The 209,895-nt window shown below is 37.3% G+C and overlaps 1 protein-coding gene across 4 annotated transcripts; it reads right to left on the bottom strand.

Annotated features, from left to right (window-relative positions):
* Nucleotides 1-62,737: 62,737 nt before the first annotated feature.
* CDH8 (cadherin 8, type 2) lies at nt 62,738-209,629 on the bottom strand. Of its 4 annotated transcripts, XM_014942497.1 has the most exons (15): nt 209,611-209,629; nt 209,110-209,417; nt 194,225-194,315; nt 193,869-194,131; nt 155,546-155,840; nt 139,318-139,437; nt 126,789-126,956; nt 122,685-122,872; nt 119,718-119,971; nt 111,968-112,104; nt 101,744-101,788; nt 96,385-96,506; nt 89,494-89,611; nt 65,930-66,181; nt 62,738-64,803 (listed from the first exon to the last, which is right to left on the bottom strand). In XM_014942497.1, the coding sequence occupies exons 3-15, from the start codon at nt 194,304-194,306 to the stop codon at nt 64,310-64,312; spliced, it is 2,538 nt and encodes an 845-aa protein (XP_014797983.1). In that variant the 5' UTR covers nt 194,307-194,315; nt 209,110-209,417; nt 209,611-209,629; the 3' UTR covers nt 62,738-64,309. The 4 variants fall into 4 exon arrangements, with proteins under 4 accessions (XP_014797983.1, XP_014797982.1, XP_014797984.1 ...); XM_014942496.1 differs by lacking the exon at nt 209,611-209,629 and having other exon boundaries at nt 209,110-209,497; XM_014942498.1 differs by lacking the exons at nt 101,744-101,788; nt 209,611-209,629 and having other exon boundaries at nt 209,110-209,497.
* Between the last annotated feature and the right edge of the window lie 266 nt (nt 209,630-209,895).

The raw sequence follows: 209,895 nt of genomic DNA, 5'->3' as shown, positions 1-209,895 counted from the left end.
GAGGGAAAAGGAAAAACTCCAACAGGCCTCATAATTGACATTTTCCACCACTTCCCCCTCTCAAAAAAAAAGAAAAAGAAAAATTAATAAAGGTTTCTTTTGTGAGCGTGAGATGGAGAAAATTGGCCATTTGTCTGTGAGGTAATAGGCTTGGGTATAATATGAAAATCTATCAAATGATTAAATTCAATGACATTAAATCACAATTCATGAAAGGAGACTACTGCACAGTTTAATTCTATTTAAGGACTGAGGGGGAAAAAAAAAAAAAAAAAAAAAAAAAAAGACAAAACCTCCAAACCCCTCCAATGTGGAGCAGGGATGCTAATCTCTCGTATTTTGCTACAGTCCTTGAGAAATCAGTAGCACCATTTTAGCAAGGCCTATCCCTCCTATTAGCCCTTTTTTAGCATACTTCCAGGGACCTGACCCATGACAGGCATGTCCAAGAACACACTGGTGAACCCTCATCTTCCAGGAATACAGTGCATTACTCTACTCTTGGACACACTAGTTAATCCCGGTCTATCATGCCTTTTTAAGCTAAACAAGTATACACACAGGTAGCAACAGTAGCTTATGTGTGTGATTTGCATCTTTAAATGCTGTGTTCAAATATTTCTTAATCTGCATGTTCTGCTCTGTGTCTTGAAGTGGCTATTGTAAACATTATTAATCTTTGATATATTATAGACACCCTGCACTTAATTCACCATCTAACACTTTGCCAATCATTTTATCCAGCTTCCTTTATTGCGCTTATCATCATTAGAGTCATTCTTTCAGGTTTTCACAGCTTTGCTTCCGTCTACAATTGTGTTTCAGGACTGTATTTACCATAAAATCAAATTCCAGTTCTCTACACAAACACAAAAGCATATTATCACTTCAAAATTAAAAGAAGTATAACAAATACATAAATCACACATTAGTTATGCACAGGTACTACATAATGTTCCAGGGATCTTCTAGGATCATAACTTGTTTCTTTCTGTCTCTTAAACCAGATGAACATTGGTATGCTTTTCTCCTCTTTAAGAACATGAACTTTGCTGTTTTCATAAAAAAGCATTATTCCAACTGCAAGCTGCTCCCAGCACAGACCAGCACCTGGTGTGCACACAGTGGAGCCTCTAGGCACATCTGTGAAATGTGTCTCAAACAAACAGTTTGTAAGAATTTTAAGACAAGAAGGTTTTTTGAAATATTTCTTCAGAAGTTTTTAGATAGAGATGAAAACAGCATACAGTGTTAGTGGAGTAAAAAACTTATTTTGCTGAAATGAAAAATCCAAGGGGTGGAAAAAAAAAGAACAACATGTAAGAAAACAGAAGAGACCCATTTTCTTTACAAGGAAAAATAAACTTCAATTAAAATAAAAATTCACAAAATTTACAGGTTTTAAATACCCATCAACTTTCAGCCTAAAACATAAAGAACTGAATAAGCCCCCTTTATAAAACTTCACAATTTAGAGCTAAGCATTTATGGTAGCAGTTACACCTCTCTTTAAAAAATAGTTACTGGTGAAGTTGGTAATAATGTTAGCACTTCAAAATGCAGAACTGACTTCATTTTTTGTTTAATTAAAGCAGTTACTTTTACTACCCTCAAGAGCAGACACCAATCTCTCCAATGTTTTATTCTATGAAGCAAATAATAGCTAAATAAGCCTAACCACAGATTTAATTAAGATGGTGAAGTGGCTCCAAAGGAAGCCCTGTGGTCTACTGTGACAAACCACAGCCCAAGAAAATCCACTGGAGAGTTTAACTCAGTGCAAATTAACCATCTAAAAAGAGTTAACCTAAGGATAACTTTATGGAACACACAGCTAACAGCTAAACAAAGCTTTTTCTTTTTTTTTTTTTTTTTTTTTTTTTTTTTTAAATCTTCAAATGAATATGACTATGTTTAGCTGGTGTGTAAAAAACATGAGATCCAGCTACAATTTTATGTTTCCTCTTCTGAGTATAATGTTACAGGTATAGAATCCTATGAAAATGATTATATTCTCTCACACCTACAGAAAGAGCTTGTGCTGTTTTGCCTGTCTGATGTTTTTTGCCTTTTTTTTTTTTCTCCTTGCTCCCCCTTTTTTAAATAGGAAGAGATCAAATTTAACTAGACGTTTTATTGAATATAAACTCACAGGGCTTGGCTTGAACATGAACTATTCACTTGTTACTTAAATGCCTCATTACTCACTCAGTCTGATTCTATCCAAATCCCTAGAAGTTAATATTCTACTTTGCAGTTTATCCCCTGTTATCAGAGCTCCAGTACCTCATTACAGCTTCCAGTGTATCTTTATATGTCAGTCCCAGTGCCCAACTCCCTCTCCACTGCCTTTAACTCTCAATACACAGCAACCACAACCCACCTCCCTCATCACTGAAAGCAGTTTTGAACTTAAAGTTGTTTTTCTTTTTCCTTTACATACTTTAGAACTTTTTTCTTTTCACTCATATGAGGCATCTCTTATCATCAGGATAGGTAGGTCTCTCTGCACTTGAACACTTCAGTGGTTGCTAAAAATCTTTTCCAGCCTTTTACCTTTCTGTCCTAAGCATAATAAGTACACAGGCAAGCACCAAGCTCAGCAGCAAAATGTTTGAATAGAAAGTACACTGCAGCTGTGCAGTAGCTGTCATTGGGGTTTCCTTTGGCTACTGCCAGCTCATGGAGGTAAGCATGCAAAAATTCAGGTTGGACACAAAAAGCAGAGGGTAAGAATGAATCTCAGGATATCTGGGATTTTAAAACCTGTGATTCCATTCACAAGGGAGCACAAGGATTTATTATATACCTGTCTGCTTCAACTTGCCTTTTTATGATGAAGTAAGCAACATAAAGTTTTATGTTAAAAAACAAATCCAGTAAAAGAATCAGATCTGTCATGCACAAAGGGATTTTATTGACTATCCCCATGCTTGCAGAGACAGGCATCTGGCAATTCAGGCTGAACACAACAGAGGTTACACAGGAAACAGCTACAAGGTCCTTCACAAGGTAGTTGTCCATGATCTGTGTTTTTCTGACATGTAACTAGTTAATTCTTTCTTATCAGTATTATTTTAATAATCTATGCTGTTATTGGTTTGTATCGTTCTTCAATAAATGGTAGTGTAAAAGTTATTGCTTACAAGTTTTTTATGAAGGTAAAATAACACTCTCTTTGAGGCATATATACTCTTCAGTAAAAATTCATGCTCATTAAAAATACTGATCATCCATTATTAATATACTGCAAAATAAAACAGTATGTGGTGAAGACAGTGCTTATAGACAAGCTCTAACATAGCTATTCTTAACTTCCAAGCCTCAGATCCTTCAAAGTGATGGAGAGAATTTTCCTGTTCTTCATATAACATTGACCATTAATAATTATCTCAGGAGTGTCCTCACTGGTAATATTCCAGATGCTGGGATAGGGATGGGGTGATTTTACAGGTGGTTTATGGTACTGGAACCTGTTCTGATTTGCTACAGCTAGAGAACGATGCTTCACATAACCATGATTAAGTTTCTTAAAAAGACAAAAATGATGCCTAGTATCTATTTTGTGTTGCAACTTCTCTAGTAGGAGAAAAGGAACAAAATTAAACACAGTGGTGCTTTATTACTGATGGTGTTTTTTGTTTAGTACAATTCTCCTACACGAGAACTTAAAATTGTTGTCATTTAAAAGGTGGAATGACGAATACGTTAAATATGATAGTTAACATAGTGGCACTCTGGAGGGTCATGGATCCCTGTCCATACTGAAATTTTCCTTGAATATTCAGCAGCCTTTTTTCTAATACATTGGGAATTTAAACTTAAAAGCACTTAAATACTTGAGAGGTGAGGCATCTTCCTCACCACTTGAGAGAGAGATGTAACACAAAGTAAAGATGCAACTGTGGTTTGCCCTTTAAACAAAATAAAGAAAAACTTCAACACGCTATGCATTTTTCTGCTCCTTCTTTGAAATAAATTATATTTGCAGGAGTTAAATGGCCAGAGAAATCTGAATTCAGACTACCTGTTAAATGTTACAGTTTTGCATTTTGAGTACTAATGAACATGCTTACTGCAAAAGGTATTCCCTCATTAGGGTCTTGGCAGCAGCACGTATTCATGTAAAAATATAACTCCCTACATTGAACTTCGATATGGTTCTGGAACTTCAGAGATATACAGCACCTGGTTTCATGAGTAAAAAGAGAATGCGTGCAACATCTCAGTCAATACCCTCTTACCAGCAACTCATAATCTTTTTATAGTTTGTTAGAAATAAAATTAGTAGCTGAGGTTGTACTGAATTTAATAGAATCATAGAAGCATAATAATGCATCCTCCCTGGTTTGTATCATCACGCTTTCCAATTTTTAAAGCCCACCTTATAAACTTTGTTAAGAAATCATAAAATCTTGAATGCTTATATTGAAATACATTAACAACTACAATGAAGACACACAGTACTATGTCTCTGCCTTTGAGGAACTGTGCTAAGAATTTGACTACCCCTTCCACTATTGAATAAATAAAACTGTTGCTTTGCCTATTTGACATATAATGCTGTACCTCACTGGTAGGTAAACAGATTCAAAAGTGCAGCCACATCCCACACACTTTCCACTCTGAATACAGTCTTAACTTTTAATCCCGTGGTTGTACGATGTGTTGTGGGCTATACTGTCCTACCCAATTTATCTCAGCGAGAATCACTGGTTCTGACTGGGTCTCTGCATGAACCACAGAGAACAGGAATCCTTTCAGTAGTTAGTTAAGCAATTTGTCTCTTTCTGACCAGATAGCCATGATTTTAGACCCCGAGTTCTTTCCTTGGTTCCTGGTTCGTTGGTGAAAAAAATGATCATTACACAGTATTGAGGCATGTTCCCCCTTTACACATTTAGATGTAAAGGAAGGCTTCAAATAGCGCAAGCTCATCTATTAAACATGGACAAAGCTAGGAAGACTCTAGAAGGTGAGACAAGGTGGTGTTTCAATAATATTAGATAAATCATATTTATAGCAATTACACATGGGAAATTAACTTCATAGACCCTTTTCAATCTCTTATTTTTTATTTTCAAAGTCAAGCAAAGGCATTTTAAACTGAAAGATTAAAAAGTCCTTGTTTGGTATATTTTTGACATTGATTACCACATGCCAACACATAAACAATGAACTGAATCACTAGGTTGTATTTAGTCTGTTTCTTTCGAATACAATGTGTGTAGGATTCATTGCTATTTTTATATTGTTATATAAAAATTCTTATCCGGCTTATTCTTTATGGCTGTTGGGCAAAAGAATATGAATGACAGAACCAGCAGCTGTGATTCTACCACATGCTGCAAGAAAAAAAACCAAAACCATCTCTAGATGTGCTCTTAAAATTATAATTTCTTCTAAATGACCACAGGCCACACATTTCTTTAAATTACTCGGGTGAGAGCCAGGGCTCTCAGCAAGCTTGATGCAGCTCTTACCAACAACTTGGAAGTAGCAGGGAGTTGTCAAAAAAGATCATTAGAGGTTTAGTAATTATTTTCTTTCAATAAGTCAGTCCAGATTAGAACCTAATGCTTGCTTTCATTTGGTTTTTAGTTATCTGCAGGTGAAAGAATGCAAGCCACAAAAGAAACCTGACTTTGTTTGTCATTAATTTTTAATTTGTTTTGAAAAATTTTCCAAATATCTTCATAGGATTCATAATTAATTTTAGAGATGGTACAGTACATATCTGCTAATAGCACAGTGATCGAAAAGTTATTCTAAATGTCAAATCCTAGAAATTACCTTGTATAGGTAGCATTGCTCTCAGTACAGTAGCAATGAACAAGGTTTCTGAAGTCCACCATGAAGAAAGCCCTCTGGCCCTTCAAGAATAATGTATAAAAGAAACAGCTTATTTCTAAAAAGAAACAGCTTAGTTCTAAAAGTAGTTAAAGATTTGGTCCTCTACCACCAGCTTTGCAGTACAGATTTATCGCAATCTAAATTCAGAGCTAACATCAGAGACCAATATCTAAGCATGAGTACACTGCCTTTATGTCTATGATTCTCATATAGTAAATATTTAAACTTATTATATTGAAGAACTGCTACATTTTATTACAATTAACCCTTTGTCAACACCTGCCTCCAATGAGAACACACTTATACCTCCCCCAGGAGCACCTGATGTCTGCTGTAAGCACAAAACATCCTAGGGACGTGAAGTCAGCAACACTACTTTTTACAGGAAACTATTTTGTGTATCTATCATGCCTTCCACATCAAGACCCCAAATGGTACTAATTGCTCCTAGTTTCTGCCTGGCTGAATTCAGGAGAGAATGGAAGTAGATCCTGCTCTACAGCTCCATGTACCAGGAAAAAAGTAAAGGATCTGCACATTTTGGATCACATGTGTAAAGCCTACAACTACACAGGAGTGAGGAAACACAGTGCAAATTTCTTAGCGTATTCAAGTCTAGAGATACAACTGATTCCTCCTGAAAAACATTCTTAATTGCATCTCTATCTCCAAGCACTTGTGATACTTCTCAAAAAACCTGAATGTGATACACAATAGTCTACTGTGCATTTAGCATTTTCCTTGAAACCTAGTGATTTCCTAGTGCCCCCAGTAAATTCATAAGAAAATGATAAGTTTTGAGTACTCTACGATTACTTTCACATTAAGAGGATCCTGTCTTCCTGCTTCTTACGTGTGTTAAGATTATTTTAATATATTGTATTCTCAAAGAACACTGATCATGACAGATTGGAGAATACTCTATTTCCAGAAAGCACTCTGCAAAGTATATAAGGATAGCAAGCTCTTGGTTTCCCTGGTTACCTTCAATTTACATGTCACTGAATTAAGAACAAAAAAGAACTGATTTTTAGTCAGAATCCTTACTGGTTCTGTCTAGAAAGAGATTTTGAGACTCAGAAATTTTAAGGCTCACTAAAATAAATAAAGAGGAAATGAATGGTCAATATGATATATAGAAACTGAAATAAGAAAAAAGAATCAGCCATGCTCAGGAAAACTCCGCAGTTGATCTTAGGATCATGTATCCAAGATAGGAATGTGTATATTATGTGCATGGCATTAGACTTACCCTATGATCCTGACTCCTGTGTGCTTTTGAGGCCGAATCTCCAGAAGGTTGCCTAATTCCTTTTGGAGCTGGCTAATATTCCTACACAATCACAGCCCAATAGCAGAACTAATTATAAAGTACAGTACTTCTACATGTGGACAAAAGCTTACTATTTTTGGAGTGAAAGATGAGATTACAGCCTTATATGTAAAAATTGACAAATACATATATATGGGTATACTCTGATTTTTATCACATAAAGCATCAAATTTTTATCTATTATTTACAATGAGTATCCCTGCTCCTGCTCTACGGATTTCACAATACAATCCAGTGGAGCCAAGAAAACCCAGGAAAAGCATTACAACATAGCTGTAATACAACTAGTTAAAAGACTTCTCTGATTGAAAGTAAGCATTGACACAGGTACTTATTTTACCATTAACAGTGAGTGACATCACACCAATTCAAACAGGAATTAATCTCCATTTTTGCGACTTTCATGGTTACAATTTGATCAGCGCTTCTCTGGGAAACACTAAAGGTTACTAATATCTTTTATTCCATCATGACCTCTGTATTGCTTCACACCACTATGTAACAGTATATTGAAGAGTTCAGACAGTATTAAGACTACATAAGCATTACAGTTTGGAAAGTAGATATAGAGGAATGCAACTAACAGAAGAGATGAGGGGTGGAAAGCTAGGCTGAAAATAAAGCAGAAGAAAACTGGGAAAGGCACAACATGAGAAACAAGAGGAGGAAAGGTAAAAAATGGCAACCCTTGAGAAAGAAAAAAACCTGAGGTAAAATAAAAGTATTACAGAAAATCTGTATTCTCAGTGGTTTAAAATATGTATGGGTGAGAACATAAATTAGCTCTCTACTGAAGTCTATAGAATACAGTCGTGATTTTTGCTAATGAGAATTTAGTTTCCACATAAAAATCCTCAGTGCACTCTCCTAACTTACAAAAAAGGTTCTTCTTTCTTTGCACTCTTAAGTAGCTAAGCATAACTTCATTTTATTGTATTTCTTCCTTTCTACTACTAGTGCATCTAACAACTTCAAAAAGACAACAGAAATGGAATGAAAATAATATTACTACTGGTCTTTTTTTCAAAACAATTGTCAAAGAATTTAAATGATGCTTTTGCTGAAGTCTAATTTCTTTCACTTTTTTTTTTGTTTAATATAAACAAAGCCTGTATGTTATTCTATTAGCGTAAGGAATTCTTTAACAATTTGTCAGAAGTTTGCTTTGTGTCCTGTCAGCCTTTTTTTGCTTGAGGAAATATAAAGGGGGAAGAAAAAAAGAAAAATAAAATCAATACCGAGAAAACGACTGAAAATTAAACTATTTCAAGTGATATGAACTAATTTCTACAGCTCACTTGAGTCAAAGACATTGTCTTTGTACAGTACTCATAAAACAAATATGTAATGTTACAGCTGAAATTTTATTGTGACACAGGGGCCCAGCACATATTACTGTGCAACCAAAACTTTCTTTAAATACCAGCAAAAGGAGAAGAAACTGCTCTAGAATATCAACTCCCTCTTCCCACTTCTCTCTGTTGAGACAGCTTTTCCAGTATGTGGCATGCAAACCATTAGATAAATAAATGTATAACTGCAACTCTACTTACTGCCTGAGGCAGTAAATAAAAATACCACTGATAAAGGCTTTTCACACACCAACATCCTTCTCTAGTTAAGGAAATGTCTTCTCAAATTTCAGAAATATTTCATTACCAGTCTCATATCAAAAAAGTCTGCAAAAGCCAAAGCACAAAGCTGTCCCACATATTAGACAACATGGAATTTCTTGTGACATTATGCCCTAAACCTCTGCTAACATTGAATTTCAACTAGAGAATCTCCAGGCATTGAAAGAAGAAAACAGTTCTGGAACAGAATCCTGCTCTGGAAGAGAAGACACTGGTGGAGTTCTCCTGACCAGGACCTCTAGTGACTCATAGAACAGAAGTATCTCAAAAAACCACCCTGTAAGCAACAACAAAGCTAACACAGGAGTAATGACAGATACTCTACATGCGCACTGTTGCTCAGCTGGTTGTTTTATGCAATTTTCTAATTAAAAATTAATTTTGCCTTGGTTAAAATAGCATTACTGTTTTTATTTAAACTTGTCTAGCATTTACTGAAGCAGCTGACAGTAAACTAAAAACCTTCACAGAGGCAACTCAAACTGGAATCCTGCACTCCATTTTTGAGATAACTGCAAACAAAAACATCTGTAGATCTCAAGACTAGGAACTTAATACCCATGAAGCTGCAAAAGCGCGTTAGGAAGGTGCTATTACCAACTACCATGTAAAACACTGGGAAAGGGCGAAGAGGGAAAACACAATCCAGTGCTTTAAAAACCCCTTATTATTGGAAGAATCTGGCCTTTAAACCCAATCATGCACAGTCTGCCAGATCTTCTTCATTTATTCTTATGTTCCCTTTTCAAAAGGCTTTCTTTGTAGCTTTAATGAGCTTTATTGTTCTGACACAATCAGAGAATAGCAAAAAAGAGATGTTTCAATTAGCTAAATAATTGAACTTCTCGACTTCAGCAGAAGTCAATATAGGATCCATAAATTTAGTATCTTGCTGGATAGGATACAATGAATGCTGTGGGATATAATGCTTGCAACAAGTTATGAGGAAGGATGAGTGGGTTTAGTTTAGCTTTGAAGCAAAACATTTCAAGTTTAAGCCTTCTCTCTGCCTAATTAAGAGCTAAGTCTTCAACATAGGTTTCCAAGTCTTGAGCAAGTGTGCCAGTTGGGCTGCATTACATTCTGGCATGTATTGATCTCTTTTGCTCAAGCAATTCCACTTTGAATAAAACATAGAGCATTCACGAAAACAAAGTCTAAGATCCGTTCACCCTACTTCCCAGGTGAGCCTAAAGCACGGTGATTAGAGATTTGAAAGCTTTCTTTCATCCTCCCCCAGGGGATCAACACAGCATCTGAGTGACAAGATTATTTAATAAACCTCACCAGGCTACAACAGTCATCTTTTCCTCCTGAAACTTCCTGGGGAAGGTACAAAGCATTTCAGGCCAATGGAAATTACCTTTTCCCAGGGACAGGGCACACACCTAATCTACTTCTGATAGAAATAACCGTATCTTGGTTTTTGATCTGCAAGTATTTGTAAATAACTTACTTTATGTCCCTCCTAGGAACAAAATACCGGAATTACTTGAGTATTGACAAACTTTCTTGATGAACTCCCCATTTCAATACATAAACATATTTCATTTTAGAAATGGGAAAACAGCATCATCAGAGCTCTCCTGCAGTCAGCAATGGGCATGATCAACTGATTCATTTGACAAACCCAAACTATCCAACTCAGAAATACCTTCATTATTTGGAAAACTCATCTCTTACAGATCTAATTCAGTCACAGCAGCAAAAATAACTCACGTCTTTGATAGCTTCATTAATGAGTGACATTCATTAAAGTCTCCTTCAAAAGGAGATTAAAAAATCCTGTGTTTCTTAGTTCCTAGGAGCATGATTTAGCTGCCAAGATACAAGTTACTCTAGACTCCAACAAGAAGTACACCTCCCCTCTCACTATATAGGCTTTTCCATTTTTTTAATGAATCATTTAAAAATTCATTACTTCAAAGAAAAAAGTAGGGGAAGGCCAATTGGGCCTCTTTAAGGTTTGTTATACGGTAAATCTACAACTGGTGTGAGAACTTAAATGGACCACACACTGACAGTATCCATACAAGTTTAGTATCCCACTAGGAATACGCCACAGTGATTACAATGATCATGATTACAGTGTCACAAAAATGTACCAATAGCTACTGAGCAAAATAAAGTATGACTCTTATTTACAATCCAATATTCCAGTCCCAAGTTTGTATTTTACTTTAGACTAATAGCTCTACTCTCTAACTTGAACTCGTGTTTGTGTCTTCTTACCTTTCTCATTCTTATTTCACAAATTCAAGTCAACTCACTATAACCACATATTGAGAATCTGCTATACAGGTAAGATATCTTGTATTTGTTATGGAGAAACAATAAATACCTGAACAGTTACTACAGGTCAGCAGACAGTCATTCATTATCTAATAGTAACTTACTCATACAACTAAGCCTTAGAACTTACTCTGCTCAGGACTTACATCATTTAACTTATTCAAACCTGTATTTTAAAATGCATTCAATATTTTTCCCAGACCATTTGGTTTATCTTTACATTATTTTATTAACTGTAAAGTGTTCAAATCCCCATTTAATCCACATGTATTAATCAGTCACTGCACTTCAATGAATATGGCTCTTAGAGCCATTACTCTATTTTGTTACATCCACCGGATTTATTTCTACCTTCTTCCTCCCTGCACCTCCCAAAAAAAACCAAGTCCAACTATGATTTCTTTATTGTCATAGATGCGTTCTCTTCCTCAATGCCAATTATTTCAGATGGTCACAGGCGATTGAACCGACACAGAGAAATATAACTCAGGGTACTTCTAAGCAATAATACCCAGGATCATACCAAGTAGCAAAATATACTATAAATATCACAGCTTAACTATTGGACAGAATCATTACACAGATAATAAATATTTAGCAGACACTTGACACAACTACCTCAAAATTAAGCCGTTAAAAGTACAGACTGATCATTTTAATAAAAAACAGTTTAAGTGTTATAATATTAAGTAGTAAATTCATATATTGAAATGTCACTGCAAGTCACAGATCACAATAATTGTCTGAACTATGGCAAACATTCCTCGAATACGCTCCTTTATTTACAGTCAGGAATTGTAATTTAAAGTCCTCCTCAAAGAGATCTACCTCTAAAACCCTTGATATTAAATTTTTCTCAAGGGGAATTCTTTATGAGCCAAAACATTGCTACCAAAACCAATGTTCTAAAGAAGTACAATGACTTTGTGGGACAAAGGACAGTTCAAAACTGTATTGGGTTGTTTACAGTATCAATTCAAAAGGTTTCTGAATGCAATGCATCTCATGTTTAGGTAACAAAGTAAGAGCTGCATCAAGAAAAAAGGAATGAAATTATTTCCAGCCCTCAAAGGCATATTAAACAAGTCACCTACTCTTAATGCATTATGTTTTTCTTTCTAATTCACACAGCAAAGCATATCAGGTACCTAGTACAAACTTTTCGCATGAGAGAAACACTTGGACTTTTACAGGTGATAAATTGTGATGAAGACCATAGAGAAGAATTTTGCCTGGAGACAGAAGTTTTGAAACATTTAAGAAGATAGCACCATCTCAAATGCATTCTCTTCAAGTGCAAAATTCTTAGGGAGTATCTTTAAAAAATATATTAAAAATATATATATAGTGTGTATATATATATAAATATAATAAACAGCAGAACTACATGCTTGCAGATTCTTTAGTCAGTGTATTATTTTGGTTCTGACATTTCAATCCAGATTTTAAATGGAGAAGGGATTGAGATTATCACTAAAAAATTTCTTAAAAGACAACTTTCATACCAAAAAAAAGTACTGATGCTTAAGCATATTCTTCAGAAAATACACTAACCATGAGACCCTCTGTCAGCAGCACCCTTCCAGCCAAGCCCCATCCACCCATCTGCCTGCTTGAATTGCAACTCATTTCAATGGGAACAGTTCATCTCACTTTTACCTGCTACCAAACTGAAGATAAATATCATTAATGCTCCACACATTTTAAAACTTCTCCTTGGAGCCACAAGATTTAGAACTCTACTTAGACTTTTACAAAGTAGACTGAATAATCTCATCTTATCCCAGAACTCCACAATCTGTAACTCTTGACACATGTCCATAGTTGCTATGTCTAAATATGTCTATGTACCTTCCCTAGTAATTATACATGGGTCATCTCTCGCTTTGTGTCCACACAGGATAACCAGTATCAGTAAAAATAGACTGTTGATATTTTGGGGTTTTATCCCCTTTCTTAAAGTATTTTTAAAGAATTTTTGATATGGTTTTGAATAATGTGTTTCATTCCTTTTTTTTTTAATTTACTTTGAGAAAGTGTAAGTATTGACACCTACCATGACCTTCTAATATTAATGTTTCTAGTTGGATCTTGCATGTCTTACCTGCAGGCCCTAGCAACTGCGTTTCACTGATCAGAAAGGAAGACTGAAGGGACAAAACACATTAATGTCAACATCACTTCCCCACATCCCCTTGGCTGATTAGCTCACCACTACATTCTTGGTCAGTTTTATCACGACAGTCAAAAAAAACCAGAAGATGAGTATAGCAGAGCAAAAACACAGAAGCTTTAAGTGGCAGGTTAAACAAGGATTTTAAATCTGACAAAATTAACCCTTACAAAATTATCTCCTGCAACTGGTTGTAAAAAGTATAGCAGGTATCTAGAAGAGTCTCTAAGAACTATTTTACATGATAGAGCTTTCCAGCAAAGAAAATTTACAGGCTTCTTTAGGCCCCAGGCATATGTTAAAGCAGTCTCCACCCTGTTCTTAAGTGGATGGTACATGTTGTCACAGAATTTAATCTAGATGGACTTTTTCTAGGAGTTGAGGTTTTACAGAAAAACCTACAGACCAAAAAGTCTCTGGATCTAGCATGATCATAAATGCAGATTATGCTTTTCTTGCCATAACAGTTACCTGCAACTGTACCACCATCGAATTCAGAAACTGTATATTCCAGTGGAAGGCTTTCCCTGAGGTATAATTTCTCAAAGGTTAACATGCAATTAAAGTAGAAAATTTATTATACTGGATGGAATTTTTAAAAAGCAAACATACAATCTGTATTTGAATTACTTTGGAATAGATATTTCTATTAAATCTCTGGTAAAGTACTTTCAATAAATCACAGCATTTGTAATTAGTTATTTCAATGAAGCATGCTCAGCATATCAAATATTCATGACTTGATGATACAAGGCAGAAATCTATGAAATATAGGAGATAATTGAGTTCCTATGTGATTAATCCATCATTGTTTTAGCAACAATAGCATTCTACATATTCTGTTCAACTTGTAAGTAATATATACGTTTTTAACAGGCACACAAGATTTAACAAGATGGACATCAATGTATAGTGTTTGGTTGCTCAGTGAAGATATAATCAAATTAAATGTATTTTCACTACCAGATACTTATGTATGTAAGACTGTTTCTCTTGCAACCACTGTAATTTTTAAAAATATATTTCTATAAGTTAGCATCTAGTAAGTTACTGAGGACACACACAAGTGCCTTCATTTCTAAATAACCTCTGTTTCTCCGCATCAAAACTTGCACATTAAAAAAAGCAAGTATAAGATGTACATCACAAAGTCACTTAAAAAGTATTTGTATATCAGTAATATATTTTCATGAAGTAGTGTGATCTGAAGTGTCACAACAATCAGATCAAAAAGTGCCTTAAATCTCCTTGTGCCTCTAGAACTATCTCAAAACTCTTAACAAAAAAAGCAAGACAGACTTTTGACACATTATTTTCCTGTAAAACTGAGTAAAAAGTATAGAAGCTCCTGTAATATCTAAAATCATTACTTAAATATTGCCATGTCCAGTCTACTCTAAAGGCCAAACAAATCAGTGCTAAAATGAAGACAATGCATTCAACTTTGAACTTCCTGCATTCGTTAAGTCAATCTATAGCTATAACATTTTAAAATGAATAGGTGAAAGAAATAATTGTAAGAGAACAAAAACATGAAAAGATCTACAGCATTCTGGGCATCTTTCTCAGCCAGCCACTATAAAAGTACCAGACAGAAGCAGCCTCTTGGCTGTCAGTTTTAGATTTCATCCTTCAGAAAGGCTTTCCAAGACTTTGTAAAAACTCAAAGCTATGTTTTCCAGTATTGTAAGAGTATGGTTTTAACTGTCTCAAGTGACAAATCGTGTACTTTTTCCTTTGGAAGGCTATTCTGCAATCTAAAAATACAATAGGAGAAATGAGGAGTTAATAGGTAGCACGTACAGAATCTTTTATATGCTTAAGGAGCTCTACAAATACGACAGAGTTTTGAACTACCTTTTTGAATTTCACAGCTTTTATAACACATCTTTCTTATCCAATTTCTCAGTTTTTCCTTAGAATTTTTGCCTGAACTTTTCACTTATACTATTGCCCAAATCAGCTCAGCAACTAAAAACACCAGAGTTGTCTCTTTCCTGTAGCAAGACTATTTAGCTCTCCTAATTATCTTCTACACTGCATCACTCTTCTTCACTGTGGCTCTGAAAGGAAAACCAGCTCTGTAGTTTTGCCTTAGTATCTTCAATTTCTGAAGCTGTCATTGGTAGTTAGTATCAACATAAATAATACAGTTTAGTGTTTGAGAGCATGTCTCTTTAACAGCTGGCTGTATCCCAGTGTTACCATTTTTGTTGGTTACAAAGCTTGCCTCATTTGGAGAGTCTTGCTGTTTGCCTTTCCCTGCCCAGTCTTATGACAATACTGTTTGACAACATGAGAAACACTACGCTACTTTGTATGGATTTATAAAGGCAATTTCTGCCTATGGAGACTAACTTGTTTTTTATTATAGGTAGCATAACTGACTGTTCTTCATCACCAGCAGAAGCATTTACCCAGCTCGATACAAGCAGTGCTTTTAATGCCATATAGGTTTCTAGTGCACAGTGATGCTTTTCAACAGTAAATGTGACATCTTCCCTCTGCATTGTTTCTGGGAAAATTGATTGTGTTGCCCTATGTCAAACCACACATTCAAAAGTGCAATATCTAAATTAATTTTAATGACTGTACCTTTCACCTGCTTACTTGGTCGCTATAAATATTCCCAGACAATTTCTCTCCAAAGAAATGGGTCTCTTAGCATCCTCTTCAATACGTTACTAATTTTGTTAACATTCCTAGTTCTAAATCAGTATCCACTTTTGAAGCATTTATGAAACTTTTTGTAAATACAAGCCACATGCAGAGCACTTGGACCTTGTTCTGTTTCACTTACAGATCCACCAGAGGAAGACTTCATAACAAAGCCATTGTCAGAGCAGCTTTTAATTTATTTTTTACACTATTTTTAATATCAAGTGCTTTATTTCTTAAATCAAGTTTCCTCCTGTCATCTTCTTTCATCTTGTTACTTCATGAAGTGATGTTTCAAAATAGATTTTTAGTTCCAAAACTAAGGGATTACAAAGTTCAAAATTTAGATGGTTGCTTAAAGAAATAAAGTGAAGGAATTAAAGATTCTTTATTGTAAAACTGAAACAATCACACATGAAAACAATATTATATGAATTGTCTTTAGGTCTAACATCTTTAGGAACCACTTCAACTGTACTGGTCTATTAAGAAAGGAATATTGGTAAATTTTCTATTCCTTAAATAAGATTCAAAAGTCTTTATAGACATATTACCGCATTTATAAACGAAAACATCTTAATGTTATATGTGTACAAATACATTCCGACTATTAGTATTGACAGGTCATTGGACAAGGAAAAAAATTATTGAAAAAACCAGAATTTATAGGCAGATGGCTTCCTTCATTGCTGGCTGAGAGGCTAGACTCTTGGTTACACTCCTCAACTGATACCAAATAAGCTCATCAGTTAGAAATAATGCACAGTTCCAAGTAAAGATGTGCCTGAATGAGACCTGGCCTTGTACACATCTAGGAAAAATTGTATTTTTATGTTTGAAGTTTCTCAAAGAGCCAGATCTTTGCCTTTGAAATACAACTATCAGTCAGTGACTTTGCTGGCAGAAAGGTGGAAAAAAAAATGAAGCTTGTGCTATGTTTTACACAATAAAATTGCACAATAGATTATGTTACATATATCAAATTACGCATGCACGGGTAAATTTTTCAAAAGGGTGACCTTCTATAATTTCTTATGCATTCTAGAGCAGTGTTAAAAATACATTTAACATTTGAAATTCAGATGGTTACAGTTATAAAGCTGCTGACTCATACTATCTGAAAATGTAATAGCAAGTAGGATCTTAACTTGATGCATGATTTACTGAACCTTTATAATTTCTATAAATGATTAAGTTAACTCTGTGCTACTTAGATGCACTTATACAGAATTTCACATAGATTTGATCAATTAATATTACTTGTATTTAGCCTATTTCCACATTTTTTAATTCAATTATCATGTTTCATCAAAACATCTCAAAGCTACCCTATTTTTCTCAAAATCCAGGGGAGGGCATCGGGGGCAAAATAATAAATATATCACTGTGTGTGTTTTGCAGGTAGATGGACTGTAATCCAGAATCAAGTCTAGTGATGATCAACTGTCTCTAATATAAGGCCAAATTCCACAAACCACAACTATATGACCCTGGATCAGCTTTAAAGCAAAAGACTACTGCTGAATTGACACAAAGAAAGTATATAACCTAAAGACTTGAAAGATTTTTTTTAGTAAGTAGAAACAAAGAACAAACCCTTTTTTTTTTGTTCTCACAGAGCTCAAGAGGCATAAAACCTTGAGAGGGAAAACAAAATGAGATGGAAGCTAGTAGTTCAGAAAGATCAAGAATCACCACATTCCAACAAGCAGCACAGGCCGACACCTCTCCATCTGACTGATGACTTCCTGGCCAGCAGTGGCTCATGGGTGACTCCATCAAGGCTGGTGAACATAACACTTAGCCTGGATTAGTTCCAGCCACTTGCTGTCTGTATTAGCGAATAAATAGCTCTTCTCTGTACAATCAAAATCTTATCTCCTATTCATTATGATCATTACTCACTATTCCTTGACTTTTTTGGCCCAAACTAACAAAAGCAGACTGATAATTCTTTGAGTTTCACACACTGCTTTGTTATTCCTAAGGGTTCTGACTGCCCTCTGAGTTTCATCGTGTTCTTTACACACAATTCAGTTGTCTAGAAAACAGTTGTCTATCTCTACTCATTTCATCATTAAGACTCTCACTATGCTACTACCTCAAACTTTCTATAATTCATTCCTGGTAACTATTTTGAATTCTCAGCTCATTTACTCCTTCACACTTCCATACTCCTGCCTCACCTGTGCCTCAAGGATTCAATCCTACAATCAATTATCATCCCAGTATTTTATACTCCTCTCAAAGAAAGAAAGGGATGCTGGATGTATTAACATCATTTACACTTTTATTAAATATAGTTATTAAGCAATGCATAGAAACTAAACAGAAAGTTCAATGTAGCAAAGGGACTTAGATTTATGCATGAAATTACCGGCTGAGGAAAAAAAAAAAAACAACTCCTTTTATGCATCTGATCCTCATTCACCACACAGCAGCAATTTACTAGCAGTCTAACAAAACAGTTGAATTTCCACCTAAGGAAACCCTTGCCACTTTGGGATGGGAAATAAAAAAGGGGCTGGGGGTGGAGTTTTTTGGTTGGTTTTGGTTTGTTTTGGGGGTTGCTGTTTGGGTTTGACGAGGGGTGCCGGGGTGGGGGGAAGCGTTTCTGGGTTTTTTTGAAGTGGGTCCAATAATCTGTAGGGCAGCATGTAAATTCCATTCTGAAAACAAATTATGGATACATAGTCTTTTCAAAGAGGAAGAATGGGAAAGTAGAGAACATAGCCTTCTATAGTTGTTTTATCCCTCATGAAGCACAGGAAGCTTTTCTCTAACATCTCTAAAATGGGGTCAGGAGGGTAAGTTGGTCTTGATTTAAGCTTGTTTTGCAGCAAAGCATAAACACCTTGCAAAACTTAACTTCTGCTCCCCTAGTTCCTGGTACTTGGGCTTCATTTGTGAGATGTTTCCTTTACTGAAAAGATGGACAAAGTACACTCTCTAATACTTCTCTGCCTGGTGATATTATCATATGCTATTTATAAACCTGATTTTAGTTCTATAAATAATTCTAAAATTTTAACAAAAAAGGTACCCTGAAACAAAAATATAATGAAGGCAAACAACCAAGGAAAGGATAATTGGATTTTTCTCAGGCTATGCTAATCTGTAGACTATAAATGCTGTCTGGTTACACTTGAATACTGTTAATTTGCATGTAGCTGGGAGCACTGGCATGAACCACTAACATATTAGATCATGACACCTGACACTAAAAGCTCTTTCAGACATCTAGCATTTCATACTGGAATTAGTTGGTGTAGCATACTTAGACACATAAAACCATACTTTTTCTACAACTATAAATCAGAGGAGATTACTTCTAATACAGCATAAAAAAATAAAGTGTGCAAGTATTTGATCAAATGTTTCCAGTAAGCAGAAGCTAACTACAAGCTATATATGCAATAGCTGTTTATGCCTTGCTTGGCGAAAACAATCATTCAGACATTGGTATTCAGACAGTAAAGTGCTTGTCAAGATCAAAATGCTAATCGTTGCTTGCTTTGAAATTCAGTTGTGCCCAGCTGTAGTGAAAGCAACATGTAGCTAGAAGCAGCTGCAGCATATTATCACTATCTAGTCTTAACTGAAGTAGGATTCCTATGCAAGTGCATCAGTGAATGGTCACCAATCAGTGAATTTCACCCAGAAAATTTACAGAGCATGGGACTACAATGCTTGTACTGACCATTATAAAAAAAAAAAAAAAAAGTTGGTATCAAAAGGCTTGTAATTCCTAAATCAAGATGCCCCCTTTTCAATCAGCAGGAGGATAAATAAAACCCTCGAGAAGATGGATGACACAGAACCTTCTTTCTCTCTTTCTTAAACATTTTGCTGCTGAAACACTCTCTTCCAAACAACACGAGGAATCAGGACCCTGTTACGCATGGCTGCATTAGGATCAGCAGAGAGGTGAACTAGAAGCAATCTACCCATTGTAGTAAAAGACAGCTTTGGTCACATCTATTTGCCAGAATTAAATCCCAGGTCCTGAAAGTTTTAAATGTACGCAAAATATCTTTAAGTGTATGGAAAAAATAAGTGTAAGGGTATTGTCAGCCAGTGACCCTAAAAGACTGAAATAGAACATCTACCAAAGGGTAGATGTTCCCTCCGTATACTTATCACTTGACAAACATGCCTTTACAGAAAAACACGTTCAAAAAGAGAGTTATAGCTATACATAAACAAGGCAATGGCAGCAATTTTCAAAGTTCAGGAATTCGTAACTTAAACAGACATGTAACAAAGGCAAACACTATTTGCCTTTGTTGCAGGGTTAGAAATTCAAGGAAAACTAAACACCTTTCTGCAAATAAAAGAAAGTGCCACCAGATAAGTGAAATACTTGTTTATATTATTGACATGTTCATATCAAGATGTGTTTGAAGTGTAGACGTTAAAAAAAGAAAAAAGACACCTAGCTTCCAACAAAATAAACAGACAAGTAGTCAAATACTTGTTTGATTCAGTGCTAACTTGGCAAAAAAGTCAAAGAAAAATAAGCTGCAAAAACTTTTATCAGAATGCAATATTTTCATTCACAAATAGCTTTACAGCCAGAAGCACCAGAGTACCCACTCAAAAGCCAGCAGCAAAATACCTAATTATATGTCCACTGAGTTTAGTCTCTATCATCTTAAGTCTTTCATGTGGCTCACCAAAAGGTGAGGTGAGCAGAGGATGGCACAAAGGAAACACTGCTACCTAGCCACCAGCTTTTACACAGCAAATAGGGCACAAATCAAGTCAGCTGTATTGCAAAGCTGCACCTGAAGCAAATAGCTTCCACTGAAATTAACAGGTTTCAGTAGGATCTCTAACCAACAAGTCATATATCATGCTTACAAAAACTTATTTGATACCTAATTGTCATTAAAATTCAAATGTTTATTAGGTCTGTTCCCAATTCTGTTATTTGCAAAATAGGAACAATAATATGTCTGTATGTATGGTACTCACTCTGATAGCAGAGTGCAAAAAGATTTTGGGTAAGATTTTAATTACCTGAACATTTATTCTAAAAAAAAAAAATACAGTGTTATTGTTTGTGTGTATGCATATATAACGATAGTTCCTGTGCACAGAGCCAGACTGATGAATACATTGTATGGTTCAAGACCTTTAGCCTAACTTCCCTGTAGAACCTTTCAGGTTTGCAAGAGCTAAATGAGCTAAAAATGAGGACAAGTCAGCTTGAGCTGTTGGTCTTCCTTCATGTGCTATTAGACAGCCACTGAAAGCCAACACAGATTTAATGTAGTATCAGTAAAAAGAAAGAAAAACCAACACACCAACCAACAGGGAATGAAGGAGAATGAGTTCCTATTGTGGTACAATGTTTTGAACTTACTAGCAATAAAACATTGGTACACATTATAGTTCAAAATTAATTGCATTTTTATGCATTCACAAGCACATATATTTAGAGAAAAGACAAACAGGGACACTGGATTGACTCATCTCTTCTGCTTTAATACTCCGGGAATTAACTTATCTATAAATTATTGTATAAACAGCACACTTTAATCTAGCAGATCATTTACAAGATACTTTACTTCATGCACATAGACATCACCATGAAAGTAAAAAATAATAAAAAAAGTCATATTTTGCACACTGTGCCTCAGTTCCCCAAGTCTGTATTTTCTTTTTCTACTGTGTTTTGTGTCTCCAATTTTTACTATAACTTTTTCAGATTGCTGCTGTGTGATACATGGAAAAAGTATTTTTAATATACATAGAGACAGGCACACAGGTTTTTATATATATATATACACACAAGTATGTATGTGGGTGCACGCATATACACCAACATGGGAAAAATTATTTCCTTTTTCTTGAGAAAATGAGTAGAGTTTTAATGTTTTCCAACTGGCACTGAACAGAAAAGCATAGAAAAAGCAAAAAATTCACTGGCAGATGATCCAGTAGGTCCATGCCAAACATGGGTTTGAGCAGGATGAACTCCTTGTGCTTCTCACCTTATGACAATATTTATACATAATTTTTTCATAAGCCTTATTTTTGCCCCTGCCATTCCATGTAAAATTCACATTCCTTCATGTATTTGAACATACCACTGCAATAAAGAAAGTCTTGGAAAAATTCTGAGTAGGATTACTATTCTGCATTGATAGTTGTTCACATTAGACTATGCCAATGTTATGGAACACTGAATATATTTACTGTGACAAGTGATCTAGTCACAAACCTAAATCTCTAGGGAATGACGATTTTGCCCATCTGTCCAGGGCTAGAAACTAGACTATATGCTTATGCCACAATATTTCATTTTTCATGTGTTAGACTGAGCATGATACAGCTGAATATCTATCACATGCCACAGAGAAAAAACCCTGCATGCTGTTCAGAGAATTTCTAAGTTACAGATAAGGAAAACATGCAATATAGCTGCAATCATGACAAGCAACTCTTGTTATAATTTATTGCCAAGGTTGCTCAGCATACTGTATACTGTAAGTGAAAGCACTTAATAGGGATACTGAAAAATAAATTTCAGTGTAAATGTAATTGTTTTGCTGTTCTGAAAATAATTTTTTTAAAGTAACTTTTTTATTGCAATTAATATTTACAGATTTGAAATATATTTCAGTTTGAACTCAGCTCAACCCAAGTTGAAGAGAGTTCTGTTTATTAATATACTGCTTATTTCCAGTTAGAATATTTGAGGTAACCTCATTTTAATTTTTACCTGGCCTGTTTAAGCGATGAGCACCTAACAAGTCAAAAAATTCAATTTTTCCTTTAATTATGTACCTTTCCCTAGCTGCCTTGGGAAGCCATCAAGGTGGCAAAAATGTTCACCCACAATCTGTCTGAACCCCAGTTCCAAACAAATGATTAAATTATATGAGATAACATGAGCTAGGCTAAAATTCAACAGGATAATTTGCAGAGCACAGAAGAAAATTCTTGGGATAAGAAATGAAAAATAGATTCACTGCAAGCAGAGTAACTGTTGTATGCTTTGCACTTAACACATGTAACCTTAGAATCACATGCACATTAATATTCAAACAATGGGGCTTACAAAATATCTGAGGCCTTAAACATCCTGCAGTGTTTTTGAGGCCTCACTAGGGACCTATACCCTCGGTATCAAGGTTATGAACATACTGCTAATAGAACAAAACAGGATTATCTTGCTCATTCTCTTCCCATCAGACAAATATACACACAGGCATACACATAATCCTTGCAAAATTGTCTAGCCCCTGTATCGGCTAATTTAACTTTCCCTAAATCTCAAACACCACCTAGCAGCAAGGAAACCAATAGACTTGTCTGGCGTTGTTGTGTCCATCTCTGCATTTCTAAAATAAGTTTTCATATTCCTAAACACAAAGAAAAATATTAATATTATTCCCCTAAATTCAGGTCCATTAGTATTTTATTGTGAAGGTAAATACTGAATCCTCTAACAGTCCAGAAGTGCTTCAAGTAATTCAATTTTGAAGAAAGTCTTAATAATATATGTAGGAGCATTTTACCTGTAGTAGCAGTAATATTGATCTCACACCATTAAGGGTTGCAGCATTTTTAAAACCCATTACCTTCCTGCATATTAGCTCTCACTCGCAGAAAGGACATCACTTTCGCTGTTAACTTCTGGCAGACATCAACACAAAAAGGTAATTCTACCTGCTAGAGTGTCTGCCTGACTGCTTGATAATGTCAATCAATAAGCAAAATCACTTTCTTACAGTTATCATAAAACAAGATGTCTGCTACAAATTCAAATGCAAAAGTTGTATTTCTGTATTGAAAATATTAGTGAGCCTTAAAAGACTTACTCATACATTTACTAACATTTACTTCATGAATGTCAGTAGGTACTTTATAAAGAATAAAAGCAGTGGATTAGTGTAACAGTGGCTGGATGACACCAGAATGGATTTACAACACTGATGGCCAGAGCATACAGCAGGTCATCACAGACACTACTGAATCATAAAAGAAAGACCTGTCAAGTTTCAGATAAAGCTGGCACTTGATGATGATAAATTATTTACTAAGCGCTCTTGTTGAACCATTAGGGAAATCCTTTCTTCTTCATTCACTATCCATTCAACTCAAGAGAACACTACGTGCTTATTTTAAAACAACATATAGCAAAAGAGAGCACATTTTCAGAACAAGAAGCAATAGCGGAAGTCAATAGGAGGATACCAGCAAGGGACAATCCTGTGTTACGAATCTGAAAGTGTTGGGATTTTCATCAGCAATATCTAAATTGTTCAGAATCATCTATCTTGTGAAAGGTTATAATTAGGTTAGCAAAGGGACCGGGTGGGTGTGGAAGTATTGAGAATGCACCGGTAAAAAAATAATTTTAGAGGCATTGTTGCACCTCTGAGATCCATGTTTTCCCTCTGAATTCTTAGGACTTCCTAGGAATGCCAAAAGAAAGGCAGATTTACCTTAGTTCTTAGTTACCAGACAAAGTTAGAAGATGTTTAGGCCAGAGATAAGTTGGGAATAGTAAGCATTGCTTTCTTATACCATCGAATTTTGTGCCCTGCCTACCCATTTCTCAAGAAGAGCTTGCTACTGAAGTCTGAGCTGTGCATGCAGTTACCTAAAGATTTCAAAGCCCCCAAGAAATTCAGCTCCACTATCAGTTTGCTGGGTATACACCTGAAACTCAAACACTTCAACTGTGAAACAACATGTTTCTATGTTCACAAGACATCTCTAGCAGTAACTAGGGACCTCGGAGGATTTTGGACACGCTCCGTTCAAGCCTCTTATCAAAAGTTGGTATTAACAGAAATATTTAATAAAAAACTAACATAGGATTTACCCAAATACAGAAGATTATTTTGAAAGTGAACTAGTAATTTGTTATTCTTCAAAGGCAAAACCCAATTTTAAATAAGCTACAAATTTCACTCACTATAGTAAAACTAACACACCTCAAAATTGCAGCAGTAAACTTTTAAGCTACTCTGGGATAGGATATACTCTAAACCGCTAAAAATTGAAATATCTTGTAAGCAAAGAGGTATGTAGAGTACAGTATCCATTAGTGCATTAATACTAAATGAACCCACTACATTGTTTCCATCTACTAACATAAATGATGATAATAGGGTGCTAAGAAATCAATGATTTTTATATGTCAAGAGAAAAAACAATATCCATAATCTTTCACAACAATTCACATTTTAAAATAGATCAGTGATTCCATACATTCTGTGTGTAGATTTCTAGGCTTTCCATTCTTAAGTTAGATCAGGCAAGCATACAGTTTCACCTCCAAACTCCCTAATTGAAAAAAAAAATAAATCTATCCACAAACCCCAAAACCAACCAACCAACCAAACCTCACAGAGACAACTTCAACTACAGCAAATCTGTTGTTCTATTTAAGTCACTGAACCTATGGAAACTTACACCAATATAAGATTTGTCTCTGCTCAACCACAACAATATCTATATGCAGGTAGTTTTTTTATCTCTAAACACTAAAACATACATGTTATTTACACTACCTTTTTAAGAAACACTTCAATTGAATCTCAAAAATACAACTTCGGGAGCAAACTTCAGTTATTAAAAACTACATATTAGCCCTATTATTTTAAGCTTTGAAGCCATTTTAATATGTATTTGTTGACATTGTCTAGGTACTTTGGCATGATAAATAACAGTAACAATGATCAGGATTCTTGTATACAGTAATCTGACGCAGGACTTTAGAAAACTTTAGTCCCTTTCAAATATTCTTAAAAAATAAACATGTATGCACATCAACCCATTATTAATAATCTCTTTTAAAGGTCCAAAGTTTAAAAAAAGATTTTACATGTATAACAAGTCACATATGGAACTATTTTTCCCATTAGATTTCAGCATGCTGTAAGACTGTACCTAGTTCCATATTGACCCTAGAAGACATTTTCAGATACTTGCAGAGGGACTGCTGTCTTGTTTGGAATGCCAGAATTCACAGTACGGGTGGACTTTTCACCCTAACATCCACTGAGACTTGACAGCACCATGTAACAGTGACAATCAACCTAAAGAGACAGTTCTAGGAAACAACAGGGTTACTGATCACCTGTTAATAAAACACCTGCCTTACTCTGCTCTGGTGAAGGTACAGCATGGGAGCACCTGGGAAAGATCTTCCATCAACCCAAGCTGCAGCACGTACCCAAGTGCTACAAGTTCTTCAAAGAGATTAAAATCACAATAAGAACTGCTATTTTTAAAAACTCAGTCATAAGTGAGTTCCTTAATAAAGGTACAGAAGTAGTATATATACAAGAATCTCAGTTTTCATGCAGTATCTTCATAGGAAAAAATACCTGTTATTTTTGGTGCTTACTATAAATAGAAGGAAAATCCACAGAGAAAAAGCATGTTTTTTCACAAGATCAGGAGTTAGAGAAGCTCAGGCCGGCCTTACAGAGAACCTGATCCAAAGTCTTCTAACTGTTGATGAATGCTTCTTTAGGCTTCAATGACTTTTCCATCATGTTAGCCCATAATAAAGATCACCTTCTATGAAAAAGACTTAGGTTACTAGACATGCTTAAGTACAAAAATCAAAGCTTACTTGCACCAAAAGGGATTATTTGCTTCCACTCCCTCAGAGGTCAAAGACATTTTTAGCTTTAACAACACAGTACTCTGATTATCTAGTTCATTAAATGCATGGGGGACTTTTTTTTTTTTTCAAATAATTAACATACCTGAAGTTTGATATGATTTCTAGCATCTAATTTACACGGTAAGATGTTTGTGTTTTGAATTTCTGAATTGCTTCTGTGTGAGAGGTAGACTTTGATAAGTTTTTAATTAAACTGATAATATCGCTTTAAAAGCTAAAACACCTAGAGTATAAAGGACACAAGTAATAACAGATTTTATAAGGCTTAGCAGCTTTATAAAGCTTGCTTGCTTTGTGGAAGAAACTGCTTTTGTGAAAATGTGTATTTGCCATCTGATTGCTTGTGAAGAACATTTAAAGAAGGTTAGACACCTCTGGCTTTAAGAAGTATTGTGTATTAACGTTCCAACAATACAGTTTTGTTCTGTATTTCAAAATGGGAGGGCTGTAAACCTTTCCTACTGAATTAAATAGCTCTGCATTTCATGGTCTCTGCTCCTCTCAGGAAGTGAGCTTTGCCTGCGTGTTAGACTATGCTATAAAATGACATTTCTACTTAATTACATTGTACTTGTAGTTTAACTACTACAATTACATAGAAAATATCACTAACATCCTAAGAGACGGCCACCTTTTAAACAGGTGAGTTCCAGTCTGTCTCACAAACACTGAAATTAGGCATTACATCATCTGTGGAATGTTTTACATACAACTAAGGAAGGAAGAAAGCAACCAAGCAGTTTTCAAAGACACAAAGAGCCTGTAACTGTGGATAAAGTATCTCCAACAGAGCTGCACATTCTGTGCTTTTGAACACCTCTGGCAAGATGACCAAATTACCGCAACTGTTAAAAACTGGCAAGACTGGCAAGTCTACCTTAAATTTACTAAATTACTAAATTAAAGACTAGAACTGTTTCTTTTATGGGAATGAATATCAACCTGAATTAGTAAAATCCCAGAATCAAGGCTTCAGCTGCTACACAAACAATTTTTGAGAATTCCATCAAAATCTCTTCACTGAAGAGAATACAGAAAACCTCAGCTGGCACAGAAAAGCAGATCCATCAAAAGGCATACTGCTGTACATTTCACCCAAAATCTCCACAACTTTATCTCATTGACAGAAAAAGAAAAGCTGATTTTTACCAGATATGCTGGAAATTAGGCTACTATTACAACTGACTAGATGGTTCCCAAGCCCAACATCAGAGAGCAGTAGCAGGAGACCAGTGCTTAGGTCAAAGTCAGGCTGTCTGAATCGGAGCCAGATACCTGTTCTTTAATCCAGTCTCAAATCTCCATGGCTTACCACAGGAGGTCCACTGATATCAACATGATTCTATACAGGGACAAAGTGCAAAATTTTTAAGTGAGCCACAACACAGAAAAGATCAATACTGCAAATCTGTTCTCGCTTGAATGAAATACTGAAGGAAGCCTTCCCAAAGTTCTTTTAAACCAGGATTTAAACACTTGCCAAGCATGAGTTTGACCTCACAATACTGTTATGTTCAATACAATGAGAATCTGACACATAGAAGGGCAAGACCATACTAAATTGCTAGATTAAGAAATCTGAAATTATAATTAAGAACTGATTTGAAAGGTACTTCACCAAATAAATGTGCATTTTCCAAAAAAATCTTTCCACAAAATAAACGTATTCATTCTGACCCCAAACAAGAAAATTAGACGGATATCTCACCAGTAACAAAAATGCAAGATGAATTCCAAACAAATAGAAGAGCAAAGGAAGAGAAAATACTATTAAGAACAATAAAAGAATATACGAAATGAGTGATGTGCAGTGCAATTGCTCACCACTCACTGACCGACGCCGAGCCTGTCCCTGTGCAGTGATCCCAACTTCCTGGCCAACTCCCCACATTTTATAAACCAAGCTGATGTCATATGATACAGAATGCCACTTTGGCCAGTTCAGGTCAGCTGTCCCAGCTATGCTGCCTCCTTGTTTCTTGTGCACCACCTCCCTGACAAAGCAAGGGAAACTGAAGTGTTTCATGAAGTAGAAAGACTACTTAGCAACAACCAGAAAAATCAGTATGTTATCAACATTATTCTCATCCTAAATCCAAAACACAGCACTATACCAACTACTAGGAAGGAAATTAAATCTATCTCAGCCGACACCAGGACACATGACTATTAGCTGGAAGAATCTGAAAAACATCCCTACACTCATTTTTTTGCTCCACATCAATCCAAAAATTAAAACTTTTTTTTTTTTTCTTCTGATAAAACAAGTGCAGCCCATATAAGCTCTGGAGTCAAGTCTCTTGCAGTGCATTTGAGTATCAAGGCTACCAGACAACAGGGATCTTATTTAACTTCATCCTACATATGAAAAATTTTCTGTAAAACTAAGGCAAACTCCACAATAGCTCTCCACTTGTATTTAGCTTTGAAACCCGCTATTTCTATTTCAGACTGTGAGAAGGGCTTATGTGCTTTAAAACCCATCTAGCTTTTCCAACTCTTAACACCTGGTCCAATAAAAGTTATTACAAGCCTTGGTCTGCTCTGCTTCCTTAGACCATCACACTAATAGCAAAGTTCCATCCTACACATTCCTTCAAAAATGATTTGAAAATGTTTGTTTTTGAAAGAATCGACTTTAAATTTCACTCATTAGATCATTACCAGCAAGTGGAAGGGAAACCACTTTGTACTCTTCTTTATCTGGTATACAGACAGGGAAATTTCCTCACTAATATTGTTGTAATAATTTGGCTACCTTTCCCCAACTCCCAAGTGAAATACTCATCTGAAATAAGATACCTGAGATGTACATGCTGCATGATCTTTCCATGGTCAGAGAAGAGAAATAGTTTGCTGTGTATTTTAGCATGAGGTTTGTTGTTTTTTTTTTTCCTCAACTGTATTGAAAGGGATTCATACTGCAATCATCAGCTCTATTCTCATATCCGACCACTGATAATATCTAATATTGGTAATTGCTGAACACAGTGAGGTAATTTATCTCTGTATTTGATGTTATCAGATATGAAAAGCTGAATAGCAATGGAGTGGGTGGGAAAAGTATCTATTGGTCATTGAATATATAATTATATTTATAGCATATGTTCTTTTAAAAAGTGTGAGTGAGCCACAAATAAGATGCCTGCCTTATTTATCATATCTAGCATCTGTATTATGCATGTAAGCAGGTGTACTTTTTTTTCCGTTTTATTCCCCAAAAAGCATCTGCAGAAACTGGTAGTCTTCAGCATCTCTTTCAATGAATAAAAGTTAAGAGTTCCAAACCCTTATCTCAAGGCTCTGGCGAACTAGACACTATTGCAATTAATATACTCTCTTACACAGAGTACTAAAACATCTGCACAGAAACGTCCCTGGATTTAAAGTATTTGGGCAGCACTTTATAATATTCTGATCATATACAACAACACATGAAACAAATGTTTCTCCCAGTGCTCACCCTATTCAATTTACTTTTTTTCATAGAGGAGGCCTGTATCTAAATACTAAGCCACCAAGGCTCAAATTTCCAGATGAACCAATCACCATAACCATTTTTAAACTGCTAAAACATAGCAGTTTAGCTGTGACAGGTTTCAGGTGACAGGCCTGAAACAAAACTCTAAATCTGCCAAAACTTTGGCAAGTTTTAATCTGTTCACATCTTTTCATTTTGTAAAACAATGCTCTATAATAAGAAACTCACAGAGAGGCTACAGAAAGCAACTCGCCAATCAAACAGGAAACCAAACATACTTCAAAAGACTGGCATGCTAATTTAGCTGTTGGACTCCCATTAACTTCCAACTAAGAGTGGAAGCGCAGAAGAAAAATCCTTCATGCTGCTTTCAAAATGTAAGAGTAGGTGTATCTGTATTTGCAACAGGGCTGCAAATGATTTAGATGTCAAGGTTTCCCCCACCCCCACTTTTTTGTAGAAGTGTTCTTGGAGCCTAAAAATTACAGTTGAACTGGTATTGAAAAAATGCTACAAATGTATTCAGAATTCAAATTATTTCTGTGCTACGTATAATAAATACTGTGGAAGCTTTAAGTTGGTCTTGTTTTCCTTAACTTTATTTTGTGCTTTCAGTAACAAACCTGATCCAAATCACAGAAGATGACTGAATGGAGATTTTTAAAGGACTGTTGCTGTGAGATACTCAGCCAATCCCTCCCAGCACCGGAGATGTGGAATGTTCAGATAAACACAAAGAAACTGACGTTATAATCTGAAGTTTCAAATATATTAAAAAAGGCAAGCTGACCAACTATGTTGTCTGTCAGCGTAGTAAAGTGCATCATGGCATGTAAGGATATGATGACCTTCATATTTAAAACATTTTAAAATAAAAATTGAACCTTATATCCAAGGTGATAATTACCATAATGTTATCAAACTACTACTTTCTACTTTGATTTCCTACTGTCAACTACTCAATTCACAACGTCTAGTATCCCAAGATGCCTGCTATTGCTGAGGTTGTTTCACACACTGTTTTCAAAATCTAGCAGGCTTTCTTTTTTCATAGTGCTTGCTTAAAAATTCCCAAGAAAGTAGACTGAGGCAATCTGCAAAGCAAAATGCAGTCAAGATTTCTTTACTTTTTTTTTTTTTTTAATTCTTAGATAGCATTGACAATCAATTTTTTACCCTTCAGGAAAAAGATGGTTGCCTTAGTAACAGAGAACAAATTACAAACTAACCAACAAATACGTTTTAATGAACTATTTATTTTAAAACAAAAGTTTTTTTTAATCTGTACTTACGTTACTACAAAATATAAAACCACAAAATGCATGCTGAGTGGTTATGCATACGGCAGAAAGAATCTTTCCTAGGCAGAAAATCCTGAACTGTGAACCCTCATCTTAAATGAAGTTTCATGAAAATCTGAGACAGTACACTGCTGATAAGTTTCTCTTGTTCATAAGTGTGGATTTGAATACACCATGAATTTAAGATTTCTAGTAAGTGCCGAGTATATTAAAAGAGATGGATAGATGTGTTTTGATATGTAGTTTGACTTATGGTTATAAAAATATAGATTTAGTGGTAAGTACAGCCTGGAAAAAGGAGTGATGTTTACACTGGTAATACTCCAGGAGTAAGTTTTTGAGGCTTAGGATTTAGATTTCAATAAAACTCTCTTTTTATTGTCCTCCTCTGGGAAATTAAATATGCTTTCATGCTTTAGAAGCTTCAGTAGCAATCAGCTAATACAAACACCTAAAGTTGGATCAACTGATTTTATTACTGAAGCTCCAGAGCCTACATAGAACCTATTACATCTCACTGACAGCCTTGGGGAGACACTAAGTAGGCATGAATTTGTCTCAAGGTCAAGTAGTCTGTTTACACACTATAGGAACTATAAGTAACTACCCAAATTACCTTATCTCCTATGCCATTCAGCAGCTCACCAACCTAAAACTAGATGTGGCAATAAAGTTGCCCAGTGACCACAGCTTCCACTTATTTATGACAATTTCATTTTGCATACGTAAAGCTTATACAGATGGTAGATATCAGTGCATCAATTACTTCTACATATTGGACATGGAGGATTGCTCTAGTTGAAAAAACCCTTCTTTTTTTTCCCCTGAATAAGAGGGAAAACCCCCAAACCTCAAAGTGAAAAAGAAGAGTTTTTCCATCCCAATCCCCTAAAAATCCTGTGATTCCTTTGCTGAAACCTTTCTAATCATTGTACTGAAATGTGATCATCTGTAAGACCAGCCTTGTCAGAAACCTATTGAACAAAGTTGAAAGTAAGAACCTGCCTCCATAATCCGAACTGCATTAGGTCTGTGCTGAATCCCAAAGGGGATAATTAGGTTTGCAAGTCTAATCATCCACTATAATAGAACAGCCTTTGTTCTCACCAAGCAGGCCTTGTTTCAGTTCACCATCTGAGAAATGGGAATGTCTGATGTCAATAATCAATTGACCTAAAGAAAACATTTTGCATTTCAAGAACTTCAGAGGTTTTGAAAACAAAGAGTTCTCCTCCCTTCGCCCTACACCAAATACAGATATTTGTGAAGAATATTTAATATTGGCTCTTTGAATCCTAATGATTCAAATGCCTCACACAAACAGTTACAGGTATAAAGTATAGATCACACAGCCTCTCCTTAGGTAATATGTAAACAGAATTTAATATGGCTAGATCTGCTGTAAAATTTAGTTTAAATTGTGTGTAAATTCTAGTCTACAGTTCTCAGGTGTCAAAAATTGAACAAGTGTGTAAACGTTTATGCTATCACCTTGATACTTCACAGCCTGATGAGGTTTAGTTGGAATGTCAGTAAAAAAAGGGAAAACATTTTAGGGTTTGCAAGATTTCTCTCTTGGTGCAGAGTCCCATATTTCTGCAGCAGAACATCTGCTGGACAGGAAGATGTGCATATGCACTTTACTTGATGTAAATGATTTGCTACACAAATTATCTGCAGATAAGCATTAAGTCCAACATGTCCCATGCATTTATTTTGCAACATGTACACAATAGAGCTCATGAATTCAGAAAGCATAAGAATTCTTGTGCTCAGTCTAAAGGTGTGAACTGGATTCCTGAGTGCCTGTCAGTTCATCTGGAAATACTGCTCACTGTGCAAATACCTGAAAAGTCCAGATACACAGAACAACAGATCTGGAAGCGAAAGATCAACTGCTTGTGGAAGTCATTCACAGATTTGACGGGGACAAGAATTTTTAAAATACTACATGGTGTGAGCATTTTTTTTAATCAGTTGTGATTACAGTTCCCTAAACGAACTACACATTAACCAAACCCAGAGTAATCCATGAAAACGTTTAGAAATTCTCTGCTGTTTCTGAGCAACTTGACATACTCTGTAACTCATTATTTCTCAGTCTAAGAAATAATTATGTACCCAGAAGATCCTACCCTACTTCCAGCTACCTCAAACCCACAAGTCTGACAGCACTTCCCAGCTCTTCAGGGAATGTGCACAGCTGGCTCACTTGGTGTGCTGGAGGATTTGCATATATAACCTGGTTCCCCTGAGGTAGCTGGCTGCACAGACAGGCCAGAATGAGTCACAACAGGTCCATAAACTAGACAAGGGACTGAAAAAACCCAGTGAAAATTAAACGTCACCACACTTTCCATGCTCTTTAAATAGGATAGTACTGCAGTGAAGTACAGTCTCAAGAGAGCAGTAAAAAAAAATAATCATAATTGAAATGATATGTAAATTGTATAGTTACTAAATCAGATTCTCTTGCCATAACGTATCACCTCAGAAACGTCATTCCATCTTCCCAAACTACATCAGTCACAAAGGTACTAAGCAAAATTAAACTTCATTCACAACTGATACCCTAAGATCAGGTTGCTTGACTGAAGAATTTTGAAAAGTAGCCATATTGCAGACAGCAAACCAAATGTTTGTTTCTCAGATCAGGACATTTTGAAGACAACACAAACTTAAACATTTTCATTTAAATCAATTTTAATAAATGGATAGTCAATGGAAGAAGAGAGTTGCTTGCTTTCTCAATGGCAAAGGTAGGCACAAAGTATACAAACCTGGACATGACTATCAACAAACCAAGTTGTTTTTTCATTGCGAGGAGCATGAACCAACAATGTGTTCATGCAACAGGGGATTTACAGTTTTAAGTACTAAAATCCATTTTTAAACTGGGATTAGGTCAAACTAAGCAGTATCTCCTACCCAATACTAGACTTATAAACTAGACATATCAGCACATCCACCTTACTAATTCAGAAACAATGAAAACACTTCTCTAAAAATTCCAATGATAACAGTCAAGTCCTCAAATTCCACTGCGTTTACTCCAAGCAAAGTCCATCACTCCTGCCTCCATAACCTAAAAAGGATTACTTCTGACAACAAGGAGATTCCTCTCTATAATCAGAACACATTTTTTAAAAAGGTAGCCAATCAGCACAGGAGAATTTTTTCAGTACAGTATTTCTTCCCCTACCACTCTCTAAAATTCAAATGCTGCCTCCTCCTCCCCATTTTACTAAACTCATTATCAAAAGCAAGCTTTTTGTCACAACGTACCAGAGAGGCCATACTGTAGAAATTAAAAACATGCTAACACATCTACCATCAAAATAAATGGCATAAGAAAACTAAACATTTTCAGATCATTCATTCTAGAGCTGTATACACTTCATTTGGCCTAGCAGATGGCCTCAGGTGAAAATAAACAGCTACTACACTGTAAAGTTCATTAAGTGGGGGGGAAGTGGGAGGGAGGAATCACACTTGCCCAGGACCTACTGGATAAAGTCACTTGCTTCTGGAGTCTCTCTCTCAGATACCTTTCAAAGACGAGCCTAGAAACTAAAAAAAATAGCAATTTGGATATCAAAACCTGGATACAAATTTGGACACAAAAACTCAATAGAAAAGACAGCGAAGCTTCAAGACCAGTTTTACAAAATCGTAAAGCAACTGTGACTGTATCCTATTCTAGCTAATAAAAGAAGATTATTAGTATTTTCTTACTTACTGCAGCCATCCAGGCAGGTCCTCATTTCCTGGGTTGGTGATGCCGATTCAACAGCTCCTCGACTGCAGCAAGCTTTGTCCATTATCCTCTGGGTCCACAGGCAGCTCCTCTTGAACTGTCTTGACCTGGCTGGCTGGGTCTCCTCCACTGTGTGGCAAGCTCCAATGGTGCCGTTCTCATCGTGTTCTGCAGCCTCTTGAAGCTTCCATCCCTTGAGAGCACCTGCTTAGCAGCTTCCTCTGCAGATAACCTCTCCTTTCCTTCAGGAAGTTCCCATCAGCAGTCACTTCAAAATAGCAGAGGCTAACACAGAGCAAAAGAAAAATTAAACAAAACCCAAATATTTCTGTCACAATCTTTCACCTTTTTTAAAGTCCTCTTTCTCATAGCTTTGAAAAAACAAAATTGTTCTACTGCCTACAACATCTTACAAAAATTTTGTTGGGAAGAACACAAAATAAATAGGAAAACACAAAGGAAAGGCAAGGAATGAGCTCCCCCCGTCTAGGTAAAAATGTTAAAAAAAAATAATAAAAATCTGTTCCAATAACATCCAGCTCAAACATCTAAGATTACTCAAGTGGTAAGGCTTTGTAGCGTATCTCTTGGATTCCTTCTCAGATTCATAGAAGCTGGAAACATTAGCGAACATATGAAAGAATCCCATGTAAACAGGTATGAGTTTACCCCAGCTGCTCCCTGTCTAATAGAAAGTGGAAAGCTATTAACCAGAAGTACATTTCCCAGTGCAGACATTCTGCATCAACTTTTTGACCATGCATCTATCCCTTCCCTTCAGAAAAAAAAAAATACAGTGTGGCACTTTAAAGGTCACTCTTTAGAATACAGTCATTCACTTCAGCTGGTTCTAAGCTGACGTCATTTGCATTTTTCCACAGATGGAGCAGCACAAGCGTGAACAATGCCTTTAGATTCACTCTTTATGGAAAATATAGCAAGGCTGATGAAAATTAAACCTCTGAGGCCAAGTAAAACTTGCAAGCTTAGAGCAACTTTGTTAGCCTGAGGACACTGCTGCAGTGCATACCTTAATGTAGCCCCAGGTTATTTCCAATTCACATACATACCTCTACAAGTAATTTCTAGTAATAACGTAAACTACATCTAATGTTCTCCATTCCATCTACTGTTGTTTCTAAATTTCATGAAAATGTAATCTTACTTGAAAAGCATTACTATGATTAATTCAATATTTTGTGTGCTTGAGCCTACATGAAAAAGAACCTTATTTTGGCATTTGTATATAACATTGCCTTTGATCTATTTATTTTCTAATACATAATAATTCCTCCTCAGCCCCCTCAAAAAACAGTAAAAATATGTAATGAAGTATTCCTTTCCTTCCATAAAATAAATGCTAGGACTGAACAACTATATAGGTTTCACTTGTTAAACACGAAGAAGGTGTATACAGAGTAGTTAATATCTGGGACATGTATCTTGGTGAAGAAAAAAAAAAGAGCAGGATTTTATCAGAAGTTAGAAATGAATCAAAATTCACAACTGATTCTCTAAAAAGGGATAGACCTCACTTCCCTGGTATAAAAAATATATATACTGGGAGCTACACAGCCCTGAAATATTTAAGGCTGTTGAAATGAAACAAGAAAGAGACTTCTTTAAAGTGTTTAATCTTCTATAATAATTTTTCATTTTTACTCCATTTTAAAAAGAGTGAGCTACTTCAATGTTTTAATAAGCAGAAAATATTTTAAATAGAAAACAAAGAGTCTATGTTTCAATAACTTTTTTTAAAAAGAGGTTAAAGAGTAGCAAATTTTCTTTTTAAGGAGTAATAAAAAAAAAAGAGTTGCCATGGATATGAAACAAAAATATATTCATCCCTACCCAACTCCAGCTAAAACACAAGTGTTTTAGACTACATTTGAAAGTGTTTCAAACTAAAAAAAAAAAAAATAAATGCGATGTATATTAACAATATAATTACTTGCAAATGTTTACTAGTATTCCAAATGTCTTGATCCCACCACTCAGTGGTTACTTTTCTTAACGTGCCCAATCAGGTGGATAGGCTATTCCTATGAACACCCATGAACCCTTTTCCTTAAATTGCCAGCTGTAACACTAACTAAAATAAGAAACAATGTTATCCGTTAGAAGAAGCAAAAAGAAGTAGAGAAGTGTGGATGTACAGTTATGAAAACCTATGTGAATACTGAAGCTATTGATTTATTTTTTTGCTATGATCCCCTCAATCTATGGTTTTATCAGTTTACCCTGCTTTAAATGAAACAGACAGCACATCACTGAAAATGAGTTACTGAAAGTGGTAAAACTTTGACCTCATAAATTTCAAATGAGGATGACAGGCTACATGCTTGGTGGAATCAACTATGGAAATTTTGGTATGGTCAGAATTTTAATTAAAAAAATTATTGTCTGTAAACAGCATCTCAATGTGTAAACGCTTGTTTAAGCTTTAAGGAATTTATCACAATTGTGGCCAATCCACTTGTTTTGGTAGCTGAAGACACAGAAACTTGTCCATGCCTCTGCAAGTCATTCAAACAGAGCTCTACTTCATCCTACATTAAATCCACCCATAAACACAAGTTCAGTAGAGGCAGACTCGAAGTCCAGGACAGAGCTTCAAATGTTCTGATGCTATCCAGTATGTTGTGCAACAGGGACTGCACCCCCTGAACATGGCTTGTTGCTCTCTACCAGTCCATGCACTTTGCGTATCTTGGAGCTAATACAAAAAGTTTGTTTAAATAAAAGGTCAAACACTAAAAACAGAAAAACACCAGAAAAAATCAGAAAAAAATATAAAAATTAAAGGCAGCCACATGCCCCTTAATTTAGCGTATCTGTGTGCATGAAAACAAATAGTGCCTGCATTTGTGTACCTGAGTTGAATTTCCTTTTGTCTGGCAAGATGTAAAAATCACTTGGAGAATAGCTCTATCATTTCTTTTGGTCTGGTAAAATGCAAAAAAAAATCACTTTGAGAAAACACATCTTATGCACTCAATCACATTGTTAGAGCCAAGGAGGACAAACAGCTAAACCTCATTTCTTCAGGGAACCAACCGACAATTGGTTGGTGACCATGCAATGGGGCGCTTGGAGTTAAACACCAACACTCCTCATTGTCACATTTTGTAATCTAAGGAAGGAATTAATGAACTTTGCATTTCCCCCCTTTAGGAAGAGTGAAACTCAGTGTCACTGTTACCTGAGTTCCACAGGGATTAGCAACCAAGCTGGCAGGGGTTCCACAGGCACCTCAGGCACCCACCCAGCCTTTGCAACAACCAACACCAGCTGGAGGTCACCACCCATGTGCGAGTGATTTTAGAAAACGAGATAACAGACACAACCACAGGGCACGGCCACGCCACAGAAACTAAACCTGTAGGAACAGCCATTCTCACTGTTTTTTAAGGCAGGCTTCAAAGAGACCATCTTCCCACAGAGCCTTACCCCACGGGGTAAACCATGGCTGACTCGACAGTTTCTGAGGGAAAAAAACAGTGCAGGACACACCAGGCAGAGAAAACAAAGAGCCAACAAAACACTGAGCAGAGTTATACCAGCGCCGGGTGCCCAGGCCGCCAAAGGCCCTGAAGAAAAAGGAGCGTTCGTTGCCCGCACAGAATGAACCGCCACGGGCCGCCCCCCGGTCTCCCTCAGAGCTTCCAGAACATTCCGTGTTGCTAGGCGGACTTCGCCTCAGAGCTACCCCCCGACGGCGCCCACAGCCTTCAGCCAATCGCGCTCGGGTTGGGGGGCGCGGATTTTTTGATTGGTGCATTCGGACCCCTCCTTTCTCCTGTCTCGCGGCCGCCCCTCCCTCCCTCCTGCAGTCCCGGGCCTCCCGGCCGCGTCCGCCATGGCTGCGGCAGCGGGGCCTGTTCCTGCCTTTACCGGCCCTGAGGGGAGAGGCGGCCCCGGCCGCTCCTTCTCGGCTCCTCCACACCCCCGCAGGTGAGGCAGAGGAAGGGGGAGGAAGGTAGGCATGTGGGGGATGGAGGGATGGAAACCCCTTTGCCCCTCCAGGGTATGGAGCAGGGACAGCCTTTGTCCGTCAGCCATTTTCCTTTGGTGCCGTCCCGTCGTGAGGGAGCACGGCGCCAGAGGAGGGTGAACGTGCCCGGCTGACGTGGGTCCCCTTCACCTTTTCTCTGTGGCGTTTTTGAGGCAAAGGATTGTTAATTTAAGGAAAATTCATACAAATGTTTAAGATCCCAATGGTACCTCCTAGGCAAGAAAGGAGACAATACCCAGCCCACATATAAGAAAGTTACTGCTTTCACAGGAAAAGACTGCCTTTTGTCCCTCGACACAGACAAACACAAGAGCTGGCGTTAGGAGTTGCTTGATAAACCTTTTGTCCTGTCCTGTCTCCCACTCTTCTCTCATCCCACAAATCAGAGAGAAACATCCAAGCTGGAAACCTTTTAACTGATGTAATTGAAACTTGCTGAAGTTAAAACTAAATTGAAAGTATTTTCTGGTAGAGAACAATGTCAGAAAACTTTAATGATCGGTGACTCTGTCTTTCCCTGAAGTAGATTTCATCCTGCTGAAAGATCTAGCAGCAATGACAAGTGTCCAATTCTCTTAAAGACTTAAAACTATTACTCGAATCCGTGAGGAAAAAAGTTGAGAGAAGGATAAATAGAGAAGTTGGAGGAAAATCAGCAGTTGTTAGGGTTAAAGTACAGATCAGTTGAGGGGATTGTAACTACTTGGCCTCTAAATGAAACTTAAAGGGATTTCCAAGGCATTGGTCCCAGTTATATATTTGCCCGTTAGACATAAACTCAATAGATTGTGAAGAAAGGAAGCAGAGAGGCTGCCCAGCTGCTTTTTCTATTGGAACAGGAACAGTGGTGATAAAAGATCAGTACGGATTTGGGTGGAAACATGGGATTTATGAAACTAGAGGAATTTAAAACGTTAAGTGAAGTGAATTCTTGTTGTCAAATATGCCGATGCAGAAATTATTACAGGGTAGGGCTTGATGAGGCGATGTGCAGCTCAAGAATGAGGAAAAGGCCAGGCCACATCTTGGCATCTGCTCAGTGCTCAGAGGACCAGCAGGTAGACATCTCCAAGTTATGTCAGCCTTCAGAAAAACGTGAAATGTGATTTCCATCGTTCTGTAAACATACAGCTCTGGAGGTTCTCTCTGGCTGGTCCTTTTGTATCTATATCCCTGTAGCTGAATAGAGCCATAGGAAAGGGCTCAGTGTAGAGCCATAAGAAGGGGCTCGGTTTCACAGGTAGACTTTTCCTGAAAATTAACAGGGCTTAAGCAATACTAATAGATAGGTAATTGTGTAGTTACAATGGAATCAGCCGATTAAAGTGATGCCAAGTGGGAAATATCCACTGTTCTGTTTTGGCAGGAAACACAGAAAAAATTACCCACTGCTTGTGTGTATGCCTGAGCCATTTATATCTCTAATTCCAGACCTTTTCTCTGTCTGAGTTAGGGATTAAAATCTCTTATGAAAACAGTGTTAACAGGAGAAAAGCAAACAGGAAAGCTTAGTTTTGAGATGGTAGTTACATTGTGAAATTACAGTCTGGAAAGTGGTATCCTCCCATCATGATCAAATTTGATCTTTACAGTTCTTCAGCACATGCTTGTTTATGGCAAAGCCAAAGTTTCTTTTCACCAAACAGTGAAATAGAAAACCAAATTAGAATAAATTAATTTTTAATTGCTTTTTATGGTATTAGCCTTCTGTGAAGAAGTAAATGGGACTCAGTGGGATTATGTCCCATCTTCAGAGTCAGTATCAAACATATATTGAATCTGGGCTACACAATTTGTTGAGGATTACTGAAGATGCAAAAGAAAAAAAAGTTATCCTTTTGCTACTTAGAGAATATTTGGGACAAGCATGGTGCATCCTACTTTCGTAGAAAACCAGAAATGGTCTGGCTGGAAAACAACTCCAATCTCTGGGCTATGCATCCTGCTCACCCCCACTGCTGTGAAATATGGAGGAAAGACAGAATGGATGAGAAAGCAAGTAAAAGCAAAGAAATTTATTCAGTAAGTTTACTCATTTTTATAAAATGCTGTAATTTTTATGCAAATGTGTGATGTCATGCAACAAATATGAAGTATGATCTTTTCATTGCTTTTATGAAGGGGAAAGGGCGTGATCACTGTCTTTTTTAACTTGTAGAGTCTTTATCAGCAAGAACAGTCTCTAGAAATAATAGGATGAAATAATTATAATAATATTAAAAAATCTTTTAGTGGAAGCAGAAAGCGTAGGGAAAATGTTGAAGAAATACTGGAAATCCATTTTCTCAAACTTTTTAAAGGTAGCCAGACAAGCCATTAGTAAAACTAATGTAAGGCATAATCCTACAATAGCAAAAATGACTACATGACTTAATGCATCCTTTCCATTTTTCTGTCTCCCACAATTCTTTTGATAATCTTATCATTGTGTAATCATCACACGAAGCATCACCAGAAGTAATGGTTAGCTATTCTCAGACCACTTTTAAATTATTCACAGCAGCAATGTTTCCATTTCTCTGACTCATTCTTTTAGAAATAACAGGAAGTAGAAAACATGGAAATGGAAGAGTTATGACATTACATTTTTAGAAAAACAGCTAAAAATTATCCAGTCTGTTATTTCTTTTCTCAGCATTGCAAGCAGCATTGTCATCTTACTGAACAATGACCCACTGAAGCACTGAAAAGAACCCCAGAACTTGCTCAGTGCTGGACACATTCATAGGTTCTTTTCTGCTACATTTACAGGAAAAAGGACACGTGAAGAAGCTTTGCCAGGTGCTAGGATAGAAAGAAGACTTGGGGCTTTCTTGGTTTTGTTCTTTTTTTTTTTTTTTTTTTTTAATTTTAATATTCATGTTAATGAACCTCTACACTAAGCGTAGCCCCAAAAGGACAATCTTGCTACAAACCTTTTAGTGCATCTTGCACAGGAAGAATGCTTTTAAAATGTCACACCCTTCCTGCCCTCCCCAAATACTTCAGTACTACTTTCTGGTTTTTTTGTTTTTTTTTTTTTAAATTATCAAAAAAAAAGAATAGTCATCTAAACTTTTTTTTTTTTTTTTTAATCAGAGGTCTCCAAGTAATTTACAAAGGTCAGGTTTCTTATCCTTATTTTAGGGAAGAGAAGTCTGGGGTACAAAAAAAATAAAAAAAAGTCTTGACAAAGAGTTCCAGGCAAAAAAACAGGATTGAGGTCTGAACCCCAGAAGTCTACACACCAGCTCTCACCAACATCTGAAAACTGGGAGGGTTTAAAAAGATAACAAGTTATCCGCAGTATATTTCACTGTCCTCATTATTGTTGATTCTTTTTGATAGTGTTATTGAACAAGACTGTAACAAATAAGTAAGTAATCTGGTATTTCTAGAAGGTGTAAAAAAGGGAGAAGACAACAAACATAGGGGGATGGCCACGCTACAGCCCTTGTCTGCCACAAGAGTATTCCTTCTGTTGGAAGAACTCCTCTAAAGATTTTGTAAATTGACTTTGGGGCTGCTCCCCCTTAAATTACAGGAATACAGGAAAATACTGGGGGAAAAAGCTTCTAAAAGGATGATCTGGCTCAAGATCTCTATAGTAATAAACTATTGGACAGAATGTCTTACACAGTCTTCCAAGAGCAATTCAAAATGACTTGGAAACAAGCCAGCTGGACTGGAAACTGGCTGAAGAACTGCAAACAAATGGTGATGTTACACAGTAATGTATCAAGTTGTCCGCTCAGACACCAGAAAGAGCAGTGTTCTGTCAGGTCTTATTTAAAGCATTGCTCTGCTCTGGAAAGTGACAAGATGAAATGGCACCTTCTTTCGCAACAAATCTGATCTATATATGTATCCAGTCGTATCTAATTAGTGACAAAAGTTTATTGCTATTACTCCTGCAGAGCCAAAATAGTTTAGACTTAACTGAAGGGTGTTGCTGCCAGTACCTCATTGAAACGGTTTGGTAGGTTCCAGTCAGTAATAGTTGTACAATAGGGGATACAGAGGTGCCACTGGGGGCTTAACGGACTCTTTATTACCAGCAGTAATGCTTGAAATGGGGAAAAAAAATACCCCAACACCTGTCTGACTCTCTGAACACAGCCAGAGTTTTCCAGACTGGCAGCCAGATCCTTCTTCTTGAGGGATAAGTACATTCAGTAAAGACTCACCAGGGTGGAACAGCCATGAATCCCCGTAATACTGCATCTACCAACAAACCTTTCACAGTGAACTGAAATAGCAAACTTGTTTGTGCTTTATAAGTGGCAAGCTATGGAGTTCATTCCCTGTGCTAATGAACAAATGCAAAACGATGACCTAAAAAACCTTGACAAGTTTAATAGATAGTAGATAAAATTGGCCTTTAAGTATCATTTCAGAATGTCAGTAATTCTACCCTTGAATCCTCTTAAAATGCTTTTAACATTCAATTTCTTAAAGTGTACATAAGCTGCTTTAACTCAAGTGATAAAAAAAAATATACATTATGATTGGGTGCTCTTTTTCTTAGCCACAATGCTCGTGAATGTGTTGGAAAGAGTACCAAATTCAGCAGGTGGTATTGATCTATCTTAAAATAAACTAAGCTAAATAATAAAATAGTCTAAGCTAAACACATGCAATATACTACAACATTAAAGGCTGTAGTGCAGCACATATAATGGATTTCTTGTGGTTCATGAGTAAGCGTCAAGTATTGACTGCTCATAATAGAATCTAGCACAAATTAGGGATGGACAGGCGTCTCGGCAGACTCCAAATGCTAAAATACTGTGAATTTTCAAACAGTAAACAGAAAACTTCCTTACAAAAGAATGAAATTAAAAAAAAAATTGAGAAATAAAGAGAAGAAATTAGATAATACTTCCTGGTAGGTTTTGATATAATGACATACATTCTTATTAATAAGCAGAAGACTGACCTGCTCAATTCTGGAAGATATCTTCCCATTTTGTACAAGAATATTGTTGCTAACAAATACCCAGGAAACAAGAATACAGCCTAGATTATTTTTTTCTCTCATGCTGCTGGACTTACTGCTGCAGAAAGTCACATATAATCTTTTGCAAAATATGCCTGGCTTGAGGACTTGCTTGATGTTTGTGTTTTGAGATGCACATTTACCAGGAGAAGGCCTTATGGATGGCTTTTGTCCTGTGGCCAACACGAAGAGAGCTTGCCATCTATCCTTAATTTGCCCTTATACTCCCCAAATGTGAAACAAACTGTTCCTACAGCAACCAAAGACTAAAACAAAAAACCAAAAATCCGTTAAAACCAAAATCAAACATGCTCTACTTACTCATACGAAACTAGCAATACAATTGAGTTTTTCCCCATGCTGCAGGATGTTTTCATTAAAAAAAAGTGTGCTCACAGTTCATCACATAAAAAAAACCTCTGAATACAAACCTCATTGTTTCTTGCAGAAATGAACTCGTGTTGACTTTCACCATTTTTCGTATGTTTCAGCATCTTCATAGTGCTCCAAACTTTGGAATTCATTCAATTTTTCATTGTGATCTGCAAAATGAGACTGAGACCTAAAGGTTACTACCATGCTGAATTATAAAAAACATCTCAGTAGCAATAGCAGCAGTTTAATTAAAGATATTATTTCTCCCAGCAGACCTCAATTCTCTTACATTCTTACACCAACTCTCAGTATGACTACTGCATACTTTTAAAGAGTTAAGCATCGTCTTAGAATAGCCATATGACTGAATTTTGCATTTTAAGTTGGACATGCTTCTGTTATTTCAAAATTATTCCTAAAATCAAGATCTTCTTTCAGGAATCAGAAAGATACTGTCAGCTTATTCTAAAGAACACAAATTTTCTTGATTATAACTCAAGCCCAGTAAACTTCACCTTATTCTCTGACTTTGTTGCTTGTCAGTGCCAATGACAAGAACAGCATGGTATAAAACCAAGTAGTTGTCACTAAAAATCGGTAAATGTGACTAAACAAATTATAAAATGGGTAAAGAAACTGCAATTTTTATAACTAGTTGTCAAGTGAAATCACACTTTTGAACCCCTCATACGATGTTTTAAATATCTTCAAATACATACTTCCATTGCCTAATTTTTCTCATTGTTAAGGATTTTTTTGCCCTAATGTCTGATTTAAATGTTTTCTTTTATGCAGTAATTTCACGCTATTGCTCCTTATTATGCCATTTTCAGCCACTGTCAATAACACAACAGGGATTCTTGCTGCTCAATTATTTGTAGACAGTTTTGTCCCTGTCATAGTCCCCCTCTGTCTCCTTTTCTCCTGGTTGTGCATATCAAAGTGTGGTTCTGTCTGCAAAGTGTAAAGTGTATATAATGGGATATGGTGTTTATCATCTATCATTTGCCTTTGTACCAAAATGATACAAAATTTGCATGTCAAAAGCCTTCCCCCCACTTCTCCAACTGCTAGAGCAGCAAACTCAGTCTGGGATCTGAAAGTCAAGCTGTGTTCCTTCTGCTTCATACATCATCTTTCTAATAAAAGTTCTACAGTGAGATCCAGCTGCAATTTTGCTGATGACGCATGCAAAAAAATACATAGCAGCTCGTAGTACTGTTGGCTCGACAGTCATAACAGAAGTAAAAACTAGATGCCACTCAAGTGATTGTGAGTGACTTGAATTAATCATCTGGAACAGAGTGATGTCAGTAGTTTATGCCCAATATCTAGCAAAAGTCTTTCATTTAGATGTAAATTCTGGAGCCTAGCATTGTGTACAAAATATTGTCATTCTGGAATGTGAAGTATATAATCTTAAAACATTTTCACAGGTTTAAAGTAGTGATTCATATTTTGTTATTTTCTACTGAGTTGTTTTCCAAAAGTCCTCAACTGTCATTAAATATAGTTCCTTCTTTAACTGAACTCTCACTGCAAGATTTAGACAATGTTTTTCTGACATGTGAGGGAAAAAAAAGAAAATTAAAAGCTAATTTTGAGATTTAACTGCGTAACAGCTTTTAAAATTTAATCCATTTGAGAGCTATCCAGAATTAAATCCCACAGTATAGGACACAGGTCCTTGCATAATCTTTTGCCTGGGGCAAAATGGTGTTTCGCTTCTGTAGGTCTTAGGGGCCTATTCCAAAATTTTCCCTTGCATGCCAGTGTATTAAAGAACTAGACCTCCTAGCCATTCCATGAGAAACTGTCCTGAACACATGATTGGGAACATGGTAATTTTTGAGATTGTCTAGTCCATACGTCAGAAGGTGGGCACGGACCTTACCCATCTTGTGGTGAAAACTCCGAGTCCTCCTTGACTTCTTGCCAGTCTGAACTTAGATTCACCTTTTCATGGAAGCCCAGAAAAGAGTTGTAACCTTTGTGGAGCCACTCCCTTATCAAAAGCTCTCGCTGCAAATAAATGGACTAACACTCATGCTGTTTGATGAATTCAGATAGTTTTATGCAACATTGTATGTCCTGCAGGGCATTTTTTGTATGTTTACCATGAATTTAAGCACAAGGTCAGCATGTAGGCCTGATGTTGGTTGGGCTATTTGTTACAGAGTCACCAGACTTCTCAAAAATCACTGGCTTTTGGTAGATTTTTAAAGTTAGTGTGACATTGATTAAGTTCATAAAGGAAGTTATCTAAAGTTTGCCAACTTGCTTGGACTATGGCACAGAAACTTTAATGCATATTTCACAAATTACATTTAGTTCTTTTGAAAAGTGAGCATTGTTACTTGAACTTACAGTATCAAGGTTTTTTCTCTCCAACCCACCAATATCTAGCACTATAGACTACAGTGGGAAAAAGTTTGTGGGGTTTTGTGGGTTTTTTGGTTTTGTTTTGTTTAAGTAAGCATCTGACTCTCAATTCTGTTTCTTTTCCAGAAACAGTTGACTATAGAGAGTTCAAAAGTCCTGAAAGCAGCTTTCTATTTCTCTGCCAATCCATATGCACTGTAAAGAGAGGCCAGAACAAGCACAAAGAACAGTGAGTAGCAGAAGAAGCTTGTCTTTGAGTTGTTTTGATACAAATGTTTCTCAGGCAAAAATGAGGTATTGGAACAAGGGAAAATGATAAATTGGGACTGGACTGTGTTTCTTTTGTAAGGATGATATTAAAAAAGAATGCACAGAAGTGAGGTAACCTGGAACACACAATGGAGCAATGACAGACTTCTGAAAGCAGTAAGCAATTTGAATCAAAACAGAACAGATAATAGCCTTTGTATGAGAAGACTTATTACTTAAGACTGAAATACTTGAAAAGATTAACGCAGAAACATCAAAACATGTAAAATTAAGAGTCCCTGTGATAGTAACTAGAGTGCTTGTACACTTAAGTTAGTCTGTGTGAAACAACATCATTAGGCATACTATAAATCTGGTCTACTTTTAGAACATTGGTGATGTCATGATGTATTTCTTTATTACATCACGTCATGCTCAGGATGACAGGTTATTTGAAACAATACTATTATTTTCAAAATGCAGAGATGGAAACCTTTCCTAAAGCTGTCTTCTCAGGTTATTGCTTTTTAAATATATTTAATAAAAAACATTAGTTAATGGAGACTGTAAATGCACTACTGTGCTACTCTCTATTTGTGGTATTTTAAATTTGATTGAAAACAATTAGCAGACGAGAGAGATGCCTGTGAGCATTCATTAAAATTAGGCTTGTGGATTGTGACTGCTGAATTTCTCTGTGCATCTGGAGCTGTTTACACTGATGGCACAGTTTTCCGTCATAATAAAAAAGGGACTGTTCCCTATAAAGGTTATGCTGGCAAAAAATAAAGTGTATTAAATTTTCCCAAAACTTCCCATTGAAAAAGCAGCAGCTTGTCACCCAAGGGGAATTTCTGTATCAGATGACGATGGCTCATGGACAATTTAATTTGTTGTTTAGTTTAACAGCTTGTAAATCCCTCTCCTATAAATAACATGCAGTTGTAAAAGCTGACTGCTAATGAGATCATTGACCCTAAAGGTCATACTGGCAGAATCCCCCATTGTTTGCTTAAGGATATAATTTTCATTTAATCTAACTGAAAACTGACATTCAAGCATAATGCGAGGAGAAATTAAACAAAAATATTGCATTAGTAGAAGAATTGTGCTATTGTTTTATCTTTGAGGAAAAAAAAAAGTTAGCTTGGACTGAAATGTTACTAAGGCAGTCACAGCTGATGAATATGTGGCTCTCAAATGGACTGCAGGAAGAAATGAATACACTGACAAATATCTAGTGAACAAGTACAGTATCAAAAGCGAGCATGTTCTGAACTTGAACATTCAATTCTGTTTTTCATTAAAACCAGGTTCAAATCCAAAGCTCATCTCAAAGTGAGGTGAGTGGGGTAAGGAAGTGGTTTTATTAAGGTTTTCCTTTTTATATATTAGAAAATTTTGTTGCTGCCTGCATTTTTAATATTGAATGGACAGAAGAATCCTAGGCACGATTTGAACTTAATGCACTGGAGGACAAATAATAATATAATAATATAACTTAATAATTATAACTTAATAATATATAATATAACTTAAAAACAGTTAATACATTAAAAGTCTTCAGACTTGCTTAACCCATTCTATGTATCCAGCAGCCTGAAAAAAGCACAGAATTAAGCACAAGACTCCTATGTTATCTCATACTTTCTCAGCATCTACCACAGTAGATGCACTCATGTTTCATTCTTTCTCCACACTCTGAGTGAAACTGATGCAAAGAACTCTAAATTAGTCTAATGTTGTTTAGCTTCTACAAGCTGTACCGTGTCTCCAGCATTGTGTGTTTGGTTTCAGCTACACACAACTCAACAACTGGGGTTGTGAAGAATCAGATAAGAATACGAACAAAGTTAGCTCTTGGGACAAGATCAAGATCTGTCTTTGACCTAGATTAGCAATCAGATATTCTAGACATGTGGTAGTGTGTCATTACAAAATAACTACTTGGAGAAGTCTGGAATTCAACTTACTTGCTCAGCCCCCTCATTAGTTCTCATATAGTTTTGTTACCATTTACGTATAGGGAGTATTTTGAGTTTCTGTGTGTCAACGTGCATCTTGAATCATGAATTATTTGGTTAATGTCTAACAGTATACCCAAAAGTGAAATATTTAACAAATACAGGAGAGAACATGCATTACTCATCTGAGTTAATCCAGGAAGATAAATAATGTAAATGAAGTGTGCAATACATTATAATTTTCAAGACATTAATTTGGGATAATCATGGTGATTACATAACCAGCTATCTGATAAGACACACATGAGCAGATCTGTAATAAATCCTCAGATACATCAAATATTGACAAATATCTCAGTACCTTTGTAAACATCTGGTTCTTACTAACCAAAGCATCTCCATAAGAAATGATGTATTCGTTATGTGTCATTATTTACACGAACATATAACATTAGTTACATGAAAAGCTCTAAATCATAGACCACTTGACAAAAGTACACAAGACTGTACACAAGGTGTGCTACTCCAGCTTCTGCATACACATTTGAAAATTCAAGGTACTTTAAAAAAATCTTTGCCACTTAGTTCATAGTAAATGTAACGTATACTAACAAAAAGACTAAAATTAGCACTAATACTCACAAATCAATCTGAAGAAAATTATAGGCTGTACATAGGTAGATGATACCTCATTTTTATATTTATGCATATTCAAAACTGAATAAGAGTTATGTGCTCTACATGTCCCATTTACATCTCTAAAGGTTCAACAACAGGGTATTCAGGAATTCCAAGGTCTCCATGGCAATGATGTGGGTTGTGCATCTGTTCCCTCTGAATAAAAAGAGATGACCATATTTTTATTCTACTTGGCATTGGTTATCTTTGAGTATAGTTACTGCTTAGCTCTTTATGAGATCTTCATGTTCCATCATATTTTCCCCTATTCTTAGAAAGGGGAAAAGTCACCAAATTCCAAGTCACCAGAGTTTTCCTTATCCTCCAGTTGGAGGTGCTGCTTTGGCTTATGAGAAATCAGTAAACGGTGCAATTTTAGATGCTAAAGTGCAACAAAGCTGTGGAAATACTATGAACTGTTCACAAAGCTGTTCTTTGCTTTCTTCAGAAAGGAAGCTGTCTACCAGTTAAATCATTTGGTCATGTGGTCATTTGGGAGCAAAAGCTGTCCAGCTGTTAGCACTTTCTGGAGTACACAGTGTTAACTGCTTGTTCTCTGCTGGGGAGTGCATGATCATTCTCAGGTCAGAGCTTGGATTTCTAGATCAGAATTGAATACTGAGAAACCTTAAAGAACACAATAAAGGCATTTAAGGCTCAACTATTGTGTGTCAATGAGAAAATAAGTGTCTGTGGCTAGAATAATTTTACTTTATTCATAGGCTGGCAACACAGGGTAATACTCTGTCTGAAAGAATTGCACAAAGGATTTTATTGGACTAATCGGAGCCCCTGGTGAACAGACCTAATTACTAAACTGCCATGGAAACATCAGCACAGCTCCAGGTGATTGATAACTTTTGTTATTTCCAAAACACAGAGAACAGGGAGAAGGAAATATTTAGATAACAAATAACGCATAAATGTGAGGGGAAATGTCATACCTTTAAAGTATGTGGCTCTTTTATGGATAAAAGGATGAGATAACAGTAGTTCCATAATCATCATAAAAAGCAAAGCAGAAGTCATTTGCAGACATTCTCTTCAGGCCTACTGTTTTTCCTTAAAACACTAAAGGAAAAAAATGCCTAGGATCTCTTATCATATGGGACAAATAAAATAGCAAACAAGATGAAAGCAAAATTGTTAACAGGTATTGTTATAGAGATGTTACCTAGAATCAATGTCCATATGTGGGCATCATTACCCCAGTAGAAATCGAGAAGCAGGATATTAGGCAAAGCCAGTGCTGTTGATTCTTTTCACTGGCTTCAGCTGACTGTGGATTACAATTTAACAGAACTTACTGCAGATTCCCATTGATGTAAGAAACGGTTAGGAATCTGGATGGATAGTTTATGGAATGTCACTACCTAAAGCCTTCTGGATCATAACTTACAAAAAAGCTCACCTGTCTAGAAAGCCACCCTGTTTTTTAGTTGAAAGCATGAGGTATTATGTTGTAATAAAAAGGAACAGTAACAATGTTATCAAGCATATTGCATTTCAAGGATTTGAATGAGAAATCTGCAAACATTCTTCCAGTTATACAGAGAATGTGCTATTTCCTTTCAGAAGACATACCCTTTCATTTTTCCCCAAGATAAAGTCCCCTGTATTTCCTCCTTGCAACCCAGCTGAGAACAGGTGATAGTGGCCACTTGTCGAAGATCTCCGCGTGCCAACGACACTCATTCAGAAGAGTAGTGCCTTCCTGTGTGCAGGGCCAAACTACTCAAGGCTACACCACACTCACAGGGTGTGCAGTGCAGGGCTAAGCTAAACATCACTGACGTTTAGAATCCTCTCCTCTAGTCCCAGCTCCCTCAGGAACATGAACAACTAACCCATAATAAGCCCATTTATTCCCTAGCTTGCGGACAGCACATTCTGGATTCAGGGCATGCTCAAATCACTACTTATCTCTATCTGCTTAGATCTAGAAATACAAACATATCATTGAAATGTAAAATTTCTGAGAATGGGAACAGCAGCCTGTGCCACATGATCTCCACTGAGATTGCTGTAGAGTGAATAAAAGCCAAATTCAAACTAATGTCAGAAAGAAATAATTTTAAACAGAGCAACCTTCATCTTTATTTCATCTCACTGATGTGATACAGAAAAGGCCTTTTATGAGGGAGGGATGATTCTAAAATTTTTGAAGGTTCATTTCAAAAGCTTTTTGAATGATTATCCAAAGCATCCCTTTGGTATAAAAAGCAGACTGGAGTAATTTTTTCATCTCTTGAGACTACAATCCCTATTTGGACTACTCAGAATGCCTTTCCCACATAGTACTTCCATTCCACTCATAGGTATCTCACAGGACTGCAGAGACATGCAAATTACTAATTTACAGACCAGAAAACCCACAAGATCTTGAACTGAATAAGAAGTTCTAGATTTGTTCATTTAAAAATATTACTGAAGAATGAGGCAGTGCACGCATCTGAATGTTTAAACATCATTCATTAATCAGTTGGTCACACTGACAGTAGACCCAGTGGAAGGTTCTTGTTCACTTCAGTAGAAGCTGAACAACATCACAACTATGTTAAAAGAAGAGATTGTAATCAAACAACAGAAACACGAAATCTGGTATTTCCTATTACACTTCCTTCAGTTATAGTGTATTCTGTTAACTTCTCCAAGGTACTGTATAGTCTGCTTTAATAGAAACAGGAAAGAAGGTTATCCTGGTCTTCCAGGACATGCACAGCTTTTAGGTTAAGGTTCCTGTTTCATTACATTTTTCTGTGTGGCCCTACAGAAATCCTTTAGTGTCTCAGTTTCAGTTCCTTAATTTGTCCATGGTGGTTAACAGCACATTGTTACAGCATAGAGGTGTTGTGTGGTTAACTGGTAAGAAAAGTGAGGCATTCAGCTACTACAGTAATGGAAACTAATAATGTACATCAAACAGACAGCAGTATATACCTCCCCTTCAATTCTCTTACACTCCTCATAGCATCAGTCTCTTAAGAAAAATTTCTTAGTGTCTTGAAATCCTAGAATCTCTGAAGTCTGGCTATAAATTAAAATATAAATGTGTTCTTTCTCTGGTCTACTGTGGAGGCAAGTAACCAGGGTAATGCTTTAGGAACCTCCTGTGAGTAACAGGGATTTTTTTTTTTAACCTCCGTTATAATTCTGTTTCTCACCAATCCAGTATCATTTGCTCCTTTTTTCCTTCTTTTCTACCTTTCTGCTATCTCAGGCAATATAAGGGCAAATTGTTCATATTCTTTCTTTATTGATGAGATAGACTTCAGAAATTATCTAGCTTGAATGTCACATTTTAGTTTTTTTTCAGAGAATCTATAATTTAAAAGAAATCCATCTTCTGTTCTTTTCACACAGACAGCCATAAACACAGTACCAGTTCCTGAAAGGCCCACTGTTTTGGCACATAATATGCCCATTTAAATGAATGAAGTTATGATTTAAGAAAATCACTTACTACCCAGAATTCAAAAATACCTCAAAATATGTGATGAACATGAAATTAATCCAATTAATCCGTTCCGTAGGAGGTTATAATCAGACTAAATGGTATTCACCATTAGTAAAATACATCTACCTCCATGTCAGAAAACAGAAGGAGGTAGGAGAGAAAAAGAGACTTGGCAGAAGGGTTGATTTTTTGTTTCTGGCCACCCCACATCAAATAAGAAGTTTGGCATGCAACACGTTCCCCAGGAACATCATCGGCAAAGCTCACAGACATAAGTCAGGAATATTTTCTGAGAGAATAGCACATAAAATAAGACAGGCACAGAGTAAAGGGTAATGAGAAATTGACCATTGTTCTGAAGTATCTGCTTGGGAACTATATAAATCCTCTTTATTGATCCATGTATTACAATGACAATTCCTACTCAAAAATTCCAGTTATTTATAGTATCATATAACTTCTTTAAGCTTATTGCATATTTTTACAAAACAAGATCTGAAAGTCCTTTTTTCTTAACTCTCAAGAGGAATTAATCTTACAGGGACTAGATATTTTATTTCCAATCTTCACATTTTGTGGTTTTGATTCTAATGCCTTTCTTTACTCACACTTTGCTATTACTGTGAAAGAGCAAAAAAGTCATACTCTCGTCCCCTGATGAGACAGAATAACACTTTCTGATAAACCTGAACTCATTTAGGCTACACCTAAATTGATAGCCCCAGGAATGAATCCGACGTCAGTATCCTACCTCCATAAACAGTCCTTCCTGATATACTGGTTTTCATGGGAAGACATTCCAGACTCAGAGGGGAAAGGAAGCCACTACAAATTTTGGACTTATTTAGAACTTGTACCAGCAGGAGAGCAGATCTCTAGATATTTCTTAGAATCTTTTAGTACCTCTCTCCACATTTATTTGAGATGCAGTCTTCAATTTCTTAGTGAATTGATTCTTACTGGGCTTTTTAAATACTAACATTCAGATAGAGCCAGCTGATCCAGAAATAGTGAGGGGCTTTTGGTGGTTTGTTGTGTTGGTTTGTTTTTGTTTGGGTTTTTTTTGGGTTTGTTTTTTTTTACATCCAGTTTAAAGAAAAACATGCTAAAGTCATCCCATGGCTTAAGTCACTGGAGCTCTCATGGACTTCACCTTAGCATATTGCTGTATGCCACCATCCACCCCAAGTCTTAACCATTTCTGTTGTGAAGATTCTTTCCTTCTGTCCACTCAGACTTGTCATTGACTCCTGCCCTTTCCCTGGGTGCTTTTGGGAAGAGTCTGATGCTGTCTTTTGTGATCATCTCCCTTTAGGTATTTGAAGACTGCCACCAGGTTCCCCATTATCCTTACCTTTTCCAGTTTAAACAAATAGTCCTTTTCCTTCTCCAGCATGGTTTAGGCTTGTTACTTTTCACAGACAAACATAATTTTTCCGAAATTTGGGACTAAAAGGATGTGTAGACAGTTAGATTCACAGAGAGGCTATGGAATTTTCAGCCTTGGATACTTTCAGAATTTACTTATACAGAGTTCTGTGCAACATTGTCTCCTTTTGAAGTTAGGACTTTGAGAATAAGGTGGGACTAGAGGCCCCAGGAGGTGTACTCCAAGCTAATTTTTCCTATAATTCTATGGAAAATATGCAACTGCTGTTTGGCATCATGCTTCTGTGATATTCACTGCCTGCTAGACAGCTGTGCAGAGTGTATGCTCATTCCCAGCTCAGTCAGTATTGGCCACAGTGTGTGTATCACACTGCAGGATTTATTGGCAATCAAATCCAGGCTTAAACCTGTGACTTCAAGAAAAACTTTTGAGTTATCTAGCTCTTTTTTAGCATCAATACTAACATCATCAGGATCACTGTAGTTCTCTCCTTAATACATGTACAAATTAGTGGCGATGGGCAAATCCATCTGTTCTGGAAAACGGTCTGTAAAGAAAAAAAATCCTACAATGTTCCTTTTGTTGCTGTGAATTTCTACTGAATTGGAAGAAAATAATTTCTTTACCCAATACTGTTTCTCTGAAATTGACCAGTAAGGATGGTTCTTTTTTACAAAAAGATGATGACCTCACATATCTTTCTTTCAGTTTGCAATAGGCAAAGGAAAGAAACTATAAATATCATCAAATCAAAGAGATGAAATACTGCAACATCAGAAAGAAATACTGCAAGATGTTTGATTGTCTTTCACCTTTGGGTGAAAGGTAATCTGAAATATGAAATTTTGTTTAAGGCATAGTGAGATAATCAGACATATGTTATTGCTTAGATCACGTGACTCTGATGATGATTCCTTTTATAACAAGAAAAAATGAAGTTGCTTGTGTTGCAGATAAAAGCAGTGAAAAAAATAACCTGAGTAGATGGATAAGTTCTAAAAGTCACCACAGTAGACATGCTTAAGAACTGTATAAACTGAATCATTAATCTTGTTTATAAAGACTTGAATGTCAGGGTGTTAAATGTCTCGTGTTTGCAGAATCTTTTTCAAAATTTCTATATTTTCTTTGTCATTCTCTCCCATACTCCACACACATACTCTGTCTCATATTTATAATGTATTTGGGAGAAGGAAATTCTGGTTTTTTTTGTATTCTCATTTATACTGCTTTCTGCTTTGCTACCCATCCCAGAAATCGCTACATTCCCAATCTGATTTGGGGTTTACTGCATACGCACCAAAAATAATTATACTTGGACTCAGATTGGAACACAGTGATTTGATTATAAGTGACACCTTATGTTTTAGCTGCTCATTCACTTTCAACTCTTGTAAGTTATTTGAATTCTCACCAGCTGACTGGTACAATTTTGAACATTTTCAGCTTACACTGCACTACAGAATTGTAAAGCCATTGGGTACAGGCATGAAAGTTACAATGATGTATGAGACTGCCAACATAATGGCAATAGCCTGCAAGTTTGAAGCTTATTCTCTATGTTTGTGTCCTCAGAGAAAATCACTGCAGTGCTGAGGGCCGTATTTTGTGGGTTTAAGTGTTAATTAAGTGGTGTATAGGTCTCACTCTGGTTCCCTGCACAGGGGAAGCTGTTACCCTTTGAGCTAGGTGGGCTAGTCACAGCAGTAATTTTTTTTTCTTTTTCTTTTTTTAGCTGTACCCCTTTTTCATCATTAGCCATTCACAACTTCTAGAAACTTGTTAGAATGTTTTATGGAAAGCATTAAGTGCTATAACTATAAACAACATTCTATAAGTACTTCCAAGTATTCATAATTTGAATTTCAGCTTTCAAAGAAAAAATATTTGGGTTTCTAGAACAAATATAAAAATGATTGCTATACACTTACCTGATCTGGTCTTAGGTTAGATGAGCATGTGTTGTATTACATCTGACTTAGTGCCTCGGTTTGTTTCTTGCTTTTTTTTTGGTGCTTCACCTTCCACCTAAAAGCAATTGGAAACACATGCCAATACAGAAATAGGCAATTAGCCCTTCTCAGTCTACAACATTCACACCTGGTGCAGGGGCCACTTGCTAGGACTAAGCAGGTCATTACCCCTTTACTGAGCAGTGCATTCCTTACTCACAGAAAGCTCTACAATAACATATCACCCTGTATGGAGCCCTACACACTTCCTTCTCTATCTTAGCCTACTGTGTAACAAAAGCGTTGCTTACTTCCCAGCCATAGTTTGCATGGCTAGGTCCAGCCTTGGAAATACTGTTTTCCAGTCTCATGTGAAAACAAAAAAAAAATATATAGGATGAGGAAGCATTTAACATCATAACACTAAAACCTTAAAGACAACCTTTTTCTTCCTGACAGCTTCTCTTACCCATGGAAGCCTTCTGTTCACTCTGAATGTATCCAAGCTCTCCTTTAGGACTACAGCTCACATAATTCCTTGTTGAAAACTAAATTGATATCAGGCCCTCAATTTTCATCATCCACATGAAAGGATCACTTGCAGCAATAATTTGTCTTCTCTTAATATATAATTGTCAGCATATGTATTTGTTTCCACAAAATATTCCACAAAGCACACAAAATATTAACGAAATAAAATGCTGTAGCCACCGCTCAGTTTTTCATAAGGAGAAAGGATAGGTTTCAGTTTGCCAGTTGTCTGTATACTGATACTTATAATCACAAATGTCTTTCTCTTTTCTTTTTATTCTCAATTAGAAGTTGGTTTGTGACAACAAAACTTTCCCATCATTGTGTGCTCATTTGACCATCGTGGTAACATAAGGGGAAGTAAATTCTCAAAATTAGTAAATTCTGTTTGTGCCACATTGTTTGTCAAAAAACTCACCTAATTTTTTCTTGCGTCTTTAAATGATAAAATATATTCAGAAACAGAATCTGTGGAAAAACTTGAAAAGCAGTTATTAAAGCAATCACGAATTTGTAAGATAATACTTTTCTTCTCTATCCGATATTAGCACACTACCTGGAAGGAAAGGGTTCTTACTAGTTTAAGAGTTTCACTCTTTCTTGAGCGAAAAAGCTCTCAAACAAGCTGCCACAGGGACAAGACCCGACACAATCCTAAATTTAATTAATTAATTAGGTAAACAAGCCAAAAGCATTCATGAGAATGGGACAGAAAGAACATGGTAATGTAGTTGTCTGCTCTTGTCAGATACTGATTTCCTGTTTGTTTTGTAAATTATAAAAAAGACCCAGCAGACATTATAACAGTCTAAATAAGGCCCTTTATCATCAACTGTTACTTTTATTTAAGGAAGAAGTATTATATACAATAAAATAAATGGCTGCTGTTTCATGTGAAATAAGAGGGCTGGAAAATATCCATTAAAACCCTACAGCATTTGATGATTCATACTTGACCTTTTTCTGCAAGGATTAATTGTATCTCCTGCTCTGAGTTGCAATGACATTTTACCTAACAATACCCTGCCTTTATTTGGTATAACAGGTTATACTGGGTTGCTACAGCTTGAAACAGTTAAGACATGAACCTGCAGAAATTGAAAGCAAGCCAGTGCTGCCTGGGAGACTGGAACAGCTCTGTAATATGACTAGAAAAGTACCTCTCCCATTCTGTAGGTGACAGGCTCTTGGCCACCTTCACCACTTTGCTATGGAACTTACCTGGCAGGAGGCTGGGATAACCCCCTGCCTCGGGTAACCTACGAGATAACCTTGTGCTTGGTAGTTGCAACAAGACCCCTTGGTTGTGTGAAGAAGGGAGATCGTATGTATTGCCAAAATAACCTGTTAATTACCTCTAATCAGCTCTCCACTTGCTTGTATCTCACAGCTGAGACACTGGACCAGGACTTGGAATTCGGCTCTGGCTTCTACTTGTGCATGTGTTTTTGAGTATAAAAACCTATTCTTTCCTTGTCCATAGGTTTAAGTCATGACATGTTTTTTTGATAAAACATAGGAAATTTATTCCTCAACAATGTCTAAAGTGACTGAGGTATTCCCTTGCATGTAGAACTTGTACCAACTGCATGTGAATACAGGTACACCAGGGGATTTGACAATGAGTCCAAAAGTGATCACATTTGTGGCTTGAAAGGTAGGACTTTTAAAGGAGATTCAACTGGTTTTGCATTTCTTCCAATTATATAAATATAAATAATATTTCAGTTTTTAAAAATTCACATCTTTTTTTAATATTAATTGTTAAAACTGTCAGCTTGTGCAATTTGGCAGAGGGAACTGTGTCAATGTTGCCATCAGTGAAAGTTCCATTAACAAAGAAAGAAATGACAAAAAGTTCCCCTACATCTCCTCCCAAACAGAAGACCTGTTTTATAATTCAAAACCCAAATTGCTGTGAAGAGCAGAAAATAACAGACTTTTGCTGTTAAAAAGTGTTTTTGAAGGTAAAAAAAATCAAGGCTAGACTTAGATGACACAAAACCCCAAGTAACTTACAAACTGAGGACCCATTCCATAATTGTCCATCCTTTTAGCATCAGTTACCCATGTTACCTGCCTTCTGTCTTACTGGCTGGTTATGCCAAACTTTACAAATCAGAACCTTTCCACATCAGTAAAGAAATAAATCTATGTGTTTATAATCAGCATAGGGTCTGTATGTAGGTATCTGCCACAGAATAGGTGGCCTGTGTTCATTTGATGCATAGGACTTTGGGATACTAGTACTGGAATTAAGTAGTTTGTTGGGGATGCATGGAAAAAAAAGAACATTTTTGTTTGCGTAAACTGAAGGGGATCTTTCCCTGGATATATGTGGGGTGTTATCCTCTGTAGAGGAACATCTGCAACATTTTTGTTTTTACAAGAATTGAGGAGAGGGTACTACTGCCCTCATACCGTAAGTGCTTTCTCCATTCATGTAATAAAACAGGTACCTTCTACTCATCCCTTCTGTCTGCCTGTCATCTACAGACTTCATTTAAGCAAGCATCTGAAATAGTGGAAGCAGAAGAAAGGGAAATTTGTAAATTACTACATATCCCTTCTGAAGAGAAGGCTGAAATTTTCATTTTGATCGTTTCACTGGTTTAATTTTTGCGATGTGGGAGGGGTAGAGGAGAAAAATAAGGAATAGTTGTGTTGCAATGCTAATGAGCACATTTACAAGGCTCTGCCAGAAATTCTGTGCTTCAGCTTGCTTTTAATAGCCATTTTGGAAGATGTCTTAGTTGCAGTTGCACAAAAAGCATTGTCAGGGCTTTTATATTTTCTCATTTAGAATACTATGACATTATTTGGAGAGGGACTAGTTCCGCAGCACATAAGCCAGTATCAGTATTGTATAATACAGCAGCTAGACTCATTTTGCAGTGTGATTACAAAACCCATCACAGTGAATTATACAGCAAGTTAAATTGGTTTCCACCTTTTGCAAAGCCAGAATATTATCTTGCACAAATAGTGTACAAATGTAGAAATAATACAAGTCCAACTTATCTGAACGATAGACTACAGAAAGCTTCCGCTGCTCACTCCATCAATGCTCTCTATTTCTATCTGCTGCTAATGACACCTGCTACATTGTGAAAGCAAACTCTAATAATGGTGAGTACTCCCACTTTTTTTCCCCCCTTTTACTAAGCTTTAATTTGCTAGGACATCCTGCCACTGCTAAAAAGTTTCCAAATCTGAAAAATATTTTTTTGGAGTAAGTTCTTTCACTTCTTTTGATCAGAAATACTTGTGAATGTGTGTTCCATTTCTAGAATTCAATGACCATGCAGGCTGTTAAAAAAAGTTACCACACGCATACATAGGCATATGTAACTGCATAGATAGAGTATAACTGATTCATTTTTCTCTGTATATTAAAATCAGCAGATCCATCTCTAGCAGAGCTGTACAAACAAGTTATTTTGAACATAGTATTTTGCAGACACTCTGTCTGTTCTCCAGATTGAGAATTGTTACTGCTGTGCTGCGACATAGTTGATGGTATTTGGAGTTGCCATAGTGTTAAATGTTTCTCCTGTGATCAGCAACTGCTGATTTAAATGAAAATCTTCAGCCATTTTCTCTCCTGTATATTTCACACTCATTTCAAATTCATCATAGACAAAAAGGTATAAATGGTATCAGGTGAAAAATGTCTCGTATCTAAATGAGCTCTCCATGATTTGATTTCAAGGTCATAGCACACAAAAAGCATCTGCTTTCAGTTCCTGCGAAGGACAGAACATGTTGAAGACCTTTAGTCATCTGAGTTATAATTAGTAAACATGTACACACATTTACTTCACAGTACTTGCATATTTAAATGCGTGAGCTGAATTTTGTGTCTGGACAATGTTCAGGCTGAAAACTTAGAATTCCAGCTTTTATACACGGGATGATTTATTTCAGCAGATGTGACAAATGACTATAAGACACAGGGACGTGAAGGTAAGCCAGAATCAATGGGACTCTAAGGCGCTTGACACTTGTAAAAGATTTTGAGAATTTAATTCTCAAATCTATCAGTATTAATAATTCTAATTTAATGCATTTTCCTTGTCACTTACAATGAGTCAATTGCTAATTAAATGTTGTTGAAAAAGATGAATTACCATTTCATGTACTTAAAAAAAAGTCACTAATATGTCTAAGTCTAGATGTGAAATGTAGACGATAGGATTCTAATCCCCCTAAATACCGTTGTTATCCAAAACAATTTTATACTGAATTAATTTCATTGCCAAAAAAGGAGCAAGTACTGGAAAACTGAATGATCAACATTTAACCCTCTAACATGTATCGGTAGAAATTTTATATTCAAATTACACAGAATTAGTTCACAGAATGAATCATTTCCCTTTGGTGGAGCAGCAGTGACTTGAAGAAATAACACGTTGCTATTGACAGATCACAAATTCATTAATTTTTTTCTCCCCTTTGCATTGTAGATATTCATGTTTAAAACCTGTATAAATGCACAATTTACAGCTATGCCCAGCAGTAGTAGCTACCAGCTCTTTTTGACTGACAATGATGAGATTTCTGTCATGCTTTGCCTCTCCTACAGTGCCAGTGATGGGATTTTTTTTTCCTGGAAATCTTATTACTGAATGCGCTGTCGTGGTCTCAGATGGAACTTTCAATCAAAAAGGCAATCAGAAGGTTATCCATTTGTGAGTTTTCCTACAAAAGAGCTTTGCAAACCTCTACAGTACATACTATAACTCATAGTCAGAGCTACTTGCCCTAAATGCTTATGTGACTATAGACAATAATGTGATCCATATCTCACAGCTCCTTCCTTCACTCCCAGGAGTGGGATGTAGGCTAGAAATTGGCTCAGTCTAAGTTTCCAATCAGACTTTTGTATTTCCACTACTGTTAGATTTGGCATGGCAATTCACAGCACCCTGGCACTTGGTGCAAGTGATTAGTAAGAATGTGTTTCCCTGTTATTACAGTCTGTTACATAAATATGTTTGATTTCATTGAAATCTTGATGACTGCTTCTTTTCTATCTTTAGATGATCTCACTGTTTACAGTATTACCAAAATTGCTAGATCAAGTTATTCAGAGGCATGTTATTTTAATGCATTGTAAATTCACTCTTCTGGATATTTCATTAATTTCTATAAAATCTTTATAATACATATAGAAGTGGTGTTAGCATGTTCGTTGTCTGCAAACTACAGTCATTAAAACCAGCCATGCCGCAGCTAAAGCAAAGTAAATGTTTCCATTTTGAAATACAGGCAAAATTGGGGGTGCTGTATTAAGACATTTTTGTTTGCAGAGCAAACATTACAGAGGAGCTTAAAGAGAGGGGATTGTTTTTACTAGCAATACTTTAACAAAAAAGTGTGAGGTTAATTTTCAGCATGGCGCAGTGAATTAGACACACATAACTGCTGTGGTCACAGGCTGCTGCATATCTAATTCTGCAAACACTGTCAAAAATTGCTTCAAGTATTATCCTTTTTTATTTTGACTATATTCAACTAATATATAAATGATTTTGAAGGAACTACATTCCTCAACAAACTGTGAAGTTATTCAGGCAGATTCCTTTCTGCAGCACACAGGTAACTGAAAGAAAAGCAATAACAAGAAAAGTATTTATAAAAATATATTTCACAAAGTAGGAAACAATACAGGAGTTTCTCTGAATACAATACATGGAGTAAATAAACAAACAATAATATAGCTTCAAAACAAAGTAGAAAATTAAAATGATTTGCATGTAATACGTAGTTTTATTATACAATTGCTACTTCTAAATGGCAAGTTTGCATTACAAATTGAGTATGCTTGCAGCTTCTAGTGTTGTTCTTTCTCTGTGTGCAAGAGCCCTGGTGCATCACTATGAATATTATAGAAAAGAAATGCTAATAACATAAGCAGTAAAATTATGTACACACTGGTTCCTGCTCTAATACAGTGGAGAACTATAAGCATGTTTTTTACTGTACTGTGTTATGTGTGGATTTCTAAAAGTCTATAGTTTAAATATTCACATGAACCAGTTTACTTCCAGCTGTTTGTGCTTGTATTAAAAACACCAGGTACTAGATTTATGAAGAAGATAAAAAACTGTCAAAAGTTTTCTCTGGGAAAGGTTTATTCCTGCCAGCATTCTCTTAAAATTCAGCTACTGCAAATGGATAGGTTACTGCTTTAACCTGCAACAATTTGTCATTTCTCTTTTCAAAATGTACATGTATTAAACATTCATTATATATAGAAAAAAATCTAACGGATATAATTTAGTTTTCTTCATAATCTTACTCTATAGATTATCAGTCTTAATAAATAAAAGCCGTAATGGACATCAATAAAATATTTATTTCAAAGATTAAACAAATAAATTCGATCTTTAGCAATAAAATCAGCAATTCTTTCATATATGTAAGTCCATCCCCCCTTCACAGTTTTTTCTTTACTTTCAGAAGACGAAGCACAGGATTGATCCTTCTTCTAGAAAAAGATCCTTTTGTAAAGCAAGGTTTTGTAGCCCTGCCTCTGAATCTCTGCACATTGGTAGGATTTATTACCCATCACTGGAATGGATTAAGAACATGTGAATATTTTAAGGCTTGACACAATATTTAAAGATGATATTCAGTCTGTGGTTACGTGGCCAACAATTACTGTATGTACAATGTATGGTCACTGCACAGTAGAAGCCAGTAGGAATTTACAATGCTATTTCTATTCAGCATTGCTAAGAAGACCAAGATATTGCTTTTAACATTTCTGTGGTGGGATCTTTGTTGGCAATGCAGAAACAAACCATTAGCTTTACACATACTGGCAGGAGCTACTGTTAAACAGCAAAATCCCTGCAAGTCCATTTTCTAAGAAAGCACCAATTTCTTTTTGTTCTTTTCAACTCACTGAAGATAATCAAAGATCCAAATCTCCATCTTCAGAGTGGTCAAGTGAATATCAAATATCCAAAGACTTCTAGACACTCCACATACTTTACTTCACACTCCACAAGACTTAACCTCCTAACATATACTTTTTTTTTGGTTCAACATTACAATGTAATTGATTTTATAGATGACTGGCGCTAAACTTGCCTCTAAAACAAAAAGCCACATTAGTTTTAGCTAACAGCAGTGGCCCTAGAATATTACATGATCATTAAGTCAACAGTGAAAAAGTTTGTAATCCACTGTCAAGTTTCTTTGTCACTTTCTCCAACTGAGTAAAGTTCTCCAAGTCTTTTAAAGCGAGGACCCCATTCACTGAGGTAGTCAAAATTCTGATCTGAGTCTGATGTAGAAGACTCCAAAGAGCTAAGGGAACCAGCCGCTGACCCTCGTCCTTCATAGCCATAAATCTGGATGGAGTCATATGGTGGAGCCGTGGGATCATTATCGGCTTCATGAAGCCTTACATTAATAAATTCATCAACATCAACACCATTAGGAACAGGTGCAAGACCTTGCCTGGGCATAAACTGAAGATCAGGCTTAATATCCTTACGAGGCAAAAATCCATTAATTCCATCCGGATTCTGCAAAGTTGCAATGTCAAAAGCTTCTGTATCCTCTTCTCCACCTCCTTCATCATCATAGCGAATTATATTTTCCCTCACATCTTCATCATCTTTGATGATTAGAGGCTCATTCTTATGTCTTCTTAGTGTTACAAACAGCACCACAATGACTGCAAAGAAAGCATCACAGACTGATTAGTTAAAAAAATTCCAATTCAAGCACTACCTGTTAAACACAGTTGAGGAAGGTTGCTTTTTGTGAAAATAAGAGTAATAACGGTAGAGAAAAGCTGAAAGACCTGTAACTTCAACCCCGTTCAAGTGATGCAAATTTGATCAGAAGCCCTGGTCAGTCCTCTAGTTTTCTATTATCAGCTCATATTTACATTTCAAATTCCATTTTATACAGGCAATAAGATTTTGCATACTTCCACTTTTGAGCCTCAGATTTAGATAGCTTTTCCTTTCGAAAAAGATACAAACCTAGGTGAAGTCAAGCTATTCACTGAACATAGTCTACAATGATCTACATTATGGATGGAGTTTTCCAAAATTAGAGAGAATTTTTTCTGAAAACATAGCCTTGGTGACAGAAGGAAATTGGTTTCTTTTTTTCATGTGTTGCAACAGACTCACACTATATAACTGAAAAGAGAATGAGACAGCAAAGGAGAAAGAGCGAGCTTAGATACATCAGTTTCAGAAAACATGGACAGATGCATAAAAAGCTCTAAATTGGTTACACTGTTGTTTTTGCAGCTTAATGCTGAAATCTCAGTTACTGATGTAAATCTCAGTTACAAAGTGAAGCTGCAAAGCGCAGAAACAGGCCTCTTCCTTCACTGTTCTCTCCCTCGCTTGATGTTGTCTACAAATTTTGAATTTTCTATGTTTTATTAAAATATACAGTGCTTCTTATCTTGTAAAACTGTAATGTCTTCTATGCCATTACAATCCAGAATAAACTCTTACAAGTCTTAGAAGAGACAACAAATCCATTTTCCATCACGTGCAGTATATGCTGTGTTCGCCTTGCTGCTCAACATACCTGATGTGATTTCCTGTTCCATATTCCATACCTGTTCATTATCTACCTTGGGTGTAAGACTACTTCAGATTGGGACTTTGCTTTACCTGCTTTTGTGGAGTTCTTAGTACAGTAGGGACACAGTCCTGGCAGTACCGCAGCTTACACTCTATTAGACTGTATGTCCTTCTCTGTGACTTCTTTGCTTACTTACAGCCACCCAGGAATCAGAACAATTTGGACCACCAGGCTGTGCAGTGAATACGTACCCAGCAGCAGAATGATGCAGGCTAATATTGCAATGAGGGCCCCCATGCTGAGTCCAATGGGAAGCACGTATGCCTCGACGTTACAGGACTGGACGATGCCATCACTGCTGCAGCCGCAGACGCGGATGGTGAGGGTGCTAGTGCTGCTCATGGGGGGATTCCCACTGTCGCTTATTATGATGGGCAGCAGATAGACTTCCTGCTTCTGCCGGCTGAAGCCACTGTGCTTTGCCAATATGCTGAGAGTGTTATCTGAAAAAGGGAAAAATGGCATTGTTTTACCGTGCAGGGTAACTGCTAAAAATCATAGCTTTGTCTTAATGCGTTCAGAAACCCTCTATACAAACACAGATGCACTTTATGATACTAATACACCAGCTGTGTGTGACACAAATCCTGCCCCTTTCTGTCTGGCTGCCCATGCCCCAAAGGAAGGAGCACAATGGTGCATCCTCTTGTGTCTTTTGATATCATCATAATGGCAGCCCCTCACTTTCTTCTCTGCATACAGCTCTGTACTTGCCTTCCCCATCATGATTCATCACTGTTTTTCAAGTCACAGAGTCTTAAAAATTCAACCAGTACAACACAGAGAAATGAAATGTTAAAGTAACCCAAAATTAATAAAGCACATTCATCAATTAAAACAAATGTTGCGTGCATTATAAGCACAAATTGCACAATATTTCGCCCTGCTATAAAAGATTCTTCCTTTTTATTTGTAAGCAATATAGCAACAAAGGAAAAGCTGAATGTATTAAAAGTTGTAGGCCTAATTTTGAGTGATCTAAATGTTTATTGGGCCTCAGTGATTAAAATAGAAGAAACCAAACCAGAAAGTGTCTCCTATGAGGGCAGGCAGAGAAAATGAGTCTAAGACTCTCTTACCTCTGCACACAGATGCAGATACGTAAATTTAGAAACATACAGAGGCATATGAGTACATGACATTCTACCCAGACATACCCCAGTGACTGTAAGAAAGCTTTGTATCTACTTTGATCTTGCTGCTGGTCAGGTACTCACTCTAAAACATGGACTAGTTTAGAACTGTTTCATTTGCACTATCTGTGATCACCAGGAACATTTCTGGCAGCCCATGGTATTGTGCAGCATGTATCTCTGCCCCAACAGAAAAGACAAATATGCTCAAAATAGCTGGCAGTCTATGAAGTACAAAAGCCAGAGAAAGATGCAGAGAAGGAAGAAGGGGGAAACATTAATGAAGGAAATCTTGTAAAGACATTTTTCACATCCAAAAACGCCAATTTTTAAATGCAGTATTTTCTTCTTGAAGTCCTTCTTAGTAAGGAGCCACATTAATAAGGAATAAAGGTAGTGAACAGAATGATTACAGAGCGAAATATTAGTAAGCTTTATCATGACCTGAATCTATATCAAGATATCAATTAGTAGATAACTCCTGCATTTAATTCATTGCTGCCATAAAACAAAAGATGAAGAAAGATTATTTGATATTTAAGCTTGTGGAGTAATTGTCTCATACAAGAGAACAGAAAAGGTTTGTTTTCCCATTCAGCGACTAAGAAACTGAACTTCAAATAGGCTCCTCCTGAAGTGCAGGGTCTTTGATTTTGCAGTCTTACTGGATTCCTTCCATGGAGTGCAGGGTCTTTGATTTTGCAGTCTTACTTCCATGCTGGAATCACCCAGCAGTCACACTTGTGCAGCCTAGAGAGGTTCTTACTATAATTTATATTGCAGTTTATGTAATCATTTCAGCATTTTTTCACAGTGTTTAGAGTATATAACACATGAAGATCAACCCAAAAATTAATTACTTCATAAAGCAACATAAATATGGTCACTTCATAATACTGTTGCAGAACAAAAAGGATTCCTAATGATTTTTTGTTTCAGGAATCCTAGGTTTTTATCTATTCAAGTTGGAAACAGTTGCATCAAAATTGATGGCACCCTGGAGCTAAATAAATAGTCTAGTCCTTCCTTGTGCCCTTTCCAAAATTAAAGGAAGCATATGTGTTTATTGAAGATAAATTTCAGGTATAAGCTCTTAAGAATTCTGACAACTCAAATAGGACCAAACTCCTTGATGATACCCAGTGTTACATGTGTCACTATGATGCAGTGGAAAAGTCAAGTATGTTTTAAGTCAACAATTAGCACATATTTAGAATTAAGCAAAACCCGCACTCCTCCTTGGTTTAATGTGTCAGAGATGTAAACACACACGTGTGCAAATGAAACCACGTCCAGTGCCATACTCGCTCTCTAGCTGCGAGGAACTAAGGGAAATACTATGTGAGTGAAATAATACTGTAGCTAAGTTTCCCTGACCATTGCTGGGAACAGCTTTCCCAAAGTACCACACCTATTGTAATGTCTAAAAGGTACATTTTTTATCCGACAGCATTTTTTTCTTCCTTTGCACCCCCCATTTCCAAATACTGAAAAATAACTGTATATGTCCATTTGACTTTCTCCTGAAAAATACAAAATATCTTGGCATAAATTGCATCCTTAATCCTTTGTCTTTAACCTTCCGAAGGAGAAAAAAAAAATACGTGGAGCTCAGTTTCCAGCTCTTTCTGTCTTTGAGGCAAATCCCACTCAGAAGCATCCTATCTGTAGTCATTTATTCAGAACTCCAGAGACTTTTACAATTACATTATTACACAGTGACTTCTTGTGCTCTAGAAATCTGTACTGATGCAGCCTGTTCCTTCCTATAAGCCTGGTCCAGGCCCCTGCCCAAGCTGGAGGAAAGGATTGATATGCTGAGCTCTGGCATCCCTGCCCTTTACAGATACCCACAAGAGGTAAGGCACCTGCTTTAGGAAGAAATGGAAAAAAGCAGCTGCTGTTGTTAGTGACAGCTTCAGATCCCTTCCATATTTCTGACACATTGCTACTCTGCCTGTGTGCAAAAATTCTAATAAACCAGAATCAGACAGTAAAACAAAGTAAAAAAGGAAGAGTACTATTAAGAGACAAATTGAAGAGTGCAGAAAAAAATGAGAGGAAGGAGGAGGGATGGAGAAAATAAAGTGCCCATTTCTGCCAATCAGTGAAGCTACTGTGAGTGCAAGAAACCACCTGGCACCAGTAATAATTACCAACTCAAGTTCAAAAGAAATGAGATCAAGTAAAAGATACACAATGCGTTTGGGACATTTAGGTAGAATATTTAAGTGTAAAAGAAGTTGTAATGGCTGAATAGTTATTACTAGTAAGAAGAGATGCAAGGCAAGAGAACAGAATAACCTTTCTTACACAGTTTTTTTTGGTTCGTTGGTTGGTTGGGTTTTTTTTTTTTTGTTAAAAACTGCTGTGTTAGACTAAAGTGGAATTTGTTTTGCCCAGAAACAAACTGACGTAATCAACAGGAAATGCAAAATGAAATTGCCAAATGGTTTTGCCAGTGGATGGGAAGTACTCAATTCTGCACTGGGAATTTTGTTTAGCAAGAAATTCCTTCCCCTTCTTTGCTGTGTCCTAAAATAAGTATAACTTGGTGTTGCTGGATACGTGACTCTTGAGTGAAGTCCTAATTGACATTTTAGTCAGTTCCTAGAACTTGAAAATAGATGCTAGCAGCTGATTAGCAATAAACTCTGTTTATCTGATTTGCTTTCTCTTCTCTGTGGCCATTCCCCTTACTCGTAGCTGACAAACCAGCAGGAATCTCCTCCAGGAACAACCTCCAGCACTGCTGCATGAATTAACTTGGCAGCAGGTGCTCAGCAGGAGAGGGGACAATCACTTTCCACTCATCTTTCCAATTAACCCACTGATCCTTTATTATAGCGCTGTTCAGGTTATTTATTTATTCATGTTACTTTTAGCAAAACAAGGAAAATTAAATGTCGAAAAAAAGAACACCTCTCTTAATAAAGCTCTGAGGTAACCTGCCACAGGCAAAGAGGTCTACCTCCAGTCAGTGGGAGATGTTCAGGAGATCCTTTGACATTCACAATCAAAATGAGCCTTCCCTGAATTCTGTACCCTCTGTGTGAGGAAGGGATTGAAGAAGTTCACTGAAATGCCAGAGTCCAATTAAAAGCCTTTCACTGATGATGTGCTCTGTGTGAGGAAGGGATTGAAGAAGTTCATTGAAATGCCAGAGTCCAATTAAAAGCCATGATGATGTACCAGCTACACGGATGGACTAGGAGCCATACTCTGTCCCGCAGGCTTAAGGTACAGTGTAAAATAAGTGATTTTATTAATTGTCTTACCACAAATTTTTGCATCAGTGTAAGGTCAAAGTAACACAGCCCCAGGAATACAGAACTACAATTTACATCTGGAGTTCATTTTTGCTTATTTTTAAACATAAAACCAAATCAGTCATTTAACTCACCACAGGACTCTCAGTTTCTGAAGTTTACAAGCAGATTTGCAAAACAACCGTGAAAGAGGTTGTTATGGGAGAATCTCCCCCCCAGCTGGAACAAGGAAGGACAATGCAGAGGTGTCTACAAGATGTCCAGGGTGATTTCTAGACAAAAGGCGTTTGAATTACCACAACTGAGGACGTGCTTACCACAGGGCCAAGGGCTTCCTGCAGATTCCCAACTGTTCTCAACATCCCCTGATCTCTTTTGAGATTCTTGGAGGAAAGATTTTGAGGAAAAGTAAATGTAATAACTTTAATACAAAGCTACTTTGGGATTTGCTGGACATGAGTGACTTAAATAGCATTGACAGATTGACAGGAGTCAACTTCTTTATCTTCTCTTTTGTACAAGAACGCATGTTGCAATTTTAAGTAAAACAATAAAACACCAGAAGAAAAGTAAGATCCAGAAGCAGTCAGTTTACATCCAAGTGTGATTTTCTCTGCACACGTTATTGCAATTCTTTAATTTCCTCATGGTCTCTAGTATTTTGAGATCAGTGGACTTCCCTGCTGTGTAACCTTACACCTACATAGCTCTTTTTCTGTATTCCTTCTTCTATGCCTTTTATAATATCCTCAGAAATATCAAATCATTAATGGCATTAAGGATTTTGTTGTAGAAATTGTCATCTATGAGGGATATGTTACTTATGCAAAGGAAGAATTTTAATAGGAAACTTTACAGCTGGAAATACTAGAATGGCAGAAATATATGTTTCTTCAGCTTCCCCATGACAGATAGTCCTTTGGCACAAGTAGAGGAGCAGCAATATCCTTCATGTGATAGTCTCTGCTTTTTTTGATAATGAAAAGACAAGGACAGCTCATTCATTTCATTTCTCAGTTCATAAATAGCATCTATTCTCACATAAAAACCTGAATTAACTGACCAATTAAGTTATTCTCATCAAGGTTTCAGTAGAAATTACCAAAGTTTCTGGCAGAAAAAACAAAACACACAACATTCTAAGAAATGTTAGCTATATAACATCTAGGAGTCAGCTGCAAATGCACTAGAAAGGAACATTTAAGAGAATGCCAAGATAGCATTTCAGCTCTCTGCAGAACTATTAATTCATGTACGTGCCTCCTGCAAACACCATTCAGTAGTAGTAGTCAGTAGATTCCAATCCCTATTTTACAGGCTGGGAAATAGTAAAGTTGTCCAAAGACACAGACAACTTTCAAAAAGTCTCTATATACACTCCATGAGGTATAATCCATATCTTAATCATTATTCTTTTGCATATTTTGTTCAATCGTACGTGCCTTTCCATAAAAAGCTTTACACATAACTCATGTGTAGATTGGTAGTATCTGTAGAAACAAGACCAGTGAATGCAGCCCCGACAGTTCACTGTTCATGGTCCCATATGTGATATCTCCCTGTCAACTCAACTATCTTGAAATCTGGTTTTATTCTCATTCTGATCTAACACAAAAACCAGAGGCAGCAACTCACAGGTACCCTCACCAACACTCACCTTGGGAAAGAACACTACTCACGGCCGGGCCTTGAGCTCAGAAACTGATTTGTAGGTTCCAGACTACGCTTAAGTTAGAAGCATTGGTTTCTTGCTTCCAAAAGAATACCATTGAAATGCTTTGAGAGAGACACCCCTGTTTACATAAGACAGTTTTTTTTCTTTTGCCTTGGGCTGTAACACTTTTTAAAGGTATATCCAATCAAAAGGGAACAGTTTTGAGGTTGCATGTGATAAACTTGCCAGTTGTTAGCAGATGAAAAAGCAATCTGTTCATTAATATAACAATTTTGTTTCATGATTAAACTTGGTATTTTCAACACGGATGTATTAATGCACACCAAATACATTTTTATGAGAACTCATCTGTATATATGTTAATTTAGATGCCCAACTGTGTCGTGTAACATTTTCCACATTTACTCAGTTGTCCTTGATGACTGAATGTCTCAAACAAAACCCTGTGGAACAGCAGTTTACAAGAAAGATGACCCTTTGCCTAATCTGTATGGTAAAGGCATAAATGTTCTAGTCAAGTAGAAGGCTTATAATATGAAAATAAAAAGAGACCATTTTTATAGTATATTTTGTCTGATTTATGATAGCCAAACCATATGGGCACTGAAGCATTCACAGGTATTTCAAACTGACCTGCTTTTCATGAATGTCAAAAATCTGTGATGTCTTCAAAAAAGCAGATTGATGACTGCTATCAAATTTGATAGCACACATGAGGTTCAAAAGAAAAAAGTTTTTGTGCTATAAAAATCCAGCTGACTGATCAAACTGTCTCCTGCATCCCAGTAAGTCACACGCCATACTGACATACATCATGGCAATTCTCAAAACATTCCTCTGACATTAGCAAACTGCTGAATGAATTCTTATTTTTCTAGACCTGGATTTTCTGGAATCCCTTAAAACACCAAAAAAAAAAAGTATTTAATGGGAGAAAATGTACTGAAGAGGAGAAGAATGCTGAATGAATTCTTATTTTTCTAGACCTGGGTTTTCTGGAATCCCTTAAAACACACACACAAAAAAAATTATTTAATGGGAGAAAATGTACTGAAGAGAAGAACTGGAAAATGTCACATATGTTGTATCTTTGATTATTTTTTTTTCTTTACCAATTGGACTAAATAATAATAGCTTATGCCAGAATTGAACTGCTGAATCAGCTAATGAATAAAAAAAACTAAACACGTTTCCAGGTCATGTATTGCTTTGCAGAAATAAGAAGTGCTGTTGGGAATTTGGAATCATGAGCAAAGTAACATTTAATCATGTAAGAGAATACATCATTTTCATACGTAAAATTTCTTGGAAACAGGAATAATCATGTTAATACTACTGTGATACTGAACTTCTGGTAAATAAATTCTTGCCAGAACAAAAAACCCAGACAAATTAACAACAAAGTAATGGAATAAGCATTTCCTCCTACCTTTTTCCTTTGAAAAATGTGAACTTTAGATAATAGTCTGTATAATTTCTAGTTCTATTCCTTTGGAAAAGTCTGAACTTTAGATAATTGTCTCTTAAGTATTCTAAAACTTTCCTTTGACCTTTAGTCCAGCAGAGCTATAATCAAACATACCTATATGGTCACTTGCAGTCTAGCAGCAACTCTTGTATTTTCTACCTTGGGTTTTTAACCCATTAAGGGAAGGACAGAAAAACCCTGCTGAAGAAATAATGATGTAGAAGCATGTGCTTGAGTTGGAAACACCACTAGTTTTATTGTTAACGGGGTAGAGAAGTAATTAGGACATACTACCTCTCTCTCTTTCTAATTTACAGACACTTATTGCAAGTCAAACCGGGAAACTTTGGGCTCTGGGTCCATTCAAGGTACACAGTTACCACAGTTGTCTGAAGGGTACCCAACACACCTGATTGTAATCTCACCCGCTGTGATGTTGTGCCCATTTATCTCTTCTGAATCCCCTGGTGCCAGTTGTGATTGACATTCCCATCATCTGAAGCAAATTCAGGCCAGTGAAGATGTAAGATATGCTAAAACAGCACGGGCTTTTGCCTCTCATTTTTCTCTTCTGTATTCAACAAGCCAGCCACAAACTTGTTTACTAATAATCACATTGCTTTGACATGCTTTACTTTATTCGGATCACATCACTACATGGCATGTGCATTGAATGTTACATCTGTAAAGTGTAAGAATTAATGCAGGTTGCCAAGCTCTAGTTTAGAAAGAGAGATGAAATGACTGTCAAATGTGCTTAGCATTAAAAATACATTATTAACACAGGAATTTGCATAGACTGATGGATCATTTTTGAAATCTACATATTCTAGTTAATTCTATTATCTTGTTATTTTAACCAAAAAGTTTCAGAAAGTAATACTGTGTTTTATAATACTTTGATAAAATAATGGCTATATTTTGCATTTGAACCAAGATCTTTCCATTAGCGTTACCAGATTCCAATAAAATGCTGCAAAGATAAATAAAAATCTCAAGCAGATTCAACAAGATTTATAGTACTTTTGGTAGGTGATGGAAGAATTCCAAGAATTCTATCCTATGTTATTGCCCTTCCTCACTTCCCAAACATCCGTCAGTTCTTACTTCAGCAACTTACTTCTAGGGTCTGGAAAAGTTCATAGTCTCCATGACTATGAAGACAATCACAGATGCTTCAAGTGAGTCTTTCTACCATAGTAGACTTACTTCTAGGGTCTGGAAAAGTTCATAGATCACAGATGCTTCCAGTGAGTCTTTCTACCATAGTAAGAAAAATCAAACAGGAACATTTTGGTTTTTAAATCTGATCTGTTCTTAGCATATAAGTCCGTTTCACACTAAGCAACTTACCATCCACTTCTCCATGCCATGACAATTGTCTTTTCTGTTCCAGTCCCGTATGGAACATATACATGCACACGCTAAGGATTTCAAACAATTTACAAGTAGATCATACAACAGTCCTTTAAAACAGAGTCTGGAATCAGACCTATCAACCATATTGAAGTTTTCTTACAACAGTTAGAGAGTCAAATTCAAGCCTATCCAGTGAATCTCTAGTATGTAATTTCTTTTTTTGTAATGTTCTCTTTGAATTACAGTGGCAGAAAGCAACCACCAGACTATAAAAAAAAGCCAACCAGCATTTATTGGAATGCTGCCTATTTGTACTGGTGTAATAAAGGTCTTGTCAGCAATTCCCTTACAAAATGACAATTTTCAGGCGTTTATAACTCTGACATAACAACTTACTATGAGAAGAAATTTAGAATGTGTACTGTTTGCCAAAGAGCATTGAAAGTTAAATGCAACTTACACTGGCTGAGGCATTTTAAGTCACGACATAAATTAAAAAAAATTTTGACTTAACATTTTCTTGAGCTGGTGCCACTTAAGAAAAAAAATGAGGCTTTAATTTTAAGGAGTGCCAGATCCTTCAGTTTTTATATATGCAGAACTCCCTTTAACTTCACTGAGAATAATTTGTGAGAGAGAACTGAAAGGAGTGCCATTATACATTTTTGTAAATGTCATCAAGAGTTATATTAGCTTTTTGTAATTTGAAAGACTGAAATGCTATGGTATAAGATTGCCCCTGGGCACACAGGAAGCATGATAATGACTTTTTGAAGACATTCTTATATGCAGATTACATATAACAATAACAATTTGTTATCATCAGGCCATTAATGGCAGTAATTTATAGCTCTGTCTTACACCCAAAGTATACACATAATGTCTTATTATATGCACACCTCCCAATGCAGATGTCTCTCCTATGGTGAAGACTAATGGTCATTTGAAATTCAGGGAACAGCAAAATGCATCCAGAGAAGGAATAGCAGCAAGTGAAAAAAACAATTACCTGTCTATAGAGTGCAATAGATTGTATAAAGTTTTCCCAGATACTCTTGGGAACGTTTCTGCACACCGTGCAAACTTTACACAGGAAAACCTGGCACAGCCAGAAGTTCCAAACCAACATACACGGTCAGGGTACTGAGAATCAAAGCAGGTCTACAGGAACACACGTGCATAGCCTTTTAAACTGGGACATCCTGCAAACCCGAACTTTGCTATGTGTGGTGTGTGACATAACACTAACTTGGAAAGAAGCAGCAGCCAGCAAAAGATGTCAGCATTTGAATTCTGCCTCACTGCTGTAGAGATGCTACAAAGTCAATGCTGATACTGGTAAATATCTGCAAACTATAGCATCAGTTCATAAAATGTTTTAGAGTTTTCATGGAATCACAGAATGGTTGGGGTTGGAAGGGACCCCTGGAGGTCAGTCATCTGGTCTGACCCCCTGCTCAAGCACAGCTACCGAGAGCCCAGGACCATGTCCAGGCAGCTTTTGAATATCTCCAAGGAAGGAGATTCTGGAAACAGTAATACAGTTGTTAGTCACAAGTGAAATACCTGTGTAACAAAACAGAAGATATCTTATTCATTCTTTTCATATCAAATGGAGAAATTGTAAGGTACAAATCTATAATGTATCACTATGCTAAGAGAACAACTTGCATATCACAGTGAAATTGTTCCCTGTTGTCTTCTCGTTCATGATGAAGAGTCTGACAAAGTACACATGAAATGCATAGGCAGAAGCTGCAATAAAAATCTGAAGCAGGATCAAGTAAAAGTATTACAAGAGACTAGGCAACTCTACTGGAAAAGGAGAATATATTTTAATATGCCAAGAAAACCTTCAAGATCATAAAAGAAAACCTGAGTAGTCAAAAAGACCAGAAACAAACAACACTTCGAGAAAGATACATGTTTGCTTACTGGGAAAAAGAAAATAAAAAAAGATTAAGAAAAACAACTTTAGTCTAGAAAAAGCTTATTTTTTTATAGAAAGTTTTGAAGCAAGTAGTTCTGCTAGACAGACCGCATTAGAATTCCATAAAGTTTTTAGCAAATAAATCTTTCAGTCTTGCATGTTAGCAGAAGACAAGCACAAAATAAGAGAAAGTTACTTTGTTACAAAAATATACTTTTATCATTTCAAAATAAAAAAATAGTAGTACAGACAGAAGTTGTAATGTTGTGGGATAGAGATAATATAAAAGGAGATGTACAGTGTAGAATTGAGTCTAAACTACCTTCCTCTATATTTAGTATTCCAGGTTGTATCAACAATACAGCAATCCTTTAGCTCCAGCTGTCATTAGCCTGGGCTCCACCACTTCCTTCCCTCAACTGCAGAGTAACTTCTACATTTTCTAACTGGGAGTTTCAGAAAAATCCAAAGAGACACCATAATGCACTCTGGAAAATCTCAGTCTTTACCAGTCTATAGGGAGCTGCTAATAGGTACCATTAATGTCAAATGTGAGTATCAGATGAATGCTTTAAAAGAACATCTGCAGTGCATGCATGGCACAATGACAGGCACAGCAATTAACTTACCTGTCCAAAATCATACGGGAAACCTTTAACCAAGCTCTACAAAACTTTTTCGTCTTTTTAGTGGTTGCTGTGCTTTCAGACTTGGTATGAAGGGAATGTCAAGGCTTAGTTGGCTTAGTTGTTGCTAGGTGATGTTTATACTATTCAAGAACTTTTTCCAGCTTCCCACAGAGGCTGAGAAGGAGCATAGGCAGAACAACAGACTGGCTAAGGGAATATTCTATACCATACGCCATAGTTGGTATATAAATGGGGGTTGGCTGGGGGGAAAAGGATCTGTGATCACTGCTCGAGATGAGCTGGGCAACCAATTACTCAGGTGGTGAGAGTGACTCGTGTTGTATTACTTTATCTTGTATATTCTTTTACCATTATTATTATTGTTATTTTCCTTTTTCTGTTATTGTTCTATTGGACTGTCTTTATCTCAACCCACAAAGTTGGGTTGAGTGTTTTTTTTTTTTTCCTTTCTTTTCCTCTCCCTTTCTCCCTCTTCTCCTGCCCTTCTGGGGGAAGAGGGAGAACTGCATGAGGGCTCCTTGGTCCTGGCTGCGGGCTGGGGTTAAACCACAACATGCTCTGAGATCACAAGGTCTTAAGCTTTAGTGAGGCCAACACTGTATAATTTACAGAAGGTTCATATATAATGGATGAAAATGTTATAGAAAGTGACATGACAGAGCTAAGCAAGGTTAGGGAGTGACAAGTTCAAAAAAGCTACATGAAACATTTTAATCTTATTTCTTATTATTTCCTATAGCTTAGATTTTAGCTTTAATTTTAGGTTAGACTAAATGGAAGTTTCCTAATAAAGCACAAACAAACCCAAAAAGTTCTATGCGTTTTTATGACAGCAGTTTGAAACTTACATCATTTCTTACATTCTAAAAATTAAAGAGAAGAAAAAAGTCAGTGTTCCTGTTCCAGACAGTCCAACGTTCACAGAGTACAACAGAGCACTTCCATCAACATTCACTGATGATTATTGATGCTGCTTTTAAGGTTTATGACTGCAATACCTACCTCCATTCAAAAATGTACATAGCCCTGAGCCTGTAGCAATAGTTGACTTATTTGAGCCCACAATTAGTGGAGGCCGAGCTGGGGTGATGTGACTCTGCTGCCTTAGTACAGGCAGAGAGCTCCTGCTCTGCTGCCATCTGCCTCCACACCCACCCACCTTCCCAGGACCCCACCAGCTCTCCCTCTTCAGCGCCATCGAGCAGACATCTGCTCCTTTTCCTCAAGTTCTCCTATTTATCTCTCCCTAACAAGCTGCCTTATTATCTCACTTCAAACGGGGGCCCATCTTCACTCCCTCTATAATCAGTGCTGATTACCAAGTAGGCACATCCTATCATTTGAGGATATGCAAACTCTCTCCCCAGACTAGACAGGTCAACTTACGCGGTTCGTTTATTTTCCGCGTTTGGCTCAATATATAAGATCTTTGCATTCAGTAAAATCATGTACTCTACCTCTTTCCTGGCCTCTGAATGGATTGCCTCCTAGGCAGATTTATTATATAAATATTAAATACTAATAATTACATAAATATATCACTAATTACTGGATGCTTGCCAAACAGAACACATCCTAATTAGATAGAATTAAATGAAGACCAACAAAGTGATTCATTTTACAACAAGGCCACCCATACAAATTACAAAATCAGAAGTTGATGGGAAAATATTGTAAGTGGTACACAAAAAATCCCAACTAACAGAATAAAGGCTTTATCTCCCTTATTCTTTAAAGCATAAGGTGAGAAGCTCTGGTCAGAATGATTAAAAAAATTCAGATTTCCTTCAGTTTGTCACTGCTATATTTGCTCCTGCCAGAGGAATAGAGCCCATTCATGAACAGTCTTCTCCTTAAAAGGAGTAAGGAGGAAATGTAAGGGGATGGAAAAATGTGACCACACCAGACAGGTTCAGGACAATGTATAGACATAGAGTGCCCATAATAATCAAGGTAACGGTCATATTGTAGGAAGAATGAGGGAGATTCCAGGAATAGTTATTCCTTCCAGTACCTCATTGGTGTAATTGGTTCAAAATAAGATGCAAATCGGAACATGGTATTTGTCTTTTTAATTCACATTTTAATGTTAGTTGTGCAATAGTTTATCAGACAAGCCTGGAGGCTAAGTGTGAAAAATTAATACCTTCTATTTTAATGGAGGAACCACATGCAAATAGTCTGTATACTTTGTTATAATGACAAAAGGAGATTTTTACTAATCAAAGGAAAATTTAACAGCTAATATGTGATGATTCCTGATTATATTTTTCTAATTTTTAAGCATGTTTAGTGTCTTCCTCTAGTAGAAGAGTGTTGGAACTAAAACTTTAAAATGGATCTGCTATCTATTTTCTCATTAATTGACAAAAGTACAATTAGAGTAACCAATAAATTAATTGTTATTTCCCCTCAACAGCTTGCACTTAGAATATGATAAAACAAAGAAACATTCCATAATGACAGCAACCACTAAATTTACAAGGTGCAAAAAAAGGAAGAAAAATGGTTTGTGCCATAATTATCAATTAGGTACTTAGAGAGAAAATCCAAATACTAGAAACAGACCAAAACCTACCAATGAGGTGGAAACAGAGGGGGACTTCTGAAGATGCAATATGTGTCTGCCAGGTAATACCCTGAGGGGGTGAAGCGGTAGAGGCCCTACCAGAACATTCAGCTCTACAACCTCTTTCCTCCTACTCGGTGCATTAAACCCACTTACAAGAAATCAAACACAATCAGTGCATTGGCCACGTCCAGGAACCATTTCTTGCAGAAAACCTGGAGGAATTAGATCCACCCATGAAACCAGAAGTGGTACTTTGGCAGAAATCTCTTCATGTATTTTCAGAAGATCGTTGATTAAAAATCTGGAAACTTATCTCCAAATATTCTATATTCACTTAGTTATAAATACTACTATGAAATGATTTTAAAGTCCTAGAATATAATTATCATGGGTGCTGTTAACTTTCAAGGAGTTATGTTTCTAAAGCACTTGGGAACCTTTCAAAATTAAAGGGCTTCTGGAGCAATGTTTAATTGGAAGACAAATTCCAGAGAGACGGTACCATGGATCTTACTGTTGTCCTGATAGCACTTAGCTGAGAAGTTTTACACTCATTAAGAACAATGCTTTTCTGTCTGCTAAGCAGTTCGGTTTTGAGCCCCTGATTTAATGTTTATGTTCCCCATTAGGCATCTGAAATTAAGTCACATTGAAGATTCTATTTGTTCTTATCTCTGTTATTTCTTTCATCCATACTCCATATTATTAATAAAATAGATTTCTTTTCATGCTAATTTGGTGACCAAATTCTTTTCCTCTTCTGTTTTGTTTTCATAACCTTTGATCCCTTACTTAGGCTTTTAAGACTCATGGCAGTGTTGCTCATTTTGTCTTTAGTTTTATTATGAAACTAAAGAAATAAATTGGAGAGAGAGAGAGAAGCATGTTCCACTATCTGAGCATGATGAAACTGCTACAGCAGGAAAATTCACAGCTGTCCAATCCATCTCCTCATCATGAGTAAGCACTGTCGTACATATGGTGCACAACACTGACCTCAGATCTTTTTCACTCAGATTGCATCTGGTTCTTAATTAGTTTGATTTATAAAATGAAACATAATTGACGCCTTGGCAACATTGTGTTGCTAGCAGCACAAATAATAAATTAAGAAGGAGTGAAGTAAAAGGCTCTTTGGCCATGTATGCATAATGGCACGCTGCGTTTATACAGTATTATCCTGTATTTCATCACTCACTCTTCATGTTGTTTGGGGCTGGGTCATGTTTACATAAATGTCCTGAAATAGCTATGTAATTGTGATTGATTCATATGCTAACAAAAAAGGCACTCTCTGCAAGGATGTGACGCTGTGGAAATTAGTCTTATTTTCCAATGTGCATATATAACTCTTCTGGAGCTGTCTGAAAGTATGTTTGTGTGAGGCTTGGAAAAGCGTTGTCATCACAGAGCTGAACTAAAACAGGACCGAAAGGTTAAACAGCATTTGGAACAGAAGTGCTCCCAGAGAAACACTTTGCCAGCTACAAAACTATAAAAAGTACAGACGTGCTGGGGAACACAGCAGAGCTGAAGAAGAGCCTAAAGATGCCTCGAAGAGGACAATCGGCTTACCAGCTGGCCCCCTCCTTGCTGGGTCATTCATCGGGTTGGCCTGTCCGGTCCAATGAAGACTTGATGGATGACATCTGGCTTAGGGCGGAGGAGAGAGGGAATCTGTCTGGAGCCCTGCATCCTGAATACAGGAGAGCAGTGAGTAAGGTTTCAGATGGACAGAACAGACAGAATGGTCAAAGCGTGGAGGAGCTTGGTAGCTGAGTTAGCTTCTGAAGTCCTGATTCTATTTCTCTAACATTCAGTTTCAGCCAGAGCAGCTACGTGCACCAAGAAGGATGCAACTCTTTAGCCTATCGAAGTGGTGAAAAGCACACAACCATTGTAAGAAGGTGTAAATCATCCAGATAGGGTTAAAAAGTATGTTTGCAGAGAAACTGCACTTAGTCTTCGCCCATTCTATGGTTCTAATTAGAAGGGAGTCCAGAAAGAGCAGTGGTCTGCATGCAAGAAGAAAGATGGGAGAGACAGCAGAAGCAGGTGTCAGTGAAGGAAGTGGCACACAAAGGATTGGAGTGGAAAAATGCTGGTTTCCCATCTACATTCATGTAATCTTCACTTCAGAAAATAACATCACATCCTTCTACGCCAGGGAAGTTGTTTTAAATTGCACTCAAATGATATTCAACATCAAGGAAAAACAGAACATCAGGGAGTAACAGAACATAGTCAATAGCGACGATAGTAAAGAAAGAAGGGGGAAAGGAAGCAGAAAGGTATAAGGTATGAAAGATATAGACTGAGAATATTTGCACTGACATTCTCAGACTAGATGGGACTAACACTTCTGTACCATGGAAAAGTGTAACTTTGCTAGGCCCACAAAATGGTATAGTAGAAAGGAATTGGTTATATTACTTCAGCTGCAATGTGAAATGATACAGTGGAAATGGAAATGCATTCAGTGCCTGGCAAGACAGAACTTCTGAGTGTTACTGGAATGTGCTGGCGTCCCTTGGTAATATCATTAACTTGAAATTCTAGCAGTTTTCTAGAATTTGAGAATAAAGATCTGTAGTACCAATTGCCACCTCAAGTTGCTTATCACTTTGTCACTAGCAGAAAGGGCTCACCTTTTTCAGCCTTTAGACACAGCCTATTACTTCACAGGATGACATTACATTGAACTCTGTCAGATATGTAAATAAGGAAATTGATTAAGCTTCTTACAAAGAATGATCTAACATATTTTTTGATCCAAAGCAGTTTCAATTGGGTCAATTGTCTAAGGACTAAGGATGAAGGAACCCAAGTATAATAAGTAAGAAACTGTATTTCCTCTGTTATACAAACAAGTAATTTCAGGGACTCGACACTAGAATCTGTCCCTTCTTTTCTAAAACCCTGATATCCTGCCTGTCTGCTCCAGCAGTGAGGAGTAAAGTAGCAGAGTGTTCTCTTGTCACCACCAGCTGGACGGTGATTCCTGCGTGCTGCCCAGCACACAGACCAAGGGACACTGCAGACGGCATTCCTGGAAGGGACGCGGATCCAGTCGTGTGGTATAAACTGTAGCTCTTAAGTACAATGTGGTAGTTCAGGCCTGTAAATCACATTTTGTTTTTAACTGAGAAAGGTAAGAATGCATCCAAAACATAATTAAGAGCTTTCTGAAACATGATTTCATGCCATATAGTCTAAATCCACAGAATTCAAACGTTTAATGAGCTTAGCTACCTTAACTCTCATGTGATTTGTTGTGATAAAACTTAGATCTTTCTACTCAGCAAATACCAACATCTTCTTTATGCTTTCTTGTTTTAACTTCTATAACTTACAATTTATAACAAGCAAAAAAGAACTTAATGAACAAAATCTTTCAACCACCCTAAAGAGGAAATATTTCAATAATTTTATACTAACAATTTCTTTATTAACTATATCATTCATAAAGAAAATCAATAATCTGAGGTTGTTCTGGTATCCTCAGTTTATAAAAATGTTGAACTTTGCTATTTAAACAGCTCCAGTTTTAATGCCATGCTGAGAAAAAGATTGATAGTATGATATTTATAATACATTTTTTCACACTATGAGCACTCCTGGAGAAACACGACGTGTGCCCGGGGATGGCAGATTCTGGCACGTAAGTGCCAGATTATAGGTTAGTTTGTGTTTGTTGGGTTTTAATACATTGGAATAATTTATTTTTAACTCTACCACTTTCACACTGAATGCACCTTGTTATGTAAGTATTCCCTGTGATTGCTGGTGACTAAAATACGCCTATTCAGAGAGATGCCCATCACTGCTGTTTTCTAGGTTATGCAGCATATTCTTTTACAAATTTAGATGCGGTTTTCTGGATGTTACCCCATAGCACTGACACCGACAGACACTATAGAAAAATATTTACTTACAGGCTGCAAGACACATCTCTGATCACATCACTTAATTTCACTTTCCAAGAAAACCGCTAACAAGGATGTGATTTGGTATGTTTAGAATTTTACTTTGAAAGTCTAATTATTGATATATAAAAGAAATGAGGATGGTAATTAAAGACATTAGAAGTACATAAGCATGTGCTTTCCCTCGAGAATTGCCATGGTGAAACACCCTCTGGCGGAGATGGCAGCTGGGCCACAACGTTTCCCAAGGCTCTTGAAAAATTGCATGGAACTGCAAAAATGAATGAGGATTTACTGCTCATATCCCAGGGACCATATGGGTGCTGTTATTCTAGATGTTCATTGTACATCCATCAAGAAATCATGGGTTTAATGATGTCCTCGCTAAGGCAATTTGTACCTGAGGTCAGTGGGTTAACTTTGAAATTGGGCAAACTGGAAGGAGGGCAATGAAATGGCAGTGCCACCTCTTAGCTCTCCGAGGTCTATATTTGGAAAGAAAAGTCAATCAAAACAGAGAGGGAGCTTTAGCTGGCAGCTGAGACAACGGCAGAGACTTATCGGGAAATGCCAAAAGAAACCGATTCAGGGAAAGAAACTCATTTTAACACATGAGAGTTACTCTTGTGGGAACAAAAGACTCACCCTCCAGGTATGCATTTGACAGATGCTGCTAAAAATATTTTCAGGAAAAAAGATGTGGAAAAAATCTACATTAAAACCACAGTGACACAGAAATGCTTTCAAAAATGAAGTAGTGCCGAGCATTTGTTTTTATTATTTGGGATCTCTAAAAGAGAGGTTGCATGTAATTGTCTTCTCAGGCTCTTTCTAAATAGTTTAGAAATATCTGTTTATTAATGGGGAAGAGGTGATAAGAAATAGCAAATATTTTTAAAAAAGACATGCATAGTATACAAAGGCATGCGAGCCAGTTTGTGATTGAAGTGATTATACCAGGCTATTTCCTTTTGAATACATGACATGTTGCCTACCTTTCAAGGCAGCACAATGAGGACATAAGTGACAGATTAAACTTGCTAAGTGGAAATCACAAAAGAAATGGACATTTAAACATGAACGTTCTTGGAGCTATTATAGGTATCATAGGTATAATAGACTGAGCATAGCTGAGAATAAATACTAAGTTCATTATAGAGAACCAACAGAGTAGTTCATCACTGAAGTACATATAATGCTTCACTTTAAAAAGACAAAAAACCTCTTTTACTATTCACTCACTAAAATAGCCCAAATTCAGAGCTCAAATCACCAGATGGACATTGAATATTCTGGGGACAGAGAAGGCTGGTTACTTGTAGGGCTACTGGACTTCTTTAGGAATACAAACACATGCTGTTAAAATGGTTCTCTTCACCCACAGACGAGGCCAGCCCATGTTGTGGGCACCTCTGGGGTTATTTCTACTACATAAACCCCAGTAAGAGGGATGTAATATCACATTTATACAGTAGAGATGCACCATTTCTTCCATCAGAAGTTCCTGCATCCAAAGGCGCTGCAGAACATTTGATTTAGTAGAGATGCACCATTTCTTCCATCAGAAGAGTTCCTGCATCCAAAGGGGGTTATTCTATTAGGAAACAGAATTTGGCATAAGAAAAAGTGGAATAGCAACGGAAACATCTTTTGGGAAAAACTTTAAGTCTCTTTATGGCAGAGATGTATTTGCTAGTTTTTGAAAGTAAAAATTGCATTGGCAGCATATCAAAAGGTTTGCATCTGTGAAAATGCTTTTATCACAAAATTCTGTTCTCATTTGAACAACGTGAGGAAACCATAAGCCCATGAGGAATTGAGAGCTGAAAGCAGGTAGTGCTGCGAGCGCGTTCTTTGGGATGCAGGAGACGATCCAGCTACTGGCATCACATTTGAGGTAACGCTTTCTGAAGACCACTCACCTGAAAAAAGACTGTCAACAAATGCTAATTCCATTTCCAGAGGTCTCATTTCAATTTACTGATGCCATGACAGTACAAAATCCTTATCAGTTGTCTAACTCTTTTTTTTTTTTTTTGTTGTTGTCATTTATTGCAATCCTACAGCTTTCTGGAGGGGTTACTTCCATTCAGCTAAAGGATCTACAACACACTGCTGTAGTGTATCAACATTCACCTAAACATCACATATTTTTATCTGAAGTTTTAGGGTTTTTTTGGTTTGAAGTTTGTCAGAAACATTATACAAAACACTTATTTTCATTTTTTGCATTTCTGCTCCTCTGCAGAAACCCAGGATGAAGCCCTGGGGAGGTAAGGGGACAGACACCCAGCCTAGATGAGTTGATGCAGTCCAGGATTTGCTATGGCACCGAGTCACAGGTTAGTCACCAGGACTAACACAGAAAACATGATTTTTACATTGTATTAACTTCCTCTGTTCTTATTACATAATTTTATTATCACTCTTGTGAAGGGATAAATGTTTCTGTATCTGGCAATCTAAATGATCAGTGTTTCTTGTGTTCTGGTTTGAGAGAGCAGGATTGCTGCACTTCAGATTATCAGGAGCTGCTGATTTAGCCAAGGCACCACGCTTAAGAAAACCGACTCAGTAACAGACATTTGAGCTCGGAAAAGAACAGAAAGAACAGATCAGGAGATATGAATAATGAAGATTTCTTAAGAGATGATCTAAAGACATTCAGTGAGATGTATGATGACATTTAAATTTACATTTTTACATTACTTACATCAGAAAGGCACTGCAGCCTCTACAGATTTGGGCATCTTTTGGGCAATCAGAAGGGATTGTGAATATGCAAATTTAACAGATAGAGGATACCGGTATATCATTTCAAGAAACAGATTCTGCTGTGATCACAGAATAAATTCTATAATACATAATATAACCTTAGGAGAAGTGGGGGTTTTTGTGGTTTCTGATGAAGATAACACCATAGTGTCACTTAGTTAAACATATTTGGCAATAACAACGTAGCCGATCATAATATTTGTAGTCTATTTGGGCAGGACTGTTAATTACTGAAGTATCATGTCAACTTCCCTTAGGGCAATCTGGAAAGTTCAAACAATAGAATTAGCCTGTAGGCTGCAAACTAAATTAATTAATGGTTATGCTTATGTTCCATACAGCAAGAGAAAATTCCATCTTATATATTCTTTAGTATGAGGTATGGAAGCAGAACAGCACAGCTTTCTTCCCTTGGCAGATGCCAACCTCTGTTGTTTACGTACTCGTGCCACCAGGTCAGACAATGTCATTACTTCATGAAGTAGAGAAGTAATTGCCAAATGCCAGAACGTTACCTAAAGCACAAAACAAGAATCCCAAAGGGTAATATAATTTCACAAGGGCCCTTGAGGAAGGGTACTTTTGTTTATCTCTGCATTTGAGAAAATTTTGGAGAAAGGCAAGGTGGAAAAAATCATTTAAATAAAGAAAAAAATTTGCTAGTTGTAGCAAATAAAAGATTGGGTTTCTATATTAGGTTTCCTGAGAAAAATGGAACCCATTTATAATATCCCTGAGAGGACAGCACCTCTTCTGCAGCCATCAGGGCAGTCTCTGCCACCTTGAAGAACTGGGCAGGGCCAAGAATACGGGAGGAAGCTGAAGTCCCAGGAAGGGCTCAGGGACGTTGCCCACCAGTACGAGGAAATGGTTTTCCCTTCCAGGCCCAGGTGGGATGTGCACTGCTCTGAAACACCCCTCTCCAGAGCTGACAGCAGGGTTTGTTACAGACATTTTCCTACATGGCTTCTAATATACCACACCCAACTGGCTTTTGGACAGCCCAGACACACATTAGTACAACTAAGGAGAAATTTGACTTGTGAGTTCAGGTTTTTTAGGACTACTGGAGCTTTTTCAACAAGAACAATCCCTGGTGCTTATCTAGCAGATATATGCAAGACAAAGTCACGGTCAAGTTCATTGTTTAAGTGGCATAACCAAATAAAGACTTACTAAAGATTTATGATGTTTAAATGACACGAAACCTCACCTCGACCAAATTATACCCTGATTTTGGCTTTGACAGGAATATTTGCTTCCTGTGGGAGATCATGTTCTAGCATCAAGCACGGATTGCATCCCTGGCTGAGCAATCTTGATAGAAAAGGATGGTACACATAGCTGGAATGTTAGTCTCAGATACTGAAAGATTAAATCAGAAAAGTCTCTTCAAATGGATTTTTAATTTCAAGAGATTGCAGTTGGTTGTTTTAAGAGGATTTACACATTTAACTGATTCAAATGTATTAAAATGTGTAAAACTGAGTGGCAAGGTTGTAAGAAAATTGGACGTATTTTTCTAAAATGTGTTATAAGGAAAGGTTCCTCACGCCCATTTAGATCAGGAGTCATTTTGCCATTGGCTGTGACTGGGAGTAAGAGTGGGTCTTAAATGGGTAACAGATTGGAAGTACAGGGCTAATTAGTGATGTGAGCTAAGTTTTTAAACATGAAGAGAAATGCTAAGACCTTTTTCACATTGTCATGCTGTGCAAAGCAAACCACCTCGCATTTAGGATGCTTAATTCAATTTGTGTTACACTACTGATGATTATGAAATGCATTTTGAAGAGATTTGTTTCATCTTCTCCTGTGAGTGCAGAAAACATACAAAGACTTATTTTCTACATGGAAGTAAAAATAAAGTAGAGACACGCTTCATGAATGCTATAAGAGAAAAAGATATATAATGAAAAGAAAAATATCAGGATATATTTAAGCAGACTTAAGAAATTAGGTTTTTCTAGTATCATTTAACAAAATGGTGCCAACATTTTTCTTGGTTGGAACAGGTAGAATGAAAAATGAAAACAGCATTTTCTCTTTATTTGTCATTTCATAACTGTTACTTTTACACTCATGCACATACACCTCACACATACATCTTCCTATTAGTAATGGACTAAACAGGGATATCCTTCATTATCATTTCAATTAAGAGAAATAAAGAGATTGAATTTGACTAAATTCCTGACAGGGTAGTGTTTTATTACCAAAAAAAAAAAAACAAGTTGGAAAAACCTTTGCTGAATACTCAAGTAAGTGCAAACACACAAAGCACTACCTACAGCATTCTTGTGATCATTCCTACCTCCTTCTCACATGACCTTCAAATCTATCTGTGTGCCAAAGAAAAGGATCAGGGTGAATTTATTGTTCAACACTATTTAATGGGTCTTTTTTCCCATCACGCATGAAATTCCATTTCTGTAGTGCTACAAAATGACATTATGCCCTTCCAGAAGTGCTCTAAAGCTTAGTGATACAAAGTGCCCTTCTGGGCTCTGCTGACCAAGCACATTCTGCTTTCTAGTACAAGTGCCTACCTGGAATGCTTTGGAACCTTTACAGACACAACAAACAGCCTTAAAAGGTGTTTCCCTCAGGGGATTGAGTAGATACTTAATTTTATGCTCCCACCTATACCCAGTCAATGCAGGATCAACATTTATTTATCAGCATAGTTTCATATTTTCACCTGACACCATATCTCTGGAATTTCAAATTAATAAAAATAAAACAGGCAGTAAATCCATCCTTTCATTTTATTTAAGCCAGTGAGCTGTCTTCAGGATATGCAATCAGTATTCATTTTACTTTGTCCTTATCTACTGTAAAGTTATTGGAAACAGCTTAAGAGAAATAACGAAGGTACCATTAAGCATATTATCTCCATTGTAATTGCAAAGGGACAAACTGTTAAAGTAACTGAAAGTCAACAAAACAATTCAAAACTAAGTTGTTCAGATACACATTGTGTATGTTTTATATTTACCTTCATTTTTCTTGATGGTGAAATTTGGATTGTTGACCATTTCAGGAAGAAGACTGTATAGGAAGTAATGCCCATTTTTAGGATCATCTTTGTCAATGGCACTGACAATCTGAATTACCTGCAACAGAAAATGCTCTTATTAAGTATTCACACTCCTGATAAACATACAGTATTGGAAAACCCATTACATTCTATTGGACACATTCTCATTTGTCTACATGCCAGATTAAAAATGCTAATTTATAATCTTGCAAGGCTTTTACAGACCTTAGACTGAAAGTCTGGGGAACAGGGGCTGCATCTGGCCCATTAAAACTGTTTCCAGAACAAAGAGGCAGAGAATAAGGAGAGACAGGCACAGAAGGGAGGCCAGGAAAAACTGCTCCTGGTTAAAGCAAGTAATAAATTATTATTCAGCAATAAAGAAGGAGGAAAACTGTGTTTCAGAAACACTCACGATGCCCATGGTAGTCTTCCATTCATATAGCTGTGCTTCTCACTGGACCAAAATGTACAATCTATTTTTAATTTTTTCTTCTTTCCCCCACCACCATATTTTATTTCATTGAATAGTATTTTTTTTAAATTAACTTTTTCTGCAAAGTTTCTATGATAAATAATCTAATCTGAAAAAATCTGTCTATATTTGTATTTTTTCCTTGATTTTAATAAAACATCAGTTATTCCTGTACTAGGAAGATAGGTTTGTTTTAAAATTATTACCAAACAATTCCCAGAACAACACAGGATACTAAGGTTAGAAGAGAAGAGTGTTTGGACAGTCTGGATAACTGTGAATAATCAAGTAACTTTGTATGAAGCACCTCATATGATTCACATGACCAACTCTAGTATCTGTAGTCTGTTTACCTCCATTTACCTCTTTTACTTCCAAAATAACTCAGAAAGATACTGCAGCTGATCATCTTCAAATCATACAGAGCTGCACAGGAATATGAAGGCAGGAAAACATTATTTTAAAATAATAAGGAGGTTCGAATTTTTTGAAAATATTGGGTGCAATTACTTTTTATTCCAAGTATTTTCTAGAGAAGTAGAAACAAAGACAACTATGACTCCAGATCCTGCACTGAGTTGGATTTCACTGGTAGTTAGCTCATGCTAGATGAGGTTTGTAAGAAATTTAATGAGAATTATTGACCTTTCCCATGCCCATTGAATTCAATAACATTTTTGTCTTATGTAGTTATTTTTGTAAAGCCTAAAGCAACTGACCAATAATTTCTTGGACAATTAAATTCAAATTAGGAATCACTACAAATTTCATTTTTAAAGAGTGGAGTAAAAAATGGAAACAGGGTGTGATGCTGTCCAAATTCATAGACTCACCTTAGATTTTCAAAGCTTCACCAACAAAATGCTAATGACTAATATTTTATACTGGTTTTTCCACAAGGGAAAGGACTATCAATCTGTATGTGTTACATATACAATAACAGTCAATATTCCATTCTTTCTTCTGTGTTCTTCAACAGTCAAAAAATAAAATCTAGTTAACAACAAGGAGCAACATCAAAACATAAATATTTGAAATTAGATATGCAAAAAGATGTTTGAGCAGGTATTGATATAGGCTTTTAGGTTTTGTAAGAAAACCTAGGAAGGAATCTGAGACAACTAATTCCTTGCCTAATCATATTCTGGATAGGTCAGATTTATTATCAAAAATCTACTGGAAACATTTTTAGATTAATTACCACATAAACAGATTATTATTTTTTATAACCGCATCTGCCAAGGTAAAAACCTTGACTGATAGGATTTCAAACACATATATGAGAAGAGATGGACAGAAAAAGGCCTTCCTTTGCTGCAAGAAGTAGCTACACAATGGAACCTAGAGAGCTATGCAGTGTGAGGAAATATAGAGAGCTGAAAAATATTGAAGCAGATGTTGTCTGTCCCACTGCAGAGACAGAGCCATTTACAATGTGGAACATCTTCAGCTTTCTCTTTGCAGAGGTGTAAGGTACCAAACGATCTACGTGCATGGGGCAGAGGGCTGGAGGGGGTACTACTAATTCTGTATCACAGGTAAGTGCAATTCAGAATGGAATCCTGAACAAGTATCTTTAGACAGATATATTTTATGATTGCTCCATTTTTCAAACACTGCTAGAACAGGGGAAAAGGATAATGGCAGAGTGAAGTCTGGAAGGCCAACTGGTGCAGTTCATCAGATGGTGATGCAATTTTATCTCTACTGGCTACAAAACTGTTAATTCTTTCCAGTGTTATGTAAGAGAACTGACTATAAAAATTTGCTGCACTGTCTCTAGGTTTTCAATTAATATACCTGAAAGCCAGTAGCCAACAGCATTAGTAATATGGGGTTTCAGTTCACAGAAATTTTATGAAATAAGCTTAGAATATCATCTAGATTGGAAATTTTCAACAAATAGAAATTGCGCATCTTCTTTGTCCTTTGTTTTCCCCCCCCAGGAACTACAGATACCTCTTAATGTCCTATAGAATTATATTAAAAAAATTACATTTCAGTTCTTTCCATCCATTCCTTCCATTGTTTACCAAATCATTCTCTGAAAATGTACCAAAAATTATATGCAAAAGACAGGCTTAGTGGAATACTACATTTGTTGTGTTACATGCACACATCAAGGAATTAAGAGTTAGTGTTCCCATAGCAACCTTATTTCTTTGTGCATTTGCATTAAAATAAGCTCTTAAAAAAAAAAAAAGCAAAGCATAACATATATACGGTGATACAAAGCTGCTCTATCTTCTACTCCATAGGGGTGAAAAAAGTCCAGGAATTCTCACTACCACTTTTTTACTAGTTTGCTGATGAGCACACTTTATTGCTCAGCGTTGTGTGATCAGGGAATGGAACACCATCAAAGTCATTCTCCAACTCTTCATCTGTAGTTTGTAACATGGTAGAGAACCTTCCAGGGCTGACCTGACTCCCCTAGCACTACAGATGATCTTTCTTTACTATAATAACACGTGTAACAAAGGTGTTCCATAGAACAAAATCAGTCAATATCAGTAAAAAAGAAAACAAGAACACATTTCTCCACTGTATATCCATGAGCACTACGGTGAAACTTAATAACCCTTTGGGTGTTCAATCTTAAAATTTTTGAAATTCTTCCATGTAAAATTTCAACTTCGATGTTGCATTAAAAATTCATGCATATATTTGATTCTGTACATACATTTAGCAGAAGCATAATAAATCAGCGTATTTTGCTTAACAGGCAACTCTGGATAGAAATTAATTGTTAAATGATCCCCTAGGACAACTCGGCGTTACAGTCTGCAGGTTTGTATTGCATTGCTCCACAGCCATATGACTGAGATAGAATTTATAAAAGACCAGCAGTATAATCGTAACGAATGATGTAGAAGGGTAAAACAGAAACAAAGTCCTTATCAATGTATCAATGTATCACAACTTTCTGTGTGTGATTTTAATACATGATACTGCTTACAAGACCTTCCCTGGAATGCAACTTACTAACCTCACTCAAAATGGTTCCTTACCACTAGTAAGGATAATAGTAACTTTATTAAAATTGTTCTTCCAACTCTGAAAAGCCCTTTGCAGTTACACTGGTGTCCATGGTTAATTCTGAATCACTTTGCAGACTCATAACACTGTAAGCAGTGGACTCATCACAGAACAATTTTAACTTTGCCTTTTCAGCCAGAGCCAGCCCTTTTACTGCTAGAACCTGCATTTTGCCGTTTGAATGAGCTTGGACTCTTCAGAGAGACAGAGATCTATCTGAAGATTTCTTCCATCAGCAAAAACCCATTCTACTGGGAGAACTGAATCAAATAGAGACAAATTGCGAGAGACTGGGGGAGCGCTGTACTCAGTTCTATATTGCTCTAGTTTGACCACAGGCCTGAGCGCTGATACATCATTGTCTGCACTACTTAAATGTTTGAAAAGTTTGCAGCTTTGTTTTGAGCCAACAGCACTTCACTGTGAGTCTGGGGATGGACTGGGGAACAGCGAAAGAGGCACTTTTCTCACTCAACAATGCAGATGTTCTGTTCTAGCAGTACAGGAAAATAATTCAGCTGGGCTGGAGAACGATCAGCTGTACAGCTACAGCCAGCAAAACCAGGAATGTTCCAGCTTTGAAAGTGGAATTATGAAAAAAAAAAAAAAAAAAGGAATAATAGAGAAAGGCATAATCTGATTTATGTTTAACCTAGAGGTACTGTAACACTACATTCCAATCTTTTTTTTCCTTAAAACTGACAAAAAGCATTTCTGGCAACTTTCTGTTGTGTTTAAAGATGTGCAAGGAGCACAGAAATAGGTGCCTGGACAAATACATTTCCTCCTCCTCTCCTTTCCTCTCCTACCTGTAGCACCTCCACTGTTAGAGGTAGGTTAAAGCACAGAAAATGCACCTGGCAACGTTATACATCAACAGTTTTTAATACATTCTGTCACATCACCAGCAGCTGCACTTGCCACTTGCAATTATATCAGAACCCAAAATAGAACACTTAGAAACTGAACTGGATGAGATGGTTCAATATATTTAGGGGCTGCAAATAAGGTTTCATAAAAGGTTCAAATGTAATCTCCCTTATGGTAATTCAAATTTGATTTAAACTTAGATTTAAGCTGAACTGCAAATGTAAATAGACTGGAATACCATAACACAATTGTGCCATTCCTGCACATGGAACATTCAAGTTTAAACTTTGGAGAAATATCCAAATTAGGCTTTTGCTACTATGTAGGAAAGTAGTGTCTGTCTCCTATTTGCTACTTCATAGCTGAGACATACTTAATTTTTTAAATTCTACATCTTGACTGATTAATATGATTTCTTCCAAAATGTGAATATAGAATAATAAGCATGAGAAAAACCAATCACGTAGCGTAGGTACCAAAATCTTTACAGGAGCAAATAATTTTTGAATGACAACTTAAATTTAGAACCTAACCTTGGTAATTATTCTGGACTGGTTACTGTTCCAATAATGCTATTTGTTTAAAACACAGAATAAATTGCAGGATCAGTGCCACCTCATCCATGCTGGCAGTCAAATATTTAATAACCATCTGTAAAGTTCACACAGGGATTCATGCTCAAGAGTGACATCTGCCATCAGATCAAGAGTATAAAAGGTGATGGTAAAATGAAGAATATCATGGTTTAATGAAAGTTTTCCATAAGTACTTAAACAAAAGCCTCTTCTACCAGCTGACTCTTAATCATCTCATGTATTGCTTTATTCCAAAATGAAATGCGAACATTTTTCACCATCTCTTAAACCACCTGAAATTTGATATGAATATCTAGATGCATAAATTCAGAAAACACTGTGCAACCAGCTTTCTGATTTCAGGGAAGCTTACTGAGCCCTGGATAAAGTATAAATTCAGAAAACACTGTGCAACCAGCTTACTGAGCCCTGGATAAAGGTATACTCATTAGTATTTAATATATCCTTGAAAATGTAACTACTCAGCATCTGAAATCCACCCTGAGCTAAACAGAAATCCACTCTGAGCGAGAAGAACTTAAAATACCAGCAGCAACATAACTGTCTGCCCATAAGGGCACATTTCAATAATCTGTTCTTCAGTGGTTAGACAGAATTCTCATTTCTTACATAAGACATTTTTGACACCTTTCTAATAAACAAAAAGGGGTGCTAGAAGTCAAGGCATGTTCTGTAACAAACCAGTTGTGGCAGAAGCAGGTTGTCATACACTACTAGATAGGTTGTCTTTTAAATACTATTAAAGGAAAATAATTTCTAGTTCTGTTGTCAGGTAACCTTCTTTGGAGAAAAGTGAATTTAATGCCGAACACCCACATGAGACACAGGCATAGTTGGATTAACAAGACTAGTGTCATGCTGTCAGCTGCTGTTTATTTAAATAAAATGTCACAATCTAGAAATAAATTAGAAAGTTTAAAAACAGTGAATTGTTGAAACATACAGTGTTTCTTAAGCTAGTTAAAATGTTAAATCTCGTTTGCACTGCATTACTTTCTAAAAGTCTGTATATTTTCTTGAATCTTTCTTGTCATTTATGTGGCATATGAGATATTCTTCCCTATTTCTGTACATTTGTGCTTCAAAATGGATGCTTTTTAAGAAATCTGTTTAATTTTCTTTGAAAAAGGCTATACAGGTTGCTATGATATCTTGCTATGTTTATTTCACCTTGTAGAGTGTTGTGTAAATTACTTTGCCAACCCTTTTATTTCATTAAATCAAGAAGCAAATAACCTGTTAATTTTTTTTCTTTTGGTGAAGTGTGATGAAAACATGAACTCCCCTTCTCCAACACCCCATCCCTCTTTAGATATTTCACATGCAGCTACAATTTCCTTGACTGTACATCAAGTTCTGGTTTGTTTTCTTGTTTTTTCAAATTTGTCATAGAACAGTAAGAACTAAATAAATAGAGATTATACCTGAGATATGGATAAGGGGAAATGGTTTTATTGTTTTAAGTAGTTCTTCTAAATTGTACGTGGACCAGCTACAATATAGTTCAATAACTCAATTGGAATTTAAGTTGGATTATACTTTTACCTATTAACACACAGGAACCTATGAAGCGATGAGCTCCATCAGAGTGGAAACAGTGGGAGCTTAAAGACACTCAGCATTTTTTCTGGATATTGTCCCAAGATATCTAACCTTTAATTTAAAGCCTATACTTCAAAAACATATATATGTCCATATATAGAGAGATGTATCATCACCGAATATGATCATAGATTTATCTTAAGTGAATGTTCAGAGTTGTTAACATGAACACACAGGCACATATTTTGAGAATGAAGATCAAATGAGAGGGAGAAACTGCTGCCCATCCTCACACACCAGGGTACACAACACCAAGGAGATACTTACTTGGCCAGGCTTCCCATTCTCACATAAAAAGGCTTCATGCTCTGATGCAAACTCAGGAGCGTTATCATTTACATCAAGAACTTTGATAGCAACAGGCACCCGGGACACTTGACTGTGGTTCCCTAAGAAAAGAAATCAAAGCATAAAAGCATATTTAATGTGGGACTGATCCATAAATGCTCACAGAGTAACCATACTCTTCCTGTCTTCTGTCCTTGCTTAATTGGGTTGTCTTATCTATAATGGATCGTAGAGTTGGAACATGAGATAAAGAAGAATGGCCAGGATTTTATGGTTGAAAAGAATAAATAGATCCCTATTGCAAACAGCATTTGTTGGAGATTAGCTCAATGAAGACCTTTCTGGGACTAAATTGGTGAGATTTTTCTTTGATGAAGTTTGTATTGTTTTATTGATAAAGTCCATTATACATGGAAAAGGGAAGGCTGTAAACAACATAGATTTATTTCTTTGTTTATCTTTGGCAGAGCACAGAGCATTTTACTCTATTAGTTGTTCTGACTGCACATCTATTATTTCTTCATTACAAATACGATTAATGCGGAGACCCACATTGTGAGAAAGATAGATGGTAGATTGACACAGGCACAACTAGATAGTACTTTGGGCTATTAAAGCACTTGGGTTCATCTGCCACTGACCGAAAATATGACCTGTGAACTTCTTTCTTCACCAAAATAAAGCCTTGTTATTTATAACATAGAGCTATTTTGCATAGAAGTGTTTATCACTGTAAATAATAAAATAAGGTGGTTAAGCTGTAAGGAAAGGAAAGCTAAAGCAACAGTTCTCATTCTGTGCTGAGCAGATTTCACAGTCAGTTTCTAGTGTCTCTTTTTCAATTCAGTATAGCTAATTTATTTTGAGAGATTATTCATAAATATTTTAGGTTATTTTTTCCCAAAGAGCAAAAACATGAATTCAGTTTAAACTGAGGTGATCAGCCGACCTGAAGAGTTCAAAGCACAATTCCATAGCACCTGCAAACCTCAACAAGTACCTCAATAGTAGGTTCAAAATCCATCTCTTAGTGAGTATTATTTTACAACCATAGTATTTTACCGTGTTTATATCATCAACAATTTGAAGAACTGCACATTGTGCAAATTAAACTCTGGGTCTGAGTAAATGAACTACGTGCTTTTGCCTAAATAATTACTGCAGGCAGGAAAGCTGCTACTGTCAGTCAGGGCATCAACTCCCTCACAGTTGCTGAGAGAGCTTTGCAGCTGCCCAAGGCTCTCCTCAGTCCACAAGGGTGCTGTTTGCATCTAAGTTACTTGTTTCATGACCTAATCAAACTCCACCTCTTGTGTCCTTTATTTTTTTTTTGTTTAATTGTATGTTTAAACTTCAATTGCTATACTAACACTAATTTGAAATAGTGTAAAAATAACTATTTCAAAAGACACAAAACCAGGCTTATCACCAAATGCGCTACTGCTAAAAGCAAAGATTTTATGTTTGCTGGAAAGCCTGAAATATTAAAATTCTACCTGTATAAGTATGGAAGATTACAAGACATCAGAATTTAAATGCTTCCCATTTGAAGGAGTCAAAAGTTTTAGTTCAAAAAGAAACATGTTACAGAAGAAAAATAAATCTCCACCAAAATACTACTCTTACAGTATTTATGTCCATTTTGCATCATATGATCTTCCTTCTTAACAGGTGAGTTGAACACTTAGGCCATGAAATAGTAATGTATTGAAATCAAATAAAAGTTAATATGCAAATCCCAAATATTTTAAACACTTTTTAAATCTTAACTTGATAAAAACACAGACAATGAATCTTGAGCTTATCAGAATTCTCAGCACTAGTGTCATATTTAAACACTAAAGATTTACTTTTATCTAAAATAATGAAATGATGGCAGTTCAAATTTTAAAGACATTACAGAGAAATGTAATTAATTAGATAAGCTTCTAAAGAAATTATTCATGTCCCTTGTGACTGTCCCCAAAATGTTTGTCTTTCATCAGAAATACAAACATTACATTTAAAGATATTATAATTAGAAACTTGATGAGAATTCATTAAAAAAATTAATTTACTAAACACAAGAGAGACCCAACTGGTTTGGAAATCTCCAAACAAGGGGATATCCGCCGCCTATTAGGGTTCTTGTGACTGTGATGAAATTTATTGTTGAGAGAGTGAGATGGAGAGGGAATTTTATCTACTGCTTGTACTGCCCACCACACTGCATACATTGCATTATTTTGTCATTGCAAACTTTTCAATGAAATTTCACTTTATGCAAAGTGTTTTGCCTGTAACTAAAACTCACCCTAAGCTCACCTAGTCAAACAAATTAACGAATTCTCACTAAGGAAATCCAGATTTCACCTCTGGATGAAAACTCTGAGAAGATAAAATAGTTTCCTCTGTCCATTTTCATACTTTTAATGTCTGCAGACTTCTCAGGGGTAAAATATTTAAACCCTCTCGGGTTTAAATCCCTCTGTCAGCAATGCCCCTGACCCTTGAACCACAAGCAGTGGCAGTGGACCCACTGATCCACAGGGCACACAAACTGTTATGTTTGCACGGGCACCGGTCCTTCAAACAGCTGGGCTGCATACTCATTAGTATTCAATGTTCCAAACATTTCCTCATTTGCATGAATAGAGAGTTAGTTCTTTCTAAACTAGTGATGAAACTTGAGTTTCAATTGTTATTTGGTTTGCCTTTTTTCGCAACGAACCACCCAGTCAACAGAATTAAGGGAGACTGAATCTTCTTGCATGTGCCACACAGATAGTGAGACTGATTGCTTAAGTTCAATCAATTATTTTATGCAAAATCACAAAAAGTGTAAGGTTAGAGACTCTCTAAGGAACTAACCAAATTTGTAAAAGCTTCATCACCTGTATCTATTGTGATGCACAGTTTAAAAAGAGCTACCTTGGAACTTGCATACACATGTACCATTAAGACTGTCACTTGAGCAGCACTGCCTTGGTTTGAAAATTTAGCACTCTGAAGTGCAAGATTAAATAAAAAATGGTGAAAATTTACACCAGTCTAGTCTACCAAAACTCTTTTTAGAGTAAGGCTGCACAGAAGCACTTAGTTTTTGATTTCAAATACATTCAATTGTTCATCTGGGGACACCACTGCCACAGCAGAGCATGTAGCTTAACAAACACATATGCAAATTGTGTACATAATTTCCTAGAAGTAACAGCTCTTTTCTGTCTCTGCTGAAGTCTCAATTACTGCTCGCAGCTCTACGAGCCAGCAGCCTGCTGTAGATGAGCACAGCACACACAGAAAGGAACATCTAGACAGATAGAAGGAAAGGATGTCTCAATGTAAAAATAACTAGCGGAGCTTACTTGCTATGATAAATAAACTTCCAAAAATAATAAAGTCCAGCTGAGTTTAGAAACGCATATTGAAAGGGTTACAAGAATTTTAAAGACCTAAAAAGCTCTTCTCTCCCCAGTTCTCAGAATTCTGCTGGAACATTAAATACTTGAAATACACACCTCGCTGGTACTCATCTTCAAGTAACATACCTATTGAAACACTCAGGATTGAAAAAGGCTGCAGAGTTTCATACAAAAATGAAGAGGTAGATGAGAGACTCAAAGTCAAATTTTTAAAAACCCCAACATTATAAAGGCATTTAGCATCTCCAAACATGGAATTCTGGAGGCTACAGACTGACGCTCCTGTGATCAACACATTCCTTTCTGAAAATCCCTACATATCTGAGATGTGTATCATTAGAGATCTGCAATGCAAACCACCGAGCACTGTGAGGTTGTTACTGCACGCAGCCAGTAATACTAGGATCACTACAGTTTATAAATCAAATTTTCGTCTTGTGCCATAACTAACAGAACACAGTCCAGCTATTCAACTCCCATACACACTTAAACACTTCATAAACATGCTTCCAACACTTCTCCATTGGCTTTTCTTGACAGACAGACATACAAGTGGTCTCTAAGAGCAGTGGTCTTTAGGAAACAGGATCATTGGCTGCACAAAATTAAGTTCATCATTTAACCCAAAGAAATCCTGTTTAATCCGGTTTTCCTTTATTTAATTAAATAACCCCAAATCACTTCAAGGTTTTAAAGTACTCAATACCTAAACAGAAAGTAGACTCCTAGAAAATAAGACATCTTTTATTATTATCATCATGACCACATGGCTTGGAAACGGCTATTTCATGCTTCTCCAATTCAGTGCAATTCCTACTATACTAATATTTAAATTAGAAGTAGAGGAAGTCCTAGTTCTATCAGAGAAATCAAAACAAAGTCTGAATCACTGACTTAATAAAAACAACAGCATTTGTTTTACCTCCCTTATATTTCAAAATTATTAAGTTGTATTTTAACAGATCCAGTTCCCATGACTTTATCAAGGTTTTACCTGATGACTTCACTAAGATAATCTGCACACAGGACAAGTTTATTTCTTCTGTTAGAGTTTATGTTGTTGTTTTCTTCGTGCAATCCTTTAGCTAAACAACACCACAGCTTATAACAATTCTTTTTTGCCATATAAAACTGACAAATCACACTTCAGGAATCCTGAGCAACGGAGATGCTATTGTGAAACTGAAATGTTATTTATGTTGAAGGATAGAGATCACATACCAAAGCTAAAACTGTGTTCATTTCCCAGACGTGTTATGTCATGATAACATGACAGAACATATGCTATTTGTGAATTAGGATAAAATTCAAGCAACCAAACAAAAAGCCCAAACAGGATTGGTCAACATGAAGATTTAGATCCCCCTTGAAACTCTTGTATTTTTAAAGGATAAGAAAATACAAAGAGTTGTGGACTATCTATAAAGTAATATAAACGTATCAGTGCGTAGCAGAGAGGCTTCTGAACAAGTTGCTGGGCCAAGAACCAAACACTGCCTCAGAACTAATGTTCCATTTATATTTATTTCAGCACACTGGAACATATTAGAGGAGTACAGATTGTGGCGAGTGTACATGTGTGTGGGAGGGAGGCAGAGAGAAAAAGATGTGAAACATATTTCTCGGGTTTGTTCCTGAAGTCATTCTTTGGGAGAAAAATAGTAATGGAGTTGAAAAGTTTGGTCTCCTTTCAGTAGATCACTGGCTCTATTTGATTATGGTCTCCAGAAGAAAGATGAACAAGTCAACAGCAAAGCTATGTTACATTCTATTTTTATCTCCTCACTGTCACAAGTTTAACCAAGGACTTGCTCAACAACTTCCAGCCCCTTCATTTTTGTCCACTTTTCTACCTCTTATTGCCATGAAAAAGATGTCAGACTCTTGCAAAACGCACGCTGCCACGGCCATGGACACCCCAGGAGAGCCATACGTACCCGCTGACCAGGCGGAGCGCCAGGAGGGGATTTCCACTGCGTATCCTGGAAAGAAGGACAAGGAGGAGGGGAAACTGAGGACATGCTACATTTTCAAGTCCTTGATTTCAAAGCTTGAATTTGCAGTTAAGAGGTTTCCAAAGTTGAGCAACTCCATCTCTAATGAGGTAAGACAGGCCACAAACACCTGCCTGTGTGCCCTGTGTACGATGTATGGTTTGAGGCTAAAGGCAAATTCTGCTTTTAGGTCGCTGATAAAACCAAATGAAAAAAAAAAAAGAGCACAATTTCTGTGACAAATGCACAATCCATGCCAGAAAATGTTAATGAAATAAAGCTCTATTCTTTAGGTCCTGTTCAGACAGTTTTCACTCACTATATTTTCTATGGGGTTTTCTTTTTTGTTGCATTCGTGCATGTAAGACATTAAAATTGTTTAATGGAACCCAGAACTGATAAGAACTTTGAATCAATCACCTAAAATTTGCTGAAAAAATGAAACATAGCTGCAAAAAGACCAAATGCATCATTTTTGCATCATTTTTTAGAATCAGTGACACTCTACCTAAGCCTGCCCTGAGTTCTCTGCCTGCCACTGCAGCAGCAAAGGAAAGGGAACGGGGCACATCCCTGTCTCCTCGGGGCCTGATTCAGCTTCTCCTGCCGTCAGTCCCATCGCTCCTGCTCGGGAAGTCTCATTTAGTCCTTGTCCTTAATAATATAAAACGTAAATATAATTTACATTAAAACAGGAACTTAACTGGGTGTTTTGTTAACTTTACAGTATCAGCACTGATTTATAAAACTTGATAATCAAATTCTATTTCTAAAAATGTTAGTATATTCCTTTCATTCAGATACAATACTTATTGATGGAATCCGTTAGGCCTCATTTTCTTATCCGAGGGCAGGCCATAATTTGACATTCAAATGCAACCTCTTTGTTATTTTCCATACCATTAAGCCGTGCAGTTATTCAGCAGTCTAACAAATAGTTACTCTGTAATTGCTTCTGGTACTTTGTGAATTGAAAGATCCGTTTGCAGAACTGGGAAATGTTTGTAATTTTTTTGCAGAAGTATCATATTTTGTTTGCTGTATTTGCATGATACTGTCTTGTCTGAATGCACAGACAGATCAAAAGGGCTTGGAAAGGCAAAACGAGATTGGAAAAGCAAAACATCTCCTCAACAGTAGTTTAGAGCTGGGAAGAGGGTCTCTTCTACCACAGCCCTGCTTATACGGAAAATCAAAATACACTGTTGTGTTTAAATTTAGCCATGTGTGAGAAGGGAGGAAAAGTTATCCGCTGCTGCAATGTGACTGAGAACAGTCAGTGAGCTGTAGTTTTGTCCTTGAGGGAGCAGGGGATGCTCAAACTACCCCACCTCCACCCCAGAGCTGGAACGGCACGGGAAGCACAGGCCACCCCCACCCCTCACGTCACCTTCCCAAACCCCAACTGCCCACAAACAGAAGGGTTTCTGAGTATTATAAATCACTTTGAATGAGGGTCTCCCTTTAATCACAACCTTTATGTTTTGAAAAATCCACCTCAATGTCACAACTTCCTATTCATTTTCACGGGCCCCCAAAAAGAGAACACTAGAAGATACAGCAGATACTGGATGTAGCAGGTGACACGAGTGCTCATCACACGTAACCTACATACTGCATACGGGAGTGATCAGCCTGCATGAGAGGAAACAGAAGGAGGGCTATTAAGGTGGGGAGAACAAAAGGATGGGATGAGGACTGGGAAGAGTTAGAAGGGGCATCCTAATCAGAAACTGTAGAGCTTTTCAATAATTGAGTAGCGATTACGGGTACTTGTCTCTTGTCAGAAGCTCTGGATGCAAACAGCATGTCCTTAGAGACTGTTCTTCTGCATATCTAATTTTGACCACAGTGAGCTTTATATTCATAGTGACACATAATCAAGATATATGTGACACATCAATATGAGTAAACAAATACATAATTCAAAATAAATTATTAGTAGAGCTGCTGGAGCGGGTTGCATTGGAAGCTGCTACAGTCGCGTCAGGTTTATGACAATGAAAACAGTTCTGTTTTATTCACAGATCCTAAGTAAATCCTTAAGGGAAAAGACAAAAGAAAAAAGTGCATTGCCAACATCTTTCCACCCACACATCTATCCAGAGACCAAACCGAAACAAATGCTGATGGAAAACAACCTGTATTTCTGATACAGTACTGTGTTATTGAGCCTTATTTGTCCCTAATAAGGAGGCAAGTCAGGCTGCAGTTTGCAGTTATGTCACTTTCAGTAAATGAACTGTTACATGTCAGTGGTGAACTCTTATGAGTGCAAAAATTAAAAATACAGTTTAATTTATAGCAACTGATAGCAGTGGACTTATAAACTATAAAGAAAGGCAAACCGGAAAGGTTTGAAGTTACACAGTTACATTTTTTGCAATAATCAATACAAATTTTAAAAAAAAGCAACAGCAAAACAGCATTTGTAATCTCAAAACATCTGCAACTAGGAAGCACTACTCTAACAAACCCATCATTTTAGCAAAAGTCAGTCTCTACTAAAAGCTTTTGAAAAAAAGTTTTTTCCACATCCTTGTGGCAGCTCCCAATAAGAAGGAAAAAACAGAATTAAGAAAACAGGGAACCACAGAAAACCATAGGGAACCACATCTCTCTGTTCCCTTTATTATATAAATTAGCAATAATAACAGCGTGATGTGACTAGATCTCCACTTCCTGAGGATCACAGTTCCACAAACCTAATTGGGACGCCAGGTTTTCTGAGGCAGTGTAATGCCTTCATGGCTCTGAGAAAGTAACAAGTTTTCATCTCTAAATGTAACAATGAGAAAAAGTTTCTAGAAAATAATATGGTGCCATTAAGTGACAGAAAATAAACCTTAAAAATAAACCAGTGAACAGGCAGGAAGAAAACTGATTGAAGACAAGTTTCAGGACACAACAAAAGTACCAGGGCATGATTTGCTGCTGTATTGCTCAATTCCAGCTCAATCAAGGGAGTTGCACAAGCATAAAACAGTCAGGAATCTGGCCCACGCTTTAAAGCAATTATATTGTTAATATGCTAATACATCATGCATATTAAAATGTTATAAAATATTGACTTAGGTATGCAAGGTCTTATTGTCAATTATAATTAGCTATGAAATTTTATAATAACTAGCAGCAGTAATAATAACAACAAGCAGACCGATTGGGGACAAGATGCCTGGATTATTTTGATTTTTTTTTTATTTTAAATGATTTCGTGATTGAAATAAAATACTTAATAGGTCAAACGAAATCCCTCCCTTACTGATAGACAAAACATCAAAATGCTTTAATAAAGACTTCTATTAAATGAGAATTTATTATAGAAGTATTCAAATGTCATAAATTTTAGAGCTCATACTCCTTTCTGGGACTGGTTTTCTTAATATTGCAATTTAAATACTCTTATGTTTCCTTCACAGATAAAATATTGCTGGATATGCTGGATTTGAATCAGGTGTTAAGAGTTTAGCATCAAACCATTCTAACTTGCATACCTTCAGCAATAAGCAAAAAATCTCCTTACATACCAGTATGTACCTTTAAAAATTCCTCTGTTTTTCAGCCAGAAAATACTGTCATTCTTTGCTCTCCAGCAACTTGATCACAAGCTCAAAGCTCTGAGTAGAGTCTACTCTCAAAAGTAACATGCTTGAAGAAGAGTGACTAAAACAATATTCATTTAGAAACCTCTCCTCTGACCCACCCTCACGCTTCAGCCTCACGGAACAAAGAACAGAGATTTTAGACATCACATTGTGCTTAGACGTACAAGAATCACACTTATCAGACTAGATGAATACTACACAGCATTTTCAATCATATTTTCTTCAGAAATTCTAATTTGAATGTTCTAAGTGCAGATGGCCAGTTTTCAGTTGTCCAGTTTAATAACACACCCATTTTGCTACTATAACATGTATATACACCTCCAGTTTTCTGAAAGTAATTAACAAACATGCTTCATGTGAATTAATCAAGTACGTTTTTACTAATGACCCTTGTACTTTTTACTTGAATCCTTATCTGTTTTGTGCTTCAGAAAGCCTTATTCCCTTCTAAAACACCACCTAGTATCCCTATCTTTTGTGATTTAACCTTTGACTAGTGTTCTCAATTTCACTGTTTTATGTGAAATCTAGAACCAAGACATCCAGCCTGGCTTTATAATGCCCTGAAATGGGAAATAAAAGAAGTTAGACTGATCATGCAAATCTCTCTCTCCTTCTGCTTGCCATAATTATGTTTATTACCTCCTCTGACTTACTTCTTGTGCTGAATTACTCAGATCTGTATTCCCAGCTGCCTTACGTGCTTCCCTCCGAAACCAGAGGTTGCCAACTTCCATTCAGCGTCCCATACCTGAGTTTTAATGCGTACTGAGACTATTTTATGTTGAGATTGTTCCGTAAGAGCATTCCATTGAGCTGTGAAAAACACTAATGAGAAAGTTTGTGATATGTCTGAAGGCACTTTCATAGCTGAGAGCTGCAAAGAGGCTTTAGGGGACACACCAGCCCTCCAACGACCAGCGGCAAAAGCTCCGCGACCCGTTAGGATCTATGGAGTTCAGTGTAACCCTGTATTTATGAGCAAGTGAATAGGAACTACCCTACTAAATTCTGTGTTTCTGTGCAAAAATGATGGATTATCTAGTTTGAGTTCCACTAAGCCTGAGAAAAAAGGGTCAAGCGGAAAAGGTTAATATTCCTGAGCTTCTCCTGTTTAAACCTCCATAAAGGCTGATTTCCCTCTCTTTCTAAAACTTACTGAAATTTACTCAGCCCTAAATTAGACATAATTATATGATGCACCAAAGTATCTTTCTAAAATGTGAGAATTATTGCTAATAATGCCCATAGTCATTTTTACAATAAAAGGCTAAATAAAATTAAATAAATGGAAGCATGAGCAAAGGTATTCGTGGTGTTAAAAAGCACAGTGTAGCTGAAGGCTTATTCTGAAGAGTAATTATGGCTCTCTTCCTTTTTAATTAGTGTCCTTGTATTTTTTAAAGGAATATACAATATAGATAACTTTAGTAGAGCATGTGCCGAGTGATGATTCAATTATTGTATTTATACTCTTGGTAAACCATAAAGAGTCTTTCTGGCTTTATGCCCTTTCCCATTAGGTGATAAAATTGCCTCATACTTCTTCATTTCTAAAGAATGCCGTTGGTACGGGTAATTACCTTTGTCAGACAGAGCCCACAGCTTTGTCCTTGAGATTCCTGTGCTCTATGCCTGGAAAATATTTCTTGTGGTCAAATCCCCATTTCCATTTCAAGATCTCGTCTATATTTTCATCTGTTGCTTCGACTAACAATTCCCCAGAATTTCTACTGGTTGTGGCAGTTCTGGGACTTGGCCAAGGGCTCGGGCAGGGGTTAGTTAGCCATGGCATGCCTTCTCCTTGGCAAGTGAAGCTGAATACCAAGAATCGTTTGATAAAGCAGTCAATCAAAATGAAAATACTAGCTCCATGACTGCAGTGCCCGGAGAATCAGGAAAACAGAAATTCCTTTAAAACCCTTCATTCAGAGATTTGCAACTTGGCTAAAAGCATGGCTGTAGGCTAGGAGAAATGTCCTCTCCCAGGCAGCCCTGCTCTAGCTCTGGCACTGCCCCATGGACTGAGCCGTGGTGTGTCTCTGTGTGATGCACGGAGCCTGAGAAGAGGAGGAGGTTTCAGAAGAGCTGGCTGTGACCTGACACAACAGAGCAGAGGGATGAGCACTTCATCTCCCCATTTCCTGTGTCTCTAACAAGGCTTGACTCTACACCAATTCCAGAAGAGCCTGTCTGTGCTGAACATGCCTCACAAACGGAGACCCAGATTCAACTGAGCACAGCCTGAGGAATCCAGTGCTGCACATGGCCATAGGAACAAAATATAAACCTGGAGTGGCCCACTCAGCATTATGTCAGGTGAAAAAAAGCTTGGGGACATTAAAGGGATCATCCTTTATTGTCTTTAAAGTTTATGAGCCATGGTTTCTGTTATTTGTTGGTGTGTTTTTCACAAATCTCAGAGGCTGCCAACTGGAATACGTTTAGCAGTTTTTTCTTGTTGAAATCAATGGTATCGTTCAATGAATTTCTACTACGTAATACATGGATTCCTGAGAAAAGGATTGCCTCAGTTTTAAATAAGAGAATTCCAGTTAAGCATTGCTAATAGCAAATGCCTTACAGTATACTATTTTCAAAGAATCACTAGAATCCTCAATCTGAAGCAGATCTCAGCTACAGTTTAGAGAGATGAGTATGCAAATACCAGGATATTCATATTTTAATTGGAGGAATGTTGGGCAGTTAAATCATGTTGCTACTACACTTCTTGCCTAAGTTAAAACAGCTTTTCTGAGTTAAGTCTCTGCTTTGGTTTCAAAATACATTAGTTCTCCATTTACTGCTGCTTTTGTTATACCAATGAACCAGCAATGACTAAAGTACAGGGCATTTCCTTAGTATTAATGAGGCACAAACTGAGGATGCTGGAGAAATATCTGCAATGTGGCTGCTCTAGCCATTAGAAGGTGGAAATGGAAATCCATGGTGCTGGAGGCAGAATGAAGAGAGGGATTAATTATTCTACGCCTGACACATGTATGGCAATCTGATGGCTGGAACGATGAGGGATTCTGTACTCCTGTCAGAATCTGTGCAAACTGTAGCAAAAACGTTCTAATAAATAAATGATGGCTGTTTGATTTTCCTTTAGCAGCTGAGTAGCATTGACAACACGTAACTGGGTAAGTACTGCCAAACCTTCACGGGGAGCAGAGAACCCCGAGGAGGTTGGCCCAGCCTGAACTCTGCTCTGCTTCACTGCCCGCCAAAACCGCTAACCAGTGAATGCAAGCAACACAGGCATGTCAATGGGAACAGCAGTTAGAGACAGAATTGTAACTTATACTAACTAAAAAATGTATTTGTGTGCTCAGACGAATGGGATCGCGTACGGCTGTAAGGATCCTGACTTTACTAGGTTTTACTGAATGGCACAAAATTCCATTTCAAAGAAGTACCAAAGAACCAAAGATGTGATGAGCCTTTGTACGCACAAAGAAAGATGCACCGAAAGAAACACGTGGCAGTTAATCATTCATTCTTACTGTGCTGCAATTCGGGCTCACAGAGAATACCTGCACATGCCCCCAGCTTCATTCCCCTCCTGTTCAGGGCACAGCTCCAGAGAGCCCAGACAAACCAGTGCCATAATCAGCCCCACTGACACAGCAAGCCTTCTCTCAAGCATCTAGCTAAAACCAGCCTCCCAACCCTGGAGTACAGTTTCAAGCTCACGTAAGTCTCAACTACTTAACAAAACAATGAGAAATCTCATTAGTTCAGTATTTAAAGTCCAGTGTAAGTAACAGAAAACAAAGTTCACCTTTTATACCTAATACCAACCTTCTCTGGGAAAAGTCATTTCCCCATTGAGCCTCCTTCCTCTACCCTGCAATCACCTGCACCTTCCTGCTCCTGACTCATTCAGCACAGCACACTTGGATCTATGGCAATGTAGAAAATGTAAAAACCAATTCATAGGCACAAGAATGTTCAGTATCCCTCTTGCCATAAGCATCAATAGACAGATTTCTTCTGTAAACCCTAAGCCTGTGTTTCAGAGTGATCTTTCAAAGACGTCAAAGTCCTTTGAAATATTATTTTCTCTTAAAAAAATGTTTAACATTATCGACACCCATAATGTTTAGATCACTAAATCTGATCGCTTCCAAAAAAAGTCTAGTATGATTCTAAAGATCTTCATCCTCAAGTCAAGTGAAAATGCAGAAATCGTTACGCTCAATTCAACCAGACCAATCTTGTCTTGGAAGATTCCCACCTGAGAGAGTGGCTGAGAGGTGATATGAAAGAACAGCTTCATCATGGTGAGAGGAGAAAACCGCCCAAAATTACCTGTGCTCAAAGCACAAATTCAGCTGCAGACATCTTACCAGCACGAGGTTCTGAAATAGCGATGTATGTTTTGGCAAAACTTGGCGTTTATCTATGGAAGTGTTGATAAATCAGGGTGTATTTAGGATCTACCCTGCTGGGAATCAAGAATTCAAAAGCCAATATCATGGCTTGGGATTAGTGAGGAAGTGTGATGGCAATGGAATGGTCTGATCCTTGCCCCACAGGAACAGAGGTGAGCCCTGAGCTGACCCTGGAGAGCAGCCGGCCTGGGAAGAGAAAATGCTCCTGCACGAATGATGCCAACGTATTTATTGCTACAGGAGAGATCAGCAGTCCACTAATATTACTGTCAGGGAAAGCATCATAATGACACATTCTGTATTTTCATTTGCTGCTTGTCTCTGCCTCCAACAGATTTGTTATTTTTATAACAGAGATCTTGCTTATTATTGTGTTGGGAAAAAAAATAATCTAAAAATGCCCATTTTACCCTGCTTGTCAGTTCTATGAACACATTTAGTTTCTGGATGAGGAGTTTAAAAATAACTTCTATTAAATAAGCTAAGATAGTAGTCTGTGAAAACAAGCTCTTGTTTTATGTAAATTAGGAATGCAGGAAAAAAAAAAAAGCCATCAGCAGGAACGCAAAAGCTTAGAACAAGATCTGCATTATTCTTTTCATAGCAGTCTGATAAAATGCAACTTTACAACAGTGATCGATGCTGAGGCTCCCCTGAAGTCTAATGACAGGGGTAATTTACTGAATAACAGAATTCCTGAGTATAATTATGTTTTAAAAATCTGAAGATGCAATGGGCAGACTTGACTCTGGTACAGCTCAGTAAAGTGCACTTCTCTTAACTCTGCTCTGACACACACTTACAAAGGAGATTAAAAAATTAATTGGAGGGGTTTCTTGAAAAAAATATTCTTTTTACTTCGTTTTTTTCCAATGTTTTGGAGGAAACAAGATGTAAAATTACTTCCCTTTTACATGTTACTGTTCCAAAGTCTGAAAACTTTGTATAACCTACTAATAATTCTGCTTTCCATGCCATTGGTGAATCTCGTATCTGACATTCCTTTCTCCTTTAAAAACATCAAAATTATTAACTGGTTTGATGTCAACCTGGGCAAAATATGCCCTATGAAAACAGAGCTTACTTTCTTTCCTTACATCGTTTGAGTCCCTGTGTTGGCTTGGCTCTCCTGCAAGCAGAAAGTATTCTTGCTAATTTATCAAAGCAGTGTTCGTTGGCAAGATTTAACAGTAATTAACAGGGCACTGTGGGCACTACTGTCCACAAAATACACAAATTATTAAGGCAGGTCATTGGAATACAGCTTACAGGAGTTCTACAATGAGAGCTCAGTTTATACTCAGAGAAGGGTATCTCATGCCATTTCAGTTATCTGTCATGTTTGGTTTTGAAAACAAGAACAACAGAAAAATACTGGACAACAAAAATGGGCCAAATGAATATCTTTTATCCTCCCAGTCATTATGTTCATACCTACAATATTATGAAACTGCGCATTGAAAGTTCTCTATCATAACACTAGATCCTTTGAAAAAGCTACTCTGGGGGAAAAGCAAGCATTAACATTGCCCTGATTTCTACCCACAAGAATTGGCAGCACTGAGCAACTGGTCATCAGGCTCTTGGTGTACGGATCAGTCAACTTTGGTGTACGGATCAGTCACAATAGTTTTGAGGCTCTAAACAATCCATGTTCTTGTCTATAGCTGTGTACGACTACATTTATTCCTGTGTATCAAATAGGGCTGCTTTCACGCAACATTACCCATGTGCTTAATCATTTATGGTACTGAAACATAGTATCACTCAGCTTTAAGACCTTCTGGTCTATAATTTACTTCTATGATAGCAAAGCTTTATTTTTTGTGTGTCAATATAGCTAACTATACATAAGGCTTTGGTTTGGGGGTTTTATTAAACGTTTTGCAAGATGTAACTTCTATACCCTGTATGAGTGTTCTCATGTAGCTCTTCAAAACCTGTACTACTCATTATTCATTCAAAAAAAAAAATTGCAGTTTTGAAAACTAAAAGAAATTGAATTTCAGCAGAAATCAAGTTTTCTATGAAAAATTCTGTAACTTCAAAATCCACTGTGTTTTACTTCTTACTGAATTATATACAGTTTCCACCACACACTCTGTTAAAATTAATTATAAAACTGACAGAACTAAAAGTCAGGACACGCAAATACTTACTAGTTTCTGTAGCTACGATAGTTATGTTGTGCCACGTATTTGTTTCCCTGTCCAGGGGTGTTGCCAAGGTTATTTTCCCATCTTCTGCATTAATGTTGAACTGTCTCTCAAGGTCAGTGTGTCGATCGATGGAGAACCTACAAAACAGACATCCCTGTGATCCACTCCACGACGCTGGCGTAATCCAGACCATCACAAGACAATTTAGGGAGCCCTCTGAGAGCTGCAGTTTTGCAGCCAAATGGATGGAGAGGCTCAATAGCATAATCATTTATAAGACAAAATGACAAACTGAGACTAAAAAAACTTATTAATTATTGCCCAAGGAGTAATTAGCTGTATACCCAGTGTGAAGGTCATAAAATGCCCTCAGGTTCACTGGGTAACATCTTTGAAAAACGGTGCTGATCAAGAGTTAATTACACAATCCATCACATTTATTAGACAGTTTCTATGGTATTTCACAGTAACTGCTGATAATTTCAACAGTAATGTATTAAGCACACAAAAATGGTGGGCTTCATGGTTATTTTAAAAAGGGCTGAATAATATTATTTTACCAATAAATTTCGGATTAATGAAGCATGAGCTATTCACCAAGCACATTATTTGGTTATGGTTCAAGCAGCTCCACGGGCAGGACGCAGTTAGCGAATCACCATTTTCCTATAAAACACTTCAAAACGCTGAAGGACTGATTGTTTCATGGATTGACATCACTGATTTTTACCGAAACCATGTCTCATCTGACAGGTAGCCAGAGTTTGCAAATGAGACTGTCCAGGCAAATTATGCAGCTTGAAGAGAGCCAGGCTGACAACAAGAGCGAGCTGCAGTAGATTGCTCCAGCAGTGCATTAAGCGGGATGATGATTTAAAGCTCAGAACAGGATCTCCAGGAAAGCTTTTATGTTTGTCCATTTTCAGAGTGATTCTATTAATGTACTATTCGCCCAAAAGAAATTAAATCACAAAATTAAGCCTTCCAGTTTTTTGACAGGAAAGGTACAGAACGAGAGAGTTTAGTGATAAACTATTGATACGGTTCAACAAAAATTGACTTCAAGGGGTTTTACTGAATCCTAATTGTGGATTTATACAAACGTCTTTCAAGCCTTTGTGTCTACGTACTACAGAACCTAACAGCACCCACTGACAGTTTTTACATCTGTTCTGCATTATATTGAGGCATAATGGGGCGAGTTGGGATCCAGCACCAGCCTGGACTACATTAGAGAGTGGTCAGAAAAGTGACTCAGACTCTCGGTTTCTCATTACATTTTTACTTTTTGCAAGTATGCTGTTAAATTCACTGAGAAAAGAACGGGAGCATATTGTGCTACAGTGACAATGGCAGAGTTATCTGGAAATCAGTTATTCCATTCTGGTTTATGTTTCATTATAAGCAATTTCTAAAAAAAAAAAGTTCTGATTCAGAAGTTCCGTTATATGCTACAACAGACAGATTCTGCTGAACTCAACCTCGTGCCAGCACAACACAATCCATTCTGACAGACACAGCATTAGGATCTGATTTCAAAGCTTAGGATTATGGCTTTTGTCTTTTTTATTTCAGATATTTTCATATTTAGAACAACAGATACATTGCAATTAGATTGCTTGTGCAATGCATTCAGTAAGATACAATTCACTTCCAAAAAATCAGCTCTAGATTATGAAAATTTATCAAAATTTTAAAGTTTAAACATTTAAAGATTGCATTACTGAAGATCAAGGCTGGCATGATCACATTAGTAAGGTACTTAACAACTAATGGACTTAGGAGTAAAAGCCCCTGTTTAACTAGGAAATGCAATTCATTAGACATTTAAGTTTTCTGTTTTTAAAGTCTGAGAACTAGTTTTACTGTGCTACAGTGACAATGGCAGAGTTATCTGGAAATCAGTTATTCCATTCTGGTTTATGTTTCATTATAAGCAATTTCTAAAAAAAAAAAGTTCTGATTCAGAAGTTCCGTTATATGCTACAACAGACAGATTCTGCTGAACTCAACCTCGTGCCAGCAGAACACAATCCATTCTGACAGACACAGCATTAGGATCTGATTTCAAAGCTTAGGATTATGGCTTTTGTCTTTTTTATTTCAGATATTTTCATATTTAGAACAACAGATACATTGCAATTAGATTGCTTGTGCAATGCATTCAGTAAGATACAATTCACTTCCAAAAAATCAGCTCTAGATTATGAAAATTTATCAAAATTTTAAAGTTTAAACATTTAAAGATTGTATTACTGAAGATCAAGGCTGGCACGATCACATTAGTAAGGTACTTAACAACTAATGGACTTATGAGTAAAAGCCCCTGTTTAACTAGGAAATGCAATTCATTAGACATTTAAGTTTCATTAGACATTTTAGTTTTGCTCACTTAAAAATGAATAGTTTGGTTAAGAAGAGTACCACCAGAAAAAAATATGAAGTAAAATTCCAAATATATGTGCCTAGAGCTAGGCACACACATTTATATTTGGACATTTAAGTAAACTGATTTTCTAGTGAGCTCCACATCCCCAGTTCTCAATGGTTTAATGGCAATCGGACTGTCCTCAGCATTTCTGAGAATCAGGTCACTGGTGTGGAAGAGTAATGCTGGGGGTGCCTACCTTCAGGCAATAATTGCTCAAAATGTATCTTACCCTTATTTTTATGTCTCCCTAGTTCAAATTAAAGTATTAGAAGTAAAATTCTGGTACAATGAAGCTAGTAAAAAATATCTTACAGACTTTCACAGATTTAAGATTTCACTCAAGAAAATACCAGAAAGAGAGCAATCAAGATAACTTGAAGATGCCATCTCTTAAAACTACCTTTTAATTCTTCATGTTTATGTAATGATGCAGAAAGAACTCTTTTGATATCAAACATTTATGACATTTTTGCAGTTCACAAACGAAATAAAGTATGAAATACTCATATACTATTTAATGTTTAGTTGACCTCGGCTTGACATAAATTCCACTGAGACAAGACACAGGTTTTCTCTAAGGATCTATCCTTTTTTAAACTTCCACTCTTCCAGCCTTCCTGCAGTACATTTTTTGAAGTTATAAAACTGGGAGCGTAACATCTGTGAGTTTATTGTATTGCACTTCATCTCATCCCAACAGCATTTATTCACAATGCAAACCCAGTATTCAAAATGGAACATTTCTGACATAAGTTGCATGGCTTTACAAGACTATAAGGAGCTAAAACCCTCTCCTGATTTTAATTTGAAAAATATTTGGTACAAGATAAAAAAAATAAAATCTGTATTGTCATAAACCTGGAAAAACTAATAGTACATTTGCAGTTTCCTTTTAATGATAATGGTATTGTAACTCTCTTTAATGGGAATGCATTGTCAGATCCATAAGCTGTACATAAAACACACACTTCTCTAAAAATGAGGAAAGAATATCTTGGGAAATAATATCTTTTGAAATTGCCATAAAGCCAGCACAGGTTATTGGGAAGTTTTGGTAAGTTTATGGGTCTGCTATGGCAATTATAGGAACAATTCCACTGTGGTTTAATATAAGACTTAAAAGTATTCTCAGTCCTGCTGCTGCACTATTGGTATTGTTGCTATGACTTAATTTCATCTATTCTTTATTTGCACCAATGTAAATAAGAGCAGAAATCCTTTTTTTTGTGCACCTGCTGAGATTGGAATCACGGTTCTGATACCTCACCAGTGGTAAATCACCATTGTTTGTTAATGCCAGGCAGATTGGACATGCTACTTAGTGACAGCTAAACAGCTGTACCATTAGGGAGGCAGAAAATATCCTATCTAGGTTTTTAAGGCCTGCTGTGAATTAAGAAAATGATCAACTGCTGCCAAAGATGAAATCTCTGTCGATATGAATGGGGAAAACCTGCCACGGTGAAGCTTATCTCTCCTCAGAGAAAGACACTGAAGGGCAGTGATTTATAGGAGGGCAGAGACAGTACAGGAAGAACAATTATTACCCATGCTTTTTTCCATGCACTTGGATCATGCTTTATCCAAGATAATTCACTGCAGTTAAACAGACCATGGTTATAAAATAACAACAAAACCATGAAATAAGTACTGTTGGAATCAACAGATTTGAATGCCAATAGATAATCATCTTTGAAGTCAAATTATATTATAAATGAGTATATACCACCTTTTCTAAATGAACTACAGTAAAGCTTTACATCCTACAGTAAAGCTGGATTCACTGGGTCCCCTTCCCAGGAGATGCACGTGGTGTAGACGTGGCAGGATGTGAGCCCCTGCCGTGTGCTGCTGCAATGCCTAGGCCAGAATGAGACAAACTACTGACCGTATTGACAATTACCAGCCAAATTCCTCAATCCTTTTCACCAGCAGGCTTAGAAGCCAGCCAGGCCCTTAAGCAACATGCACAGCAGAATAGCAAATGAAGATAAAATAGAAGTTTTGCTGCTTATTTTACAAATGCTGGGTTATGAAGGACATACTATAGTTAGGCTAACATAACAACTGATGGGAAGAGATAGTTCATTTTCTTTGGAGAAATGGATAACGAAAGCGTAATTCAGCTGACTCTCATGTCATCCCTCAGCCATTCAAGGGTGCCTTTGCTTATCCACAATTAGGACTCAACAACAATGAGAAAAGTCCCACACAACACATGCATCCTTCAGTCCCATCCTTCTAAATGTGTCTAAACTTCTTTGGTTGGCACAGAGATTTCCGACCAACAACCAGTGCCCCATTTCTGTGTGTGACACAAGTCACTGCAAATAACCCTCGTCAGGTATTTCCTTGAGGTGGGCACTTCTGGAACCAGCCTGGTGACCCATCCATGCATCTGCCTGTAGTTCTCTGATAGGCTTCATGCCTTTTACATCAAGTGATGGAAAGATCAGAGAACACGTTTCATCTCTTCTAAGCAAGCATAAAAACCAAAGTACTGTTGTATCAGACACAAATAAGGTTAAACTTTTGTGGTTTTTTTTTTTAAAACAAACATAGAAGTTCCTTTCCAGGCTGTTTTCTGTAATAATTTTTCTACATTCTTTAACCTTTTGTCTCATGACTATTTCTATGTTTAGAGATATCCAAGTTTTATTTCACTTATGGACCTGCAACACTGACTTTACTGAGTCTCTGTGCAGCTGGTGTGGTATTGGCTGCACAGAAGGTGACTCATATTTTCCTTTGTGTTGCTAGGGTTTTTGTAACAAACGTACACAAAAACTCTGTCTAACCAAAATCTTGATAGAACAGAGATCTACTGAAAAATATAATTTCCTTGAAATGCAATTGGTCATTGTCTCCTAAAACTTTGTTTTAAAGAGAAAAAATACATTAAAAATGGCCAGGCAGTATTAAACCACTCTGTCATTTTTAGAACGGAATGTCTCAATTCTGGTTTTCTATTTTTTAACTGATGTTTAATATTTTTGAAAGTATAACATAGAACATATATATAAAATTTACATCATATACAAGATAAAATAAAAGAATAAACACATAAAATGCAAAATCAGAATGAGACATTCCAATCCAACAAAACAATGTTCCCACGCAGTTTTGTTAGAACCTGCCATGTTCCAGTTTTCTTCCAAATTGGAAAGAAAGTAACTGCATTTCTGCTTCCTGTTTGTCTCTGATGAATATTTTTCCTCCTCTAACAGTAGAATTACTGACTTGAAATCTTTTTCGCCTTAAAATTCTTTTCATGCGAAAAATGAGAACAAGGAATTTGGACTTAGCAGAGGTACTGCAGATACAGCCAAATCAACCAGGTGAGAAAAGAAAAAAAACCACTGCATAGAAAATGGAACTCTAAATATTCCTTAATTAGCTATCAAGCCAATATTGTAGAAAAATTAAATCTTATAAAGTACGGCATATAATATTTTAAAAGAAGATATAAATCACCCTAATTAATTACATTTTTGTTTAAGTGTAATGAATTCTGGCCAATTCTGTTTCATGTATATCAATTGTTTCAATATGATTTGATAAGTAATAACATTCCAATGCAGTTTGCACATATAAAATATTTTTGCTTTTAAATGTTTGAAGATATCTTATCTATAAAATGATGAAAAAATGGAAATGAAGTAAATGTTTTACTCAGTTCAGTTTTTCAGGCTTGGACAGAATAAAGAGGCTGGATTTTAGGACACAGGTAGGCTTGTAGCCAGTCCAAATGATGAGGAGTTTGGGGCAGGGCTAGAAAAGAATTCCAGGGCAACAGAACCAGACTAAAAAACAGCCAGGGTAAAACCCAAGCAGAATTGAAGCCAGGCTGAGAGAAGGAACAAAGGGGACACAATCAAGAGGCAGAGGGAGCACAGGAGCCAGCCAAGAGCAGAGCAGAACAGGGCAGAGGGAAGGAACTAAGGTTAAATTGAAAGAGAAATTACTATTGAACTGGAGGAAAGGGAAGAAAGCCAACTTGCTGCCACCACGGCTGGTTTCACACACCTTTCAGAAGACCCTGTCTCTGTAGCAGCAGCACAAGCCCTTTTTCCAGATGCCAGAGGCCAGCAGTAACAAAATTAGGGGTGGAACCACTGCTTAAATTGTGATAGATCAAAATCTGAGCATTTTATATTTCTTTTTTTGTTTAAGTACAATTTTTCGGACCTGGGTAACTCCCCTCATTTTCCCATTTCTATGATCAGATTACCATCTTTGATCACCCTGGCAGCTTCTCTGGTAAGAAAATAAATTCAGTGTCTGTTAACACTGTCTGGGTTCTGTGCTGCAGTAGAAAATGTATTAATCAATTAATTTGTATAGAAATCAGTGATAGTTAGTGCTACATTTAGCTAGTTTGAAAGTATGATTTAGAAATGTGAGACTCCAACGTACGTTCCAACAACTTCATACACAAGTTCTAACACATCCAAAGTTGTTGGAAATTTTGAAACTCTAATTGTAAAAACACTAAAATATGATCTGCAACCCTAAATAAAAGTTTTAAGTCTGACTCTGCAACAAGCCTGATGTGATGGTGATAAGAAAATAGCCTTGAAGACTGCTAGTGTAGCTTAAATTCCCCAAGGCAGTTATGTACAGTCATGATTATTATTAAATAGACTCTCTCCAAATACACCTTTACTATGAATTTGACATTTTGGTGTTTGTTTTCATAACGCTTTTGTTACTACACACAGCAAAATGTGTTTTGGGAACACTCGCATCATACCATTATAACCACTGAAAGGGGGAGGGGAAGATGTGTGCTCCTCAAAATGAGACAGAAAACATTGATTTGATGAAAGTGGAATAACAGATTTTGTTCAAGTTAAATCAAAAAAGGAAAGCATTGTAAATCGAAGATGCAAAAGTCAGATGGGCATAATCATCTCTGACTTTCTATCTTTAAACCAGGAATGGGTTTAGCCAAAGGAATACAAAATATATTTTGACAACCTTACAACTACATGGAACAAACTGAGTATTGTTAGTGCAGAAAGTAGCAGATTATTTAAAATAACTGCAGAGATACACACTGATGACTCAACCCCATCAGACCTCACACACCCTATTTCTTATGCTCATTGCATTCCTGCTGTTTCACAAGACTACTCATGTGGCAAGGAATACTTTGGTGATTTTGAAAATGATCTAAACGAATAAGACCAACATCATAAAACAAATTCTAGACAAGTATTTTTATAGAAATAAATTGGGATGAGAGCAGTGTCATACAATGTATGGGAAAGCACTCTGCCAGCAGTTTTTTCAGAGAGAACTTTAAAGCAGCAGTACCTTATGGGACTGGAAGACGCGTCGGGGTCATGGGCGGTCACTTGACCAATCACAGCGTTAATAGCAGCATTTTCATGCACTTCCAGTAGGTAGGTGGGTGATGAAAAGACTGGTGGCTCATCAGCATCCTCTACTACAATTTTTACTGTTGCTGTATCCTTGAATGGTCCCCCACTGATGAAGCGAGGATCAATATGAATGTTGGCTGCTTCTACCTTCAGAGTATAGGATTTTTTGGTCTCAAAGTCCAGTGGCTGTTAAGAATGACAAAGATAAATGTCTTTTAGTAATGGCCACAGAGAAAGAACAAATGAATATAATGCTGATGGATGAAAGTTATGTGCATTTAAGCACATTCAGTGAGTTTTAATGCAATCACTTCCCACTCCCAGAAATCCAACCTGCAATTTTTCTAGGCATATATTGATATCTGTTCATTAACCAGCCTCAGAGAAAACAAGGCTCTTTGTTTTCTTGCTTTTCACAAGAAATTTACCAAAACATTCTCTCTCATGAATTATATCATTACAATTACATAACAGATAAATACTACAAATTTGTTGGCAATGCCACAACTTGCATACTAATCACGCACTTAATCAGTGCTTTGTTAGTTGGAGATAAGAAAAAAAAAATACTAGCTCCACAAATAATAAATATTTTATTACTTCCAGAACAATGTGAGAAATGCAAAGAACTAGCAATTATTATTTCTTGGACACGAGAGGCATTATGTGGAAAAATGTAGAGCTAATCATATAAGAAAGTACTTGGATATTATTGCACTTCAGGTAACTGCATTTCTGTTTATAGGGGTAAATGAGGTAGACATCTCTCAGGAATTTCTTAAAACTGTAGCAATTTCTATTTCTGCATTTTATTTTTTTTTCAGAGAGAGAAACACGAAACCGATTACTTTATTCTATCAATATACCTGCCCTGTCACCATTGGTTTCACTGCTTTACAGTTCCATATTAAAACATAAAAGATGAAAACACAGGGGATTTAAAGGAATGAAATACCGAATAAAACCCAAATCTGTGACACTTTCAAATATTAGAATTTTTCATTATAGGAGATTCAAGTTTGTGTCTTGAAGCACATCAGTATGTTCACTATATAATTCTCTTGTGTCTCACAATGATTCAAATTTCAAAGATGCAAATTGCCAAGTATTGGAAAGATATTAAGATTTGCATTACAATGTCCCAGGGATAAAAAGAAAAGGACATAGAAACTCTGAATCTGCAATGCAAATACCAGCAAGAGCACAAACAGGGACCTTCAGGAAGTCTGTCAAAGCCTTCAACATGTATACTTTCAAATTTTGTTGATTTTCTTCAGGTATGAATCAAGCTCTAGTGGGATTTGCTCCTTCTCACAAATTCTAGTAAACATGAGAAAACCTTGCTTTTTTAGCAGCTCTTAAATTAGTAAGCTTTTGTAATTATGAATGGTGATTTATAAATCAGCATATTCACAATTTGCCAATCATAGCTCCTATATAATTTTTTTTCAGCAGCTTTTCATATGCTTTACAGAAATGACAGCACCCCGATACATTTAGTCACGCTTAATCAGAATATCATATTGAAAATTTACTCTGCATTGTCTAAAGCCCAGGAATTTATGCTGGAGAAAATCTGTTGGTGAACAGTAGCCTCCATACATCATCTGCTGTAGTAGAACCAAAATGATTATTGCTGTCAAAATGAATATATGAAACAACATTATGTTAGAGACTCAGTTATGAAATAAAGCCAAGGGAACTGGGGCAAAAGGCTAATTGCCTGAGTTTACAAAAGAGGCCACAGCATACAATAAATAACAGCAAGGAAGATCAAGGATGTATATCATAATTTTCTCTTTAGGAAAACAAATCTCAATTTAGATAAATATACATCATTTTATTATGCATCTACAGTGCTGACCGAGCACTGAGAAACAGAAAATGGAAACTTTTGACAGGTACTCTGCCTGACCTCTTTCATTACAGGTACAAGTTGAATATTAATTACCTGTACTCACTGGAATGTAATGGTTTGGGTTTTTGGTTTTTGTGTTGGTTTTTTTTTAAAAAAAAGGAAAGAAAAATTCATTTAGAGTGCTCTACACTACATATTAAAAACCCTCTATGCCAGGATTGTAAGTTATATTCATATCCTTTTTCAGAACGCAGCATAAGAATTGGCTCTCTTCTTCCCCAGAAAACAATGAAAATTAAGTCTGCAATTAGCATGCAGAGACTTTACTAGCCAAGTTTTGCTCCAGATATGCTGTCTCTCCACATATTTCTGTACATATTGCTGTCTACATGCAAATACCTCATCTTGCATACATCAAGACTGTACAAGCACAGAAAAGGTAACAGATTTGCAGCTTCTTTAGGGGCCGAATTCGGCACTTCTCAGGTGAAACAGTACTGATGTCCTTGGTAAGGGTCCGTGAAATCACTACTCATTGAGCAGAGTTCAGCACAAGAAAATGTGGATGATTAAGCCTCTCACACATCAGGCAATTTAAATAATATGCTATGATTATTTTTTTCTCTCTGAACAGCATTTGACCAGCTATATGGCAAATCAAATAGTAGAGAAAAGTTATTTGATAGAATACTCAGCCAAGATTTTATGGAAGTATATACCACCAACAAAGCAAATTCTCATCTATTCTTCTCCTTTGGAAAGAAGGAGGCAAAACCTTTTGACTTGACCACATGGAAACCCAGATAAGATTAATACGTGCCCAGCACAGAAAATACTTCCATGGACATCTCTCCACTTGTCACCTAAATGGCAATTTTGAGGGACAGGGCTAATACATCCCTTTTTCACCACTTCACTGGCTTGACACCTCCTCCACAGATAAAAGAATCCTTGGAAATCTCACATCTTCTCACAGAGTACAGTCTGGCAGGGTATGTACAATAAACATTTAATTTTTTTTTTAACAGAGATATCATTTACCTTTCTCACTCTAATAATGCCGTCCTGAGTTTGGGCATCTGTGGTAATTTCAAATATATCCATTCCATCTCCTTCAATAATATCATAGGATGATTTAGCATTTTCTCCAATATCCAGGTCATTTGCTTTCACCCTTCCTATTGGTTCACCAAGAGCAACATCTTCCATTACTGAGAAGTGATACAGACCTTACAAACAAGAGGAAAAGACTAAACGTTACACCTGACTGCAGTACCCCTGGGGTGCTCCTCACTCGGTGATACTTCCCCAATGCAAACTTCGGAGATGTGCAACTGATACAAAGCACATTTACACAAGTTATTTACCAAAAGCAGCAAAACGTGTTCCTTAGGTAGGAATATTCAGTTCACTGTATGTGAATGTTCTTTTCATTACAGGAGTGTCCTGCTTCTTCCTTGCAGGGATGCTTAGTGTTGGCAAACATCAATATTAAGCTACTTTTGACACTGAAAATTTGCAACGTTCTCTACTGCAGGCACCGTTGAACTTACCATTTTATTTACAGACGTGTACTTATATTTTTTATAGACTTCAACTGTGAAACTTTGCTTTTACTCTGTAGAAAACTAGTCTAATACTTTAAAGATGCCTTATACAATTTCGGTTCTTAATTACTTTTTTGGCCCTTCTAATTTGGTTTGGTTTGGTTTTTTAGCCCCTTCCACCTCCATTTTGTGAGAAGAAACTAATTAAGAAACATTCAAGGAAACTCCCGATATTTATATTTTAAAGGAAACAATAACTTTTCATAGTGATCATTACTGTATTTACTATTTGGTTGCAGGCTTACACTAAAACCCTTTAGAAAGCGCTATTCAAATTGTCAATATTTTTATTTTCTGTAATATTTGCTTCAGAAACCTTCTAAACTAAATGTCAAAAATCTATTTAGAACTTGCAATATATTATTTAGGTAAAGATTTTATTAAGAAAAAAATCAAAATACCCATTTTACTGCTATGTCTCCCAGTTCTTAATAGTATTATGAAAAACAGAAGATACGCACATGCTTTAGCTCAAACAGTCTTTGTTGGATGCCTATTTTTTTACCTCTTGGTAACTTACACTTATTGAAGCTACAGTTAATACGTGATCTAATTAACTGCAGTGCTACTTAGTAATTAAATTAGTCAAAAGGAATTCAAGGTTAGCAGACAAGACCTTTAAAATAGTTTTTGACAAAGGGTTCTGGATGTGTTCTTTCCTGTCCTCACAGCTGTTCTAAGACAATGTGTGATTTTTACTTTTACAACTGAAACCTACTGGTTTGAGTAGCTTTCTAAAAGCAATATGTTCTGGAGTTGTTGCTTTAACTGTTTGCAGGCTGATTGCATTATAACAGTTAAAAGTAGGAAGGAAACTGGGAGGAATGCACAAATACATATATTAGCTATACATTCTGTCTGTCCCAAAGTGAAAGATTTTTTTTTTCTGCAATGTTTCCAGGCTAAATTATTAGAGATAATTTGGAGATCATCAAGATTCCTCAAGAATATCCATAATGGCTCACAAACAATGAGCAGCCAAAGCAATCAAGTGCCTCAGGAGACTAAATTATGTGTTCATAATTTATACTGCTGTCCACACTTTGTGGTTTGAATCTCCAGACACAGTTGATTGCATTTTTAAGTTGGTATTTTTCTCTCAGATTTATTAAGATAGTTTACAAAATATTGTAAAAAAAAAATTATTAGGATGCAGCTGACTCTTTTACACAAATTGCTCTCGAGAATTATGAATGGCCCTGTCAAGAAGTCCTAGCACAGAGCTATGACATGGCAAAAATCCACATTACGTGTCTTTGAAAACCCTTGGTTTTCACAGCAGCTCACAGTTCTTCTCAGTATGACTGCACGGTAAACTGCCAGGTTAAAAAACTTCTGTGACTTACAAAATGCCTCTAAAATTATTTCAAAGAGATCATAGAAGTAGTGAAAGTTCATCTTTTTCATTTCTAAAACCCAGGAGGCTAACACTCTTTGAAATCAAACCATAAATATACATTTCTGTCCTGCCTGGAAACAATAAACCGGTAAAACACACTGCTTTCTGAGTTCATTACAATTTATTGTGAAAGCAGCATGTATTACATCTTATGAATTTCTATTTCATTTTCGTTAGGCTCTATTGTAAGTTTGATCCTTTCTTATTTTCCTTTCCAGGCAAATGCAAACTGTGCTTCAACGGTGTGAAAAAAAAAAATAAAAAAAGTCAAAGACTTGATCAGCTCCTGTATAAGGCCAGAGTCATGACTAATCCGTAATGCTAGGCAGCAGGCTATGAATAGTTACTTTGAAAAGGCAGAATTTGTAATAACATCCGGTTAAAATACTTACGATGGCTCAAATTCATTAAATGCAATATGTATATAAAATACAAAGTTATAGTAGATGCAGTTTTTCTCCAACGGTAATGGTCAGTGTTATAACAGGGTGTTTATTCCTAAATGGTACCTTGAATTCTGCACTGGGATGTGCCAGCTCTAACAGCTTCAAAGACAGCAACTCACTCTTTGTTGAAGGAAAACTAATCTATGTTGTCCATGTGGAAAATCTATCTCAGGGATCTGTGCTGCAGTTTTCCTCCCGTGTGGAGGAGCACAGGGAAAGGGCACTTCCATCTCCCCACGCATCCACTCCTCTGCTTTCTGCCCAGGTCACCAGCAAACCCACCAGTCAGGACCAGTTGTGTGGCTGATTTTCTCATCTGCTTTTTTCACACTGGCAGGCAAAGGCTTTTTGAGGCCGAAAGCGGTGATGCAAACACAAAGGCCAGGTAAAGCTGGTGAAAGCAGACGTGTATTGACAGGGTCAGAGCTGGAGCAGGCTCAGGTATGAAAGAAATGGCTCCCTGCATTCTGCTGATAGGGTTCAGCCAGGACTCTCCTCTATAGACCTTTATGTTATTAGGGAAACTGGCATCCTACGTTGGAAAACACCGCTGCACGAGTGCAAGCAACACAATGGGATATAGGGTAAAAAATTGATGCATTTTTTTATTTTGTAATGAGAAAAGCTTTTATTGTGCACAGAGTGCTTATCTGTTAAAAACCACTAAGATGAGGTAACAAAATATATATTTTGCAAATAAGCTTTTACCTCTACTTATTTATTTTATATTTTTTCTCTCTATCTGCATATGAATTTTATAGACTACAGGAGAGTATTCATCGCATGCTGAGTACTAGGACAAACCCATTTTACTCTTTGTGTCTCCAGAACAGGGCAAAAGTGGATTTCAAGTCATACATACGTGGAAAAGAATTAATTTTACCTTGGGTGCACAAGTATCTTGTCAGAAAAACTGTTTCTAATAAAGTAAAAATGACACAAAGTCTAGATGTGAACATTCTCCAACTCCAAAAAGACTCCTAATACCTTACAACTTTAGTTTTTCAGAACAATCTGGATAAAAAAATAACTTTCTAACAGTGGATTAGATTGCACCTGTGCCAAATAAAATTGATCCAGTCATTATGCTCTTCCCTCCTCTTTTTTCTCTTTCTCTTCATCTTTGAAATAGACTACAAAGCTTGTAGAGAATCTCAGCAGGATGGCAAATCATTTTAACCTAACCCAGCAAGACATCCATTGGAACCACAGTAGTAAATATGGATTTTGAATTAAAGATCAACAATTATCTAGACTCAGACTTATCGTCTTTGTTTTCTTCACCATTACCTAATTAGTCAAACCTTTATTACTTTTATCAGTTATATATGTCTTTTACTGGTGGTGTCACTTGCCTGCATGAGATGGAAGCACATCCAACAGCAACTAAAACTAGCATGTAGAAACAACTGCACTGAATGTAAATAAATATATGGAAAAAAAAGTCTCCAAATTATTTTTGTGTGGATGTAAGAAGGGTAACACGGGAGACAGAGAGCTGTGCACACTGTAATTCCCTCTTTCCTAAGCTCTTAATCAGGCAGAGGAATATTAATGTTTCTCTAGTAGAAGCTACATATTTTTAAATTACATTACAAACCCAGGCAATATGATAAAAAGAGTTCGATAAAAAAACAAAAGCAGCACTATATTACTTTCTTTTATAAGAGAACACACACATAATGGCACTTACTCTGTGCAAACTTTGGAGGATTGTCATTAACGTCAGTGAGAGTAATTGTCACAGTTGTAGTTCCAGAGAGTCCACCCATGTGTCCTCCCATGTCCTTTGCTTGGATGACCACGAAGTATTCTTCTTTGGCTTCTCTGTCCATGTTGGGAAGAGCTGTTTTAATTATAGCTACAATAACGGGGGGAAATAGTCAGGTACAGACCCAAATTCAGTTTTGCAGCTATTTTTATAGATATATGTAAATATTGGTATAAAATTGAACTTACAAAGGTCCAGTTAACTTGCCTCTTAGTACCAAGGATAAACAAGATTTTCAAATTTTCAAAAAAATATATTAGAGGTCACTTACCTCAATTTAATTAAAAGTGGAATGAAATTATGGTCCCAAACCCAAGAATTAGGCATACATGTTATAAATACTAATTTTTACTTTTTTTTTCCCCAATAACCTTTTTGGTTTCCCTCCTACCTCCCACAGAAATCCGTCATTTCCCCACAGAATTCACAAACAGAAGACAACCACACAGCAAACTTAATCCACAAACACTGCTAACTGTATCCATCAGATTCATTATTTCAAATTGTTTCTAGTATTTTGAAACCAAAGCCATTATTTAATCTGCTCTTGTATATACGGCAGGCTACAGTTGTTCCCTTAAGTCCTAAATTAAGTGCCTAAATTTTTACTGGGGATTGCCAGCACGTCTTTCAGTGTGTCCCCCACCACAGTCACCAGTCCTGCAAACTCCTAAAGCCACTCCGTTGTCCCCACTCTAGGAGGGTCACTTCTCCACCTGTAATGTGCTATTATATTCACAACATTCAGTATGGAAAGTGCAATGCTAAATGTTTAATTTCCTAAATGTAAGTTTAAATAATGTTCATCACAGTTTAGTAAGGTCCACCATAACAAAAGGAAGATAATAATCCAAAATCCTGCTACACTTAGGGAAAACAACTCTAAACATTAAATTGAAATATGGCAATTTTTTCCCTTTTAGACCTGCTTTTGAATTCTATTTTTTTAAAAAACCACCTGTCTGTGAAAAGAGAGCACAAAGGTCAAGCTACCGAGTTATCTTGGTGGTTAAGTGAACGTAAGAGTGCTGGGGGGCACTGGGTCTCCCACTGCAGTGGGTCCTTCAAACCATGGCGCTTGAGGGCTCCTACCAGGGATAAAGAGTAGTGTCCCTTTTCATGGCCCTGTACTTACAGAGCTCAAGGACACAGTTTAGGGGCAAGTCTTCAGAATTGATTAAAAAAAGAAGATAAGAATTCTCTATTGTTAAGATTTGCATGTTAAATAGAGGGGGCAACTTCACACCCAGGATCCCACATCCCTGTTGGGACTGGTCACATTTCACTGGCTCTCACACTGTTTGTGGGGCTTTTTTAACCTGTTGTTTGTTAAGTCTCGTCAGGAGTTTGTACATCTCAGTCAATACTTATTGCAAATCTATTAGCTTTGATTTCTCTATTTGGACTAACAGGGGATCAGTAAAACCCAGAAGATAATAAACATTTATCAGATGTGATATCCACAAAACACATTCAGAAAAAGAGTAGGGCCGTTTCCTCCATCGCAGCTTGTGTAAAGAGCGTAATTTATTTTTAAAAGCATTTGACAGTTGTGACTGGTTTGGACTGATTGGTTTACTATTTAGGAATAATAATGACGCTTTCTGCAAATAATTCCATTGTTATAAATGAGATGACTCATACAAAGGATGCTAATGAAAACTTGGGGTATCACAATTTGGTCCACGTTAATCTTTTTCACCAGTAGAACTGACCCAAGGATCAGAGAAACTTTATTTCAAGGGGTTTTGTATTAGGCCTACTATAATTTTTTCTCCACTGTTACTTTTCAGGCAGTTTCTTTGTTGCTTTGGGGTTTTTTTTAAACCTGATTTAGACAGTTAAGTCTAGCCTACAGATGACTTGTATAAGATGCCACATTTTGTATTTTTCAGTTTCCTCTGAGACAAGTTCATTATTTCAATAAAGTGATGATTTTTCCTAGATGTATTTTAGTTTGTCTCTGAATGTATGGAACAGTCTGGCCCTTGTCTAGGGTTTGAAAGATATCAGGAAGATAAATATACCTTGAAAAGTGCCTAAATCAGAATTACAGTTTCTGATTTTTAAGACATAAAAATTTGGGTGCTCTTCTGTATGAAGATACTAACACAACCTGTTATTTCAATAGTTTTATACGTATTTCTATCTATTGTCCCAGCCCATAAGACATTTGCGAGAAACTAAGAGTCAAAGTCAAGTTTCAAACACAATAAAATAAAAAAAGTTTACTGTTTGAATTACTACAAGGGGAGCTGAAGGTTTTTAAACATCAAATGTCTCCAACTTACACAGGCTGAATGTTACCAACAGTACTTCTATATTCCAAATCTACAGAATGGGGCTCAGAGAAAGAAAAGCGTCAGCATCTCTTATGTGGCAAATTAACGTACACAAAAAGGCTCCGTCCTCACCTAAGTAATACGATTGAGACAAAGAGAGTTATGCATAGAGAACTTAATGGATATTTATTTGCTCTTTTGCTTTATTCACCAGTTCTCAGGCTGGGCTCACAGGAAGTACTGAAACTTTCAATCTATTTTTAGAAAACCATTCAGGCTCACCAAATCCTAATACGCATACCGCACACAGAACATTAACTCATTGAGCCTTCAACCTGCTCTACTTCAATCCAACCCAGAAACAAATTGAGAATAAAAACATAATCACTTTCGGTGTGCTATGATGGATGAAAATGATATGTGCCAAACAGGAGAGCAGTTTAAAGACCAGGGATGAGAATTTCCGTAAACTAATGTAAGGCAGGGAGACGCTTGTTGGAAGAGTGTATTCAGAACAGTTATCAATGGCTTACTGTCAAAGCCCATAGATGGATGAAGTGGTTCAAAGGGTTTGTTCTACTTCTAGCATCATTTAATATTTCCTGAATGATGGACGACAGGAAGAACTTATCAAGCCTTTCAGATGACACAAAGTTGGGAGCCGCTGCAAGTACTGGAAGAACAGGATTCGAGTTCAAAAAAATTTTGACAAATTGGATAGTTTAAAAAAGCAGGATGCAACTCGATTTGGCAAGTTAAAAGTATTCTGTGTGGGTGAAACAATTAACTTTGTAATTACAATAGAGCAGATGACTCACAAGACAGAAAAGAATGTGGAGTCAAAATGAGTTGAATATGAGTCAACAGCATTTTGCTGATAAAAGTGCTCAGACATCGCCTGGCGTATTAGTGGTTGTTACATGGAATAACTGTGGACCAGTCCTTCCACATCACTCATACCAGTAAAGCACCAGCTGCAACGGCGTGTCCAGTTTAGAAAACAATTGGTTTCTACAGTTAGGGAAGTACAAGGAAAGACTTCACAGCCCAGTATGTAAAAATTACTGGGAGCTACTCTCCTTTTCCACTGGGGATAGGAGTAGAAATGATGGGCCTGAAGCATAAACCACAAAATGGGTTTAAATTGCAACAAGAGAGCTTTCAGTTAAACATTAGGGGAACACTTTCTAAAAGAGAAAGCAAGTACAGGCAGAAGCCTGTAGAATTTGTAGTATTTCCATTAGTGAAAATTTTTAAGAGAAATGGGAATGAGAAGGGATAAACCTGGTGCTTTTTTGGGGCAAGGGCGCTCACTGCATTCTCGCTTGAGGTCCCTTCCCTCCGTAACATCTAAGATAAGGCTTTATCTCTACGTACTCTGAAATATTTCACAACCCTTAGTCCTGTGGAAACATTCCATGGACATGCAGTACAACCACTGAGCAGATACCTGCATCCTAATTTGGCTACAGAACCTCGGACCAAAGCTCGAAACATCAGGAAGAGGGTTGGAAGGTAAAGAAAACAAGAAGTAACCTACGTCTTCCAAGAATGAAAACAGCCCCAATATTGGAAGTGCCTTTGTTTTTTTATTTTTTGGCTGAGTTGCTTTTCCTAAACAGCTATTGGTGTCACACTGCTCAATAGCAAATAAAACAGCTGCAAAATGGGGTTTACTTTTACAGTGGCCCTAAATGCACACACAGAGCAATTTGCACAATCTGCCTCACAACTTGAATCAGTTAAAATGCACCCCTGTGGGCTACTTTCAAAAACCTATTTGGAAGAATATACACTGTCTCGCACTGAAAAAGATCAGGGGAAAAGAAGCAATGTGTCAGAGGCTAGAGCTGATGAAGAGAAAGAAGAGAAGCAAAAGGAACAATAGAAATAAGGATTTGGTTTTCACTTTTCACTTTCCTCTCCGTTTTTTAAGGATCTCTTTATGCTATAAAACTACACATAATGGTAATTGAGAACATGGAACAAAACCAAGCAAGCACTACACAGAATTGGAATCTGGCCCTGAAAAGCCTTTCTTAAGCACCTCATTCATCTCACACATTTTGATGAAGACTTCCTGCTATTTCAACTTGCGCACTTTGGAACTTTCCCTTCTTCATTTTGGAAGAACTAAGTAATTGCTTTGATCTTCCTTCCGTGCTAAAATCTTGGTGGAGATTCTTATTAAATATAGCAGTCATTTAGGACCAAAACTCCTGAAAAATCAATCTTGTAATTTCTTCAGGGAGCCTTGAGATGCATTCTTTGTATTCCCATGAAGCACACTGACTTCAGTGAGGCTTTAGCAGCCCAGAAAAAAAGGTTCACTTGGAGATCTGTGGAAAACCCATACCACAATTCCTAAAAAATTAATAGATCATGACTAACTTTCTTGAAAATGAAAAAAGTCCTAGTACTTTGATGATGTTATACAGGCATAGCAATCCATTCTTTCTAATTCAATTTAGCCTTCATAAAAATCATGAAATTATCCACAAATATTCTAATTTCTTATTTAGTTCTAATGCCTTAGGATTTTTGTTTCAGCAAGACAAGAAAAATATCTTCAGTCTCTAGCAAAGTTGGGTAACGTTCTAGAAAAATTAGCAATTACAGAAGATGCCTGAACTACATTCAGCTGTAGATATATTTCAAATCAAAGACATTACCCACAGTAAAATAATCACTAGGTGAGGAATGGAATACAATGCTATACCATTTTACGTGTAGTGCTTCTGTGCCATTTTTGTATTTCTAAGATAAAAGGTAACAGTGCACAGATTTTATTACCATATTTATTTTCTAAAATTGTATGGGGAAGATAGCACTGCCTGCCTTTCTGTTAAACTGTGAGATGAAGATTGAATATTGTTTTATAAATTTTCTTGTTCCTTGCGTAACCTACAATCTATTGTATTTTCTTTTTCAGCCCATATTACTTCATTTTTTATGTTTTCTGATCTTGCTTTCATTCTGAATAGACCTTGCAAGTTTGCCATTATGCATAAATTAACACCACCTACCTTTCACTGCATGGATTCTGCTTAAAGAGTATCCTATAGGATATGACTGGATAACACCTATTATAATACTGCCTTTTTAATTCAGACAAACATGTATCTGGGCTTTATAGTATGAGTAAAAAGCCTTCATCTCTACGTAGCAGCCATTCCCTCTTCCCTGGGAGCAGGTGTCACTGGCATAGTGAAAGGATCACCCTCTCTCCAGCTGAGAAAGAACGCAGTAAATAAACATTCTGCACTGTATTTACGACCTTGCCTCCTTAGGATTTTATTTGTAATGATCCTCTAATACCTATAATTATACTAGACATTTTGCAGAAAGTAGCCTTTTTCAGATGCCTTCCAAATCTAGCTGTGTAGTTCAAATTTCTCTAACTCAGTCTCAGCACAACATTATTTAGATACATAGCCCCTGTTTTCCTACTCAGCATGAGGAAAATGGTGAAGTCCTAACTACCTCACTAGCTTTCAGAAATGACAGAGGCATTGCTCTGAAATGCAAGAAATGTGTGGTATCAGCTTTTTTGTTACTACTATTATTAGATAAACTCTAGAAGCAGAAATCACTTTTTTTCAAATGCCAATCTGTCTTGATCTTAAGCCACTCATCTTTACCAACTACAGACCATCGTAACTGTTTTCAAACGTCTCTGCAGTGATTTTGTACTTCCTTTATTAATCAGTGAAGACAGCTCTTGCTGCTACTGAAGGACCCAACCCTACATACCTTATCCATAACAGTTGCACCTTATGCTTCTAAGTGAAAAGCAGGAACTGCAGGACTGACCCCCAGGTCTGCTGCACCCGCGGTTTGTCAGTACAACTCTCCCTGCTAATGGGCTGTCACCAAGACAACTCTCAGAAACACCAAAGAATCTCTGTACAAACACCTTAACGCAACTCCTAAGGTTGCATGGTGTACTTAGTACACAATGACAAGAAAAGGCTTATCCTAGTTTGAAAACAGACTCTGTTTTCAGCATTGGGCCTAAGTGCATCAAACGCTGTCAAGACAGAGCTGAAGGTGCTGTGATGGAGGCCACCACAAAGAAACTCCAGAAACCCTTCCAGGACTGGAGCCGATCCTGCTGCCTTGGGAGTGCTGCTCCCCGGGCTGCACCGACCTGCCTCCTCCTCACTCGCTGAGACAGAACCACACCTACCCATCCCAGTTCTGAAACTGGTTCCAGTTAAAAGATCAGTTAATTTTCAATCCGTGGCAACTGGCAAGGATATCACAGCAGCACTAGTTAATAATATGAGCTAGAAAGGAGCAGCCTAACCCAGGCTCCGACTAACGTCGAACAAATTCTTCCTCTACAATAATCCCATGAGGGTTTAAAATCCAAACTATTTAGAAACTGCACTATTTAGACAGGCTCTGTTGAACATGAGTTAGTTCCGTTTCTAGCAGCTCATTACTTTCCCCTTACAGTTGCAGATTACTTCCTCTACCAAAACTGTTTCCCCGTCTCTCTCTGGTTTGAAAATGCTACCTTGTCATTTTGTCATGAGTAATTACAGAAACAGTCCCCGTGCCTCTCTTTTATTAACACCTCTCAAATATTTGTGCAGTGATTTCATATCCTCCTTTAATCACCTCTTATCCAGTTTATACAAATTAAGTTCAATCAATCTTTCATTATAAGTAATATACTTCTCACTTAGCTACCCTGCTTTGAACTTTCTTTAGTATTTCAGTAGTCTTTTTTTATGATGATGGGTCTCATCAGTGCTACATGCAATATTCTGAGGGCAGCTTGTGCTATCAGTGACACATACCATTACTAATAAAACGGACTTTAACAACCAACCAGATAGAAGAAATAGCCTGCAATATTATAAGAATGTCTGTAACTCAAAAGTTGCTGTCATTTCTCCTCTGGCTGACTCCCTTGTTTTCATTCTGTTAGACTGTATTCCAAGGTCTAAATGGAGGGGGATCATAAAGGCTGCAAATTAAAATGAAAGATTCCAACCTGACTTCTGCTGAATCCTATTTTCATTCACAGGATCACAGAACAATATGGGGTTGGAAGGGACCTCTGGAGATCATCTAGTCCACCCCCATTGCCAAAGCAGGTCCACCCAGAGCAGGTCCCACAGGAACGTGTCCAGGTGGGTTTGAATGTCTCCAGAGAAGGAGACTCCACCACCTCTCTGGGCAGCCTGTTCCAGGGCTTTGCCACCCTCAAAGTTTAGATGGAACTTCTTATGCTCAAGGTTGTGCCTGCTACCTTGTCCTGTCCCTGGGCACCACTGAAAAAAGCCTGGCCCCATCCTCCTGACACCCACCCTTTAAGTATTTATAGGTGTTGATCAGATCCCCCCTCAGCCTTCTCTTCTCCAGACTAAAAAGGCCCAAGTCCCTCAGCCTTTCCTCATAAGAGAGATGTTCTAGTCCCCTCATCATCTTTGTAGCCCTCTGCTGTACCCTCTCCAGCAGTTCCCTGTTCTTCTTGGGTATTCCTCCTAGCCCTACTCATTTATGTTCCAATTTCAGAACCACAGGCTTCAACACCGTGCTCCAGAGAGGGCCATATACCAAATCATTAAAAGTTCTGTTGATTAAAGAATGTGCACTATCACCTGGAAATTAAAGCTAGGTCATTAAAAGTTCTGTTGATTAAAGAATGTGTACTATCACCTGGAAATTAAAGTGATAGAAACAAAATAATCAGTTATTCACTCTCTGAAGAAATATCCACATTAGGAGAGTCTTAACTTTTCTAGGTCTCCTGACTCTTCTGTTCATCTTAGCTTTACTAACTTTGGCTTTGTACCAAATTTGTACCATCAGCGATGGCAGGGTTCAAAATCTATTCTCTTTGGATATAGTAAGGGTCCATGCTTGAACAATACAGTATGTTTTCTGGTGCAGCAGGGCGTTTGGCGTAATTTGCTTTGTTCATGTAGCTGTACTTCAGGTGTGTGTAGGAGTGACATTATTTAAGTTCATGTGAAATGTAAATAAGTCAGACACAGTTGAAAATGTATTTTCTCTGCCATGCCTGTATTGTAGAACACAGTGTCACTTCGTATTACGTTCCATTATGATAATCTTATTTTAAAGCTGACAGTCATGATTTAATATCCTTGAAAAAGCTTAAAAGTGAGAAGTGTGCTTGAGCTACTTTTGGCAGTCTTAAGGAACTCCTTTCCCCAGCGTTTTGATAGTCATTATTTGGATTATGAGAGAATATATACAACTTGTATACCTTTATAAATCATACACGCTGGCATCAGTTAATCAGATGTAACAATACTGATTTATGGAATATCTTTTAGTTCACTGTGACTTTTGTTACTAATCTGATGTCAACACACTGTAAATTTAGCCTCTCAGAGAAAATCTGAATCTTTATAATGTATTATTTATGTTTACTCTTTATCCATTAAACCAGTGGTCATGTTAAAATTCACCAATAAAAAGTGAAAAATATTCAGAACAAGCCATCAAAAAAGTATTTACCCTAAGCCATATTCAGAGCACTGAGTGAAAAATAACTCCTGAATTACCTTCTTTCATGTGTCTATAACTCATACAGAAGAACTTGTGAAGTAGACCTGCAGAAGTATATGCATTTTTCATCTAACATAATGGAAAATTATTGTTTTATGGGTCGCTTACCAGTACTTATTTCTGTGCACCCAGCATTATAGAAATGTTTCAGCAAGGAGGTGGAGAGTAATGTCAGTTTCAACCAAGAGTGTGATTCAGAAAAGGACTACACCTAGTTAAGTTAGTAGGAACGAAAAAGCTGAAGAGTAAGCAACTGCTCTCCTCAGGTCTACCCTTAGGTGTAGAGACCCCTTCTATCACAGGCATACTACAGAAGGGAAGTGGAATTGGGATTATCCCCGATGGCCAGCTCTCTGTGCCATTGCAACAAAGCAGCAAAGTCAGACAATCTTGAGTCTGAGCCAGGAAACAGAAAACATGACATCAGTACAGCCTATCGATGGCCCTGGTGCTGGGAGCTGCACAGATCCAAATCTAGTCTGAATTTCAAATGAACAAAGCTAATAAAAGGCCAGTCTGTTTTGAAAAATAGTAAGCAGATCAGCTCTAAGTAGCTAAACTTTTGATAACACTTGATACACTCCTGTGAATGACAGAAAATACATTTACATTCTAAAACGGATCACTTTAACATAGTTCATTTCTTAAAAGAGTGATTCCATTTTGGGGAAGACACAATTCTAAACACAATTGTTCAGAAACAATTCTGTTTCAGAAGAACTGCAAAGACTTTCACCTTAGCAGGGGCGCTAAGGACATGTAAGCAGAGAGAAAATATAGCTATACACAGGTTCTCCTGCTCCCTCTGCCCCCACAAAATCCTCAAACTCTAAAACATCCACCACGCTTGAAGGATCATCCTCAGGTTTGATTTGTTTTGGATGAGACACTACGGAACCCGGCTGTTCTGCTCTAATTTGTGCACTGTCCCAATGGTACCCAAACATCTTCCCACAGGAAAACTTTCCCTGAGGTTCCAGAACATACAAATGTCTAAGGGAAAGTGTTTTCCCGGGCTAGTGAATGCGAGGAAACAAATACTAATTGTGAAGGTTCACATTGCTAAGGTTGGATGAAGAAACAATCAACAACCCATAAAACTCTCTCTGGTAAGTAATAGATTATCATACCCTTGCTCCAAAATTCTGGTATTTCCAAGAAAATCTGATGCCTAGTTCCTTACATTTTCTCAAATCAACACTTCTCTTCAGAAGAACCTCAACTATAAGGCTGCAGAGCAATCTTTTTCACCCTGTATAACATACGGCCGCAGTTTCTACATGACTACCTGCATCTGCTTTGCTAAATGACTAGACTTGTATGTATATTTACTGTGTACATATTCTAAACAAATGTATGCTGGAGGGCTCTACATAATTTGACATTCAGTATGGCTAAGATTTCTCTAAGCAAATGAAGACACGTTAGACACAAGAACAAATTCTGCAGATTTTAAAATGTGACAAGCAACGGATAGATCCAATTAATGTCACAGAAACAACTCCGGATTCAACAAACTATTTGGCGGGTGGCTGTAAGAGGAGTGTGGTGGTTACACTGCAGATGAAGGCCATTACATAGCGATGGAAAAGGAACAAGAGGATGGCCTGAGTACATAAACTCACTCAGTTGTAATGGTTGTAACTGATGTCCTCCATAGATCTAGAAAAATGCGGAATCTGAAACCACTTACTCAGTCAGAAACAGCTCCATAATACGAAGCCACTTACTCAGGGAGTGTGGCAAAGCCACAGTTGAATTCTTTATGATTAAATTCCCTTTAGAAACTAACATGTCATTTTCAAGGTAACTGAATTGCTACTCAAAGGAATATTTGTAACTGGAAATCAAGGAGGGGGAATTTAATGCTAAAGAAAAAGGAGAAAAAACATGATTTTCAGGTTCACCAAAAAGCTTTAGAGTTTACTCTGGCTTTCATGATAATGGAAATCACTTTCCTAGGAGATGAACAGTTACTTCATTGGATTAATCCTAAGGTTTTCATACAATACAAATAATAAACCTGGGTAAAATTAAATTATTTTTTTACATTTGGAATAATTCTTTCAGGCTAATTTTGTGTGAAAGAAGTGAAAAATCTTCTGTGTGGGTGGGGAATACACTTCCCAGCTCCCCTGCTAAAGCACTAACTTTCCTTAGTAGAAACTGAGCAAGAGCCTACAGCTAATGCCCCTTATTATGACATCTATCTCAAGTCACTGCCACATGCAATAATCTGTAATATTAAAGAAAACTGAGTCATACGTTTTGATACTTAATGGTGAGGGGCCTGTTCACAGTTACATTTCCATGTGACTTGTAACAAATCAGCCACCGTTAACTAAGGGGCTTGGCTAATAACACCCTCTTGACATACTTATTTTTGGAACAAGCTACTGTTCTTCCCTCATGCTGTGTTGAAGTTACTCTTTGAGAAACTCTATTTTACATGTAGCATAACACAAAATACTGCATCACCTCCCAGAGACTGTTTTCACACTTATAATAGCTGTCCTTCAACCAGAAGAAAACACTTTAATGTATTAACCCAATAATCTATTGTTATTTATCAACCAACACTATTTAGCTAAACTCCATGCCAGTTAGGGCATTTCTAGGACAGGGAAATACTTTTTCCCATGCATTCTCACCAGAAAGAATTAAAGAACTTCCAGACTTTGAAGAATCTAAGAGTACTCTGTCTAATGATGGTGAGAAAACCTATCACACTTGATCCATCAAAAGCATCCTTTAATAATTTTGCTAGCATTTATTTCATAATTTTGCCGATCTGCATGAGGACAAGAATTTTTACTCCTGCTTTACTCCTTTATGGTCATATAAATTCAGATGGAGTTTTGCATGTTTTAAAATGAGTTACAGTTTTGTTCTCCTTAAGAGACCACAGCTGCTTGACACACAGGGATTAAAAACAACTTTTAGTAACAGGTGAAAGAATACAAGAAATAATATCAAATCACTTTAAAAAAGCATTTCTCAGCTGTAATTAAATGAATTTGCTGTGAGTATGACATATGTACAGAAAACAAGAGGAAATGGATTTATAGGCACTTCTTTCAGATGACTTTCAAGACTTCAAACCCAGGGAGAAATGAAGTCATTTTAAACACATACTAAAAAAACTTCATACCAATACTGAGTGTCGTGTTCTTTCTTTCCCCCAATTCATCCAATTAAGAAAGAAAAACAATTTTTAATGAAAACACCCAATATAGTCACTAAAATTCCCAGGTCAAACTGTACTTTCTTTAACTGGAAATATTATAGTCTCATACTGAAAATTACATGATGCTCATTAAACTCCTCAGGCCAAGTCTTTCAGTCCCTAACCAGTCAGCAGTCACAAGGCATTTCCACCGCCTTCAGCTTTGCTTCAGTGACTTCTGTAATATTAGCATCATCATTACTTGCATTAGCATTAATACAGATTTTTCTTTGTCTTCTCACGTGATCAGACTAGAACAGAATATAACTGAGACGTGTCACAACTCAGTAATACTGACAGCCATCTACTTATGCTTCTTGTTTAAGTACATTATATATGTAAGAGCCAAGGTCACCCGTGTAAATATACCCCAGGGACATTCAGAGCCACCTACCTGTGTGTGGCTCAATAGAAAAGTAAGGCTGTCCTTCCAGGATGCTATAAACCAGCTTGGCACTATTTCCATAAACTGGATCATCTGCATCTGTGGCTGTGACTTTAGTTACAAAGGTGCCTAAATAAAAAGAATACACACAATTAACATTTACATTCTTACTAGAAACATGCATAACTTACTCAAAAAATAATTTGAAACAAAAAATAATTTCCTTGAAACTCCAAAGAAATTTATGAGGTGTATGACAGTAATAAGAGAAGAAAAAACATCAGTAACAACTATAAATATTACTTGTGGAACACAAACAAAACATTTTCCTTCAACATGATATATGCCAGCAGACTGAATTTCTGGGTAAAGGAAAAACCTTTTTAGCAATTGTATTATTTAAGGTTTCTTTGTAGAATGCATTTAAAGCTACCTGATAGATCTGTGTAGACTTCAAGCATTTGCAAAGGAATCATATCAAAGGGATACGAAATACAAGGTTAATAATACAATATAATATGTTGCATTTAAGATTCGCAAAATCACATTTGAAAGAACCTTGCCAAGTTACAGAGACTGCATAGAAAAGCAATAATAAAAAGGGTTCTTTTCTCTTTTCTTGGCTTGCAGCCATAATAACGGCTTGATGTGGCCACAGTGACAGAGTCAGGACAACATCTATTGTCTCTGAAACGAGTCTCTGGCACTGAGGGGGCCATTGTCTAGCCAGAGTTATAAATTCCATACTCTGTCCAAAAAATGGAAGAAAAAATTAAGGAAATTGCCCTTTTTATTTCTTAGGCAACACAGCACTCCCATTTCTGTAAGAAGCAAGATCGAATGAAATTCAGTAGGTTACATTAAGCTTGCTGCAGAGAGGGCTTTTTTGGATGACTTAAAAATATAATGATGACATTAATTAGGCTAACAATGAAGCCAGGATCTACAGAGGGAGAGAAAACAAGAGTAGGAGAGAGGTTAAGGGCTGAATTACGTTCCTTATGTTCAGAAAGGAAAAGAATTATAGCACCCACCAAAATACCCCCTTTCTGAATCTGAATATGCCAATAAAATTCACCCTCTCTTCCCTCTCACCCTCCGGGTGCTGCCAACCCAAAATGACACAACGCCTCAGGACAGGAACAGGAAACTAAAGAGGGAAAAGATCCCTTTGGCATCTCCTTGGATTGTGCCCTCTTTTCTTCTTTTTCTCTATGGCACATCACTGCCATCGCTGTGGGCAGTTTTCTGCATTACAATACATGCAAGTTATTTGAGAAATATTTCTATATTTAGAGATAATTTGTGCAACACCCAACAGCTTCTATTTCAGGGTTTCCCACCTGGTCACTCCGAGGATCAGGGCAAGCTATGGGGCTGGCAGGATTTGGGAACGTTTAGAGGGATGGCCAACACCTCATTCACAGTGGAAGCTCTGCGGTGCTTGAAGATGTGGAGGGTCTGCTACATGGGAACAATGGGAAAATTCCCATGGGAGGAAACGTGGGTTGCAGAAATATATCACATTGGAGAAAAACAAATGCCCATGGCTTGTACCGGTCAATTATTTTGGCTACTGGTATGTATTTATCTGTTCTTACAGGGAGAGAACATCAACAGAGGGAGGAAGATCAGCTGGCAGTTGTGCAAGCTCTGCCATGGCCCCATCTGGCAGGAAAGTGCCCCACCAGCCTCTCCTGCTACTCAGCAGGGTCCAGAAGAACCCACACAGCTTTAGTGGATGCTCACCATGCGGAAGAGGAGTGAGATGCTGATGAATATAATGTTGCATCTATCTTTGACAGACACTTGCTGAACCTGTTCTTACAAAGCACGTCAACTGCTCATGCTTTGAAGCCTAACTGCTTTTGATGTTGAAAGGTGATCTTATACCTAACCTTTGATATAACAATCTTTAACCTGCCACCAGGCATGAGAAATGGACTTTATCCTCAACTTGATGGCTGGTTTGTAAGCAATTACCATGGGAAATTTGTTGTCTGACCAATTACAAATTCAGTTGTATACCCAGATACTACCAGACAACGCCTGGTAGCTTTGAGTGAAAATGATAAAGGGGATATATGACACAAACGTGGTCCCCAGCCTTGCAGCAAGTACACAGCCTCAGCCTGTAGATGATATCCTGAATTTTATTCTCCTCCACATACAGGAGAATAAAAACATAACAGGGAAGCAACCACGGGGCACACTCAGAGGCCATAGCATATGCTACAGAAAATAAATGAAATAGGGAACAATGACAAGGAAGTATGCAGGAAGCTTGAGTGTGGAATACTGCAGGAACAGAGGAACAAAAGGCTTGCCCACAGTAGTCACAAAGCATGAAAAGATGTAGCTGTTAGAGTAGTCTCACGTATTTAAGTTTTGTTGCCTTCCCTTCTGTAACTCACAGACCGGTTACACGGTCTCTATTTGGTTGCTCCCACAGACAGCAACCTCCCAGCCAAGCTGTACCACAGAACTGGGCTACAGCCCCACCATCCCAGCAGGACCAGGCCCCACAGTTCACAGCCGTGGGCCCACACGTGAGACCAAACATGACCGTGGAGGTCAGGGCTTCCTCCAGCTGGACGCCGATGCCAATGGCAGGTGAGGTACAAGGCTGCTGCCATAAGAACTGTGTTTTGTAACCTTCTAAAACAGAAGAGATTTGTGCAGAACATCACACGGGGCTGGAATATGATAAGGCTCATCACAGAACACTGAAAAATTTGGTAAGAGTATTTTATCTAGGCTGTTCCATTTTGTTTCCACAATATACTTTATACACAAAGGAAAATAAAGCGAAACTGTTGACTTCTTTGAGATTGTGTTTGATTTGCCTAGCTGGCTCTCATTTCAAAGGACTTCAGAAATAATTACATTGCTTGTTTAGAAAGATTTGATATATGTCTATTCTTTTCTTATTTCACTTGAGAATTCCTGAAGACTTCTATAGATATTTATTTCAAGATTTCAAAACTTAAATGGGTCTGCTGATTCTTTGATAAACGCATCCTTTATCCCAAGTGTTCATTACACATTAAAGTTGAATATGCCTTAATAAAAAGAGGCAATCACTGTCTAACATTGCTTCCAAGCCTGATGCTCAGCTCTCAAGATTTTTTTTTTCTTGTGATATAAAATAATTTAATCAGTTACCGAGGTCCCAAACTTATCTGAAATTTATACATATGTAATAGTAATTACTCCCATTCACTGTTTATATACACAAAAGGAGGGGGAAAATGGCACATCCTTCTATTTCTTTCCCTTAAAGGTCACTTGAAGTACGACTATAATCTCGCTTAATAAAACTAATGAAGGGAATGGAAAAATAAAATACTCTCCCAGCTTCTAGAAATCAATTTCTTACCCTGCCAGTCTCTGCCACTCAGCACTTCATTTCCGAGCGTCATACACACGGTTCTGAGAAGGTCTGTCAAATTCAGTATTTTACTCCCAGCAATCTTATTGATGAAAATTGTTTATGAAAGACGTAAGCAATCAGGAAACAGAAATTAAAGAAATTACTTCCACTATTGAAATTAGTTAAGCTTTACATAGTTTAAAATTTATCATCTTTAATTTTAATTTTTTTGTTTTATGCCTGGAATGAAATTTTCTGCAGGTGTGAAACCTGCCACCTTACTATGTTCATTCTGCAATAAGAAGCACATAAAGGAGCAGACTCTGTCCCCTCTGCAGCTGCAGAGGATGGTGCCACATCAGAGCTGCTCTGGTTCCACTGCAAGATGCTCAGGGTCCAGAAGAAGCAGCAACCTACTAAAGGGCAACTATACAGGACTTTTCAATTAAGCATGATCAAAAGATTTTAAGAACTGGGAGACTTTTGATAGTGAAAAGTAATGCAGAAGAAAGGAACCCTCAGCCACCATGGCCGTTATTTAGGCAATCTCCTGAACGCAGCAGAACTCTCCCTACTTTGGTGTAGAGCTTTGGATTATCAATATTTAAGTAGGATTTTACTCCACAACAGAGACTGCAGTTAGAAACCACATGTAAATAAATATTTTTTACATGCTTAATGTGCTTAAAGTTTTAAAGATAAGAATTTTGCATCGAAAAAGCAGTGAGAATGCAGGCAAGGGCATTTATTAAGTAAATGCTCTGAGAAACAACATTCTGGGTTCTACCCTGCAAATAAACAGCTAAGGTTTCTGTTTGTGTTTAATTTTGACTGGATTTGGCTTGTGTTTGTTTCTTTGTCAATGCTACAACAAACTCATTTAGCAAGAGACCAGAAATTTGAAATGGTGCCATTTTTACAAGAAAGCCACTATTATAGTCCAAGTCACTGTTGTCCTAATTACAATAATACAGCAGTTTTATATAATCTGGCCCAACAACATAATCACTGTTTCTTTTTTTCTTTTTGTACCTAATATTGCCTTATGTAAAACAAAACCATTTTTTTTGGTAGATGAGGCAAATTTTAAGATGTTTACTTAAAAAACTTTCTGCATTTTTTTTCCTAAGGTACACTTTTGCAATGCTAATGACCCTGAGATTAAATATGGACTGCAAAGAGATTCAAGAGATTTTAATTAATGAACACTTCTAATGTGATTTAGCCATTAACCATTGCTGATTGTTTTACTCTGTTAGTGTCAGGTTTCCCAGTTTCTCTTTGCAACAGGCTAGCAATCAGAGACACAATTAACAAAAAAAGCATTTTTATATGGCTAGGTAAGAAAGCCTGTGTTTGCTGGCAAACTAAGATTAAAAGCCATCATAAAAATAAGATGTGTGTGCTCAGCTACTGCTCTTCTGTTGTTCTGGCTGTGTTTTTATGTGCAAGTCAGGGTACAGATTCCGCACATTAGTCAGAAAGAAAAATGCATATGCTGCCAGAGGGAAAAGGAAAGCAAATTTTTTGGTGTGGCAGTGAAGTGTGCACACTGGAAAAAAAGTAAAAAATAAAAAATTAAACTTGTGTGTTCTAGAGGAGGTAACGCAGAGTCGGTGCCAGAAATTTACATGAATCCATATTCAATGAAGCAACCATTTTGTTGAAAGATTGTAATGGCTGGTAAAAATAAAAAAAATGTGACCATAATGCAACCTGGCGGGACCATTTTTATCATTTTCCCAAGGACTTCTGGGTTTTATTGCTTTACTGATGCCCTTTTTGGTCTCTCTCACTCTTTCTCTTCTACTCCTCCCAAAGCTTCAGCAGATCTGATTACCAATCTGACAGGGCATTAAGAGTATATATTTGCATGAAAAAAGACCTACCCGTATTTACCAACTGTTTTGTTTTTCTAAGAGGATGGCTGTGCTTCAGAACCTCCAGCTCGATGTGGAGTTTGGCTGATAGTAGCCTCAGTCAGCAGTGGTCAAAGCAAAGCATTGTTTGCATTCAGCAGGTCAGACCAGCATTCTTTCCAAAATGAAGCCTTTTCTTCCCTGTCCTTCTTTGCTATAATCTCTCAGGTAGCATGACAGTTGTTGTCATGGTAACTATTTTTTATTGAATAAAACTGCAATAATCTCATAAAGACCTGTATAACTTCTTGACATGTAAATCATTACTGCCTCAAAAGCTGAAGAAACTTACTCTTATTTGTTTTTCATTGATGCTGATTTTTTTAAATACAAGAACATAGCTTTAAGCCTTATCGTCCTGTATTATTCTATAGGAGACCATTTCTAAACACAAAATCTCAGAATTAATGATTACACTAGGCAAATAAAGAAAACGTATGTGGCATAGAAATCTGTGGAATGCACTTCAGAACTTGCTAACCTATGCAAAATACACACAGAAAATGTTATCTTCGGTATTTTAAATTGCATAGCTTGGTGTGGATGCAGATATACACCTGTGTGGGTATGTTGTATGAGTGGTTTAGGATTCTTTTGCAGATCGTACGCTATTTCACTCCTACCTTCTACATCAGTACTTGAATGTGTTTTTATTATTATTAATAGTTACTTTACTGCCAAAGCTCTAAAAGCCCAATAAGCGGATCAGGAACTAGGCATCACGGAGGGGTTCTAAGGACTGCCTTGAGGACAGATGACAGGGGTCTCATGGGGGTTTTTCAGATCTTCCCATACTTGAAGGAAAGCATGTGAAAAATAAAAAAGTATTAGCTTTCTAAGTGCCCAGTGGGGGACAGATGACAGGGGTCTCATGGGGGTTTTCAGATCTTCCTACACTTGAAGGAAAGCATGTGAAAAATAAAGTATTAGCTTTCTAAGTGCCCAGTGGACCCCTTTCACTGCCGAAAAATAAACAGAGGTGGAAGATGACATCGTAAGCAGTGGAAAGGGGTAGAAATATGGGCCAGAATGGTCCACTAAAGGAAAAATGGGCAACTGATGCTTGACATGCTAGAGAGCCAGGAAGGCCAGAATGTATTCTACTGTATCTATAAGTTGAATCCTGTATACAGCCACTCCTAGAGGGAGAATGAGAAAGAAAATTTGTGTACTTTACGGATGTAACGTGATACGTGGGTGATGAGAACCATACAAATACATAGATAGATACAAGACTTCACTTAATCTTCCGCAAAGAGAAAAACAACAACAAAAGCTTCCTTACAATGAGAAATTGTACAAGGAGGAAGAGCTCCCCAAGGGAAATAAGAGAATCCTCCTCACTGAAGAGTTCACTCTGTTGCACAGGATGCTAGATAATGTATTCTAAGGGAAAACCCTAGAAAGACAAGAAGATTAACTAATAGGGTAATTTGTCTTTCCCAGCTGTAATTTATTTGACTCTAAGTAGTGAAATACTGTGATGCTGCCATGATCTTGTTTATGATGATTAAGGTAAGGAAGAAGGAAAAGAGGGTTATTCATACAACTCAGTTTTAGGCTCAACCAGCTAAATTACATACCTAGTTCACCAGCTTTCTGCTCTAAGGGAGGAAGGCAGTATTGTCCTCTCATGGGATCCTTCTTTCTCGGTTGACCAGAGAGGAATCCAAATTAAATTAGCCAGCTAATGTGAATGCTTAAATTTCAACCATATGATTGTATCATATCATAATTTCTTATGTGAATGCACTCAAAATAGGCCATACCAGTCTATAACACTAACCCTCCAGGAACTTCAAGCCTGTGAGCTGGCACCCCAGCATGCAGGGCAAGCACAAATCTGAGAGACTTTTGGTTTGGTTTACATTATTTTCCATAAATTTATATAAACACCTGTGTGCATTTATATACTCATATAGACAACTTCTTTCTCAAGTAAACGGCAACTGATGTATTTCATACTCTAAAACTAATCTAATAGTCTACTCTTTGTTCTGCTAATTTGTTTTATATATGGAATCACATGTAAAGTCACTGAAATGCACAGCAAAAGAGACTTGAGAGCCCAATACTCTACAGATCTCCAGGAAGCAGCAGTCGCTGCCCCGAAGAACTGAGTATCTAAACTAAAAGTTTCAACACCTGAAAAATCTGGTTCAATAAGTGATCTGAAAGAATCAAATAGGAGCAGCTTGGTCAGCAGTAGGAAATAACCACTATAATAAATTAGGAAGTGCCATGCAGGCAAATGCTAGAAACTGTTTCCTGTTTCCACCAAGAAAATAATCTTTTCATGTACCTCTGACATCCCAAGTCAGGTTTAGCTCCATAAGCAGAAGTGTGGAATCCAAGTTGTTTCTTGCAAGTACTACATATTTCTTAATGCAATTTTTAGAGTAGACAGTTTAGACAGTTAATGAAATCTTTAAAAAATGTTAATATCATGCAGTAAGTGTATGAGTCAAAATCTCTAAACAACTGAATATTCTATCACATGTAACACAGCAATGTTTTGAGATTGCTCATGTGTCATTTTAAGGACTTTTTATCATGTGAGAGAAATGGGAAAAATATATTGTATGCAAATGCGTAACTGCGGAAGTATGAAAGGTGCTTGCTCTGCACAGGAGAAAAAAGCCTTCTGTGGAGCCCACAGACAATGGAGCATGCTGACAGCTTCAGCATTTGCAGCTGGATAATGAAGGCTGTAGGAAGCATGGCTGGGAAACCTAATAAGCTGCATATTTTACAAATTTTTGTGCATAAACTAATTGTATTAGAACTCTGATGCTGCCTTTTTAACATGATCTTTTAGAAGCCAAACTCTTTTACATCAGAAATACATATTCCCATCTAGTGATATAGATAGCTCTTTGGCAATTATCCTTGCTGATGCTACCTACTGCTTGGATTTAGCTTGTGTGACTCTACTAAGAAAGGACAACTTTTCAGTTTTAAGGTTGGCAGTTCTTTCTTGCTACAACTTATAAGATGGTGCCATTAGAGAGCCTGCAGGTATTGCTTCATAAATTCCCCTGGGTGGCTGTTTGCTAGGATTAGAATACAGTTTGTAACATCACAGGCAGTAGGAGAAGGGTAAAATATATTTTATGTTCGGCTTAAAGAATTATGTTTTCTTTTCATGTTTTTTTTTTTTTTTTATTCTCCCTTTAGATATCATCCTCACTACGGAATATTAATTGATATTTGTGAGAGATGTGGGAAATAGCTATTCTTTTGTTGAGGAAGTTTTGAAAGACTGCTTGTCTCTAATCAATTGACTATTTCATCAGCATTCATTGTGTGAGGTCCCCAGGCAAAGACAGTAAAATTGGATGATCACTGTACACTATATTTCCAAGCAGGAAAAGAAAAGGACTGTAAGGCTTGTTGATTTCCACAGAAGTTTCAGGTTATGCTCAGGTGTATTGTATAAAAATATAAATAAATAATAAAGTAGCCTGGCTGATTACTGCAGAAATTTCTTCATTTATAACTTTCTGTTATGAAAACAGCAAAGGGCTGGTATGATCTTGCAGCTTTGATGCTCCTCTCGCTTTGTTTGGTGGAGTGAAGCCTGTAACGCCAGCAACTGCAATCCAGGCTGCAGAAGCTGCCTCTGAAATAGTGTCGCCTCAGGCCAGTGTGGGGCCAGAGTATGGCACTGGTGAGGATTTGGGCCCCAGGGAAAGGGGAGAGAGGGACCCGGTGCCCAGCAGAGCTCTGCTGTGACTTGGGAGAAAGGCGGATGGACATCAGCTCCACAGGCAGCTGCTGGTCTCTATTCGTGGGGAAACATTAAGCGCTGCCAATTCAGCAACTGAACAAAGACACAGTTTGGGGCAGGGTGGGGAATGACCAGTGCCAGACATAAAACGGATTCTGAATTGGATCTGAATCTCATTTGCCCAAATGTCAGGTGTGTCCATCAAGGAGACGCCTCACACAGGCCACCTGAACTTAACAAGTTTGAGGAGCACCGGTCCCCAGCACTCTAAAGCTGAATCTTTTGTGTTAGCAGAGTGATGTAAGCTACAAAAATAAAAATTTCTGTGAAAATATTACCACGCTTAATTTTTCTTACCTAGAACTTTCTACCTTGTGGTTATAATTTGTCAACATTCCCCACAGTTGAAAAAAGAGAGAATCTGTTCCAGTCCAGCTGTGGAGTGTTTCCCAGAGCCCTGTCTGGCAGCCATCCGTCCCGTCTGCCCCCTCTCCTCTGGCTGTTTTCTACTCAGGCACCCTCCACTGGCCAGCAAATGGGCTCATGTCACAAGCTTAGCTGTCTGGAAAAATGAAATGCTTTCAAAGCCAACAAAACCAAAGCCCTACCACTGATTTAAAGTTTTTTCTTCAATACTTGAAATTTGGGAAAATTGCGAAAAATCCTTTCTAAGAGTAAATTTGAACTTGTAACCAAAAGAGAATGTATCAGAAAGCTCAGTCAAAGACTTATTTCCATACAGTCACAGAACAGAAATACAGCAATGTGTCTGAACTGCACAAATGAAAGCAACGACAAAGAATTCCAAAAGCAGAGTATCTGCAACAAGATGTTTGTGACTAAGAGACAAGAATCATCTGAAAAAACAACAGAAGGAAAAATTCTTGTAGGACTAGAAAAGCATGCACCTAAGAGTGCCAGAATTTCCTCTGCTCTGCCTCCTAAGGAACAACACACAGCAATGTCTGTCTGTCCTCCCCCTGGGAAGAGTATCTTAGGAAGACATGTTCCTCTCTATGGGACTCCATAAGGAACCAAGACTTCAATTCTGATCCAAACAGCTTTTTCCTGAGGAGTTTATCTTCACTATGTGTCATTTGCACAACGTTCCTTCGTGCAAAGGGAATGCATGTGTGCGAAAAGCGGAACATTTGTGACAAACTGCTGACAGTTAATGGAGAGGAAAAAAGGCAGCTTTTGCCTAAGAAACCCCTACACATTAACAGCTCCCTAATTTGTGCAGGTAATCTAGGGCTTGCCTCTAAGAACCAGACAGTGTCTTCAGAACCTGAACATTCAAGCACCTGCTGCCATTGATACCAAGTATTTTGAGCAATTTCACCGATTTCAGCAACTTTGTATGAAGTCATTGAACTATCAGGACAATGTAGGTCAGCGCAACTAAAGGGTCAGAGCATAAACCCCTGAAGAGCAGTATCATAACTTCACCCATGGTCCTTGAGCTCCTAATGGTCATTTAAGAACAGTATAAAAAGTCAATGACATTTTCTATCAGACCTCATGAGAAATTAAAGAACAAAAATAAAATAACATACTCATAAATATGTTTTTTCAAGGCTCAATAACAAGTCAAATAAGGAGAAGACAGTCTTAGGTTGGAATATACCCTAACCAATTACCCAGGGTTACTTACGACTTTGCTTTTGGAACCTTGTCTCAGTTAAGCAGAACATACAGAATATTTTAAACACATGCACACTCACTAAATAAATCTCTCACGTAAAATCTCTTCAGTACCAGAGCTAGTGAATTTGATTATGCACAAGATGAACAAGTAGAGGAACAAGACAACATGAAGATATACATTTTCTAACAGCTGTTACGTTGTTGCCATATTTTACAACATCTGCTGGTTTTTTCCTTCGCTTTTGCACTGCCTTTGCATTTACCCTTTGGGCTAATTTGTAGTTGACCCCAGTAATGTAGTCCTTTTACTCTACAATTTTGTGACAAACTATCATTGATTTAACAGTCATGCTCAGTGCCTTAAAAATCAATGAATACATAGGAAAAAAAAACCCAGTAAGATAGCGTGGTTGATCGTGATAACATTTCAGGTCAGGTTTTTATCACAACTTTCTAATTTATCAAGTTATTTTATCACTATTGAATGTTGATTTCATATTCAGCAGATTTTGTCCTTTTGCAAACAATTTGTAACTGGAAGAGAACTAATATCTTTGGGAGAACTGGAAAGAAAAGCTACACTAGGTATGCTGTGCTCCTACTATATATCGCTATATTAAATAACTCCATTCTGCTTCTGAATAAAAATAGAATAAAATGATTGAATGATTTCTTATTTACAGTGGTGTAATCAAGGACAAACTTTGATCCAAAGGAAAACATTGCTAAGCAGATGTGCTGGTGCCAGAATTGGAAATTGATATTCTGACTCAACTGAAAGCCTAAACCCTTTCCAATAAAGACCTTTTCCCCTGGTAAACAGTTTTTATGGCAGTATTTAAGGACAAAAATACTGGTCTAAGCTTTTTCACATTGTTAACATTTTCAAGTCTTAAAGGAAAAAGCATTTCTATGCAATGGCAGACTGATTTCCACTGTATGTATTTTAAGATGGGGGTTTTTTTTATGACTGTCAGGGAAATTCTTAATATTTGGAAATTAAAGTTTGTCTGTTTACCTTAATTCAGGCAAACTATGAGAGAATTCTCTTCCCTTATGGCTTTTGTTCTTTTTCCATCTGTGTCCTTTTTCATTTCACCAACACGTTTGTCACTCTGCTTCTGTCGTCTTCTGTCTTTCAACATGACACTAGCTGTCTAAACACTCGGCTTCAAGAAGAAGGAAATCAAGAAATTTCACTCCTCATTCCTCTCCTGAAAAAAAGACCCTGAAACTAAACTGTTGGGAGACAATATCCACTTTTGCTCCCATTATCACCTCTGCAGTGTGTTTTCAGGGAACTCATGAATCTGCACGTAGCTGAGAAGGGTGACACAGAAACAGAACATACTCGGGGTGGTGGTGATGGTTTGGGGTTGGGTTTGGTTTTTTTTTCCTTTTCTTTTCTTTAAATAAGCTAGAGGACCAGTTCCAATTACCCTTGTGGATCTTGTAAGATTGCTCATTCATTTACATAATATGCTATCTTCATTGCAGGCACATATACGGAGCTCACAGACAAATGTGAAAAAAAAATATGAGTCATGGGGTTCTTCCTCCCAGAAGCTTAACTCAATCTCTTTTTAAAAGGTTTTAACTGGGTTTCATTCCCAGTGTGTCCCTTTACATCTAAAAGTGATTAAATAAGATTTACAGACAAATTAAATTATTTCCTATTTGTGAAATGCAATACTGTTACAATTAAGTGATTCCACAGACTTCACTTTTTGATCTTTAATTCTTTAAGAAAATTAATATCAGAATTAAAAGATTAAAGTGCTCAGTTTCAGCAAAGAACATATTCCCCATATATAAACTATTAGCTTTCACAAGCAAATTCATCATTTTGGAGTTGGGGAACAGAGCTTACTATGGTAGATTATATAGGAATTACATAAAAAAAGAAGGGGACACAAGGATGAAATAAGGGAAAATTCAATTCAGCTCTCAAAACTTTTTCTGGAATGTGCTCCTCTTTCCTCAAAGAGAGAAATAAATGATTTCAAAATAAGCCTGCCCACAGTGACGCTACACAGCCCTCAGTACGTGTGTGGGTGTGCGTTCTGCGAAGGCAGCTGAGAAGTGAGCATCCTTCCTCGCGGAGATAGCACACTGTAATACTAATAGTCTTTGCGCCGAGCCGTGGGAGGAAAGCCATGCAAATCCTCTTTTGTTTTTGTAGGAAAGCAGCATTTTCCAGATATCACTGATACCTAACAAGAAAATCAAACCAGCTGCATAGTGCCCACATAGGTGTGACAGTCACATATACTGACACGCACACACACTCACGCATACCACATACAGACAGTTTGCACACACACTGCAGTTTGCACAGCCCCACAGCCTATCGTTCATGTTCTAGACACTCATGTAAAAATACCACTGACATTCATATACTACATGTCTTCTAGCAAGGAACAGAAACCGGTATTAATGCACCTATTTAAAAAATGCACTGTGTTAGACCCTCACCATTATGTTACAGAACAATGAAAGGTTAATGCCTTCATCTGCACTTTATGCACAGAGGTCCAAAAATAAAATGCCTTGTACTGCATCCTCATTACATAAGTGCTATATATATAGCATACGAGTTCCTCTTCTGTTTCAGAGCAGTCAGGACTGGTATAAGCATTTTCAGGAAAGAAGAGGTTCAGTGTAACTTTGTTTTATCCTGAGTAAGAACACTGCCTAGTAATGACTGTGTTGTAGAAATGTCAAGGCTGAAATTAGCCGTGGGTGGAGATCTCTTTAAGGGGAATTAAGTAAGTGGATAATGGAAGTGAAATACTCTTAGTGTGGCAAAAAAAAATAAATTCAAAAAATCCTTGAACTCTGAAAGGAGACAGAGTTTCCTTATAAACGTTATAAAGGAGTTAAAGTAAATTTAAGAGGACTAAAAAAAACTTAAAGAAAATTAAAATAATTTATGAAGCATCATTTAGTACAGCTCTTGATGTGGCTACCTGTGGGTTGAAAGAGGAAGACAGAAGGAGAGAGAAACAGCAACACTGGGGAAGGGGGAACATTCTCACCTTCAGCTTTCCAGCCTTGAAATTTGGTTCCATCAGAGATTAAGATGCAGGTTTGACTGTGGATGATTTTACAGTCAGTCATGACCCATGTAATGCAATGGCAAATACACTCTGAGTTTTGAAGTGGCAGCTGAGAACTAGGTTTTGTTTTTCAACAAAAGAGCAGGAGTGTACGTTCCTTTAGAGAAATAGCTTATAAACATGCACCCCTAGGAATATCACATAGAACACATGCCAAGTTCAGGGATCGTAAGGGATAAATGTGCCAAATTTGCATAGTTTCAGTAATCAAGGTAGTTAAGTGGCAGACCTCTGACATAATCTATAAGAAATTTCTACCTATATTTCTGGTGTTAGAATAAACTCATTTTTGAGCAAACTCTCCCATGCAGCCTAAGAATGCATACAAATGCTCAGGGAAGAACTGTTTCTGTGTCCCCCCCACAGCACTAGGGGAAAAAGTGAAATAATCTCCTCCAAGAGCCAGCCCCTTTGACTATTCCCTGACCTGACGTCTATGTCCTGGCACTGCTCATTGCTTCTACAATCTTCTGCTATCAAGTTTTCCCAGATAAACTTTTGATTTGTCTCTCATGACCTTTCTTTAAATTTTCTCCCTCCCCTTTCATCCAAACGCTTTTCTCAATTGTTTCACTTTCCCTCTCTTCATTACTGTTTCACGTTTTATCTTCTTGCTCTTACTCCACTTTTACCATCTTTTAAACCTCACGTTTACCAATTCTCTAGACTTTTATTCATCTGATCTTCTGAGCAGTTTCCTGTTAGTTTTGGGTGTTTCTTTCCTCATCCTCTTTACAGTGAATACTCCTTGGATAGGAGCCATGTCTTTACTAAGGATTATAAATATTGTGCATATGCACAGATGTAAATTATTTTTATAGTAGCCTTTGTGATCAGAAACCATCTTTTCTTGTCTGCATACATCTTCATTTTCCCTAGAATACCACACAAGTCTTGTTCATATAAGGATTAACTGCCTTCAATTTCCTTTCCTCCTCCTCTTCCTCATACTCCCTGCTTTTTCCTTCTTCTTTTTCTTAAGTTATTTTATTTAATTAAGCCATTTTCTTGCCTAGAGCTTGGCAAAAATATCTTCTGAAAGCAGGTCCATATTATGTTTGTGCTCCTGTATCATTAAAAGTAACTTAACAAATTAAACCCATGTTTTGGTAAAAGAACTCACTTGCAGGCTTGAAAATTCACATATCTGTTTTGGCACAAGCAATTCAATGCAAGCAAGACATGAAAATCTGTTGGAGAAGTGCCGATAAAAAAAATGAAGCTTCAAGTATCACTGTAATCAGCACATCATGCCTGCACTTGAAAATGACCTGCTACAGCTCATCCTACTGAACCTGAGTGAGAGGATGGTTCTGGCTCCTCCCATTCCTCCCCTTTTGAACTAGATACGACAGAAAGGTGGGTTTGAAACTTTCTGATAGGGTGCTGCTTCATTTTACAAAGTGCCTTGTCACTCCTTCAATTATCTTGCTTTGACAGATGTAGACAAATTGCTGAAAAGCACATTATCCTCAACCTAATGCTAGAAAACATTAGCATTTACCCTGCATTTCATGGCCAGATTTTGATGCCTTTGCATATACCAAATTCATATATTACCCTAAAATTGAGTATTTCGATTTGATGAGTTTACTCCCCTTTTGTGTCAGTGACAGCTAAAGATCACCTGCACCAGAGATGTAGGTATCAGCAGGGACTGAGGACCTGAGTACACAAGTATGTATCTCTGGAAGTACATACTTGTACCTTTACAAATACAGAACAAGGGACAAACTCTGAAAAAAATTTCTAATATATTAATTCATGAAAAATATATACCCACTAATCCAAAAAAATGAGAAGAAGATTATTTCCTACTCCTTTCTTTTTCTCCCCTTCCACACAGTTAATTTCCCTTTTCACCATCTTTTTCCACTGCTTTCTGTGTTTTCCCCTTCCACCTTCCGTGCAAATCCTGTGGCTAATTGGTTAAGTCCACTCTAGAGTCTAACCATCAATTCCCAGACTCTGCATCTTTCATTTCTATGGTTTTGGCTGATTACAGTTGCACTTAGAGGAAAACAAATAAGTATGTATCAACATACTGCGAGTGCTACATCTGTGTATGAAAATACACAAACAGATAATTAAACATCAACAAAATATCAATAGGATTAGAGTGTCATGTTGGAACAAATCTTGATAAATCCTTCTCAATAACAATACTCTAACTACAGCGTCATAAGGGGAATATAAATTTAGCCCATTAAAGTGTTGTTGGACAAAGAAAGACACATTAATACATCTGTTAGTCATTTTCTTACTACTAAGGGACTCCACTATTGTGCTGCAGATGAAAGCTTTGGCCAAGAAGAGATTTGAAAACATGCAAATTAATGCTAACAACATAATAAATATCTTATTATTCATCAGCAACTCAATGGCATACTGGCATAATTCAAACTGTGAGCAATCAAAAGTTCGTCGATGTTTAGACATACGTACGTACCTACAATAGACATTTCTGGAACCGTGGCGTGATATGGGCCATCAACAAACTCTGGGGGATTGTCATTGATGTCTTGAACCTTAATAATGAATTCTGAGGGAGGCTCCAGAGGTTTGTTCGTGTCCCTGTCGACCGCTTGAGCTGTTAGAGTGTACTCAGCTTTTTCCTCCCGGTCAAGCCTTTTCATTGCATGAATGTCTCCAGTCTTGTCATTGATCACAAAGATTGTTCCAGCTCCATCTCCTGACAGAATGTACTTGATTTTGCTGCTGCCAGGATCCAGGTCTGTGTGTAACTAAAAGGAAAAAAAAAAAAGCATTTTAGAGACAAAAATTACCCCCAGAACTTTTCTTGCATTGGTCTAACCATACATTTTGTCAAGCTACTCTTTTGTACTTTAATCTTAGCACCAGTGATCCATATCTCAGCTTGAATACACAAGGAGAGTAGGGATTTGTATGCATACTAATCAAAAGTGAATGTAATCATAGGCATAATTAGACTTTCTATTTAAAAAGCAGTTGTTATATATATTTTAAATCCCTGTTCTAAAATGTAAATGTCTTCAGAACTATTATCAGCCAAAATGAACCAGTACAAGATGTCCTTAACTTAATAGATCAAAGGGCCAACAAAGGATTAAAAATAATATACATTTTAATCTAGTTTCTTATTTTTAGTTATTACTTTCAGCTTATTTTCAGGTGACTGAAAATGGCTGAACACTTGCATCTATCTAAATATGGATAGCAGTCACAGAAAATTAGAACTGTATCATAACTCAGCTGTTAGCAGAACCTAAAAGGCTCTGAGATCTTTATTCTTAAACTATTTTCCCTGGAAAAAAAAAAAAAAAAGCTTTGTTAAAGCAAGTTTCCAGGAATATAAGAAGAACCCTTACACACATCTTCCCATTCTCCTTAATGCCCCATTAGAAAAAAATAATATTTAGACTGTACTTTTCAAAAAACAAGATAGGTTTATAATAACCTGAAACAGTATGGGAAAATAGGTTTTCTTCTTTACTTTGAATTTTTTTTGCTAATTAAAAGCCTGAACCGAAGAACACTGGAGACAAAGGACTTCCATTGATTTTTTTTTTTTTTTGTAGGCTCAGAGCCAAGTAGTAAATATCAGATTATCTCCAATAATTTTTAACTTGCGAGGGCGAGCGCACCAATTGGTGGACCATATGTATTAGTGTCAACACATTCAAAAATACAGGATAACAAATATACAGTAATACTGCTTTAAATTCTATTTACCATTAAATCTAACACACTCAACGTGAACAATAAGAAGTAGACAATAACACATAAATAAAAATAAATGTACATTACATTTTTAATGATCTCTGCCTCACAAGAAGTCTGAAGGAAATACCTAGAACCTCTTGAGGACAGCTACAATGTGACTTGCAACAACTACTACTACTGGAACTGCTCCTGTTTGCCCATTTTTGCACAGACAGCTCAACAGAAATTGTTGCTGGTTCCGCATTTTCCTCTGCAGTTGATAGCAGTGGTTGCCAGGGCTGGGCAACGTTGTCATTTGATACAAGAACCCGTATTAGGATATTAAAATTGGTGTGGACAAAAAGCCCTGTAACACTGGCTACAACCAGGCCATGAGGAGATTTTCCTGTCGTACCACGAGTAGGCTCTGCAGGTTCTCCAGCAGGTAATTGGTCACACACACTTATATCTGCAAATCAGCTGTTCAGGAGTAAAAGCTTAGAAAATTCATTAACAGCACCTTACAAAAAGGAATCTGGAATTATTGCAAGGAGCACAGCAGACAAGGGCAGCCAGGTCTGACTTTCCAGTTGATCTGGTTTATTGTATGTGCCAAATCCTGGGTCACCAGTGTATTCCCTGCTCAGCAATAGTAGTCAGTGGGAGTTCTGCTGTAAGAGGTGTAACTTCATCCTGTGGTTTGCCAGGCAACACGTTATTACCACACCAGCTATTACCCCACCACTGTTTTAACAACTTTTAAAAAGCACTTTAACTATCTGTGAATATGAATGACTCAATGCAGTTCACTCTTCCCACCCACCCACACAAACATACACACAGACATCGAGCAACAGCTGAGTCCTTTTTACAAAAAATCAGTGTGATTTGGGGTTTTTTGAAGTTGCCTTCAGCTCTTACTTGAGAAAAACCAGCTTAATTCACAAAATGTTAATTTAAATTAATAGCACTCTCCTGTTGGTTGGTACTGCAGTTTCATCTGCTCAGTAAGACATGTACAACTCCTTTTTGTCTTAAAGATCGGTGTCCTTATGAGCAGGATTATACTCAAGCTAGGTACCAGCAGCAAAAAAACTTATTTTCGGGTCCCAGAGCCTGGTCTGCTCAGTAAGACATGTGCAACTCCTTTTTCTCTTAAAGATTGTTGTCTTTATGAGCAGGATTATACTCAATCTAGGCACCAGCAACAAAACAAATTATTCTCAGGGTCCCAGAGCCTTGAAGATCAATCCAGAATCTGTTTGTGTTTTAAACAGATTATTTATACTTTAAGCATCTGTTTGATCCCTGAATAAAAATCTATACATTATTAACATTGCATACAAAGGCTTTAGCAGAATATTCATAGATGTGATGTCATATCTAAACTTTGACTGGACACACAAAACTCGCCAAAGCAGCTGTGAACATCTCAGTTCAGCCAAGTACACAGAGCACTACAGTGAAAAACTCTAATCTGAATTTCTAAAAAGGCACTGGCTGGATAAACTAGATACCCTGACGTGGTATTTGAGAATGTTCAAAGATTCTGCGATTTGATAAAAAGTAAGAGAGGCTCTTGGTATAATCTCTGCTGTAAGTTTTACCCATATTACCCAACAGAAGTTATGGTTCATAAATCAGTTCTGATACAACGCAGAGCTGTAAATCCTTTGCAGTGCTACTAAGATGCCAACAGTTAAAATGAAAAAAAAAAAAAAAGCGTCCATGATTACTATTAATTGTTTCTTCTAATATGTCGAAGTCCTTTGTACTAAAAAAGCAAATAGATATTGCTATTTGAAACACTATAAAACGAAGACATAAAAAATTAAACAAGAAGTGGAAGAGCTAGAAGCATTTTATAATCTTAAAAAATGAAACTGAACTTCTGCTAATCACACTCAGTTTTTACCCAAAGATTAAGTGGCAAAAATGACCGTAAATTTTTTTTAGTTCTTAATCAAAAACAAGCCATAAACATGGTGTTTATTGAAATCGTACTTTTTATGGTGAGCATCCAGGCAGAATAAAATATCTTTTCTAGGTTTTGAAGTTTTTAAGCTCTAGTATAAAAATATTATAGTAAATGACCTATGGAAAAGCCCTTTTTCCAATATCATTTCATTATTTGGATTGAGGATTAAAAAAACATCATCTACTTACAAAGTTAAATCACAGATTCTAAGACAGAAAGCACAGCATTTTTTTCCAAGTAATATTTCCTCTCTTCTACTAGATGTGAATGATAATTTACAGCAATTGTAAAGCTTCAGCAAGCTGTGTTCATGGGAAGGTTAAAGATCGTTAAACACATAATTATATAGGGTCTAGGTGAATGATAGAGAGGAATAATGAATATGGTAAATGAGTATCGGTTTCTGCTGAAAAGCCTCACAAATGCTGTAAATGTGAAACTGCTTTCCACACCTGGAGCTTTATTTGTTGTGCCCGTGCTTGAAAGCTGACCTCTTATTTTCCCAAGCAGCGTTGAGAAATGTAACAAGAATTTCTACTTAAAAAAGGAGACATCTATAGCTAGTCCCTATGTCCCACTACTAGAGAGCATCCCAAAACAGACAGAAAAGCATGTTTTCTGGAAAACTGAATCAAGTTCAGAGTCAAACTCACCTCCTTTATGTGAGATTCAGTTAAATAGACTGAACTTTAAGTGAAATTTAAGTGCAATCATCTTACCCATCGCTGTGGGACTACAAACCCAAACATCTCTCTTCCCTGAAGTAGCAGATACAGCCCCATCACCCAATTCCTGCCTGGTTTTATGGCAACAGGCGAGGGGTGGGATCCCCCCTAGTTTCAGTGGTGAAGCAGATGCCCTGTATCAATACCCTACTAATGGGTCCTGTGTAGCCTCAGCACAGGTCTCTGTTCCTAAAAAATGTACTTCATTCAAAATGAACCCTCTAAACACCACAGTTTCTAATAATTATTAATTCCTTTCCTATTCTATGTTATAATACAGATGATAGTCAATGAAGCCAGTATTAATTAACAGCACACGCAGTGTTACTTCCACAAAACTAACATTATCTTCACTAATAATGAATGCATATCTAAAAGTATTGCCAACACACTATTCAAATATATAGCATATATTTATAGTCTCCCACGTACACGCATTACAAACATCCATAATTACAATCAATGCAAGAGAAATTGCAGAGATGAAACTTATTCAAAGAGCCTCTACGTTCTGTAGATGTACAAGTACTACTCTGCAGTAAAAAAACAAATACATGAGCGTGTTACTGATATTAAATTCTCCTATTGCATAGATATTTGTTTAGCATATTTTAACCGCATTTTCTTAACAAATAGTTGGCTCAAAACCAAATTTTGGGGACTTGAAGTCCTCTCCAGGTGTGGTGTTGATGCACAACTTGATACAGACTGGCCCATAATGAGATGCATCAAAGGCAGGATTTGTAACCCCAATTTCCTCATATTAGTAAAAAAGCATAAACGTATCAATAATTCAAAATGGAGGGGGGTGGAGGGGAGAATCTACATATTATGAAAATGCTCCTGGACATTTTAATTAAGAAAAGAGAAGAAGGCATTATGTAGTCAAGTTTTTATTTGAGTTTGTTAGAAAGTAATTAATTCATCCTCATGTAATTGCAAGGGAATTACCCCTTACTTATTCCAAGGGAAAAGGCACAACCTGCCCTTAAAACTTCATTTAAAAATTTGCATCATTCTTCTCCTTCCTAATACTGGATTCTATTTTAAGGGATTAACTAGTGCGTCACTGATTTTCACCTGATGTTACACAGATAAATACACAACACACCAACGCTACCCTAATGCTTAAGGTTCTTCTATGTTTTAATTATGCCTTGCAATAAAATTCCTCATTTATGAGGCAGACTCCATGGAATGAACTCAGAAACAGAATTTCCAGCTTTTATCACTCTTCTCCAAAAGAAGCTCTAGACCATTCTGTGAAAGAATGGAAGGATTTTAGTGACTTTTACAATCATTTATATGTGCTTTCAAAAACTGTAATGCACCTTACTTATAATCTGTTTCTATCTGTATGTGACTTCGCAGCCTTTTTTTTTTTCCTAAAAATATGAACGTCGTTAGGCGTTACAGGAGGTTTTTGTGAGTATTGATGATGTGCTCTGACACAATGGACAACAAGCACATTTATTGATGACCCACAGTTTAAAAAAATCATTCATAATTTAACTATTATATATAGGTGCAATTCATTTGCAGACAACACAGAATTAATAAAGTGAATATAATTTCAATTTCATAGAATCTTTCATTTTCTCCACGGATAGTCTGATCCCATCTTTAGTAATGGGAATTATAAACCACACAATAGGGAAGACCAAAGATTCTGCATTATTATTCAGGGTAATGACAAATTGGGGCACAGACTTGATGTACCTGACAATGTCAGTACTTGGAACACTTTGAGAAAGGAAACAGACATGTCCACGGATGACAAAGGTTTCATTTAAGATACAAGAATCATGTAACCTGAAGCCTCTGGAGTAACTGTCAAAAGATATTACTGCTCACACTTCTCAGCTGCAGTTTCATAACTATATTCAAAGAGCATTAAAGCAATAATATCCCTAACACTTTCATTTAAGATCATAATCTCTGCTTTTGTCTGCCTCAGTTTCCTACCATGTCATTTGAGTAACTTTGATTCCAGATGGCTTCTTTTATGTTTCTGTTTATTCTTTGCTACTGCTTTTTTATTCTATTTGATTTGCTAATTTTGTCTCTGTTTATATTCATACTGCAACTGTGCACAAACTGCTTTTCATTGCTTACCTTTTGGTATCATCTTATAATACACTAGAGTGAACTGTTGTTTTAAAACTGGAGACAAGATTGGGATCTAACAATCTGTTTGTTCTAATTCATGATTATGACCAACTGATGCAAGAGGAGGGCTCAGGAATCTTGATCTCAGTCCTTCCTGGTTAGAGCACCATTGGTCCTCTCTGTACATGTCATGTATTGCCTTCCTCACCTGGCTGACTGAATATATTTTAATATCTATTTTCACTCAGTGTCTTGGGAGAGAAGATAGATAGCTACACTTGTTTTTACAGATGGAAGGAATAGAGGAAGAGATAAACCCATGTTCAGTCTCATGAAGACACGTATTAGGAAAAAACATCCAGACCTCAGGACTACCCAAGCCATTCCTTAACAGCTTGACACGTTTATCTCCAGTCAATCACGGTATTAATTTTTAATTAAAATTGTTATGTATTGCAGGTGTTGTTTCACAGAAGTTGTTCTCCCTACCAGAAGAACTCTGTAAGAGGGAGGAAACCATGTCCCCAGATGCAAAGTCTTCCCCAAATCTGCAATACCATGTTCACCTTCAGTGGCTGTGATGGCAACAAAGCCAAGGGAATCTGTTTCTTCTCTTTGCCATCTTCATTCCAAAGCACACTCTCAGGTTGATTTTTCTGCGCATCTCTTACATACCTCGCTTCTTCCGAATCCTTATGTGGAGCCAGATGATAGCTGAAGCTTTCTGTTCTCCTGGTTCTGGCCTTGGCCCTTTCCATTTGGGAATACCATCTGTCTTTCCTTCTGTCCTGAGAACGCCGCCACCACATATGACCTGTGTCCCACCGCGGCTTGGACTGCCGCCTCGAGTCACTGCTTGCTGCAGCTATTTAACGCCCAAGTGTCCTGTGTCAAGTGGCCTCAGATGGCTGGCACCTTTTTGTAGTTGGCTTTCTGCCTAGCTTGGAGTTCATGTAACTATTTCTGAACCCAGACTGCTGTTCCTTCCTCGTGTTCCAGCCGACGCGCTCCTGTAAAAAGGTCTTGATTTTTTTAACCCAACTGTTTCTGATACTTGCAAAAACGCAACGAAATTGTGTCACGTTGCAGAAGAGGAAACCTTTCCCATCTCATTTACTTCTCCTGTATTTCATCTATAGCGCACTGTGGTTCCCCACAGGAGATCCAAAAGCTGGGTACAGAGAGCCTCAAAAATTGCATGCCGTTTTAGTCTTGTACAACATATTCCCTCTTCTGCGTCTTTATGGGGAAAAAAAGTATCTGTCTGTCATCTCCTACTGTTTGGGGTCAAGCACTTACATTAACGATTCCAGTGCTTCAGGCATTATAATTAACAGTGCCTCCTGCACTTGTCACTGTTTTCCCAACTCAGTGAAATAGCAGAAAAGCCATTCACTTTCCACCTTGTCAGTCTCAGACCCAGACTATGCTGAAGTTTCTACTACCTGTAAGACGCTGGGAAGTCTCCAAACATGACTTCAAAGCCTGTTCCCTTTTGGCTGTGAGTTTATGCTGCCAGCAGCGTCCGTCTTGCTGTTCCTTCCTCAATACAGACAAAAGACAGGGAATGCTGTAAAAAACCGTAAGCCACAGGAATTTCCCATTCAAGGTGCCAGCCAGAAGTTCAGCAGGTCCTACATACCAAGTCCTTTCTCTTTTGTTCCTGTAATAATCATCATATTATTCGGACGGCTCTGAGCTTTTCTGCCATGTTGTTTGAGCTGTATTTTTTCTTTCCTCTTTAAAAGCTTATAATAACTTGCCAGGCTTCATTCTCAGGCACAGAGTACATTGCACTTGAGTGCTAAGACCTCTTTGTGTTTTTGAAATGATTTTCTCAAGTGAATGTCAGAGCAATATCTTATAATACATACTCTTAGGATTGCAGAAGAGGAATAAAAAAGTTAATCACTACATACCCACAGCAGTAATTTGACAGCTGCTTACAAAATCTGTCAGACAAGCTAGAGCCTAGGTTCAGTGAAGGCAGAAAAAAGTACAATAGGCCAGTGTGGTCAAGGTGGCAGGATATTTCTATTTATTTAAGCATATTTAAGTTGTCATGACTTTACAATCCTTCAAGGCTCTGCTTTCAGCTGCTTTCACCACTCTGGCTTCTGATCGTGCTTTGCTCACAATGATTAGGAGGATCCCAGTGATATTTAACCTGTCTTCCTTCCTAATAAAATAATTTCAAAATCATGCAGAATGCTTTCTCCTATTTAATAATATTTAATAAAACTAACCGGAAAGCATTAAAATACTTTTTTGAAGGTAATTTTTCAAACTTAAGATGACTGCTTCGCATACTTCAGTGTCTGAACATAAGGAAGTAAGTACTGTCTAAAACCTCATAATGTGTAAAGCTGGCAGTGCAAATAGAAAGCTCTTTTCTAGCAATTGGCTGTCAAACACATCTACAGTGCAGAAATATAAACATCAGCTCTGCAGCCAGCTTCCAGCTAAAATTGAAAACTGTTGAGAAGGTAACCGAGTGAGATAGAGAGAACTGAAAAATTAAATTGTGAGTACTTACATACCGATTATCTTATAAACTATCTGCTTACATGTGATAATATAACTTATTTTTAGTGTACTTACACTAACCTGTGAACTGTGCGCATGGGGAAAGGAAAAAAATTTTCTTACTAACAATATTTGTCAAGTTACTTATAATGTGGAACTCCACAGCTAGAAAATGCTACAAAGCAAATTCCTTATGAGATGTCAAACAAAACATTAGTTCTCCAGAGTCACTATGTTTGCAGTTACATAGTACCATCAGTGTCATGCATCAGCATAAATAGATATAACATAAGGATAATTTGATTATTTTTCCCTATTTTCTTGCAGTTAGATGTTTATTAGGGATAACTCATGCAGAATTGTAAGTCATTCAGAAGAACTTGGCTGAAACTAGTTATTATGATTTCATGCAGTTTCGGAAGAAATTATTTGCCACATCACTTGTGTGATTTTTCAAAGCTTCCTAATGTAATTTCCTGTGCATTTCCACTAAGTCAGGCATTCCTGCGAAGTTCTTACAAACTGACTTGCAAAGGTTATGTCTCTCATAACGCAATCATTTTGCAATAGCGTTAAATTTGAAATATTTTTTTAAACCACTAGAGATAGATCATAGCTTCTGCTTGTTTTAATGCTTTTCTGGAAGAACTGAGAGAGAGAACACAAAGCAGTAGACACAGACAATATTAAATATGCAGAAATAAACAGCAGTGCCCACTCCAGCAGGGTCTGATATTCAGTAACGTATTACCTCCGATTCTCTAGCAACTCCTGCAGTCCCCTTCTCAGTACATATGGAGACTGAAGTCTCAGTGACAATTATCACTTTTTTTGGCACATCAGATAACCTGACCTGTTTCCAAGGAGGAAAAAAATAGCAGTGCTGCAAGTGTGGGCACTGTTTGGAGTATTTATGTCATTTGCTGTAAACACCTAACCTAGCTGTGATTCAAAACATCCAAAATTTGGGGTCAATGCCCCATCAAAAAAGAAACCCTGGCTCAGCATGAACAGAGACAAATTGTATACAAATCAGTCCCACAAAAGCTGTAAGTGTGGAGCATATGCCAATCTCAAACCAGCCAGAATCCATACAGACTTAGCAACGATTTAGTCTAGACCTTTATCCAAATCGTCTGAGCGCGCGGAGAAGACTACTGTGGGAGGCTGCGGGAGACATCTGTACTAATTTAATGACGGTTGAATCACTGTCGCTTTTCTCTACCCACACAATCCTGGTAGTGCTCATATCACTCTGTGTGCACAGAACAGCCAAACCCCAGATGGTCCTCTCCCCATTCAGTTGTTCTTTGCATTCCTCTACAGGGACAGTCTTCTTCCAAAGGACAGGGGACCAGCTATCCTGCACGAGCATCTTCTGGGGTCGTGAGCGGCAGAGAAGATGCACAATACACACTGGACTGAAGTTAAGCAGCAAAAGAAACACATAATGATTTCTCAGGACCCCTTTTCAAATGATACGTGTATTCCCCCTCCTCCAAAGAACCCATTATGAGGTTGCCCACTAGAGAACGAAATGGCCATACAAGGAACACCAAAGGAAGGAAACAGCTTCATAAGGAAGATCCTTGAAGATCTCCAAGGACTCTGCTGAGGTTACTTTAATAAAATGAGTTCAGGTACCTACTGGAAGGGCTCAGGAAAAAAAGGAAGAGGAAAAAAAAACACACTTTAAAAAGATGAGAAAGAGGTACAATACTGAGAACTGAAGATTTTCAATAAGCCAAAGATACAATAATGACATAAAATCCAAATATCTTATGTGCATTCCTGCTATTTATCTGAAAGAACTGTACTGAGAGAACCAAATGACAGCTGGTTAGCTGGGCAGCTGACAACTGCAAAGTCAGTACTCATCTATAAATAATGATTATTAATTACTTGTATTACAATAACACATAGAGGTCCTTGTGGACACAAGGGCTCTGTTATACTGTGTGCTGCAACCTTCACTGAGCTTATTTCACTGTCCTCTGCTTATGGTGAAACATCAAATGGCTTTTTCTCCCCTTTTCAGAAACAGAGACAAGGAAGAATGAACACAGAATATATAATTTTAGAAATGAGTTTCTAAGACAATGGCTAATTTCTACAATTACCACCTATGGGTTCAGTCACAGAAAAAAAATGGGGCTGAATTCTAGCATAAACTTCTAGTCCTAAAATGAATTTTTAAATTTTTTTTTTTTTTTTTTTTATTAAATGTGAGTAATTGTAGGATCTGATAAAAGACCCAGGAACTCAGCAGGAGTCTCTGTCTGAAATTCAAAGGGACATCGAATGAAACTCTTTATTTGAAAAATATGTAGATTTATAAAGAAGATACAGAACAAAAGACACCCTCCAAAACAAGAAAAAAAATAATCACAACTGACATCTAATTATTAATTCATATTATGACTCCATAATTTATAGTCCAATTAAATCCAGAATTTACCACTAGCCTACAAGTTTATTATTATGCTTTTCTGAGAACTAATAGATCAGGTGTAACTGACTTTCACACAAACCAGATAAATAATGAGATTAACAATTATCTGACTGTGAGATAATAAAATGTGGAAAATAGCAACACCCTGAAGTAAAATATTTGAGATTATTTATCAAGTCAGTAAAGCTGCCTTTTCACATTTACTCAGGATATAGGAGATGGAATATTTTGTTTGCCTATGGAGATGGGATCATTGGGTATGTAAATGGACATCGATGGCAAAGTTAACTGAAAAGATAATCTGATATATGATGTTCTCAACAAAATATTAGCAGTATAAATGCACTGTTGCTCAGTTCTGTGATGGATATTCTGACACAAGAACTAATACAGTTAACAAACGTATCTTGGCTTATCAAATGTTAATTCTTTTTTGACACAAATTGGGATCGTGGCCAGACAACAGTCACAATCACAGCATGATTAAACTCTTTCCACCCATCTTGAAAATTCAAAGCCATATTATATATCTCACCTCGTGGCCAGACAACAGTCACAATCACAGCACGATTAAACTCTTTTTCCACCCATCCTGAAAATTCAAAGCCATATTCTATATCTCACTACTGACCACATTTGGTTTCTGAGTTTGGATATGATTATCAGCTGAACCAGAGTTCGCTGTCTCAGCTATGCCAACTCCACTAATAGGTAGCTTTGCTCAGGGAAAGACAGAAGCCCCCAGGACAAGAATGCCTGGAGCCATAATCTTCTTGTCTGGTGCATAACTGCTCCGGATTATACAGCACCAACGTTAGCAAGGTGCCTACACAGGGAGACCTCACTGGGTCTCCACTCTCCTTTTCTTTCTATGTGCTATCATAGAGACAACATAGTGGTAGAACAGGCTCAAATGTTATTTTCTAGAAAAAAATAATTAGCCTGACTAGAACCCTGCCCTTCTAACCAGCACAAACCCCACACAATCTTAACCTGACAAAGAGAAAACACAGTAATTCTGGGGGACTGCAACACTTACATTTCCTATAATATGATAGAAATTCGTAAGAAAAGCAGAGTCCCTGAGTGAGCTGTATATTCTGCTTTGGTTTCATATATTATTGATATGCAGGTTTAACAAACAGTTCCACGACTGTGAAGGAATGCAGGAAGACTCAAAAATTCCTGTGTTTGTCAGTTATTATGAAGAGGTCATGATCAGTCCCTCATAGATGAGTCACATTCATGGAAATTGTAGTATGCATAAGTATTCCTAGAAATCACCATTTAAAGACTCAGTATTGATATGCAGGTTTAACAAACAGTTCCAAGACTGTGAGGGAATGCAGGAAGACTCAAAAATTCTTGTGTTTGTCAGTTATTATGAACAGGTCATGATCAGTCCCTCACAGATGAGTCACAATCATGGAAATTGTAGTATGAATAAGTATTCCTAGAAATCACCATTTAAAGACTCAGTTCCACTTCTTGATCTGCAAATACCATGGGTCAGCTTCTTACAGCTGACCCATAACTTCAAGCCTTTGTATGCTGTTTGCCAGTATGGCCAAGTTCCACTTCTTGATCTGCAAATACCATGGACTTCTTACAGCTGACCCATAACTTTAAGCCTTTGTATGCTGTTTGCCAGTATGGCCACTCTCTACCCAGCCCAATTCTAACAGTTTAGATCAATACTACGTTAATTCAAACCACTCTCTAGACCTGAACAGAACGTATATTTGTAAGACAGAATGGAAGATAGTACTGAAGTTATATTATATACAGTGTACTTACTCTTTATACCTTAAAAAAAGAACTTCAGCATAAGAGTTAAATAGTTAAAAGTCTGGCATCCGTCCTCTAGCAATGAAAAGGAATGAGGTTATGCAGAGCAGGTGATGGATAATAGAGAAAATGTGACTAGCCTGTAAAAAGCCTCTGTCTAAAGTATCCTATATTGCCACAAGAAAAAAAAAATATTAAAAATGCTCATATTTCAGCTTTCTTCTGTCTGCTGAGATATAGTTCCAAAGGGATGGTAGTAGACAAAGTCAAAAATCAAACATCAACCAGTTTAGAGGATTAAAACAACCAAGAAATAGAAATATCTAGAGTAAACAAATGGGAAAGCAGGAAGAAACAAAAGGAGCAAATACCAAGCATATGGCTCCTAAAAAAACACATAGAAAAAAGTTACATGAATGTTAGGTAATTTAAATCTTGCCACAGAAAATGAAGTTGAGAATATTTAACTTCCAGATGCCAGTTTATTGATTACAAGATGGTTGGGTTTGGGTTTTTTTGTGTTTTGTTATAAAAGACAAACAAACTATAGCCTTACAGATACCTACAGCAAAGAGGAAAAAGCCCCCAACAAGCTGTGTAGGCTTGTGCTAATGTTCACTTTAAGGGTTATCTGGAGAGTTTTGCATTTCATAAATACTTTTTCTTTCCTTTTCCTGCGCTGGTCTACAAGAGATTTGACAATAAGTGAATTTTTAAGCCTGTGTGGAGAAATACTGGAGAAGCAGTCCCTCACCATCAAAGGGATGGGAGAGTTGCTTGATGGGAGGAAGTTCTTCTAAGATATCTGCGTGAGAAAAAATTAGAATAGCAGCTTGTTAAAAATCAAGGAGAATAGAAGGAGCTACATTCCTGAGAGGTGGGCCACAAGTTGTTTGCAAAGATAACATAGATTCTACAGCATCTTTGACTGCAGATGATAGCTAAATGAATGGATACAGAATATGAGTTCCACGGAAAGCCCCCGAGTTTATTTCCCCCCCCCAGAAGTAATACCTGATTTGGATCTCATTATATTCAATAGTAAGTGTATTTTTTTGCTAAGAATACTCCCAAATCTTATTTATTCTGCCTGGAATCTTACTGCCAAGCTCATTTCTTCTCACTCCCTGTGGCTAAAGCTCTCTTCTGGCCTGATTCTCTTCTAGAAGTGACACTTTATATTGATAGCCCAAGCAAAGAGAGTCATCATCAAACCGGCCGTGTCATTCAGCCCCGGGGTGCAATGCTGAGAGTGATCACACATCCTGAATACCAGCAATTCGCTCGCAGCTCTGCACAAACCAGAGATAACCTTTTATTTGTCTCCCTGCAATCAAGGTAATGTTATCGTCATCTCAATATTAATCCATGGACATCGTGTACATTACTCCCCAATCTGTCTCACTACAGTAATGGAATGAGCCTCACCGCACCCTTGCAAAGCAAAAATTAATTTTTCTTTCCATTCTGCTGATGGGGAAACAGTCACAGGAATACAGAGACCCGATATTCAGAAGAACCCGAGTGGCTGAAGGCCCTAAGGAGAGCTGCTCCAGAGCACTAAGAAGCCCCCCCCCCCAAAATACCAGCCTCACCCTTGTAGCTGCACGTATTTTTTCACCTGTATTTTTCTGGACAAGAAAAAAAATTCATTGGCACTCACTTCAACCATTCACCTGCATATTACTGAAAAGTTGATTTAGGAAACAAATCCAGGTTTGTGAAAAGACCAATGCAGTATTTTTACTGACCGTTTCGTGACCAGAGTGCTTCAATGCTATTTTACATTCAAAAAGATTTTATGCTTGTATATGCATTAATTTCATTCTTTTAAATCATTGACCTTTTTAATATGTCCAAAATGTAAACAAAATGTTTCCTTTCCAATTAATTTCATTTTTTAATCATATTAGGAGGTTCTTTTTAATGTAATAAAAATACCGTGCCTAGCCAAAAATATTTTTTGATATTCCAAACATTTGTATTTGGAGTGACAATAAAGTATCTTTTCTCCTTAACTTTTCAAAACTGTGCATGAAATGAAAATCTGTCACTCAGCTCAGAAGCAGCACTTGAGTTCTAGGAGAATTAAATTCTTATTTGCTTTAAAAGCAAAACCATTTCTGCTGCCTACACAAATCCTCCAATTAAACCTTTACTTCGAACAAAAATAAGGCAATTTCATTCCCTTTGTTTATAATAATTTAATTATTTTCCTTATTAAAACCAGCTTTATTTTAATGTTTTAGTGTTTTATGCTATGACTCATTCTGTAGATACCAGAACAGCTTTCTGCCCTGCCTTTACTTCCGCAGCAACACAAACATAATTAAAACATATTTGCTGTGATTATATTTCAGCATATACTGATCAACACATATTTTGCTCTTAGGTATAGAATCCCTATTGTTCATGTAATTACTATGAAGAAATAATGCAAATGAGCCTGCTAGAGACAATTATTGGACTTTCTTTTTAACTTATAATGTTATAAACAAGAATTGGCATTCCACTCAGGGGTGGACAGCAAACACTCATTTTATTGAATGCTTTAAAGACTGCAAATTAACAGAAGCTAAGTGACAATCCTAATCATTCATCTAGTACATATTAGTATCTCCAAAATCAGATCTTAGATGGTGCTCTAGAATTATACACATCAAGATATCTCCGATTAGTATGTCTTAATGAACAAAATTAAATATTGTGCTTCTGTGATAAAGAACATCACTTCTACAACATGGCAGCTGCCTGCACAATTTGAATAAGTAATCACGGCAGGACGAGTTAAATCTGGAGTAAAATCCACATCTACAGTACCTGCTGAGAGCACTTCTTTACTTGTGTAGGATTTTGAAAGACCTTAAAATTATTTAAACTTTTTTTGTAGTTTGCAATGGAAGTCATTGAACTATATCACAGGACAATAAGAAGCCATATACTATGTTCTCCTGAATTAGTTTCCTCTCATTCCCAGGGGCAGAATTCCCTTCCAGTTACTTCGAAATCCACAATGAACACAGAGAAATCTCACCTGGGAAGACAATAATTTTCCCCCAGTAAACAATCTCTTAATCACACCAGCACATTGTCACAGTCCAAAAGAACACAGCAGCACAATTCTACCTCTGACATGGACGGGCACCATCGACTCCTGCCACCAGCCCAGCTGACAGCGCTCAGAGACGGGGTCACCCCACAGTGTCAAAGCCTCAGATGTTCAGTCAAACCAATCTCTCCATTTTTGCTTTCTCCCTTTTTTTCTTCTTTTCCCCTAGTGTGCCTTTTCTTTACACTATTTGGGGTACTGTGCATAAAGGAACATCCTGCTGCTTTATCTAATACCCAACTAACACTCTTGTCGAGTCCTCTGCTGACTAGGACGTGCAAACCAGCTGCGCCAAAGGAAAAGATGACAGGGGCCATGGTAGATGAATGGTCCCTCAGATGGGGTCACCACTAGTGCCAGCTGATTGATCTATAAGGCACTACGGGCAGTCCCCTGGACTGAGCCTCTTTCCTCTGCTCTCAGCAGCCCAGGCTGACTCCACAAATACTACAGGGATCCAATTACTTATTTTTTCCAGGGATTCAAAAATTATAGTTTCAAAACATATTCTCTTCCTATACAGGAAAGCCAAGTTTTCATAAACAGAAAATACCATATAGGAGCCTAACAAACTTCATCTAAGGCAAAAGGTCAAGGCATAAGCACGCCTGAAAGCTGACGGACTGAGATCTGGCAAGGGAGAGACATGGTTAGCCCTGAATACCATATAGGAGCCTAACAAACTTCATCTAAGGCAAAAGGTCAAGGCATAAGCACGCCTGAAAGCTGACAGATTGAGTTCTGGGAAGGGGAGAGACATGACTAGCCCTGGTATCTTCTTAATTCTTCAACAGTCTCTTCCTAATCATTTCTTCCTGCTTATCTTTAACAGATCCCAACTTGGCCAAAGGATTTTGGAATACAAGTTTTGACTCACAAACCCAATCCTTCCTTTCTGTCACATTCCTAAATATATTCCACTAGCAAATGAATTAGGCTGACTTTGCTCTGACTTTGGGAAATCTCCAGTCCTGATTTTTGAGGCTCTTTTAAAAATAATATATTTGTGCAGCAGTCCATATTTTTCCCTTTTCATAAAGTGCAATCAAAAGAAAGGATAGCAGCTCTCTTCTGAGTGTGCCACGACGTCTAGCTGAAGTACAAACTATCAAACATGGAGATACAAACAAAAAAAACCCAAGGTTAAAAAAAAACAAAAAGGCATTTTTATCTGTGCTGCACTAGTAGCCTCTCCCATGGTTTCAAATGTGGAAATTTACTTAGATATCTCATTATACTATGTAGTAGCAATTTTTTGTCTATCCCTATGCAGAACAGAAATCCAATGTTATAATTACTCCAACATTCTAAGAATCTCCCCAAGTGCTTTTATTGACAAAGTTGCTCTTTGATGCCAAATTCTGAGTTATATTTTAGTGATTCCTTTATTTTAAGCAAGGGAATGGGGGAAGAACTCAAATTATATTTGTTCACATGAAAAGAAAAAGCATTTTTGAGGAAACTAAAATTAAACTTTAAGAGCTTTGATATGTTTCTGGGTTTTTTGTGCCTCCTTGTATTATAAAAATGGAAAGGGATTTTTATTTGATGCATATCTAAACTCCTTCAAGTTCTGTAGTACACGAGTTTGAATTAAGTTAGCATTATTTCTGAAAGGCTAAGAAGTGCAACCATAGTTTTGCTCTGTTCAGCCAAGCGGTGCCTGCGCTTTGAACTGACAGAAGCCTTTAAATGCAAAAGCTTAGATAAGCTGATAAAGATGAAACCAGCCACATCTGCAGTTACTTAGATCCAATTCAATTCACCCCTATCATGCCACAAATCTCAGATATTCTTGCACATTTTAAAATGGTATTACTGTGGGGTAGTAAATAATAAGCTTGCACATATAATGAGATTTCAGACAAAAAGAGAAAACCCTAAAAGGTTATTTCTTGTTTCCTGCTCCCCCAGAATCTAAGTTGTTAACAACAAAATAAATTTCTTATTGTGAATTACAAATCCCAAATAATTTTACTAAGATATTAATTAGAAATTTCTCCTTTAACATGGAAAGTGCTTTCCATTCCCAACGTAAAATTAACCGGAACAGAAGAGCAACGTATTTTATAAGTTATCTTCTTGTTACATTTACATTTGGCTAAGATCAAGAAGTTTGGCTGACTTGCACTGCACACACAGGAAAAAGAGCAAAACTGGCATTCAGTCTTCCCTGTAACAGCAACTCAGATGAAATACAGAATGTGGGCTACGACAAATCAGCTTACTTCCTAGGAAAAAACCCCAAGATTGTTGGGTCCTGTTCCCCCACCCCTGAATTTGAAGGTCATTGGAATTACATACGCTGATCAAATACCTTCTTTTGGAGATCAAAAAAGCTCTGTGTGCACAATACCAGAATATAAGTGGAATAGGAAATGCTACGGCTGTGCCACCTGAGGATTCCCAAACGCCAGGGCAATCAGGACAGCAATGAATGCACACCACCGTACTGGCCCACGGTGGCCAAATCAGTCGAGTAAATGCCTCTTAGCAATCTGTCTGGCATAACACAGCACAGCTGCATTGTAACCTCCTTGTGGACACAAATGAACAATATAAACTCCAGATGTAATTGGCCCTGCCGTGCCCTTACCAAAGTCAATGCAAGTCTGCAGTGCCAACAAGTTTTGTGACAGCTTTTAATTAAAACAAATAAACAATGAGATTAAAACGTAAATTACAAAAAAATCCCACATTCACCTAATTCCATATTGGTTGAACTTTTTTTCTATGTGGCCACCAAAAGCACACAGGTAATTTAGTATTTCAAACTGATTTTGCAAACAGATTAGCCGTTAATGTAAAATTGTTAAGCAAATCATTTCAGGAGAAAACCATTCTGGGATACAGTTATGGGAAGAGGTCACATATGCAAAACTCAGCTTGGCCCGATTGATTTCTAATTATAAAATCAGAGGCTCTAGAGTCTGTAGTTAATAGTCCTTCCCTTTAGCCTGAAAAAATAAAACTTAGAGCACACACTCACACACAAATACACATAAACTGCTTCTTGTTGTTTTAGTAAGCAAGTCTGTGTCCTGGCACGGCTCAGACGCTGCCTCACTGAAGGCCATCTATGGCATTAACTCTACAATGCCTCACTGATGGCCAGCTGTGCCACAGCAAATTGTTCCTTATAATAAAGCTACAATAATGTCTGTTTGGGGGAAAAAAAAAGCCATGGGCAGATTCTACAAGGGCTGAATAAATTTAAATGCCAATATCGTATAATTATATAATTTTATGTTTTCCTTTGTAAAAAGATAGTGGCTAAGAATTTCATATATTTAGTTCACTCTCCAGCACCAAGTACAGATTGCCAGGACATCTGATCTCTTGTTTCTTTTCATCTTTGTATGAAATTGGCTTTCATGCCGAGAATTGTCCAAATAGTACAGTTCTATTTATTAAATGTGCTCAACATAAGGATGCTTTCTGAGTACATTCTGCACCTTCCCCATAGACTGAAGTGGCATGAAGGTGAGTATGCTTTGTCTGTAATAGACACAAATTAGGAAAATCTTTTGTTAATATACGATGTGTGCAAGAGCATTTGATTCACAGGTCTACCTGTCTTTTTTTATACCACAGCTGCATTCAGTGTACTTGCACTGCATTTTAGAAATTGATAATTTCCTCAGAGTTCATAATTTTATAATGATAAAATGCTAGCACATTCATAAACATTGTGAATCTTTTGCTTGGGGAATTTAAATTCTGTGCTGTGCTGCGTGATTACTCAAATAATAAATTACTTCTCATGACAAGAAGAGTTTTGATCTATATAACGTGTCATCTCCGTCACTGATATTTACAAATGAATGCATCTAATGATTTGGCTGCTAGAAATTTCACCCTGTAGTATTTGCTAAAAACTTAATAATTTTAATTATTTTTCTCTATATAGCTGTAAAAAAAAAATAACAAGAAAATTACTTTTAAAAAAGAAAAATATTTTCTAAATAAATTATTACTTTCAGTTCTGAGCTTGATTTTCTGCTGCGTTATTCCACTTGCACATCTAGGAGAGTCAGCAGAGCAGAGATGACATTTCTGGAAGAAACAGGTCTTTCCTTGCTCTGCTCCAGTCCCTTTATCACCCATTCAAAGTTACACACAGTAATATAGAAAACAGTGCCATGAATTCAGGTGCATATATCTGAGTAACAGGTTTTTAATCACGTATTGCTGGTAGACCAGCTTGCAAGCCAGCAGTCAAATTTTGTGGTGGCATCACCCACAGATGTTTCACAGAAAGGGAGACACAGGGAGTTGTCAACCCACTGTGAATCAATTTATTCATTCTCACCAACTCTCCAGTCAATTTCATCCTTCAAGGTGCAAATTAGAAATACAGATGTATTCTCTGAAAAGCTTTCCAGATTCAGGTTTTTAAAAGCAAGTTAAGAGCCTGTTGGCTCTCGTCCAGCATAGTATCAGTTTAACACTGGAGGAATACTTCTGCAGGGAGCCAGCATCCATGGCTTTGAAGTGAACTTTATAACACGTTTTTATATCAGTTATTATGTCTCTGCAGACCTCAAGTCCTAAGACTCCATAGCTACAGTCAAGGCCTGGCAAAACGCCTTGCGACTTTCAGCCACTTCTACAAGTGGAAAGTGCAAAGCACTAAGACCATGTCATTGTCTCAAAGTACATGTTTGACACTGACAGTCCTGGAGGCTAGAATTTGGAGAAAAGCAACCACACCAAGACTGCTGCACCGACGAGGGGGACTTCAGCACTTTTGGCTGCGCAGAGCAGTGAGATATGTTGTGCTAATTCCAGATATACTCCATCTGTAATGATGCGGAAGAGAAGGTAGAAGGGAACAGGAAGTTGAGTCAATAAACTATATAATAAAGTCATTAGAGGTCTGTGACATGATGAGAGGAACAGCAGCAAAGGACCAACAACGGCCCATCATGTTGCAGATGCTCTAAGCACTGCTGAGAGGTATTTGGTATTTGCCTTGAGAACTTGCACAAGTCAAGTAAAACACTAGAAGTCTGTCAGGTTTTCTACTACCCTAATACTTAAAGATAGTGCTATTAATAATGGTACAATATTGGTTTGACCAGTAGAATGTAGATCAAATTTACTTGCCTAATTCTGCCTCACCTTGGCCTAACAATAAGCACTATGAATAACAGGCAACAAACCCCAGTAGCTGCTCTCCTGCCCTAGGTTATCAAGCTGCAACATTCTTTTCTCTTGATAATATATTTCAGGGAATGAAAGCAGAAGACTATATAGGTAAGAAGCAGCAATGAAAATGTTTCATTCATAGTATTCTTGCTACCCTTTTTTTATTTAGCTAAGACTGCTTGGAGCAAAACATTTCATTTTCTAGCTCAGAGATACTGCTAAAATTTTTATTAATATGCATTGTTCTCTCTTTTTAAATCTTACAAAATTGAATCTAAAATAATATTATTCTGTATTCTGAAATATGATTATCGCTGAGAAAGTATGATTTTCTACAGTCACAATGGCTATGCTATCTCCTTTTTTTCCTATTTACCCTTTATTTTAATAGACAATAACGATCCACAGCTGTATGAATGTAAATACCAGAGATTCCATTTTAATCAGGACACATAAAAAAAAAAAGTATAGAAGTGTAAGAAGAGACAAAGCAGTTCTCTGCAGAAGTAAGAAGTCACACACAGCTATGTGTTTGTTATTGCCAGTGATTTCTTGCTCTTGCAAATAGCCGTAGGACAGTGACTCAACCAGGGTGAGCATCAGCCAAAATCCAACCAAAGGAGGAAAACCAATACATACATTTTTCATTTTGTTTATGACACAAGAATGAACACTCTATTCTGACCAAGACTCTTTCAGGAGTAGGAAGAGTATGTGCTACAAATGCTTTAGGGCGCTCCATGTTTCCTTTCCAGCTACTGCAAGACTTCTAATGGACTTTTCTGTCTCTAAGGCATCTTTTAAAAAGCCTAAATAGAATTTCAGTAATATTTTGCATACAGTATGAAATGGTTGCTATAAACCTAACTGCAGATGCACAGATTATATTTAAGCCGTATTTTTAGAACAAAGAAGTCAAAAATCAGTTTTGAAGGGGTAAGCTTTTATCCAAATTAATAGGGCAGTGCATGCAGCTGGTTGACTTACGGCTAATGTGGTACTTTCCAGAGCTTTTAACACACTTTGCTGATTGTTTGCTCAAGGCATATGGTTTGAATGAGCTGGGCAGCACACAGTACAGCTGGCAGACGAGATATCAAAATCTGGCAATAAGCCTTAGAGCTATGTGTGACTAGGTATCAAATTTGCCTGAATTTTATGTTACGATTTCTACCGTATCAGTGTAAAGTTGAAGTTACTTCAGCTTCTACTACAGTAGATGCCATTGCTTCCAATCCTACAGCAATTAGACACGGCTGACCCACGTTGCGGAGGAATGGTCTTAAAAGGGCAAAAGGTTTTTTTCTGGGGCAAAATAATTATGAAAAGCTTCTATTAAACAAACCCAGCATTTTCAAAATGGGCAAGTATCGTTTTCTCTAGAGCACAGATTGGGAAACCGTGACAGGTGCTGTTCCAAATACACATTCATTTCAATCAAGCAAAGAATGGGAAGGTTTTGGCAGCTTGTCCTGTTTTCACTATTACCTCCCATAAGTCAATGGTTTCAGCCTCAGCTCTGACATTCAGAAAGGTCTAACAAAACTCTCCAGCAGTATCTGAATACAATTTTTGTATTAATTTAATAAATGAAGCATCATTTTTAGACTCTCAGCATAATAAACTCTCATTTGCACTGAGTAGATTCATAAATTCATGCTGTTAGAAACAGTTTTCATCAGAAACGGGCCAGCCTCCCATGGTGTCCATTCATATTCCAGTTCTGAACTGCAGGAGGGTGTTTGCCACTCACAAGTGTTCAGTTATTATTACAGAGTTTCCTTTATTGCTGCTTGAAAAGCCAATATAGATACCAAGAGTGACTCTCTCATCTCAGGGTACATACAACTGCATATTTCTGAGTATATATTCACAGTTTTTTCAGTGAAGTGCATCACATTTTTATGCCACATGAGCTCAATGTAATGAATTAAGATGAATACTAAGAGAAGTAGAGAAGCAGCAAGTTCCCTGCTACAGACCTGCATGCCTATGTAAAAGTACTTTGTAATAAAATGTGTGTTGTAATGCAAATGCTTCACTGAATTCAAATAGCATTTCAAGAACAATAGACTTTTTCAAGAAAAATAAATAAAACAGCACATAGCCTCTATTCATCTCAAGTACTACTCTCTTTTAAGTTTAAAAAGAAACTAACTTTCAAAAATTCCTATTTCCAACAGCAGAATTCTCATAAATTTGTGAGGTTGACTATTATCTTAAAGAACAATGAACAGCTGGACAATTTTGTGAAAATATTTCAATAAAAATAAATTTTCTTCAAAATTTTCTTTTTTGCTATTCCTACAATCATTTTTTCCTATTATCTTAAAGAACAATGAACAGCTGGAAAATTTTGTGAAAATATTTCAGTAAAAATGTCTTCAAAATTTTCCTTTTTGCTATTCCCACAATCCTTTTTTCCCACTCCCTAATTATTCCTAATGATAATAACATTGCACATGGGGTCAGCACAGATATGCTATACTTGAACAAAGTAAAAGTCAATAGTAAAGGAATTTTTAAAATTATTTTACATCTTAAACTTCAGTTCCCTTATTAAGGTAAAGGAATATATAGAGGGAGAAAATATAGACGGAGAAAAGTACGAGGAAAAAAGGTTGCATATTCTTATAGTAGAAGTACCACCATTAAGTTCCTGAACTTTTTGAAGATGATGCCATGAATAACGAATAAAATGCACAAAGGACACTGTTTTGGAGGACAAAAAGATCCAAACACAATAAAAACATCAAATATACTGAAGTGAAGTTTGTGGAAGTTCATTTCATTAGGAGCGAAACACAAGACCATTGGAATAGCTGTGTAACACCATTTCTGTATCAGCACCCACCACAATATGCTGGCACTAGTTCAGGGAGCAGCTCTGCAGAGAGCTGGCCTGGCACATGTTCCGACACACGCAAGTGAACACGCCACAGCTCTGCCCTCACTGCTGGGGCCTGCAGAGTGTCTGTACTCTAAGGCTGGCTTCTCATTATTTTTAAATTGTATTTTTAAAACAGAATACATTATCCAGCCCTAAGACTTGACAAAATGTACAAATATCTTTAATACCTGTAAGGCCTGATTTACAGGTGCAAAGTAGATGTAAGCTTCACAAGAGCAACTGAAATGCTGAATAATATTAAAAGTACCTACATACAAAATAGACTGAAGTATAGTTCAATGACCATTGAGAAGAGTGTAAGGAACGTTAGAGGTCATCTCACCTACAAAGAAGTATCATCAGAGGATTACAAAATTTTATTTCTTAAGCAACTCTCAGGTCAATTAGCTACTAGGTCCATTGCAGGTCAACTATCTAGCATTAATACGGACATCAGCAGATAGCTTCCTAGATTCACAGAGACTTAGAAATCTACCAGCAGCTTTAGGCAACCACATCTAAACTTTGTCTCTAGCCCTGAAACAACTAAATGTCTTTTGCCAGGTTTGTGTGAAAGCTGCCAGCCCTCAGTCCACATGTATTCCAGACTTCTACGTCACTGGGATGTAAAAATAGACACCTCCTCAGAGAAGACCTGGTTTACAGAACCACACAGCTAACTTTCAGAGAACACTGGAAATATGCTGACGATTTCCTCATCCCACCTTCTACTCATATAATTAGGCAGGTGTTTGAGAGTCCTCTCCCCCAAGACCAGAACACTGAACAGTGGCTTTCACCTAATTCCCTTCCCCTAAGTTATACCATTTCTCTTTACCCCGTTCTTCATTTTGCCCACTGATGTTTAATTTCTTGTGCAAAGGGAAGAACTTTAAGAACAGACCCACCTCAGATTATCAGGACCCTGTGAATGAAGGCTCTCTCTCTCCTGGAGGAGCAATACCAGCCTGAGCTATGAACCTAACACGGGAAAGGATCCATACAAGATTCTGGCATTAGAAGTACTTTCTGTCTGGGCTGAAATTCCAAGCAGAGCCGGGTTATCTGAGTCTGTTCTAGCAGCAAATAAACTCAGCAGATAATCAAAACCATTAGCCAAGTTACCTCATCCCAGTTGCTGCTTCAACTCAGGTTAAAAATGTAACTTTTATATTGAGGGCTTTTGTTCTTTCCTTTTTTTTTTTAAATCATACTTGCATGAGATTAAAAAAAGCTAATTATCCCATTTTTAACAATGTTTTCACAGTAAATTAAGACAATGATTAACAAAGAACTCACTAAGCAAATTATCTTGGAACTCAAGTGTTATAATTGGAAGAACTCGGTGGATATTTTCATGGCAATGCAAAATAGAAAAATCTTTGCCCTAGAACATAAAACCCCCAAATTCATACCTCAATTATCAGGCTTTGTCTACGATAGCCATGGAATAATTTGGCCAACTGAAAGTGGAATTTTAAATAATCCAAAATTTGGTCCCAGAGAATGAGCATATTCATACCACAAAACTCCTAATTACCTACATAAGCCTAATACTGTGTTTGCACATGCAACTAATGTAAAGTCAAACTTTTAAGCCAGAACAGGAAAAAAACCCAAGCGAACCTCTTCACTGAGTGACCCAGCATCTCCTCTAAAAGAAGCATTGTGAAAATGGCAGCTGTCTTGCTGGGTACTACCAGAATCCTGGCAAATTGTTTACAGCTGGAGAGTCATGTCATCTTCCAGTATCATTTTTCTCTGGGTACTGTATTTACGAGAGCCATCGATACCGAAACAAGTGACAATAGAAACAAGAATGTTCAATTCCACAACAAAAATAGAGACTGAAAGGTGTCATTGTTAAGTCTACCATACACCAGCCTTGAAAGTGTCTGCTCTGCCCAAAACCAGCCCTTAGCTTTGTATCTGTGATTCTGTATGGCTTTCCTTGTCTCCCACTTCAACGTGATTTATGTCAGAAGGTTTGGAACAAATTAACTGTTCAACGGTGTATTGCAACCAAGATGATTCTAAAGACATGCTGATCTCTTTTTTCCCCCCTATCATTTATTTTGATCAACCTAATCAGACAAAACCTGTATCAAGGTGTGGTTTTAAGTCCTAAGCGGGAAAAAAAATAGAATTATAAAAATAGAATTATTTAGTGAACTCCTGCTATAAGCCAGTGCTTAAATAATGTTAGACATATCTATATATACACACACCAAGACACATAGGCATACACTTAGACTAATATATATATTCCCCTGCAGTTCTGTATTAATCAAATGGAATACCCTGTAGTAGAAATACAGTACTAATAACTCAAAATAGCACTTCTGTTCAAGTTGCCTTGTACAAGCTTATTTGAGTTCTAATTGTGTGCTGAAATCCTCTCTTTTAATGCCTAGGTTTATTTGAAGGTTAGCTTTTGGTCCCATGGAGATAAAGGAAAATGTGCCAACATTTGAGAGATTTGATTACCTGTATAAAATTATGCTTGCTCATTTTTCCTAGGCAAGATACTCCTGGGTAAAGTTATATTAAAGAGGGAATAGAAATAGTGTACATCCAAAGAAAATATTTTCCAATTATGCTTCACAAGATGCAGAAAATATTACTTGTGATAGAGGATTATGAATGAGATAATTACTGAAGGCCTAATGTACCTAAAGCTACAATAAAGGAGAGAGAAAAACATTAATAAGTGGTTATTGACTGTTCTTCATGCTCTTTGTAATAAAAGGCCAGAACAGTACCAAGGACAAACCTTTCCACAGCTTTACTGTGATACATTATATACAAGAATACCTTTTCTACTTACACGTCCCGTCATTAATTCCTATAAATGAAACCATATCAGCTTTTATTTAACACCCAAAACAATTCATGCCTCCCAAAACAAGCTTAATAAGAAATTTTTCATATTAAGAGTCAATTGAAAATAACAGAGATTTAGAAATACATAGGGTAAGTATTTCCTCTTCTAAATTATTTCATTTCATGCATTCCTAATGAGCAAGCTGCACTTCGAAAGAATCCAGACTAATGGCAGGTATGTAAGCACAGAATGACAAAGACTCCAACTTTCAGAAATTAAAGTGTATCTCATTATCACTTTTTGATTCTCCAATGAAATAAATGATAAGTCAATTACTTCTGAGAAGCCCTAGCAAAGAATATTTGAGCTTCCACATACAGTACTTCAATACAGGTGTGATCAACAGGGAAACTTATAAAAAAGAAGGATTTTAAGTAACTGCAGCTCTTTTCCTGCTGCAGAGCAGAGCTTGGTATGCCATCCTAAGTTACCTTTGGTGCATCTTTTTTTTCCCCAATTTCAGCTCACAATCCTGCTGCATCCGTGTGAAGGTACAGTCACTACAGGAAAGGTTAACAGTGTTTCTAAAAGAATGACAGAGGACGTGAACATTAGCAGGGTCATTCCGCATGGAGAGGAAGCTGTGTGAGCTCTCTGACTTTCTTACCCTCCTACGCTCACTTAATTCCAGAAAAAGCAACAGTTCCACTAATGAAACACATGCCTTAACGATTATTGTGGTACCCTCTTCTTAACAGGAAACCTTTTAACATTCTCTTAGATACACACACCCACCTGTGCATACGCACAACACACGTACAACAGTTTTCATCTCAGTGTAGCCACTGCTTTTTCTTTCATCTCTGCCTCCACCAGACACCGCGTAAACTGTACATAAGGCTTTACATTAAGTCAGACTTAATGTCTAGTGACTTTACTAACCCAATTTGGAATGACTTTGACCTGTTAGATCTGAAGCAATTCACAGTTCTAGAAGGCTGGACCCCTCAAAATTATTGTTATCAACTAGAAGCAATGCCACAAAGCACACAGCTTCACCAAGCGGAAACTCAGGCTCTGTAAGAGAACAAATCACAGGGCGTAATAAGGACAAGCGACTTATAAATTAAGTGGCTGAGAAAAGAATAAATTAAGGATTAACTATTACTGGATTATTGGTCTCCCTGAGAATTCTCAAACAAATGATCTTGAGAGATTTCTTTTGATAGTGTCTCACAGGGACAATGAAACACACGAGTGACCGAAGACGGTATCATGGTCATTACAGCAGGAAGGTCACCAAGAAGAGAGACTCCTGAGGTTGACTCCTTTGTCCTGCACCACCCAGATCCTCCCACACTACCCCGGGTCTCAGAGCTAAGTACCAAGTGGACTATCAGATGAGTCAGTATTTGTGTTCTTCCAAGCTGACAACCTGCCTTCCTGAAGTGACATCAGAACGTTCCTCTCACAAAGAAACTGCCCTTGGAAACTGAGCCTTAAGATAAAAAGGAGCCACATTTTCCGGTTTTAGAGTGGGGAAAGTGTTTTTACAAATGCATTCTTGATTCTGCATAGGAGATGTCAGTTGGAATAAATACCGACTCAGTCATATTATGGTTTTTTTTCACTTCACAAGTATGAAACACAATACATTTCATACCACATATTCCAAGCATTGCAGTGAACCTGTTGTCTCAGAGCGGGCCTCCAGCATGACTAGGAGAGCAAAATTTTGCTTTACTATCCATCAGACTTTGGCCCATAGAGAACTGTCTATCACAGTATTTGTGCAGAATGCACTTGATTTAAAAAGGAACATTTATTCATAAAAAGTTCCCTTAAAAATCCAAATATTTATTTATGCAAACATACTGCTCAATTCGTAGCATTCCTTTGCTTATCAGTAATTTGCAGTAATTAGCAGGTGGTCTTCTGGAGTGACAGAATTTAGATCAAATTCAAAATGATTACTTAATGGGATGATCAGTGAAGTTGCCTTCTACACAGAAAGAGAAGCCCAATTCTACCTAACAATTTAAAGTGTTTGTAATCTTCTTCATTTTTGAGGTAGTATAGCTCTACCTTGTCCGTAAGCCTGACATTCAATATAGTTAAGTGCACACATATTTGCCATTATATCACATTTAAGTTATTAATAATTGCAATTACACATCTCTTACAGAATGCACCCCACACTTGAAGAGTAATCACACTGTCTTAGACCTCCCAATAACATTCGGTCTTTCCACTTTGTAACACCATTACTGGCCAGTGGGAGACAGCTCTGTGGAAATTAATGGAGAACCAGAAAGCTTGTCCCCTGGCAATGGACTTCAGACACAATCGTGAACATTGAAAATTACCTCCCTGCCCACACCATCTTTCTGCGTTTATATTTTCTTCCTCAGTTACACTCTGAATATCCTATTTAAACAGTAACAGCTTTGAGGCAGGAATTGTCTCCTGCTCCTCAAAACCTATCAAAATTTTTGCTAAGGCTTCTTAATATAAATGGCGGCATTAACAGCTTTCACATTTACTGTTACTTGGTGTAGCGTTCCTCATTTGCTGAAGTTCAGTTTATAAAAATGCCCCCCATGTATGCTTCGAGGGTAGGTACAATGATTTAAAAATTCACACATGAAACAAGTCCATGCCAAGATTCCCTTAAAAAAACCCACCATCACTTGAATCTCAATTTGGTCTGTAAATCTTTTCATGCCAAGTAAAATCCTGGTATATGTTTTAAATTATTTAAGAAACCTCTGTTTATTCATATGAAAACTCAATAAAACGTAAAAGTCCTTGTACTAGATCACCTAGAAGCACGTGCTTATCAGTTAATCAATTACTCTAACAACCACGTGGGATAGCCAACAAAATAATCAAGATCCATTAATTAGAAGAAATAAACTAACAAATTTGAAATATCGTGTTGACATTAAGTCTTGTTTCAGATGATTTTGCGTGAAGGAAGAAACACAAACATTTTGCCTCTGGACATTGCATTTTCTTGTCAGTATGACAAAACAACGACAAGAATTGAGAAGCGAGCCTTAGACTACATAATTATTAGAGAGCAGGTTGCCTGCAAAACAGACAATTAAAAAAAAAAAAGAATGAAAAGGGAATGGCGATGCCAGTAATTGCATTTAGAAAACTCATTCTGTAAAAATATGGTAGATTTTCATTAAGTTATTTGAGTTGAGTAACATCAGATTCTGAGATTACTGAATCACGCTTTAACATACAGGATCACGTTGCATCAATTAAGTTGCAGATTATCCCAAATAAATTGAAAAGATAAGGTCTTTTTTTTCTATTCACTTTACTATCCTTATTTCTTAGGTGAAGTGTATAACATATCACAGCTCTTATTGACATTTGTAGCCTGATGACCTCAGAAAATAATGTGATAGAAGAGCTATGGTTTGGTTCACATCTGGATGCCCACCACCAGTTGTGCACACACTAAAATTCACCTTTTCTCACTTGGTAACAATCTACGTTAGCAGTTCTCTCAGCAAGGAAAAAGAAAATTAGATAATAATGTTTCTGGATTCAAACCAGCAGATGACTAGAGCACTCTGAACTACAAACATCTTTTGCTGGTTCTACCTAGAGCTGGGCTCTCTGCCTCCAGTGATCCGCTGAATCCCTCTGATTTCCCCCCGTTCCCTCTCACGGAGGTGGATCTGACAGCAAGGCACAGCACAGCACGTGGAAACACAACCCCTCAGCTCTGCCTCTATTCACCAGGGGCTGGGTGCAAAACAGTTATTGAGCTCGGGCCCCGAAACAAGAAAAGGGACTTCTTATGTTGCTCCTAATGATTCCTCCGGTTAATTCAGGAATGGCATTGAGAGTCTCCAGGGAGAGCTACACTTACTTTTTCTTAGCTGCTGGCATGACTGTGTAAAATAGAGGCTTTGAAAGAAATTATGGAAGTGGAATCTTTACACTAACAGAGTCCTCAGGAAAAAAGAAAGTTATGTATTACTCTATATCGCTACAGGTGTTCCTCAGGGATCACCAAGGGGCTACATAAATATTTGATTAAGTATCTTTAGTAAAATTATCTACATTTATTTTCAATGCCACATGCCCCACGCACTACTTTCAAATAATAGTTACCTATAAACAATGCCTATAATAATTATTGCTGCAAATTATTTCTGTAATGAAGCTGACTGCTTCACATTCAAATTAAATTGCACAGCAACATCCCTGGCTTCATCCAAAAAATACACCAAAACCAAAAGGCCCTCAGCTGTGAAGTCCTTGGTCTCTTGTACAACATGTTTTGCCTTCCTTTTTCTTTTTTCACATTACTAGAATAAGAAAAAAGTCCCCAACTTTTAAAACAGAACTTTCAAGAAACAAATTTATGCAACCCCTTTCCTGTTATTTTCACAGGCAAACTAATTTTTTCTTGTGATTCCTGTGGACATGTATTTATTACATGGTAAAAATACAGAGCTGTCTCCCAGCTAGAGAGCCAGCCTTACGCAGATGTCATTCAGTTCATGAGGTATCACCCACTTCAAGCTCCAGAGCTCTTACTGGAAAGCCTGCAGACACTAAAGGAATTAGTCTTTCTCATTTTGATGCAGAATTATTTTTAAGGTTTTCATTAAATGAATCCTTGGCAAATTGAGGCACATCATATCAGGAAAACAATAAATAAACCCTTTAACTTTACTGGTCGAAAGGCAACATGTTCTGTCACTTTTGGGAAGCCACTACTATCTGATAGCTTTTCCATGGTCTATGGGAAATATGTTTGTCAAGTTCAGAAAGGCCAATCTTTTAGCAAAAAACCACCATCACAATTGGCACTAATTGGTAGTTAAATTGACAACTGGAACTGAAGCATCCTGACAGCACCAGGGGTGGGCCCTACAGGTAGAAATTGAAAACCATTTACCAAAGCAATGTTGGAAAGACTAAACAATCATAGGGCATCTGCAGAATATCATGTGGAAGGCTCTACTTAATTTTTCATACTGTCACTTCAGCATTTTGCATGCATACTTGGAAAACATTTCAATTCATTGAGAGAAAGATAAAGTGTTTAGATCAATATATTGAACAGAAGTACACAAGCTTCTAATTCTTCACAAATTCTCAATCTTAGGTACTTTTTTCCAGAATATTAGAAGCCTTTGTGGCTTCAGAAAAATATCACAAGGTATTTCAGTGAGTAACGTTAAATTTACATCAGGGGATCCAAATGCCTAAGCACACACAGTGTAATCATGTCCATCATGTAGGCCATCCTTTTTTACAAAAAAACACAACACCAAAAGGAACCACAAACAAAAACCCCAACCCTACACTTTAAAGTTATTCTACACTTACTGTCTATGATGTCTAAATTTTAAGATGCAAATCACGTCACAGAAGTGTTCCCACTTCAGTAAAGAAAATACAGACAGCTCAGGAGGTGCCTGGTGTTTTGCAGGCTGACCCTTTACCATGCAGGATTCATAAGGAACTTGACATTATAAAGCATTCCTTTAAGTACCTTCCACATTAGTGGCCCATACTGGTGTATGCCACTTTTTAACTCTCTTGTTTTAACAGCGTGAAGAAGAAATAGAGGAGGTATCTGATGAAATGCCTCCTTGAAGTTATTACCAGTTCCAGCTGTAGTAGCTGACATAACAGCGTTTTAAGTTGTGCCTCCACTTAAATTGTGTTTATATATCATGCCCCCAGAATGGAAATGAGGGACCATGAAAGCGTTCAGCCTTACTCAGTGGTACTTCCAGAAATGTACATTTTAGAGTCTGAAGATACATCTTGTTTGTTAACACTAAGAGAGATCATGAAAATGATTTTTACACTGTATCAGAAAACACAGACACTATCAGCTCACTTCACTCAAACTGTCTCATTTAAATTTATATGTTACAAGAAGAAATTTCTTAGAACTTAGTTAAAGAGAATCAAATAAAGTTTGTGCAGACTCAGAAATATTTGTTTAAAACCCACAGCTTTTATCAGGCTTCTATAAAATGTTGTATATTTATTGGTTTTGCAGCAATATTTAATTGAGTTTTTCTCAGAGCTACTTATACTCGTGCTTACTAAGCTGATTTAGACCACATAAACTGGAGCATTCGATGAAGCACAGAGTCATCTCTTTTCCTTCAGAAGCACACAAAAGGCAGGGGGAATTAGTATTTTCCATAAAGAATACAATAGCAAAATAAATGATACATTTCAGCTTCTGTGAGTTTATTAAACATAAGTAGGAAAATTAGCTTATAATTACAGTTGCAAAACAACAACAAAAATCTAGGGCTCAGAAAGCAATGTTGATTTTGCAACATTTCAGATATTTAATATTTTATGGAATGAATTTAAATCATAGATAGCAAAACATACAAGTGTATATTAGAAGAGGAGAATTTTTATATAATATATTATAATAACTGTGACAACTTAACATACAAGTGTATATTAGAAGAGGAGAATCTATATAATATATTGTTATAACTGTGACAACTCTAACGATCCATTAATGCAGGACCACGTTATACCCTATGAAGCCTATGCTAGGGTTATGCTACACCTCTATTTCCCAATGATTTCTTCCATTCAGGCAAACAGCGTCCAATTCATCCCTGAAGTAATGAGAGCCTAAGTTATATACATTTCTGGTTTGTATCACTTGAGTACAACAGTATTTTCAGGCAGCCATTATAATCACAAGCTCAATGCAGGAATAAAAAGGAAAACATATGGAAAGAACTGGTTCAATTAAAACCTTATTTACTTTGCATATATGTATCACTTGTACTTCAACAGAACTATTTATAAATTTAAACAAGTAAGATTTTACCATTTCCTTGTTAAGAGATAAGATGTATGTTGGCAATGAAATCAAAGATTGCATAAAGTATGTATAATGTAGAACATACAGCTTGAAGCTATTTATAAGTGCTCTCTGCATTTCCAGGTTCGGTTTTTACAGTATAGCAGCCTGAAGCACTTAACTGTGAAAACATGATGCCTCTCTACTGCTCCTCCTACAGGAAAATGATTTCTCCTCAAAAGGCCTGAACCTAAGCCCTGTACATCGAGGGGAAAATCTCCATTGCTCTAAAAAGGAAAAGGTACCTATCTGCATCATCCTATAAATATAAAAAACAAACCAAAACCAAACCTGCATTTAACAGACTGAAAGACACATACCATGTAAATCAGAAGCAAGGAAGAAAAAAAATCCATAGTCACAGATTAAAAATGTCTACCTGAGACTGCACTGCATGGCAGAGTTGATCTGATCACACTCCTTCAGCAGCTTGGTTTGGATTGTCTCCTCCCCTGTCCTGCCTTTTCAGAGCAGGTTCTCAGAGCTGGCACATCTCTCCTGCCGGCCACACGCCACTGGCCTGGCATCAGGGCTGTGCAGGGACAAAAGGGCTGCTGTTCCCCGGCCTGCTCCTTTTACAAGTCTCTCATCACAGAGACTATATGCAAAATATGCAAAATGTTACCTTAAGACTGGAACGAGGTAAATTCAAGAAGGTCTGGGGAAGGGTCTGGGAGAAACTGGGGAGTACTGCCAGAGGAGGGTTATCACAGAAACAGCACCCACCCGAATGACCATCAGTGGGTTTTGGCATCTGGACTGCTGATTCTGCTGATTCATTTCATGGTTAGTCAGGGATCATAAAAGACAAAAAAAAAAAACCCAAGGCAAACCCACCAAACCTGTGTCACCTTCACTCCCTCATTTTTTCTCTCCAACTTACAAAAGACAACTGTTAACACATTAACTACCCCAAGTTCTGCTTAGAAATCTCTATTAAACCAGATCTTATCCATTTAAAACATCACAAATAACACACGCTCCATAAAACATCAGCAACAAACATTCACCCAAACCCTAGTTTCCGAATGTTTTTTTAACTGCGTTATCTGTTTCATTGAGAATTCAGCGCCTGTCTCCTGTGACAGAAGAGTGGCGTTTGCTGCACGGCAGATTTCACAGCACATCTGCCGCGGCGCTGGGAGCGGATGCAGAGGAGGCCGAGGCGACGCAGCGCTGGGTTTCAAGTAAAACTTCTCTCTCCCTAATGGAGTCCGCGGGGACAGCGCGCCGTGTCGCACCGCGCTGCACCTGAATGAGGATGTCAGCCACCGGGAGCCCGGCAAAGTGCTGACAGCAATATCACAGTGTACGGGCTCTTCTAAAGTAGCTTTGGGAAGTACCTACCTGTTCCTACGGATGAAAAAGTAAAAGTACGAAAGGGTATTTGTAAATCTATCCTTCTGCATTGTACTGCTGTGAACAGAACCAACCTCACTGGAAACACGTCACACAAAGACGCACGAGATTCCTTTGTAGGTTTCTCGAAATGCATATATACATTTCCACACGTAAAGATCAAAACGATATGGAACTTATTATCATACTATGTGTCAAAATAAATGCAATATTAACACAGACAGAAAAGAAAAACTAGCATTTCATAGAGAAATCTCAAATTCAGAAGTCACCCTAAGAGACAGGTATTCACACACCTTTTTACAGATGTGTGAACTCAAGTAGAGCTGCTTATTTTATGTTTGAGCTTGATCCTACTGAATATAATGAGGAAAATGGACATTAAAAGTTAATATTGTTCAAACTCATTGCAAGAATGAAAGAAACAGATTTTCTCCTGTCTTTTACTCAAGTCATTGAAGAAAACCACCGTGCTTTAATAAAGAAGTCACATGAAACCCTCTTATTAGTCTCACCCCAAATTCTTTCCTTTATTAGACCAAGTACATCAGGTATGTATTTATTAATATATATTCATACAGAATGGCAATGAATAAGTACCTTTGAAGAGCGTGCAGTTGTACTGCAACACTTCAAATTCTAAAGAAGGGTCTTTATGCCTAGAAGCTGTTCTTCCCAGAAAAAACGAGCAGCCTAATAAAGGATATTACCTATCTCTGTAAATCCAGTCTCGCTAAACTTTCTCTGTACTTCAGAACCTCTGGTATGATATATTTTTAACTAACAGAATGGCTGCATAGACTTTATATTCAGGCTATTAGTTAGAAAGTGATTTGTATTCTGTTTATATTTATTATAATTAATCTCAATTTTCAGTTTTATTTTGCTGATATACATTTCAATTCCATTACCATCAAATGCTGCTACTCGGCGCCTTTCCACCCACTAAAATGAAAAACATGATTTAAGTTTCAATATTATTCTGAGTAGTTCTTAAGAGCTGAATTTTCAGTGGGCTTTAAAGGTATATTTGAGAACATACATAAAGTTATACTTGTGTGTATACTGTTTGTGCAAGAACTTGCACATAGTTGATAAAGAAAGTCAGAGAATGCAAGAGATACCCCAAGTGTGCAAATCCTTTGGCAGGGGGCAAAACTCAAAGGTTTGCCCAAGAATGTAATTAGAAAAGAGGTGAGGAGGAAAGTGCAGATCTACTGTGATTTCTCAAAAGGAGGTTACTTTTTAAATTGCAATGGAAAAGAAAAACAAGCATGACAGAGGACAAACCATAGCCCAACTTCAAGGAGAAGAGAAGAGAATTTTGCTTGTGACATTCTGTACACCTTTAAGTTTTGGGAAGGAGGATTGCCAAGAACTATAATTGAGGGAGTTGTTGCTTTATAGTCAAGAAGGATTAAGAGCAGCTCAAAGATGTTGAGTACCTCTGTTCTCACTGACAACAGCAGAGTTTGAAAGTGCCCATAGTACTCGTAAACCTCAGGAAAGAAAAATAAGTCAGAAATATAAATGATTTTTCTAGAGAGAGTGAAAAAATACAGACAAGAATTACAAGAATATTTTAAGCCATTTCATGAATAAACGAAGGATTTCTCCCTATGAGAGCAAATCTCGCTTTTTGCTTGTTTCCATCTGTATCATGCAGTGTTTTAATTATGCAGCAGTCTCAACAAATAGATTGTCACAGCATTTTAGAGTAGCTAATTCTATTCAAAATGCTAGCACAAGATGGGATAATGTCTTTATTGGTTTGGCTTAGTTTAACCCACACACTCCTATTCGCTACTGACTTGAACAATTCAGGATACTATATCCATCAAAAAAAACTTATATTGTAAAAATATTAAGACTTGGATACACCCTAAAAATCAAAGTACTGCAAAGTACAAATTCAGGATTCTCCCCAGCTACTCAAAATCATTTTAAAAGCCTTGCCAAAAGATTCTAAAAACAATTGGTCGGGTAAAATATTTTAAGATTTGAAATAAGCATACCACTGTCTAGTTGAAATAGATGTGTTAGTAATCATGGCGAAACAAATGAGAACAGATATATAATACCTGATACAAACAAATGAACATAGTGCTCAAAAGTCACTGGATATAAAGCTCGTTACACCTCCTCACCCTATGTTTCAACTGGGAAGTGGCTACACCAGGGAAAATTTAGGAATGCACTTGATGTGTGTTCTCTTCAATAATAGATATAGCTATTGACAGTCCCTATATAATACTATATACTATTAATTTACCCAGAGAATTTAAAAATTACCATTAACTGATATCCGTAACTTCTGTTTTCTAGGTTTTTTACTCCATTTCAGTAGCCAGGTGCTATGACAATAACTTACCTGATTATTCAAAGGGAACTGAACTTTAGTGATAAACAACCAAGATATTTATAACTTCTGTTTTATAACTGCTCTTTATAACTTAGCTTATTTATATAGGCTAAACATGCATTTAGGAACAGATACTTCTTTTCTAAGAAGAATTCTAAAGAGAATTCATTCCTGATGAATGCAGATGGCCCGTGATCTCTGTTTACAGAAAGTGCAAGGCTGATTCACTGACTAGGGGTAATACACTGAGCTACAGAACAAGCTAATGCACGGCAACAAGCAAAGGTTTAAGGCACCAAGCAAGCCAGGACGCATAGAAAAACACTATCATTTTCCTTGTGTTATCTTTCTGACTTTGAAAGTAAATTACAAAATCTGTGGCAATAATGTTATTTCATATTTGTGCATATCAGGACCTTCCTATAAACTAGTACCTTGTAATTTGCTGTATATACCACCCTTCCTTTCCTGTTTTGGTTTTCAAAAGTTCTCAGAGCATAAATAACTTCTGTGTGATCAGGCTGGAGACAGAAAATGACCTATAGGTGTAAAAACCTTTTTAAATGAATGAATAGGAATATATTTAGAATGACTAGGAACAAATTACAAAGAGCTGCTTTGGTGAAAATCTGCAGCTGACAGAGGTGAAGAGTGATGACTAACGATATCAAAGAAAGGATACATACATGGCTTGGATATTTCTGTCAAATTGAATATGCATAATTTTGTTGTAAATAGCAGGTTATCTAATCAGCAAACCATACCCTTAAATTGAGGTACATTTATAGCAAAAATGTATCGATATTTGAGAAGAATTTCAGAATAACAAAGCACCTCAAATTTGAATTTCTTAGAAGAGTATGACTGCAGACCTTCATATGCTGTGCATTTCAATACACAGAGAGAAAAAAAAAATAATCTTGCCTTACCCGGCCAACTAGTATTGGTTCAGGTCCAGAAAATTCTTCTAATACAAACATTTGATTCCAAACCCAGCCTCTCTTGGAACGGTTCAAAACTCTTTGTTCTTCAGTTAGCCTTTTTAGTCCTGTACTAGATCCACTTGGTAGTACTTGAGATTGATTCATTGGAGCCATACAAATGGAAGGAAGGACAGTAATCCATAATATTATTAATGGAGTCCACGTATCCATAAGCATTTCCGTTAGTCTTTCTGGCATTGTACCACAAGCTACGCAAATCACCACAGAAATGAAATTATTATTTTGCTTTTCTCCAGACTGTAGCAATCCAATTCATCATGCAGTACAGAACATTTACTTACAGCTCCTCCATGTGTTTACAGCACAGTCAAGGTAAAAATAGCTTAGATTATAAAAACATGATCCATTGAGTTTTCCAGTCATTAAAGATTCCTGGTGGAGGGAGAGAAAAAAAAAAAGAAAAAAGTAAGTGACTACAGAGCTTAGGAGAGCATTCTGAAAGATATTATTTACTTTTACATCATAAAAAAGCCATATTAGGTTTTAAATTTGTAGTATATAATAGTAGTGCACATTAAATGGGTTAAAAAAAAATAAATTATGTGATTCTGTGAATTCCTTCATTGCCTGACATAGCGAGAGCAGAGCCAGAGAAATGATTACACACACTCAGGAACACATTTCACTTGCAGTTTGTCTTAGGGTCTGAAGAAGCTCCTGGCCTTCTTGCTAAGCCTGTACTTTTTACATAGGCAACTATAAACACTTAGCATGTCAAATAATAGAAGTCAAACAAAATAATGTTGTTACATACAGACTTACTCTCCTTTCCTCTGCAAAAAAAGTATTACTTCTAGTAATCATACAAGGCTCCAGCAATCCATTCTCATTTCAGTAATCACCTGGCTGCAGCAACACACGGCTCAGCAAAACCTTCACAGCCCAGCAGAGGACCAGGACTGGTAAGTCCTCTGTAAAATCCATGATCCCCAAACCAGACCAGACCTACCAGAGCCTAAAGTAGCTCATTTATGCACATCTGCACTACAGGACACTGAGCGTCTCTCGCTTTCAAGAAGACACACAGATCTTATTTCAAAGACATTTTCCTTGATGGACACTTGGGAGCATTTTGTCTTTCTTCCCCCATCCCTCCTTTCATGCATTAGAAAGTCCACACCAGGTTTCATCTCGATGTAAATATTCATTGAAATGGACAAACAAGTTAACATGGCAGGGCTTGCTAATGCCACAGTGATTGGCAAAACCTGAAATGCAGCCATGGATCACTTAGACAGACAGATGGGACATGGCTCAGGGAGAGGGGCTGCATTACTGCTACTCTAATGAGGTTGGAGTTTGGGAAAAAGATTCCTGATACATTTTCATCGACTGATTCATATCCAATCAGTCTCATGAGAAACCACCATATACAAGGAAGGTAGAAATGTCTACTCTTAAGCTTAAGGTGTGTCTTAGGCTGCTATTTTTTTTTTTTTTCACTTTAAAATGAGTTCCTAGTGTTGCACGTCTATGAAAATGCTGGGGATTTGGGTTTTTTTTGGGGGAGGGAGTGAGTGGGTTTGGGTTTTGAGCGCACACACTCATACAAGCTCATAGCTGAAAACATGAATAACGCCAGTAAAAGTCAGCTGTTATTTTAAAAGCAAACAATGTAAAAAGTCATTTTTTTTTAAACTTCAGTAATTGCCAAAGCAACTGTGAAATCTGTTGCATGAAAACCTGAAACTGTGAGAAACTTGTCTTGTTAGAAGGGGAGAAGAGCTGTTATCAAACTAAAACTCAATATCTCAAATAGCATGGGCGAATGGTAAGCTAATAGCGCGGGGCTTTGACAGTGCATCAAGAATGAGGTGAATACCCATTACAGAAGTAACTGTGGCTTAGAAACGTCGTTTAGACCTCGCTGCCGACTGAGATGGAAAGAAAGAAATCAGAGAACACAACGTGCTCTTGCTATGAGGTTTTTGGGAAAAATGTGAGGGAAGCAGGAGAAGCCTTCCATCTCTTGGCATTCTCTCAATCCCAGAAAGAGAAAAGGACAAGGAGCAAATAGTCTAATTGCTTGCTGGTCTGTCGAGGGAATTAACTGGAGGTGTCTACTGCTGCTTTCTGGCACGTGTTAAAAAGCTACATTTCCTGGGGCATGTTTGGTGGTAGAAGGTATCAAAAAAGAGAAACAGCCACACTTGCAATGAAAGTGGTAAAGTTTGTTTGTATGGGATCCTCGTGCATATGTGAGTGGACTTGTGGGGGCACGTGTCTGCCAGGGGACAGATTTTTGTGGTCCCTTCAATGGAGCAAGAATTGAAACACAGGAGAAATAGAACCACCATCAAACAGAATGATAAACTTACATCTCCAGACAATATTCAGGATTAAATGAAAAAGTGGGGGCATAAATTGAAAACCCAACTTGAGAACCTTTTCTATAGCTGAGAGTTTTCAGTGTTTACACTCAAAGTGATTTTTGACCCAGAAAGAGAGGTTCACCAGAAACAGAACAGTACATTACATCTTTGTCCAAGAAAGCCTTTAGAAGAACCCAAGTGGGCCATGACTGCCTTTCTTACTCTGCCAGTACAAATTGGTATGGTTCTTTTTACTCACAGGACCAAATAATAATGAAGTAAAGCACGTCTTTTCATATTCAAGAGGCTTTTTGAAAACAATTCCTAATTAATCATAACAGGCTGCCTTCTAAAGGAGATGAAATAAATGAGATAAAACAATACGATGCTCACAGAAACATTTTTGCTTGAAGAAAGAACAGGATATTTGTTTTTCAGGCTGCCACTCTGAATCCTTGGCAAGCTTTACGTTCCTTTCAGTGCATCCCTGCTCGGTTCCTCCCCCAGACTCCCTGCCTGTTACTCTTCACTTACTCCAATCAAATTTAGGTCCTATCCACTACCAGTAATGCAGAAGATGCACTGTGACTGGACTAGCCTCACAGCAGCTCCCTACTCAGCAATACCTTAAGGCAAACAAGAGTCAAAAGCACACCAAAAATATTAGCAATGCAAATATCACGTCATTAAGTCTAATTTAATAAAATAACCTGGTGAAGAGTACAGTTACACAAGCTCAACAAACACAAAAATGCAAGATTATAAGTACCAACAGGAAAGTCAGGGAAGTGCTAGTGCAAGGTAAAGAAAAAACCTGATGGGACTTCTGCACGTCTGACTGTACTGCAGGGGAATGTGGTCGGCGTGTGACAGCAGAGCTGGAGAAATTTCTCTCCAGTTCAACCCAGGCTGCTGGAGCCTTTTGAGAGTCATTTGGGATTTGCTGCTTCAGCAGTGAATTGTAGTGTTTTCTTCATGCAATGTATAGAAATTGTACTGTGCCCAAATTTCTTTACCAAATTTGGTGATGGATTTTCTTCTCCATTCCTGGGAGCAGAACACCATGTATGTGGTTGGGAGCTGATGGAAGGCATTATTAAATACTTGGCCCTATAATTTCCTTATTATATTTCACATTCATATACACAAATCAAAAAATGCCTAATAGTCAAATTAAAATGCTCTGGATTAGATGTGTAGGAGAAACTGATATGGCAACTGAAACAGGCTTTTCTACCAATATTACAAAGCGAGACATGAAGGGAGATGTGGCACAGGGAAGACTAGCAGGCAGGGCACAGTAGCGTTTTCCCTTCTTGTATGATGCCAGGGTCTGAAGTGGTGAGTATGGAATGACAGCAACATTATTCCAGTGAAGCCAGAACTACCCTTTGCTAAGCAACCAAAAGAGGACAAGCATGTGGCCCTTAAAGAGTGTACTTCCACCCTCATAAAGATTTTTTTGGTGTTGACAAAAGCATAATTTTTGCTTTGCATTTCCAGGTATGGCCCTGGGCTGATTTCTTTAAACAAGCTTCACTGCTGTTCTAAGTGGTTTCCCCTTATAGTGTATGATATATACAACTATAGATACAACTCTAATCCAGCAAAGCTGTTTACAAAACAGCCTTAGTTCTCCATGCATCCCTGAGAGGGGAAGTGATATTTAAAATACAAAGAATTTCTTTAATGTGGCAAATAGATGAAAGAAAATGTGACAATATGTCAGGTAGCAGGGATTCAGATAACTGTCTTAGGTTTCAAAAACATAAGAGTGGATTCATAAATTTGGTTCTCCATGCACGACCTATAGAAAAAGATACAAATAAAGCTGAGTGATTTGTTTTCCACTTATGTACGTGCTGATACACTTTTAGAAAAATATTATTCTATTAACAGGAGCATGCATCTTGGAGCACTGCTTGTAAAACTCTAGGCCATAGAGTGCCAAAGTTTTATTCAAGTACAACACAAAAAGTGATTACAATGAAGTAGGAGTTTATAACCTAACACCAGAACGTAACTAGCACACTAACTGCAGAAATTAATGTCATATACATTGCAACTGCTTTTGGAACAGAAAAAGCTATGTAGGTTACTTGTATGAGTGAGCTGCTTGCATAAAGCTAGAGTCAGGTATGACAGTAGATGGTTACAGCAGATACACTAACAGATGACAGCTCTCCTTTTGTATGTGAGTGGAGGAAAGCTTTACCATAGCTACAATATCTGACGTAACTAATTCTGTTACAATTATTTTAGAATCATCTTGTAGCTTTAAAAGGTGAACACCGGAATGCAGTAGATTTGTTGAAAAGATTAACAAAGTTGATAAAACTAGTTTAATATGTAAGGTTCTTACTGAAAAAGCAGCAAAAGATCATAAAAAGCTTCTAAAAAAATCAATTTATTTTTAGGTTTCAAACCACAGAATATCTATCTGGTCAAGTAAAACACTTTATTACGATGCTAGTGCATTGATTTACACAATGATGTTAGTTTAGAAGATTTTAGAGCCACTCTAGTGTTTCTTCTCTTAAGAGACACAGAGGGTTGTTGTATCAATTGCAACAAAGTTTTTTCTTTATTTCATTCTGCATTTACCTCATCATTTGTAGTGATGATATGTAACAGCTAAGGCCTTTGACCTCTTTATTTCATTAAAGTGGATTTTATCAATTCCTATGCAACTGCTATTAAGGCTAAAGAAAACCAAAACCAAACCAACAAACCAACGTGAAGTACTGGTTTGCCTAAATAAGCTTTACTAGAGATGCCAGACAAAAGTTAGTGATTTTTGCCTGAAGCAGGGATTTTTGTTAGAATTTTCAGGATCTGTTATATTTTGTACATTAAATGACCCCTTCCACATGCATTGAGAAGACGAATGTCAAACTGCCACCATACGAGGAGGTAAACGATAGATCAAGGCAATGGAGTCGCAGTGAAAATGTCTTAGGTATCCCCGTGCATAATCTCTAACTTTGATGCTAATTCAATATAAGCAAATCCGCATTACAATACAAGCATCCCCGAATAATTGATGAGAAGTGTTCATTTACTGATCACCTCGAGAGTCCCAATGGGCACGGTGCGACAGCCGGCAGGCAGCCTCTGCGCTCTGCGCGCTTCCTGGGGAGCCAAGGAATTCCATCCCACCCACATGGGCTTTCGTGTCCACAACAATACATTTTATTTCATTTCTACCAGAAATAAGGATCCTTCTTCTAGCAAAACAGAGCTGTGGGCAATAGTTTTATCATAGGTTAGAAGAATAAAATAGGAAAGTTAAGCAGGTGTATGTGACAAAAATTTACATCTTGTGACTTTATCTGAAATTCATTAAGCAACAATGGGTTTCTCTTTACGCTGTCACAGGTTTCCCACAGCTCATACCATGTATTGTATTTCCCCTGTCAATAGGGCTGCAAACTTGGGGCTCATTTTAACAGCCTGGACTCAGGTGTCGGTATTTTTTAACTTTTAGTGTTTCCTTTACTAACATGCAAGTAAATTCTTTGTTATTGTTTAATTTTTTTATTTATTTTTTTTTAACCTCTGGCCATTTCTTTCCTTCCTGTTTTCTTCTCCCTGCAGCAGCTTCAGTATCTGTCGGGTTTGGTTTTTTTGGCTTCACACTGCTCTTCCTGTTCCTCAGGCTCTTTAGGTTTACTTTTACTGCTGCAGGTATTGGCTACACTACCACTTCTGCTTCCTAGCCCCATTTCTCAAGGATTCAGACAGGGTCCTTTTCCATCAATAGCAGCAACATGATGCAAAGCCTTCCCACCGTGGGAAGCACAATTAGCTTTCCTTCATTGATCCTCTTTTGGCAGCACAATAGAGCCTTAAGTTTTCAATAGTAAAAATATAAGGCCTTAGCAATCCAGTCTCACTTGTAGGAATAATTCTTACTCATAAGAGAACTGTGGTAAGGACTTTAATTTGCCATTAAAGCAGAACAAAACCAACGTCCATCAGAACAGAACTATCAAGACACCATAAACAACAAATAATCATGTCGTCCTTGCCCGCATAACTTTGCTAATACTCATCCTATTTCCAGTACGTATCCATTATACTGTACCTGAACCTGATTTTAAATTGCCTTGGATGAGGCAGCACTCTCATGTTTCTGCTGCGAAGGAATGAGCACTTCTTGCCATAAATACTAACTGCTATTCTTCAGTGGATTACTCATTTGTGTAAAGATTACTCACGTTTCCCAAAAGAATTAAAATTAAAAAAGCAGTTCTTGACCTTCCTGCGAGATGAGGAGGGGCTGAGGCTGTAAGCAGCCAGGCTATGCTGAAGACCACGCACACAGTGCCCACTAAGTGCCCCTCCTGGGCCCTGCTAGACTTTGCTGCCTCTCTATCTGCCAGCATCACCGCGTGTGCACTCACTCCCTAACCCAGTTCTGTCAAAGTGATCTTGTTAACTTAAACGCTTTTAATAGTAAGGTGTTTTTTAAACCAAATCATTTTGACAGAGCTGGGTTGGGCCATTGCTCATGCTATTCTTCCACCAAGAGCAATTTTAATTTCAGGTTTTTGCCCGCCTCACAACATGCCAGCTGCATGCTTCCAATAATTCCTCTCCATTCCCATTCCTTTCTTCACTGCAGTTCGCTATCCCTGCACTTGTGCTATTTGCAAGGCAACACTGTCAGCCAGATGAGCGAAATGGGGGATTAAAAACAATTGCAACAAACCCCTGTTTCAAGCAGTCTTTTCCCTCAAGTTTACAACCCAGCTCGTTGCACTGATGTATTTTACAGCATGGCTGCACAAGCAGTTGCATCAGCACAAATAAAGAGCCCATAAACTATAGGACAACACCACAAAGTTTTGCAAACAGCCGTGCTGCCAAAGAGCATATGAAGTTTGACAATATGCTTTAGAGAGCAGTCGGACAAATAGTTGAATCAACAAAACTGAGTGGAGGATCATTTCTGGAAAAAAAGAAAGAGCAAGCAATTAGGGACCCTGACGGACCCTGAGTATATAACCGTGGCAGTCTGATGCAGCTCCATTCGTGGGGGCTGGCAGGTTTTAGGGGTGGAAACCTCTCCCACCGTTCTGAGCACAGGCTCTGTCGGGAGGGGAAGTCCCAGGATCCTGACCCCCAGCAGCACAGCAGAGAGGGGCTGCACGCAGCAGCAGCCAGCAGCAGACTCCGGGCCACGCACCTTCCAGGCATGGCCCCAAATCATAATTATACTTTGTAGCTGCTCTAAATTTCACTGACTAACAGTGATTTTAAGGGACTGTTATGTCACCTGGAGTTAAATGTAACATCGAAAAGCATTATCCACACGTCCTTTCCTTTGGCCAAGCACCTGAAATTTCAAAGGAAGGGAAATGAGATGGGAAATGTTACGCTAACTCTGCTGTAGCAGCAGGGTGACATACACCTGAAGAATACTTTGTGCTGTCAGAGACGTGCAGGAGAGGATCCTGCCAATACAAGTGCAAATCAATTGCCTGAGTTTATTCTGATATATTACGTGTGGCAATTTGCTTATGGCTGCCTGCAGAATCAAAGGCAGTTATGTAAAGAATTACTTATTCCAGCAAAAATGGTAACATACACTACCTCCCTCTCTCTTTTGGACTTACATGTTCTGTCCTACACACAGAGAATCCAGTATGCAAAGATTTGCCACCTTATTTTTTATGCTTAGTCATGAACTGCTGCTCTTTATAGTTATGTTATACATCTGAACAGTTCTTTAGGTTATTAAGTTTGCTATTAAGCTTGTGTCAAATACTAAGGGACTGTTTTAAGACCAGTGTTCATCAGTCTTTGTATTGCATATGGCTGATGGAATCCATAGACGTGCAGAAATACACATCCCAGTACAGAAATGCAACAGTTTCCTCAGTATTTAGGATGTTTAATATTTATTGGGGGATTTATTAATCTATCTATAAGATTATTATTAGCAAAAGCAGGTTACTACAGTTTTAGGGGTCTGCTTCAGAGGCAGAGAGAAGGAAATCTTAGAAAACCTGTTCTGAAATAAATTCTTCTTCCTTAGTTTCCCTACTCCTTTGCTTTAACCAGGAACCGCCGTGACTGGTGTTCTGAACTAGAGATGAGGCTGCTACAGGATATAGGTCATTACACAACTTGACTAATGCTTTGAGATAAAGAGAAAATGATATGCACATCACATTGAAACACATCTTCTTTAATCAAAGTAATATATTGTAACAAATTGTTCATTATTCCCTGATTGCTTAACATGATACTTTATCATATCTACAAACCCTATTCTATGTTAGTGACTACCCACATGTTTTTTATACTTTTTGGCAAATACGTACTTTCAGAAAATCCTCTTTAAATAAACAAGAGTATCATGGCCCTGTGATGTCATGCTTATTGTTTAACTTCTATTAGAATCCACTGAAAATCTTATTGGGGATTTTTTTTTTGCTCTTCAACAGTAAAATCAAGATGGGCCAACTTTACAGTATCAGAGTCTTGGCAGCTTTAAAGCTGTCAGTCTTTCCAGAAGTGTTCACTATTTGACAGAACCAGAGTGCAATTAAAAAAAATACCAAGTGTTGTTAGCACTTTCAAACTATTTTTTCTACTTTATTATTAATTGCATTGTACAATGCTCAGGAATTCTAGTCAGAAATCCAACTCCAGTAGACACTGTAGAGATACAGGACTAAGTGGCACTATGTGCTCCACAGGCTGCAATTAAAATAATACAACTTGTTTTATTGCATTTCTTCTCCGATGAAATTATTATCTACAAGGTTTTAGTGTTGGGGGCTTGGGTGTTTTTTGTGGGAATTTTCTTTTTGGTTTTTAAATTTTTCATGACAAAATAATAGGTATTAAAATCATAGAATAGCTTAAGTTGGAAGGGGCGTAAAAGATCATCTAGTTCAATATAGCTATCTTAGGTATTTGCAAACTTCCTTTCAACCTTTTATACTTAGAAAAGAAAAAAAAAAAAAATTGTTTTTGGGTTTCTAGGAGTCAGATACTCCACTGATGCGTGTCAAAACATCAGTTCACCTCACAGCGTTGTGCTGAGAAGCTCACGATGCAGGCTCAGAATGGAGAGGGAAGAAAGTAAAAAATCTGTTTGAATGACCAAGGTGGTCCAGAAACTCAAATATGACAAGAATAGTTGTATCTGCATTGTTTTCATTCTATAGTAAGAGCAAGAAAGGAACCGAAGTAATTTTTTATTCTCTACAGTCCACTGATTAAAGCGATTTTCCTTTGACTAAAATAGAACTGCATTACATATAGATTTAATAGCTTCAGCTCATGCCAACCTCATCTCTCAAACCGATGCTCATTTTTACGAGGGTGTATTACATAATTTGAAGACCTATATCACTTTTAAAGAGCGGGGGGGGAAGGGGAAAGGCAAGTTGTGCACAACACGAAGAGACCTCATCAAAAGGCAAACAGATTGGCCTGTGACTGAGAATTAGGTGTTAACCATGCTCTGCCTAGGGCATCGTTTATCATGAGAGTTTCAGCAGCTGGGATGTGCTTATCCTGTACTTGCTGAAAAGTGTTTAAATATTAATGGAGGACATAAATATCTTGCTTTCCGGGCTTCTTTTTCAGTCTTTTTTTGATATACAACAGAGCGCACATTTTCATTGGTTTTCTTTAGGGAAGATTAGGTACTCTCTACATAATTAAACAAAACATAATAATTAAGGAAAAACTCACAAGTTTTCCTGATTAAACTAACAATATAAAATTATGACGGGTCACCATGATTTTAGTGAAAGCTATATATACTTTCCAGCCATATACTTAAACATGTGTGTACCTAAAAAAACCCAACCTTTAAAAGTAAAAATGTGAACATAACCGGACTTTTCTAACTACATACGGTACTTCTGCAGTAAACCTACTCAAATCTTTTTGGCTGAAACATATGACATTAGAACTGAAGCTCTTCAATTTTGCATTATGGAATTTGATGGTAGTTTTACCATCAACTCATTTGAGTTGTTTGAAAAGAATTAGGTTCCTCTAACATGAAACTTAATTCTTTTGCAGTTGCCAGGTTGAGGGATTTTTCTGGTTTGTTTTTTTTTTTTTTTTAATTTATTTGTTTGTTTTAATCTAACTTGTAAATGCACAAACAATAAAGCTCAGAGACTCGAATAAACAACTCAATCCAAGTTTCAGCGACATAAGAATTTAGGTCTGATGATCTGTTACTTACATGGCAATCACAGCTGTTGCATTTAATCCAAAAGAGGTTCACAGCTGAAGTGTTGCTCAATTGCAAAACTCAACTAATGACCTGCACTACATCTGAATGCATAGTCCCTTTGCATCAGTATTTAGGGACTTCAATATAATGATTTTTATATATATTAAAACCCCATGAAAATAATCATATACATGTGTATATTTTATATGATAATCAGTGATTGCAAAGGAAATGGATTTAAATGGTTATCTGAGTGCCTCAAATGAGGCTGAGCACTGCTTTCCAGGAGTAAGCAACTTCGACCCGACATACACCAAATTACAAAGCTGAAACTGTGAACTAATGACTACCAAGGCTGACTGCTTCCATAACATTTTGAAGTCCCACATCCAGTTGCAAAGACCCAAGAAACACTTTTCCGAGCTTGTCCATGACTTAGGCATCACAGGGTGCAGTAGACGCTTCTCATGGAAGGTTTCACTTACTCAGATCTAGGACTGGTTGACAGTAGTCATTTCAAATACACACCAAGGTGCTGATCATTCTCCATGCAGATGATTTCCATAAGACACATCATGCTCTACATCTTGGAAAATCAATTCTAGAGTATTATCATTGCACCTCATGGATAAAGGCTAGTCTCACGACTCAGGCAGGTAGAAATCAGTCTCTTGCCTGGAGTCAGAGGCTTTAAACTCCATCTCTCGGTAACTGAACTGGTTCAGAAATCATCTTTCCTTTTCAGCTTGCGCTTACCACTTCAGATACCATCTGTATCCCAATGTTTTTTGGGAACAACATTTTATTAATATAGTTGAAATATCACTGTGTTAGTGTTATTTACTTGGTTGACAAAATGGGAAACGTGCTAAACAGATTCCAGAACAAAGGGTTGTATCTGAGGAGGGGCGAAAACATTTATATACACACATTTGAAATCTAAAATTGGACTTTATTTTGTTCTATTTCTATCTACTGCTCAAATAGTTACGTTCAGAAAGCTACGAAGTGAGCCACCTTTTCTATGGCAACAACACTAAGAAAAATGTTGAGTTTCCATCAACTAATTTAATTCTACTGATGCAATCTTATGGTAGAGATGATGTTTAAAATGTTCCAAGCTCAAAATGCCTTAGCATTTCCCTCCCACTGACAGAATTTAGTTTGTATTATTTTAAACTCATAGTTGAAAGCCTCTTATGATACAACTACAGTGTATACCGTAAGCATATAATAGTATTAATAGTACATCCAAAAGGTCAGGCTCTAATATCAAAATGGAAAACAGAATAGAAAAGGAATACTGTTAAGATATACAGCATGTTATGGGTACTGGATATGCTATAAAAATACCTGTTTGGACTACATAGCATGAGCAGTTTTCTGTTGCAGAGTGTTCATAATCACCACTTAGAGATAAGCAGCACCAAGAGCTTAAAGTACACATTGACATTTCCTTCTTGTTCACAAACTTAGAGATCAGTATTTTTTCCCCTTGAAAGTCTCTCAAGTTTTGGAAATTATCTGTGTGTATCAAGGGTCAAGTGGGTGGGTTCTAGGCCCCTAATTTCAATAAGTCGCTGAAAAAGTCCGTAATGCACTTGGGTCTTTTGAAATGAAGATTTTTAAAAAATGAAACCGTCGTCTATGTGAGAAGAAACAGAAAGACAAATCAGGAAGTATTTCTTATTAGTAACAGACCTAAATCCGTATCCATGGCTGATTAAGTGTTCTTACAAGTAAGAGTTCTATATCCTGAAGAAGGAAGTACAAGTATATTTTTTTTCTACATAAAACGATGCAGCCTATGTTAACTGTGATACAAATAAAGTGTCCAGGGACCTATTTATGTGGTAAAGGTGCAATATTATTGAAAAAATTCTGAAGATTACCAATGACAAAGTGAATTTAAATCTGATTGTGGGACTATTTCCCCCTTTATAACTCTCTTCAGACTTCAGTAGCAGGAGCTGATGGGAATGACCAGAGTATATTGAAAAACCACTGAGTGACTTCATCTAAGGAGGACTGTACCTCAGCTCACAAAGATGAAAACTGTTTTTAAAAATGGAAGGTGTAAAGGATTAGATGTCCTATACGAGGGTACTTCTTACTAAAACCAGCTGCATTTGTTAAGCAGGAACACGTACTTCTTATTGATTTTTTAATATAGAAGAAAATGTCCAAAGTTAGTTTCTTGGCTAGCAGCCTGCTCAGTTAACAAACTGCTCATCTATAACTTAAGAACCAACTTGCATGAAATACTTCAATCTCCAAGGACACTGAAGGCCCTCGGCTTACAACTAGGCACGGAAATCAAAATTCTTTAGAGCCAGGATGGAAGTTTTAAAAAAAGAAGGGAGAGTTAGTATATAGCAAGCCTAGGAAGAAGCTAGAAGAAATCTGTGCTCATTCTGCATGCAGCAAGGTAGAACAATAAGGCTGAATAGATGAAAACCTTAGGCTAGAACACCACATCATAATCACTTCCCTTCCCAGGGTTTTTCCATTGCAAAGATTCATACAATTAGGCTGGGAGGTGACTACAGAGAGCTTCTAGGTTTTGATGCTGTCACATTTTATGGGTGTGAAAGCTGGTAATTTCACAGGTATGCAAAATACTAACTTCTAGTTGCTTTATCGTTGTATTTAAAACAGGTAAACGTACACTAGGGTAGTTTTTCAGACCTCCAAATGTATACGTTATTTACTTAAATTTACTGAGAAGCCTCTTGTTTATAAGTCTGGTATTAAATGTAGAAGAGGAATATTTTTCATACAAAAATACTGCATATTTCTGTTTATCCTTATTGAGGAGAAACTCTTGAAGAATTTCCAAAAGAGGATGAACAAAGTTAAGAGGATTCTTTATCTATAGCTTCGGTAGTTATCAGCTCTATTCTTTAATTGAAACTGAAATGAGCAGCTGTTAGCTTCCCTCCTATTAAGCACTAACATGGTAGATTTGAAACAATACACAGTTAATGCTATTTGATATCTTAAAATCAGCACCCCCGAAGAACATCTGGCTGTGGCAGCCAGAGACACAAATGGCAAGCCGTTTATGCAATCAAGGTGCCTGTTTAGAAGCATCAGCCTTTACGAAAGTTGTACGAGTATTTATTCCTACTTCCAGAGGAAAAAAAAAAAAAAGAATCGTTTGCATGAAACGGAGCATGTGTGTTTGTGCCTGCCTGAAAGAGAAGAGGAGGGAGAGAGAAGTGAGGGTATAGAGTTTGATACCTGTTGGCAACGTGAGCAGGTTTGTGTAACGCTGTTATGTGCCAGGTTGGATTGATTCCACTCTATTTAGTCTGGTACTAAACGCAAACTGTTTGAATTGAGACAGATTCAAGACGTGACTGAACAGCAGCGAACCACAAAGGAATTTCTGCCTATGTTAACTGGTGTCACCTTCATGGCGGTAGGCAGTGTCTAAATAAGGATTTGAATTAATCTCTTCTATAATATCCACACAGAAACTGCCACAGGCTTTCTGTGCTGAAGCTTTGCAGTGCCTCCCAGGCTCCCCAGCCAAGCACCGTACACAGGTCTGATACTGTCTAGCAGGGATGCTGTCTGACAGCTCGGGGCTCCCGATTGGGATGCTGCTACCCAGCAGATAGTGTAGCCAAGCAGAATGTAAGGACGTGTTACTCCTCTGCCTTCCTCAAAGAGAAGATGAAGCGTTTAGTGGAACAGCCTGCTCCAGGGGTCGGCAGACTCCTGCATTTCTTCCCTGGGAGCCTTGGCAGTCATGCGCCTAACCCGCGACTGGAGCTAAGGGGCTTTTTCTCCCTCTCCAAAGTTTCAGCTGGGTGCATTAGCTGTTTAGTCAACCAAAGAAAGGGAAGGAAAACAACTTGTGGGACAGGGATGACTCCTGGCTAGTTATGGCTAAAGATTCATTCCCATCTCCGCTTTCAAGAGGAAGAGCGGTATTTGTGGGATGCTTTCCTCTCCGAAAGTAGGAAAGGAAGCTATCACACCATTCCTATGTATTTATTTATCTAGGGGGTGCAAAGCTTTGGGGAGAGGGAAGGTGGTGATAAATCAGGGGGATATCCCCCCTTCACGGTTCTTCCAGCCTCCTCCTCCCTCATTTACATATCTGGCTGGTGGGTGATTTTTATTCTCAGCACGAAAACTGCAATCTATTTCAATGCATGAATGCAGCCCTGCATCTATTCAACACAGTGAAATAGCCCAGAGATTTATAGTACTAAATAAGAAAACAAGAAGAAGAAATGGGTTCTCCAGCCTTGGAAGCAACCCTCTGTGATCCAAAGTCCTCCTGATCCTTTTAAGAGGGGGAAAGAAGGGGAAAAAAACCACCCAAACCCACCCTAAAAACAAAACAGGAGGAGAAACAGGCACACCACCACCACCACCGCTCCTCCTCCCAAGGGAATAATAAAAAAAAATTCCTAACTAGCATCCCATGACATTTTCATTATCAGGAATTTCAAAACATCTGACTTAATAAGCCACTACAGTTCAGCCTAATACCGTACCTATTAACGAGGAAGGCACTCGCACAGTGCACCTTGCAAGAACACAGACACTAAGTCAAAAAGAAATCTACAGAGAGACAGCCCTCTGCCAGCGAGACATAAATAATAATAATAAAATGAATACTCACTCTTTCAAGGACCAAGGAAACCGCCTGCTGACAGCCACTTCACGCACGGATTGAAAGGCTGAGGTAAAAAACATTAGCCAGTCCCTGTGAACAGGCAGGATTCTCCAGATTTTCTTCTCATGCTTTTTGAGGCTGCTGATGCTGGAGGAGATGCTGGTTACTTAGCTTCTCGGGTTTCTGCGCCTGCATGCTAAAGTGCAGTTATTAATTTCTCCCTTCGCACAAGCCAGCGGCAGCAGCACGTCTCCAGGAAAGCAGGGATATTCCAAATAAATCCACTAATTCCGGGTCTGAGCGCTCCAACGTGCCTGCCTGCCAAATGTAACTGTGAAGTGATGTGGAAAAGTGAGCTGGGAGCCTCCCCTGACAGCTCTTATTGGGCTGATCTCGGAGGCAGGTCTAGCGCTTGGAAATTCGTGTAAGCAGTTTTGGGTGGTGGTTTTTTCCCCCCCCCTCCGTCCCTCCCTCCCCTCCCTCCCTCTCCCTTCGCACCCCCCTCACCTCGCCTTCCACCCGGGAAGCACACAACTTTTCCACAGACCCCGCAGCCGCTCCTTCCCCGCCGCCGCCCGCAACCCCCAACTCCGCGCCGGGGCATCTCCCTCAGCCCAGGCGGGAAGAGGGGGGCGCGGGGACGGGGTGGGGGGAAGAGCCGGGCTCCGAGGAGCCCGCCGGGGCCGGGACGCGGCCGCAGCGCCGGCAGACGGGGAGGAAGAGCGGCGGTGAATCGCGGCGGGGGCGGGAAGGAGCACCCCCCCCTCCCCCCCCCCCCCCCCTCGGCGGGGA

This window comes from Calidris pugnax, unplaced genomic scaffold, assembly GCF_001431845.1.
Source record: "Calidris pugnax isolate Ruff unplaced genomic scaffold, ASM143184v1 scaffold28, whole genome shotgun sequence".
Classification (NCBI taxonomy): Eukaryota; Metazoa; Chordata; class Aves; order Charadriiformes; family Scolopacidae; genus Calidris; species Calidris pugnax.
This window is presented reverse-complemented; position numbering and strand designations above follow the sequence as displayed.

Bases quoted from the DNA above. Each gene is read 5' to 3' on its own strand.
- CDH8 (XM_014942497.1), bottom strand. From the start codon at position 194,306: ATGACTGGAAAACTCAATGGATCATGTTTTTATAATCTAAGCTATTTT. The intron at 101,789-111,967 runs GTAAGTATTTGC...CCTTCTTTCCAG, and splicing joins TATCGTAGCTACAGAAACTA to GATACGCAGTGGAAATCCCC. The intron at 64,804-65,929 runs GTACGTATTCAC...CTTTCTTTGCAG, and splicing joins CTGCATCATTCTGCTGCTGG to TCATTGTGGTGCTGTTTGTA.